A 260,847-nucleotide genomic window follows, 5' to 3' on the forward strand; every position below is an offset into this window, starting at 1 on the left:
CTCTGGGCCTGGAGCTCCAACACTCATCAGCCAATAGGGGTCTGTCGACTGATCCCAGAGGCATGAGAATAAACACCAAAACATCCAGGCTTTGACAGCTGTCATCTCAGGATGGATCCATACTTCAGGAAGCAGATTGCCTGTCACAGATTGGAGCTGTACTTTAGCCACTGTGAACTGCACAGCAGAGGCAGCTATATAATGAAATATATTGACCTGCAACTGTTGTAAGGGGATTATCTGGTTTGATTTGTTTCTGTAAAAGTTGTGTAATGGGAATGAAAAAAAAACCAATTTTCCAAAGGACCTCTGCTAGCAGTCATGTGGATCCCTCCACCTCGGCATCTCTGCTGACTTCTCCAATGTGCTGTCAGACATCTTAACCCCCAGTTCAGCCCTACTTCACTGCATTTCCTTTATGCAACATGAAGGAAAGAGATATAAAAGACACATAAATCTGACCTGGGCACTGAAACCTCTATTCCAGATGACTACTTGAGCTGATTTTGTCCTGGGCAAAGGACAATTTCTGCCACTGGAAAAAAGCTATCAGTGCAGTGCTGCTGGAATTGAAACACAAGTCAGCAGTCCCAGTAAGAGCAAAATATTGATGATCAATTTATCTTTTTTTTTCCACAAACTGTCCTTTCCACATCAAGCCTCAGACATGACAGCAGTCTAAAGAAAACTTCCAGATCTATAGCAATGTGTTACAACAGAGCAAGCTGCTTTTCAGGGCCGGAAGTCTGGCTCTTTTAGCAAGAACTAGCACTAAAAACCTGTTTTAAGGGCTGTAGAAAGCACACTCTAGCCAATTTGCTCCAAAATGTGAAATCAAATAGACTGTGTAAGTTCAGTATCACTAAGCTTGATGAATAATCAGTAGAATTAAATCTCTGCCCAGAAAAATACCCTGTCTGTAGAGTAATGCTGTAGACACCCCTGAACAGATGAGACCCAGAAAGGTCCATGACATCTAGAGATGAAAATAGCTTTTACAAAAATAAAAAGCCAAGATTGCTGGCCTGATTCTGATCTCACCTTGCTGTTAATCGTAAGTCACTCCATTCAGGCTGGAAGTTAAGTGAAATCAATTTAAGACCCTTAATTTTTAAGGAAGGATAATTATTTTATTCCCTCCTTTCCAATTTGAAGCAACCCATCAAGAATCCAGCTGGCTGCAGGCTGTAAAAGAGCATTTCTCTGGATGAAACCAACCCTTCTCCCTCCTTTAAATCCCCTACCCTCTAGTAAAACACTTTAATAATGTGTAAGAGCTATTTTTGTTGGGGTATGCCCAGTTGTCCCAGACATAATATAGACTGTCTCCCAGTCCAAAATCAACTCAGGTGGCCACTGTGAAGCTGTGAAGTCAGAGACATGAAGCATGGGAGCACCAGAAGTACCTTCCAGAACAAAAGGTACATCTTTCCCCTTTCTGTGTCAAATCACCTGCAGCCAGTGGAGATTCAGCTAGGAAGTAGCTGCCTGGCCCGTTGTTGGCCGCTGAAGACGGGTCTCTGTCTGAAGGGCTCTGTATTTAGGTAACAATCCATTTTAAAAACAACTTAATTTCTTTATGGAAAATTTTTAAAATTACTCCAAGGTATATTTCTTCCTACATCTGTCAGGGTAATGTTACACATCCTGATGTGCATGAGAGATGAGCAGGGTCACAGATGTGTCTTGGTTTCAAGCCAGACAATACCAATATTAAAATGTGCAGCTTCTGTGTCCAATCCAGCATCCAAACTAAAGTTGTAAAAAAGTGTGCAAACCTCTCATTTGCCTGATTGCAATAGCATTAAACCTTCTCCAACTAGGGTTAATTCTATCTTTTTAATTTAAATGAAAATGTTCTCCTTTTCCCATGTGGGCTTGTAAAGTCATGGGAACATATTCTGCTGCCTTCCTGACATAAATCAATGGATATATTGGAGGGTTAGGCCAAAAAATATACACATTCCTTGCCCTTCAGCTCTATTTCACCCATAAGCGTTTGCCCACATCCTGGAACAGAAGAAATGTTTTCTTTCCATTGAATTTCCGACTTTCATATTTCTACAGAAGTTGGCCATCACCACGCAGTTGATATTAACAACTTGACCCAGAATCTGTTAGGAAGAGAAACTCTTTTAATAGAATGACAGTTATAATTCATCCAAAAATACCTACAAACAGAATAAAGTGAAATACAGATGAACATTTTTCTTGAGGATACTGTCTAATACAAACTCCTTTCCAGTCTGACTCTCCTCCAAGCATACCACCATGTAAAAGGTAATTTCCAACTTATTCATACTACTCCTGTTCAGAATATGAACAAATTCATTGCTTTGAATATAACAAAAGAAAAAAGATCTATGGAAAACCAGACATTTCTTGGACAAGAATGTGTAAACTCTGACAGTTTATAAATTCAGGCTGCTGGAAAGTGCAAGTTTATGGTCCTCACTAAACTACCACATTACAATAATAATGTTAAAAAGATGTAGGCTAGGAGAGAAAATCAAAATTTAAATTAATTGCATGTAACGTGCTGTAAGGTATATCTGTCATTCCTGTGGACCACTGTTCATCTGGGGACCTGTGCATGCCCAGCAAACCTCAGGGCATGATTCTTTTCCATACCTTTCATAACAAGTATATTTCTGCCAAAAGTAGCATTCTCCACTGCCTAATTTTCAAACCTATCTCAAGCAAAACTTAGAAAAGTTTCTAAAGTGCACCCCAAAGTGTTCCATGACTGTGATGTAGCATCTTTCTGCTGTCAAAGGAATGTGTGTGACTCTGGCCATGTTAATACAAGAGGGAAGTCTTTACTGAATTCACCTTTAAAGCAACCCTCACTATAGCAACGCTCACCACCCCCTTGCCCCAAGGTAGAGAATGGTCTCTCAGGAAAATCATCATCAGGATTCATCACAGTGCTTAGACAGGTTCTGATGCTCAAATACCTCCTGCTGGACAACTCTTCCTTACAGTCTTACCTGATGATCTGAAGGACCCTGCAGGCTAAAATGTCACTCTTGGAAATAAAATTTAATCGTCTACTCTGATCAGCTCTAATCTCTGCTATTTCTTAATTGACCCCAAACTTTGCAGTTTTGACACCCCTTTTAGCAAGGTGAATGCAAATACAGCCACACTGTTTCTAGACAGTGTGTCACTGCAGCAATAACAGCTGCTCAGGGACATTTCTCTTTAAATAGAAAGTTTCCAGGCAGTAAACAGGTTGTCCGAATTATTTTATTTTATGTGTATTATTATGTATTACTACTTTGAAATTTTTTTCCTATTTTCCTTGACATTTTTACTCTTCTCATAGGTACACAATGAAAGGATAACACAAGCAGTAACATTGCAAAATCTATTTGGTTATTAGGGAAGAAGATCTTACGATGGAGGTGGTCTAACACTTGCACAGAGGTTATGGAGCCTCTATCCTTGGAGATATTAAGAATTTGACAGGACATGACCCTGAGTAATTTACTCCATTAGAGTTGGACTTCAAAGCCCTTTATGTGGTGGTTGGACCACATGACCTTCAGTCATCCTGTTCACTCAAGATCATTCTATTAATACTTCTGTGTGAATGTGTCCTTAAACCTTAATGATCGTGGTCCCCCTATTTAATTTTTCAGGTTTTGACAGGTTTTCTCAAAGGTCTTCTCTAGCATTTCAGTGGTTTTGATGCCTTGAGGAAAGACAAGAAATCATCTGGATTTGCATATGAGCCCATCAGGGCAGACACTTGTGTTTCACTGCTGTAGCATGTCCATCCCCAGGCTGACACCAGACCCAGATTTCACTTACACGCGACTGCCCAGCAGCCATGGCCAGAAGGCTGTGTGAGGAGCCCTGGTCCCCCTGAAGCCTCCAAGGCCTCAGGAGAAGCTGAGCATCCAACATCAGCCACATCCTAGACATCCATCACAAGATGGTGAAAGCCAGCAGGTTTGGGCTTGCCCTTCTCTGGCAAGGCATCAAGCTGAAGCAGTTGCTCAGCAGAAGTCTGAAGGCTGATTGTATTTATAAGGTAAAAAATTCCCCATGACATGTGTTAATGTCCAGATCTCGTGAGAGCTCAGGGAGAGCTCAGATAGAAGGTAAGCTGAGAGCACAGCCATAGCCCAGCACACCTGGGGACCTGGGTAGTACTAGAGAAATTACTTTCTTTTTCCTTAATAAAGCAAAATAATTTATTTCCTGGCCTTTGCACTTTTATTACAAGCTGTGTAAATGGCTTTGTTTGTTTGTTCTGTAGTTTTACAGCTGGACACTTTTGTAATTAAGGGTGTTTTTAAGTGATATGTGTATAAAATCGAAGTGGGCAAGTGGAAAAAATAAACAGAAGGAAAGTTTTTTAAGAAGTTATTTGAATTGGCCGTGATATTCTTCCCCACTAGCTAGTGAGGTTTTAATTAGCATTGAAAATCATAAGTAACTGGAGATGAAAGAGCCCTATTAGGTCATCCAGTCCAGTTCCCTGCCAGTTCAGAATTGTGCCCAACAGTGTATTTCCCAGTGTTTTGTCAAGTCCAGCACTAAGCCTGCTCATTACATGAATAATATGCTCTTTTGAAGTAGCAGGAGGGAAACTGCTCACAATCCATATCCAGGCACTTTTTTACAGTTTGTAACAAAAAAAGAAAAGATAAGTGAAGATTCAAACCAGTATAGAAATTTATATGCAGGACTCCACGTGGGGTATTTACTCTCATTATTCTTATAGGGGAGCTCACACGTGGCTGCATAAATATGAGCGATGGACTAAATGTCATAGCAAGGTTTGTGGGAAAAGTGTTTAACTGCTTCACTGAAAAGGTTCTAAAGGGGCCCAAAAGAGGGAGAGAGGAGGAGCTGCAAAGTCTTCACTCAACTCCTCCTGGCCTAGGTCAGACTTCATCCCACAGGAATATCTTGCATAGCTCACTTGCATTTTTCAAAAATCTGAGCAAGAATTAAAAAACAAACCAACAAACAAAGAAAAACCCTCTAGAGCATATATCTCAGGTGACAAATTCCATAAAACAAGCAGCCAGCAGTGCATTGTCAAACAGGTGAAGGTTTCTTTTAGACCAATGGGTCAAATCAGAGATAGGACAGCTAATAGGAAAACTACAGTTTGGCAGATGGGGACAAGAAATCCTTCCACATCCACTAGCAAGACATCAGTATGATTTCTTTAAAATACCTGCGACATTTTTCTAATAAAAATGTCTTGCATAGAATACAACTCTTTATACTTCATTTTAAGTAAAAATTACAGACAGTAAACTGCAACAGCAATCTTGATCAAAAAGACAAAAAAAAACATTTTTAATGTTTAGCTTACTTAAATACAGTTTTATAGAGACATAGTTATGCAAACAAGACATCAATTGCTACAGAAGATGGAAGGAAGGAAGGAATTCGGAAGGAATTCGGAAGGAATTCGGAAGGAAGGAAGGAAGGGAGGGAGGAAGGAAGGAAGGAAGGAAGGAAGGGAGGGAGGGAGGGGGGAAGGGAGGAAGGGGGGAAGGGAGAAAGAGGAAGAAAGAAAAAGAAAAGAAAGAAAGAAAGAAAGAAAGAAAGAAAAAAGAAAGAAAGAAAGAAAGAAAGAAAGAAAGAAAGAAAGAAAGAAAGAAAGAAAGAAAGAAAGAAAGAAGAAAGAAAGAAAGAAAGAGAAAGAAAGAAAGAAAGAAAGAAAGAAAGAAAGAAAGAAAGAAAGAAAGAAAGAAAGAAAGAAAGAAAGAAAGAAAGAAAGAAAGAAAGAAAGAAAATTATAAGGTAATTTGGCTGAGAATTCAAAACTAAAAAACAAAAATGTAGGTGACGTATAGAGTTTCTCAGTTAGCCAAAAGCATAATGTCATAATCAAGAAAGATTGCCTAAAAGGCCATCCGGATGAAGTTAGACACAAAGGAGCAATAAATGACAGAAAGCTGAGGAAAGAAGAGAGCAATTAATGTAAACTAAAACTCAAAGTATGTAAAGTTAATATGGAAGTCTGAAGATACCAGGATAAACTACCCCTAATAATAACAATAAAAGATAAAACTTTGTTATATTTTCAAAGTCATTCTAGCAAATATCTGTTTTGCAGAAAAATATGCAAGGAGGCAGAAGTGTTGGGCATCTAGTTCTGGCCTATGCATGGAAAGCATGGTAAAATGTAAATAATATATTCATATCACCAGAATATAATAAGACAAATTTGATTCCATCACAGTAAGAAAGATGTTGAAGATCTACTAAAGGTAATAATTTTTTATGGAAAGGCTCATAGAATATACATCTAAAAGTCCTTCGACTTCTGCTTAAGGCAGCAATTAGCAAACTTATATTCAATTTTGATGCCTCTTTGAACACTGGATACATTCCAGAAGTTTAAAGCATACTGTGATGTGCCAAAGCACAGAAAGGACAGGCCATGTGGCACAGGTAGCCAAAATCTGGGCAAGTGGATATTAATCCTGGACATCATTTAAAAGTTGGTAACGAGTAAAGAAGGGGACAACAGGAATATAATTACTAGCATTCAGTACAGTTTCACAAGGAAGAGGTCTTGTCATCCTAAAAATTAAGTTGGACTGGTGTTTATTAGGTTGTTAAATATGCAGCTGAAGTATGCCTCAGCTTCTAGGGTTTGTTCATCTCCCTAAAATTAGCATTATACGCAGTCAGTAAAGGCTGCAGTAACTGAACCAAGTGCTGGCTTCAGTACATATCCAAAAGCAGTTATCAGCAGGCAAATTTTCCATATGGGTGCACCTGATGGAGATGTCTTCTGTGATCAGAGCTGGGCTGTACCCTATTCAGCTCGCTTTTCATCAGCGGCTCGGGAGTAATAAAGTAAGTATGTTTTAAAGCAATCAAATGCAGAGCTGCACGCCTAACAAGGAATACAGAGCAATGTGACAGTGTGAGAGTCCTAAGCTCTTCGTATTTTTCACCAAATTTTTTCCTCATCAAACAGCTTTAACCCATAACTATGTGATGATTAGGTCAAGCAGAAGAGTTCCCAAAGGACACAAGAGCTCCAACTCTGTAGCATGATGAGAGTATTCAGCTGCTGTATGGTCAGATGGCATAGCTGATGATTTAGCAATATGGCTCCCACAGAAGAGGTGTAACAACAGCAAAATCCACTCAAGAGTGTCTTACTCAGGCAGCAGAGATGGAGAGTCAAGCCTTTGGCTGAGGTCCACCTTGTCATTTTTTCAGCAGAGGATCACAATTAGATTGCTTTCTGCAAGCTATCTGCAGAATGAGAAGGTTTATTAAACCTCTCTGATGTAAGAATGTACCAAGAAGGACAAATGTTTTTCACTTATTCGATCACTCCCTCCCCTTACAAATGACAAAATAGCAAGCTAAGGCCAGAGAGCAGCCTGTGCCTGGGCATTGCCCACAAGCGGGTGGTGAGACAATGCTCAGGGCAGACGTACATCCAGGTCTCGGATTTAGAAAATTTTCGTTGTATTTTGTCAAGGCAGAAAGATTTTCAGCAGTTCTGCCACTCATCTTCTTAAAAGGATAGTCAAGTACCTGAGAAGACAATTAAATCATTTTTAAGTGTTTTTAAAATGAAATATAAATTTCCTTATTTGGAGAAATCAATACAGCACAATCTGCTTGCATTACCTTTTTAACAGCCAGAGAAAGGACTGGGATGTGACTTGATAACAGCATATATAAATACCTTCATGGAGACAAAATGCTATATACCAAATGGCTGTGTCACCTGGCAGGAAAGGCATAACATGAACCAAAGTCTGGATTCAGTTTCCAACCAAATTCAAATAGGAAACAAGGCACAGTTCTAAATCATTGTTACAAACTACCAAGAGAGCATCAGAGACTGTGGCCCTGGACATCCAAGTTGGATATGATTCTGGGTTCTGTGATTTAGCCAACTCTGACATTATTTGGCTCAGTAGGAGACTGACTGGGTGAAATTTAATGGTTTGTGATGTACAGGGGGTCAGACCAACTGTTCTAATGATCCCCTCTGGCCTTAAATTTTGTGGAGAACTTCAGCTAACCAGCAAAGCAAGTGCAAATGCAAAATGCAAAACACAAAATGCAAAATGCAAAAGTGGTTGCAATGTATTGCTCCAAGTGTGGTTGACAAACTTCAAGTAATTAATTATTATCAAATCCTGTCTTAATCACAAACAGAAAAACAGAGGGGGAGAGGGAGTTGGCCGCTGAGAATAGTTTGCTCAGCCTTAATAAAGAGAAAAATTGCATCAAACTCCCCAGAAAAAAAGGTGTCTAAGTCTTTTTACAGAACCAAACCTAGATTTTACAAGAAGAAAAATGGCTTACACACTTAAAAGTCCACTTAGGGCTTGGCATAGAGCTATTCCTTTCTACACTGAGTGCTAGCACACTTCAAGGGCACTGAGGATCCGATTACTATCCTACAAAGTGTAGGGGTTGGCTGAACAACCCCAGAGTAACTCAAATACCAGCAAACCTGGCCTATTCCGTGTCCATAAAATACACAGAAAATGATCCCACTGCCTGACATTTTTTCAGCTGGGACAGCTGCTATAACAACTCAGAGCTTTTCAATCTCTGTACAGAGCTCATGTATAACCTCTTCAAGTTCTCAGCCTGGAACCACTTTTCTTCCCAGCCCATTTCACTGGAGCAACCAAAAGTGTTCAGGGAAAAGCTGTTTGATAGCCTCTGGAGGGGGAGCATTAAATCAATGAAGAATTTAAAAGCTGGGGAGGGGGACAGGGCAAGGGGAGAGGGATAGAAAGATTTATAGCAAAAAACAACATAAAGCTTGAATCCAGTCCAAGAGGAGCCACAGGGGGCTGGTGCCAGTCATCACTGATGAAAGGGTTTGGATTTGTCAAGGAGAAGGATGCTGTGTAAAAATTGCATTCAAGCCCCAGTGAAATTGAGTTAAGGGACTGGTCCCTTGGAGTTTTGCCTGAGCAATGGCTCCAAGGTTTGTGCACTCTGGGTGCATACCGATCCCCTTCTTCATGCCCCACTCTTCCCCAGCAGCCCTTCAGCTCCTGCTAGGGCAACACTCCCCTCAAATCCAACTGCAGGGAAACGCTGTGTTTAGAGAATCAGCTGCTTCAACACTCACTGCTGGATTTAACTGTTTAGCAATGTTTTCCAGACACTTGACTCCCTCCGTCACCCAGCCCAGCCAGAAGGCTTAGCCTCTTTGGAGTGTTTCTTTATATGTTTTTTTTTGCTCAATGGAAATTTGCTATAGTTATGATGTGACTCAAAATCCTGCCCGTGTTTCTGCTGTTGGGGCAGAAAGCCCCACAGCCCACCTCTGCCTAGGACAGGGCTCAGCAAGTGGCTGCAAGAGCTGCTTCCCATCCTTCTCCTAAACCCTGCTGGGCCCTCAGTGCCCCTGGCACCCACTTCCACAGCATCAGGGAACAGGAAGACTAGCAATTTGTCGTACTAGTAAATATAGTTTGCTTGATTTAAGGGGCTGATGGCATACCCTCTAGTATTTGGCATGGGGATGTTACCCTTGGCTGTACTCATACTCAAGGGCAGAAGTTTCCATCAGCAACTTAAAAGCCTTATAATGGAAACAAAAAAGCAGAGTCAATATGAAATCTCTACCAGTGAAATCTGAAGCATTCAGCAAGGGAACGCAAAACGCAAAACAGCAAACACTCTTCCAGCAAGCTGTACACTGTCACCTATTGACCAAAGCAGTCAGTCAATATTCAGGGAGTTAATCTTCTCAGTGGGCTGGAGAAATTAATTCTAGTGTCAGTCATTTCTCTGATGCAATACTACTAAGTTTGAAAGACTGTAAACAGTCTTATTTCATTGGACAAACTGGGAATCAAGCCTCTCTTCACTCACATTTAACCCAAAAATGCTTCACATCTTCTTCTCAGGCTGACGATGCGAGGCCTTCCTCATTGTCTTCCTCTAGATGCTGTTGCTTCCCAAGTGCTGAGCCATGACACCCTCAATCAGCCCAAATCGCCCCAGAAAGGGCTGGCAGCCCACTCCAGGACAGCAGCTTGGCAGCTCCAAACCCTGCCTGTACACTGGGCAGAGACTCCTGCTGTTTCAGCCCCCTCAGCCCAAAATACACCTCCCCATACTCACCCCAAATCAGGAGAGGTCAGACCTGGCAGAAGTACTGTCAATGACAGCCAGGGCAGCAACCTCACCCCCACAGGTTCCTGCTCTGCCCTTCCAAACCCCAGGCACTGGGCTTCTCCACTGGCCTCCAGCCACCTGGCCTGCCACAAGGATAAAGAAACACCATGCTGCAAGCAGTCCTTCAATCCAGGGCAGAGCAGGGACTTCTTCGGAGGCATTAATGAGATGTGAAAAGTTTTTCACCCACTGCTGTACCGCTGCTGTAACCCTGCAGCACCACTTCAGCTGCAAAGACATGTGCACCACGCCTGCATCTTTTGGGAATTTTGCTTTACTGAACTTCCTAAAATGTCACTCTGATAATCTTTCAGGTTTCAGTCCTGAGGGTGGAAAGTTTAAGGTCTTGCTTGGCTCACCTGGACAGGTTCCTAGGGACCTTGAAGGGGAATGTCTTCAGACTGAGGGAAGTATCTTTACATTAAATATTAGGAAGAAATTCTTTACTGTGAGGGTGGTGAGGCACTGGCACAGATTGCCCAGAGAAGCTGTGGATGCCCCATCCCTGAGAGTGTCCAAGGCCGGGCTGGATTGGGCATTGAGCAACCTGGTCTAGTGGAAGGTGTCCCTGCCCATGACAGGAAGGCTCGCTCCAACCCAAACCATTCTATGATTCTGTGATTCACATCAAGACAAATTCTGCATGACCAGTCCAGGTTTACACAACAGGCAAACGTAACTCCTGGTTTCCATAGAATTTTTTAGCTTATTGGGTTGCAGCCATGATGAGAATCATGCTCCCTCTGGAAAAGAAGCGGCGCTTTTTGTGCCACAAGACTCATAGCTGTCCCACACTATGGCCTAGAGGATCTGCAACACAGCTCCAGAAATGTGAGAGATAAACCCAGGCTTTAGGCATGACTTCATTTCTTGCTGCTTTTTTTCTATCTGACTTGCAGCGTCACCATTGGCATAAACAGCCCTGACTTCTCCATCAGCTATTTCCTTCTTCGCTTCCTCCTGCACCAAGTGCGTGTTTTTCACATTTGTATAGTACTTGCAAGCTCAGAAAAGCTCATCTGACTGTGACTGAAACTCTGGCACATAGCTTGATTTTTTTCCCCCCCTTTTACTGAACTAATTTTTGCATGATATGCTGCCAACTTTACTTTTCCCCCCTTCCTTCTATATAAACAACATTCCTCTTCCAAATATTTCTTACACATTTGATAAAATGTGTTGCATACGTTGGATGACTTTGGCTCAATTTTATAAAGAACTGGCATAATGCAATATGCTAACTCAACTTTGATTCACTAAAAAAATATATGTCATTAAAAGCTGTATATACTTCTGATTTTAGTGTACAGCCGTGATTGACTGTTTCAGTGGTAAGTGATGAAGGCATGGCCAAACATAAATAAAAGCTGTACACCACCTTTCAAAGACATGCCTTTTATTTATTTTATAGGAATGGATTAGGTTCTAAAGTTTTCAGGAGGTGTTGCTTTACCAGTGGCACTTCTGCAAGTACAGCGGTGTTAACCTTGGTTCCTTGGCCAGATTTCAGTGTGGTTAATTATATTCTGCACACTGTGAAATTCCCACATAATTTTCAATTAAGGAAGTTATTTGCCACTTCTCCCACTCCTTGAAAATTATTGGTAAGATCTGCTGCATACAAAATGGCTGCTGCGCTCCATCCCAAGAGTGGCTGCTTGTTAGCCAACACTCATGCACAAAGATGATGTGGATATAAAGTAAGTTTAGTCCTTTATTCTAATCATTGTCAAAAGAGATTCTTTGGTCTTTGGTCTTCTTTGGCAAAAAAAGGAAGGTCAGAGGCTGGAAACATGTCTTATTTCATGCACTCACATCACCTTGTTAGAATTGTTTGGAACTGATCTGCACCCAAACTTCAATTTGAATAAGAGAATTGTTTGCATTAAAAAGCACCTTTTTGCTGTCAAACCCTAGAGAGGGTGACAGAAGGATTACATTTGGCTGTTAAGGTCTCCCCAAGAAGAAACATTCAAGCTAACATTCACACCACCCTTTCAAGGACGTCTCCAGCCTGGGTGGCCTCTGGCAATGAACTTTCCTGACAAACATACTGCTTGCTGGCCAACATATCCTCAGACACAGCCAGAGTTGCTTTGCCCTTGTCTCACTGCATGCATGCAGTGTCCCAGAAGACTCTAGTCTTGTTTTCCAGCCCATCTGCTATACCAGGAGATTGCTGTTGTTCCTGAGGATTGGGGAAAGGCAATGGGGAGGAGATTATTTATCGGGCTGTGACCCAATGTCAATAGCTTGAATTCCATGCCAGATAATCAACATCATGCCTTGTTTAGCCAGTGAGGATCCTTTTCCAGTGTGACCCGGTCTAGCATCCCACATCCCTCATGGCCTTGTACCTTCAGCATTCACTGACAAGGTTGGGTCATGCTCAGAGAGGATGCTGCCAGGATCACTGAGTGCTTCGGCTTCGAACATATCACACAGGGAAAACTCCTTCCACTTTAGTTCTGGGGGAAGGATGCATGCTGCACTGTGCTTGGTCAAACCAAGGCTGACCTTGGCCACAGGCTCAGTGAACACATGTCCTGCAAGGACAGGGTTGTATCTGAAGTCACATTCCTAAACCATCACATTCTTCCCAGTCCTTGGCTACAGTGGTTTGTTCCTTTCCACCTGTGCCAAGCCTTAAGACACTGGAGTCTTCATTCTTCTTTTACAGTCCTTCCAAGTTTGACTCACTCCCTTACTATTAAATTAACACTTTTCACGAGCTCTTCTTTCCTTGTTCTTCATATTTTCTATAGCTCCTTGTCACCACTACAAACTGCCATCTTCAACAAGTCCACTAATTGTTGGATGTCCTTGTCCCTTCTCATCAGAAACATATCTTCTTGTGAATTAAAATGAGAAAAATCTTTGCTCTCTCCTGTATTTTTTAGCAACTCTGGCTGAAGATTCCCCTCAGAGGAGTAGCTGTTCCCTCTCTTTCCAACACCCTTATGTGACACAGACATGGTACTCTGTACACTGGATAGTCTAAGTGTCTCCATCAAATATGTGACCCTCCTGTCTATCCCAATGTACATACAAATATATGCATACATGACAAGTGTTCTGTACTGAAACACCATCCCAAAATTGCCGTGCCACCAAAGTCTCCTCTTGCAAGGCAGCTTGTGAGCAGATGCCCCACCCTTTCACTTTTGCCCAGAGGTCACACCTGAGCACTCCTCCCACACCCACTACTGCACTGTCACCTCTTGACTCTACTGCAAAGTGAGTCATTATTTCTAAGATTTTACACAGGTAAATGAAATGATCTTCAGGAGGAGCTGACAGAAACCATCACCTCAGTGAGAGAAGTGTGGTGAAGAGTCCAACCTGGCCTTTTTTTCTACTGATAATGTCCTCGTCATCCCATTTCTTAAAATATTTTCAGAAGTAGCCTATTCCATGTCTTTGTCAGCGTAAGGAAGGTCTCCCACGTTTTATTATGGATTGCTAAAATTGAGGTTAGCTATGCCAAAAGTACTTTTCCAAGTACAGTCACTGTTTCGAAGGCCAAATTGTTCAATAATAGCCTACATCTGTCAAACAGGGGCACTACCACTGACCAAGTGATAAATTTAATCCATGAGAAAGCTCAGAGCACATAAACTATATTGTTCCCCATCCAACTAAGCTAGAGAGTAGTTAACTCGCTGTGAAGCCGTTATTTTATAACATCTGAAAAAATGTTCATAATAACGATTCTGTGGAGGCCGTTTTAGAAGTGGGTATAATATTGGAGTGCCTGTGGTAGTGACCCCCTGGGAAGAGCCCCTTGTAAACCATTCATAAACAACATGGAGAGGGGGAGCTCTGTGTGTGGTCTTGACTTGATCTTGCAACTTTGGGAGCTGAACAGCTCAAGGTGGATCCATTTCATAATCACTTTATTTGTTTTGAAATCTCTCAGCATCCTTCAGATGACCTTCATAGGAGTATGAGGCAAGAACTTTAATTATTTTTGTACATAAATCTAATGCTTATCACAGAGAGGCCCTCAATCTCTGCTGGAACCTCTATGTATTACTGCAATAAAAACAAAGCAATACTCCCACTAATTACAAAATGAGTATTTAATCTCTCTGTCAGTAAGACTGATGCTGCCAGCACAACTCAAAGAACTTCCCTGGTAACTGGCAGACAATAAATTCTACAAATGCTATGTAACAGACATCTATTTTGAATATCCATCTCAGCTCCTTGACTTCCCATGAGTTTCTCAAAATAACTTGGTAAACAACCTGCTAACACGGATGGTGGGAGCACCGCTAAAATTGGTTCTTACTTGTCCACACAAGCCCTGGGATTCCAGGACTTCAGCAGTCCGAGTTTTTGTGGTCATGCCGGGCATATGAAGTAACATATATTGCAGTTTCTTGGCTAACCTGAATTAGTGGTGGCATTCAGACCACCCTGCCTTGTAATTTCAAAAAGGTCACCTCAAAGGCCACTGGTGTAGACACAGGAAGAGACAGTGTTCTTATTTTATACAGCTGTGTTGCAGAAAGTCCCAGCAATGGAAGGAAATAACAGATAACTGTTGATCCAATATTTTTTAAGAGTTTAGTTGTAGAAGCAGGAACCCAGCCTTGCAGAGTTTGATATTCCCTTTATATCAGAAAGGGGAGTGTTTTGAATCTGCTTTTTACATTTCTGAAAAAGTCTGCCTGCCACTTCACAGAATAAATAAGAAGGTGTTGTCCTTGCCAGAAGGAGGTAAAATCTCATTTCAAACATGTTTAACAAAAAGTTATCAACTGAATATGTAGAGGGGGAAAAAAAACAGAGATTAATTGAAAGAGTAGTACGTGGGCCTTGCCACAGCAGGATGGGATATCACACCATTTCTGCTAAAAATACAAATAAAATCCCTTCACAGAGATGTAAAGCTTCTTAACGGTCTGAATGAAAACAGAAATAAGAATTATTTACTCAATGGACAGTAAATGCAATTTAATCCTTCCCTACTTATCTTTTTAGTACATAATCAATAAAGTCAACACGGAAATAAAAACTGTTACAACTATGGCAATTGTTTCTTGTGCAGCAAGGTCTGACATCATCTAATGGGAGGTTAATTAATAGTTAACTTGGATAGCACAATTACCTAGTGAAACCACATTATTGAACCTCTGGCTGTAACCAGCTTGTAACTTGAGAAGAATTTGCTCATATCTGGCTCTGGCCCATGTTGGAGACTGGGGACTTTAATGGCTACTGACTCCTGGCAGTGCAGCCACGTGGTGTACATCCAGCATGGAATTCTCCTGGTTGAGGCCTAAACATCAGTTACATAAACACAGGATTGACTCAAAGGAACGGCAAACCAGTCTGCAGCTCTACAGGAGAGGATGATCAGGTAAAATGTGAACTCTGTTTTCACAGTTGGAGCTTTTCTAATTAACTGGTATGGTGCCTCAGAGGTATATGATTTGAAAGATACATCCTCAGCCCAAGCCCACTTTGCCTGGGCTTCTCAGTGATGCTACAGCTGCGACTATTGCCCTGAAGGGCAAAGACTGGGACACAGAGTTCTTGGGGGGTGAGCTGACAGAGTTGTATGTTCATCCCATGGGGTTTGTGACCCACATGTCTCACTGTTTCAAGTCTCAGCTGATGTTTGCACAACCTCTGACAAAAAAATGGATGCCTTGCTTCTTAAAATTAGCTAAAAAGTTACTCCTCATAATTTCAACAGTTAAAGTCCACTTCTAAGACCCAGAGAGTTAGTGGACTTACAGAAAAGCATGAATACTCTCTGTTTGTGTCTATACTACTAAGATCTCCAGTGCCTGAAAAAATCCTGAGTCCTGGAAAGAAGGATCATCCGACTGTTAAGCTGTTGGAGTGACCCGATTACAGCACAGTTTGGGCCAGTGCCAGCTGGAGTGTCCCCGTGCAGTTTCCAGGCACAGTTTGGGAGCCAGAGGGGGTCCAGGAGCGGGTGGTCCACAGGCAGCCACCCTGCTCCGAGTGCTGAGCTCCTCTGCCTGCCCAGGCACTGTGTGCTTGGCCTTGTGGGGGTCAGACCCAAGCACATTTAGTGTACTAACACAGACACAGCTTCAACTCCCAGAAGAAAAAGCTGGCTTAAAGCTGTCAGAAAATATAAAAAAAGAGCAGATATGCTTAGTACTTGATGATTAAAAAAAAAAAGTTAAACCAAACATTTTCCAAAACTAAAGAGTGGAATTCACTGAGGACAGAAAATTGTCTTCATTGAAATGCTACTAAATGACTGTTATACACAAATATGTAGAAGTAATTTTATCTTGATTTCAAAAGGAATTTTTATTTTCCTTTTTTTTCCTTTATTTGTTTGGTTTTTGTTTTCAGAACCAAGTGTGGTTTTGCTTACACATTCTCCATTTCTCTCTGCTCTGCCTTTCTCCACTGAAATAAAAAAAGCCAGGCAACTGGAGTGAAGGGAAGGGGATATCTTTGGGGTTCTGCTGTCATTTGTTTTTCTTCAGAAGATGGTAGGCAGGAATAAAGCATTTCTCCTGCCAAAGAAGAAAAAGACACAAAATCTAGCTGCTCAAAAGAAGATGGAAAATGAGAATGAGAATTTCTGGAAAAGAATTCTAATAGGCATAGGGCATGGGCAGAGAGAGGTAAGGCATTGGAAGCAAGGTTGCACGTAACGGTTGACTGGAGATGAAATCCATCTGGAGCTGACCAGCTGCTTTGAGTGTTTGCTCAAGCTGTACCAACATGACTCGAACAATGAGTCTTCTGCTGGTCCAGGTCCAACCTCAATTCTATAGCTCAGTCTGCACGTTCTGGATGTCTGCATCTTTAACAAAAAAATAATCATCAAGGTGAAAAGAAGGGTTTAATTGGGCATATGGCACCCTCAAATGGGAAGGATAGAGACAGAGCCTTCTTTCTATAGCAAGGAATTTTGTTTAATTTCCTTGGGTAAAAGAGACATGCAAAAACAAATAGGAAATAGTGTGATATTGGTCAATAAAACAAAGAAAGAGGAAAATCCAGAAAGCCAAGTAAGGATGGATACAAGTGTATGATATTAATCAAATCAATTAAGGTCCATTGAATCATTAAAGTCACATGCTTGAGATTTAGTTCATTCGCTAACTAAATCCTGGCACAATCAGGAGTGATTCAGATTATATACAGACGCTTTTCTAGGGAAATCAGAAGTACTAAACACAGTCCCAGGCCAGACCCTGTCTATTTGCATTTCATATGGGAGAAGACACAATGTAATATGCCAGTTGCAGAATTTGGTTCACTGATAGAACTCTAGTTCACATTTGTTCCAATAATGAATTGATTGCATTTGGTATTGCACTAATTTGACAAATTGAAGGGTAACTCACTTCAGAAAAAGAAAGATTTTTTTATTTAAAGATAACTGTCAAGTTCCCCAGTGCTTTGCAAAGCATAAAATTGAGTCCATTTCTCCTATTTCTAACTTGCAAGTCTGTCTCTGTATTTAGCATAGCAGCACTGCTACGCAAACACTTGCACAGGGGCACTAAGAGCCATAGCCCTGAACAAAAAGCCCTGGAGACAGTGCCCTGGAGCTGAGACATTGTTAAGCATTTTGCCATTTGTGGCTGCTTGTACTCGCATGTACTCAGTTGTGCTCTGTTCCAGTTATTCAACTGGAATCACCAACCGAGACTGAAACCCTGGTCACTATATGGTTTGCATCCTGAGAGAACAAAGGTTTTCATACTACACTGCATTTTGTAAACATTAGTTTGTTGCATACAAAAAAAATATAAATATTATTTTTCTTCATGTATGTTTCAGAATGTCAAAGAGCCAGAGCTAATTAAGGTTCAATGACAGATTTGATAATTTCAAGTTTGGTTGGGGGTTTTTTCTGTTGTATTTTAAAGAAGAAAAGCAATGGCCATTATGTCCTAATTTGTAAACACTTTATTTGATGGTTGAGACTGGAAAGTATATTAGTGTTGTTTGTTCTGTCAAAGGCTTTGGAATGGTTTGAAGTCTATTGAGTTACATGTGCTGCTATTTATTGGGGGTGGAGGAGTTGCCCTGTTTCTAACACAGTTTATAAAAGGAAGAAAAATTTTAAACTCTGCAATTAGAATTTAATTAGGGGGCTTTTTCCTCCTAACAAAAATTATTTAAGTCTTTCTTTGAACTTCCAAAAAGAATATGTATCTTGTAGCCCAGAAACCCAAAATGTTCTTCAGTTTTGTCTCTTGCTTGTGGTTGCAAACTCTTGCAGATGTTCAAGTTCAGAAGTGGACTAACAGCAGGACAGCTAAGCTCAGAGACCACATTTCTGTCCTTTGCACATTCTTACACCATGGCGGTGCCCAAACGTCTTCCCAGGAGCATCCACTGGAGCACTGAGCTGCTTCCCACATCCGCTCCTCACAGGACAGCACCCAAACCCAACACACGGATCCGTTCTGTGGCAGTTTTAAGCACAGAGCTGGAAAACCACGGTCTGCCCGTCACCCCACAGACGCCAGCAATCCACAATTATTAACTTGGTTTTACTCTCACAACACCTTAGTGAGGAAGGAAAATTTCATACCTGTTGTGCTGGAAACTGAGCCAAGGATTGAAACCAGGTTTGCTGAATACCATCTTAATACCCTGCCCTGTCTGCTGTTTGTCAGCTTTGACGGCATACCTGCTGCTGTGCCAAAGCCTGGACTAAAGCAAAACCTTCTCTTTCCAACTCCCTTCCCTGCAGAACAGACACAAAAAGGGGCAACCCACCATCTGTGCTTTTGAGTGCCTCACAGGTCTGCCAGCACTGGGATTTCAGTGTGCAGTTAAATAAGATGGAGTCTTCTTAGGTGAAAAAAAAAAAAAAAAGTGTTGGAAATTACTCCATTCTTAAGGGACAACCAAGAAAGAAGCCGAGACAGAGCACAAAGCAGGTAATGAAGAGACCATCAAGACTGGTACCAGCAGCAGAGCTGAAGAGTTATAGGGGATACAAGGAGAAGAGCTTTTCACTGAGTATTTAAAGAAAGCCTTGGAATAAAAGTGAAAATTTAACAGTAGAGCCATAGGCAGGGGATATATCCTAAGCAATCATGTGGAAACATTACATGAAGGGACTCAGGGATAAAGAAAACAGAAGTAGAAGGGCATCACAAACCTTAGTCTCTTTCCAAGTGGGAAAACTTGGCTATAAAGGAAGGAGAGTGTCAGCTTAGGGAGGTGAGACAAATTATGAAGTCATGTCTCTTCAGTGTTGTTGCCTCAGCTTCCTAAGATTACAGGGAAAAAATTCCTCTGTGATATTCCAACTCCATTGAGAAACATAGAGCTGTGCTTTCATCCCATCCATGATTGTGAAACACCTCTTCTAAAAGGTACAACAGCAGAGACAAAATTTAAAATAATCTGCAGCAAAATTCATGCAGATCACGTATTTGTTGTCTTTGAAACCAGTAGGGATCCAGCCTCCTGGTCAAGCCTAGAAGTCAGTATTTATAGCAATAACACTACAAGTCAAATTCATTTTCCCCTTACAAAAAAACGAATGCCGGGGGGGAAAAAATGGTTAACCTGAACATGGGAAAAAATATGCCATAGTAGTGTTTTATGGGAGCCATAATGCAGGTCTCCTGTGACTCTTTCCTCTTCTGCATTCTGAATTCCCTTATTATTCTGCATTTCCCATACACCACAGATTTTGCTCTTGCAGATAGGAAAAGGAAATCCCCTATGGTCCATGATACACGAGGAAGTTCTTCCTACTATTTTCATCTTTGATAGAACTAATTCAGCATCCAATGAAAAGTTATTTTAAAAAACTTGAGTTCAGCTAACCTGAATTACAGCAGCACCATTTTCTACCTGAAATTATTTCAGTCCTGGTCAATGTACTTTGGCCTTCTAATAAAATAATAAATAGGAAGCTCACATAGAAAACTGATGTTTTCAAAGGAATGGTTTCACTGAAATGCCAACATTCTGGGAATGGTCATTGTGAAGTGCCAACTAGTACTGTAAGTATTTTGGTGTTAGCATTACTATCGGATGAAGATATGTGAGAGGAATCCAGCCCACCACTCTAACAAACAACCTGAGCTGTTCACAAAAACATTTTGCATTAGATATTGTACAAATGGGCAATTTAGTTGTTGCAATATGAGAAGTGAGTACAATTCAGTTTCCTTTTAAATTTGTTTTTGCCTCTTTTAATTCATTTTTATAATTATTGCAGTAATAATGTTGCTCAGCACTCACAGTGATCATAGCTAAAAAAAAATATTCCCTTGTTTTCCAGATTCTCAGCCTTTTCTTGGCCTTTCCTTGGCCTTTATGCCATTGGTGGAATAAAAAAATCCCTAAAACTCTAATGCAAGACATACTACAAGTCATCCATTGTCCGTACCACGTTAGAAATATGTGTAGGATACAAGAGGTAGGTGGGATGTGTCACAAAAGCTAAGTTCAACTTCCAACAAGTTAGTCTGCCTTGAAGAAATTACAGAGTCTGGGAAAAGCAATGGGTGGCATGAAGCCTTATTTACCTCATCTCCTCGCCTGGCCCTTGCAATTCTCTGGGTAAAAGCACAGCATCCACCAGCCACACTTGAAAACTCCTACATCACGCTCTCAACAGACTCAGAAACACTCTGCATTGTAAAGAGATCCCTCTTGAAGAGTTGCTGGGCACAGCACAAACAGCCCAGGAAACCCAGTCTGAAACACATTGATTTCTTGGTGAAGTCGGCGTCCCTGATATGCTTTTAGGAACCATCAGAAAATACTGCTTTCTGAACTGCATTCCTTGAAAAGAGTGCTTTATTTTTAGAGAGTTTTCAAATCTTAAATACACCCAAATATACCCAAACAGCTTGCAAAAATCAAGACAGAATAACACAGCAGTTTATTAGAGAAGGTGATGAGTGTTAGATAACAAGTGATCCATTAAATATTTTGGTCTTCAGTGTAATGAATACTTCAAAACAGTCACATGAAAGTTGTCACCATAGAAAGTAGCAGATGCTTACACAGGAGGAACAACAGGACATACATTTAACACACTTTATTAGTAAAATCAAAAAGGCACTGAAATTCCAGCATGTTAGCATACTCACAAACTCAGTGACTTTGAAAGAATCAAATGACTTATTAAAAACTCAGCTCTTGCAGAAACAGATCCTTCTTTAACTGTTTGTGTTCTTTTTAGTTTTAAAAACCTTCTCATGCATGTAGTCTATGTCACAGCCTTGGAATTCCTTTTTCTCACAAGTGATCCCAGATTTGCTTCATTTCTACATCACAGTGTCATCTTAGCCACAGACCTGCCAAGTCTTCCCTTTGCAAGGATCTCATAACAAATGGGCTAACCAGGAGACTTGTGCCTCCAACATTTCATCCACTTCACAAATGTACAATGTAATAATCTGCGTGCTAAAGAATTAATGCACTTAACTTCACAAAGAACCACGGACCGTCCTCTCAAAATTTATCATTAAACCTTTGCCTCGAGAATCACTCCTGCTATTCCAAATATACCTATGTCTGTTAAAGAAATGAAGAAATATTTTTTGACAGGCATTTCAGAATCATGTTCCTGGTTTAATAATTCAGTGTTAAGTGTTGTGATGTAACAGGCACCGTCACATAATCCTCAAAGGTTATGGTCTCACTGTGATTTAGAGCCTTTAAGTGAGACTGGATATCAATTTAAGGAAACATGCAGATATGCTTTGTTTTGGTTTTATGGAAAAACTCTCCCAATCTGTGATGGCAGTGACAACCTATTCTGGACCCAAGAATATAGGCCTGAGGATGCTCACGATGAACATAAGGATAGCAATCACCAGCTCCACATTAGGATAACAACCACAACTCAGATTCATGCTTCAAGCTTCACTTGTATTTATCAAGTGCTTTCAAAAACTTGGGGTCAACAGTTTTCCTTTTTCCTCTTGCCGTGCTAGGAGAAATTTGCTGTCCCTGCTTCCCCTGGTGCAGTTCACCAACACCTATCAACCTTAAGCTGTACAATCACAGCAGACAAGAGGCTTCCCATTCTCTGCCAACAGCACTGAGTTTTGACAAGAGGAATATTCCTTCCCATCCTGGAAAGTGATTAAAATGTGACAGTGATGAACAGGAGATTGGGCATAATCTCTGCAAAATCTATTAAATGTGTCTTGGCTCTGGAATCCGAGTGCATTTATTCGCTCTTCAGAGAGTTTGGTTACTGCCTTCTCAGTCACTGGTCACTAATATAATTAACAGGGTAAATGAATGTGACAATTGGCTCCTACTGCACTTGCTTGAAGACAACACTGCTTGGAAAGGATCAGTTACATTAATTACCAAGGGACAGCTGGATCAGGTAGATTGGGTCTGGCCACGATGGAGTGCATTTTCCCATGGTACCCTCACAGTGCTGTGCTTTGTATCTGTAACTAAAAAGGTGTTGATAACACACCAGTGTTTTGGCTTCTGCTGAGCAGTGCTGGCACAGCATCAGCGCTGTCTCTCCAACATTCTGCCCCCCATCAGTAGGCTGGGGGCGGGCAAGATCTTGGGAGCAGACACAGCCAGGACAGCTGACCCAAACTGACCAGAGATATTCCACACCATGTGACATTGGCTCAGAGATAAAAGCTAAGAGAGAGGAGGAGGGGGAGGCAGGGTATTCATTATTACAGTGCTTTGTCTTCCAGGGCAACCAGGGAACATAATAAAGACCTACTTCCCAGGCTGGACATGACTTACTGATTGGAAGCAAAGAATAAATCTTCTGTTTCCTTTGCTTCCACACACAACCTTTGCTTTTGCTTTTATTAAACTGCCTTTATCTTGACCCACGAGTTTTTCCCATCTTACTTTCTTCCTCCTCCATCCTGCTGAGGATGGAGAATATGATAGAGTGACTTGGTGGTGTTCAGTCGATGTCAACCCACCACATCAGGAAATCTGGTTTGCTTTGTAAGAGGTATGAGACTGTAGGCTGAGGAAGTTAGCAGCTGTTATACACCTCTCTTAATTTAAACTAAAAGCTGACTTTTTAGCCATATTTCTCCAGTCTCATGTCACTGCATCATTCCTTCGAATCCATCACAGAAAATAAGGATATGTTGCTTCATACCACATCTGTGTTGTAGGTGATAACATGGGGTGATATCCCCAAAGAGGGAATGGCACAGGGGCAATGGCGCCTCTGTAAAGAAGCACTTCGGTGGTGGGATTTTGTAACCATAACTTAGGTCCTACTTGACTTTCTATTTTTCATTGTGCCCTATTCCAGCCTCATAATTTCTTGCAGTTCTCATTCTCCTCCTCGATCAATAAATCTGCACTTTCAGTTTACTAGTGACTTGTCCATTTTTCTAGGTTCTAATAGACAAACATGACTAACTCAATGTTTCACCAAATATCTATGGCATGATTTTAACATTTTGAGGATTCATATTCTCCAGAGAAATCAATGAGCTCTTCAGGTACCTCCTTTTAGGTAGCTGTAGAGAGCAATAAGGTCCTCCTGAGCCTCCTTTTCTCCAGGCTAAACAACCCCAGTTCCTTCAGTTGCTCATCATCAGACTTGTGCTCCAGACCCTTCCCCAGCTCTGTTGCCCTTCTCTGAGCACGCTCCAGCATCTCCATGTCCTTCTTGTAGTGATGGACCCAAAACTGAACACAGTACTCAAGGTTTGGCCTCATCAGTGCCGTGCACAGCAGCCAGTCACTGCCCTGGTCACATTACACACTCTGTGTAAGTACACAGAGCAGTTATTCGATGAGACACATGGTCAGGTTCGTAAGAGGCTGCCTTAATGCTCTTTCTGTCTCTGCAGTTATTTTACGGAAATAATGTATAAGGTTTTAGTATGGGAAAGATATTACAGAGTCCAGTAAAATTTTGGAGAGGACATCCAATACATCTGAAATATATGTACTTGTATTCTGTTCTTTGTCATTTCACTGCTATCCATAGTGATATGCTGAGCACAAGTTCAATGTTCATTGACATTCAACAATGAAAAACCAGTAATCAAACCTTATAAAGAAATAAGGAAAATGCAGAAGCCATAAAAAATGACAAGCTTGACTTCTCCAAATTTATTTTCTTCCTCTACATAAATCAGAGTTCAGTTTACACTAATTGTTGTGGGTTGAATGTAAAAGGTATGGCTAAGCAGCCACTGAATGTTTGAGCTTATTTCAAATATTTAGACATATTTGGTAAGATTTTCAGACCCTGCTCCTTCTCTGTCTCTTCTGCTCTGTGGGAAGGCTGTTTCTTACCAGCTTGACAGCCCTCTTTAGATTTCCCCTGCATTGAGTTGAAGTGGGTACAGGACACAGCTGGGGCTCTCAGCCAGCCTTACACTTTCAGGGCTTTAGTTAATCACTTTCCTTCCCTTCCCTCCTATCCAGATGGCTCATAAATGACAGAGAAATGACATTTAATATCTTATCTGCAGTCTTTATAAGAAGTAGATTGGGAGTTCCTGGTGTCATTCCCAACAGAAGAAAGGAATCCACATAGTAAATCATTTTCCATCACTAGGAGTATTTTTTTTAAGTTGAAGAACATTGTGTTATTCATATCATCTCTAAGACAATCTTTCTTCAATATTTCTTCAGTTTTTGCCCTCAGCTCAAGCTGACTTAATGCAGGAATTAAGAAAGTTTCTTCTAGCCAGAAATCCTTCATGTCTACTAGGGGGAGACATGAAGGATTTTAATTTCCAGGGCTATTGTTAGGGCAACTTCTGAGAGGTGCTAGGTGAGGTTCCTAGGAAAGCAACAGCAGGATTATCTTCACCCAGAGAAAAACTATTGCCTAATCACAGGAAGGTCTAAATCCAGCCCTGACGGACAGGCAGGAGGGAACAGCATGTGGTCCTCACATCACAGAGAATAGCTATCTCAGTCGCATCTTGCGCAAAAACAAAAAATGTTTCACTGTAGCTACGCATATCTTGCAATAAATGAATATACTGAAACAGAGGTAGCTTGGGTAGGGAAGGCTCCTGTGCCATATGAGACCCATTTATTCCTCCCTTCAGCTGGTGCCTTTCTTATGTTGCTGCTTTTCTTCCTGCGTCATCTCAGCCAGGGAACAGGTGTGAGTGAGAAGAAAGGAAAGCCCCATGGCTACATCGTTGTCCAAAGGGGGAAGAGGGAAGAAAGGAAAAAGGAAAACAGCTGAGCCTGTTGGGACCTCTCCATCATCATTGCCATTTGAATCAGAGGTTGCCTACCCAAATGAACAAAGCCAAAAAAATATATCTGAGGGGCCTGTCCCTGCAACTGCAGATTCACTCCATGAATTTGTGCAATTTGCTAAAATCCTCTGTATCCAAGATACTATGGCTGTAAAATGAAGCTAGGAGGTGCTGTCCTTTACAAAGAATTTTCAAAACCTTGTATGAAAAGTACTTAGCCGTATGTCTCATTTTTACCCGTGCTGCTGTCCTGCTCAATTTCTTTCTTCCTGGAGAAATTGTGCTCTACAAAACAAGATAATACATTTTCTTGGCTGTGTTCCTCTAGCACATGAATATAGTCCCCAGCTCCACTGAACACTGTAGCACACAAGCAGAAGACATTGTTTGCAAAGTATTTTTGTCTTAGACAAGTGAAGGAAATTAATTGTTTTTCCATACAGTCCTTTAGTCAACAGTGAGCTCATGCACAATATTGAAACCACACCTCTGCAAAATATACATATATCATACTTTATCTATATTTTATCTATTCTGCACTTTATCTATATTTTTTCTATTCTGCACTTCAGCAGCCAGCTCTAAAACCCTTCAAGAGTCACAGATTTTGACTGGCTTTGGATTAGACCATAGATATCTTAGCTAGCATATAGCTACTCAACTGCATGAATTTCCATTATTACCTGAAAACAAGAGCCTCACTTACAAATGGGAAAAATTTTCCTGCCTTGCTCTCTAGCTCTGTTCTCCAAACCCATGCACATCTGCCCACAAAATGCCGCTGCCACATCTCACCACAAATATACAGTGCCCACCTGAAGTTTTAAAACTCTAGCAAAGTATTGTTAAGAGACAACATTTAAAGTAGTCAAGAAGAGTTCTCTGCAGCTCAAAGTGAATGCCACTGGTCTTATATAATCCAGAGACCACCTTACTTGTACTTGAGCACCCATGTCTGGTACCTCATTGGCAAATCAGATCTAGATCCAGCAGCTGGAAAATGGTGGATAGTGATGAGCTGTTCCATATTGCCATAGAAGCATCCCAAGAAGGGAAATACAGAGAACAGAATGGGACAGGGTTTACAAAACCCATCCCTTGGTTATGTAATGTAATGTGCCCTGGATATCACAATCTTGATACAGCACTCTGCTGTACCACAATGTGCACAGCACTGAATTCTCCTAATATTTCAGTCCCATCAACACATGATGAAAGCAAAAAATTTCCCTTGAAATCAATACACACAAATAGCTGCTTTTGGTTAACCAGGCTGCCGCAGCTCCTTACACCTCAATGAGGAATAGCATAGGAAAATATCAGGTGAAATATTGAAACTTTGTGCTGCAGTCAGATGTAAGAGGTCTTTTCCAAAGAAACCAAACTTTTGCAGAGCTCATCAGCATTTCTGGAACCTGACACTGTGCAAGGGCACCAACTTGAAATGTAGGCTCCCCTTGGTGAAGCGCGATGGGTACGAAGTGTTCACAAAAAAGTAAGACTGCAGTCCAAGAATTAGGCACTAATTTAAAACCTAACATATTAATTAAATCCTTTTGTGACACAGGCCATCACAGACACTGGAATTTGTCTAGAAAACCTCTTTTAAGGATGGCACTACAGTTTATAGACTACTTTTTTTCTGTGGAGGCTCCAGGTCCAAGTAGCACTTTGTGAGGATGGATCCAATCCTTCCTTTAATGAGGATGCTGTGGCAGAACAGCTATTCCAACTGCAGAGATACGTATGGATGAATTATCTTTTTGTTCTTTCAGAGAGTGTTTCTGTTTCTTTTGAATGTGCCTTTGAATACTTGAGGTTCCTATGTCAATGTCAAACATTAGCATACCCAGTTGCAAAAGATTTACATAGACCTGGTACACAGTGGGAAAAGGAGGTGGATCTTGAAAGGCAAAGGATTTTTGCCCAGCTAGTAAAGGCAGAACAAACCACAGCCTGCTGTATGGAGCTGGTCTTTTGCATGACAGCTTTGGGGCTTTTTAGTGAATACAATGGAATTTCTTTCTGTAAGACAAAAGCAGAGAACATGATCTGGTAGCCACATGGTAAACACAAAAGCAAATCACTCAAAAGTGAGCAAATCCTCAAAAGAGGATACCCTCTTCATAATTGGTGGCACATTACAAGGGCCGTGTCCTTTGCTCCCTTGCATCTAATCAATCTCTGAAGCAGCAGGCAGAGAAGGAAAACTGGAGGTGATTTGCTCTTTCAGCCAGGAGAAGAGAAGGATTATCAGGATATGAAGGTTGAAAGTGGCTGACTACCATCCCAGCCCTCCAGCAGCTCCAACAGCTCATTACCTTCTTTGTGATGACACAGCCACTGCATACAAGGGGAGAACGCCGTGGCCCAGAAATGCCTGGCATACAGAGCTGTGCATCACCCTTGCAGAACTACTCCAGCCCCATTCCCAAACCTCTCTTCAGCTCCCAGCACCAAAAAGATTGCATCATCACAGTTTGGTGCAAACCACACCTTCAGTATTTTGGCTCTCCACTGAGGGATGTATTACTGTCAGTTTACAGACACCAGGCATTCTGGGAGTAGTTACCAAGAAGTTGGCACAGTGGGAAAGCTGCCATTTTCCCTGGAGTTTAACACAAGAAAGGATTTTCTGCTTTCACCTTTAGCTCTCCTGCTTTTCTGTGCTTCACTGCATATCCACATGAAGGCCAGACAGTAACTGCAGTTTAAGCAGCACTTGCCTATCCAATTTTTCCTGCCTATTCTTTCAATTGCATTAAATTCTAGAAACTTTACCTAACCCTGATACAGGTTTAAACCACAGAGAAAAGTTTGGGGAGACACTTCTTTGTTGGTTTTTCTTACTTCTCCTCCCTCTGAAAGGGGAGGAAGGGACATAGGTAAAGGGTGAAGCACTGGATGACTTTAGCTAAGGCAGATGCAGTCCCTCTCCTACAGCTTATATACATGTAATTGGTAACAGTGCTTGGACCTTGGACTAAAAGTACAAATTTCCTCTTATTTAGTCAGTCCTTTCCCCCAACACCCGCCCAAAAGGCCCTAATCTAAATCAGATCTGGGTATTCAGGAAACATACAGGCCATTACAATGAGCAAAGTATTTGCAAGTCATCCAGAAACTCAATTTCCTTCCTAAAGGAGTAGCACAACGGGGTTTATTTTGTAAGGAGAAAAAAATCCCATTTTGGTTGCCTACACTAAGTTTGCTGTCTCTTTGGCTGAGCCCCTCTGGAGCATCCAGGAGCTGAGGACAACTGCTTCATTTTTAAATGACTTTTTTATCACTACCTTGTTCACTTCCAAATGTGGAAAAAAATCTAGTATCACACTGCTAACACCAAATAAAAACTTTAGTCATTTCCACCCTCTCAACAATAAAGAGAAAAAAGTGATGATAGTAGAATTTTATTGGCTTTATTTAAACAGGCTCCTTCTTCTCCCCCAACAATACTGTGCTACTACTATAAAACTTTTCTGACACGTTACTTTAAACACTAGCGCATGGACATGCCAGCTCTGCACTTCAGGAGCCACAGTTCAATGCCAAGAGCTATTAGTCACATTAAGAAGTCTCTTCACAATACGGCAGAGAGAGACGACAATGTCTGAATCTTCCTGCCTTTGGTGCTGCCCTGTGCCCTGCCACCCTCCCTGGCCACGGCCAGCTTGTATCCAGGGCAGCTCAGAGAGGTTTTCTGCCAGTGGCTGGAAGCATGAGAGGTTATGAGGAGCAGGAAATTTCTTTCCCTTGGTTTTAAGGTGGATGCCGCCGCAGAGCTCCACAGGGATTGCTGCAGCCAGCTGAGGACAAGTGATGAGTGAAGGGAAGAACAATGAAGTTAAGCAAACAAATGTCTCGTCTAGGTCTGGGGAACTTCTAGTCTAAATACATCACTATCCTCCTTCGGTATACACGTGTGTGCTGCTCCTCAGGACAAATGGGATCTTTCTTTTCAGACCCTTTGACTTCGGCAAGGATTGCACAGCTGGGATGATGACTTGTCTCCTCTTATTAAAACCACTTCTTACAAGTGTCGGCTGTGTCTCCATGTTCCTCTGAGTCACTTCAGAGGAAAGAGAAAAAGAGAAAATATTTTAAGACCTGATCTATCATCTTTATGCACTTTTATCTATATTTAAGCTGGTATGGGGTGAGAAAAACACACATAATGTTATTAAAAATTGTGATTTATTAAGTAACCATTCTGGGTGTTTATCTGTCTACATTTTTCCCCATGTATGGGTAAAAGCAAGAGAATCTGAACTGGCCAGAGCACTCCTAAGCAAAGACACAGTCTAGACAAAGCAGAATATTCCAGAAGAGACAGAGAGGGAGGCAGCATCCAGAGGGAATCAAACAAACCACATATATGACTGAAGAGAAGTCTTAATCATACCTATAAAAATAGTAATATCAGTGGGTTGATTTTCATTTGTTTCTTTTACTTTTGCATTTAAAACAAGCACATTCTCCTGCTGATCTCAGGCAGTGCCAGTTTGTAACATAACACACATGCTGAAATACAATATGGAAAATGTGTACACACACCACATAAGAGAAGCTACAGTCTGCAAAAGTGAATGTTGCATCCATATATCAACTGAAATGACCTACAATTCAGGGAGTAATTGTTTTGAAACAATCTCACATGAATTCACCTTCACAAGATTAGAGGCTGATGTCACCAGGAGGGTGAAGTCATCAGCAATGACTTAAGCTAATGGGATAATGCCAGAAAAACTCGATCAGTCTGTTGAGAAGAGCTTAACTCCTTCCAAGCAACAAGGAATGCTGAGAACTATTTACCTCTTTTGTTTGCAGCATTTCCTGAGTGAGTTTTAGCACAGGAAAGCTCACGGTTGACTAATGACAACAGGGAACGTAATCTCCTTCCGACAGCGCGGCTGGTGATCTCTGTTTGGAAATTTTAAAGCCATATGTCTGAATTCAGACATATGAATGAAGTTCAAGACAGAGAAAACTGGCAGTAAGTTGTGGGGATAATTTTGTGATGTACAGTCAATTCCAGCAACACTAACTCATGGTAGTAGTCCCTGTTCGTTTTAGGTCATCAACACAGCGGGATTCAGCAAGGGGGACTTGGGCTCAGCTTTATATTCATTAGAGACAAAGATGTAGAAGAGAGACGTGGCCTGCAGTGACTACGGCAAGCTTTTCCCAGACATCACAAGCAAACCAAGCTGCCCATAGCTGCACGTGGTGTGGCTGACGCCACGCCATACCAGGCAGTTGTGCCAGCTCAACATGTGTTGGGTGTCTTCCTGAGGTAATAGCAGAGCACATGATTTAGAGTCAGTGGCATTAAAAAGGATTGGAGTCATCGCGGAAAGTACAGATATTTTTGTTTGACTGTGTAATGCGTGCTTGTGTGGGAGTGGTGTGAGCTTGTTCTATTTCCAGCCTGTGAATACCGAGGTGTGACAAGCCTGCTTCACTGCTCCTTCGGCAAATGGTGCCGGCAGTGCCACTCCCTGGTAACAGCAAGGAGCTTGGGCACGTCACAAACCATCTGAAAGAGCACTAAAACCATGAGGTGGGCCTGACCCTGGGTGCCACAAAGCCCACTGGTTCCTTGCACTTGGATTCAGTGCTCCAAGCAGAGCATACAGGAAGGATTTGCTGGTGTGGTCAAGCGGCCTTTGCCAAGCTGGTGTGCAGGCTGCTTTTGCTCCTGATGTGGATATTCTTGATGAAAACAGTCGATGTGGCACCTCAGGCAGCTCATCTGGCATAAACAGCATTTAAGAGAGTCCCCAAGCCCCACCTTAGCAAAGCTACAGCTCCACACACAGCTGCAGAACCCAGGTGGGCTCCAACTCTAATGAAGCCAGCTCAGCTCTGCTGTGGTCTGATCTGCTGGAAATAAGATTAGAACTTGGCCCTCTGTCTATCTTAAATGTTTTTCATGTTTTAAAGCCAAGTGTTTTCTTTAACACCCTGTTACTCTGCAGCACTCTTATAACTCGTTTACTTCATAAAGCTTGAAAGAGAAAACCATTCACTCCCAAAACAAGTCTATGTTTTGAGTTGAAATGCTGAAGTTAAATGTTGAAAGGTCCTGTAACAGTACACGCTGGTTGAATTATAAATATGGAGATGCACAAGTCCAGCCAACATGACGTAACAATCCTAAAAGGACTTAAGGTATGATCTTTCCAGAATGGCTCAGCTGGTAGCCTGTAGGCCAGATGTTGCTGAGTAGGTTAGCCCATTATCTTTTCCACAAAGGAGTTAAAGAATGGCTATTTGGACAACATTCAGAGGCAAATATCCACTGTGCCTGCCCAGCTCTCAGATCTGCCACCTCCACAGATATGTGGGACTCCAGCCTGCTCCTAAAAGACAGGCAGAGAAGGCAGGGCTGCCAGTCCCTCTGGCCAGGTCACTGCAGCTCACAAAGAGAAAGGGGTCCCAGAAATAATTTGCAGCCCTTTTGGTCTTAAAAATGAAGTCACCTACACTTAAAAGATCTATGTTCTAGCTTCAAATGGCCTCATGTTTAACAGCATGTTTTCCTAAGCAGGAAGTATTTGTTGAAGGAAAAAATCTACAGCTGCAGACAAAAGGACTCTACAGGATTTTAGGGCCAGGTTGTCCTTGTTTCACAGGACCCACACTGTACCAGACAGAGAAATATTGAGTGGTTCAGCAGTGTACTACAGGCAAATATAATATCCTTCCTCTTTTCCTTTTCCACTTCACTCTCCCTCCTGGCAGATCAGTTTCAAAGCAATCTCTCTATCCTGAAAATGAGTTGACTAAGTATGCACAGACCATAGTGACTTGCACAGTAGTAGAAGACATCTTCCACACAAGTAACTCATGTCTATTTTGAAGAAATTAAGAATCCATGGATTGGGATGTAACTCAGTTTTTTCACTTTCTATTTTGGCCTTATATTGCTTACATTTTCTTCTTACCCAGGCAAAGAATCTGTCCTCCTGATGGCACTGAAGGGAACACAAATTGCTCAGTGTCCAAGAGGCAAATTTTGAGCTGCATAACATGCTTGCAATAAAAAAAACAGATTAGGGCAGAGCTGAGAGTATTGCTAAGGTTTCCAAGGAGTGGAAACTACTATGTCTTCATCCCAAACCCATCCAGACTCCCTATCCAAAGGACAGTGTTCCTGTAGGGCTTACTGAACTAGCACAGTCTACAAATCTCTACTTCGGGTCCTAATCAAGTGCTGTACCGTGAAATGAAAAAAGAGCCTCCAAATTCTGCAGTGCCATAGTTGGGCAGAAGTGCAGTGATCTGAAGTCCCTTTACAACAAGTGAAGGTGAGGGAGCTCCTCCATAGCTCAGTATATCAGAAGGCTTCCTCAACCTCTGAAAGTGCCTATTTCTTTCCAGTGATTGCAGAGGGACCTGGGGGGAATGAGCACCTGATGGAGGTGGCAAAGGTAAGCACCTGAAGTTTGATGGGGGTGACCAGAACTTCCTGCTCTGGGAAAGTGGCAGGCACACACTTTGCTCTCACAGACTGGCACAAGGAGTTGTGGTTCCCACTTCCTCAAGAGACACTCTGAACTTTTCCTTCTAATAGAGAACTCTACTGGGACCATCTACCTCCTTGGCTGAAGGGAAGAGAGGAGGTAATTCTACCTCTCTCATTATCCTACTGTGCCTTATGTAGCAGCCCATACTGGAAGCTTATAAAAAATATCGAGACCTTATATTCTGTAAACCAAGTCCCAAAAAGGGAAATTTCTACAATCTTAATTACAATTTGCTGTAGGAGGTCCAATCCCAGCCAGTTCTCCAAAGTTTGTGGCAGCTGACTTATTATTCTAGCACGCTTGATGGAAATACAAAATTGCATATCCTTCTTTGTAAGATGACTTCTTGGGCTCTGGCATTCGCTGGCTGTCAGTGGATTATATATTGGATTTTTCTGTCAGCATGTAATAAAAAGGAAGTTTTTAAAAAAATTAAAGCAATACATGAAAATAATTCCATTCATATTAGGTATTATAAAACCCACCAGCTAGTTTTGGGCTGCCCATGTATGGATAACTGAATGAAAAGTAAGAGGACTTCAACCCCTCACGGAGTTATGCAAGGGCTGGCCATTAATTTCATTTTTATGCTACCAGGGAGAACTGGGGATTTTCTGCTACCAGCAGTGCTCACACACTGTAAAGAATTGACTCTAGATTTTGGCCACCTTAAATACACAGAGCTAGGGTAACTGGCAGGAGAAGCTTACACTGTGTTTTCCCCCAATGCATTCATCAGAAGGCTTTCCCCATGTTGACTGGATGAGATTAGCCAGAGAAACACAAGGAAATTACTGTGGGGATGTCTTCCTCTTTCTCCTTCCCCACTACCTCAAGCTGCATGTAACAGAGCAGAACCATAAATGTCTGTCCTAAATGCCTTAGCAGCGTCCTTCTCAGAGCTTGCTACCCACCACGTCAGGCTATTTAACCTACCAATGGGTGACACTATCCATTCTTCACCAAAAAAAACCCCCACAAGCAAATTCCGCTGTTCTGGTCTCTGATGGATCCAATGGGATGCAGCGCACACCACTGCACATCATGCAGCACGAGGGATATCTCTTTTGACTACTTCAATCATCTTGTTAGCAGTCCCCACATCATACAGGAAACAGCTTTCACACAGCCGGTAAAACTGATAACATGTCTGCTTGAGAAGGCAGCACAAAAATGGTTAAGCACATTGATAGAGCTACTTTGCTGGTAAGATTTTAGAGAACTGGAAAGGGTAAAAGAGTTAGCCCAGCCACATGTATCCACTCTCTGATTTAGAACAAAATTTTCAATTATATTATTAGAACATGCCTGAATTAACAGAGATACTTAAAAATTATCCACAGCTCATATTGTATCTAGATCTGTACAAATAATCTGTTCTTCAGTCAAACAACAATGAACAGGAACAAAATAATTTTGAGTAAAGAATTTTTAATTTTAAAGTGCAATTTAATTCCTGTACTTAAAGTTAATAAATATAAACAAAATACCATTTTGGAAACAAAAAAGCATTTTTATTTAGAAAACAAACTTTAAAATTTTTAAAAGGAGTCAGCTCTTTTTCAGCCAAAATAATTTGATGAGGTCAACACAAATTTTGCCAGCAGCTTCAATAACCCAAATCTGCATTTATTTTTGCATATATATTGTGCTGTAGTGCTAGGTTTAGTTTAGCAAGCTGCAGCTTTCCCTGGGAGCTCAGCAGGGCTTCTTAGGGCAGGGCAGCCATTCTGTCCTCCCCTAGTCCTTTTCAGACGGCTCCGCGGTTTTGCTCCAGCCAGCTCTCAGCTCTACAACACAGTGACGGCAAAGGAGGCGAGAAGGGTCCCTCCACGAGGGTTTTTGAGGATCTTTAATGGTAACATCTCGTCCCACCGACCCCCAGAGGCAGAGAGACCTCGTGATCCGGGCGCAGGGGCTTTTTCTCAGGGTCTCAGGGGCAGTACATGGGCTGAGTTGGGGTACAGGAACCAACAGGGAGAGCCCGAGGGAGTGGCCAGGGCTAGGGGCAAGGGAAAGCGGGGGTGGGGGGGGGGGGAATATGCCATCAGAAAAGCAGTGGGTAAACAGATCACCACATATTGAAAGACCGAAACATTTCCCTCAGCTCTGGTTGCAGCTTTAGTCCTGAAAGATGTCCATTTTTCACTTCCCTGTGTTGGACGTGGCATATTTTTCTTTACTTGCTCTTTATAGCTTTCATGATATTAGGGAATTTGAATAGTAAACACTGAAAAGAAAAGCTTGCTATTTGTTATCTGATCTTTAATCCCAGCTTTCCCCTTTGTACACTATGTCTAGGGAGCTATGTTTTTGAAAAACATAAGGGAAACTCATCTGCTAATCTGTCAACAAGACATTCATCTGTAATGTCTGCTCTACATTTGTTTTGCTGTGTCACTATGCACTGGGTGTTTGATGCAGATGTTTTGACACAAATGGTAGAGCAAAGTGAAATTTGTTGTTTCCCAATGCCACCACCCACAAAAGATTTATTTAAACAATAAAATCTGGCCTAATTTTTAAAAATAACAGAGTACTCCATGACAATGCGTGACTTCCCAATACCTCCAGTCAAGGTGTTGCCTTGCTGTTTTAAGGAAATTACACCAGGAAACCTTTTATACCTTCTAAAATGATACAGAAGAATTATTTCGCTCTGATTTCCACATTTATGTTGGAATCCAATGCACAGCTTCTGTTAAAGGAAAGTAGAAAAGATAGTTTGCAAAAGGCACCTCCCAGATGAGAACTAGTCCAAACACTCAAAGCCAGAACTGAAACACTCCTGTCTGTTCCCATATGTTGCACTAGTAATTGTGCCAGACATCTCACCACCTGGGAACGGATGGAAAGACATCTGCTTCCTTTCAGACAGCACCTTACACCAAGCCCTGGGCTCCTGCTCACTCAGTCCACTTTCTTTAACTGCTTCCACTTCAGGAGAGGGGAAGGAAAAAAAACCAAATCCCTCTTTCCAGCAAATATTACATGGGCAGTGTGACTCATTTAGAAATGGTTGGTAAGACACTCTAAACCAAAGTTTCAAGTTCAGATTATATTGTTGACAGGTGAGTATATATTTTAAAGGATATATAAAGGCATATGAAGCCAAATCACCTGGGTTGGACTGGGAGGCTGGATGGTAACCTGATGCAGTCTTCATTTGAGATACCCTACTGTATGTAGGAAAGGGCCACAGCCACATCACCTACTTGTGGGTGAGATCCTGGCATTCACATGGGCTGTGAGAGGGGCGGATGGGTGCATGTGGCTGACCCAAGACCCCAGGCCAGCCTGGCTTCTTCCCTTTCATGTAGCTCCCAGGGCAAAAGCCACATCTGAGGGCTGCACTGGGGATGACTAGTAACAGCAGGGCTGACAGGTGAGTTTGGATTTGACAACAAACTCAGCCTCCCTGCTTATATGTTTGCACAGGCACATCATGAGGTTAGTTCATCCCATTGAATTTTACTTATGGACCCCTTAAAGTCACTGGGTTGAAACAGACTCCTTCTGGGAACAAGGCCCTGCCTTAGGGGCCTAAATTTAAAATAGATCACGTCCTAAAGCACCTCTTTCTCTGCAGGCTCTTGAAAACCCCTTCTGTCTGTCTTACAACAGGTGCCTAAATGTAGATGGAATCAGCTCAGCCATAGTGCAAGCACCAGCACTATATATATACACATATATATGTGTGTGTGCGTGCGCACGCATTTCTAACCATCTTCACACAAAAGGATCCTCAAAAATATTTTGTTTTAAATTTACAATGGAGAGAAATGTGTCACAGTCACACTATGGAGCCTGGGCAAGGTACCCTCAGAAGCCGTACAGGAATGGGCCTTTAAGCATGAGAAAACCCTCAACCTGTAGAGGTATAAAATGAATTCACAACTGTGAGGATGATGCCCCCTGGACTCCTTCCAGAGGCATGAGGACCATCATAAATTACCATGTGGCTGCCAGCCAAGAGCTTGCAGCTGAGGCAGGTTTTCTGGTTTCCAGCTGGGAGGATGAAGCACATCAGGAGAGGCAGACTGGGAGCAGGGGAAACAAGGAGAAAAACAAGAGAGCAAAGGACTAATGATTTCTAGCACTGAGTCTCATTGTATGACTACGTTCAGTAGCTAGAAAACATAGCAGTACTTTTACTGCTTTACACCACTTCATCCTGTGACTCGGATCAACTTTTGAAGTCATTGCAGGTCCACATTTCTGTAAGCATGACCATGCTTGACTCTGTTCCATTTCCTATTTTTACATCCGCATTTTCTCAGTGTGCTCATCACATGAAAAAATTAATATTAAGCCAAAAAGCCATTTTCTGGAACCACTGTGTGAGAGTTGTGGAAAAAGAGACTGCCTTTGTTTCCTTCTTCTTGAGCTAAGTGACTACAAGAATAGAGAGCAGTATGTCTCTTGAGAGGAAGCACTTAAGAGGTTTTTACTGTAAAAATATAATCTGAGACCTTGAAGGAAGAACTACCAACTTTCTAGCTGCCTTACCTGTGCCAGCTGCTCTCATGATTTATATGTATGATACATAAGTGCTGATAATATCAAATATGTCCATCCTCTTCAGACAACTGTTATTATTGCAGCTTATCCAAGAAGTGTACATTAACACGGGAAGGAGCCATGATTATCTGAAACATGATAGCAAGCACAGCTTTTCTGTTCAGGGATTTTTAGTCATTTTCCCATCCCTAAATCTGCTCTTGTAATTTTGAAGAGCTCTGTGGATTTTTCAGTTCCCTGTCACACTGAAAAGCCAGTTCAAGGAAACAAAATTAAAGAAGTGCTCTGGCTGCTTCAGCCATTTCAGTCTGAGAATGATTTGGTTTCAAATCAGAAAAATCACCACAGATCCATTAAAGAGAATCATCCATGTGACTGCTAAATAACTTAAAGAGGAAATTAAGTAGCAGATGGCACAAGAAGTTGTATATGGTTTAATAAGCACCAATTTAATCTTCCTGACTTTTCCTAAAATTTGTAAAGACACCAATCATGTAAATCAAGATGAAGTTGTTCTGCACAAATCAGCCCTTTCCTGGATGTGTTTTAAGTTTTAACTGTTTGGAATTGCTTTGCATCTCTGGGGCTTGTCTGGGGAGGGAAATATTAAGCCCCAGGAAACAACCCAATGTCCAGGTGCACTTTCAGCAGTCAATGCTTTCATATGAGCCCTTCCAAATAATGCTGATCTTTTACGCTATTGCCATGCTGCATTGTGACTCCTGTCTACTGTATCATCCTCTGACATGTCTTTCAGCACTTCACATCCTCTTGGAAACCTGCATTTGCAATTCTTTTTCAGTGGCTGCTTCCCAGAATTCATTCCATTTCAATGTTTCTTCTCCACGCATCAATGGGCCACGAGGGTAATCCTTCTATTTCCATGGGTCCAGGGAGTTTTTAATTCTTCTGACTGAATGGGTACATCTACTTTTGGGTTTCAGTTTGGATGGGGAGCGTGCTTTGAAGAGAATCTCCAGGCTGTCCCCATGTAGTGTGCCTTGATTCACATCACAGAATGGGCTCAGAGCACACGGACTGGATTCCTTTCAAACAAAGCTTGCAGAAATTGTGCCTATGGAGCCAACCTTCTCCATCAGCTAATGGACATGCTGTGAATGGCCCAGACTAGAGCCAGTGTGAAGTAAACCTCCCTAGTACATGTCTGGGGTGGAGGTCAGGACCTCGGCCACAACTCCTTTGCTTTACAAACCTCCTGTTGATCTGCACTGCCTGCTAATACAGATACAGTCAGCAAATTCTATAGGAAGTCTACGCTAAATTCTGATCCTAAAATCTTTAAAATGGGTGTAAAAAGAACTTACTTAAAGCAATGGAAAAGACATCTGGCTGTTGATATATAAATCTTATCTTTGTGTGAATACAGTTAACCTGCAATACAAGCATTCCCAGAAGCACAGCTTGTTTCTGGTGTAACCTGAGTTTACATTTGGTCTTTTACTAGTATAAATATTTTAGTAAAACAGGCCAGATCACAACTGGCACAGTTCTTATGGTAAACTTTTAAGTCTAAACTGTTTTCAGAGTGAGTGAGATTCAGTCCTTCATCCACAGTCTAAGTGACTGGCATGAAACCACTGCAAAATTGATCTGAAGCCAGAGATCAAGGCTGGGCAGAACATCAGAAGGATGCTCCTCGCTGGAGGAGAGCCAAATCTGTGACCTTTCCTGAGGACCTCTAAAACTACAGTGATTATGGAACAGGTGATTTGTAGGCTAAAAATTTAAAGGTAAATGTTGTTCTCCTAAGAGCTAGCAGAAAACTTAGCATGGATAAAATTCCCCCTTTGCCTTTGGGGAACCAGTAAGTGTGATAATTCCACAAAATTAGCATCTAATGAAATACTCACTTGTAAGACAAGAGACATTGTCATGTACAACATTTTGGGGTTGGGCCTGCTTACCTTTTCACTGGTTTTATGCTGATGTGATTCTAGCTTACTACAATACAGCTACTTCTGATTTACAGCACTGCAAGTGTTAAATCTGGCTCCTTGGGTGTATGGGTATTTCAAAAGGCATGAGGCTAGTGGGTAAACAGATTTACTCAAGGATAACACTGATCTCTTTGAACTATAGTGTGCTTCATCCCATTTCTGTTATAAAATGAAAGTAGCAAAGAAAATAAAAGAAACAGCTCCATCTCCATTTTCAGGAAAATATTTTACATGATGCGACACTAGGGAGCTGGCAACTCTCTCTGTTCAAATCCATTGATCTAATACCTTTGCAAAATCATTCCCTTTACTATTGCCACCATGCCATCTATTCCAAGAAACTAAGGCTTTGATCTAAGAACAAATTCCTCTTGAAAAACCCGGTTGTTAGTGTGTAAGCTCATATGTTGATGATGTGCTTGAATACTTTCCTAAACTGATCCCTGGAACTGGTGGAACGTGACATAGAAGGTCCAGTGCACTCATTTCTAGAGCAGACATCCTCATTGCACACATTAGCACACATAGTTCCCCAACAGCACCATTCACACAAATTAATTCCTTCACTTCACTGTCATTATTTATGCCAGTGCTCCTACAAGCCCCTGGCCAGTAACCTGCCTTTGCTCTTCACCTGACACCAGTTTCTTTGCTTAAAATTTTGATTTGCCAAATTAGAGGACTGAAATAATAACTGATGGTCACCTGCACCATACAAAAAAAAGAAGATCAAAATGCCACATAGAATAAAATGAACAGTGCATGCATCAAAAGCAATACCCAAAACACTTGGAAGATGCTTGGTCCACTGAAAATTACAGTGAATTTCCAATGAATTTTCAAGCAGACAGAGGCTGTATGTAAATGTAATTTACTGATGAAAAACCATTTAGCTGTTCTCCTAGGGATGAATTGCTGTGAATACTGCAGAAGACTTCTGAATTTTGAAACCATTTTCATATAACATTGAGACCACTGAGAGGGCCGTGTCTGCTGTAACAACTTTTTACAGTGAGTTTGCACCCCCTTATATGACTTTTGTTTTGTATTATTATTAGGAATTATTCATGTTTTGGTGATTTCAAAAAGCCCCAGGACTGGTCTAGGACCCCATTATGTGAGGATTATACAGGCACAGAAGAACATGCACAGCAGTGTTAAAAGTAATCTGCAAGTTGCACTTTGTCTGAATATGCTGTGTTTGGAGATTACTTTGTAAGCATTTTTTCTAAGCATCTACCACTCACATAATGCACTGAAATACCTTTGGGGAGTCTCTGCGTGATAGCATGCATGCATGTTAGACACAGTAAATTTGAAACTCTCTTCCATATCACACAATAGTATTAGGCCCTTTGAGTTCTGTTAAAATGAAAATGTCTCAAGACTGTTCTACTTCTGCTAAAGCATATTTTAAAGCCTAAATGAAATAAAATTATGTAATTAACTACATACTCTTATAATTTAATTATGTAGTTGTGTTATATTAAACTATAAGCAGGATTTCTAAAAATAAATCAGACTCAGAAATAATTCTCCATTTATGATTCACCCTAACATGGTTTATCGTTAGCAGTGCAGATCAAAGAAAGAACATGTAGAAAAGCTGGAGAGTGTTTCTTTGCACACTAGAATGAGAGTTTTGTGAACATAAAGCACAAGAGAAGCCTCTTTATTTAGATGCCTATTTAGTAGCTGAGTCACGTACATATTGTTGGACATGAAGGAAAGTTTTAAAACAGCCTCACAAAATTTTACCTCCCTGGGGTATTTTTTTATAATTGAAAATATCAGCAGTGTTTTCATTATCATAGTAAGGGACAAGCAGTGAGTTCTGTACCTTGGCTGGCTTGTGTCCATGACAGTTTTGCAGAAATGTTTTAGTGTAACATATCAAACAGAAAACAAGCAATTGGCTAGCTCTTCCAATTTTTACTCTAGTGTGTGCCTGCAGTGCTCCCTGCCAGCATGTCTGAGCCCCTCTCTGCCTCAGATTTGCGTTTCCCCTGCACGAGAGGCAGCAGTGCCATTGCACACTTCACCAGCATGGAGAGGCAGACAAAGCACAACAGCACGGGATGCCAAGAGCCATATCTGCACCCAGAACAAGGACAGGAATCTCCATTCCTTCCACTGTCTCCCCCCTCTTCCCAGGTGTCATCCTACCAGAAAAGGGTGAATGTCCTCAGTGCTGGGAGCAGTGCCTGCCTCGCCTCCAATGTCTCCAGTCTGGTAGAGGATGGGGCTGCAACAGCAGGGAGGGAGACCAGCTCCAGCTCAAAATGGTGAGGAGCTCATATCAGTGAGGCATGGGGAATGAGGGGCCACCATGGGGTGAGGGCAACTCCAACCAAGGGCACCTGCTAGGATGCTGACCATCCCAGGATCCTATCCCCACAGTGGGTCCCATCCAAAAAGGCCCAGCCTCAGCTGGAAGGGACACTGCCTGACTAATAAAAAGGCATTGTATCTGTAACAAATTCTTCTTACCTCTGTAGCATACAAAGGGCTTCAGGAACTCAGGCCAGCTGGAGAAGTGACTCCAACAAGGACAGGGTGAGACTTCCCTTGCCACTGGACATCTGAGTCTGCAGCTTTCTCTATCCCATCTCGGTCACCTAAGGGGCAAGGTCTGCACAGATACCTCAAGATATGGGAGCCCTGAGAATTTATACAGGTGGATGATGACAGATTGTCTTTTATTATGTACTCCTGTTGTAATAACACTTAATGCACCCTCTGTCTTCCTGATCACTAATAAGCAGAGAGCTAATGCTAACTCTCCACTGAGAGGCAGAAGTTAGGTACAGACACTTTGTTGTACACATGTACATAGCTGATCTTATTTTTCCTCTTGTGCCTTACCTTGCAATGAATTCCTGGTCCCTGTGTGTCTGCTCTTCTGCAAGCATTGCCTTTTTAATGACTCAGACACCCACATTTTAAGATCTTCATGCAAGTCTTCTCAGCTGCTTTCAGTTTTACTATCCTATATAACTTTTAATCACTCATAAACATTGATACCTTGTACCATACTTTCTGTTAGGTCATTTATAAAGATGATGACCTATACAAGTGCCTATGGATACCTTCAGGTAGCCTTTCTCCATTCTGTAAATAAATAACTTTTTCCTTGTCCTCTTTCTCAACTTCTAATCAAACTTTAGCCTGGATCTCCACTTGGTTCCTTTATGGCTTTGAGAGTTGTGAATTAAGATTTTTAAAACATTCAATCCACTATTTTAACCATACTGGATTTACCTGCTGCCTGTTTGTGGGCAAGAAACCCTAACTTTTAGTTTAGGCTCTAGCCAGAGTCTTGAAAGGAACTGCACGTTTAAAGCAAATGTTTTCAGATTTTTCTGTCTTCATATAGTCCCTGGGGGAATCATAACAATAAACAAGCAAAGCAAAATTTTCACTTTGGCCTAAAGAATGACTTTCAACTTTACATGTGCCAAGTTTTATGAACAAGTTTATTCTCCTAGTTATGTCAGCATGCAGCATAGATGTCTAGTTACCTGATTTGTGGGGGTAATCAGGTACTCAAATGACCTAAACTGTGCAATTACTGGTGCTGGCAGATTCCATATGGAAAACTAAGACCAGGCCATAAAAATTTGATCTATTGTGTCCATAGTCATAATAAAACCGTTATGGCTGGTGATTGATTATAGGAATATTAAAATGCAGAAAATGAAAAAAAAGCTGCTTTAAATCGCATTGTACTCTCGTGTTTAGGGAAAAAATGATTGCCGTTATCTTGACATGTTTATCACTTTGAGGCTGAGCCAGTCGCTATCGTGTGAGTTCATTCTGTCCCATAGCTGACAACTTCTATCATGTACTATAAAAATAATTATGGCTCACTTTTGCAGCTGCAATAAAACAGGAAAGCAAATACAGTAACCACTTATATTTAGGACTTTAGTCCTAACACACATGCAGCAAAACTGTGACTTAAAAGTTTAGACAGAAAACAAGATAGATCCTCAGCTTGGATGCACAGATTTTATTCCAGAACTGGTCTCAATGGCAACCATTGATATTTGTGTAAGAAAAAGAGCAAACAGAAACAGAGGCAATATATTGACATCATGTATTGCTGATCTCATTTGTTTGCCAGGGACTAATCTGTATTTTTTAGCATTTTTACTTCTTTCTTTTGGAGGAAGCCTCGGAGGTCTGAAAGTATCCCCTGGCTGCACCTCCTATGTGAATTTTCTCGCCATAGCACATTTTGCAGCTACACTTTCTGCAGAAGTGTTCTCCCTCAGGGCCTTCTTCCCCAAGAACTGCTCCGTGGGTATGTGCAGTTTGCTGCCACACTTCCAGCATCGTGCTCAAACCAAATCCTCCAGCTGTCCCCACAACCTGACACTGATGTACCCCTGGGTTGTGCTATACCATGCACCAAACTACTCCCTCATCAGAGGATGCCAGGGTGTGTTTGGATACTTCAGCCAGGGATAGGAGAAATTGGCTCTAGAGATGTCCACCCCTTGTACACTTTCCCAGTAGACATGCATCCATTCAGTGGTGTGGTCAATCATACCAACCACAACCCCTACTTTTGTGGAAGTCATATGGGGTTTGTTGTATGCCTCAGTTATTCTCCTCAACCAGGACCAGATGTACATCATCTTGGTGGCAATTTGCATCTTCCCTTAACAGCCTGTAGCCAGACTCCCACCCTTTAGATTGAGGAACTGAAGCAGTTGAGCAATCTCACCTACACCACTTTTAGCTTTTTTCCTCATTCATCGTGCTTGAAAATGCTTGAAATATCTCTTGGGTTTGATCACAGAAACTAAATCAGGAATATTTCACACTCCTCATTTAGCTTTCACAGAAAAAAAAGTCAGATCAAAACTGTAACATGACCATGGACACCTGCAGTGCTAGAAGAGGCAGATGGCCTTTATTTGCATTTATGAATAGACAGGTGTCTATAGCTTCAAAAAGTGAGAGCTATAGGTTTCATCTGTTTTTCAGAGTTCAGGATGCCATAATTTCCAACATCAAAAAGCATGCCAAGCAAAGAGTGAAGATAAATATACAACATTGAACTACAACAAGGGACTTCAGGGCTCATCTCAACACTTCACACCAGTGTTGTCATGGACTCACATCCCATCAAGGGTATACATGAGGACTGGTTTCGTCAGATGACCACATTCAGCACCATGCAGGATCAGTCACGAGATACCATCCTTGGAAAACCCAACCTCATTTATGATGGCTGGAAAAATATAAGACAAATATTGTACCCAGGACACTTCTTCCATGCTTAAACACACCCTCCAGAGGATTCACCAAAGCTTGTATCCATCAAATTCTCTTAAAGCCACCATTCATGGCTGATGTTAACTGTCCATAAATATTACCAGTTCAGAAGCCTTAGCACCAAGATATGTGTAGGTAGGCTGAATTAATAAATTGCCACAAAGATGAACTGAAGGTTCATCTGAAAAATAGAAAAGAATCCCACCTCAGGAGAAATAAAGACATTTACAGCCTAATGCACCAAGTGGTGCCAGAAAACCTAGCAAGGATCAGCTCCCAGCATTTCATACAGTAACCATTTATTCAGAATAGCTTTTAACCAGAAAGATAACCAAAAAGTGCTTCTAAGCTCCTTTCCCTTTTTTTCCTGAGAGCCTCAGAATATAACCACATGAAATGCTTCAGCACTGATTGGCAAGTTTCTGTATTGATTGGCTTCAGAGGCTGATTAGATAAGACAGAGTCAACTAATGAGAGCCACTACAAAAATCTACTGGAGTGTTATCTGCTGAGATAAACTCCCCAAAGTCCCAAGCCAGTCTATTTAGTAGATCTTTTATCTAAACATATCCTAATATTGTTGACAGTGTTGTACACAAACAAAACGTAGGATACTAACAAAAGGGCTTTGTTAAATAAAGGTAACTACTGTCCTGGAGAGAAAAGAAAGCAAATAATCTGGATTTTAAATCCAGAGGTAAGAAGTGGGAGACTGGCATTAACACCTGCCATCCCTTATCTGTAATTCAAACTCTCCTTCACCCCCAAAACACAAAAAGGAAACTCTAGGATTGTTTTGTTAAATGCCTCACATCCCATCATACTGACCACATTAGCCACAACCTCCTTCAGAGGAGCAGCTGGATATTGGATGCCCTTTCTAGAAAAAATGCTTTTCTTAAGCTGTGTGCTCTGCTTATCTTCCTTCTTTTTACTTTGTCATGTTATTTTTTAGCTATTGTACTGGATCTGCCTGAAGCCCTCCCTCAGTTTTCACACAGCTCTTTTGGAAGTGAAAATCTTGCTGACTCTGTAGGGGTTTTGGCTGATTAAAACCTAAGCAAGGGAGGTAGGGCAAAGCCCAGCGTTTGTGCTTCAGCCTTTCCCTGCTCAGTCCTGCTCAGCTTTGGGACCCACCATTCCAAATCTCTGTATTTTTCATAGTGTGGAAATACCAGTTTTTGGAAGTGATTTGAGGGTATACAGAACATGAGGAGAACGTCCTGTGATGCATGACCTGTTGGGATTTATCAGATGCACAGCACTCATTTAAGGCAGATGTCCAGAAAAGAATCCAGCCCAGCATCAACTTGAAATAAATAATAAGTCTAAAGAGGAAAAGAGGAGTTTGAACAAACTGTGTGCTCTGAATTTCCTCAGAGGAGTTATCCTGGGAAAAGCAAGAAGCATTCCTCACCCTGCTCTGGCTCACACTGACAGGAGGTTAAGCTGCAGGGATGTTCCAGCATACTGAACTAGGCAAAGGGTTTTCAGAGCTGTTATCTATTTTAAAATAAACATTCCAGTGTGTATTGTTATCGTATTTTGTCGTGCTCTCATCATTTAGAAAAAAAAAATAAAGGCTTCTGAATATCAGTTTCAGGGGGTGTTTGTATAGAATCTGGCTCACATACCAAAAAAAAATTTTTTTTCTGTTCACTCTTCTATTCAGTTTTTTAACTACAAACAACTTTAGATCCCAAGAATACAACTGCTTCTTGAGACTCAGGCAAAAGGCTTATTATTAAGCATGCATGGCAAGGCAGATGGAAGCCACATCTAGTATTCTTCCTTTTAGGACTGTCACTGAACCAAATGAAGGTCTCTCACCTAATATCTTTAGTCTAGAAAGTCCAAACTACCCAAGAAAAATTTCAAATTGTTTCAGGCAGTCTCTCTCTTCATTTATGATACTGCTTGCCAAAAAATACAGTTTTCTGTGCATCCCAGAATCTGCTCACAGGCCTTATGGCACCAGATCTGGAATGCTGATGCTCCCTGCAGAGCTCACACGGTACAGTCATGGTTTGGGTTTTTATGGAGATTAAGTAGTATATGAATTCCTTAGATAACAAAGCAGCAGCAAAGCTGAGTGAACTTCGACTGTCTCAAAACAAGAATGGCAGGAAACAACCAAATGGCTGGGTAAGAGCTTCCTACCCTTGGCCACCACTAAAACTCAGGTAGCTGAGTAGATAAGCAGAGCTTTGTTCCCATTTAGTTCTTAGCCAAGCAACAGTACACATTCGAAGCTGTTGTTATCTTAAAAATCCTATAATAAAAGTTCTGCCTTCCATGGCAGTGCAGAGGTTATCAGCTTGTTTCTGAAACACAAATTGGCTATAAATCTTCAAGAGAGCTGAAACAACTGAGGTGTCACTTTTGCAGGTGCCAAGGGGAGAGGAGGGCTGGTCTCCAGAATGCCAAGCAGCTAGTGAAGGGACCAAATTTCAGCCTCACATTCCCTTCAGAGGGAAAAATGTTGACTTGTGTGTGCCATTTCACATAGGTTATCATGTCAAAAGGAGAAAGCCTATCAAAAATCTCAGGGATTTGTATCTCTGCTTGGATATCTCTCAAACTTGAAAATGGGAGCTCCTTTGTGGGCTCATGTACAGATAAGTCACTAATTTTATCCTGGATTTTGGTCATCATTTTGTCTTGTCCTACTCAGTGGATGGACAGGTTTTCAAGGGCTTATTGCCTAGGTAGGGGTAAAGAAAAAGGGTATCCAAGTGCTAAGAGAATTTCGCAAACCAGTATGTGGATTTGCCTACTCACTTTGGTGCTTTGGCAGGAGCTGGGCAATTCTAAAAACCTACAAATGGTATTGGACTCTGAGTCCCCCAGAAAAATCTGTCCCTTAACACTGTGTAAATGTTGAATGTTTTATAATTATCCACAGCTTTAAATTGTGAGTAATGAAAAAAACCTAAGCATTTCCTTGGCTGCTGAACTTTGAAAGCTGCTATATTTTTTTCTAATTACTTATTTACATCTAAGTTGCAAAGTTCAGTTATCTGTGCATATGATTTATTAATGAGACAAAAAAATTCAAATACAAATTAAGGCAAAATCCAGGAACATATAATATAGTTTTTCTAAAATTTAAAGCAATTGGTAAAGCACTCAAGGACTTTGCATCTTCGATATGGATGAGTCAGTTCTAACACAATGCATTAGCAAAGATTAGTTTCATATGCTGAAACTGAGTCACACACTACAAAAATGAAAAACACCCTATATTTTGTGTCCAGGAGTGCTTTGCATCCTGAATTGGACAGAACAAATGAAGATGAGAGCCTGTCTGCAATCTTTACTCAAAAGAAACAGAGCTGAAGTTGAAATTGGCTCAGCAGATAGCAGTTAGTAGTAGGAGAATGGGAATTACATCAGGTCATATTTAAACCATGTATCCCATGATGAATTTATTCACAGCCAACAAAAACAAGATGCTAACATTTTGTTCTTGTAGATGCTGTGTGCTTTAAGGGAGACTAAAAATCCATCTATTGATGAAGCAAGGCACCACTGGACTTTGTTTTCCTTCCAGACCTGCGTTCTTGCCTTAAAGCAATTGTATTCATTGACACATTCATGAGTTGCTTCATTTGGGCATACTGAAAAAAAAAAGGAACACATTTGCTACCAAGTGTGCCCTTTCCATGTGGTAAATCATCAAAACCTCAGAGACATTTCAGGTCTGATGGGAGGTGTCTTTCACTAAGTTTAATCAAACTATACATATGAGGAAATGTTGACAGAATGTTTCTCAGTTGTAAATTACCTACAAATGTGAAATTGTTCCGTGTTAATGGTGGTGCTGATTAAAATAGTATTTACTGATGATTTTATCTCCTGAGGTCACATCAGTAATGATTGTTTCCCTCATTTCTGCGTCCTCTTTATACAATAAAATATGTTCCTTGAGAACTTTTGCTGTATTGGATCCTGTCTTTTCTTATAATTGTTTTGGTTTATATCTCTGTTCATTGACACACTTTGATTCTAATTGGTAACAATTAAATTAGCATTTGATTACGTGTCCTCTCAGCATCTAGTATAGACCTCTTATATACATAAAAGATGCAATGGAGAGTGCATAGTCACATTTGTGTGCATCCTGCTTGCTGTATTCAAATACAATAATTAGGGTAGAGTACCACCATGATGTGCAGCTGTGTGAATATTTATTGTTGTATATGAAAGGAAGGGGAAACAGCTTCAAATTGAAAGAGTAGGTTTAGATTAGATACTAGGAAGAAATTTTTTACTGTGAGGGTGGTGAGGCACTGGCACAGTTTGTCCAGAGAAGCTGTGGATGTCCTGTCCCTGGCAGTGTTCAAGGTCAGGCTGGATGGGAGTTTGAGCAACCTGGTCAAGCAGAAGGTGTCCCTGCTCATGGCAGGGGGGTTGGAATAGGATTATCTTTAAGATCCCTTCCAACATAAACCATTATATGATTCCACCTTTGCTCTTACACTGATTCTAGAGCTAAACTGCTCAGCTGAGAAGTAAAAGTTGGGCTTTATATATTATAATGCTGTAAAGTAAAAAAAAGGAAAAATCAATGTGAACTTTAATTATGGTGCGGAGGTTTTGATTGAGAACAAGTTGTTTTGATAAGCAAGGAGGAATTTCTTTAGCATGTCCCATTCCAGAATGGGCTTGCAAGACAGGAGTTAACCTGAATAAATTTGCTCAGCGCAAGCAGCAATGCTCTTGGAGCAACCTGAACACTTTTTGCATTAGAGACTGTCTGAAAGCACCCAGCAATCAAAGGAAAATGCAAGAATCACACCAGTCAATCTCTTGCATTTAGACTGCTAGGGGCATGGAATATTTCTAGAACTCTGTCCAAATGTGAGTACTTGCCTAATTTTTACTGAGTTCTTACTGCAGCAAATTCAGTTTGCACTAGAACAGAGTTCATTATGTCAGCTGTGCACATCACACACACAGCTGCATATCCCACCTCTGCAGGGGCAGGCTGTCAGCAAGAACCTGAAGATGTAGCTCTGTCTTTCTACACCTATTTCTGTATTTTATTAATAGTGTTGTGCTGTGGCCAACAAAATGGGAAACAGGCTGGAGCACAGCTTTGATGGCTAGTTAGGTCTTCCGATGGAATTTGAGTTAAACCCTTTGCAGCTTCTAGAGGCAAGAGGAAAAAAGATGGTCTCACAGCTCAGGCTGTTGAACTCTGCTTTAAAAATCTATGCCTATCCCTGCTGCTGCAGCAGGTTTTCTGTGCAATGTCAAATTAATGAGACCAAACTTGTCACTCGAGCTCATTAATGACTTGCACCTTTTTTTCCTGCATGCATAGCTTGGTACTCAGAAGTCCAAAACATTAAGCACTCACAAATGCAAATGAAGCCAGTGGAAAGACATCTGGATACGTCTGTACTCTGTAATACTGGCCACAGCAAAGGTAGGCTGGAGCATACACTGCAGAAGACACAGAGTCACACCTCGATTAGTGGGGATGAAATAGCTCACACAAAAGCAGTTGTTTCTTGAGGAAGGAAGAAAAGAGTCATCATCTGATCCAAGGAGGGTCAGCACACACAGTGACCAACATTGGAGGCAGTGATAGATTTTGCAAGAGCTGCAAAGACCTTTTAATGCGCCATTGCCTCTGTGCATTTAAGTCCATCAGCTGAGTACTTTTCTCTCTTCAGCACAAAGACTGCCACAGAGGCTGCAAAAAGTGACAGATGGAGAAGTTGTACTTTGCTATGTGGGAAAAATTCAGCCTCCTATATGACCCTTGCAAATATTAGCTATGTGAAACTGAAAATGCCCTTACCAAAGATCAGACTGAGTTCCTCTCATGCATTACCTCTGTTCTTCCCCTGAAGAACCAAGCTATAGGAAAATCAGCTCAGAGCTGAGAAGTGGAATTCAAATCATACTGATGTAGGAGGGCCCATTATTTGTAAAGGGCCAGCATTTAATCAATACGGCAACAGTTGTCTCCCAGCTGTACTAGCTTATGTACCACAGAAAAAAGCAGTCAGATTCCCAAATGATTCAGGCTTTGAGAGTGGTTTACACTGAAGCTCCAGGGCCTCCACAGCTCTCAGATCTTTGCCAGTGCCTAATCAAGGCCTTTATCTTAATCAACAAACCCACCAATGGATTAAAACCAAACATCTCCATGACAGGCTGAGGCAAGTCTCATTTACTTGGGCATGCAATAACAATGCCAAAAGTTTTCTGCCATAACCAGAAGCAGGAGGCAGTACATAAAAGCTCAGATTTTAAAAGGATATTAACATAGATATGAAAAATAAAATTTAGATACCCAAAAAGAGCAGCTCCTTAAGTCCCAGAGCAATGAGGGCTGCAGCTCCCTAGTCTGTGTCTACTGGGTTCCTCAAAGCAACATTACCTCATCATCATTGAAAAATGACAAGGGAGGTCAGAACAGAAGAAAAAGAAGACGCAAAGTTTACACTTTTCTTGTGAGTCAATTAATCAATAAAATCAAAACATGACAAAAGTACAACTCCCCAGGAGTCCCCAGCACAATTTCTATACTAGAGTCAAAGCAGGGTCTCATCTTGGCATTTAAGAAGATGTTAAAAATGATAGCCCTAGTATGTACTCATGCATCCAGGAGACCATCCAAAGGGTGTTTCAGCAGCACCTTAGTGAAATAGCCAGTACTTGACATCCCACTGAGAACTCTCATCTGCACCATTTAGCCCTGGGACTTTAAAAAAACGCATAAATTAGCAGGGTGTAATTGCAAATATGACCCAAGAACAGTCTGAAATTAGTTCTTGCTGAGTCTGAACTGGGGTTAGGATGACATGTTTCCCTGACTTCTGGAAATGAAGAGAAAATTTAACCATTTTTTCCCCTGGCCAGATTGTCCTGACCCAGGATTTAATAATTTCCCTGTACTTCCCTGAGTCCTGAAAACCTTTATGCAGAAAAGCACTTCTAGACAGACATTTATTTTGCTTTCTTTCAGAAGAATGGCTGTTCAACCTCTAGCAGTCCATTACAGAATCAGTCCCTGCATAGCGAAGGAAAGATTAGGACTTTAATGAGTATTTTGTCCCAGGGATTGATTTTTGGTAATGGAATCTCTTTTGGTTATTTTTTATTTCCTTCCCCTTGTTATTTCTGTATTTTTTATCCTTTTTTTTTTTGTCCTGTTCTGCTATGTATTCCAGACCCTGGATCCCATATTTAGTTTCCTGAACTTCTCCAATATTTGTCCTAGCCACCCTGGTTGTCTGCCATGAGTATCAGTTTCCTTCCTCCTAGTTAAGAGGGCAGGGAGGGAGGAAAACTGCTCCCAGGCCAAGCAGCAGTGCCACTCTGGAGATCATTTGGTGGGTTGCATAGCCTGAGAATGAATCATTGCTTGCAACACTTAAATCTTCCTCCATTTCTCACTTTCCCTTTTCTTGGGAGCAAGGAAGAGGTGGTACTAGGGGCTGCTACATTTAGTAATGTGTGAAGTAGAAGTAAACAGTTAAGATTAAAATTACCTTGATTGCTATTGAAAAGCCAGGAAAATGCTATAACATAATGCTTGTCAATTACTGGAATTACTCATTTTTAGCAGGAATTGCTAATTTTTAGTAAATTTTAAGTGAATTAAACAACCTAACGTAGGTAGCAGCTGTATCCCACTTCCCACAAGATTCCTCCACTCCTTTACTATACCCCTGAATGACTAAAGGTGATTGCTGAAATTTTCTCTGTAGTCCATGCTTGCTCTAACTTCTTCATTCTCCACCTGCATCCACTGCTTCGTTATTTTTCCCAAGAAGCTATCTTTTCTGACTATGACTTAGTAAGCCCCACTTTCAGCTTGAAACTGTGCTCGCAAGCACTTCAGTTTTCTTTCAGGTTATGCTCCAATCTCACTGTAGACCCTTACACGTCCACCTTAAATACATGGAATTCACAGGCAGTGCCTTAACATTTCGCTTGCATTTAGTCCTTCATAAGAACCCTCTCTTCACTCCTAAAGGTGTAAGTTTAGGAGCAGGGTGATGTAATGCTCACAGTCGCTGCTGCAGGGACACCACCAGCACGTGGCCTTTCAGGCCAAGCATGGACAATGCCTACAGCCAGTTTGTCTGTGGTACCACTGCTCACAGGGACTTTACACTTCCCAGCAGGCTCAGTCCTGCCCCCATCAAGCCTCGTAGGAAGAGGGTACAGTCTCAAAGGAAGCAAGTATGTTCCATGTCTCCTCTTTCAAGAGTCACTTCTTAAACTCGTAAATCCATCCTCTTTGACATTCTAATCTCTGGTTGTAAAATGGATTTAGTGTTCTAACATTAAAATTTCAGGCACAGTTAAGGAAGGGATTGCAAAAGAGTTAATAAGCAAAATAGTTAAACAAACTTTGGCAGAGAAATCTAAAAGCTCAAACGATCTCCTGACAAAAAGAGTTTAGCCCTGGATTTGCCAGTGCTTCCAGCCCAGCACCGGGACTATAGCTAAAGCTATCACAAAGAAAGTGACACAAGGTTCCTATTTTGTTTCTCATCTATATTTATTCTATATTTTTGTCAGATGTAACAAACAGGCCCATTACACCAAAAAAAGTCAAGTCATTCATTGCTGTCTGTGCAGTGGGCATCTGATCACAACATCTCCCTGTTGCTCTGCAGTGACTGCTTATGCAGGAACTCATGCCTTCTGATCAACCAATCAATATGATTTCACAGAACCTTCTTATTGTTTAAAATACACTCCACTCACACATCTCACAACTTCGACATCATACCTTACTTGTACACTTTGCTTAGTTATACATTCTACCTACTTGGCTTATGCTACTTATACATATCACTCTACTTACACATTTTCTTACTTATGCTTTTTACAACTTCTACATAACACAGTACTTATGCATTTTATCTACTTATACATGTTACTCTACTTACACATCTTACAACCTTTACATGATACTCTACTTATACATTTTACAACTTATCCATAATACAGTACATATACATTTTGCAACTGCTGTGCATGAGATCTCACATTGCTTGATTGGTTTCTCTATTTTATCCACAAGCTCCACACACACTTTTCTGATAATATGATTGGTTTTAATCTAGTGCAGCACAGTCCTTTTTTATCTACTCCTTAGTGTCTTGTATTTAGTTTTTCAGCTTCTCCTTTCCCAATTCAGCACAGTTTACCTTTCAGTCCTTGAAGAATTCCTGAGGGTTCTAACAGGTGGGGCTCCCAATCCAGGCAAGCAGCATCAAGATGATGACAGCAACAAAACCCATCTAGTGATCAGCAGCCAAGTTAGTCCAGGAAATCCAAACAACAAGACAGCAAAAGACAGAGAACAGATATAAACCTATTCCACTTCTCTCCTTGAGCCTTCAGACTGGAGCTTAAAAACCCTCTTGGGGCTGATGTGCTGCAGCTGAAGGTGGAAAGGCCAGGTGAAGCCAGTAAGGGTAATTCCAGCCTGGTCCCACTCTGAGGGCTCTGATAAGAATAGCTAAAGATTGTTTGGCTGGGGCACACTATCAAGGTTCAAATACCTTATAACAGCTTGAAAGATTGTGTTTATTGTTCCACACCACCCTAAATGTACTGCATGCATCCACACACAATTTGCACATTATCATACTGCATTACAGGAGATGATAATAAAAGAGACAATGTCCTACCAACCCCCCTCCAAAGCGACTGGATTCTTCACACACTGCCAAGTGTACTTAGTCACATGAAAAATGCCCATGTATGACCTCCAGCAACAGTCATAGCAGGATAACAAAACAAACAAAAGAAATCTTGGAGGAGATTGAAAACTTTAAATCATTTAAACTTATGAAAGTAAAGTGAAGTCTTATTTTCAAATGCAGAGATATTACAGGTCCAACACTGCTGGCAAGGAGATTTTTGTCCTGGACAAACAGAGCAAGAAGCAGATGTGTGCCTGCTCTATTAGGCAAGGCAGTAGATGCACTGCTGCATCCACCATTCACTTATTGGTTCAGAGACATGGGAAATAATTTCGTTCGTGCAAACATACACTCCCACAACTTGTTCACCCTAATAGCCATGTTCAGGATTGCAAGTGAGAGCACCAATTGATTCAGGTTGATTAATTCACTGATGGCACAATGCTAAGTGTCAATACCAGGTGATAAGTCACAGACTCAGTGCCACAATGAGAGGGCAGTGTTACCATGTCAGTACTCAGCTCATGTGTGTTTTCACTAGGGTGACTCCTCTTCCTCTGCTTCATCCTATGTCAATTAACAAAATAAAATGAAAGAGGGGGGGAAAAAGGAAAAAAAATATTATGGGAAAGAAAGAAGGTACGATGAATGAAGGCAAGGTTATAGGTGCTAGGCTCAGGGCACTGCAATGCAGGATGGGGTGTACCTAAGACACCAAGACATGCCACTGAAGGAAGGAAAGCAGGGAAAACCTGGTAGCAGAAATGTGTCAGTGCAGCTCTGGGACTGTTCTTTAGTGCAGAAAAAGTAACATAACATAAACCTGGTGCCTGTACAGGGAAGGTGGGACTTAACATCATTTACAAAGCATGGAGAAGACGAATGAATGAGAGATGCTGGAAGATACGGGCAGTGAGGAAGAGTTCCTGAAGCAAGTTGATGCAATGATATCAGTGGACTCATTTTGGGTGATCCTACAAAAACTAATAGGTACAATGGAAAGGTATAAGGGATAAAGTTTCAGTCCATAATCACACTGAAGCTTTAGGGAATGCAAAGATGCTTGTCTTTGCCATATTCTCCTGTCATTAACTTTTCATTAACACAAGCAAAGACTTCATAGGAGGTCTGGACCTAAGACTAGAGATCAGTTCAGTAACACAAGGGAGTGTCAATTCCTATCCAGAAAATATACCAAAAAATTTCCTAAGGGGACAACTATGGCAATTGCTTGCCAATTAGTAAATTATACATGTATAAATTATATATGTGTGTGTGTGTATATACATATAAACAAATTTCCAAAATAGAAATCCCACAGAACTGAAAGGCTAAGAGGATGCTAGCTAACACAGTCTGTGGCAAATACTGTTTCTGAATGATTCATCTTTCATGTCCAAATGTGAAGCCTCTTAAAAGTCCTGGCATGAAAAATTTCTTTTATTCAAAGAGTGTGTCATGATGGGCTCTTGGTTGTGGGTAAGTCCTTAAATCACCAACCCATCCCATCTGAGAATCTTTTGTCTGTATATTTTTCAACATCGGAAAGAGGCCACTCATTCCTGCTATCTCCCACAGTAAATAATTTCTCTTTTGTTTTTTAAGATTTTTTTTCTAATGCTATGGAGTTTGAAGACAGACTTAAATTAATATCATGTTAAATATCCTGCTCTCTGCCATGTATAACATCACTCATGCACTGGGAAAATAAAGTCCATCATCCTGTATCTACACCATATCCTGCCTTTCTTGGCAAAAGAAAAAATCTGACTGGCGCATATCTGCAGACAAAGATGACAGACACCATGGCCACCCCATCCAATGTCAAGGACCTGATGAAGCCTTGGGGAGGTGGCAATCCAATAAATCACATGGGCTTTTTCCAACAATTAGCTAGAATAAAGATGGAGGCGTTTCAGAGGAGGTGTGCAGAGCAAAGTGGGAAAGAGACAGGAAGGAGTGAGAGCCAGGATAATCGTTTGGGAAAAAAAGGAGAGAAAAATGCGTATTTTACTGTTTCATGAGGTGAGTTGATGGGTGTGAGTGCGCATTTGCATCTACCCTCTCCTGGAAAGTAAAGGAACTGATCACCTTGGTTCCCTGCTACAGCAAGAGCCAAAAATAACTCCTTGTAAGCAGCCCATTGCACCAGGCAAACCAGACTGCTCAGCTGGTAGTGTGCAAGCTGGAACACCCACCTCCCTGTACTGCCTGGGTGCCAGCCTGTGGTGTGCTTTTGATGCCTCTGGGAAGCCCTGTTTTCCACTTTTTCAGTCCCTTTTTACCCGAGGTCCCCCTGGTCCTGTCCTAATGCACCAGGCAGGCATGTAGAACTAGCAGCATCATCTCCTACAGTCAAAAAGGAGGAATTTGAGGGGGATGAAAAGGGTGCTCCTTACAGTATGTTGTGCCTGTGCACTTGTGCATCTCTGAGCCAAGAGAGGAAACCTTAGCGTAAACCAGAGGAAAAGTAAAAAGGACCATGAGTTCAACAAAACACCATGCTCAGAAGGGCAAGGGGTAGAAGAGGCTCTTGCTATCCTAAAGCAGTTCTCCATCTCTGAGGAGATGAACAGCCAAGACCTTCTTTCCCAGAGGACATGAGCCACTGACAGCCCTTGTCTAGAGTGCTGAATATCCAAATATCACCGTGGAGTGGAAAATAAAGCTACACGTTAGCTCAGTTTACACATGGGATACCTGTTCCTGGAAGAAGCATGGCATCAGCCTTCCCTCCTTGGGGAAGCAAGCACAGCAAGAAGAAGGGTGACAAAAGCTACATGTGCAGGGAGGAGAGAAGACAAGAAAGAGTGAGTACACTGAGAGTTTTAAAAACAATATCTGTGTCCGAGTTTCAGTTCTGAGGCGTACCCTTGGTGAGTGGCTGCCACACCAGTGTTTATACCAGTGGTTCTTTTGGCCTCTGATCTAAATGCAGTGTGCTCTATTTTCTTTGTAAATTCATCTTGCATTATGGCATATCTGCTTACATTTTAAAACTACCTAAGGAGTAAATAATTTGCTGTTTTCGACAGCCATACTGGGAGTTTCAGTCTGTTACCCATTTGCTTTATATATCAGGCTATAAAACTGCTTGTGTTTTTGGCTGACATCGCTGTTAATGATGCGCTGTGCCTATTCTCTGGTTATGGAGGAATTCTCACATTATTTCTGGGGTAAGCTAATAATGAATGTTACTCAGAACAAATCTTATGTTTGTAGTTGACTTGCTGCCAGTGTAGGAAATCAAGTTAGGACCATTATCTCACTCTATCTCCTCCCTCTCAAATGCAAAGTATTAATATTCATTCCAATGCAATCTATATCTAAATAAGCAGTGCCTATTTGGTGTGCGATATACTGCACCAACTCCATTTAATAGTGTCAATGTGTCATTGGTGCTGGGAGGGAACCATCCTGGCAACTCGTCTTCCCAGGTTTTTTTGGGGCAGCATTTTATTTCTTATGTTCAGCTCTATGCTCTTCTCTGCTTTGCAAAATTTCCTCCAGCAATTCTCATCAAATGAACCTACCTTAAATGTGATCATTTAAATAGGTTTAGTTGCACTTATTTAGTGTTAGAACAAAGAGAGAAACAACATAGACATCACACAGGTTATACCTGTCACACTGCAAACACCTCAGTAGAGCAAAACAGAGCAGTTCACTTCCAAGACTTTAAAAATAGAGCCTTCAGGAAAAACAAAATATGTCTGGAATTGGAGCGTTGCAATTAAGGTCTTGTTCACACTAATGATTGGAATAGCATTGAAAAACAGTCAAACAGACTGCATTCAAGCTCTGTTAAGTGGTTGCCTTCACATTTGGGATCCAACCCGCCAGGGCCTTCAGAGCTTGACTTTTCTCTGATGTGGTTACCAAACAGTGGAACATTTCTAGCATGACCAAAACTTAGTCATGCCTCAGTAACTTAACTCAGATTCCACATCTTCAAGCCTGAAAGTAGTTTGAGGGGCACAATTTTATCCATGCCATCCATAAAATGTAATTTAGCCCTGCTTTCCAGATCGCCTTGGATGTTGTGGTGTGCATACATCACCGACCCTGCTTATGTGCACGGTGCTGTCAAAGACGCCATAAATCCTGTGACTGCAGCCATCCAGTTGTGGCATGTGAGAATTTTCCTTCAAAAAAACCTCTCCAGAGTTAGCACAGTCGAACTTATATTCTCCCCACTGTCAGAACCAAGGCTTTCAAACAGCTACATAATACAAGTAATGGGGGCAAAACCACTATCTACTTTTACGATGGAACGTGATCGGTGTGTGAAAGGTCCGTATGACGTGGTGACGACAGCAGAAGGAGACAGGGCTGAGTGACTCAAGCTTTCCTTCCAGGTCCCTGTTAGTGTGAGGGTTCCCAGGGGCTCTTCTCCTGCTATAAGATAGCACAGTTCTTTCCACTGACGTGGAGTTATATCCAGCTCGGTGAAAACTGAGATCGTTCCTTGATTTGCTCCTCTCCGAACATCAGGTGAGTTATGGCAGGGGAAAAAAAGACATTTCCTTTCCTCCTCATCTCACTGCCCACATGCCAGTAGCAAAATTCAAGTGCAGAAAACAGCTTCTTGATGACTTAGAGTGGCAAGACCTCAAAAGAAAAAGACAGACAGTAAAAGCAGATTATCTGTCTGAATATGATCCAAAGATTTTTTTTCCACCTACACTTTTTCCTTTCTCTAACCTAGGTCCAGGTTTCCCTCACACCTAAAATGGGTGTACTACTTGTTGGGGGTTGAAACAACCTTTTTCTCTAGTTAGAAAACAGAGCAGGTCAAGAAGTAATAGACGTAAGTGAGAATCTTGTTGGCATCACAACGCCTTCTCAGCTAGCAGACTTCCTCCACGACTGTCCTTGGAGCCTCTTCATGTTTCTACTTGATTTTTAAAACCCTGGTCCTATACAGCCAAGGAAAATAAGAGGCTGAAGCAGATTCAAACATGTTGATGAAACACTGCATCAGCACATACAGAATCATGCTTTAAACAACTGTCACTGAGGTCACCACCTAAAAGTGGCACTGTTCTGCCAGTAAAAAGCCAATTCATCATGATACAGTAGATGGCGTAAAAGAAGGCAAAAAATTAAATTAAAAAAAAAAAAACCTTGAAGTCTTATTTTACAATTTCAGGCTGTTTCATGGACCACTGGTTTTAAAAAGTATGTGTTTGTGGGAAGTGAGGTGTGGAGAGGGATGAGTATTTTTATAGCCAAGAGCAATAGAGAGTGGTCTTGAGAAATAGAAGATGTGATCCCACAATGGATTAAGCAGAGTAATTTTTACACACAGAAGGTGTTGGAAGGGTGAACCATAAAGAGGGAGAATTTTGTAAATTACAACAATATTTTCTTGAACATTAACTACTTGCAGGCCAGTAGTACACAAGTTTTCCCTTTGCTGTATTAAAAGTTTACCACTTCCACATACAAGAGGAACAGACTTCAAAGAAGATGTCCGTGACCAGTCAGGGTAATTTTAGGTTTTTTTTAAAAAAAATACGTGCACAGGAGAGGCCTCGTTAAAGTTCTAGACAATCCCTTGGAGAGAACATTTTTCTGGAGAGTAATACATTTTTGTGTGTGGCATGCCAGCACCTAATCCACTTTCTTTTCCGCAAAGCAAGTGTTCTCTGAGCATTTTCTCTTGGGATGTCTAGCAGCACAGAGCCAGAAATCCCCTCTATCTCAGAACCCAGCTGAGATCCAGCTTCATGCTGCCCATCCTCCCTTACTCTGTTTCTCCAGCTCCTCATGCTCTTGTGCCTTTATCTTGTTAGCCAACTTGCTCTATCTGCCCACGGAATTCTCTGCCTGATGAAAACCTCCTGCGCGCAGCTTTTCCTGTTCTCGACGCTTGTCTCATCTCAGACATGTAGACATAATATGGTCTGAGGAGATCAATTTCTTCTTTGAGGTCCAATCTTATCTCCCAGACAGTGGTTTATGCAGTGGGTTCCCTGGGGAACTTTCCTCTTTGCTCATGGAGCCATTGCCTTGGCCAAAAGCTAATGAATGTGGCACGTCTCCAGACCGCGCCATGAAGACAGGCAGGAAGGATGCACAGCCAGGCGGGCTTCTTGTGCACTTAAGCATCTCGTTTGAAGCATGGAGAGGCGCTTCACTGCTGGTGCAGCTCCCTGCCCAAATGTGTGGAATATCTCAATCCCTCTTCAAGGACCTCTTACACAGACACTTTGGCTTTTCTTTTCCCCATGTTTTCAAGGTGCACTGGGGTATTTCATGAAGTCCAAAGCCTGTATTTCTCCCTCATCAGCATCATACTGCTATCACCAAACCCTCAGCACTGTTCCCATTGTGGCCGCTGTTAATGACCCATTGACTGCAGTACAAAAACACCAATAATTTGTTCCTAGGTCTCCAGGGAAGGGAACCAGGCAGGAGATACTGTGCTTTGGCCTAGCTAGGAGTGGCTTGCTCCATTCTTCAGAGACATTGGCCCTTTTCTGCAAGTTCCCCACGGCTTTTGGGGGGCTCTGGGGTGTAGCTTGGACTCCAGTTGCTCATGGCTCTTTCCCCCAACACCATGTAAGTACAGCCTTTACAGCAGCTCTGGGGAAGCCGGTGCGCTGTTTTTGCAGGAAGCAGCATGAGCTGGAAAGTTCAGGCCAGACACAGACCTCTTCCAATTTGGAAACGTCCACATCTGGGATTTGATTAAAGGCCATTTCTTGCTATTAGCTGCCCATGGCTGTACTCATACAGGCTTGGCAATGAGCTGTCCCTGCCAGGGAAGCAGAGCAGCTCAGCGGTGGTTTCTGTGTGGACCCAGGGGCTGCTGGTGTAGGGTTGTCCTACTGAGAACTGGATGTAATAGCTGGAGACATCAGATGCTGCCTGAAGGACCTTCAGGGCATGGGATCCAAAGCCAGCTGTATCAGTTTATCTTGCCTATTTACGCATGTCCCAAGCCCAAAAAATATCTTTCCTGCTGCACCCTCCTCTCACATTGCCCAGCACAAGATTCTCCATTCTTGATACAGAACTACGTGGTGGCAGCAAGTGCCCCAACTCCCTGGGTCATCTGGCCCTCTGTGGGCAGAGACACGGCTCCCATGGCTCAGCACTCCAACTGCTGGGGCAATGACCTACCTTCAGGGTACTTCCTCATGCTATCTGCCTCAGAAAGACACCTAAATTACCCCCAAACCTCAAATTATTTTCAACACCCTCCCCCTTTTCAGATAACATGCCTGCTTCCCCAAGAATTCAGCTGCAGAGTTATTATCTTTTCCCAGTTTTCCTCTAGAGGGACCCTCACCTTGATTTTAGTTTTATTAGCTCTGATTAAAACACATTTAATTATGACGAAGCATCACTAAAACCAAGCTGCTAGCCCTACAGAGGTGGCACAGTAACCATTCCTACCACAGGCTGTATTAAAACCAAGCAGAGTCCTGGGTGTGTGAGGAATCAAGACAGGACTGCTGCAGTGCAACTACTAAGTTTTAATGAACCATACAAAGCAAATACATTTATGTGTTTAGTCTTAAACGTAATTAAGTGTTTCAGTAGCAAATTAAGTGAACAAAACAAATCAACCACATGTTTCCAGATAGTGGGTACATAAATATTAAATCATTAAAAAAGGCATATGAAGAGGAAAATGCAAACATTATGCTGATTTTAATTTCCTCAATTATTTCTAATTCCCCCTGAGCCCTACATTCATTCCCAGTGATTGCAGACAGACTAATCACTCAAAGCAGGACACCATTTAATAAGATGCAGCAGCTGAACAGAGTTTGTCACTGGTCCTATGTTGGCACTGTCAACACGGTGGCACTGTCGCCTTGATCAAGATCCTCAGCCACTGGGGACCATGGTTTGTGACTCCCGTGGCTGTAGGTATGTAGGTGATGTGCATTTCACACTGCTCTGCCATCTATCTGGGAAGATCTGTCCGTCAGCATCTGCCTTCAAAAGCCTACAGAGATCTATTTATGTAACTCCCTCTCTGGAGGAAAGGTGCTGGGAAAGCAGCCAACAATAAATGGAGTGGGTGTGGGAAAACGAAAAATAAGCAACCAGAAATACTACATAAAAGAATGGCCATATGGTTTAAGCCACAAGCTACGTAAGTCACAACTATAAAGTTGTGTCTGATAACAGATTCAGCAGAGAGGTGTGTACAGCCAGAAGCTCTGTGAAGAGGGTCCCTTTGGGGGGTCAGGTGTGGGAAACAGATGCGGGCTCAGAGACCTCTGACAAGTGCAAAAGAAGCCAGAGCAAGCCCAGAGGCAGCTCTGCCTTTTCCCAACCAGCCATAGGCCTGCTCTCCCCATCCACAGACACACCTGCCATGGCATTCAGTACGGAAGAAGAGAACAAACACCACTCAAACCTGTGCACTGCTCCGCTTTGAGAAAGGGTGTTGAGTAGACCAAGGTGTTGATTCTGGATCAAGAAAACCATGCACCCTCTTCTGACTCATTCACAGTCTTCATAAGGTCACTCCAGTGATCTCCAAAGTGACTGTCCAGGAAGATGAAGAGAAAACCTTTTGTATAACTCCTCTCTTTTTCAGTATGATGTAATGCACAGGCTGGGACAGAATTTAATGGGCAAGAGCTGTATTGCAAAAAGCAAGTTAAACTCTTTGTTCTTCCAATTAATCCTTAATACAAGGGCTCCAAAGCAGCTCACTGTTCCAGTGCACACCACTGGGACACAGGTGTGGGAAGGGTTCCAGCTCACTGCACATACAGCCCCACTAGCGACCTGGTGTTCAGCACCCAGTGCCTATCAGGGGGTCAGAAATGCTCACATAAAAGAAAGCAGGAACATTTGAAATGGGTGATGTGGACAGTTTCTTTGTGAAAGGGGAATTGGTTGTCACTTCTTAACCTGCACCAAGGTGAAACCATGGGGATTAGCTGTCTTTTAAATCAGGTGCCTTAGTTAATTAGTTCCAGCATGCCAATTCTCTGGCCTGGTGGTGATAGGGACTCCAGGGACGGATGACAGCAGTCATTTGCTAGTGGAAAGGTCAGCTGCTTCAAAGGAAAAAGTACTTTTTTCTCAAGACAAGGCACTGAAATACTATCAAAATCCCATCTTAGAAAGATACTGCAAGATGAGATGCACTGATCCAGAAGAGCCAGTTTCCTTCCACTGACTGCAAAGGGACTTCAGATTTGGACCTTACATTTGATCAAGGTGAACCCCACATCTTCACAGGAGAGCACTGCCCCAAAGCACTCACATTGTGCATGGAGTCCCACTGGCACAAGCCCGTCTCTCAGGTAGACACTTCTTTATCATCTCAAGCCATGTTTCAAAATGGACTCCTAATATTGCCTTATCCCCCAGCCCACAGAACTGAACCAGAATTGAAAAGGCCATTTCAAAAATCCTCATTTGCCTACCACTCATCTTGGACAGGTGCCTCTAGAGAGGGTCTTCAACTCAGCAGCAGTGCTGGAGGTGAGAGAAAGGTGGGCAGACTTCATCTCACATCCCAGCACATTTGGCAAGGAAGTGTGAAAAGGATGAAAAGGGGAAACATTTTGTCTGTGCCTATTTGCGTCCATGGGAACAGTGGGTATAAGCAAGTCATTTATCCTCCTCAAGCTTCCTGTGGCAACTAGCAACCAGAGTTTGGCAGATGACAACAAAATGAGCACGGAGCAGATCAGACTCCAGGGCACTGTTATGTTCAGGGCACAGCAGAGTTCAGTGCAGTCTGCAGAGCAATACCACATTCAGAAGGAATAAAAAAACTGAAGAAATGGCTCATCAAACTGAGGAAAGGGGTGACAGACAAAATGAATGTCACTTTGCAAAGGCCATTTCTTCTCCTGCCACCCCCACAAATGAGATCCAAAACTGATGCAAGCAATAGTAACAATTTCTAAAGCAGGCAGCAGCTCTGCCCTTGCAAAGATGGGTCAGAGAATGGAAATCTGAGATTGATGCAACTGTGATATACCCAATACCCCCCAGTGTATTTGTGCAAGCATTTTTTTCTTTCATATCTCCTCTTTTTTGCAAGCAAAGAAGACTTCTTATTTACAGGATTAAGTGCAATTCTTGTCGGATAGTTTTTCAGCAGGAAATGGAATTTTTAGTTGCGGTTGTTCAGTTCTATTTTTCCTCTAAAAGCGATTGTTTCCCAGACTAAATTTCAACTTTTCATTTAAAAAAAATCCTTAAGCCCAAAGCATTTTAGTGGGTTTGGTCCAAATCCAGCTCAAATTCAGTATACTTTGAATATTACTGTCTCTGAATTGGGCTAACCTATTTCAAGCCACCTCTTCCCTAGTGTAAGGTGACTTTTAATGTAGGGAGACACCAAGGCACCCTGGGATCTGTGGCATGGCAGGGTTGTCTGACCCTAATGGAAAAGTGAGACATCATAGGTTCAGCAGTATGTCTTTAACCACACCATAATTCCCAGGAGGCACCAACATGCTATGCCACAAACCAGAGCTATCATTTGCAGCTGAAAATAGTCACATTTTGATTTTTCACACCTAGTGAGGTTCTCTAGAGGGGAAGATGATGCAGTCCCATGCAAGGACATGTCTGCCCTGTGTAATACAGTGAAGTGTTTGAGTGACCTTGTTTAAGGTCATTGGTGGTGGGGCAGACGAGGGGAGGGAAACATATCTGCTCACAGTGGAGATCATCCCAGGTCAGCTGCAGGGGCTTAGAGAGGAAAATGGGCAGGAAGTGGATGCTGACTGGGGAGGCTGCAGTGAAATGCCTCACACGATGAAGATGTGGCCACCAGTGAGCAATTCTCATGACGAGCCATCAGACTTCTCCCTGTTGCAGGGCTGCTCTTCCCATCCTCTCTGTACTCCTGCAAGCATCCTGCTCTCCCAGTGAAAACCTTTGTCATCCACGTGGGATTTCCACACAGATCATCACTGAAATCCCAGTGTGCTGCTCAGCTCAAGGGTAAAAAGGCTGCACACCACTCACAGTTCCTCAGGGACTGCACACACGCCCTGCCAAGTCAAAAGGCAGAACACCAGGATTACTTCTGGCTCGAGGTCCTACACATGGCAGCAGAAAGTTTCACCTTTCCACTGCAAGATTTCATTTCCTGTGCCAAGCCCGTGGCAGACGCCACGTCAAACCTCTAAATGCTCCTTTAGGAGTTTTCCTTTTAAAAAAAAAAAGGTGCCATTTCTAGGAGGTAGGAAGCTACAGACTGTCTGGTTTGCTGTGTGTATATTTTTGAAACTGAATGAAAAATGTTCTGGATGGATACAGAGTAACAATATGTAAGCCTGAGGCATCAGATGGTTAGAAAGCTGTATTCTGTGTGTGTGCACAGATGTAATTCACTGCAAGAAATATGTGACACCACACAGCAGTTCAAAGTAGCAGGCTGGTACTAATTACCATGCTCTTAATGACTTCATCCATCAAACCATAACATATTCTATAATTATACAACCCAGCCATATGACAACCAAATGCCCAGCCGCTCTTTCATAGGAGATGGTTACACAGCAAAATTCTCTGTTGATTACAAGCAGAAAACTTCAAAAATAAATGCACTTTAAGTCATCTGAGTCCTCAGAGCTGTTTCATTATACCATTTTGTGAGGAAAAAAAGGTAAAACATTGAGGGTTTGTGAGGAGAGAGGTTGCACACAGACAAAGCAGGGAGGCTCTGGTGGGATTTGCCAATTTTCGTGCAGATCTGTCCCACAGCCTGTGGATTGGACCACTTAAGAACACTAAGTGGACACTCCTTGGCCTCAGAGAGTTGTGCTTCCCTACAGGGAGAGTTCAGTGATGTGAGTAGCACCACACTGCCGCCAGGAGAGCTGTCCCACAGGCCAGAAGTGGCCTCAGCATCTCCAAAGGGCATAGTAGTGGAGAAGATGAAGTTTGTCTGTGACAGATCCTGAAATTCCCTGCAGCTATGTCAGGGCTTTCCCAGGGTCTGGGCACCATCACTGTTCATACCACCTCCATCTGCATGAACACATCCCATACCTTGGCTCTTTCCCTCTCTAATATGATCACCCTTAGCACATCTACCATCAACAGCCACCCTCGTCCCCAGCAAAACAACACACTCCAGTGCACACACTTCTCCCCTGGGCAGAGGGCGTGAGGTTAAACTCTGCAACAGATGCTGCTCACACTGCTGCCTGAACTATGGAAAGGTGCTCTGGTGGTAGAGCAGAGGACAGCAGGGCTCTAACCCCCAGTTTTCTGCAATCTTTGCTTCATTCCCTCACAAGATCCAGTCCCTTCACCACTTCTGCCCACATGGTAACACCCTGCTCAGTAGTGCAGCATAGATGGAGGTAAGTACAGTTCATCCACTCATTATTTGTGCAATGCTGACTTCACCCATTTCCTGTACATATCCAAAAAAAAGTGAGTTTCCCACATTTTCATTTGCTATTTCACCACTGTTTTTCTTCCAGAATTGCTGTGGAGGGTGTTATATATCAACATAAACAATAAAACTACAGATAATACAGAATTTATCGGGATGAACAACATATTCCCAAGCTAATAAGCTGTGAAGTTAACATTGCACAGATATCCTGCAACAGACACCTGCAAGCCCTAGAGCTGAGTGCTGGCTGGCTGATGGAGGCTGTGGTGGGTCTGGATGCACTGAGCTCTCCTGTCCTCTATTCATCACAACAAAGCAGAAGGTTTGTTCCCACACTTCAAACCAAACTTGCATGTCAGAGTCAGAGGGCTAATCTCCCTAGAGTTCCTCTGTAGAGCTGAATGAGGGAACACTGAATAGGTGAGCCAGTTACCTCTCCTATGCAGCACCAAATCATGGACTACATGTGCTCATTTGCAAGATGCACTGGCACAGGGATATAAAGCATCATATGTATTAAATAGCATGAGAAAACAACAGGTTTAGGAAAAAGTGGTCAGGAGAAAACCAGAATTAGATTGGTTCTTATATCCCAGCTCAACAGAAAATTACTGAACTTCAGTGACCAAGTTTTGTCCCTAATTTGGGAGATTCAGCTTCTGGGAAGGGCATGACACAGACCCAGTCAGGCAAACTGAACAGGTAGTCTCCAAGAAGCATTTAGAAAATGCAGCTGTCTTGCAGGACACATTAGTCTTCAGCATAATTTATGCCACAAATCATCAGGGTCATAGACACAACACTAGTTCAACAAATTTTTTCAATCAATTGCTTACTTTTCCAATCCATGAGTTTTTACACAGATAACAATGACTTTTCAGCAACTTTACCCAGACATCTGCACTCCTGATTCAGAGATGCAAGTTGCTCATCATACAGAAACAATCAAATGGCTGTATCAATATAAAACAGAGCTTTATTCGAGGAAAAACAGGAAAAAATATTTTGTCCTAAAAATGGACAAAATGTACAGTGCTTTTTCCTGTTAGAATTTCCTAAATCTTCAGAGTATTTCACAATTTAATTCTTGGCATAAAACTTGCACTTCATAAGTCTGAAAACAAAACTGTTAAGTGTTTTTTATTCTAGCAGTAGATAATGCAAGTGCTTACCACTATGGAGGTTTCTTGCAAGATTAATATAACTGCTGAGAAAGACCTACATAAAAGAATTCTACTAAATCAGTTTTTACATTTTTGCTAAGTGTGACAAGGCCCAATACTCATCTTGGTGACATTTCTGCTGATGTATGACATAAGGCCTTCAGAGTGTTATCACTGTGCTTTCCTTTCCTGTCTCCTCTGGAGATATGTGTCCTCTGGCAGCGTTAACCGAGCTCTTGGAGCAGAGCCTCTTGGAGCTCCTTGACCAGAGTGACCATACCCTGCTTCACTGCCATATGTCCTCTTGTCTCTGGCTGTCTGGAGCTTCATCAGGATGGTTTCATAACCCAGGCCTCCTCTTCTCCTTCTGATTGCCAGATATTTTCTGTGGTTGTGGAGCACAGAGGCTGTTGGAGCTCTGTTACCAGAAGTGTCTTGTACCACTTGCATTTGTCTACAGTCTAAGGCCACTGCACAGTTTGCTTATGGCTCTTCTGGTGAAAACATGTGGTTCAGCATGGCATGGGGCAGCACAGGCATCTCCTGGAGCTCTTGAAAGTGTCTGGTCATGAAATAACATCTCAAAAATATTTCCTTCTTTTTTCCCCATTTATTTTGCCCACAGCCCAAGCCATGCCCTACGCAGAACAGGGAACTTCCTGAGCCCCATCATTTGCTGCCTGTCAAGTGGCCATTTATTGCCACATTTCAATGCCTGCCTCTAGCAACTTCTCACTCCTGTACCCACAGATCTTCCTTATGTGGGATTTTGTCAGAAGTTTAAATGACTGAAGTCAGCATGTCTCTCCTCCTACGTACCGTCCTGTTGCTGTCACAGAGCAAATCAATACATATAAGCTCAGGAAGAACTGTTTGCACCTAAAGGAGTCAGCATGGTTAACCACAATGACCTGTTTCTGCACAGGAACAAAGAGCCGCCGTCTCACACCAGGCCACCAGCCAGCCTGGCAAGGGGACACACTGCCATCCCAGACAGCACAGTCCAGGTAGTGCTGGCTCTGAAAGGAAGGAGAAAAGTTGCACTTGCTGTATATGGAGGGCACTGGCACCTGAGGAGACACTGCCAGGTGCCACCAGCTTCCTCCTGCCTAATTGTAAGTTTGAAGCCTCTGACAAGACTGCACCCATTGCTGTTCTCTGACATGAGGAATGTCACACTTGAATTGGATTTTTTCTGGGCTTATCCTGCACCTTGACTCTTTTTTGCTTTTTGTGCCTGAGCAGTAGCAAGCAGGGCAGGGGATGACTGCCTTAATACTGGGGTCTCTTCTGCCCGTGCCAACTCACTAGAGCTATGTGCTCTCTCTGATGGTTTGCACCAGGCCAGCACAGCCAGGGGTTCATTGCTATGTGGTTTTTGACATGAAAGGAGATGGTTAAGGTCAAGCTCTCCACCAGTGAGTGGTTTATATTTCATATTGTGCCATGGGGCTGGCTTTTACACTCCCTAAGGCCTTGTACACTGTTGAAAATTATGTTCCACTGCCATCTCTTTAGCTGACCCTGGCAATAGGCTGGGCACAAATTACATTCTGCACCTTCACAAACATAGTCCATGTCCCTCAAAGCCTTGCAGGTTGTTCAGCTCCCCCAGCATTTTCCTCTTGTCTCTGCCAATTGCTCATCTATGTCCTGCCTTTACCTCAACCAGTGTTCACTGGGCTCATTTACATCTACTCTCGTTTTCTAATGAATAGATGAACAGAAAGAGGAAAGTGTTCATAGAAGGTCCCTCTAGCTAAATATTCTTTATTACTCCCATTTAGAAAAACCCAATTTACCCTGGGAGTTTTTCACAGCTTGCTTTGGTAGAGTTTGGATTCGTTTGTTTCATAAATCATTAATCCAAGGTAGTAAGTCCCTCTGTCTACAAGGAAAGCAGCACTGTCCTCCTGAGACTGCTGCCCTCCACTGTGGTTTTCTATCTGAAAAAAAAAAGAGGAGAAGTTCCAAAGAAGAGACTGCTACTGGGAAAGCACCAAGATAAAAAAGGAGGACCAAGTACAACTGGAAAGAATTACCTCATCCTGCATCCTGCATGTGTAATACCTCTCCACACCTCACCCCTTGTTACCGTCTCCACACCAACCTTTTCCACTTGCTCCCAGCACCAGTGACTGCCTCTATTCTGCTGGCATGGAACCCACCTGCACTCAACCTTTTTATATTTTCCTAAATCAACCAACAAGGCTTCCCCCTAAGAACCAACAAGGACACATAATGTTAAGCACATTTCTGAGCTCCCAGTGCCTTCTCAAGGCATCCACAAACACTCTGCCCAGGTTCGTAGTGAGCAAGTGATCAGAGGAGTATGGATTGTGAAGTCAGCTGGAACTCCATGAACTGGACCAGGAGGGTAAAAGATGACTCACTAGTCAAACTGGATATAGCTCTTTTGCTTTTCAAAAAAGAGATTAGTGGGAGTGCTCTTAACACTTACAGTCAGTCTTAAAGAAGGGCATCATGATATTACGTCAGCCACAAGTTTACTTTGTTTTCATTATCACTACCCAAAGAAGAGTTAATCACACACGAGGAGACTGTGTCACAGTGAAATCATCTTCTATAAAAAGCCTGTTTCATAATAGCTTACTGTATTATCTTTCCTGCCTTTGGAAGATGATGAAAAGGGGACTCATCACCAGCCACACTGTCTCCAGCATGACAGGTCAATGTACAGGTGGTATTTCACTCCACTTAAGAAGAAATTTATATTCCTGTCTAACATAGAAGGACATGAAAGAACTTTGGAGGAAGTTCATGGAATGCCAGGCAATGATATCACGGCCCCGAGGGAGGGGCATTTTTAAGACTAAAAACAATAGACCCCAAGAACCAGAAAACACTTAGCAATCTGCCTTGCTCCCACAACTTGGATGCCCTTGTTCTTTGTCCACAGGACAGTCGTTCTTTCCTGACCTTCATAACACAGCGGCAACTCCTCTCTGTCCTCTCCTGTGAAGACACAAGGTCCCATCAGTGTGTGCAGGACTAGAAGGAAGTATGTGTCCTGTAACTACTGGTCCCTGTTTTCAAAAGTTCGAAGGGCATTTTAAGGACCTTAGTGGGTGTCCTGCACATTAGAAAATGGTTCCTTTCAGCGTAATTGAAACAGGAAATTGTATCACTCAATGGATCTGGGCCGGAGGCTAGGAATCAGCAGACCTGAACTTCACAATTAGTTTACTAATTATCAAGCATCAACTCTGGAGCCCAATTCCTTTGTCTAAAAACTGTGACTCATGACTTTAAGTCTTCAAAATGCTTTGAGTGCTGTTAATAAAAGGTGACAAAAGGGAAACATTTGCTGTTCTTACATTCAAATCAATCCCCCCCAACCCCCCCGCCCCCCAGAACATTTCTTTCAAATTAACACAATTCTAGACTTCACTGAGTAACACTTTGGAGTGGGTTAGTAGGGAACTCGACAAGAAGAAAGCAGACAACCTACTGCCATAAAACACAGCAAGGGGAAAGAGGGTGTGTGCTCTTTTTCTTTTTTTTTTCCTGACTCAGTTACATTTCGAAAAATGTGGGGTAGTGTGCAGGGGATCTGAGGAGAGGAAAAAGTCATCATGAAATGACAATACTCCTTCTGAACAGGAATAGCATTGCGGTATTTTATTTAATCAAAGCTGTAGGCAAATGCAGATTCAGAAGAAACAGGAACCACAGAGACTTGATTTGGTTTTGAAAATTTTAAAACCCTTGCTGGCAAATAAATTTGGGGGTTGGGTTCTTTTTTTTTTTTTTCATTTGGAGTTTTTCTTCATGGCATTAACTTGGTCTCACAATCAGTAGCATGGTAAAAAATACTGCTAAAGGACCTCAGTTCTGGCTCCTTGGGTTTTACGTGCATAATGCCTAAATGAGGAGCTGTGTGCTGTGATAAGTGTCTCATGCATGCCAGCTGACTTAGAAAAGGTGACTTGGAATTTTTCAAGTTCAGTATTTTTATTCTTTGTACAGTTCTCTGTTCTTATCTCCTCCCCCTCAGCGTATTTCCTGTTTCCTCATCCTGTAATAGTTATGTACATTCAAACGGTGGATCAAACACCTTTTGAGCTGTTGTTGTCAAGTTTCATTAACATTTCTCACATCGTTTCCTGTTTTGATACTGATACCCCGGCAAAGGCCTGCACAAGTGGGCAACATGGCTGATCAATACCTCCCCTCAACTGCTGGCAGAGCATTCCCTTCATAGAACATCATCCATTCCCAAAGCTATTAAAATGCTGGTGCTGTAGCCATAAACTTAGTAGACATTGAAGGAAGCATGTCCCCCACCAACAGAATTCAGCCAGCTTTGAGGGAGATGCAATAAACTTTAAATATCTAAATATAGCAAGACTGGACATAGACCTAGGCCAGGCAGTAGCAAAGGAAGTTGCATGTGTCTGAAAACACTGGGGAAGTGTATGTTGGTAGAAAGATGTTTCTCATCCTGGTGTAGGCATGATGCCTCCCCAGAAAAAAGACAAAAAATGCCATTTTGTTTGTGCAGGCTGCAGCGCCTCAACACCAAGTCCCATTTCTGAGGTTACACTTCCAATAGTGCTGCATCCCAAAGTGCCCTGGAGACAGGCACTAACAAATTTAAGAGAAGAAATAAAGTTTCCACTGCCTTCAAAGCCACAACTGCAAGAACAAGCCTTTAGCTTGCAAGCATCAAGGTCTATTAGCACAATACTTAGCATGAAAGATGCCCCAGCCTATAGCAATTGCACAGCAAAACTGATTGACTAAGTTACCACCAAGCAGTGACTTTATGGAGGTTTTTACATTGCTCTCCCATATAATCCCCCTGCAAAGCACAGCAATATTTGGCTGCAGAAATAAAAAATATGTGTGTCAGTAGGAGGAAACAAATCTAGTGCTTTTTGTTAGCCAGCAGTATTAAAAGCAGTGGACACATCAAGGCACATTCAGAACATGTCAGACAGTGACTGAAAGCAGTAGGGAAAAAAGACTATGTTCTCCCACATCAAGCTTCAACAGGGCTTGAGGGAGGGGAGTGGCACTTTAAATGGTTTGAGGATTAAAAAGAAGCCAAATCACAAGAGAAAGCCATTTCAGATGCAGTATATTTGTGTTTCTAACAAAAAGTCTGTGTTAAAAAAAAGGAACAGAGAAGTGTGTTTTTCACGATTTTCTCTTTGGTGTTTTGCTAAGTCTGTTACTTCACAGGATGTTCTATTGTCTTCACTGCCACGATGCACAGAAATACCCTGCAAGCCACTGTGGGCTCTGATACAGTGTCTGGGAACATGAAAGAAGTGTTTTGGTTTTAATACCAACAGGCTGAAAATCAATATCTGAGAGCTTTATTTTTCAATATCTGCCACCCACACCTGACAGGCAACCTTCCCAGTTCAAAGAGATTTTAATGTTGAGGAGAAAAGCCAGTAAGTCCACTGCATCCAACTGCAGGCTGGTGTTTGTCAGGCTCCTAAAATCTGCTTCCTAAAGAAATCCCAAGATTCAACTATAAGTACACTCTTTTTTTGGTGCTTTCTGTGAACCTGGGGGGATGGAAAGAGGAGCACTGACTTTTCAAGCTTTTATTTACCCTGCTGGAGCCAATCTATTTTTCCAGAAATATTCACAGCCAGGATTACTGTGTAGTCAGCTTCTAGGACTACAAGAAACAGCAGCAAAGCTCTTTTGGAAAAGTTGTCAGCACAGACCTGGGACTGACCGATATCAGCAGCAATCATGTGTTTGCTCTGGTGGCCTGAAATGAAAGTCCAGCATGAGAGAGAGCGAAGCCCAGACCCCATACCACAGAAATCAAGATCCCTCTGTTCTCCATAACTTAATAGGACCTGGATTTCCCCATTCCTCAAGGAGCAAGGCCCTGAAGCAGTGGTAGATAGGAATGAGAAAAGGTTGATATCCAAAGATCTGGGACTACACTGCAGGAGAAGGAGCAGACTTGGAGAGACTTGTCTCCACCAAGACCTTTGGCCACCATCTGTCTGCAAATCTCTAGCAAAAGGCAGCTTAGGCCAAAGTGGGCATTTCCGCCTGGGTACTTTGGGAAGGTAAGAGCAGCAAGCCCTGCTCACATAAGGCTCCCTCTGGAACCAAAACCAAAAGGCCCTTGTGAAGAAAAACCTCAACAGCCCCTTGAACATCCAAATCTACCTCCATGGACATGTCCTTCTCCCTACCAACTGGCCCATGGGTTGGCTGGGATTAATACTGTTCAAAGCTTCCCCAGGGTGCAGGACCCTGCAAGGGCCAGGCTGGGCAACCCAGGAGGAAGTTTGGATACCCCCTTGGCTTCTTGGAGACACCAGGGTGCAGATGGGACAGGGTGGGGGGCTTCTGGGAATCCTATGACAGAGAGCTAGCACTGCACTAACAGCAGTGTCACCACACCTCAGTTTCACTGTGGAAAGGAGCCAGCCTGTCTGAAGACCAAATTCTGGAGAAGATCATGTGTCACCTCCTAGACCCACCCATTACCATTACACAAATGTGCTTCTCCTCATGTAAATCTGTCCTGGGGCATTACTACTCTCACAAGCATCCCCACCAGTCCACCGACCTTAATTTCCACACCATTCCTCCAAGCATTAAAGCTTTCTTAGCTCACAGCAGGTCTTTTCCTGGCTTGGCATGTTCCTGCAGCCACAGAGCCATCCCTTACCTGCAGCAGACCCCATGGCAGCATGGGGTGTGCAAATCTCTCTCTCCCCAGCACTCGAACCCAGTGTGGGGTTTGCCTCAGCTTTCGAAGGCCTGTGATGCTCAGTGTTTTGCAGATGACTGGTGGTGTGTATCCCAGATGAGCTGCTGGATTTGTCTGCTTGCCCTTCTCTCTGGCCATGCCCATGTACACTACATCCCGCTCCAGTTTGGAACACTGAGAGTACAACTCTCTCAAAGAGAGGTGAGATGAGACAAAGTGCCAAAATAACAACTCTGTGTGAGCGTGGTTGCACCCAGCTTGAAGGCAGTTATGTTTGGCAAGGGGGGGTTAAAGGTATGGGAGGAGGTTAGTCCATGTCATAAAATGTCAGCAAGCTTTTTATACAACCACCAGAAAAAGTCTTTTTGGGTTTTTTTACACCTACAGAGTCTTAGATGTTGTCTTCTAGATGCCCCAAAAATTCCCCTTAGCACTTTTATCATTCAGCATCACTCCAGAGTTTAGTCAGCCAAACCATACCCTTTCCCAGTGTTAGATAAATTGCATCTTGAAAACAGCACAGACACTAATATCACATCGTCCTAGAGCTGAGCCACATGTGAAATCTCTATCCTGTTTTTCTACAGAGATGAGTAAGATTTTCCTGTGTAATTAATATATAATATTTTTCTGTGTATTTGTGTAAATATATAGAGCAAAGATACCACTGTAAAGATAACAACTTGCCAAAGCGCTTTTTGCATTCTTTCAAATGTGGTTGTTTTACTTGCAGTTTACTGCATTTTAGTCATGTTTTGACATTTGAAGAATTTTCACCGAAAACAGACCTTGTACCAATAACAGAACCAGACATAAAACTCGTAGTAATAGGAGCAGCAGTAAACAACAGATGTGCTATTTATTGCATACATTTATTATGTATTAATGGAATAGAGTATTTAAGTAAAATTGGAATATTTCTAGTGTTTAATTAATGAGGCTAAAATACATTATTTAAGTTACCTGTACATATTTAACAGCTATAATTATCATTGATACATATTTTTGGGCAGATTTTGCCATTTTTAGACATATCAAATTCTTAAAGACAAGAGATCTACTTCTCTAAGTTCTGTATACTGTGAGGAAGGCTGCAAATTCTCTTCTAGCACCAAGATAAAAAATAATTTACAAAAACAAAAGAAAACAAAGTCCTGATAGAAAGAAGTCCATTTTTGTCAGAACTAAAAAGAATTGGAAATTTTGCCGGTTTTTGATTCAATCCTTATTTTATAATTCAGCAATTATTTTTAAATTATCAAGCAGACCAAATATCCAATTTCTCAACGGTTTTTACAGAATGAGAGTTTCCTCATGATAGGCTGAGATATAGGAACTTATGAAACAGCATGTTCTTGAGAAAAAACAGGAAAGGATTCATGAGTCACTGATTTGTGAGCAGCAAACAGGGGCATGGAAAGACCAGAGTATGCCTAAAATATGGACAACCAGTCTTACCCATACCTGTTGGGTTTGGACAGGAGGCATTTGTTCAAATGCATTCATTTTTAGTGGGAGATTTTTCATGTTACTTTTCCTTAGACTCTCCCAGAAGTGTGATGCTTCTGATCTTTTGCAGGGATAGCAGTGGTTTTTATGCACCACCTGAAGCACTGGAGCAGGGGAGGTGACAAGGGAAGCTGTTGGCTGCTTGATATAACCAAGCCATGCTCAGACAGAAAAACGTTAACTCGGCTCCACTTCTTTGAGCACACCTAGCACAGGCCTTCCTCCTCTTCCTTCCCCCTTTTAGCCAGACCTTGTGACTCCCAGCTTGAAGTTTTCATATTCAAAACAAGGCTGCTTGCAGTTGCAGTTGCAGCTGCAGCTGCAGTAACCGTGACACCTGCTCCCAGTAGTGCCAGCCCTTTGCCTTCTGTCCTTTGGGTGGCCTTCTGCAAAGCTGTACAGCCCCAGCTTATATTTGTCACCATTTACTAACTGCAGGGCACATTAAGGCAGCACAGTTACTAAGCACAGCTCTCTGCTTTGCTCTAAAACCTGAACAATTACAGCAAGGAAAACAGTTCAGCAACGTACCATTACCTTGGTTCTTATCTTCTGTTCTCACCTTTTTAGGATTCTTTTAATTCCTGAACAGACACAGGCACAAAACCCCCTGTGTGCCCTATGGCTGCAGCCCACATGTGCCACCAGGTCACCATGTCCCCTGGCACATTGCAGCTGGGAGCAGCCCGCCAAGGGCATGTTCAGGCATGAAATCTGACCAGATAGGCCAGAGGAGTATGATGTGGAAGGGGAAAGGGAAAGGACATTTCCTAGGAAATGCTTGGGAGTTCGAATTTTTGCCAGCTTTGCTTTGAACAATTAGCAGTGCTCGGGAATGAAGGCTGTGCCGTCAGTAGGGTGTTGTCTGGTTACATGCTCTGAGGCTGTCTCCACATCTGCCAGCAGCATCCAGTGCGAAGGGCTGCTCTCTCACACACAGCGTGGGGCTGCGGCCCCTCTGGAAGGTCAGACCCTGCCCCACGGCTGGGCAAAAGTGCAGAGCTCTCCAGGCAGGGCAGCTGGCAGGGAGTAGACAAGCACATGGAGTGTCCACTGTCCTCATGGCACCAGCACCTGTTGCATCATCTGACAAACTTTGCCTGTGCAGAAAGGTGAAATTCAGAGGCAAAAGCAAAAAACCCCCATCATTTATTCCAGAAACACAGTTCTAAATGTTTCCCATTCTCCTTCTCCCCCACCTCAGCGAAGCCTGATCCTCAGAACAAGGGTGAGAGGAGGGGTCCCTTTCAGTGGGACATGCTGCAAGCACAGGCACAACACAAATGTCTTCTCAATGAACAGCATCTGCCCTACTTGCACCGCACTGTCACACAGTCAGATGTCTGTGTCATACAGAAACTAGGTTAAATGAAAGGGGTGTAGCTCCGTGAACCTTAATTTCAGCATTGTTTTGTATCTTCTGGGTCAGGATCTGAAGGTTTTTATCCGTTCTGTTACAGATAGGAGTAGGTCCATAGGAGGTTTGCCTGAGTAAGAGCTAAGGCAGGAAATTGGAATTTGAGCTGGCTGCTGTGAGGGGAAAAAGACACCATCCTGAAAAATAAGTCTTATCAGCCTCAAAGTGCTACTGTGTGTGTGTTTTATTGTGTTTGTAGCTGCCCCAGTGAACCCAGCCTTCCCAAAGGATGCATCAGAACTTCAAGCTGTGAAGCTGCTGATACCTCATCTTTCCAACTATTCCAAGTCTCCCTCTCACAATAATAAATACTTGAAATGATAAACAAATTAGGGCATTGTGCTGGGGGCAGGAGATTTCCCTGCTGGTATGGACACACTCCCCATCCCTTGCCCCCCAACTCTCACATGTCCTTTCTGCCCAGGGACAGCGACCACCTTCCAAAAGCCACTATTTGCAACCTCCAGGGACAAGATGCACACTGACATTAAAAAATACTGCTGTGTTAGAAGATGTGGGAGAGCCATGAGCAACCTGAAGCATAACTCTGGGCAGTTTATTCATGACTAACTTCTACATGGGTGAGATCTTACTCTGCAAACACTGGGTAGGGTCCAGGCTGCACTTTCACAAGCAGTTCAACTCAGTGAGAGTGAGAAAGGGTGCTTTACTCCTTGTGGCAACAAATCAGTACACAGCTTTCTCAGGTGGTATCATACCTCCCGTGCTTTCAGCAATTGTCATTTACACTGGGAGGGAAGGAAGAGGGGGCTCATGCAGCCCTGGGTCTGTCTTTAAAGGGGATATTGACCTTAAAAGGTGATCTAAAGTTTAGATAAACAAAATTTAATCTGTAAGATGTCAGGACATACTCTCCCAACACACTTTCAGGTGGTGAACGTGAGTCAGGTCAGTAAGTTGGTTTACATTGTCTGTAAACTCAGGTTTTGTTACAGGTAAGATATTTAAATGCTGCTTGTTCATGCTGAATGCCAATGACATTGTGCTGCAGTACTTGTTTTTCCATGTGTATCCATCGTGTGGCCATCAACGCCAAATGTGGTTTTCACAGCCTGGGTTACAGCTTGTCTTTACTTTCCTCCTCCAAATTGTGCTCACTGGTACTGGCTATTTAAAAACAAGCCCACCAGCAGATTCAGAACATCCTCTCACCTCTGGGCCTTCCTTTCCTTCCTGAAAGCCTCCTGCTAAAATGCTACTTAATACATCTAAAGAACAGGAAGAAATCATCATACAATTGGGTTTTAAGCCCAAATACCAACCAAAAACATTCTACAATATTAAAAATTATGTTTACAATGTGATAACAGCACTTTCTCAGTGTGAATGGTACGGGCAATCATAAAAGCAAACACCTTAGGCCATCTCTACTGAGCGCAGCTTAAGGTATTGGTCCTGGGGGAACATGAGTGACTCCCGTGCTCAGCGGAGGAGCTCTGGTATAACATATCCACTGACCTGCACTTGAACCTACCACTTGCTGTTTTCCTCCTATAATCTAAATCTGGAAATTCGCTGTCTGGTCAGTAGCGTACTACCAAATCATTCAGCGAAATGCTCTGGATGCCATAAAAGCATGCCTGTGCTTGCAGCGCCATAGCAAACGAACTTGTAAAATATAGCCTGAGCACGGCTCGCAGCCGCTGGCATCGCAGCGGACGCATGTGCTGCTGCGGGGCACCTTTGTAATGCAGCCAGGCAGCAGCTGTGTGCATTGCAGACATTGTGGGTGGGTGGCTGTCTGCGCGCTCCGCAGCTGTCCCGCCGCCGCGCCAGCGCCCGGCCTCCCCGGAGAGCGCCCTGCCCCGCGCAGCAGAGACCGATTCCGGAGCACCCTGTCAGAGCGGTGCTGCTGCTCACACCCGTCCTCCTCAGTGGGGTTTTCGGGGGATGTGGCTGCCAAGTCACAGGGAGCGCCTGGTCAGCCCAGGTGCAGCGTTCGGCTCTGAGTAACTCGATCGGCTGCTGTATCCGTCTTCGCAGAAAATGACTGCAGACACCGACTATTTTGTGGACGTATTTGTGTTTAAAAATACCAGGCATTAAACTGCAGCTTTGTAGTTTTGCTGGTTTTATTCCCCAGCCCTGAAGATCGGTCAAATCCATGCATTTGGGTGAGCCTGCATGTTTGCTGCCTTTCAGCAAATCCCTTGTGTGGACCCCGGTTGCACTAAAGTCACACGTGTGTTCGTGACTTCAGCATTTGTAAAGGTTACTATTAATCCTTCCATAAACCTTCTTACCTTGTGCCACTGAGTAAGAAAAGCAGCTCTTAGTTTTCGTTACCAAAAGAAGTTCAAAAATCCTTCATTTCCAAGTCTACTTGATCTGCCCTGAGTGGAGGGATGATCTTGGCCATGTCTGTAGATGTCCCTGGCTTGAGGTGTGAGGGGGCTGGGGCAGGCCGGCATCTCAGAAACGTGAACCTTCAGAACTGCATCTTCTCACTGCAATTCAGAAACTGCTGCTGCAGCTGTAGAGGCCACCGAAGGCTTGGATGGCAGCAAACCCCAAGGATACTGGCAGTCAGAGAGAGCAAAGTGCGTGATCTCACCTAAAACTGCCAGAAATCACTCTGCATCTTTCTATTGATCTTTGCCTCCCTCCCTGAATGAGTAACAAGGATCCCCACAGACTAGGCAAGTGAGAGACATGAACAGACAGCAACAGCTTTAAAAGCGCTTACTTATATTTAGATACTTTTAACTTTCTACAAAAGTCTGACACTCTCCAGGAGTCATCACAGGTTGGCTTCTGGGGTGTTTTCCAGTTTTGTAGCGGAATCCCTACCAGCCATTTTAATTGATCCTGTGAGCACAGGGCATTTTTCACAGTGAGGTGAGGTTTTTTCAGGCTGTATTTTGAACTGACACTTGAATAACATCAAGCAAACTGTTGACTCTTCTTAAGTTGTAATGTGGCACTTAGCCTTCAAGCAGGAGCGTACATTTTGTTCATTCTGATTAAAATACTGGAGTTTTTAAAGCTGCACAACATGCAGGAAAGAATCAACTGTGCAAGCAAAACCTTCTTTTTCCTTCCCAGGGTAACCGGTGAGCTCTACTGGATTTTCCATTCTGGTGATGTGCTCTGGCCACAGAGGCAGGGCTGTGGCCCTTGGGGAAGTAAGGGGTGGCAGGGCTGGGCACACAGAGATCTGAATCTTCAGGACTATTTGGGGAGTGCACAAAACATGAATGTGGGGGCTGACTTTAAAAATAGCACCTTCCTTACAAGTGTCAATACTGAAGCTCCAGCTCAGAACACAGGGATCGCAATGATGCAAGTGAAGGTTAAGCAGCTTCAGTGCAGGATTGGGAAACCATAGCTCTAAACCCTTTCTGCAATATCTGACTAAAAAGAGAATAGGACTTCTTACAGGCTTAATGTCATACTGAAAGGGATTTTTCTAGGCTTGGAAGAGCAAGGGAAGATGGAAAAATGAACAGGATTTTTTTTAAATCCTTCTCTGACTTTTTATTTTTTCACATCAGAATATTCATTTCTTCTTTCCTCTCTCTTCTTATGGCAAAGCAGCTGTGCTGCCCCCAAAGAGAGGCAGGCACAGGTTAGGTATTGGGGCCAGTTAGGCGAGCCTTTCTCATTGCCTGGCTGAGGTCCTTTCTCAGCCATGAGGCTGCTCTACCTTACCTAGAAACACCTTCTAAAAGCAAATTGAAAAGGGGAAGGGAAAGTGGAGTTACATGCAGGATTTCTGTCCTGCTTGCTCCCCCTGACCTAACAGAGAGGAGAGGAAGGCAGAGGAGAAAGCAAGCTCAGAGGAGTCTCAGCAGATGCTTTTGTGCTGCCTCAAAGCCCTCTAAGTGCACCTCTAAGATATCTCAGAGCCCATAGCCAGTGGCAGCACAGACACCATGGGTCTCAGCAAGCCTAACACCCTGCACAGCTTTGTGATGCTCGAGTTGCTCCACTTAGATAACAAGCACTGGTACCCACTCTTCTCAGCAGGCCTCCAGGGCTTGGCAAAGGAGGCACAGGTCCCTTTTGGGGACCTCTTTATCCCTTGAAGAAACCAACTAAGAAGCAAGGAGAGAGGTAGATCTGCTGTTTCCAATGAGGCCTGTGGGTCAATGCCGGAAGAAAACCAAATGATAAATTACATATTGTATGAAATTATCAAATCTTAAGCTTTATGTCCAGAAACAGTTATTTTCATTACCCACTGAGGACCATCTATCCAGCAACTGATAGACTTTGGAAGTTGTTTCATCAGTGCTTGCCAGACACGCACTTCTCTTGTCAGACCTTTGCTCCCAGGGAGCACCGGGCTTGGAGAGCCCTCCTATGCTCACAACTTCTTCTTGGATCACAATGACTTCTTTATGTTTACAAAATCTTTATTAGCCCCCAGAAGCATCAGATAAAGACAAAAGACAATAAAAACGTCCATAGGAGGTCAGACCAAAGGTCCCTCTAGCCCAATATCCCCTCTCTAAAGCTGACAGTGGGGAAGAGTACAGGACTAGGCCAAGCCTATAGTAAAACTACCATGATATACTCCGTCGACCTCCAGTGATTTGGAGGTCAGGGACTTCCTGACCCAGATATGGTATGTTTGTGTTTGAAGGCAGAGAAGGATTTAGACGTCTATTCCAAGCATTTGAATGCTACAGGAAAAAGCACTTAGCTGGTGAGAGAAATGAAAGTTCACTATAAATACAAAGCTGTTGGAAGCAGACCAGAAGTTCATTTCAAAGCCCATGCATTATCTCCAAGAACAAACCCAGCATTCTGAGGTCCAAGAAGCATCTTTTAGCTTGAGAGGCTCTGACTGCTCAGCATTCCTGAAGCAGAACTCACCCAGACCTCTTCTTTCTTTCAGCTGATCCTCCAGGAGAAAACAAGGAGGATGAGGAGCTCTTAGCATGTAGGGCTCAGGCATTTGAAGCCTTCCCCTTCAATAATTCAGACAAATCCTAAAGGTTCTTCTCAGATTAAATAGCAGGTAAGGTAGGTGTTTCCTTCAGGCATCAGACCAAAACAGTATCTCATCCTGGAATGTGGTGGGCAAGTGAACTATTTACTGGCCAGAGCACAGCTATCCCAGCTGCAATTAGTGCAAGGAAGTAGTTCAGACGTTGAAGTCAAGGGGTTATCATGGGGGCCTAAACTCAGGCCAGACCATTGGGCAAGTCCTACACCACTTGGCAAGTGTGTGCCAGCAGCACCTCAGGACCACACAGCTCCAGCGAAATGCTGCCTCACTGCCACTGGCAGTGTTCGGACCCAGGTCACGAGGACAGCCACCACAATGGGTTTCAGCAGCAGCAACAACAAAAACAAGCACAGGCCTCTCTGCCACATGAAAGGCTGCACAAACATTCGTTCCTCTGCAACCTTTCTGCAGGGCCCCGGTGCTCACATGAAAGAACAACGGCACTTCAGACCTACCCCACTTTTCTCTGTCAGCCACCACATCCCCTATTGAAATCATTTCCTGTTTTATTTTTAAGATTGCTGCTGTCATAAGCTGTTGCTGGCATGGGGGTGGGGATGGGAAGGTGGTGTCTGCCCAGTGAGCACAATAGCCAGCTGCCACCTCCTTCCCAAGGTAACTTTTACTGTTGCTGCTCTGCAAGACAGCATGATGGCAGAGGGAACACTGTGAGGAGCAAGAAGATGGATGCTTGTCACTTTGTAGCATCTCTCCTGGAAAATCAAGGAAAACAGGCTTGATAGGACACAGGAAAAAAAGCAGATTTGATGTTTCAGATCCTTGTGGTGCAAGAAAATAAAAGCTGCAAGGGACAAGAGTACCTGTTTGAGGGTGAGTCTTTATAACTGGAACAGTGATGCAACATAAAAATCCAAATTCTAGTTAGCAAGAGTGGCAGCTGGCATAACTGTCTCCTCTCCTTATGGCACCCATGGCAGAAAAAAAACAAAAAAAAAGGAAATTTCAAATTGAAAATGACACTAAATGACACTGTTAAGTTGCATTATTCCTAGCATTACCTTTGCCTCTGGGTCCCAGGTTCATGCTCAGTTTACACTGGGACAGGTCTGTTGGTCCACCATGCTCCCGTGAGGTTTTTTACTTGTCTTAAAAATATACATAGCAAGTGGCATAGTTTGAGTGAGATGAGGGTCAGATCGGAAGGCAGAACTGAAATTAGTAACAAACCAGCTGCTGGAAATTATTTCACAGACTCTGGAACAAACTACTCAGTTTCACTAGGGGCCACTGTGCAGCACAGGATCGGCCCTTTCCACAGGACTGGCGAGAAGGACCAGCGTCACATCGTGGGCACCGCTCGGGAGAGGCGGGTATGTTTTGGTGCAACAAATTGATTTGAGGATTGCCAAGATTTTTTTCTCAAAGGAACTTCTTAAAAATTCACAAGCAATCCCCTTCTGAAGCCAGAGTAACTGAGAAATTTAGCTGGTTTTTTTTTTTTTTTTTAATGCCAGAACTCATGTAATTTTCATGGCTGTGAATCAGAACATCTTCATTCTTGTGGCATGTTTTTCACTTTTATGAACACTAATTTCACTACATTTTTAGAGTGGTGACTTTAGCCACAGCGTGGCTGCTGCTGAGTTCCCACGGCTACCAGTAGGACTTTTATGTGGGAAATCTGTGGGCAGCAGGGAGCCTCCCTGTTTGTATCAATATGAACTTCCCAAGCACATCAGACTGACATTTTCTCAGCCCCAGTCAGAGCACACATGCTCTCACTTAGAGTTCTCTCTTCCTAAGCTGAAGGACATGTGTGATCATTTTAATTTCATCAGGTTTTTAGCAGGCCTTTTGCACATACAGAAATCCCTCACAAATGAGGTTTTTTTCTCTCCAGCAGCAGAAGCCCAATCCTACAAACTGCTGAGTGCCAGTTGTAAGGCCCTAAGGGACTCAAGCAAACACCAGGAGATCCTGGTGTGGGGCATCCTTCCAGCTTTCACGCTCCCAGCATTCTGGAGACCCTCAGTGCTGCAGAGGCACCCATGATCCCTCTCCACCATTAGAGACCAGGCTGTCAGTGCTGGCAGGTCATCACTGGCACAGCCGTCCACAAGAGTTTCCCAGCCCTTCACTCGGCGGCTACGCATTCCAGAGATGACCAGACACAAACACATCTCCTGTACTTGTGTACTGGAGCACTTTCTGCAGCTGAGTAATGACTCGAAGAGCACATTAGAAGCATATATATTGTCTCTTCCAGCTGAAAAAAAAAAGCTGGTTTGGTTTTTTTTTCCTCCTCAGAACATAAAAATGTAGTGGGAGAGCAAAAGGGGAATTGTATGGCTTCAGCTTTCTTAGAGACAATATATTGCAGGGGAAAATTAGCCATGGTGGGACGCTGTGTTCAGTCAGCCTTTAGAGAAGCCCACAGACACAACAGGACCACACTTAGTGATTGTATCTCACTATTACTTCCTATTTGCCGAACTGCAATCACAGTAATTGTGGAAAGGTTTCAGGTCCATGATAATTAATAAGAGGCATCCATACTCAGGAGTGTGAGGCACTGGGAAGCAGGGAAGCAGAAACACTCAATCAATTGCTTCTCACTTCGGTCAAAAAGGCTGATTTCTTTCTCAGTGAAAGATGGTCCAGCTTTGCCTGAAGCTGAAGCCAAGAGAAGTCCTTAAACCCTGATCCTTCAAAACACTCACAGCTCCCCCTTTTTGATTCAAAGTGTTCAACTCCTTTATGAACCTGTCCTTTAGCAGCTGCTGCAACTTTCATTCTTTGTACCTGGCTGCAGGTGAAGTCCACAAAACACTGCTCTGGGCATATTCCTCAACATCATGCCACGTGTCACACATGAAGACTGCAATATTGTGAGATATGCTGCTCTTCAGCTAGCAGTGAGAATGTCAACATATAATTTAGAGGGCTTGAAATGGAAAAGAAAATATAAAGCTGAAGGTAGTTTTTATTGTTGTTGCAGCCAAGATAGTCTAGGGCTGTAAGTGTGGTGAGGTTTGGAAAGAGGCCCTATCTTTACCAAGACCAACAGACGTATTCGGGGGAAAAACAAGATAACCTTCTTTTAGCTCAAAACTGTCACTTCTGGGCTTTAAAGTTCTGCATATTTCACTGCTAAAACCTGGAAACTCTTTTCCCAAGCGCAACTGTCTTGCTGCTGTGCTCATTGTAGGCTTACAGCAGAAAAAGGAGCATGTGCTCAGCTGCTTAGCACAGCACAGGGCTGTGCTGTCATTCATGATCAGAGAGAGCCCTGGGCAAGTTAAACACCCACAACCCAGAGTGGCAACAGGGAGAAGAAAGGTCTCTCAAGCCTGTTGCTAAATGGTGTCATGTTTTGGCAGTGCTTTATTTAAAAGGCTCAGGACAATGAGGGTTATTTTAGGAGTAGAAGCATTGGAGAGTATTTAGCAAGATTCAGAAGCTGTAAGGTGCACCAGGAAGATTTATCACAGAGGGTTTGTGTACTTCTCTGACATCAGGACAGTGGTTTAGTATACCTGTTACAAGATGCACTGAGTCATTTGCAATCTCCCTTATTCTCATTATCTCAGATAATGAGACTGGTAGCACATTCAGGGCCTGTTTCAATCATCTTTCAGTGAAAGTCAGAAAGTGAAGCATCTAGAGACACCACACCACACCTAGATCAAATTTCCCACTGAAAATCCTCACCAAGGGCTAGTGCAACCACTAGTGCCAGAATGCCAAAAAGATTTCTCTGCTGTCTATAACTTAGCCCTGTTTTGAAGGCAGTGTCAGTGTCTGCATGTGCACATCTGTATCCTTTCCCTTTGAAAAGCTGCTGAATTCCTTGGCCAGAGAAGCTAAATGTGATAAAGATCTCAAAGTTACCAGCGTTTCTAAAAGCCACATGAAAATAATTGGCCAAATAGAAAAGAGGAGACAGCCTCTATGAGAACTCAGGCTGAAAGTGGGGCTGTGGTACAAACCTCCATGTTATGATGTCCCCTGATGCCCACTCTAGGGGGAAGAAGCTGTAACATTTCAATAGGGAGAACGGCTTCAACACCTCGTAGTGCTCACCTGTTACACAAATCCACCCAGTCTCAGCAGCCCTGATGTTCGAGTGATTCCTTATGGACATTAGGAGCATGCTCATTTTCAGGGCATGGATCTACAGATGTGGTTTTGCTGGGGACCTCAGGGCTTCGACTCTTTGAGTCAGCAGCCAGCTAATCACTCTCTACTGACTCCCTGACCTCAAGTGCCCGCTGGGCAATCCCACCCAGCATCTGCAGGGAGAAGGCATATGTGCAGATGAGCCGAGTGTTGGGCTCGTGAGAGGGGCTGGAAAACAAGAAATGTGCAGAAGAATAAAGGGGAGCAACAAAAACGGGGCAGAAAAGAAGAAGGTCAAAACTTTGGTCTCACTCTGCAAAACTTGTAAGAAGTTTCTGGTATCGAGTCATATGAAGGGAAAGTGGGTGGCTCTTGAGACACAGTAAAAATGAGATTAACTCACCTACTAAATTCTCAGTCATCCTCCTCTTATAACCACTGCCAGGAAGTATGAATAACCAATCTAAATTTAAATAGAACAAAAAAGAAAATACTATACAGTATGACTAGTCACCAAAGAAACCATGAATTTGCTCTTTTAATAATTAAAAGCAAACCAACAAGTTTTCCAAAGCACTCATCTCTTGTTCATGAAATAAAATACTATCTTCACTGCCCATGTATGCCAAGTGTGCTGCATTATCTGCCCAGATAATTGCATTATTTTTCCCATTTGGATGAAATTACATTTTGTGAGAGTGACAAAGTAATTCCCCAAGTGCCAGTTATTTCTCTGCTTAGAAAATACCATGTACAGTTATTCCATTCATGGAAGAATTGAAATGCTTTAACTACCTACTTGCTCATATTTTGTAAATTATGGAAGAAAAAAAATGTTCATTGCCACTACCAGCATGAGACAAATGTTTTATTGCATACGACCAGGGCTGAGAAAATTTCCACCCCAAGCCCATTAGAGTTCAACTTGGGACAAGCCTTACAGACTGGGGTTTTTTTACTTCTTGCTGTGCAGAGCCAGTGTACTCCTACAGCTCAGCTCAAAGGCTACGTGCTTTGACCTTCAAAACCAGATTTCTAGATATCTTCACTGACGGATATTTTTAACGTGTTTACTTCACTGAACATTAGAAATATTATCAATATCTGTGTCTCAAGAGCTCTCCTCCAGGTACTGCCTGAAATGTAGCTCTCTTGGAGCCATTTGGAGAGAGACCATTTTTAATCCCTTTCAGCACAACTTTTTCACTCAAGTCAGTGAGTGTCGATACTATGCAAAATAAGTAAAGGTGGTAGGAATGAGTTCACAGGCAAAACTCTACATGAGTCAAACTGTCCCCCAGCTACCACATTAAATTGTGCTGATAAGAGGTGAGATTGCCAAATGCCATGAAGACAGCTTTGGCACATTAGCATCTGAGAGAGTTTTTGCCAGACATGAGTGTGGTCCCAGATCTGAAGTCCATTAAAGCCTTTTAATCACTCTGGATTCAGCTTTAGGAAAGAAGGGCAATTTCTGGCATTGTTGAGTTAGGCTGAGTGAATTGAAACAACCCAAGTCGTTGAACCGTCAGTGCCGCTGCAATGGAAACAAAGGAGGAAGCGGAGCTGAAGGGATTTCTGAGAAACATCACAAACCAGTTAAGCGGGCAGGAATTGGACAACCTATCAAGCCATATGGAAAGAGGCTGCTTTCTAGAGATATGCCACCTACAGCCATTTTGTCTTTCAGTGCTCCAGTAATCAGATCCATACATATGGATTATGCTACTGGGCAAGAAAAAATATATCATTCCACAATGTCCATAAATTACAGACATAAAGTAAAAAAAAATGCATCTGCTTCTGCACCGCTATGCACAGCAGCTCCTGACTAAAAATTAATAGTGTATTGCTTACTGTGCCTACACACTGAACCTCAACAAGTTTAATTTCATCTTAAAATCACAAACCTTTGCCTTTTATCAGAGAGAGAAGAGAGAAATTAGCACTCTCTTTTTCATGTTTCAGAACAGAAGTATGAGTTTGAAGTCCTGCATTTGTGAAAGAAACCATCGTAGCCTGTTAAAACGAGCTTTTGGTAGTGAAAAGGTTAACTAATTTGGTTTCTCCGATAAGTTTATCTATGATCAGAACTGAGTCATACAGAAAATACTCCTACAAGATTTGACCTTTTACTTGTATCCCACACTGAGATAATATACTTAAAATGGATATCAATAAGAACTTTGTTTTAAAAAGTATATTTAAAATAAATTACTTTTAAATAACAGAAACTGTTTTCAATTAGCCCTGTTAAAGGAAATCAACTAGAAAGTTATGTATGCTTTTTTATTTTCTTTATATAAATTATACCCAGGAGTCCTATGATAGCAGCTCTGTACAAACTATGCACTACCTTTATATTTATTTCTTATCAAAATAAACTTAACAAATTAGATTTGTTTTTACAGCACTTTATATCCAATAATGACAATGTTGTATTGGTCCCAGGATAAAAACAATGAAAGTAGCAGCTGAATGGTATTTTTATTAAGAGTTAACAAAAATGTCTTGTGCAAACAGAGTATATAAAGAAAATTAATTCCATAATTCCTCATGATGAAGGCGTTCTTCCTTTTTTTTTCTTTTTTTCTCACAATATCAATCTCATTTTGAAAGACCATTTTGAGGGGAAAACTTTAAGTTTTAGCACAACTTACTCAGCAAAATGATATGGCTGAACTTAAACATTGCTGACTGCTAGGATTTAGTATTAGGACCTGGTAAATGTTTTGATAACTTAATACTTTTTAAAAGAAAGCTTGTTTGTTACTGAAGATTTTAGGAGCCCAGAAGAAATATAATCTAAAAATTAACAGAACTAAAGATCCAAAGAGATGTTTCTTCTTTTTCCCATTTTTTCCATTTCCTGTACCTTAAACTGGTTCCTCCATGCTAGCATTTTAGAGGCCTTTTTACTGGTGGTAGATTCAGATGTATCCAAGATATTTACCATACAGCTCAGCAAGAGCTCACGTTTTCCTCCAGCAGTGGAAAAATGGCAGGGCTAATGGTCTGGGGTTTGTTCCTAAAAATGAGTCCTTATACCAAAAAAAAAAGAACATTGTTTAGAACATGTGGTTTGCTGCTATTAAGTTAACAGTGGAAAATCTCATTACTTTTAAAGTTAATTTTATTTTGTGGTGGGATTGATCTCTAGACTGAAGCAGATTTTGTCTTAAACAGAGCCTCTAATCCTACCTTACAGTCCTCTGCTCAGCAAGTCACTCTCTGCATAGCTTGGCTAGATGCATGTTTAAAGTTAAGTGATGAGTTAAAAGGAAAAAAGGAAGAAAAATAACTTTTCCCCACATGTGTCTCTGGGGCTGTTAGCAGGCACTCGTGTGCCCTCTTCTCCAGCTCTTGCTCTAACTACAGGTGTGTCCAACAAAGATCTTGGGTTAAAGAAGCTCTTTTAGCAGTGCTAACAATGCTTCTGCCTCTAATGCAAGATTAGAGTGCTCCGAGAGACAAATTAGAGGTTGGGCAAATTCTAACACCAGCTCCATGTAGGAAGCACCGTGGAGAAGCAGGGGTGTAAGAGAAGCATAACGTGGTCTGGTGGCCCAAGGGCTCTGAAAATCAGAGGGGTGAAACAGAGAAGAAAATAGTACCCTGTAAAGATTTCTAGTCCAGGTTTGTTTTCAAGTTTTCAAAGCAACTCAGCTGACTTCTGACTTTTCATTGAGGCTATAACGATTTACAGTAACAGAGAACCAAATCTGCAATTTAAGAGGAAAACAACCCGAAGACAGAAGACTTGTTTATAGCCTGCATGCTATATATGCATACATATATACATATATCTCCTACTTACAAGTTACGATGACTCAGATCTAAACTCTCATGGTTTAAAATACGAAGTGAGATTCAGAGTCACATAATATTTGCGTTCCACCAACAGTTCAGTGTTTTGGGGCTTTTCTTGGTAACATATGATCATACCATATAAAATTCACTCTTGTGCAAAGGTGAGCCATTATATCGTAAATTCCACTAACAATAACTCTCGTGTAGCTCAAGTCTGTAAGCTATATTTCAAGACCCCTTTAAAACTTTGTACTCAGCCATTTCCCTTGCACTTTTCTAGATACCAGTTCACCAAGAAAATTTGACACATGAATAACCAAAATACATGCACACAAGATCACTGATTATTTGATTTTTTTTTCTGAATATCAGTCTAGCTCTTCTCAACTAAGTTGCCAAAGTGTGAGAGCTACATCTAAAAGCTGATTCCCTTAGCCCCACTGCTACTGAGGTCTTGCTTCTCCATCAGTGATAATTTAGAAAGTCCCTCAGTATTTTGGGGGAAAGAATATGGACCAGCTGCCCAGCAAACAAAGGAGCTCTGACTTGTCTGAGCTCATACGTACTCAGCAATGCTCTGTTAAAAGTGTCTCTGTCTCTGTCATGGTTTAACCCCAGATGGCAATCAAGTACCACACAGCCACTTGCTCACTTCCCCACCTGCACCGATGGGGAGGTGAATTCGAAGAAAAAGTACACCTCTTGTGTTGAGATGAGCAATGATTCAAGCAAAAGAAAATATTAAGATAATAATAATTGTAATGAAAATACATTGGGGAGCTAGGGGGTGTGTAAATAAAACCCAGCAGAAACAAGTGATGCTCAGTACATTTGCTCACTACACACTCAACACTGCTCAGCCCATCCCCAAGCACTGATAGCAGCTCCCAGCCAAACTCCAGCAGTTTATATTCTTATATAAGACATTCTGTGGTATGGAACATCTCTTTGGCCAGTTCAGGACACCTGTCCTGGCCATGCTGCCTCCAGATTTTGGCAGAGCATGAGACAGTGAAAAGTCCTTGATTGAGAGTAAGCACTACTTAGCAACAACTAAAACATCAGTGTGTTATCAACATAATTCTCATATGAAATCCAAAACACAGCACTGTACCAGACAGCTGAAACCAGGACAATATCAGTGCAGTTCATTAGTTTGTTGAGTTACACTAAAATTTTACAAAAACTGAAAACAGAGCAGAGGACTGCTCACTGCCCCACTGTGAATAAGAGTACCTTGGGATGAGGGGTCTGATATTCACAAGGGCATGAGATCCTGCAGCTCCCATACCAGCTAGGAATAGCAGCAGGTGTTCAACATCCCTGAAACACCAGGTTTTGAGCTTAAAGCACATGAATCCTTGAATGACCTCCAAGTGGTGAAGTGGCTACTCTCCTTTTGGGAGTAGCAGCCATTTAGAGCATTGATAAAGATTTGCGAAATTAGTTCCTGGTGCTGGATACAACTATAAAAAACATACAAACTGAATTTGGGTCTTACCAGAAATTCTTTGTTTTACAGATGTACAAAAGTTAAATGTAACTAACCTAGAGCTGAGAAAATTTCATCTCTTGGCAGGTGTCAAAACTATAAGCCAAGACAGAGAATGAGAGTGAGACCTTGCTTAAACAAAGGGTGAAGCTTTAGAGATGTGGCATTTATCTGTGCCACGGGGTTGTGAAACCAACTCATTTTTGACATCTCACACATGTGCAGAAAAGTGAACTTGCAGAAAGGAGTTATTTCAAGAGCTGAGTGAAACTAGCTGGCTCAGTCGGCAGAGTTTTTCTATCAACTTTCTTATGTTTTGCTGCATACAGTTCTATACTCCAGGAGTTTTGTTTTGAGTTTTAGCTTCAAACAAAGCAAAACTGATTGTAAACCACTGTGTTTTGACTTTTCATGTTGAAACTATATCTCACACCGAAAGTTTCAAAAGCAAAGCGTACAGGACTGGTAGCCTGGGGTAGCTCAGCCTGTGTTCAAGCTGACTGACTGAGGGTCAGAGACAAGTTCTCCTTACAGCAGTGATGCTGATACCTGGTTTTTCTGTGCGGTCCCATGTCTGTATGAAACTACTCAAACCCATCCAATTTTATGTCGTTTTCTTCCAAGAATATTAGAAGAAGCTTATAGACAGAGTCGTCCGATTAAACTAACATTAAATAGTGGCAAATCAGTAATTTTTTTCTTAATAGATTTGTTTCTAGCTAGGTCCAGTAAGATAATTATAAAGGCTTCTTCAAACAGAAATCCAGACATACAGATAGCACTATTTTCTGCTAAATGAATGCTGCTTGTTTGCCTGTATCTAATCAGATATGATTTGCCAGAAACAGCATGGCAGTGTCCAGAAACACCTTCTTGACAGAAGCTTTCCTTTATTTTCCACATTAATGTTCTTAGAAGCCCTTCAACCCAATTGTTAACACATTGGAGTATTTTAAATGGACACAGAAAATAATTTATATCTGATTTACAACAGCATTTATTATCATATTTCCATGACCATCATTTAACTTTCCACTATATTAATAACTAAGACCAATTTTACCTAGCAAGCAATCTAAACCCTCAAACTTGACAAAAATATCCTGTGCTTATTTCTCTTTCTAACCATCAAAAAAAGTCACTACAACAACCCTGGGTATCAGCATTTTTTCCTGTGTGATTCACTTACACCAAGCAAACCCTCTAGACCTACAATTTTCCTTTTTTGAATTTCTGCTTAACCAATATGATCAACAGGTCCCCTTCTCTGTGGGTGGTGATAATGTCAGTACACCACTGCCCAAATAACCTTTCCCTATAGGGAAATGCTAACATTTAACTCTTTAAATTTAAACCATGTGTATTTTGGTCTCATAACTGCACTCTGTATTAACTGCCTTTTGTTATGAATTTGTATCACTAAAAATCTTAATGAAACCAGTTATTGGAAATGTTAAGTGCAGTAGACATCTAAAATTGGTGTATGAGCTAACATATTTAAAGGGTGACTAAATATTTTACCCAACCATTGTAAGCATGTTTTCAGAATTACTGATGACACAGCTCTGCATATGTTCAATGTAAAGATGTGTCTCAGAAGAGCTGTTCCTTCCAGCCCATTCCAGGGAACATAAACAATGGCTTTCAAATGGTTTCTATCTCTTTCCTTCAACTTATCCAGAAACATAAAGTGTCATTCAAGTGCTGCCTACATGAGACCTCCACCAAGAAGAGCAATTTCTGTGTGCATTGATCACTTCCATTTTCCCTGCTGGTATTCCCTGTGAGAGGCGCTGCCACTGCACATGGTCTTTGTATGCATTGCCATTGGGTGACCACAAATATACAGCAGCCAGTGTAGGAAAAATATTGGTATTTGGGACAAATTCTCAAACCACAGATTCAACGGTTTCCCCAAACTAAATTGTTCCTCAGTAAAATTTAACACAACTGCAAATATTAAAAAACTAATACATGGATTAGCTCTAAAACTGCAATTATATTAAAAAATAGTGGAGGGGAGAGGTGGAAAGACTGTATAAAATTTTTAAGTGTTTTCTGTAACCTCTAGAAATGAAACAGTTTATTTAATGTTTACACATATGATTTAGGTAGTGTTTACACAGTTCTATACTTACGGTCATTGTTTTAATTATACATTTCATGTTTCATCATGTAGATGTGTTATTTAATACATATATAATGTAAAAAAATTATCTTTGGAACAGTATTTTTTAAAACAGATACCAACTCCCAGGTACAAATTAGCACTGCCTTTTTTTTTTTAATCTGAATTCTGTAGCAATTTCCATAAACTATCTGTTTCACTGCCCAGAATATCCTCCAGTCCCCTGGACTAATATTAATAAAAGGAATGTATTTTCCCAGTCTGTCTGGGGAAGGCTACAGGGGCTGACAAATTATATTTTGAAAAAACAGTCATCTGAGATAGTTCCATCACCTCAAGTTATTCTGTGGGCTTGGTCACAGATTTCAGGGTGCTTAGGTGTTAGCTCTCCAAGGCTTGCCATAATGTGAATTCTTTCCCATTTCACAGTCTTTCCATTAATTCCCAATCCATAAACTTTTATCACATGCCCTGATATTTGGTAAAATCTTTAGAAATGCCATTATACCCTTCTTAAGAGACAAACCATTCCCAGTTCTCTGTAGGAGTTTTCTTCCACCTTCATTCAAGATCAGATCCGCAGTGATCAGAGATGAATGACACCAAGAGGGTATCTGTTTCTTGTTTCAAACAACCATTGCAGCCATGCCTAAGGAGTCCATCCTGAAAAAGATTGATAAATACTTTAAAAAAAAAAAGAACAGAGTTCACGGAAACAGTTCTCTCTTTCACTTGCAAACTGTAAAATTAATATCGTGCTTTACTAAATCAGATTTTATGATTGCTTTGTAAGTCACCATCCATCATGACTTTTTCTGTAACCATTTTTTTAACTTCTGCAAAAGTAGTCCAAATTCCTATCAATCATAATGCTAGTGAGTGATCTTAAAAAGTTCACAGGAAAGTGTTCTTTGTCTACACAATCCTAATCAATGCCTGTGGTGAATTTTATCCAGAATTCACTACTTTCCATTAGCTTTAATTTTATTTTAAGATGAGTTATATATTTTATACATATACCATATATAATTTTTATATATTATATACAACAAATTGCTCTTGTTATAAAATAACAATTCAGAAATGCTCAACCCCACATTGTGCAATTTATATATAACTATGCTAACTAGTATAGTCAAGACTTTTAACTTCCCTCTTATTCAATAGACCATCAAAACTGGACCTCATTAACATAAGTTTCTAATTGCATATCTAATTAATGAATTCTTCAATTTAATTTCTTTAATTAAAGAAGTATTTTTTTAATTAAAGAAATATTTCTTTAATCCCTTCTATCCAAGTGTCTGGTACCTGAAATTACCGCTTTCTTCAGCAAAATTAGGTTGCTGCATCATGCCCAAAACTGGGAATTAAGCTTCCTTTAGCCAGACTCTTAAGAATTTTGAACCTCAAACCACTACAGTCCTGATGAGAAGACCCAGGCTCCTGGCCAGGACCTTCCATGGTGCATTCGCTCAACAACAGCAACTCCCAACACACACACACAGGTTCAGTTCAGCCACTGTAATTCAAAGCAGACCCTTGATAGCATCCCATTGAATACAGCACCTCTGTCCTTGTTAGATATGAAAGTACTTTCCTGCCTCTATGCCTTGTTAACCTGACATAAAACACTTTTGACGGAATTACCTTCCCAGACGTGATACCTTTAATTTTGTTAAGCATTTGCAGAGGCATATTACCTTTTACAGCAGTTTTCTAAAGTGGAAATTCAGGTGCCTGAAAGAAGGTACCTAATGCCTGCAAGAATACCCTGGAGTACCCAGGATATTTGTGCAGGGCTGGCACAATGTGGGACCTACAGGTGACTTTTGACCTTTGACAAAATACCACACCTTTGAACTGGCACTGAGAAGCCAGATGGGATCCCTATGGGCTCTAAAATGCACAGGCCTATGTTTAGGCACATGGGTTTTTTCTAAAACTAGTAAAATAAGCCACCAAAATTAAAAATCAAAAGAGACTGAACATAATTTTATATGATTTCACTTAATTAAAAACCTGGGGAAAAATAGCAAAAACCTTGAAGAAATAATGACACTGAACTGTGCCATAAATCAAGTCTCTCCTGATGGGAGAGAATTTTCTAAAAGTCCTTGCAAGGAGTTTCAAAGATAAACCAAGACTTTTCCTTGAGTTTCAATGCTGCTGGATAGTTGTTTATTAAGTCTTATCAGAGGAACAGAGCCACTAGCGTGACCCAGGTACAGCACAGAGCACAGAAAGCAGGAGAGAAGTCTCTAATTATTAAGATTTACACAGCCTTTTAAAGATAATTTAACCAATGGTTACTAAAAACATATATTATTTTCACTTTCCTACCAATTATTCAGTAACACAGCCAGGAACTGCGGAATTCCCTATCCAATCATTACACACTACTTTTACTGCAGAACATGGAGTAGTAGAAGAAGGAGAAGAAGGTTTAGAGAACAGCAACAATCCTCCATTTTGGTATTTTTCACTCTTATCTATTTACTGCAAAGAGAAGCCCAAAACCTCTAAATTTTTCACCCTGTGACAATCTTACATAGTAGTCTATCACCTAATTCACACCACTGTATTTTCTAGTTCCTGTCTGACCTTTGGTAATTTTTTCCAAGGTTTGAGGCTAAAACAGTGTTGTTCAGGGGGGTAAGAACCCTTAAAAACAGGCAGAGAAATATTCTCGGCACTCTGGGTTCCTACATCTCCCCCTCCTGTTTGAGCCAAAAAGACTTCCTTGGCAGCTTTGTCCATGGCTCTAGTCTAGCACAGTGAAGTATACAAGGCACACATACTAAAAGAATTACAACAATAGTTAAAACATACAAACCTATCTTCAGAATTTTTCTCCATAAGGATGTAAGGTCAAACCAATTGAACAAATGGTTCAACAATGATCCACTTTCTTCTCCAAGTTTAGCTATTCCATCCTCTAATTGCCATATACTTTCATGGATGGATTTTGAATGATCTGACAAATTCATACAACACATACCTTCAAATTCTTCACATCCATGTCCATGCACTAATAGAAGATAATCAATTGCTGCTCTTTGCAGAGTCGCTTGTCTCACACTCTGAACATCAGTTAACATATCGCTCAGTGCGAGAGAGACAGCACGAGAGTTCTTACTTAGCCAACAGCGCAATTGATCCAATTGTCTTAAGGCTGCTCCTGCAGCAGCACCAGGCAAAAGGAGAGCTGCAGAAAACCTTTGTCCAAAATTCCAAGCTGCAAATTTGTCATTACAATCAGATTTATATTGCTCATCAAATCTTTTCTCCCTACTCTTATGTTCTTTTATCACTTTTGCATTAGATGTTAGCAAAGAAAGCTTTCCAAAGCTGCATGGACCACCCTTGACATTTGAGGGAATTGCAGGCCAAATTCTGTCCCCACAAATGAGAAACATCCCTCGTGGCAATTGCAATGGAGCCTGGTTGGACGGTGTGTTCATCTTTAAGGTTGAATTGCACCAAGATGTTGCATTTCTATATATTTCGTAATTTGGAGTGACATCTGTTACCTTGTCTTTATTTTGTTTCAGCCCTGGAGAACTGAATACTACACAAAACTCCATCTTTATTGAACCAAAAATTTCCAATTCCTGAGGTTCGTAAGCAGCCTCCAGAAGGGATTTGGTCCAAACATCCCAACTTTCCACTGGATTTGAAGCGAATTGTGAAAGTTTTAGATTAGCATTTTTGGAAGGTGGCCATTTGTCTGCTGGTAGACTGACCAAACATATTGAAAATGGTTTCATTGGCCTTGAATGAGTTAGACAGATGGTATCTAGGCCTGATGCATTGGACAAAATCTCCCAGACATTTTCTTTTGGTTGTTTTACTGGGAAAGCTGCATTGCTTAAGGCAGTCAGTGAGATGATAAGGCACAAGTGTAACACCTGATTGAGCTTCATTCTCAACAGCTTTATCCCTCATAGGAATCTCTGATCTTTAACACAACTTCTACCACACTCTTACATACAAAATTTACACCATTAACTTTCCCACTTTTTACATAAGACTCAGTCCACAGTTCTTGCACAGAAAGACAACTGATGTCTGTGGCATCGACAGTAGTGTTGACACTGATTCACGTCTGCGTGCTCACCTCCTTGTTCCTGGAGTCGATTCCTGCTTGTTGCTGGACTTGATAAGGTTTCCTGGTTTTTGCGGGAATCCACTTCGGTCCTGCACCTGTTGAGACACAAGCATACCCTTTGCCCCAAGTTATTAGTTGAAATGCACTTTCAATTTTCCTTATCTCTGGATTTCTGATCTAAACCAAAGGGTTTGCCTTTAACTTTGCCTATATGGTGTTGGAAAATGTCTAATTATAAGCAAATTTGATTCTGCAAAAAAACTGGTTTTTAAAAAATTTAAAATGTACAGCGCTTTATTCAAGCTCATTTGAGGCGTAGCCTCTGCCTCCCCCCTTTTTTTGTTTAACCAAAAAGGGACTTTAAAGTTTGGTGTGTTCTTTCAATAATTGCTTACCCTGTAGGAAAATGAGGAATACCGAAGGAGTGATGTGCACCCTAACTCATTAAGAATTTATGTAGCTCTTTTGCTATATAAGCTAGACTATTGTTTGTTTTTATCTTTTAAAGTATACCTAATGATGCAAATGCTTGCAGAAAATGCTGACGTGCATGTTTCGCTATTTCTCCTGTGTGCAAAGAAGCAAAAACAGCATTGGAAAATGTATCCACTGGCAGATGGATATTTTTATATTTTCCAAAAAATGAGTATTTGGCTTTTGCCATTCTGTCAAGAGCCTTTTGAGCCTCAGGCGTAAGAGTCCTGGGAGACATGATGTCACAGTCTCCTCTTAGCAAGTCAAAAACTGAAGCAAGTCCATCATTGGTGTTCTCCAGTATACTGTATTTTCTAGTTCCTGTCTGATCATTGGTAATTTTTTCCAAGGTTGGAGGTTAAAACAGTGTTGTTCAGGGGGGTAAGAACCCTTAAAAACAGGCAGAGAAATATTCTCGGCACTCTGGGTTCCAACAAAATAACTTTGTCTAAATCTCATCCTTTCCTGTACAAAAATCTGCTGGAGATTATCATTGCTTGTTATCTAGATCCTATAAAGGCCATAATGAACTAGTCATATTCACAACACTTTTATACTTTCTGAATTCAAATTTTAGAATACCACTACATTTTCAAAGTTAAATACTCAAAAACTCAGCAAACATTAATACAGGCTCCATGCAAACCAAAGAATACAGCTTTTAGCTATTTTAGAGTGAAGTTTTTAATTCTGTGTTTATATACTATTTTTTCTCATTCAGCAACTGAGTGCTTGATACTGTTCACAAGAAAAGTGTTGTTACATTTGTAATTAAATAACATCTTGGAAAAGACATGGCTGCCAACAGCACAACTATTTTACATCACTTCGTTGCAAATAAAAATTCTAAAAATGTAAAATCAATTCCCACTTTAATGTGCTCCTTGCAGCCAAGCCTTGGAACTTGTTTTCATGTTTTCCCTCAAGCAAATTTCCCTTGATTCCAGGAAGAGTTTGGCGGGCCATCATACCACAGTAGCACACAGTCCTTTGTAGTCCTTCTAGAAATGGCTGAGGAGAAGGTAAACCTGGCTGGACCAGTTAAACAGAAGATGATTGAGATGAAGTTACAAAAAAGAAGTTAGATACAGGGCTAAGATGTAGCAGGTGAAGTATTTCTAGAGGGGTGTGGAAGCTGTTGCATTGATGTTGTATGCAAGGCAAAAACAAAGGGTGCACACTTCTGCTTGCCTCTGTTTAAAGTAGATCAATTTAACTTAAAGTGATGCCAGGGGATTGGAAAGCTAAGCTTCTGGAAGAAAGTAATGCAAATTGTGTTTGTTCAGGTGAGGATGCTCTGGCCCAGACCTCTCAGCTACATGCTGATGCAAATGGTAGGGGGAAAACTATTTAATGTAAAAGGACAATAGAGATACAAGGTATCTGAATAAATGTAAAAGACAGAAAAACAGAAAAATATTTATAATCATCAGAGTTGTGATGGGTTGGAACAAGCTTCCAGCAGCACACAGGGTGGTCAAGGCATGTCCTGCATGGATTTCACAGTAAGTTTGGTTTTAACAGCCAAAGACTAGACTTGATAGACCAGGAGCCCTCGGTAATGAACCAGCAGGGTCTTGGTTCTTTACAGCTCTGCCACAGCTTTCTGACTGTGATCATGAAACATCAAAAACAGTCTCTGTATATTAAGGGAGATTGCAGCTAATACCCAGATGAACACTTACAGGAAAACATAAATATTATAAGAGACATTAAAATTATTATGAGATTATTTTCTGCTTATTTATGGAGTAGAAAGTTAAATACTATTTTTGGTTGCTTCAGACTAAATTCTAAACATTTCTGCTTTCAGTTGCTTCAATGAGATTACTCCAAGTTTACCTTGAAGTAAATGAGATCTGAATTCAACACCGTAATTCTTTGTTTCTTGTGGGAAGACTGATGAATATTGCTGATTTCATAGTCATGGGGGGGAGGGGGCGCAGTGAGTAAGCAGTGGTAAACACATCACAGAAAACAGTAAAAAGCAGAAGACAGCTTTACATCTGCCCTTTGCTACTTATAGGTCAAGATTACACACTGAACAAAGATTATTTAAAAATGCAGACCAGCCAGCTTTCACTTGGTTTTAGTTTGGAGTAAAGTAGCCTTCAAAAGCTATATTTTAAGCAAACTTTTTTTTTTTTTTCCTTCTTTGTCACAGCCAAATTCTCCAGTTCGGGAATTTACAATATTTTCCTTTTTCCAGAATGACACCTGCTGGTGGGAGAAGCATGGATGAATTGCAGATACTTCATAGGTTTGATAGTTGCTAACCAGACATATTCTCTGAGCATGCTCATCACCTGGGCGCAGGCCAACTGTCGAAAATAAAGATTTGGAAACTGTAAAGGTGCTATAAGGAGTATGTTGTAGAAGTAATATAGTTTTCCAATATGATTTAATGCTTGCTCTTAATAAACCACGAAGCTACCTAGTACTAAGACAGTGCTTCCATGGTGTTTCACTGCTGGACACTAGCCCTATTTCAGGAAGCCCAGAGCATTACTATGTCAGCCAGAAGGAAACCCTCCCTAACTAATACAAAAAGCTGCTGGGCTGCTTCAAACTCTCAACTGCAAATAAAACCAGCTGCTAATGCAACTTTTTGTGCTTACCATCCCAAAAGACTAGATCTCAGAGACAAGTAGTGTGCACACGTTCCTGACTCGGTATGGGAGGACACAACTGTGAGAGACAGAAAGCAAGGTGTACCTTTACCAAAACTGTGACAGATACTGCTCAACACACCAGGCAGTGTTAGGCTCTGTAATGGGCTTCCATATTCACAGCTCCTCAGCTGCTGGGTCAGTTGCCACAGCCTCCCCTACAGCTAAACCAAGTCAGACCAGAGCTTTTCACTCTTCCAACACATTTACAGCAATATTCCTAAAAGTGATTTCCAGTGCTAAGAACAATATACAACTCTATTTCCTTTTTCTGAGCTGCATAACTATCTACTGTCTTCTGTAAAGGCAATCTGAAATGTAAGGTGCTCAAGACCCCGAAGAAGACTCTGAAATTAGACTCTAATCTAAACTGTATGTTTTAAACACTACTTATGAAGAAATTGCTGTGGAAAAAAAAACTAGTTATAAAGAAAACTACTATATATTAAATTCAGAATTAGAATTCAAGCAAACCTTTCAAAGTATTTACAAGACCATAGGCAAATAAACACATTCAAATGTGTTCCCCTTGGATAAATGAATACATAGGTGTTGTTAGGGCATACCTCATTGTAACATCAGAAGGCACACTTTCTTGTTGATTACACTAGCTTGTTGATGGCATTAGACTGCAATTTAGGAGATTTGGTTTCTACACCTGGATTTATCATTGGCCTCCTTTATGGCTTTGAATGGGTAACTTCACAGCTCTGTTCTCTCAAGTATCCTGTCTGTGAAAAGAAGGTAGCATTGCACTATTCTCATGGTTAAAAGACTGATTTCCAAAAATTGATTTTATTTTGGTAAATGCAAACACATGAAAAGGGGGTACCTTTCTACAAACTTACTCATAAGACACACAAGACTTGAAAAGATAGTTTAGATCTGGAGAGTTTTTTAAACATTTTTTTTGCAAAGTTGATCAGAGTTTCAGTCCTACCTATGGTTTTACACACTTCTGTTTGTACTGTCCTTGTCACACATTTAATTATGACTATCAAAATCTGGAAACATGGTTACTGCAGTTTATCTTCCTTAACCTCCTTAACAAAGCACTGGCTTCACAAAGAGCCCAGCTGCATCTCAATGCTTTCAGAGTAGCCCAGGGTAAGCACTTTGCTGGGAACAGTAGCAGGCTGGAAGCAGGAGAGACTGAACTAACACCAAATCTGTGATTGCCTGGACATCCCCACATGGTTTGAGCTAGCTGAAAAGCAAAGAGGAAATTGCACAAAAGATGCTTGTGTAAATAGGTTCCTAACTTTTAGTGCTGGAGCCTGGGAAGCTTTACTGAAACAGGTTTTCTAGCTGCTTCCACTTAGCTCAGGGAATGTCTACTTGAGCACACCATTATCAACAATTGACCATGACCATCTCCATTCTGTGCTAGAATCCAGCAAAAAGACACTTCTAATCCCGAAGGGATAACACTGCTTTTTGTGTCAGATTAGAGGTCAGCTTGAGTTTGAGCTCAGGTTACTGTTCACCCTTAAGCAGTCATTCCAGTTTTTATTGCCATACATGGGGAATGAAATGCATGCACGGGCTACAAATAGCCTGGGATTCAAATAAACCTCTGCACAAGGATAAGAGCTCTGAATTTGGCCACGTTTTTCTCCTCTCTACACTCTATCTATCAAACTCACATTGCATGGAATAAACTTGAAGTTGGGAATACTTTCATATCTCATTCCCTTTATTTCACCTAGGACACTCTTAACTTCAACCCTTTAAGCCTTGCTCTCTGAGATGATGCGGGAGATGTCTGTGATTGCTATAGACCCCTCCAACTTCTTATTCAGCAGCTATTGGGAAACTGGTTTGGACCAGAGCACTGCAGCTGCAATGTTTTTAAGCACTCTCATCATTTCTGGAAATGTGTTTCCAGCATTATTTCCCATAGAAGCCCTTCCATCCCTTCCCCCACCACGCAGCATATGCCCCATGATGAGTCACAGCTCATCCAAACTCCCTTAGCTGCTAAACCGCACTATGACCAAGAAGCTCTTCCTCAAAGGCATTCTGGCTCCAGCTGACCTCCTCAGGGACAGCCACAGGCTCTGCAGAAGTAACCTCTAACATAAAAGTTAAACATTATTTCAAACTGATACACGCAGAACAGGACATAACCAGATATGATACCATAGTTTCATTTTCTCACTAGTTTGGCATGTGTAGCTTTTCTTCTGCCCAATGGACACGCTTTTCTCCCCCCTGTAACCAGCTTCCTCCAACTTTAGTTGGTTCTGTACTTCTAAGAGTACTTTCTTCCCCTCAAAAAATATGTCCTTGCATTCCTCTCTTTTGTCTCAAGCTTTCTTTACTTGTCTTACCTACATAATTTCTGTATTTGTAAGGGTTTTTATCAGGATGTACTTTTTCATTTGCCCCAGAGAAATTTGCCTTCTTCCAACCATAGTCCTTTGCAGTCAAGTCAGAGGGAACTGTTTATCTGTTGCATGCAGTAACTTTAGGCAGCACAGACACTCTGCAGCCCCTTCCCAGGGGGGAATTTGTCCCACAAGGATGAATACCAGGTAACATATAAGTTTTGGGAAAGTCACTTACTCTATACTGGCCTGAAGGGGTCTGGAAGACCCAGTTTCACAACTGGGGGAGTCCATTTCTTCAGAGTACTAAAGGCTGGTGAATGCTGAGAGTCTCCAGTGTGCAAGGGGATGCAGGGGCAACACTGGGAAGTGAAATACTGTGCCAGGAACCACAGCTCCTGGAAACCTGAACCAACCCCTCCATCTGCACATCTGTTTGTGGGTCAGATCTCATCACGAACACAAGTATGTGCTACTCTCACCACCCTTGAGGAAAGCCCACTGTGCTTTTTCCTGGGCAGAGTCTTCCTGTCCAGACCACAGGGCAGCAGAGAAGGTGTACACTGCTCTTTCCTTCCCTTTGGGAATGGTTGTGCTGTGTGGAAGTTTGACTGCCAAAAGTGATACAGATCCAGAACCTCAACAGTTCCCTGCACAGTGGAAGTAAAAAGGTTCCTGAGTGTTGCATATTTTTGTATTTCTGCTTTTTGCATTGTCTTTTTATACTTTCTACACCTTTTCTCTTTCTTGGAGTTGTTTGTCATTTTACAATCCTACCCGGAACACCAGAATGACACTTGTGGTTCTCCATCTAAAGACAAATGCTGTCAGCCAAAATTTCATATATTTTAAAGTCTGGTAAGAGCAAAGCAAGAGGGAATCCACACTGTGAGTACTTCTGCATCTGTGCAGGACTGCTAAACACTGCAGACTGCACAGTATATGATGTCAGTCCATGGGGGAAAAAATCATAATTACCTGACCCAAACCAGCAGATAGACTCAATCAAAAAATTGCTATTTCCTACTTTTCTCCACCTTGCATTTCCCCTATTTCCATATTTGTCTTCTCCTTCCCAGAGATATATTTTATGGGGATATATCAAATATGTTGATGTACCACGGTTAGTTTTTACAAGGTGTCACTTTTCCAGTGACATCAGATTTTGTACAAGGTGGCGGCTTTTTAAAAATTAATTTTCCCCTCCTCCCCCACATTTACCATATAGAAATTTCGTTCCTTCAATATCTCTTTTAAAGCTTTGCACCCCTGAGGTTAGAATAATAGGTTAGAATAATCTTCACACCAATCTTTCCTCCCTTCATACACAGAGGAACTGTCTTGTCCCATGGTCCCTTTCCTCTTCATGAGATATTCACACATATGGTTTCATATACCTGTTTCATCTGAATTTTAAAAAACAGTTATCCCTCTACCCTGATTGGAGCCCATGAACTGTCCTAAGCTTTGTCCCCTCTTTGGCTGGTTATCTGCCATTTCCACACCCTCAGTAAGCCTCCAGACTTTGCCATGTTGCTAGATCATCATTAGTTTATCCAACACAGATTATAGCTCCTCTTCACAGCACAAGTGTCTTTCTCACATTTTTTCTAGATAAGAACTTTTTGGTATTTTTCTCAAGCTCCTCTCACTTGCTTTTACTTTATTCCTACATATCCTGCCTCTGAGAAACAACTTTCTATTCTGATCCCTCTTTTTCCTCTTGCATTATCTACCAACATCTTTTCTGTGATGATTACCCGTCAAATTAGAAAAGGTGCTTTTCCCAACTGTCTTTTATCTTCTATTTGGGATATAAGCTCTAGGTAGCTTTCACATCTGAAACTTTAAAAACTTTACACCTCCTCCACATTTCAACCCGAGGCTCCTCAGTTTGCATGACTTGAGTAATTAAATCATATAGTTTATGAAAATTCTCCTCTTCAAAATCGGGAGCCTTAATTACAGTTCTGTTTCTATTTAGTCTTATATTTAGTGTAAACACAGTAGACTTGTGAGCATTTGAAATTTCTTTTATTTTTATTCTTCCATAGAAGCCATGGTGGTCCTCAAAACTAAGGCAAAACAGGATTGGCTGAGAGATCATTTGATGAAGTATTTCACCTACCATGTTTATAGGTTCCTTGAGAAATAGGTCCCTACTTCTGCACACCTTCTTCCAGCCTCCATCTAGCAAGTCTAAGTCTCACATAGACACATCATTTCCAGTTGTCATTTATTTCTCTAACTATACTACAGAGATCTCTGTCCATGTCTAGACTATAAAGATGAACTAAGGGCTACAGCAGCCATCTGGAATGATTTCTACAGGTTCTCTTTTACTAACTTTTACCAAAGTAGTTTTGACACATACAAATTTTGTCTTAGACCAGCAATAAATACTAATAATCTTTTTTTTATTATTGTTTTTTTTATGAGGAAGAATTTATGACACACTGGGTTTTTTGAGAAAGACAGTATACAATATTTCCAGGTCACTCCCAAAGCAATTGCATCACTGGGCAGCAAAAACCCCAGGGCTGCTGGACTCTTGGCTGCCTTAACTCTGGGATACCTCAAAAAAAGCAGTCTCCAGTGAAGCCTTAGGGAAGGATAATCAGAAGGGGCAGCAGCCTGAGGACTCAGTAGCCTTGGGGAGGCAGACCACAAAGATCTGATCTGCCACCAGTCTGGCAGGAGGCAAGGGGAGGAAGCAAGAGAGCTGCTAGCCCACCGCATGGACAAGGTGGGAGCTGGCTATGCTAAAGCAGAGGAGGCTTGGGGGCTGGAGGGAAGAGGTGATTATTTACTACCATGCCATCAGTCTGATCAGCCCATCAGAGAGCCCAGGGCTGGCTGGTGGGAGCAGTGGGGCCCAGGCAACAGCCCCTCAACTCAGTTCCCTCTGAGGCTTCAGTGGAGCTGATGCACCCCAGGGACAGAATTTCCACCCTGCACAAGTGTCATTTTCCAACTGAGCATGGCTCCAACCAAAAACTTGTGGCAAACTCTTACCTGCAGCTCTACCAACTCCAGTTACCAACAAAATATCTAAATCTTTCACAAGTATCAAAAGTGTGAAGCAAGACCCATATTTAAGCCACCAAATGAGTAATATCTGAAGCAGACTCAACAATAAGCTTGTGGGAATTTTTGTCTAGCATTATAAACTACGACAAATTACCATATCTAGCCAGATCAGACTGCTGTGCTTGTTACAATAACAGGAAAAAAAGCCGAATTCTGGGAATCTTTTTTTTGTTGTGGTGTACTGTCACTCACTTTCACTAACACAATAAAAAAATGATGCCTGGAATTACAATAGCGTGGTGGAAACTTTCTACTACACTGCAGTGAACCTTAAGGGAAAACATGTACATATGTGCTACAGATATTACGTGCATTTCCAGGAACCTTGTCAAAATGGATCACATGAAAAAAACTGAGACAATCAGGAAGAAAACTGTTTCATCAACTTCTTCCATTACTCATACCACAGGGCAGATGTAAGATCAAAACCAAAAGTGTAATTTTTGAAAGCCTTTTGAAAATTTGAACATTTGGCTGGATTTCTTACCTTGTCACCTCCATGAGCCCCAGAGAAAATGAGAAGTCTGTGATCTTTCAAGAAGGAAAACACAACCTAAAATATCAATGCAGTTCAGGATTAGGTCCAAACACCAAATTGTTTAATTCAAGAACAAACCACATTGCACTTTGCAAATGCATCTGCAAACAGAATTAGGATATGATGAAAAAGAAAATTCTCCATGTGGTTTTTTGTATATCATCCTTGCCACTTTCATAATTAGAGGACATAGGCTACCATTAAAGTCAATTGCAAAGTTCCCGTTGACTTCAGTAGATGTAAACCAGGCTTTAATATTATGTTTTTCAGTTTTCTTGAGGTTTAAACACCTCATAAAATAAATTTACAGATGAACTAGTAAATGTACACTTACAAAGAAACCTCCTAAGGAGTCCCTGAAGCCATAGTTTTAAATGTTGCTACTCATTCAGTTTACATCAGACAGATTAAGGGACTGTCAAACATAGATCAAGAATAGCAATAAGAAATGCTGAAAATATACTCCAGAAATATAATTTTTAAAATATCATTTGATACATATGACAAAACAGACTTAGAGGAGGGTTTTATATTATGCTACATATGTCACAAGCTCAGAAAACCCTATCTATTTTTCTGCCTATCCATTTCAGTGATCTGTAAATGAAAACATATACCATATATACAGCAAGTTCTAAGAACCCTTTCAAAAAAACCACTCACATAAAAATGCAAGAAAAGCAAATTGAGAAAGAGAGTAAAAGTGTGGTATTAGAGAGAGTCTAACCGATGAGAAGTCAGAAATGCCACCATCCAGAGCTGACATTTTCTACTATAGAGCTATGTGCCCATTGGGCATAATTTTTGATCTCGCAGACTTTCCACAAGTAAAACTCCAATTGGCTTCAGTGCAAATGAATGAACTGCAGGATCTAATTAAGCCTGCTGACGTTTGAAAAACAATCTCATATGCTGCCTGAATATTTCAGTGCAATTCAGAGATTTTCAAGATAGTTTGCCCAATTCACTGACAAATAATTATTTATAAATATTTATAAGTATAAAGTAGAACTATAAACAGAAGGTGAGCATTTGATGATAAACAGATATAAGGAAGTAATAATTACCTAACCTGACTTGATGAAGGCTTTATTAGATGGAACATCATAGATGACATTACCAAAGAAAGAGTTGTGATTGCTGGATGACATTTGCACCGTCATCTTGTTCCAGATACTACTGGAACAAGCAGAAAGGGTCTTTTGGCAATTGATAACCACTGGAAAAATGTCTGCCCATTACCACACAGGAAGACAGTAGAAGAGGCAAGAATACTGTCCAGCTCTCCAGAACAGACTTCAAATACCTAAACCTGGAGATCTTTTTTTTCTTTTTCTACCATGGCCTGTTTCATTCAGAAAATACCTTGCACCTTCTCAGCAAGTGAGCTAGAGTTCTGCAGTTAGCATCCACCAATCCTTCTCAGTGCTGCTTCATCTCCAGAGCAGATCCAGTAGATATAGAGATGAGGACATATAAGTGAAAACACAGGCAATCACAAAACTAGAGTCAGTGTTTCCATGCAAACATATGTTGGAAGCATACAAAGGTTGCAGAGATCATTTTGTTAATCTTAATTTTAGGATACCTGGTCTGCAGCTTGAATATTATCTTAATGAGGTGTTTTGAATACATTTGTTTTTAAAAATAAAGTAATAATTCTATTTCCACTGTGTGCATCATACCCACAGAAACCCACCAACTAGGATGTTGCCTTCAGGCTACACACACTAGTGGAGAAATGGTCAGTAAAGAATCACAGAACCATGGACTCACTCAAGCTGGGAAGGACCCTCAGGACGTTGTGTGTTCCCACCCCCTGCTCAAAGTGGGACTCATTTCACCATTGGATGCGGTTTCTCAGGGTCTTGTTGAGGCTATCCAACTCTCTATGTGCATTCAGGCTAGTGGCAAAGAGAAACTATGCTGGAGGCTTGTCAACAGCATACAAACTAAAATTTGGGAGCCCTAAAATGCATTCCAGCTCAGGAGGGACTGGCTCCCTCTTCCCGGTTCCACTTCAGAGCATCACTGCGGCTCAAAGTAACGCCCAGGGACAACACTACAGGGGTTGCCTCAGTTCTGGCCTCTGGTGCCCCCAGCTAGTGACTGTTCAGTCATCCTGTGAGGATGGTGTATGGAAAGTCTGATCATGGGAAGGAGCTGTGCAAGGCGGAGAAGATGAAATCTCTGGAAATATTTGCTGTTAGGCTTTATTAAACCTCTATGGGATATTTGGTAACTGTGTTTTTTTCCACGTCTTGAAAGCGTTGACCAAACTTGAAAGGCTTTGTGAGGATGGCAAAAGGCACATACCTGATTCAAAGGCAGGGAAAAGCCTGTCTTTGCTCAAAAATACAGGGGTCAGATTTTTTTTTTTTACATAAGCAAAAATCTAGCCCTCTTCTTATAAATAATTCAATAGTTCACTTTTCATTTCAAAAATTTAAAAACTGGAGACTGGCATTGAATAAAAATTAATTTAGACTAAATATATTCACATTGGCAGAGCTCTGGAAAAACAAAAAAAAAAAACTAAAATAGAATATTAAAACAGAAAGCACTAGAAGACCTTCATCATGGCCAGAGCTGCCCATCCTGCCTGTAATATTTTTTGTTAAGCACTTTGGAATCCTTAGAAGTGAACAGAACCATATCTCTGAAGCTGCTAGACTGCATTTCTCTGCTTCCCATTTCTTCTGCAGTATCTTACTGTTAATTATTGTCATTATAAACCACAGCTGGCTGGTGGGAGCACCAGTCAAGTATGTTTTCCTCTGGAACTAAACTCCAGGAAAATAAAAAACTCTAAATATGCATTGCATGAGGATTAAAGACAAGTTTAGAAGTTTGCTTCCAGAGAAAATGCTGGTGCATTTAAACTGTATTAATGTACAGGGGAGGGAGTGCCAAAGGACGAGAGCACTCCACAAATACAGCTGCAATTCCATCAAGTCAGAGCAAGCAGCTCCTTGCCTACAAGATGAGGTAAGTAAGGGATGTAGTGTAACAGCCTACAGAACACAAATGGATCTTGCAGTTCTATCTGGGCTGTGAGACCCCAAAACTAACAATATTAAATACATCATACATACAGGTTTTGTATTCAGCTTGGATTTTATTGAAAGTCCTAAATTCTGATGTTTTAAAGAGTATTCTTTTTATTATTATTATTATTATTATTACTATTATTATTGGTTGGTTTTTTCTGAGCTTCCAGTATGCAATGTCACCAGCTGGTAAGGGATCACTCATGGACTCTCCATCCTGTCATACTCAGTGGTGTTTGCTACTGATTTCAGAGGAGCAAGATTTCACCCCACAGGAAATCAAGGTAGATGGGAAATAATACTCATTTCATTCAATTAAATAGTACAGCTCACATGTTTTCAGGATCTCTGTCCACAGACACTTCCTTTTTCTGTCAGAAAAATGCAGTTGGGAGGACATGTAACCTAAAGCACAAAAAAAGGTGCTACAACACAGAGCGAGACAAGGGGGCCAAAGCTGTAAATTCCTTCCATCGACATGGTAATCTGTATTTGTAAAAGGCCAATGCTGAGCAGTGAAAACAGAAATGCATAACCACATCACATCATTCCACTGCCAGAAATATTCATACTAATTTCCACCATCAAACACACAGTATGATTACTTAAAAGCTTTTTTAACTTATAGAAACAAAATCCTCAAGATGGAATAACTTCACATTTTCATATTCTGTAACATGAATATACATCAAATTGGCAACAATCTGTACCTTGTGTACGAGCCTCGTTCAGGGTCATTAACATGGAATCAACTCCTTGCCGTAAGTAAACACCTCTTTTTCTTGGGTTTTATGTCAAATATTGAAAATTAATCTTGCAAGTCATTTTGAGCCAGCAAAACAGGATTGACAAAGCAAGCACTGTAGTATGGTATCTTTTATTAGGCCAACTTAGAGTTCAAAAGTATGCAAGCCTCCTTGACCACACACAGGTCCATGTATGCAGAACTCCAGGCTGGACCCATAAAATGTATTAAACTACTTGCTTTGTCACTACCTATATATACATATAACATATATATATGTATATAATGCATATGCATACACATTTGAAATGCTTCAGAATAAACTGTTCATCGACATGGGTTTAAAATAACAACCCTGAAGGACTTCTGTGGGTTGGCATGTAATCTTGCTATATATTACTGGATTTAATAAAGAAAATTTATCAGTACACAAAACAAATCCTGCTTCTGATTTCTATTGAGGTCTCATTCCTATGAAAAAAGTCATAGTAATAATGTTAGCAACCATACATTGTTTGCTGTTTATAGTAATAACAATGAAAATACCTGGCAAAGATACAGCACAGTGTTTCACATCAAGTGTTTTACAAGGAATGATACACAGCATCACTAACCTTGTAGTAGCTATGATACTTCAGGATGCTTTATGCAGGTAAGACCCATTCTAAAAGGGAATCTCTTCTGCATAAGAATTCAAATGTTTCTTATGTTGTTATGTGCCCCAGCAAGGTGTGTGCATCACCTGCTCAGCTCTGCTTTCCATCCCACAAGCACATAAACAGATCACCACCATGTCATTCAGCAGCTCTCAGTCCGCAGGACAAGCCTTCCTCCCCCGGAACAGAAAGGCCAGTGGTGGGAGCTACATACAAAGAACATATTAAAGAGCTGTGACAGAGGCAACTCCTCTTCTTCCTTCAAGTTCTGGCATCTGTGAAGCACTTCCTGGGTGTTTCATTAGGAGTGCTGTCACACCAGTAAATGCAAGCCATTCATTGTTACAAAGACTGAAGAACTGGTGACCCTCAAGCCTTTGGGCTACCAGCACATGTATGCTTCATAAATATGAGTATCAATGACTGCACAGTGTCTCTACAGCCTTCAGCTACTGCAGCTCTGCCAGCACAGGCTGTGGCACTGCCTTGCACTGCCTTGGGGTGGGTTTGATCTGGTAGCATCAAATGTGTCTCTGATAAAGTCTGATAACTCATTTTGAACGAGTCTGAAGTTGATGCTACATCTTCTTAGATCTGATCTTGAACAACAAAGGCTGTTTGAGACCAAAGAACATCACAGATTTGTAGAAGAGCTTTGTCTGGCTATGGCAGTATGCTCACAGAGGATCAACATGTTGATTCTTCTGCTGATGAACTGGGTCATGGGAAAAAAATATTGGTAAGTAGATATACTGATTAATAAGAAATCTGAAACCATCTTTAGAATATACTTAAGATGTGGCCTCAGTGTTACCCTATCCACCTGAAAATAATATGGAGGATTAGACATGAAAGCTAGAACGCCATTTATCCCTGAGCTGAGGTAATGGCTACTAAAAATGTGGATTTCATTGACAGATGATTTACTGAACGTGATGACAGACGCTCAAACATGGCTCCATTAAAGATAAAAGCAACATACTTAAATCTCATGAGGAGGGATTTTTTCTTATTGGTAGACAATGTATGTCAAGACCTTTAGAAACTAAGGAACCACATAATGAGAAAATAACAAAGAACCAGCAGTCATAAGTGTCTGGCTGAAGTTCCCACTAAATGGGCTTTGATAGATCATTTTTTCCCGACAACAAAGGCATCAGAGGGATTGGTTGGATTCTAGTTCTTCACTACAACCTATGATGAAAAAGACTTCCTGTGGCCAAATGAAAAGACAAGGACAGCACTTTCTCCCTGGAAATGTGGGTTTGTTTGCACTTCTAGTGAATCTAGTTCAGAGATATCATCCAAGAACGTTGGTATCATCAGGGCCAAAGCGGGGAGATGTAGATATAAAAATGTCCCAAATATTGGTACATTATGTTCTTTGAAGATGAGAGTTTTATCAGTGGCTGAGAAGATACTGAAAATCTAAAAACTAAAACTAGTTATTCTCTTGCTTCTGAGAGTTCATACTTCACTGCCAGCTGTAGTGCACTGCCTCAGTCAGCCTTAGTGCTTGGTTTCAATGAGTGTGACTCAAAGGCTAGCACAGAGCTGTCCCCCCTTTCTCTGTGGGCCTCAGTGACAGCTGACCTCTGCGACAGTACTGGTCTTCTGGAAACACCAGTCTTGGGTGCAGCTGATGAGAGTGGGTGGCCTCAGCCCTCTCATTAACAGGACACAAGAAGAGAGAAACAGACACTTCTAACATGTGGTTCTTCTCTCCAAAAAGGAAATGTCAAAAATAGGTAAGATTAATAACTCCCCAGAAGTACCCACTCCTCTCCTAAGGTGACATGCTTCGATACAAACATTCATATTGCAGACACCTACAATTAGATTAGAAGAATCCCACCTCAGACATCTGCATTTCAGAAGAGGAAAACATTGGAGCCTTATAGCACAGATGCACCTAAGAGGTTATATTATCATCTTGTGACATACATATCATACACATCACAAAGACTAAAATTTTGACTCCCAAATCTTCACTGAACATTCACAAAGAATGTCAAACTGCACATTTGAAAGGAATGCGGCCTATTTCTCGAGAGGAGAACAAAAATTATGTCCATTATGTCATACACCTTTCACATATGTCTTAAAGCCTGAGAATTTCATAAAGCTGACCACTAAAAGGAATTGCACATTCATTAACTACTATATTACTTATTTTCCAACAAACACAGAAAGACACCTATGACAAAAAAATATAGTAACTACAAATTACAGTTATAATAAACTATCCCTAATTAATATATCCAAGCAAACACTAGGAGTGATCTACTACTTTGCCAAAGAACAAAAAAGTAAAGATTTGTAAAGTTTGGGGCTGCTTTTCACCTTTGGATAGAGTCCTTGCAGAGAAAGTATACATTCTCTGATTTAACAGACTCAAAGAAAAATAAGCTTTTAATCTTGCTCTGTAACAAGATTCCTCCATAATATTTTCATAATTAAAAACTAGGAGTAGGCAGGTGAGAGGCAGAGCTGTTTCATGTGAACAAAGAGATGAAAAAAAAGGCGTAATTGGGGCTCCTTCTTCCAGTTCCTACAGCTCAAGCTATAAAATTGCTGTAATGTCTTCCTAGGAGAGTTTTATTATGTTATTTCGTAATGTCTTCCAAGCTAGAGTAGACCCAAAGGCTTCCTTTGTTACGTTTACACTGAATTAGCATTAATTAGTGATGAAGGGTAAAATAAATTACATGTTCCGGTGACCAAATGTAGGTGTCTAAATAAGAGGGAGATGAATTGTCTCTAAGCTCCATTGACTGTATTGACTACCTCAGGGGAGGTTCACGTTGGATATTAGGAAAAATTTCTTCACTGAAAGATAGGTTAAGCATTGGAACAGGCTGGCCAGGGAAGTGGTGGAGTCACCATCCCTGGAAGTGCTCAAAAAATGACTGGGCATGGCACTTGGTGATATGGTTTAGTGGGCATGGTGATATTAGTTCAAATTTTCGACTTGATCTTGCAGGTCTTTCCCAACCTTAATGATTCTGTGATCTATGACTGTATGACTACGAAAGGCATTTAAACACTAAACTCACATGTGGACATCTACAGTTACCTAAAATGTAAACATTTAACATCTCTCCCAGGCCTCACAACTCCCACTGACAGATAGGTGAATATTCCAGACTAGCTTAGTGATGAATGAAATCACCCTAAAAAAAGGAAATAGAAATGGTCTTCAAATAGGAGACAATTATACTGAGACAAGAATAAAATTCTACACTTGGGCATCACTTGAAGGATGATAGGCTAAGGAACAATTCCGAGAAAAAAAGATTAATAAACTGAAGATTAATCAACAGTGTCAATTAGTTATAAAAAACAAAACAAAATGTTCATAATATGATGGGATGTAAACCTCACAAGGCATATGAAGCAATCCTTCATTCTGTTTGTCACAGGTGATACTGTTTGCAGGAATGTATGAGGAAACATGGAAAATAAAAGTAAAGCTACAAGAATGACTCGAGGTCAAGAAAAATAAGTTATTCTCAATCTTTTTCAAACCAAGATCCAGAAAAGGTAGCAAAGTTGCAGCAAAAGAGACTCAGGTTGCAGATCAGGCTTGTATGTGTAACTTGCACATATCAAAAAGTACAGTTTTCTAAAATGATTAAACACTGGATTTAACTACCTTGAGAGGTTCTGCAATATCTGTCCTTGGAGGTCTTGGAAAGCAGGTTAGCCAAATATCTGTTACAGAGGACATAGGATATTTAATGTGCCTTGATCAGAGGGAAGGAGTCGATGACCTCATATCTGCTCTAGCACTGCTTTCTGTAATTCTGTGGTAACAAATCACTGTAGAGGCTTGTCTTTGACTAAAATACTGTGTCGTACCCAGGATTAGAACACTCTATCTTTTCTCATTCTTTTAAATAACGCCAGCCAGGAATTTTGGCCTATTCTTCAGACAAAAAAAAAAAACAAAAAACAAAAAACAAATCTCTTTTAAACACCCACATAAATAGGTAATAAAATCATACAATTTTGGATTGGAAGGGAACTCCAAAGACCATCCAGTACAATCTCCCTGTCATGAGCAGGGGCTTCTTTCACTAGATAGAGGTTGCTCAAAGGCCTGTGCGACATGACCTTGCACACTTCCAGTGATGGCGCATCCACAGCTTCTCAACGAAACCTGTGCCAATATCTCACCACCTTATAGTAAAAAATTTCTTCTTTATGTCTAATCTAAACCTGTCCTCTGTCAGTTTAAAACCATTTCCCCTTTTCATTGTCACTACTGTGTCCCTCTGTGTTTCTTAGACGTTCTCTTTCTATACTGAAAGTCCACAACAAGGTCTATCCAGAGCCTTCTCTTCTCCAGACTAAACAACCCCAACTCTCTCAGTCTTTCCTCATAGCAGAGGTTTTTCTACCCCTCTGATCTTTTTTGTGACCCTTCTCTGTATCCACTCTAACAAGGTCTTGTCCTGTACTGGGGAGTCCAGAACTGAATGCAGTACTCCAGATGGAATCTTACCAGGGTGAAATAGAGGGACAGAATCACCTCCCTCCACCTTGGCCATGCTTCTGTTGATGCAGCCCAGGATACAACTGGATTTCTGGGATGCAAGTACGCATTGCCACTTCATTTTTTTTTAATCAATGAGTCCAATTTTTCATCAATGAGTATCCCAAAGTCCTTCTCTGCCATCTCAATCCATTCATGCCTCAGCCTCTATTGATATTGGTGATCGTACCAACCCAGGTGCAGGACCTTGCACTTGGCCTTGTTGAACTTCATGAGGTTCCCATGGGGCCAGTCCTCAAGCCTGTTAAGGTCCTTATGAATGGTATCCTTTGCCTTTAGCAAATAACTGGAACTCTCAGCTTGATGTCCTCTGTAACCTTGCTGAGGGTGCACTGATCCCATTGCCTACGTCCTTGATAAAGATATTAAATAGTATTGGTCCCAGTATGGACCCTTCAAGGACACCACTCACGACTGGTTTCCACTTGGACATTGAGCATTGACTCTTGGGATGCTGCCATCCAGTCAATTTCTTATCCATCTAAAACTCCATCCATCAAACCCATACCTCTCCAATTTAGAGGTAATAATGTTGTAGGGGATTGTATCATAGGAATAACAAAAGTCCAGGTAGATGACATCCATACCTCTTCCCTTGTCCACTGATGCAGTCACTCCATTATACAGTACCACTAAGTTGGTCAGGCAGGACTTGCCCTTGGTGAAACCATGGTGGCTACCTCTAATCATCTTCCTATCTTCCATGTATTTTGACATATCCTCCAAGAGGATCCTCTCCATGTTCTTAGCTGGAGATAACACTGACTGGTTGGTAACTGCCAGCATCCTCCTTTTTACTGCTTTAAAAATGGGGGTGATATTTCCCTTTTTCCAGTCACTGGGGACTTCACATGGTTGCCATGAATTTTCAAGAGTGATGGAAAGCAGTTTGGCAGCTACATCAATCAATTTCCTCAGGACTCTGGGATGCACCTCATCAGGTCCCACAAGGTTGTGTTCAGGTTCCTCAGCTGGTCTCAAACCTGTTCTTCCCTTACAGTGGGAGGGACTTCGCTGCCCCAGTCCCTGTCTTGAAGTTCAAAAGTTTGAGAGATGTGGGAAGGGACATCACCATTGAAAACTGAGCCAAAAGAAAGCAGAGGAGTAACTGAGCCTTCTCCATGTCTTCTGTCACTAGTCTTCCTATTTCTCGGGGCAGGGGGTGGTGGTGTAATTCTGGCAAATGTAAAGAAGTGCATAACCACATTGTTGTTGAATCTTTAAATACAAACTGAGCAATTTCATCGTTATGTCTAAAAAATTCACACTCACATTTACAGCCACATCAATTACATAGCACAATAAACATATCATGTGTAGCAGATACAAAACTGTAAATCCAACGTCATTAAGTACTTTTGCACCTTAAGTTGCCTGCAAAATCCCTGAAACAAAGGCACCAAAGAAAACTCTGAAGACTCTGTTATATATAAACACCACTTTCAATTTCTTCAGCAACTTCCCTGCAGAATAATGTTATTACAGACGCAGAAATATGACCTTATTCTTCAACCTTTTCAAAACAGATGGGTTGGGGGATCACCATGAAAACCGCAATTTCATAATCTTCTAACATAACTGTTAAAACCCTAGGCTTTCTCAGAAACATGCTGTCCATTTGCACTGAGTTTAGGCAATTTTCTGGCATTATATTTGAATGACCTTGTGCCTAGGGCTGAAAAATTATGCTGTAATTTGTTCTAGATGGTCCAAACATACACCCACCGCTTCTGTGAGATCCTATGGCAAAAATACAGTGCCTTCCAGCAAAGTGATGTTGGGAGGAGAAGAACTATGAACATGGCAATTAGCATTTTAAAGCCAAGAGTTCTTTTACATCTGTGACTTCATCTGCCTATGCTTCTTTATTCCTGAAATTACTTATCATATTACTGTTATCTGTTTCTTAGGAGCTTTTACCAAATTTTAGAATTGAATTGAATTTCCCAGTTCAGTTTCAGGACGGACATTCTTATTTGCATCACAGAACTTCAGGAGGAGAGTCAAGTATAAATGGTGTCTCGTGCTCTGCATACTGCTGTAATTGGATACATGCAATGTCTCTTCTCTGTGCCTTGGCAAAACCCCCTTAAAAACTGCTGCTCAGCATGTTGGTCACTCATATGCCAAGCTTAAAAAAGAAAACATGCTACCAACTTTTAATACAGTGACCCTATATATTTTAAAAGTCATCAGATCTATCAGATTACAATAAAATTCCAATGCTGTTATTTTGCTTCTATAACCCCTTAAGTAGCAATGCAGAAGCCAGTGGGACAGGCACTGTGCTCTGAAACTCCATCAGTGACACTTGCCACCCAGATCCACCTGGCAGTTTATCTCTGTTAGCAGATCAAAGACGTACTCAGGATTTGCCTAGACAAGGCACTTTGAGAAAACTAATCTGGATCAACCAAATGAAGTGAACTATAGATTGGATTTACACTCTAAGTATCTGCACAGGTGTTTATTACTATTCAGTAAATCTGCATTAGAAATCTGTTGAGATTAACTGCCAAGTCTCATAGATAACACAGTGGCAGTTTAACAGAACTCCCTAATGCGAGCCATAAAGCTATCCTCTCTCTTAAGACTTTTTGCACCAGGAGAGACTCGATCTAAATCTGCAGCTCTTAACCAGGCAACTAGAGGAATGATGGCAGCTATGAGAGAAGCAATCTATCAGGCAGACTAGAAGTATTTGGTAGTATAATTGGAGCATTTAGATATTCTATATTTAAATAGTGCCCTGTCACTATCAAGCTTTCCTAAAATTCAAATCAATGGCACATTCCGAATGTGGAGATATTACCCCTCTTCCCACAAGAATTGAGAGAATGGAAGTGATTTGTTATGCACCTGACACAAAGAAAAGAAAAAAAAAAGCATAACTTAATATAAAATACATATGTCTGCATCTTACCTGTCAGATCATGCTCTGCACAATTGGGTATTTATGGGTGCATCTCCTCTCTAAAACAGACTAGATGAATTATATTCTCAAAGTACCTGCTTCTCTCTACTGACCATAAAGAAGTGTGATGTGACATGGTACACACTGTGTACCTCTAAAGATAAATTACATTAATGTGTATCAAGTTTTTCCTAATATTTATTTCATCTTGGCGTGCCCTGCTAATGATGATCAAGTTAATGACTGCAGGTTTCAGATCTCTGGCTGCAAGTTACATCTGCCCTCCCCCTCTGCACATCATCTTCTGTGCATTTTCATTGTATATCTGAATGAAAATCATATTTCAGTGTTTTGTTTTTCTTTTGGTATGTTCCAATGATCCAACTGTTTTTCTTTTGCTACAAATAGCATATGAATGTTACTTGGCTGAAGGAATGGTGTTTCAAGACACCATGCTCACCTGTAGAAAAGACAGATGGAAAACGCTCAAGGGCATTGTCTCACATCAGATTGTTCTAGCAGTCCCACTGCTGAGAGTGTGACGCCCCAGTAGCCCTGGCAGATGTACTTCAGCCTGTGAGCCCCACTTCTCCAGTCTGATTTCAGGCAGGTTGTTGTATCCCCTCATAGGCCCAGCCTTCACCTGATGCCACAGTTTGGGAACTGGTGCTCCAGGCCTCGTAAAGGCTTGAATTAAGCATATATGGCATTTTCTGGATAAGACTAGGTGGAATCTAGTTTCCTTCTGCGGCAGGATAACAGATGGGAGAAGCAGGAGGTGTCATATCTTGACTGTTTCAGACACTGACATGTATTATTCTTCTACCTCAGACAGAGAAAGACAGTTTAGAGGAAACTGATACAGGACGAGTACAAACCAGCTGGGAAGTCATTCACTAGAAGCATTTATCAATGGTTAGTTATTGAAATTGAAGTATATAGAGAGTGGAATTCCTCAGGAATTCATGCTAAATTTGGGGCTTCTCAATATTTCCATTAACAACCTGAATGAAGGAAGATGAAATATGCTTATTCATTACTGCAGTTAATCCCATAGAGACCACCAGCTCACTGGAAAATAGAACTGAAATTCAGATTATCTTGACAAGTTGGAGAAATAGTATTAAAGATAGGTGGCAAATTTTGTAAGGACCTATGCAAAGTCCTGCACTTTCACAATACACAAATAAAATCTAGGCAAGAAGTGGTAAGACAGCAGTCCCATAGAAAGGAGCTAGGGGAGTACAGCCAGGATTTAATCAACAGTGCTGCTGCAATTAAAAATAAGTAAAAAAAAGTAAACCCCACAGTGGGATAGTAAGAGTGAAGAGTAAGATAGCCTTTGGGAGACTTGAGTTGTGGCAAGGTCCTAGATGGAATACCGAGCCTAATTTGAGATATGGCAAAAGGAAGACTGGACAGAGTTCAGAAAAGAGAGAGAAGAATTGTCAGAGGTAAAAAAAAATAGTACACCAATGAAGAAAATGCAAAAGGACTGGCACGGTTTAGTCTACAGATGACTACAGAAGACACACCAAGAAAACTCTTCCAACATGAGGGATGGTTAAACACAGGCATAGATTGCATGAGGGGTGTGTGAAATCTCCATCTATGGGTGTCTTTAGGAACAGGCTAGACAAATGGAAAAGAAAAAGAGTAGCAGATCATCAGGGCATAGGGAGAGATTCAATGATCTCTGGGGTCCCTTTTACCTCTATTTTCTAGGATACAGTCATTCTGCATCTTCTAAACTTTTTGTTGTGAGCAGTTGTGTTTAGAGTAATTGTGCAAAGACCAGCATTTCTCATTCAGCATCCTTGGAGCTGAATGAAACTGAGCTTTTCACTTGTTATAAATTCAGTAAGTCCGCTACTGCTCAGAGTTCACTGCACTAAAGCTAAGGCAGTTAGACAGCCTGCTTTTATAATGCTTTCAGTGAATAAATTTGCACAGCTGCTACCTACAGTCTACATTATTGCTCAGCACCACTTTGTTAATTTGGAATCCAGATCTGGTGACTGATTTAGGAAAACAGTTCAGCTAATCCCTAGTGAATAGAAATCCTCAGCCTAAGATTGTATGGCTCACCAGATTCCCACACGTGCAAAGGCAGCAGCTGCCTTGCAAAGGGAAGTTAAAATATCAAGCACAAACTTCAGGGGGTTTTCATATGACATGCTTATTTTCCTTCCTCGGAGACCTAGGGCTCCAAAAGGAAGGAGTAGAGATAATCACAAACTTTCCCAGTAGATGACTTTCATAGTAAGGTGGAAAGTGCATGTATGTGTTCTAGAGAGCTCTGTGAGGGCAATGATCCTGGCAGGAGAACATTCAGGGCTAGCGTTAAAAATAATAAATTCTGCAAATTAGTCTTGTCTTGTTTCTTCAATCAGCCAATGCAATTAGTGTGCATAGCCATGTGATATCAATAACCCATATAATTTTAAATTATCTCCATGTAATTGCCTTCTGCATGGTAAAATACATTCAGGCAGAGTACTCTGAATTACAGCTCCTGGGTGAGAGTTTCTGGGCTAGCATTCATTGTTGTGGGAAGGCTCCTGTGCAGATTGCTTCATGCCTGATAGAAATCCCTTGACTGACCCACAGTCTGTTGAGCTTTGGGAGACCACATAAGACCCATTACTTCACTCAAACTTGGCGTGAGGTGGGCAAGCAGCTGGGCTGTGGAGATAGGCCAATCAGTCAGACATATGTTATGTACTGTACCTGTTTCTGCAGTAGCGATCCAAATACAGAAATAAATGAAAAAAAAAAATATAATAAAACCAACTATTTTAATTACAAAAATTAAAAATCATTTCTTCCTCGAAATTATTGTTATAAAGACATAATAACTACTCTCAGATAAGTCCTTCTGAGTGGCACTGCATTAGTGAATGGGTCTACTGCAGCTGAAACTAGCTTCTATTAAGCACAAAACTTCCACCTACCCATATTCAGGCGAATATCTCCCAACTATGCTTCCCTTTATTCTCAACAACTTTTGAGAACATTACGTAAGTTGCCTAGCTATATATTGATTTATATATGCCCCTGGATATCTCAGACACATACCTCCTTCTTCTCATTCTTGCTGTTCTCTTGCACTGAATTTTTTTTCACTTTCCCCCCATACTTTCTTCCACTGTTTCTGAGCTTTCTTCTTTTTCCTTCCAAATTAAGCTGTATGGAATTAACCTTAGAGGCTCCTTCTCAATAGACTTATGCTTCTCTCCTGTCCTCAAGAGCAAAGAGATTTATTGATGATTTACTCTCACCTCCTGCCAATTACAAAATGGAGCTCAGTTCTCTAACAGTGCAGTGTAGGCCACTAGAGCAGAAGAGCTGAAATCGGTTCATTAGAAGCAGGATATTTTGTCCAAGGTTATTTTCTAGCAAATGCACATTTACAGGTGCAATCAGAGGTCTTTGATGCAATGCCTAAGAAAAAAAATGAGGCTCAGAATCTGAAGCTATTCAGATACTTACCTCCTACTGCTCAGCAAAAAATATTTAAACAGGAGTCAGATGCCCAAGGACCACAGATGACATCTGGGGATCCAGGCCTATGGTCCCATCTGAGCTACCCAAGCACCAAACAATTCAAGATGCTCTCAGGTGAATAAGAGTCTCATGTGGAAAGCTTTGCTAAAGTTTCTGAACTAAATGTGCTTCTGGGAAGTGAACTAGGCGTTGCTGGTCTGTTTTCTGAGATCTGTATCACAGATAGCCAATGGGTACCAGAAAAGGTCATGTGTAAACCATATGTTGATTGTGTTAACTTACAGTTATTGCAGTGTCACACATTGTTGAGCCACTCACTTGAACTGTAAAAAAAAAAAAAAAAAAGCCAAGTTGTATTTATGTATTTACTAAAATGAGGTAACTAGCTTTTGATTAGCAAATGCTTTCTGAATATCATTCTAGACTGACAAGACTTCCTTTTCATATAACATTTTATAATTTTTACCTTTTGCTAGATACTGTCACATCAGGTCAGGGATCTGGCCTCTAAGGTAGGATGCACAATTCCAAATCAAGTGCTTCAATTTGCTGTGAAATACGTGAGAAAATCTGGGCTCTCAAAAGAGTGATAAATACACAGTTGCACATTAAACCGTGTAGACTCAGGTAATACAGCAGGCCAGCCATGTGAAGCTGCTGAAATATCATTTCTCTCTGGAGTTTACATACCTTGAAGCAACAATTGAAAAGTAGTTTGAATTCTAGGCCAGCACCTAGCATCCTCCTGAAGCACTGAGTATTGCTAGTATGAGCAAGCACTTCAGCAGGAGCAGTACTATTACATTTGCACATTGCAAATCTCCAAAGCCACAAGCACACACATTTCCTTACCTAAATACTTTCATTTCTATCTACGCAGATGTACATTACAGATATTAAAAGTTTCTCCATACATTAGCCATTTAATAAACTATTCATTTTGGTTACTCTTCCTTCAACTCCCTCTAGAACACTTACTAATTTATGACTGAGAAGTAATATTAATTAATCTATTAAAAGGAGGAAATACACATTCAGATGTATGCAGAGAAACATTTTTTCTCTGTTTACTCTTAATTTACATCTTGATGAGTCAAATCCCCACTGTTACACTGCCAAGTCAAATAACATTTCATCATTGATTAAAATTGTCCCGCAGGACTGTAGAACGCAAACCTCTCTAATAAATTTGGTCCGCTAAATTATTATGACCAAGAAAAATCTGCATTTTACATCTCTAAGCAAAAGTAATGAAGAAGACATCTTTTCAGAGCCAGTGGCTTTTGAGAGGGCGAATCATTTGCATTTTCAATAGAGGAGTATCCGTGGAATAGCTCCATCGAGCTGGAGGGGGAATGGCCGGCGGTGCCGCCGCCGGGTGACTCGCATGAGCGGCCCGGGGGCGGGGGCGGGGGCCCGGGGTCTCCAAGAGGGGAGGCAAAAGAAAAATCGAACGAGGGGGGAAAACCAATACCAGGTGTATTGGTGCAGCTGTACAGAAGCCGGAAGGGATTGATGTTATCGACTGCCTTTTCGAGCTTTGGGCTAACTATCTATTTTTACATGGAAGCGATGCCGGATGCGGACACTTCTTGAACGCCGCATCTCGGCAGCCCCATGTTAGCGGACAGCCCGGGAGGAGGCGGCCGCCAGCTGTAAGGAGCCCTGGGCGAGGTGCGCGGAGAGCCCGGGGCCGGCTCTTTAGGTCAGCCCTTCCCCGCGTGGACCCTTCGCCGCGGCCGCAGAGAGGCCGAGCCGGGCCGGGGCCGAGCCGCGAGTGTCCCGGGCGGTCTCCGCTGGGAGCGGCAGAAGCCGAGGCCGCGGCTGAGCCCCTCCGCGGCCCGGCCCTGGTGCGGCGGCGGTGCCACAGGCAGCTCCCTCCTTCCCGCACCTCCTGCCCGGCTCGGCCTCCCCCCGAGCCGGTGCCTCCCGGCGCTGCTCTCTCGCAGCACGGACTGCTCCAGCCGTCCCGGCTCCGTCCCAGGAGGTACCAGCACTGTCCTAACTGTTCCAGCATTATTCCAGCCCTGTCCCAGTCTGTGCCAGCACTGTCCCAGAACCATCCTATCTGTTCCAAGACAGTTCCAGACTATACAGCACTGTCCCAGATGTTCCAGCACTGTCTCGAACGGTGCCAGGGTAGCTCCAGTCTGACCCAGCTTTGTCCCAGCACCGTTTCAGGATGCCCCAGCACTATCGCAACTGCTCCAATACAGTACCCTAGCAGACTGTCCTAGCATCGCCCCAGCTGTCCCAGCACTGCCCGACTACAGCGCTGTCCCAGACTTCCCAGTGAACTGCCCCAACACAGTGCTAGCACTGTGCCGGCACTGCCACAGCTCCTCCGAGGGTACCCATCCCACCTGTCCCCCGGGGTGCCCTAGGGCGAGGCTCGTCCGTCCCCCGTGTTCCGGCCAGGCGGCACGAAAGGAAGGGACTTGACGAGTGCAGCCCTCGGTGAAAGTTCCAGGGCCACGGAAAGCATTAATCGTGCCCCGGGATAGCTCATGGCCACTGTTACAGAGACAAGCACGGGAAAAGGAGCTGGGGACTCTGCCCATGGGACCCACAAGTTCCTTTGCCGGCCGGCTGTGGTGTTTGCAGTTACTGTGCTCAGGGAAAGATCAGCAGCGCTTCAGCACCCCCAGGAAAGTCAGAGCACAGACAAACCCGCAGCTCGGGGTGTCAAGTTTGCAGAAAATGGCCGAAGATCCTTTTTTTCTTTTTCTTTTCTTTTTTTTTTTTTTTTTTTTTTTTTTTTTTTGCGTTTTTTGTCCGGAAATAAAAACAATAAGCTGAACGCGGGAGATAAACGGCTGTCTGGTGGTAAATCCGGACCAGCAGCAGCAGCAGCTGGAGCCGGATCACCAGCACTGCCGGAGTGTTAACGGCAGCGTTCAGAGGAGAGAGGGAGAAAGGTGAGATCCCCGGGCTGCCGCAGCTGCCTGCACGCCCGCTGCCTTCACTGGCTCGAGTGTCGGCGAGAAAAGATAAGAGGCTGGTGCAGAGAAACAGCAACAATAAAAACAAAAAATATTTAGGGAAAAAAAAAAACAACAAACAAACAAAAAAAAAACCCCACTAATCATTTGGAAGCAGCTGCAGAACCAGTGGCCCCGGCCGGGGTACGCAGGGCAGGTGGCAGCGGGTGGCGGTGGCGGTGCAGCGACCGGCCGTATCCTATCCCTCTGTCCTGCACAGGCCAGTCAAAGGGGCAAGGGGGATGCGGGGAAAATGAATCCCGGCCGCAGGAAGACCCCACTGGGAAACCTGCGGGAAACGGACACGGCGCCCCGTAGCATGGACGGCAGGACAGGCGGTGATAAAGGACTCCTCCAGTAGCCAGAGGTGATGGAAATGGAAAGTCCAAAACTCCCCCAAGCACACACGTTTCAGTTTCAGCGGAGCGGTATGGAAATGACTGTCATTCACTACCAGGTCCTGAAGGGTTTTCTGACTTTTTGGGGAGTCAGAAGTTACGTTTCGAAGCGGTGTCATTGTCGTTTCTGTCTTTACATATTTCCTACACACGGGAAAGTTTCCATCCGAGCAACTTGAACATTTTACAGTAACCACTCTTTTCCCCGGAAGGCAAAACCAGCCTAGGAAGCAGATCTGCAGCAGGCTGTCAACTGCTCTTCGCCTCGCTTCACCTGACCAAGAGGTGATGATAGGGACGGCTGCAGTTCCGGGACCCCCCGGCCCCTGGTTCCACCACCGCCTCGCTGGGAACTGCCCCGGGACCAGAATCGGGCCCCTCAGCAGCTCGGCATCTTCCCCGGACGAGGAAACAACCCAGAAGCAGCAGCTAACTCAACTATAAAAGGTTTCATTTGGAGCGGGGGGAGCGGGGGAGAAGAACCTAAACAGTCGTTGCTGCTTTTTCGATTTTTTTTTTTTTTTTAATAGCGGTATTCCAGCTTTTCCCGACTCTCTGAACTTCTTTGCTAAATTGTACCGTTTGACCTTCAGCTAAAAAGACGTGATCCTTCGCTTTTTTTTACATGTTAAATAACTCCTGATGTGCCGAGAGAAATAAATGTACCACCAGACACCCAACGTGCCGACTATTTGCATTTGGTATTTTTAACGACGAGATCCAAAATCACATAATTTAATTATGCCAAATAGGAAGATAACATAGTCGTCTGTGGAGCTCAAAGTACCTGAATTTACACCCAAGTCTGTGCAAAGTTTGGCAAGAGACGAAACCCCGCCCCAATGCCGCTGGGGCGGGAGAGGGACAGGGGGACACATTAAAGTGTGAGCTTGAGGACATCTCTGCAGAAAACGGTGTTCGAAAATGGGACGCTGAGAAAGCTGACATCGAGGGGATGAGCGGGATGCTGAGCCTGGCACGAAAGCGAGCCGTTACACAGATATTTTGTTATCATCAGAGAAATCTTTGGACTGGGGAACGAAAAGGAGTGAGAAACTTAACGTTTGCAGAAGGGAGAAGTGATGTCCCCGTGCCCATGGTCCCGGTGCCCGGCAGCCCCTCTCCGGCCAGAGGCGGCTAGGCAGCCATGTGGGGGGCGGGGAGCATTTATGAAATTACACCCCCTGCTCCTGGCCACAGCTCGGAAATAACGGAAGTTTCGGGCACGGGAAAAAAAAAAAAAAAAGGTAAAAAGAAAAAAAAAAAAGGAAAAGGTAAGTGCTCGCTCGTCCAAACCCAGGTTACTGCATTTCTTTTGCTAAGCGTTGTCATTTTTTGCTGTATATATCGTCCCGCCAATCAGTCGTGACGAGAACGTTTTAAAGCCCCCACTAATTTACAAAGAACAAAGACACTTTCCAGCTACTCTAGGAAAGAAAAAGAAGAAAGGAGGGAGAAAAAAAAAAAAACACCAAACCTCGACTCAATTGAAAATAACGATTTTGCTCTTGGACGGCTACCAGCTTTTTGCTCTCACCGTCCCGGGACTTTGATTTAACCTCAGTAACATCCTGAAAGGCTACAGTCACTTTGCATACATTGCATCGTACCTTTTCGGTCCCGCAATAGAGAGCAGTACCGAGCTGACGGCAGGCTCTCCAGAAAGGTACTTTTTTCGGTAAAAGAAACGTGATGAGGCGCACGGGGTTAAATTAAACCTCGCAGATAAATATCGCCAGGCTTTAACAACCTGGTCACACACGCTGGATATCGACAACGGTGTCTGAAAAAATGATTACGAAATTACGCGGGTCTAGACACACCCAAAAAAAAAAAAATCAGACCGAAAAAAAAAGCGCCCCAAAAATCTCGGTAGAAGTAACCGGTGTTAACTGCGGCTTACTGGTCCTTCAGCTTCTCTTTGACACGCAGATCACGTCCATTCTCTCGACAGGTTTCCCAAAATCTCGCCTTTCCAGCCCATTCTGTGGGCTTGACCGTACGGAGAGCGATTTGGGGGAGCGGAGGGGGCTCTTCTGCCCGCCCTCGTCCCGCTGCTGGGCTGCCTAAGCCCTCTGGAGGCGTTTCAGCGAGGGGCAAGGGGAGGTCACCGGGTCCTGGGGCTGCCTCAGAGAGCCCGGGGAGTGCAGCCCGGGAAACACCGCAGTGCTCCCGCAGAACTCCCAAGAAAACCGCCGAGAAAGAAAGCGGGACGCCGCAGTCGCTCCCGCTTCGCTGGAAGTGCAGACGCACCGTGTCAGCCCCGGCACAGCTAAAGCCCTTCTCACTCCCTCTTCCTTCGCATCTCACTCCTCCCCAGCTATATCTGGAGCTTTTATTGTTGGGCTTGGAATTTCAGTGTTTTGGTTTGGGTGCTTTTTTTCACTTTTTCCTCCCTTAAGCGCAAATATCTTCTCCCCCCTGCCTTTGACATTTGGGGCTTGTGAGCAAGAAGAGCTCTCTCTTTCCATGACACCACGGGGGAATTTTAGGGGTTCTTTGAAAAATTAACAATCAGGCAGGCGAAGGCGTTGACTTTATTTGGTAGTGGTTGGCAGCACCCGCCGAGCGCAGAGACGGAGGTGGCTGAGCGACAGTGGCTCATCCCCACGGTGAGGCAGCAAGGACGTCCTCCCGTGTCCAGCTGCAAACCCATCTGCTGGGAAACGGGGCTTGGGGAGGTACCACCACCACACCGTGAAACAACTCTTCCCTGACACCCAAAATCACAGGAGGCATTTTCCTGCCCCCCTCCCAACTTAGGGGCACTGGGAGCTGCTTTCAGTCTCTGTCTCCGAATTTCGCTGGTTTCTTAAGAGGGGACGCTGAACTATCACTCTTGCAAGAAACTCACAGCTGCTAACAAGTTGTTAGTAAAGAGCATTGAATCAACTCTCTATCATTGCTGTGAGATTTTCTTTTAAAAAATAAATAAAGGAAATCAGATTTTTCTGTCCCATTATTAAATGCAGTGAGTTGCCGTACTCGACCAATAAAACCCTAAAAGTTTATAAAAATATATCAGTAATAATGACAATAATACCAAAAGCAGCGCTCGAAGTGGTGTGCAAACACGGTAAACGCCTGACCGGAAAACCAAGGCGTTTGGAGCTAAGTTTTGTCGTTTCAGTTCTCCTGCTGGTGGCAACGACGTGTCGATAAACAAAAAGTGAGAACTGAGGGGGAACAGCGGGGGGCAAGGGAGAGGCGGCAAGTGCGTGTTTCCAAAGGCGGAGTTTTCTGAGATCATTTCATCTCGAGTATTTCGTCATTTTGAATATCAAAGAAAGCTGACTGGATGATTTTCCCCGTCCCTCGCCTGGCCGGGGTGATGCGGTACCTTCGCGCTCAGATTACTTTAATCAAGATGTTAAAACATTCTGGGTTTTTCCAATGACTCTGACCGTGGGTTTAACAAACGCTCGGAGCAACTGTCCGAGCTCGCTGCAAACTGGATTCAACTATGAATCTTGACAGTGTGGACATTCGGAGTTTAATCGTTGCTACTTTTACTTTACATTACAGAAGAAATATGGGAAGTTGTTTGGTAAGTTTTTGATTGGAACTTCAGAGTCTCCTTCTCTACCGTAAGAGCAAAGCAGTGTGCAACATGTAGTAACTTTTTCCTATAAGGAATCTATATCCCGGCGCAGAAAACTATCAGTATCCCTTCGGAAAATAAAGCACGGCTTTTAAAAACTTGGGAGAAAGACCTTGTCCTCCGCTTAAGATCTTTCCCCCTCACAAATCAGTCGATTAAACCAGCGCTGAGGCAGGCAAGTTGCTCTGTCCGCAAACCTGGGAGGGGAAAAAAAAAAAAAAAAAAAGCCGAGGACGCATTCCTTAGAGCAGAAGTGAAACCGTCTCGATCCAGGCGAGTTTGTTTGTAAACCCGGGAAGCAGCGAGCCCGGGCGGCGGCGGGGGGGCGGCTCCGCCCAAGGGGTGCGGGGTGCTCGGCGGCGGCAGGACCCGCCGGGGCTGGGGCTGAAGCTGCTGACTCAGAACAGCAATGTAGGTCATAACGAGTTTCCTTAAGTTACCTAAGTTCCAACAATTCAGCTTTTCTTTAGAGACTTCCAAAGTGCTGTTGCAACATTTCTGAACGCCGTGGCTTCTGCTGAAGCTCAGCCGCCGGCTCCGAGCCACCGGGCTGCGGCGGGGCAGCGCCCGGGGCGGGCATACCCGCGTCGGTACTTATGCCTTTTACATCTCGCTTTTATCATCCCATTTCCACCACAACCCTATTTCTTTTTCTTTACTCTTTTCTCTCAGAATGATTAAAAAAAAAAAAAAAAAGGTGCCAATGCGTCGCACTACTTTTTCAGAACAGAAGCGAGAGAATTGCCTACCTACCTACTCTCTACTCACTTCAGTTCTTTCCAGGAAGGCTTATTCACGGTTCACAGTTTGGATCTGTCCTTTATTTCCACTATTTACTACTTTCCACCACCAGTCAATTTGTACAGCATCAGTTAAAAGGCTGTTAAAAGAGCTCGCTTGTGCCATGGGTTTTGTATGCAAAAAACCAATCCGATACTCAACACCGTCCGTCTTCGAACTAGGTAGTTTTCGTTATTTTCTTTTTTTCCCCCCCTTTATTATTTTCTTCTCTCTCTCTCTCTTTTTTTTTTTTTTTTTTTTTTTTTCCCACCCACAGCAGAATGGGCAAAGAGTAGCCGCAGTCCCCATGGAGAGCCCACGGAAGATGAGCAAGTATCGTGTTCTGTCACAAGAGCAGCGATGTGGGACGGAGATCTGGCGGCGAAGTTGTAGAGGAGAGGAAAGCCCGGCATAATGGGACGCTTCAAGAAAGGCACCACACTAATAACGGAATCTATTTTATTCTCTCGGAGCTTTCTTCAGGCATTACCTGCGCTTGCCCCTCCGCAGGGAGCTCCCCCGCAAGCAGAGACCGTGCATGGGCTGGGGCGGGGCAGGAGGGGGAGAGTTCCGAGGGAATAGTACTCTCCCCTAGAAAAATCATCATCGCGAAGGCATCTGTTGTCCGAAGCATAACTAAGGGGAGAACTCATCCGCCCATAGAACTCAAGAAAACAAGGAGCGGTGAAAAAAAACCCCAAACGTCGCCCTGTTCGACGGCTGTGTTTCTGCTGGACGCACGAATCGCCCGCGGGTTCATCACGGGTATTTTTAGGGCGATCACACAACTGGTGTCACGGTCACGCACATCTCCAGCCTCCCTCCTTCCTTCCAGCTCCTCTCTAACCCCGCGGTGACACTCCACCGGCCTGTGATAGCAACGGAGGATTTTCCCGTCTAAACATAGAAAGATTTGCCAACCGAGCAGGAGTCCCGTGGATGTTTTCCCGAGCACGTTACAAGTAGCAGCACCAGCAGCTCCACGGAGCCCAGAGGCCGAAGCCGGGAGCGCTCGGCAGGCTCGGACAAGCCCGGTCCCGGCCTCCGCCCGCCCGGGGCACAGCGGCTCTGCCTCCCGGGGCGGGAGGGACGAGCCCTCGCTCTCAAAAAAAAAAACCCAAAAAACCCCAACAACAAAAAAAATGCCCAAACCCAAAAAAACAAGTTGAAAGGAAACAAACAAAACGACGACAACAACAAAAAAGAACACACTTGTTTTGTTTTGTTTTGTTTTTTCCAGGCTTGCTACCCTGCGCCGTCCCCGCCGGCAGAAAGTTTCCGCCGTCCCGCGGCACCCGAGGGCGGTGGCCGGGGCGACCGTGGGCGTTCAGGACCGGGAGAGAAACGAGGGGTGGGCAAAGTTCGGCACCCCTTTGGGAACGCGTCCCCCCAGCCTTGGTGGCGGTGGAAGGCCCTCCTCTGGTGTTTGCAGTTTTCTTTGTTTACATTCAGTTTAGAAACATTGGCCTTCGGCCAGAAAAGCGACGGTTCCCCTTCTCTTCCCCACCTCCCTCCCCCCCCCCCCCCCCCCCCCTCCGCTTCTTCTCCGGCAGCGGAGAAAATACTTAAGTTTCACGACCCCTAGGTTTTAAAATGTTTTCTCCTCGGGTCCCCAGATTAACCCTTCGGCGCTACCTCGTAAAGAAAACGGAGCCGGGTGGCGCGTGCACCTGCCCTCGGAGCTCCCAGCCGAGAGGGTCGCAACAGGTTCTACCGGGAGATAGAAGGTACCGGCGAGCCGATCAGCGCCCAACCGAGCGGCGGGTCCCCCCCTCCCCGTGGCCCCGCCGCTCGGCTCGGCGCGCCTCGCCTCGCCGCCCGCGGGGCGGTGCTGTGCGGCGGCAGCCGGGCGGGGAAGCGGCGCGGTTCTCTCCGCCGCCGCCGCCGCCGCTGCACCGCCCGGTTCCCCCCGTGGCCGCGGCGGCTGCAGCGGCGGCGGATGGGGGAGAACGCTGAAGTCGCTTGTACTCGCCGGGCTTGTATGTCGTCGTCGTCCCCCCCCCCTCCCCCCGCCCCGCCCCTCCACCCCGATATCTTCCCCCACCACCCCTCGGCGAGGAGTAAGTGCCACCGCTCCGCCTTCTCCTTTTCGCAATGTTGACGCAATCTATAAATAGTGGAACAAAAGGACCAACTTCCTCGCAGCTTTGCTGAAACTGCACAAAAAAGGCAACCGGGGGGGGGACACACACGCGGTGATTTTTTTGATTTTATTTTTCTCCGGTTAAAAGGCGAATCCTCCTTCTCCCTTCCTCTCTCCCCTTCTCTCCCCTTCCCCCCCTCCCCCCCCCCCCCCCGCCCCTTCGCTACTGGAAGATCTTTTTTATTTTCCCTTGCTGCCTCCTATGCTGGCAACGTCCTGCGAGTGGCTATTTTGCTTTTGCACAGAGAGAAGAGCTTCCACTCTCGCCCTCTCTTCTGGCAGTAAGTACCATTTAGCTCCTGCCTTTTCGGGGAGCCCGCCTGTTCGCCTACCTGCCTGCTGCCCCAGAGAGCGGGTAGCAGAGACCGGGAGCTCCGGAGAAGCGGGGGGAGGTTTGGAGGCGGTGAGGGGACAGCGCCACGGAGCGAGAGGGGATGCGCGCAGGGGCGACGGGGCGTGGGGGACCCGTGGATTTGGCCGGGGGGCCGACCGGTGAAATAAGGTGATCGGGAGAGGGGACGGCTGCTGCCGCCCGCCGAACAAAAGCTGACGCTGATATTAAACGGGCTTTTGTTAGGGGGAAGTGAGTGTGCGTGCGTGCGTGTGTGTGTACGGGGGGGACACCCCGCCCGCAGCAAGTTGCCGTGCGGCGGAGGGCACCTCAGACTTGTTTACCGCTCGGCGCGGCGCACACTGGCGTGTTTATCCTGCACACACGGCGCGGGGCTCCCCTCCTCCCCCCAGCCCCATCCCTCCCCCGTGCCCCGGGGAGGGGAGGGATGAGCGGAGCGGGGTTTAAAGCGGGGGGTGGGGGGGTGCTCCGTCAGGAGATGCTGATACGATCACGCGTAAAACAACCACCCCCCTCTGGTTTGCAAGTCGGATCGGTGCAAGCGCAGGCAGTCACTGGCCGGAGGGAGAATTACATCATCCCCTACTCCAGTGATGCTACCTTTCGAGCCGCTACCATGCGCGCCGGGAAACAACCAGGGGCGCGCCTCACACCCCCCCGGCCGGCCCGGTGCCACCCTGGGGGCGGCGGGGGGGAGCTGGGGGGCGGGGAGGCGCGTCCCCGCGTCACTCACACACACACACGCCCGCCCGAGTGTTTACAGCGCTCACACAGGCGTATTGTGACGTCGCCTGAGTGACAGCCCGCCGCGCCAACGGGGGGGGCGCGGCCCCCCGACGCCACGGCAGAGCACGGGTGCCCCGCCCGCCCGGCCCCCCCGCGCCCCGCGGGACCGGCGCCGTGAGCGGCTCCGCGGGGCGCGGCGGCGGCGGCGGCTGCAGGGCCCCGCCGAGCCCAGGACCAAACGCTTCCAAAGTTAAATCCAACTTACACGCTGCAGTACCAGCGTGGCTTACGCGATGCCGACCAGTTTGAGTTTATGACGTTTTATGACGTTTCAAGAGCACACTGTACGCTCGAGAGGGGATCGCTCGTGAGAAAGGAGAGGTGTATTTGTAAGCGGGGTGTGTCTGTGAAGTTACACCGCTCCCTCCGGGAGCGAGCGGGGACGCAGGGGCCGGTCTCTTGCCGGGGAACATGGTCCTGATGGGACCTTGGCACAGTAGAAGCTGTCATATTGATGGCCCTGGACACTCCATTGTCCAGCGTGCACAATAAAAATATTACCTTTTTTTTTTTTTTTAAGGGATATAGATTTAAGTACCGAGGACGAAATCTGAATTTCACACATCGTATGCTTTCCCCAGTGTTACAAGTGTAATGTTATAGGGTTAGAAACTTGCTGCAATATGCTACTGTGTTGGGAAAAAGTGTCTGTGGGGTTTACCCCGTCTGTGAAAATATTGAAGCAGTACTTACCCACTGCAAAGTCAGTAAAACTGTATCACACTAAAACCAACAAAAAGTGCTTCACAAACTGATATTTGTCAAGGATTGTCTGCCAGAATGCAGCAGTGTAAAAATTATTAGCAAAACACCAGCATTTACTTGCTGCAAATTCAAGTAACCATGAAGCCCTGTTTAATAGTACACACAGTTTTTAATGTGTTAATGGTTTGGGTTTCTTCAAAGCGTATTACTTTTTTGAAGTCTGGGTGTTTCTATTTGTGCAGAAAATAGACTGAGAAGCTTTGAGCTCCTACTGTTACAAAAGTTAAAAGGAAACAAAGTTGAGCTGCTAAGTCGGCAGTCTGGAATGAGTCAATAGTATCTCCTTTGTCCTGCTAGCTTTCTCTGCTGTGGTGTATCTTTGCTCTATTTCCTCTGCAAAAGCAAATGAGCATTCCTACCCTCAGCATATTTAATAGACTTTATAGAACTCCTGGCTTCTTCATATTGTAAACTACCAGTAATATTCCAATGCATCTGCCTTTACCAGCTATATGCAACAGTTGATACCATCAATGACAGTGTGCTCACTCCTTCAACCACACACATTTTCCATTATCTATAATTAATAGAGCAAATTATTCTTGTTTTGTTGTAGTAAGCCTTCATAAGGGAACAAATATGCCTTTTTAAAGTACTCCATCATCTCTTGGGTTTTTGGTTGGTTTGATTTTGTTTAAATTAAAAAAAAATAAGAAAAATAAAAAGAAAACCAAAATGATTGGGCTGGAGACACGAAGGAGATGTAAATAACTCCCCTCTTCATTTACTTGGGGATTCCCTGGGAGTCTCAGAGGGCAAGGAGGTAACATAGCTGGCTTTTACAACAGGATGACAGGTCCTGACACAGGGTCACAGAGAATCTATGCTTGGCTAGCCCTGTGCTCCAGTTTTGTTTAGCTGGTAGCTAGTCCCTTGAGGGATCAATGTCAGCTTAAGCATGCTAACTTCTACAGGTAATGGGCTGGCCAGTGACAGAGAGTTGTGACTGGCTCCTCCAGGGCTCCCAACTTCTGCTGCACTTGGAGCTTGAGTGCTGCTGCTACTCTGCTTCTGTGGCTCTGCAGCTTGTCACAGAGAGAATTAAAGCGGCAACAGTATAAAGCAAGCCCAAACACTGCCTGTTCTCTGAAAACAAAAGGTGGCTAGATGTATTAGGTGGATTGGAAAAGCAGCTTGGGTATGCATGGCTTAAAGACTGAGGCACAGAAACTGGAACCAATTCACATCACCATGAACTAAGTTTCTGTGTACCTCAAACCCACTTTGCCCTTAAATTCTGGCCTTGAATTGGTATTAGTTTTTCCACAGATCTGTCACACTCCCAGAGATGATAAACAAATGTCAATTCAATATCCCACACATAAAGGTATTAGATATCAATATACTTTCTCTGTATTACATAAGTACATCTTAAATTAATCAATTAAGGAACAAGGTGTATATATATATATGTGTGTGTGTGTGTATGTATGTGTATGTACGTGTAGGTATATGCCCACACACATACACACCTCCTCACACTGACAGTCCTTTCTGGTTTAACTATCAAAACCCATTGGAGATTAGAGTTGGATTACTAGAGTTCAAAGGAAAGTGAATTTGTATTAACTCACCAGATATTTTAATATGTACAGTATATAGTTTTTATTCAGTTTTACGTTACAGTATGAAGGCTTTTTAAGTTTGCAAGATCAAGATAAATTTTTTTTGTTTATAAAAATAAGGCTTGTTTGTTATTAATTTATCTAATCTGCTTTTCTTTTGATACTTGAAGTCCATAAATGAAGTAATTTAGCACATGATTATCTGAATGACCCTTCCTTTCCTTTTTTCACACTTGAAAAAGATTATCAGTTAACTCCTCCTGTATTACTGTATATGTGACCAGTCTGTCTGTACCATTTGGTGTCTGATACTTTTTAATTTTTTTGTAGTCTAATTCTGTACATAAGATCCCAGGTCTTTTTTTTTTTTTTGATGCAGACCTATAATTCCTAATGATAACAAGCAGTTTTCTCTGATCACCATAAAGGCCTATGCTATGGATTTCCACTGCTTTCGTTTAAAACTCTAGACACATTTCTATCTTTTCATTTGTAAAGGGTGTTATTAACTTACATTTGGAAATTTGACTGATTCAGACAGCACAGTCTTCCTGGTTCTGCAAGCAGGCAGTTCCAGTGTTTCAGCTTTTGCACAGTAGCACTTTAACAAGCAGCAGCCATGCATAACTAACAAGACTGCAAGTCCAGTTACTGCTTTTTAGAAGCCTCTACCCAGCTCTTATATTATCCAAAATGTCTATTTTATGTTGTTGTGGCCGTATGACAATACTACTAACAGCAGGAAAGTGCCATAGTTATTTACAATGGATAAGATATACAGGGGGAGAAAAAAAGTTTTAAAAAATGGAGCCTGAGGCACAGGAAGAAAGCAGAACAGCTCCAGCTATCCTTTTATAGTAACTGGTGTTTTATGGTAAGTGGTTAAGAAGGGAAAACTCTCTCTTCCTTCCAGCTGCTAGCCAGTGATGGCATGATACGTCTAACTGAAGACTGATAGCATTCTCGGATAAACCCTTATGCAGGTTTCATTTCTAATGTCTGGAAACAAGCACTATTGCTTTCCTCAGTTCCTTCTCTTGAACCTACTTTTAGATTCTGGGTCTTACCCTCTAGCTATATTGATGGATGTCTAACAGAAGAGTTTTCAAGATTGGCATTAATGCTTCATAAAAAGTAATACATTCTTATGAATATTTTAAAGTACTGTAGTAGTTTTCATAAGTATTTTCTACACATACAGTTAGCATTCTGAATACCACATGTGTATAGATTATATTAGCTAGTGAGGGCATCACTTCAAAATAGGTACATAATGTGTACACGACATACACCTAGCACAGACTAAAAAAGTGTTCTTAGCATGGATTACAGATACAAATAAATACTTCGTAAAAGATGAATGGAAACTAGAAAATCAGTAGTAGTTCATCAGATGAGAAATATGCCTTTAGACTCCACAAAGAAGTAAAAAATAAATATGTTGAAAAGTAGGCAGCACTAGCTAGAAAAACAGAATACTGAGACCACTGTACTGTTTAAGGACCCTTAGTATCCTTATTTCTGTCTGAGTGCGGTATTGCGTGAACATCCTTTTTTATAAAACAATAAATTTCACAAAGATTCCACTGTATGGTGGTGTACTGATTGGCTGTCACAACTACTGACTAAATATTAGTTTTGATAGCCTTTCTAAGTTAAATCTATAAACTCCTATATCTGGATAACTTTTAAAACCCTACACACAAGTGAAGCTCTTAACAAAACAATTTCCTGACTTACACATTGGCCATCCTTGTTTTCAAAGATTTGTTTAGCAATTTACCTTAGTTTGCCAATTTTACTTTTATTAGTTAGACAAAAATTAGATGGTCTCTTTTGATTTGAAGCGTATTTCATCTTAGTTTTATGACACTAAGGAGAGCGATAAACACTGCAGGCTAACTGGAAGGAGTTCCACATTAGTGCAATCACTTCAGTTTCGTAACTCCTACGGATTTTTATCCCTTACAAGCAATGATTTACATACCATTGAGGGAAAATGAAAATGAGGGGGAATCTCATTATGACACTGCAAAGTGTACTTAGTTTCTCCTAATACAGACTAGATTAAACCTGGCCTATGTCACAAGAGATGTGAAGGGTGAGAGTGAAGGGTCCTTTCTCATAATAGTCATACACAATTAATGCTCTCTTCGCTCCATAGAGAAAACCAGACCCAAAATGAGAAGGAGGATATGGGCTACTGTTCTTTCACCTTCGCTCCCCACCCCCACCCTCTGAGCTGTAAAGAAAGGATCAGGTTGCACTATTTTAAAAGCTGGTGCAGTACACACACTTCCTCAGTATATTGGCAAGCAGTGGGAGAAAATCTCTCTCAGAGCTCCCTGCAGGAGCTCCTACTGCTTCATAACATCCTTTACTCAAGACTGTGACTTCTCAACAGAGTTGAGTCTTCACTAAAATGATTAAAACTTCTCCCTTAAACATACAGTATTTTTAGGGACAATCACAAATGTGCTGGTTTGGACAAATTTGGAGGAAAAAAACAACAAACAACAAGATTATTGAAATAACTTACCTTTGACACGTGGCTTTGAAAGCTTCACGCTTGACGCAAATCATAAAAATCAAACTATCACAACAGCTCAGCACTACAGGTAAAGTAGACCTGTAAATAAAATAAAAGAGAAGTTAAGAAACTTACCATAATTTCCTGAATATGCTTAAATAAACAGGATTGATTAACACATTAAAGAATACAATTGCTCTTTCATCCTACCGTCTGAGCAGATTGCTAGTTACTGTTCCTACAGATGCTTTAAGTTAAATCACACTGCCAATGTTAAATCTATACCAAAGTGGAAGATGGATGGTGTTTAGTCCAAAGTTTGGAACAGGAGTTTAAACAAGGGCCATAATCCTGTCCTTGACACAGAATTTCACCAATGGCTTTTCCATTCTAAGACAGGGACAGTTAAAACTGTCCTACATCTCACTGAATCTGAGAGATAAAATAATGCTTACAGGATGTGCCAATGCTACACATACCAGGGTTATAAAAGTTGAAAATAACCTAAGATCTGAAATTAGTGTTTAGCAACATTTTGTTTACCTGTGCATTTCTCTTTTTCAAAATATAAAATTCACAGTTCCCAAGGCAAGGTGCCTAGCTAGCAATGCCTAATGAATGTTGAAAGGCTAATCCAACTATGAAGATCTCTCTTCAGAGGAGTTCTCATGCCATATCATATCTCCACATAAAAAAAAGAAACCCAAAATTATGGTGATTGAAATTCTCACCAGTCTTCCACTCTTCACATTAGATATGAAGAGCTGCCTGGGAAAGGGCACTAAAAGCCTCATCTCTCACCCAGGGATCCTCCTGAGGGAACTGTGGAAGGAAGCCATAAGCTGCCTCCTGTTGGAAGTTTCACCTTGGGCAAGTTTCACATTGGGAGAAAAAGTCTGCACAAAGCACTGCAAAAATGCTGGGCTGAGCCAGTGGCACTCAGAGGCTAGAAGAGCTATGTCAAGTGGCCTAACAGTGAGAAGGAATAAATCCTGTTTAATCTTGCCTCAGCCACTATTACCTGAGCTCTGAGAGTTTTAAAGGAACAAAATCTCATTCCAGGCTTAAAAGAAGCTTGAGGTCTATAGATAAAAAGCTGTGTACAACAATTGTAGTTGTTAATAATGCACAATTTCAGCATGCAGACTGGGAGATATTTCATTTGAAAGCAAGAATGAAAATAATGACATGTTGTGTCATATGACGACAAATTTACAAGTAATAGCCAAACTATCCTTTTCTCATGCATAAGAGTCATCATTCTGGAGGGAGAACCTGCTGAAGATATGTAAGAGGCAGGTGAAAATGTAAGGAAAGATAAGAAGTTTAATGGAAGATGCTGATCTGGATGACTGAAGTCTTCATCAAATAAGAAAGCAGTCTCCTATTTACTTTCTGATGCTGTGTAAATGAGTGAATCAAAGCCCACACATTCTCTTGCAAATCATGTCACAAGGATTCTACATCTCTATGCCCCTGAGGTCAGGAGTGACCATGTACTGACCCCTGACAGACTCCTGCCGCCTTTCCTCTAATACACCTCCCTAACCACTTGAGCCCCTGTGAGTGCTGTACGTTGCATGCTTCATACCTTTCCTCTCTTTTATTTTAGCAATCTATACGCCACAGAAATTTCCTATAATCTTGTGTGTTTCTCTACAGCCTTTCTTGTATTGAGAACTTTCTCAATACTTAAGCAGATGTGTTAAGGAATAAGGAAAAACATAAAAAGATAAGATTATTTCAGGGAGAGACTCAGCAACTTTTCAGAAAAAGGAATAGTGTATTTCAAATAAATTAAGATTGTTTTCAACTGGAAGAGGCTCATGTTTATGAGCCCTCTGCTGAAAGGGGAGGAAACTGTAACTCTAGACAGTAGTTCAAAAGGAAGTTCTGTCCAGACCAAAAAAATTAACTTCTTCTTACAGAGTATAAAATATGTAATTAATGCTGAACTCCTGCATATGCCTTAAATACTGAACCATGAGTGTGGATTGCTCTTTAAAGTGTCCAACAGCCTTAATGCTAAAACCTATACAGGGAAATAGTTATGACCATAGCATTCACCAAGCACAAAACTGAGATATTCTTTCATTGAAACTCCTCCAGCTCTAACAAAGAGAGCATTCAAAAAAAAAAAAAAAAAAAAAAACAAAAACCACAAACCAAAAAAACAACCATTCCAACGACCACTGTAGATGCTGGACATAGACTTAGTCTTGAGCTAAAGACAGACATCTGCTAGCCAAAAGGAGTAATTCGGATAAAGGAGAGACTTTCAAGTTTCAGCCCTCTAGTTTGAACTTATCTATGTTTTCACACATCAGTAGGTTCAGTGGAGTTAGAAATATCCAGGATGTGTAATGAAAACAATCTATATCAGTGGATACAGTATGAACATGATAACGTATGTTTTCCAAGCCTAGAGCAATTGTCAAGCAATTACTATTTGTCAAGGCAACACACTTGATAGTCAGGGTCATCTAACCCTAGGTCATCTCCTTCTACCTTGTAGAGAGGCAGGTCTCAGTAACTCAGCTGCCCAGCTTTCTTCAATTTGCTCTGAACCCAAGTTGCAGATGCAGGTTTCCCTCACTGCACGCAGCCAGAGAGCTGAGGGAGGCAGTGGTGACAAGGGCTCAGCTTCTGCCCCGGGATGGCTCAAACAGGCAACAGCTGCTGGGGTTTTGTTCCGAGGGAAGGAGGGCCTGTGCGGGTCAGAGGGGACTCCTGGACAACTGATTATTAACCAGGGCTTTCTAAAGCACTTGCAAGGCCCATATTGTGTTTGTTTAGGACCCAGAACTACAAGTGCATGTTATCAGCAGACTGGGTGAATTGGTTTGTGTCTCTTGAGTTCAATTATCAATTCTAGTTCCCTTTTAAAGCAGAAAAGAGAAAAGCCTTGTCTTACACAGCCTATTTTGGTCCTTCCTTTTTATTCTTTCATTTTAAAGACCCTTATTAAATTAAATATATCCTTTTTATAAAATATGGTTCTTTTTGCTATCTAGATTGTGATTTCATGCCTGCACAATTTTTATTTAATCATCTATATAACAAACTTCTTATTCTTAATTTTTACATTTCATGATAGAAAATTTAATGGGCTTCTCTTTACCATGACTGTCTTCCAATTATAATTTATAAAAGTGTGCATGTGGATGGAAAATGGAATTCAATTAAAATGTAGCAAAAGAACCCATCTTTTTTTTTTTTTTTTGTTAAATTAAATACCTATAAATGTACATAACATGTAAGAAAAAAAAGTTATCAGAACATACCATATTGAAAATTGATTTATTCAACAAGGATGAATCACTGCAAGTTGGTGAACTTAAGTGATTGTTTCTGGTTAGCATGACCTTAAAGACTTTACAACTAGTACATCTCATCCTCTTACAGCTTTCATTCATGGACCTAATGAGAAAAAATGAAATTACCTGCTTTTTCATCTCCCAGTGGATTTTTCAATTTTGAACATACTAGTCATTAATATAAAGTAGATTAATACATTAAAAGAGAAAAAGAAATGTTATCAGAAGCTGGTTCCACATTCTGTAGGTTATAATTCCAAATGCTCTGCCAGTGACTTCCAGCCCTTCTGTTGTTTGACTTTATCTAAAACTTTGGCATAAAAAAAATGTGTGGCATGATATTTTTATTGTGTTATTTTAAAACACTACAGTAAATTTAACCTTAATACTGGCTGCCCTACTTTCATAATTAATTTTAAGTGGTCTTGTTAAAAAAATAAACTTTTAATTTAAAGAAAGCATACATAGAGAACTCATTAAACACATATTAATCGTTTCAGGAGGCCACACAAGTAACAGAAAACAGTAATTCCCTCCTTTCTCTTATAGCCATTTAGATGGTGGTATGTTCAAACCAGAATGGGTCTGCTGGTGTACATGCAAAGCTAAAGAGGCACAGAGGTTTGCTTTCATTTCTCAGCACCTGAGGCATTAGAAGTAAGAAGCCAAACAGGATAGGCTTTGTCTTTAATGCACTGGCTGTTCAGGCGCAGGTTTACCAGCAGCAGGAGGGAAAGGGTGAAAGGATGCTATGAAGAGCTCTAGATCCTTCCCTGTTCCTGAATCCATTCTCCTCCTCATCAAGCTATAGCTGCACCTATGCCTACCTACTGAAAACTGGATGGACTTTGGGCTAGCCAGGGAAGTGAACACAAGAACTGACCATCTTAATCTCTGCTAAAAATAGAGACTTCCCATTAAACTTCCTTGTCCTTGCAAAGTGACTTATAAGGATAAACCTACTGTCATGACAACTTCCCAAGTTTAAAGGAAGAGAAGGAAACTTATTTCTGAGACTTTCCTAAGGCTGTGATCCTGGCTTGCTGCATTTTGGAATATGACTTACAGATTTGGTATCACAGATCTGTGGATCTGATCTATTCACTTAAGAAGGATCAGAATGAAATTCCTCCTCCTTCAAAATTACTGTGATGGAAACAACACCATCCCATGGATTTTCTATTAATTTTCTTGCTCTTTTCTTTGGCATATTTCCTCAAATCAAAGATTTCTTCTCTGTAATAAGAATCTGAAGGCCAGTATAAGGAACAAGAAAAGTCACTACTCAAAATTACAATGGTAGCAACAAGTTTCTAGAGAGATAAAGATGAATAAAGTTTGATTTAAGAAAGGGCAAGATTACATGAGCAAAAAAAGAGGAGAGGTAGAAGCATTTCATTAACATATGTTATAAAATCTTTGAAATATTACAGACATTGAAGTTAGCAAAGCTGAGAGTGCAGTAAAAGGAATGAGAATGGCAAAGGTTGACTCTAGGTGATTGAATTTAAAGAGGGGAAAGTCCTGAAAGTATTTTGTTTCACTTTTGCAAAGACTGTGAGGAGGTCATGAATCATAAACAAACTTTGTTTTAAGAATACTAGAAAGGTCAGACTGGTTCAGGCCAGGCATCCACTTGGCCCATTTACCTATCTCCAACAGCTGACATAAGCCAATTCTTATCCAAGTATTCTCTCAGTGAACAGCAAGACCAGGACAAGCACATTTGATAATGCCCATAGTTTCCAGCATCCAACTTTGTTTTAGCTTGGACAGTTTCCTGAACCTGATGTGGTCTGTCCAGTCACTGACCTTCACTAGATATCTCTTCCAGGGCCTTGTGCAGTCTCTCCTTAGATTGTTGTGAACTTCTTTAATCCATACTGTCTTTAGTCAAAGAATGTTGTGAGTATAATACCCATGAACATATAAATTAATATAATTTATTGTATTATTTGCTTTGAACATGCCTACTGCTAGTGTCTGATGCACCCTTATTTTTTTATTAATAGAGAAGGTGAAAAGTTGATCCCTGTCCATCCTTCTTGTTTGTGACTTTAAAAAATTTATTTATTTATTGCTGTTTTGAAAAAGCAAATTTTGCTGTTTGTTAGAGGGGTGCTGTAGTTACAGTCTCTGAAGAAGACTGCATCGCCCCAGGGCTGGAAATCTATTTCTTCTTAGCTCTGCCAATCAACCACCAGTCTGCCTGCTATCTGTGGCAGATGCTGAAGCTGCTATTGCAAAGAAGTCCTTCCAAGATCCTGGGGAACTGGAAGCTTAGATGAGCACATTCTGAGAGAGCCATTCTTTTCCACTGTTAGGGAAGATGCATTAGAGGAAAAGATGCAGTCATGCATATTGTGCTCTTAAAACCCTGCTGGTCTTTCTGCAAGCAGAATCTAAAAGAATAGTAGGGAGTGGAAATAAAGAGAAGAAAATCTGCCAGTCCACAGAAATCAACCCCGTTCCAAGAGAACTACTTGCTAATAACTAAAGCCCAAGGAAGCAATGTAAACTTTATCTAAAATCTGAAGCAGAAAACTGAAGCTAAAGTAGTTCAAGCCTCCTCTAAAGGAGGCAGGCATTGTTTCTAGAGTAGACCTCAAGTGGGCACAGTTACCATCATAATAAAAACAGCAGAAGCTTGTGAGAGTTTCCTATTATTTCAGTAGGAGATTCATAACTCATGCAGTACACTCCCATTTTCCCTGTCATGTGTTTTACAAGACACACAAATATTTCTCAGGCAGACAGAAAAGCACAGTTTCTATTAGTAAAAAATTATACAGACAGGTAAGACAGGTCTCCACTGTTAAGTAAAAATATAAACAAAATCCTTTCCTAAATCTTACCACAAGTTGAGGTATATTGTATCGCTGTACAGAAGAAGGAGCTATTGCAGAAAAATGCACTTTCAGAGAAATTATGTAAACTCCACTTAGTGTCAAAGTTATTAAACAGTCCTGTACTATTGAAGTAGAGGAGATTAAGGGAGACTGGCCATGCCAGGATACTCGAACAGAAAGTCTTTCATTCGGGTTTGTGAGTAACTCTAGTTAAAGTAACTCTATTTGACACAAAATGATCTGTACTGTTGCAAAATAGTTTCTGTCAGCAGATTTCACCCAGGCAACGCCCTGCCTATCAGCTATACTCATACCGGGTTTGGCTGCAGGATCTCATTAGTATTTCAGAAGAGTATGTCTGGCTAAGCAGGTAAAGAGAACGTACTGAAAGTTTCACAAGATACAAAGATTAAAAAAAAAGGCACACAAAGCCCATGTTATAAACAGGTAAACAAAACATTTCGTCAGGAGCTCTCAGCATCCCTTTAGTTAGAACAGGACACCTATTTGTATCTGTTATGAACAAGCACACATTTAGAAGTCCCCATTTGAAAAATGTGACTCTGGAAGACAAGTCAGTGCTATTGACTCCCTGCTATGATGGCTAGATATGTTGAAGGTTGGAAAGGCTCAAGGCTCTAATGTTATCAGCTCTAATCCCAAATGTTTCCTGCTTCTGACTGGCTTAACTTAGAGCTGTGTGTCACATAAAAGTTCCTGAGGATGGTCTTTCCCCTCACTGGCTTGTTGACAAAAATACATGATTAATTATCACGTTGACTATTGGCACTTGTTTGGGAAGTCCCTGAAAAACAAACCCAAATTTATTTATTGTTCAAGGCAGAGAATACTGACTCTGAAATATTTATATGAAGAGAAGGCATCTCCTGAACAACACAAAGATTTTGAATGTGAGCAAATCCCTGTCTCTGAATAGATCTGTCACCCAGACCCTTCGTACTGCAACATATGAAGGCGACACTGTAATGAGTATTTTTCATTCAAAGTTTGATGAGGAGAGGACTTCTTTGGGTACAACAGACATCTGATGCAGCAAGCACCAGGTCATTGCAAGGCTGTGCTTTCAGAATGTAGATTAATTACAAAACGTTTTGAGAGAGACTATAAATGCTGAGATATTTTTACTGATCTGGAAAGATGACCTAGAGGCTGATTTAATTGACCTGTTGCTGTCTACAATCTCTCCTCTGGGAAGTAAAAAGCTCTTGATAATACGATGTATAACAGTAAAACCATACCAAATGTTTTAAATTGAGATTGTTTTTGTAAGTCTGAGAATTGTTGATCTTATAGTTTTAGACCTGTGTGAACTGAATCAACGATCTGTTGTGATACTACACCTCAATGCTTTATCTTCTGAAGCAGTCTGTGGTGATGGCTACTTTTTCTGGGAGAAGGCAGGGTGAACACTAAGTCAACAGAAAATTCCTGCTTGGTTCATGACGAAGACTCAAGGGTAGCACTCTGTAATGTAATCCAGAGCTCCTATGAGGAATCTAATGTCTTTCCTCTGCTGCATGGATCCCTATGTAAAAATAGACATCTTGCAGGCTGGCAGTTCAAAATCCCTGAGGATTAGTGATTGGTTAGGAGATTATGGACACTACTCCAATCTGAATTTGAAATAGCAAATTAAATTGCTGAGGCACTGATAGTTGACACTGAACTGCTAGCCTCCTCACCCTTCCTGTACAGACAGAAGGCTCTGTCACTGATTTGGAATGGTACATTTGCTTCTGCATCAGTCATAGAAGGCACCCTGCTTCTGGTGTTTATTGTTTCTAATAAGCTGGACAGCTTGTTAGAGAGTAAGAGAGAGAAAAGCCACGAGGCCAACAAGTCACTCAGCACTGTGTATGACACGGTACCGGTACCGAAATACGATCACTACTACTGGGGCTATAAATACATAAGGTGCTTAACACAAAGCCAGCCACTATCAAGGTCCCTGCAGAGAGTATGCAAGTAATAAAATTAGTCTTTTCAGGACCTGAACTTTAAAATACATGAACCAAAGATATGTCATATTGCTGATGAATTTTTTATCCCTTCTACCTGTATGGCAGCAACTTGTACTGAGAATCACACTCCTCTCACCTCCATCAGATTTCCCTGCCAATACAAGTGGACCCTGCTAATGGATATGTACCAGAAGATCAGAATCGCAGCTTTTAGGACACTGAACAAGAGACATTGTCTTAAATCATAACTACAGCTTTACTTTAGAAATAAAGTGATCTCCTTTTAAGGGAAGTCTTCTCCCCGCCCTCCCTCCCTTCCCTGCTGTATTTTTACTCTTAGAAAGAGGAAATGTTACTATGGGATATGTTGCTCTCTGAAGAATCACACTAGGGAAAATCTTAAACACCAGTAACCTATGACTCCTTTATCCATATACTAAGAGGTACATCTAGTATGTTAACTCAAACTGTATTTTGCTAATTGTCATAAGGGGACTTAATTTACTGTATGAAATTAATTACACTATTACAACTAAAGTAAATTACACAGTACATGTACTGCATTATTTCCATCTCTGTGGTATGATGGAAATAATGAAATCACCCATGTTTGTATTCACGTGGCTGCTTAATGCCCCGAGGTCAGTGGACATAAGGGTACTTCAAGTATCTGCTGATACCATTTAATGGACCTTGTTGTTCAAATAATTTGTCCTTGCACTCATGGGGTACATGCACACCAGCAATGAAACGCGTCTACACAATCACTCAAAGAAGCATCTAAGAGCATCCCAGAAAAGTTACTCATGTTCTTTATAAAAACTGGGCAATTAAAATAACTCTCCATGCTTTGGCCAGCTTAGATGGAAAACTGGGCTATACAAATTAACACACACAAAAACTGCATTAACTATCTCTTTATGCTGTTGTACCTCACACTACTAGTCTGGAGAGCCCAAAACTGCATAGAAATGCAATTTCTAGCTCTCCAAATATAAAAATTTTCTTAATTCTGACATATTCTTATTTATTTCTCAAAACTGGCCAACCATTCACACTCCTAAATATTAACACTCTCTAACCTATATCTTTGTGATGTACAGTTTGTACTACTTTGTTCAGTCCAACTGCGGTTATGTTAAATAAGGGGATTACATTACATTATTAAATCTGCTAACATAGAATAACTGCACACCATATTCTCCCAATTCTACCTCCAATCATATATTCTTCTGCCAACTTAAATAAGTATTATATCATTCCAGTTTCTTTGTATGTGGCTGTTTACCTAAATTAAACTGCATATATTTTTTCTTCCTAACCACCCTTTAATTATTGTTTTTGGATGTCCTTATGTGATCTGCAAGTAATATTTTCAAAAGTATTAAATGATAATTTTATGAGCACCTTTCAAAATGGGGGTTAGATCCATCTATATATTATTAACAGTATATATTTCTGAGTACAATACTATCCAAAATAGATACAGTCAACTTGCTGGGGACTGATTTCTGTAGTAGTTGTGCTGGGCCTCATGCAGGAAAACTGAATTTGTCATCCTAATAAATCCCCTCTGGTTAAATAAGTACTTTCTTCAGTCAGCTTTTTTTTTAAAAAAATTGTTCAATAAAATATTACTTAGGAAAGCTTAAAAAATATTGTTTGCATTTGCAACTTCAAACTGTAAAAGTGAATGTTTCATTACAAAAGTTAGTAAATTGATATACATGTTGAGAAGCAAGTTCTCACAAGTAAAACCAGACAACTATAGGTTTCAATTGTAATTAAAAGGAGCTTTAGTTTGTTGGTTTTTTTCTTCTCAATTTCTTCAATTGATTAAGGCATTTTGCAATTTAAAACCATTATTCTCTCTTCAAGAAACACCTTGGATCAGAAATTACTTTTCTGATTTATGTGAGAAGTCAAGTCACACAACTTTCAGAGGCCTTTTAAAAGCAGTATTCACTTCTATCCAGGAATTATATTTTCCTATCCATGTAAAAAAGTGTAAGTTAAGCATTCTAAAGTTATTTGCTAGACGTGTTCTTCTAAAAACTTCTCTGACCTATACTGTTTTTCTTCTATATAAACTGTATTAATATAAAGATGCAGTGCTATGTGAGTCATATTCTTGAATAAGTCTATTCAAGTTGACAACAATCTTTCTTCAGATTGGCTTGTATTACAAAGGTTTTAAGACTTCGGTGGTCTCTTTCTAAGTTAATTCTCAAATAGCATAAGCAGATGCCTCCTACTTTAAAAAGAAACAACAAAAATCCCAACAAACAAACCATAAACCAAAGCCAGGTAAATCTAAATGGTTCAAGTGCAGTATTAAACAAAAAAGTCATACTGGAACCCCTTAGTTCCTTATCAAGATAACAAGATACAATGAGCCACAAAAGTGAAAGGGTGCTACTTTTCTTATTTCCTCTCTGAGATGTTAACTGAGTGAAAGCTACTTGATTCTCTGTACAATATTCACATTTTTAATACGGCTGCTTCTAATAATTGAAACTTTTCTAACACAATTTGAGGGAACAGGGTAGAATAAAATGTCCATTTGCAAATGTTCACAGCCTTTCCTGTTGCAGACCCAATACAAGAAAAACCACTGGAAGATGAACACTTTAATTTGAAGACTTTAATTACTATTTGATATAAACACATAAGTCTTCAAGCATCTAACAGATACAACAGAGTAATAATTATTAATAGTTTTCTCATCATCCTTCAAGCTGAATTTCTAAGATAGAACAGACATGATAGCCAGTATTCTGAATAGACTGAATTCTGTCAGTATTCTGAATAGTCAAATGATCTTCATTCCTTCAATATTCTTGCTCTTATGTTACATATTTTATGCTCTAACAAAAGCATATACATGGATTATTCCCATTTTAATCAAGGCCATGACTGTTGGTAACATGAACCATACATTTTCTTTAATATTGTTTTTGATTACAGGAAAATAAAATAACTTGAGGTTTGGAGTAGAAATACAAGTGATACTTTCTAATATCACTAACTAATTTCACTTTAGGGCTCCATTATTGCAGCATAGATACTAGGTTTCATTTTTATTACTAACAGACTTTATTTATCACTGTAAAAACAGTCTGTTAACCACAGAAAGTAAAATTCACCATCAAAGTTCTGGTTTTGTTTAGGAATCAGACTTTTTCAGATATGCTGTCAGATAGTAAACCCTAGTTATCTATATGTGACTTAAAAGAAACTACATGTGTTTTGAATTCAGAATATTTCCCTGCAATACCTACATACCTGAAGAGCATGTGCTAGAGAGAATTAGAAGACAAGAAAAAAGGGCATTGGCAATGATGAAATCACCTTCCTGACCAGAGAACCAAGCAGTGCAAGCAGAATAGTAGCACTGCTTGCATGAACAGGTAACATGCTTTATCCTCACTGATGATCTGTAAATAGAAATTATATAAACTTTACAATTAAGTGAAAAATAAAATATACAAAGGCATACAAAATTCAAGAATACATCTATTAGGAAAAAAAAAGATACCTGTATTTGTGATGATTTCTCTTGTGTTCAGACTATACAATTTTATCTCCACATTCCAAATTTATTTTTCAAGTTGCAACTTGGTATTCTGGGTTATTTATTGTGTGGAGCCAACACTTATGAAAGAAAATAGATATAAGAGCATTATGATGACAGAAACATTTTGTCTAATCTGTTCTAAATTGTCAGTGAGGAAGATGCTGCAGCATCACCAGATAACTTGGTTCCAGTCTTTAACTATCCTTGTACTTAAAAGGGTTTTCCAAATATGTAGCCTGTTCTTTTTGACTGCAAATTAAGAAAATTTTTTCTTGTCCTTCCACAACTCGGTACAAAAGATCATTGGTGACCATCTTCTTCACAATAACCTTCAGATGTCCTATTATTTTCCCCAGTCTTCTCTTCTCTAGGCTAAACAAATACAACTTTTTTGAAATATGCCTTAAAAATCTTGCTTTCCAAAAACCTTTCCACTCATGTGCTCTCCTATGGATTCCCCTTCACACGAAAATTGAAATAATTTTTGTTTTTTAGACTTCATTTTAACACAGGGATCAAATAATTTTATTCACTGATTTTTATCCTGGCCATTTTGCATGTGTATTCTTTGATCTTGCTTCATCTGTAGAACTAGGTAGTATTCATGTTATTTGAAATTTTATGGAACTGTGGAGCAGCAGGCCCCACAGACTCTTGAAACAAAATAAATCTCTACATCTCTTCGGTAACATTTTTTGGAGATCAGTAATGGCAATTTTCTTTGAATACAGAGTAAGTCACTTCTATTATTTTTTTCTTTTACTTCAAAAAACTGGATAAACCGGGGATTTTGTATATCTTCTTAGTTTTACAGTTAACCGCTAAAACAAGAATTATAATATTCTTAATAAATAAGCAGACGGATGGATGTATGGACAGACAGGCATAAATCGTAATTTTTCTTTAAGAATCAAGCATAATTGAAGGAAGATTTGACTCACAGACCCTATCTCTCTCTCTTGTCTCAAAATAGGTAATGTCTGCTGAAACAGAGTTAGAAGGATGTTGATAGTGGAAGTACACTAGGAATCTCTTTTTGATGATTACACAACTACTAGTTCGTGGTAAAAAAATATGTCATGTTTTGCATTATTTTCAATGAGTTTCAATGAGTGAAGAAGAAATATTGTGGACCAAGGAAAGTAAGACAAAAGATTTAAGATAATAACAGATCAATTCTGCAGCAACTATCTCTATTCATATTTATTCCCAAATGCTTGGCTTCAGAGAAGCCAGTCTCTTTACTTTTTTTAAACCACAGATAGTTTATTCCAGGAATCTTCAAATTTTTTCCTTGGAAAGAAGGTCCTGGGGGTGAGGGTGGGGGGGAGGGGGAGAAGAAGTGATAAACTGCAGACTGGTCTATGACATTTAGCCCAGATTTTCCACTTCTTTGTTCTACTTCACTTGTGCAGACTATGCAACTATACCATAATCATGTATGAAAGTTCTTCTCAGAAGTGGTTTCTACAGTTTGGTTTTCCTTTTTATTATTCATATAGTTTATTCATAGGGTACTTTCATAATGAATTTCTGAAATGTACTAGTTGTTCTTTGTAATGTAGTTAATCTATCCATGTGCAAAACATCCATGATACCTAGGTGTGCACTCAATAGGTTAAACGAGCAAATAGGCTGAAGGATTCCTCCTAGCACTACACTCCTGCTCAGAGCCACCAATCTCAATCTCCAGAAAAGCCTCTACCCTTCAGCCAAACTTCTGAATGCAGTTATCTCCTCCTTCCATACTTCAATTTAGCTTCCAGCAGCTCCTAAAAACTATGTCCCCCCACTTCCTCAGGAAACATAGACAGGCAATTCCTCAACAAGTGATTATTTAAGCAGGAGTGGTGGGCACGGAATGTAATCACAATGAAGAGAGAAGCAGTCTATGAAGACTTCTCTAGCAGCCCTGTCCTATCTGCTATAAGATTTTTCAGAATCTCTTTTTGCAGAAGTCTTGAAGCAACTCTTTTCCTCGAAACAGGAACTACCAGTTCTGGCAGTTCAGACATTAAGTTTAGCATATATAATGTACTACAGGGAGAAGTGGATAACTTCAAATATTTTGTTTGGCTGTTTCACGTAATTTGCTAAAACTATACACAAGGGCATCACAGTATTGTAATTTTATATAATTCACCTGCATTTCCAAAATACGAGGTCATAATAAGAAAGAAAACTTCTTTTTATTCAGCTAGTTATGTAATATATGTGACAGATTTGCTTTATGTTATTCTCTATGTGCATCTAATTCCAGTTTCTTATATTGTTCATTGATACTCCCTTCTTTTAACATAGTTTCTATTATTGGCAAAAACAGAATCATACATTCATACTACAAAAGGGATTTTTCCTAATGCAATTCCCTACTGTGTTGCACATCCAGCTGATGGCAATATGGTAAAGCCAGAAGAGCCAGTTTTTTCCTCCAGAAAAGCTGCCTGCATTTCTGCAGAACAACTTCTCCAAATACTAAGTCTACAGGCAAAGTTATGCTGAATAGTTGTTATGATGGTCTATTTTCTTACCAGTGTTCCATTTAGAATAATTTCACATTAAGAACTGTTTCCAAATCCCTACCCCTAATCTTACTTCTCAAAATCTTGGCTATTTTCCTTTGACCTATAGCATCCTACAATTTCTTTCATTTATGTCCTTTATGTCCTCAGTACTCACCAGAGTAGCTGACCGCTTTCAGAATCTGTATTTGTTTTCATTTGAGCAGTTTACTTCCTCTGTTTACCTCTAACTGACTTAAAAAACAATACCCAGCTGAATGCTAATGGATCGTTTTCCAGCATTGTCTGATGTGCCACATTTTCCTCTCCTTTTTTTATTTTCTGTCTTCAGACTTAAGCAGTTAATCCCAGGTCACAAAGTAGTCTATGAAAGTAATTTCATTTTCCCTTTTTGTGCAGTTTTTCCTGCACGTAGTTTTCTATAACCTGTAAAACTAGAAATTATCATGAAAATAACTGGTGACCTCACAGGTCAAAATGTGACCTGGAACCTAATAGTAATTATATCACATACTGAACACCTGTCCAAGTAATACAGAGACTGCGCTAATTCCAAGACATTATTGCATATCCTTTTTTTTGGAAACTGTATAAATATTCTGTAGAGCCCTTATCCCACCATGTGAGTGATGAGGTGACTATTTGATATTGAAGCATGCCCACTTCAGCATCAGGTCCTTCTCAAAAGTCTCAGAATAAAACACCACAAGCATATTTCAGGCTTTTATCCTACAAGGAGGTCCACATAGATGGGACCCAAACTGCATTTTAATAAAGAACTAAATCTATTTACCCAAATGGTCCTACACTGACTTCTTTATTGTAACCTTGCTTATCTTGAAAAGCATATTCAGTCATCTAACTGGCTTTCCAGTTTCCATTTTAAAATACTTCCACATCAGATAAGTAGTTTTCCCTTCTATTGTCCTCTGACTTTCTTAATTTGCCAATTTTTCAGATTTTCTATGATTTCTTCCCTTTTAATTGTCACATATTATATCCAATGTAATATATTAATTAACATTTCTGGTAAAGAAATAGTAGTCTCTAAGATTATTGGTGTTTCATGCCATTGCGTTTTTGATTTAGATCAAGCAAGTACAGTTGTTATTACTGCCAACTGGATGCAGTTCCTAAGGTTATATCTGCGTTACTGAGCTAAAGAGGGCTCAGGCACTTACTTGAGCTCTACCATGTGATAACCCACACCATTTAACTGTTAGCCTGCTCTTTGATATGCTTTTGGCTGAGGCCAACAAGCACACAGGTAAAATACTGCAGGATTTGTGGAATAGCATGGGTTAGGGACTCTTATAGGCAGTACAAATGAGGCTACCCTGGATCAGGAGAGCAGATGGGTTAGCCAGGCAAATGTGAGCTGTAGTTTGCTACCGGCTCTTGAGTGGGTGGTGGTGCCTTTTCTTTTCTAGTACAGACGTGATCTAAGAAATTAAATGCAGCCAAAAACTGGTAGAGAGATACCTTCATATGATGCCATTCCCAAACCTGCACAGAGGACATGAGCTGTTGGTATGGGAGAAGGACAGACCAGCATTAGGCTGACTGTGACTTCCCCAGGGCATGCAAATTCTCAGCCTGTGAGTAAAAATGGATATTGGCTACCTTCTGCTACCTCCAGTGAGCAGAACAGGGGTACAGAATCTGGTACCCTTCATATTTTCAGATTTTTTTCTATATTCTCAATTACCATTTTTGTTAGCTATTTCTTCAACTATCTTTTCAAATAAATGATCCAATTCGTAGACAGCGGTCTTAAGACTTCCTTTTGTTCAGTATTATTCTAGGGGGAAAAAAAGAAAAGAATTAACTGCTCAAGAAACTTGAAAAAAATCTGCTTTCCTGTGTTTCTTTAAGAGTTTCACATACTTTCAGAATATATTAGCAAAACTGTACTAATTAAGTGGATAATTAGGCTTTCTTAGATAGCATCACATGGTCTGAGCTCTCTTTCTGTTCTTTCTTTGCATGATGGCAAGTTTAAAGTTCTCCTTTCCAGTTCGTTTCCCTTTCTCCAACTTTATATTTCACTGAATATTATTTTACAGTGGAATCTCTCTTATTTTATTGCAATGGTACTCTGAACCAGCTTTTTGCTATTACTCTTCAAACTCATTATCTTTCTGTCAATGATTTTCACAGTATGCTTACACTTTTTCTGCTCTTTTTACTAAACCGGAAGTATTGTACATTCATAAGGTCTTAATTTTAGATCTAGTATCTCCTTTTTTCCTGATCATTATCAGATCCAGTACTGAATTAACTCTCATTACTTCTTCCAGTTGTTCTAAGCACTATACAAAAATCCTGTAGCCTATTTTTAAGCACTTCTTGTAACTCAAATTCCTCTTTTACAGTTCTTCATACATTTCCACATATATAGCAATATATGTATGTGTAACATGAATATAATATGTCTGTATTTATATATATGATAATCATAGAGACCCTCATAAACTGAGAGAAAGTCAAATAAATCAAACCTTCAACACCATCTTCACGGATTTTGCGTCTTCCATTTTCATTTGTGAAATCATTTCTGTGTCTGCTGGCCATGTGATCTGCAGAATCTGCAAGCAGGGTGGTTGTTTTATAAATTATGTTTCCCTCACCTTATATTCCTTATACAGCTACAGATAGTTATATTCTATTTATGTCTTGGCCAGTCTTGTTTGTAATGCAATCAAAGAACAGTTCTTGGAATTTGTAGTGGTATTGCACCTCTCAAGACCACCTGTACCTAAGCTGTGTTTATGAACAGAAAAACCTATTTTTTCACTATTATTTCCTGCAGGACGTCATAGATTAAGTACATTTTCACATCTCAACATAGCAATTCACTCAGCTTTATTCTCCTCTGGCAAATGTTTCCCTATGGTTACACTTACTCATTTGCTGAAGTATCTTTCCCGTTTTGTTAGCATTTCCAGCTATGCTTTCCTTGCTGTTCCTAATATATGTAAAAATAAAGACATTTAAACTGATTTTTTAAGCTGAGATTTTATCACTCAAAAATTGCAAGTCAAAAATACACAAAGTTGAGTGTAAAAATAATTTTATCATCAAACTACAAGTCCAAATTTTAGATTAGTAGTATATCAAAAAAGCAATCATTTTGTAACTTAAGCTATACCAATACAGTACTCTCAAAACTAGTTTTCTAAAACTGTGCTAAGTCAGTTTGAGGTACTTCCTTCTAACAATAATATGCCATTGTTAGAATTGTATTCTTTCTCATGATGAGCAAGGCCTTATTCCATAACAACTCTGCTGTAAAATGAATACGAGTATTAAGTCACAGATTATTTCAGGATCTGTACTGTATTGTATTGTTAACAGGACAAATCTTCAGCAACCATTAGTGACTTAACTGTATGTTGTCAATGTGCATCATTTGCGCATATACTGCAGAAAGCCCCATCACATTTTACATAGTTTTTAATATTCTTTTCTACGGATTATTTTAATAAAGTTTCTCTTTATAAAATTAGTTGCAGCCAAAACAACTTCATTTTAGCAAAGAACTTACTGCTTCTACTGTTCAACACAAACTCCTCATTGGTGTGACCATTTTAGAGATTCTGAATTTCCTCTGCTTTCTAATCATTTTCTGTAATGTCATCCTCATGCCCAGTAGACACATCTGGCAAAGGTGCTTTGTTAATGGCCTCAAAATTATGCACAGTCCTGCAGGTAACTACATTAGTTAAAAACTTTTAGGCACCATAAATGACATTCTCACTCACACCTCCAATCATTTTCTAGTACATTGCTATTATTAGTGCCATTATTATTGCAAATTACTGTTGGTATCAGAAGAGTCATATTTTACAAATATAAAGCGAAAGTTCTGAACATCACTGTTTATGTTTTATCATGGCATTCCTTCTACTGCAAACCAAATAATTTAGATTATCTAAAGAACATTTAGTATACCTAATAAAATATGTAGGTATCTACCCAATAAAAAACATTAATTGTTATTCAGTGTTTCTGCTATAGCAGAGCATGATTTTCAAGAACTCTCCTGATTTTATGCATGTTTACCTTTTAGCTGTCTTTTAAAAAAAATTCTCTCTCCTTATATTGCTATCAATACAAAGCACTCTTTCCAATAGCATTTTTCTTTATATGCAAACCAAACTGAAAACTTTAGCCATACCATTTATGAACACAGTATGGTTTCATTCAGATGGTCTTTTTAAGTTAGCATTCCTATACTGAACATGTACCATAAGTTTTTATTAATACAGGAATGTTTATCTCTGTCTTTAGTTACCATTCCATTGATGTAGGAAGCAAGGTATTTTGATCCTCTGAAGGCACATGCATCATAAAAAAACCTAAAATGCTGTCATGAATTGTTAAGTTTCTTCTCTGCTCTACTGGAAGTCCTAAAATAGCAGATCCATCCAGCATCCAGCATTAAGAAGTAAATTCTTGAGTATATATGATCATGCTCAAGACAATATTCTAGGCAAATGGATGCAAACATATGAGAAAAAAGGGATCAGTATTGGACCAAAAGAGTTAGGAGAGACCAGTGTAGAAAGGAACCAGAAACTTAGGTTAACAAAAGGAACAAACAAAAAAAAAAAAAAAAGGGAGAAGACAGAGAACTCTAGAGAAGGAGAGATATTTAACAGCTATAGATCAAGAAAATATTAGCAGAGGGAGAAAGAAAATAATTTGACCTTTTAATAATTACTGTACAGAAAAAGAAATTTCACCTTTTAGTGAGTCGGACTTTACCAGTAAACAACTTTGTAAGTCTACCCCACTTTTTGCAAGTGAGCCATGTAGGACTCAGTTGTTAAAATAAAGACTAATGCTGTATTTTATTAAACTTACATGTCTTTAATATGGATTTTATACTCTTCACATTTGATTTAACATTTCTACAAACATCTTTTACAATTACATTGGGAAACCAACACATTTTATATGAAGGCAGAAGAACAATATTTTTTGACTATTCAAACCATAAAAAAATTCATGAGTGCCATATTCTTCTTTTTCTATGTCTTCGTTACAGCACTATCAGTCAAGAAAGTACTGGTATCAGCATCAAAGGAAGGGTCAGCAGTCTTCCACGTCAGAAGTTAAGACAATACTTTCAACATGGAAAGTAGGATTGTCAGAGAGGTAGCAAGTGAAAAGCTTCAGAAAGGATGGCATCTATAAGGAGTCAGAAAAAAAGGAAAAAAAAAACAGGGAAAGATAAGATAACAAGATTGAAAAGGACAGGAAAAAACAATACACAGGAAATGGCAACAGCAACAGTCGTGTTTATTCATATTAGAAACAGTACAAGAACACTGACACAAAAGGTGAGGAATAAGGCAGCCATCCTTAGAGAGGTCTAAAGAAAAGATCTACTATGGTATGAAATGCTCAGTTATTTCTTGATTAAGGTGTCAGGCCAGTCACTTAACTTTTAGTTTGAACTAGTCAATTCAGAGCAGGATTCCTGAGAAGTCAGCAAAACAAAATGGGCACCCCCAGACGGCGATTCATCCCATCCTAAGGTCTGAATCTTAGATTCTGAATCACATATTTGAAATGTAATTAATTTTGTGAAGTTCACTAGGTATTTATGAACCTAGCATCTTATCTTCAAGCTGAATATTTATGGATAACAATGTCTGGATTAAAATAATAAAAGATTCAGCATATTTTCAACTTCCTTTAATCTGAACAAAGAAAATTTACTGATGACTTTCATCTGCACAGAACATGTAATAGGTTAGTGCTGCATAATATTTTTTACTACTGAACAGTACTTGTGTGCACTACACTGAGCACAAAAACAAAGCCTGACCCAAATAAAAGGAGTTTGCTCTTCTGTTACAACTAATTATGTACTACTTGGCTTTAAGTTTATCTGCTGTAAACAAAAATTTAAGCTTAACATCACTAGAATTCTCTGTTCCAAACATTAAGACATAATTCATTAAATATCACATTTAACTGATACTTAAAATGGCACTGCTGATATTTCAGTAATTTGTTACTAAATACAGTAAGTACAGTAAGTACTGCTGTGAAAAAATGCTGAAATCCAATGTCATGGTCATGGACACATATTTTAATTGTTATTTTAAATGAACTACAATTAAATAAAAGAGTCATGGGTGAAGGGCTGGTTTTAAAGTTGGTATATAGCCCAGTCTCTGTGCAGGAAACTTCAGTGTGGAGCCGGTCTGTGGAAAAAACCTCTTCATACCACCTTCACCAGCTTGCCAGCCCAGACGCAAAACCAAGACTGTGTGCTTACAGAACAGCAGTACCAAAGCATAAATGATCACAGAAGGGGATGGGAAAGTGAGCTTTCCTCCTGGGCAGTGATCTGAGGGCTGAAATACACCAAAGGGACAGTTCATTGTTGGCACCTCCTTGTTAATACAGAAAATCTGAGAGATATAGTCCTGGGACTGCACAATTCATACCCATTTGGAGACCTACACATGCAGTGGTCTTCCACTAATGATTATTTTAGAATACAGGCATCTTGATGTCATGATATCATGCCTATTACATGAGGACAACACAGAGTTGTCAGTTACAATGCAATTAAAAAGACATCTTTAAAATCTAAATATACCTGAAATGGGATTTTGCACTGAACAATTTATATGATCTAAACTATTCTAGAATCATGCAACATGAAATAGTGTAACATCATTGCAAAACGACATAACAGCAAGGGCTAACTATAAAATGGACCAAGAAGTCTCTTATTTAGAACTTCTAAAAGTTTTATCTCCATTTAATTTCATTTTTCCTTTTAGCACAAACATGAAGAGCACAGTTACGTTAGTTTTTCAGTATTCATATCTTTACTGGGTGCCCTTAAAAACTGCTGCCCAGTGACACAGACATGGCACAGGAATGGGAACCCTATCACACAGCAATTTATAGCATAGTTCTTATGCTGACCTATCTCTATCAGCAGAAATTAATACACTACATTCCAAAAAGTAGATGTTACCATTCCAAAATTAATTGTGAACTGGCACCATAAGAGTTCTCCCTGCTCCACCCATTTTCACTCTCTGTCCTCTTCAGCAACGGGGCAGTTTTAGAGGGGATGTTACTCTGCCACACATCAGCTCAGGGTTCAGTTACAGGGAAGTGTTGCTCAGGTGAACACTCACCACTGAGTGAATGTAAGAAAATGTGGGATCCTTATCTCTGTAGTTAAATGGGGTTTTTGCATGGTAATTCATGAAGATCAGTTATAGTTACTCTATGAATATTTGCTAACTGCTCAGTTTAAAAAGTATGGGATTTCCCTAAACATATACTCTTGCTATAATGCTATATACACTTACGGGAATCATGCAGAAACTAAGCACGTCCATGAACAAATTCCTGAATGAAACTTTTTTTTTGCCATTTCCTAATTTATTTTATTTTATTACAGCTTATGGATGAAATCCACACTGATGTCTAACCTGTAATGAATACCAATGTAAGTAAACCATTGTTCTACAGCTACATTCGGTTATGAATTGATTGACTTCGCCTAGTCTTGCTGAGTAACAGTTAATTAGCAGTTTCTATTTTCAATTTCAGTACTATTACAATTAAGTTTTACACAGAAATTCTGACACTTAACTGTTATTGCGTGCCTGCTTGTGCCTTTTCTCAAATGCTAGTGACTAGAATTAACAGAAATATATATTTTTTAAATGGTTTTGACTTTCTTCATGTCTAATAGTGGGGGTTTTAAGAGCTAACTTGAGAAGACAAACATTGTGGCAGTCATAATTTCAGCGGGATAATGAATTTTGTGATTCAGGTTGGCCCTGAAAATCAATTTAAAGCCTTCCTTAGAAGTGACTGTGCTAAAATAAAAATGCACAGCTAGTAAAGTACCGCTCAGAACAGCAGTTAAAAAGCTGAAGTCTTACTCTGTTTTCCATGCAAGTGCAAAGCATAACATATCTGAGCACCGTATAAAATATATTACTGTAAATACTCACCTGACTCCTCTCTTTCATCCTATTATTTTTCCTATGCTCATTAAGGTTTTTTTATCTTTCCTTCTGTAAAGGACAATAATTTCCTTCTGCCCATTTCAGTTTCTTCCTTTGCTTTTTCCAACTCACCTGCACAGTTTCTGAAATTCCAGAATTTAAAAGGGCTATGGATCCAATCCTGGGGTTAAATACTGAGTTCTGAAAGCTTTTAGCATGGCTGAAGATCAATAACTTAAAATCTAAGTGTTTGTGTTCTCTTATTTCTAGCAAAGATATAAAAACACTAGAATAAAGTTCTGCAGTGAATCTATTTAGATATCTGTAACCTTAAAATGAGATCATCATTCTGTAAAGAGCTATGCTCATACAGCAAAACAATGATTTTTACTGATTTGAACTATACCATTATCTCTGATACCTTATTTTCATGTTTAGCTGTTATGAGAAAGGCATGTCCACTTCTCTCCTTTAGCAGCCATTCTAAATGGTGCACACAATGCTTCAACAAATGAAATTATTCATGTCTTTAAATATTTATAACCACCTTATTATAAGATATTTAGGAGATAAAAATAGCTAGCGCTAAGACTAGCATATTGTACACAAAGATAAGTATTTTCTGTCCTGTAACAATTCATAAACAACATTTATTACCTGCATCCATGACATACATTTTTAAATGCCAGGTCTTGTAAACACAAAATCCACCTTCACAGTATTTTTTCAAGTAGCTTAATAGCCATAATATCAAATGTTGTTTCACACATAGTATCAACATTTGATGTTTCATTGACACAGTAACAGGAAGCCAGCTCAGTGTAAGTTACTTTGTAGAAGATAGTGCCAGAACTTCAAGGTGTTACTTCTCAGGAATCATGAACTCCTGCAGTCTTTAAAGATAAAATGACACATGACAAACAACAAAAGTAAAGCCAATTTTTAGGGACCAATATTGACTAACTAAAAGAACGATCTCTATAGCCACTATAGAAATCCGACCAAGAGAGAAGCACAAAATTGTTTTCTATTAAAATAACTTATCCTCTTAGAAAAAAACCCAAACCAACCAACCCCCCCAACCCCCAAAAGTATGCTTTTTTACTATTGTTATGGTGATCCTGGTACATAATCTATTTGTATAGTCATGTGCTGACAGGATTATTAATTACTGAGTTCCAAATTTGAGCAGAAATCATGTATCTCGTTAGCTAAGTTTAGTCATAAACATAAGTATGCAATCATAATCAATATTAAGAAGGAAAACTGTTAAATAAAACCTTCAGACTTATGAAAAGAGATGTGCCAAGAAAATCCCACTGCATTTTATAAAACCCCTTTCATTTAAGGGGATGTCCTATGACATTGCTTTCAGTCTTTCCACAGACTCTTTAGCATTTAGGAACAACTTTTTAGGGATGTGCAAAATAATAATTAAGAAAAGCAATCCCACTGTCCATAAGATTCAATTTATCATCAGTAGGTGTAATAATCCACTGAATTAATTTATTTTTAGGAAGATCATAGATCACAGAAAAATGCAAATCAAAGGGACCAAGCTTTAGAAATCCAAGACTTTTTTTCTGCTGTTTAGTAAGACAAACATTATCTAAAAGTCATAACTCATCATGTGGAAAAAACTCCATCACATTCTTATGAGTGCTACAGGAAGGAGGAAAAGGAATAAATTAATTCATCTACACTCAGCAGATTTCAAATGATGGGACATGTCCCACTTGGAGAAGATGCAAACTGCATGTTGCAAAGGAGAAGCAATACTATTGTGCACCCAGCTTTCCACAGCACCTCATTTGAATCCTTTTGTATCCACTGGTGAGGCCATGCTGCCAATAACTGTGTTCAGTCTGGGGCTCCTCGCTACAAGGACATTCAAGTGCTGGAGCACCAGAGAAGGGCAACGGAGCTGGTGAAAGGTCTGGAGCACAAGTCCTGTGAGGAGCAGCTGAGGGAGCTGAGGTTGCTCAGCCTGGAGAAAAAGAGGCTCAGAAGGGAACTTATCTCTCTCTGTAACTGCCAGAAAGAGGGTATGGCCAGGTGGGGGTCGGTCTCTTCTCCGAGGTAACCAGTGACAGGACAAGAGGAAATGGCCTCAAGTTGTTCCAGAGGACGTTTAGATTGGATATTAGGAAACATTTCTTCAATGAGAGGGTTGTTAAGCACTAGAACAGGCTGTCCAGGGCATTTAAAAGACATGTAGATACAGCACTTAGGGACACAGTTTAGTGGTGGACTTTTACTGTTACGTTTATAGTTAACTTGACGATCTTAAGGGCCTTTTCCAAACTAAATGGTTCTATTCTGTGATTCATTTGTCTGTCTGCATCTGCAGTGCAGAACTCCAGAGACAGGAGGCTGAAGAAAGTATAGTGGGACAGAAGACAAGCTTTAGATGTCAAAGATTTATAGGATCATTTGTACCTCTGCATGTAATTGTTACTGGAGTAAGCAGGAAAGTAGGTTTTCCACTTAAAAGGATAATGCGTTACTGAAGAAGAAGCTGAGGTTCCAGAAGACAGGTAAGGGTGTAGCTAGGACAAGTGTGGAGTGAGCTAGAGTCAGATAGAGAGCTGTAGCCATGTTCTCTAGTAAAGTGACTTTCAGCTGACCCCAGTGTATTTATCCAACTGTGATCTTTCCAACTCTTATTGAAACCCCTTCTCTGATACCTATTCCAAATTCTTCATTCACGTACACTTACCCTCAGACCTAACAATACACCCCATCACTGCTTCTGTACTCATATGCTTTGCCTAGAGTCATAAATCCCTCCCTCCTGTCAATCACAGGTAAAGTCAGGAAATCACCTTTTTCCACACTATAGCAGAAGTCACTCTCTCCTTCCTTACAAGTTGCTTTCTGATACAAGGCAAAGATTCCCCTCAATTTCTTATTCAGCTTGTAGCTCAAGCCTGAGCAAAGACAACATCAGAATCATGTAAGCTAGCAACAGGTATTTAGCAAGATAACACAAAAACAAGCACAACCCTCCTCATTCTCCACATATGTATCAAAAGACATGAGTAAGAGAAATGGAACACAAAAAGGTTAAACAGAACACCTACCAACTTGCTTTTATCCTTTAAAAAAACTATTGTCAGTATTTGTTTCTAGTATTTTGTTTAAATTTCATTAAATACACTACAATGATTTTAGATCAGACAAATTATTTCTTTAAGATAAACATATTTATACCACTTGAATATGGCTTATAACTTGGTGTACCTCAAATTGGGCACCACTGCAATTCCTAACATAAATATGCACAGAAGGTTGGAAAAGCTAGTATCTCTACAAATTATTTATGGATGTGCTTGTATGGTACTCAGGACAATGGGAAGTAAACTATGTCAAGGGCAACTAAAAGCACTGATAATAGAAATATTTTATGATGCTGGAAATTTTTCAATAGTAAGAAAAAAGTAGTAAGAGACATGATATGAGGACAAAGAAGCTTTTTACAAAGTAAAATTTTCATTCAGGGAAATAAAAGAAGTTGATGAAATACAACTGGGATTTTTGAAAAAGTAATACACAGGTAATAAGACATGTTCATAATTGTAAGGAAAGTTTATGCCCGTTAATAATGACAAAATAGAAAATTTTAAAATCTGTTTTTCTGGCAATGAGAAATCAGGCTTTAATTCAAAGGATATATATTGTAATCTAGAGGAGATGACAAGTTTAGTCTTTGTCAGATGAGGACCCTAGACTTGAAAAATTATACTTACTTCTCAGAAAACTAGATCTACTAGTCGGGAATATATATGAAAAGTAGGACTAGTGACGAATTTTAAGGATACTCAAGGACAACACAACAATTAAGAACCTCATATTTCTGTTACTGGGGAAGGTGTGATAGGGTCAGAAGGATTAATGCTGCCAGACTGCTCTTCCTGGCTCCCTTCTGGGCACCTCTTGCTGTTGCTTGTTGTGGAGAGGCACGTAACTTACCTAAAGCTTGGAAGGTAGGGAGTGCTCTCTACTTTTTCATACACTCCAGAACATCAGTTCCCACTTTTTTTTGAGCAACAGATCATTATCAGCCCTCAGCAACTTTCAAAAGCCACCACACACCCATCTGATCAAACGTTTAATTGGAAACACTCTTATGGTTTAGCCAAACAGCTGTTCAATCCACCATCACCTTGGAGTCCACTACGGGTTTGCAGACAACAGCTTAGAAACCACTCCAGCTGTTGCAAAGGTACAATGCAAAGGTACTCCATCCTTCTCTCCACACCTTCTGGTTGCTGTGTGAAGCATTGCTGCTTCATTATCTGATTTCCCCCAGGATTAATTTTAGGGCCTGTGACTGCTTTTAGCTTCTGAAGTAGCAGCAAACTGGCATTTTCAATTGCCCACAGGTTTATGAACAATAGAAGTAAAACTGATCTGCCCATCCACAATATTGCTACTGCCAGAAAAAGGAACAATAAAAAAATCTACAGATTTAAGAAAATATACACTTGATTCATGTTTAAAAATTTATCATCAATCAATGAGGATGACAAACTATTATTTACAGATCCAGAATGATTTTAAGAAATTAACAAAGCTGCTAAAAATCCATGCAAACACCAGTAAGGTGGCTTGAGAGCCCTGGCTTCTCACAGCAGCAAGACATTACCCATCACATTAACAGTGACATTTCAACCCTGTAGCAGGCAGGAACTCCAAGTTCAAAACATGTACTTTAAGCTTGTTGGGGTTATGAACCTCTAAAAAACAGGGAGAAAGAATCTTCTCTTCATTTTGCAGCCCCTGACGTTAAAAAGAACAGCTACAAGTCCCTGCCTTCCTGAGTGGCAAGACTGGTCACAGCCTGCTGAGCTCACCATTTACGGGCTGATGGCTGCTGTAATCCAACAGCCACTGCCTCTCTCTGATGATGGATATGGCTGAACAGTGGGGGGCAGCAATATCTGGCCACTGTGACAGCCATGGCTCCTGGATCACCACAGGTCCTGCTGTGAGATCCTTCTGCAGCTCTTCAGGGTCAACATTAGGTCTGACTCCAACTGTGAATATTTTCCCTTTATCATCTGCAATCTTTACAACCACACTTTTTCAGGCTGTTTAGGAACAGGTGGACCAGCAAAGGTGCCAGCACAAACCTCTGAGAGGGGGCAGTGTTAAAACCACCCATTAGTCACTATACTGTTCCTTATCTTCTAAAACCCTTTACTAATCCACAAAGAATTTTAAGTGACTCCATACTTCATTTTGTTAACAGTCTTCAATTACAGAACTTTTTAAAAAGTTTTGGGTCACTTTTTCCTGTGCATCTGGAAATGTTTCCTTCAAATAACTAGCAAAGCTCTAATTCAAAACTACTTGTACAAAAGCCATGATGGTTGCTATTACACCTATCCACGTTCCTATTAATTGTATGCTTTATCACAATCACTGGCAGTTTGTCTGTCATGGTAGTCTGACTTTTTAGTCCTTTAGTCCACGACCACCCCTAAAACCCTTTTTAAAACTAGGGTCACATTTGTTACTTTTCAGTCCTCTGTTATCAAAGCTAATTAAAGTATCAGATTACACAACACAGTTCATGGTTTGTTCAGCAATATAATTTCTGAATTTTTCTAGGACTACTAAATGAACAGCAAGTTATTAGGTAATTTATTAATGTTTATTCAATCAATTTGTTAAAAAAATTTTTCTTGATATATCAAATCTGAGCTATTCTCTATAAAAATCAACTCCTATTTGGGGATGTCCCTAATCTCCCTGTCATAAACCTTGCCAGTGAAATGAGTTCAATTTCTTTTTGTAATGGCTTTCACAGCAACTGCCTCCATCCCACCAACTAGCCCACGGCTCTTACCAAAGTTCTCCTATTCAGCCATGGAACCATCTAGAACTACATTTTGTGGTTTATTCTGATAAAATTAAACCATTGGACTATATTTTCTTTGGTACATACTGCGCCATTTGTCTGCACAGTCCAATCTACCGTCTGTAATCAGCCAGGCACTCAACATTCCATCCTCTCTGTATGATCTACACACTGGTATTTCAGCGTCTTTAAAAGAAAGTAAAGGGTTACATGCAGACCCAATTACAGAAAGAGGGTGACATACCTGGGGAATTCCTGATTGAATTCAGACTTACCACTTCTCTGAAGACTCATTACTTTCAAGGCACAATGGCAGCAGAGCACTATGAGATAGCAATGTGCCAAGATACCAAATAAAAACTAGTGTAGGTTCCTTCCCAACAGAGATCAAATGGCATTTGAAAAAAGGTCTGATGAATGGCACAGTTGTTGTTATTCAAGATTTCTGTACCAAGAGATGCTGTGTCAGGAATGGAATACATGAAGGATGCTACAAAAGTATAGAAAGTCCTTCTGCACACACTACAGAACTTTGTGATATTTGCATTTACTTCCTTACACGAGAAGGGAGAATCTGTTCTTACTGCTGTGGAGAAGAGAAGAGAGAGATGCTTTCAGGACACAATGCCAGTAGCTACGGACTTGAGTTTGGCAGCTGAGGCGGCCTTTGGGGCTAGCATTTTTTCTGTTGGCTGCAACTCACTTTCTTTTTCTCTGGTTGGAGCACCTTCTTTCCGCATTAAATATGACATGGCATTAGGCACACCAGAATCCAACAGCTACACTGCAGCATCCGGTGTATATTCATTGTTATTTATCTGTACTACCATAAATCTTGGAAGGCCTCACCCTGGGCCACTTTGTATTACACCGGGCCATGAACAAAACACAACAAAATATAGATATGCTTAAATTCTACATAAAGAGACAACAGAGGGATTATGGCAGAGCCCAAATGCAATGACACAGTACTACTGTGATATGCATTGGCATTAATATGCCTGCAATATAACTGTTGTCTAGTTGGATTGCTTAAAGCTTCACAGTACATAAAACTTTTAAGAAAAAATTAAAGGGAAGATAGTGAACAATTCTGTTTGTGAAGAAGTCAACCAATCCATGAGAGGCAGCTGAGGAGAAAATATTCAGTGTGGTCTGAAAATTTAATGACTGAATGATGGAAGCTGGCATCAAATGTTGATCAAAACCAGAGTCACCCTCTTGATACTGAAGGAGAGGTATCAGGTAGAAGTAGTCTTGATGAGCCTTGAAAATAAAGACAGATAGCTTATCCTTTTTGCTTTTAAATGAAGCAGGAAATTCAAAATACCAAAGGAGTAGGTTTGGAAAATGGTATTTACAGTAGAGCAGCACTTTGACTAGCTAATGAGCAAGGCAATGCTGCGTTTTGTCAAAGCAAAGTAAAAGATTTTCTAATAAAGACTTGATCCATGAAAAACCTGCTGACAGAGAAGAATGATCATCTTTTAAGGGTAGGACAAAGATTCCCAAAACACAGGTTTACACTAGATTTGATGACAAAACAAATGACAGCATGATAGCATCATTCATAAAGGATCCAGAGAGGTTTTGTGAGGGCATCAACCTAAATACAAAAACACCTGCTAACAAAAACCAACAGTTTTAACTGGAAATAAAGAACTGAGGGCATTGCTGAAGAAAATTTTCATGCATTAAATCTGTTTAGGGTTGGAAAAGAGGAGGTATATGAAATGCATAAAACATTGTTTTTCCTATAGATACTGTGAAATGAGAAAATTATTTTGTGTCACATTTATTACTAACTTGTTACATCTACCTATGCTACCATGTTTTGACTTTCAAGGGTTGAAGAAAAACAATGTTCATGATGTTACAATGTGAGGAGTGCCTCATTGGACACAAGTAAAGACATGCTGCATTCTGGACAGTCACGGTACAAGCAAAGTACAAACAGCAGTAGAGGAAAAGATCTCAGAGACTTGCAACAACTAACATGCTGAATGTTCAGGCACATTCCTTTGCTCTTCCTTCTTAGTGCACAGAAGGAAACTTACTCTGTTGCTGTAGTTTGGCATTTCAGCTCTTGAGGTATTCTCAAGCCCAGATAATGTGTAGCTATGCAGCAAATGCCCACTCCCTACATTCCAAAACATCATCTCCTTCTCTTGATATCGGTTTTCTTGCTTTTGTCTTGGTTTCAGTCATTTATAGCATCACAGCATGAGTTAAACCAAAGAAACAATCAGATCAGGTACTCAACAACAGGGGTAAGCAGCAGTGAGTACTGGAGAGCTGGTTACAGCAGGACGCAATTCAGAGTTCCTTCTCTTCCAAGTATTTGTAGCAACACTGCTACAAATACAGAATAGAGCAGAGCTATGCCCCAACATTATCTCCCTCAAAGTACTGGAAAGTTGCCACCACGGGAAGAGGAAGCAGTCACACCCAGGTGATCTGCCTCTCAGTGGTGACCAGAGAAAAAATCAGATACAGATGAAAAGCATGCAGAGGATTCCACATACTCCACTCACCGGCATGTCACTTTCCTTCCTTTTCTCTTCTGAAACTAGATCTATTCTGAGGCATTTCTGATCTAGAGACACAGCTAGAAGGCTGTGTTTTGGAGGTTTTTTTTGCAATCACCTAATCTCTCTCTGCTTTTCTTTCTTTTACCCAACTTACTGCAAGTAAAAATATATATGGCAGATAGGATTAACAGCAAACATATAGGTCTAAACATTTAAAAAAAAAATACATTGATCAAGATTTTTTTAATGCAAAATGAAACATCCAGTGTTCTCAAATAATTTCATTTCATACTGAAAAGGTGTCAATTTCATTTTATATTGCAAAATCTCAAAAGAATCACTGTTCAGGTTTTTTAACTAGAACTCTGAAAATACCCATCCCGTAATGAACATAATAAAATTGTGGTTTGAGCGCTGTTGAAGGTGATACATTTCAAAATCATTAAGTTTTGTGTTTGAATAAGAAATTATGGCTTCTGCTTGGTACTAATTTTCTTTAGCAACCCATTGTCTTCTGTTCTTAGTTGTAACTGTCATCTTGAATCCCCAATTCATACTGTAATTCACAAGTAGTCACTGAGTCTTCTTCAACACTTCAAAGTTCTTATACTCCTCTCCAACAGAAGAAAACCAAAAACTTTGAGAAAACATTTACTGAAAGTTTTAAACTTAAATCTATTATATATTCAGTGCAATGAAAAATACCAGTAGCTATCCATTTAGTTCTCCTTTCAGGTATATTCTTCAAACCCATTATTAAGGGTTTTGGTTTGGGGGGTTTTGTTTGTTTGTTGGGTTTTTCTAACTGAACTCTCTAGTCTGCTTCGATCTGAGTCTGATATCTTTTTTGGTCTTGCTCTTTCTTCAAATTACTTTCATTCCACCTTTCTTGTGCCAAGCAACAAAAATAATCCTGTGCTCCTTAACCTTTACTCATCAATTATTATCTGTGTCCTTGCTTCATGAGGAAGAGTCTCTAACTGTCCTTACACACAATTCTTCTAGACCTTTAGAGCCCCTTGATAATTATCCACAAATTCAGTAACATTTCCAGTTCTTCCATTTTTTTGATACTAACACAGTTGAAAACATCCTTGAATTTAAATACCAGAAAGGAAATACAACATCATAAAAAAGGGCACAGAGTTTACAATACCCCTTTTGTTATACAGGGAAAACACCTACATGTAGTTTTTGCTCATTTGTACATAAAAATAGGAGTCAAAGCGATGACTGTACCCATAGCTACAGGAAAAGAACTTCCTCTTTAACCCAAGCATAGATATTTATAGTTATTTTTGGGTGAATCCACCAACATATGATACGGATAATATGTAGTTCCTGCCTAAGACTATAGCTAATCAGTATGTATAATCAAACTCAGCTCAGTTTAATTTAGCCAAGGTACACTGACAGAAATATAATATATGTATATTTATTAACATTTCAATATTCAACCCAGCAAGACAATTACATTAGTAAATCAGTTTGCAATATCTACACAAATATTAGTGGTATAAAAAGTTCTTCTAGATCTATAAATTTCAAGAAGTTTATCAGTCAAAACAGAGAGCAAGTCAGAGACACACTATTCTGAAAATAAAGAAAACAAACAACTTAGAAGTCCCTACTTAATTGCAATAAGGAAAAACTTCAGGGTCCCATGGTGAATTACCTAAGAATAATAAAATCCTTAATGGGTATGCTGTACATATTTTCTAAAAAGAACTGAAGCAATTTGACATAAGTCAAACCTCTTGATTCACATTTTTATCACTATTAGTTTGCCAATGTCAGTAAAGACTAACTATTGAAAAAGTCAATCATTTCGATGTACTTACAGATGAATTTTCTCATCATGTGACCAATTATCCACAAAGCCTCAGTGCCATTAAGAAGTTTTGAGGAATATAGTATTTGGTACTGCCAAAAAAACATAATTAAAAGAATGCATGTAAATTATACTAATTTTCTAATTAGAAATGCTTTATGATTAATTCTCATCTAAAGTACATGTGGGGGAAAAGCAGGACTTACATTATCCCAATAGGCAGGTTCCAGTACAATCAATGAGACAGTGACAGAATGCACAGTAAGGAGTCACAGTAGGGTCCTGATCTTGCAACTGAACTTTCACAAAAAGAACCCCGCACAACTGCAGAATCTCCTGAATTTCAATAGGGCCCTACCCACACATAATCAATTACAGAGTCTGCCTATGTGGGAGTAACAACAGCGAGAACAGGACCTGTTCCTCCACACACCTGCAAAAATACCAAGATTAAAAAAAAATAAAATTAGTAACATGCAGCAAAACCTACTGATAGCCTGTTTTATTACAGCATTTAGCACATAATAAAGAAGTTCCATACATCTTTAAGTTGCATAGTATTTATAGGAATTTTTAGCTCCTTCTTTAAAGAATGTTGGCTTAAAATTGCTTATGAATTTTACATGTAGTGACAGCACATTATGGAAGCTTTTATTGATGTTACTTGAAATTTAATTTTTTAATTATCATTTTCTAAAGACTAATAATCCTAGTTTCTTTGATCTGTTGTGCATGTCACTTTTTAGTGCTTCAACCTTCTTAAAATCTGTCCCACAACACCCATTGTAGGGACACAGCATAGGCCTGTGAATTTATTGATGTCTTCATGACTGTGAAAGTATCTGACCACATATAGTAGCATCCAAGACCAAAGCCTTCAAAAATACATAATAAAAAGCAGTTTAGAATTAGTCATCTTTAGACTAAAAAGTGGCAGGTTTTTAAAACAAAAAGTCCTTTTGAAAATTCTTTGCTAAGTTTAAGGACTTCATGAACACCATTTAAAACACAGGAAGCACACAATATAGTGTTAAACAAGAATACACCACCACTTTGCTGTTCACACAAAACTTAACATCCATTATTTGACCTTACTCTTCTTATTAAAAATATATCTATGTTGATCTTTAAAAGGAAAACGTTACAAGTTACAATATTTTTATATATTATAACCATTTAAAAGCAGGTTAGCCATAGGTTCCATTAAGTAATATTTAACTGGTGACACTATCACTACAGGTGATAAAGGTTTTAAGAACCAATAGATCCTAGAAATATGCAAAAAATTTTTCTTCATTCCTTTGATACATATAGCTCTGCAGAAACAACAATACTTAACAAACAAACAAACAAAAAAGCTGGGACCAAATGAAAGGATTTGAGAATCTAATAGACAAGCCAAAAGTTTCATAAAATGGAATGCAGCTTGTTTGGGGGTTTTTTTGGTGATGACTAATTGTTCTCTTCTTGGCTTTGACTTTGTGAAAAAAAAAAAACAAACATGAAAATTAACAGAAAATGGAAAAGAGTATCACAAGTTTTTGTTCCTTGCTGCCAGATTGATGGTTTTCAGCTGGGCAGGAGGACAAACAAAAAAGTTGACATTTCAAGACAGTTACCTTATGATACTGAACTGGAAGTGTTTCTCCTCATGTTACTTCTTTCAAATTTTACATTTCATATGCATGACTCTTAGGCTTCTGTTATTCTGAGAAATTCAAGTGTTTCTAAAGAATATGCTCCAGCACTAAATTCTGTTGAAAGAGTGTCGTGTCTTGACCCTTGTCTAACATTACGCAGAAAATTTAAAAATATCAGACATATGCCAAGTTAGTGTGCCTACCTGAGCCTGCACAGTGAGTGAGGCAGCACCTCTGGCAAGTGTAACCTGCCCATTTCTCACTGACTGAGACGAATGGACAAGACAAAATTTCAGTACAATTTTGGTGACAAAATCAAACAGCTACAGATCTAGCATTTCCCAAGTGGCAATGCAGTGTGGTAACTTGATGCAGCCTGATCCCAATATTGTTTTCTGTCCCTGTTTCCAGCTCCACATCTTTCTTCACAAAGGAAGTTAATCGGAATACAATGCATATTTTCTGCACTGTTCCAAGAGAGAAGGTTGTAGGATGGGTCAGGGACACATAGCTGCATTCTAAACTACAGTCAGTTTCTAGAGAGAGCTGAAAACACAAATTTACAATTCTGACAGCCTAAGGAATAGCTCAGAGCTAACATCCAAACAACCAAAGAAATGAAATACTGAAGCTGTCTCAGCAGTTCCCTTCTCTGACATGGACTAGAAAAACATGTTTCTAATCCAGGTATAGAAAATACCATATCACGCAATAATTCACAAGTGGTTTGGGAGACTAGAAGGCCCTGGCAAAACCAAGTTTTTTTCATGACTAGCAGAAGTAATTAAGTCTAGTTACCTATCAGCACACTTATAGGTGCCACCAACACACTTGTGCCAAAGCTAGCTTGGCTGTTTCCCCACTCCCTTCTAAACAGATTTTTCTGAATTTCAGCTTCTGATGTTTAGGAGAACAAGAGGCAGCTCACATTGTGGCTAGATCTGAGCCACACATTGACTGGCAGACCAACCAAGCATGCCGACCTGCAAGGCAACAGGTTGAACAGAACAGAACATTTCTGAGTCCATGCTGCAATTTCTTCTACCCCAGGGCACTAATTTGAGTCCCTTCTCTACTCACAGCTGCTAAATTTCATTCAAATTGCAGAAACCTGACTTTGGGACCTCTACCTCTATATCAAATGCAGCTGAAATCAAGCAGTGGATTCTAAAGTTATTAGGCGATAACACGATCCTATATATCTTGTTTTGCTCAGAAACTAGACATGAAAACACCGTAGCATAAGCACTGTGAAAATAATGATTTTTATGTCACTTATTGTTTTCATTCAGGAATTACACCACAAAGTCAGATACAACAGAACAAAATCATTACATGGTGATAGCATAACTGAATCCAGAGAATGCAGAGACTGTTTCAATAAAACTGGCTTCATTTCACCAAGGTGAACAGGGCCCTAAATACAAGTCGCTTCATAAAGGTGAAAATTTAACAGAAATACAGTATTATATTTGTTTTTTAACTTACCACGACTATAACTGACTGCTCTTCATGGAGATCCCTGCTTCTCTTCCAACTCCATACTGTCTTTCCTAAGGCTTAAGAAAAGTTCAGTGATACACAGTTCAATAAAACAGCCACATCAAGTCTACTCAGTCTATTCAATAAACCTGGACTTTTGCGGGGTTTTTGGTTGGGTTGGTTTTCTTTTCTTTTTTTTTTTTTTTTTTTTTTTTAAGAATAAGCATAGTGATTTTTTAAAGCATCACCTTAAAATCCTGATCTTACTGTCTGGATCCCAATACCCCAAATTAGGGAATAGTTTTTAATTATATGTAAAACCCGGTTCCTTTTCTATAAATAGCATCCACAATGCCCTCTTTACCCTTTCTATTGATATAGCACTAAATTTTTAACTTGTGTATTTCTCACTAAAAAGGCATACTTGAAATCAGAGGGCTTTATTTGTGGCTGGATTCCAGGAACTGATGAAGGAAGGAAAGAAATTGAAAAAGTATAATGACCTCTCTAAAACTCCAGTAAAAAAGAAGAGAGACAAAGAATAATCAGTGTGGAAAAGTTAATAGAAAACTGGACATTAGAGGAAAGGTTAGCAGGACACAACAGGTATAAAAAGAGTCAGGGAAGTGAAAGTGATTCAACCAAAAGGGGACGGAACAAAAGAAACAAAGTTATATTCTTAGCAGGGTAATGAAAACAAGCTTTTTGAAACTGTTCGACATTGGCCTACCTCTCCTTCTGTTAAGTAAAAGAATTACTTCAAAAAAAGAATCAATTCAAAAAATGCCTTAAAAAAACCTTAAAACCATTTAACTTTAAGCATTTGGAGTATCTAAACTCTGCTCAGCTGAACAACTAAAGAAGTGCTTAAATTTGAAAATCAATTTACATCCTATTGTTATCTTTCACTAGGTCTGTAGTATCAAAAACACATTCAAAACTGAGCCCGAGCTCCTTAACCTAGTAACACTCAGACTCACACATTGGCGCTAGTCGGGATCCAGCCCACTGGTTACCAGACAGGCAAAGTCAAATACAAGATGCAAGGGACTAACGTGGATTCAGACTCTTCTCTCCCATACTCATACAAGTATTTTTACTTAAGTGCAAGACTAATTGTTTGATGAAGAGAACGCAAACAGTTAAGTGCTCCAAGTTAATTCAAGAATCAGCTCTCTAAAAGAAAACTAAAGAAAAAATGGCTGAGAAAGAACAAAGCAACAGATTGTTGAATCTGCATTAAAAATAAATGACCTCTGGGTTACATCTCAATGCACTGTGCCTGAAAACTGCTGCTTCTTTCTGGTTTAAGTATTAAACCTTGTTTTTAAAACATGAAATGGTAAAGAACCCTGGCAAAGTTTAAACAAGTTTAGTGGTTGATAACAGCACTAAAGTAATTCTTAACACAGGGTGTAGTTCAGATATTGGCGTAAAGGGCTCGACATCTCTCCTGGCTATTTAAACACATTTGTGCTTCCAAACCCAGTTTGGTAAACAGCTAGGACAGGGTTAATATCCCATATTCCAAGAAGATAAACTGTGGAAGTCATACACCAAAATAGGGTTCTGTCCCTTTTACTCCTTACTCTACAATACAGTTACTAAAGGAAAACAGAAATTGAGCTATTTGTTGAGATACCAAAAAAGGTCTGGGGCATCTCTCAGCATTCTCTGAACTTCTGCTCACTGTGATCCATCTCCTGAATTATGGATCATTCTGTGCATCATTATTTTAAACTGTCACCTACCTAAATAACCAGGAAGCCAACATCAACACTTAACAACTATATTCTTACACACGCAAGCCCCTGCTACCAATATTCCATCCTTTATTTATAGCTGTAAAAGAAAGGAAACTCGTTTTTAAGATCTATGCTTAATAAATCTGCACATATAAAAATCATTACCTAATGATTCTTATGAGTAAGATTAAAGACCTGATTAAGGCAGTGAGTTAAAGAGAGAATTAGTTCCTCTGTATATTCAGTCACATTTTCACGAAATGGCTAAACAAAATAACATTTTGTTCTTCTCAGGAGAATTATGAGCACTACTAAAATTTTATAAACAGTGTGAAGCTCAGAGTTGAAAATTTCTCAGAAATTAGGAAACTAGAGAAGCAAATTAACAACTTGCATCAGTCTTAAAAGAAAAAAATTGTACAGTAAAAGAGCAAACAAACTAATAACTAGCCAAAAGCACTTCCAGATCCCCCACTCCTGCATTCACTGCAGTAGCATTTCATTTAGTTGCAGGCATACATATCTGCCAAATTTAAACTTCAGTCTTTCAAACAGTTTCACATATCCTGAACTTCACTCTTCTAAGTAGTGCTACTGATAAAACTATTCATGTGAACAGTTAAGCACATGCACAGGACTAAGGTTGAAGAAAGTAATAAAGAAATTAGCTAATGAATTCAGAGTATAACTAACAATTATTTTTGAAGTTGAGGACAGCGAGGAAAAAAGCAAAGCTTGAAAAATTACCAGCTGAAATACAGGCTGTGAAGGAGAAATTAGGTTATGGTCCCAGAAATTACCCTACAAAAATCTAACTTCAATACCTATAAAATAACAGAATCAGTGCTAAACAGGAAAAAATAATAGAGAATCCCTAACTTAATAGTAATGATAACCACACTCTTTTCTCACCATTTGATGAGTCTTCTTTCGTTCAAGGTTGAAGTTCATGGGTGCTGTGGAGAAGATCATTTGGCAACTGTTCTGCTGTAATTAATCCATGAATAAAGAATGGACTTCAGTTTTCACAGATACCAAGCCAGAACTTTTCACAACCATTAAATCCACAAAAATATTAAAACGTTTAGAAGTTACAGTTGACCATTTAAGCAAAACTTTACCACAGAACCTAAGTTTAATACCAAATCCTTTCTTAAATCCTCAGGGATACATTTGTTACTATGAGTCAGGCCTACAGATATGTTGGAGTCAATGCTACAAGATGTTAACAAAATATAGAAATCCAACCTTTCAATGACTACACCACTAGTCTTCATGCTACATTGAGCATTTTAGTGGCTCAAAAAAAAATCTAAATGGAAGGTTTGCTATTGATAAATCAGGAGGTAAAAGAAAAATATCTAGTTTTATTTTTCATGTGGAAGTTCATAGGAAATCTAATAAAGTATTTGCACATCCTAAGCCAGCACATACTTCTTGCAGTCCTTACAGTCCACAGAAACATCCTTAGATCAGGTTTATTCTGGCAAATTCAAAACTTTCTTTTCATTGTACAATAGTAAATGCTGTCCACTTTAGTCCTTTCTAGATTACAACCTCTATCATTGCTAGCAGACTAAAATTGCAAAAGCAATGAGTTCCAAATCCTGTATTTGTCAGGGTACATTAGAGACTGAATGGCTACAGCAGAAGGTAAAACACACATAAAGGAGGATGCCCAACTACAGTTACTAGGTTATTAAACTGAAACTTTAAACTTCAAGTGATACGAAATTTACAGGGGAGGCCTGAAGGGTGGCTTAGATGAACCTATAACAAGGATCTAGAAGGCTGGATGAGCATCAGGGACAAGGCAGGGCTCAAATTAGAAAAATAAGTAGGAAAAAAATTCAAATTTCCACTGGCTGTATGTCCATTTACAATACAAACACTGAATACCAAAACAATATGTAGGTGTGCAATTATTATAATTATGTGGGTATACCTTAGTGCCCCCCAATTGGTCTAACTTACCCAGGAACTGGTGCAGATGAAATGGAATAACATGCAAGAACCCAGGCAAGTCAAAGAATCTAACTAAAAAGCTACACAGTAATGACACAACGCCAGTTTTCATTACAACAAATTCCTCTAATCCTCATAGTTGTAAAACAAATCTTAAAAACACAGAGCAAGGTAATTTGTAAAGTAATGCATGCCTGAGCCAGAAGACAGCCTCCAGCTTTCTAAACATCCTTAGCTATGAGCTTCTGTGTCATTTCAGCAGACAAGTACCTTGCTTTGGTTTTGCCACCTCTCAATTGGATCTAAGCAATCCAGTATATCCAAGCACGAAGTCTGCTGCATATAGGACACTCCAAGTACAGAAAGCTGGGGGGATGTCATCTCAGCAACGCAGGTTATTATAAGCCCTTCTTTATCCTGATTTTCTCTAGACTTTTAATTCACAAATTCGGGGTCTCAGGATCCTCCAGGGCATAAATCCAGGATTCCTAAAGAAGTGTCTTCTAGGTCTCTAGACTGGATCCAGTTATCAACAGTTTCCTTCGTCTGACATAAGAGAACCTGTGCAAGAAGTGGGAAAAAAAGTTGTCATTTCTAGAGACAGAACTTTCTCAAGGCTGGTGAAAGTCTAAGGAATGAAATTGCCTAAGAGCTAAAGGCCATCAGGAATCTAACTGCACCTTGCTTGAAGAACAAAACCCATTACTTCAGCCTTACCTCACTAACATAAAGACATAAGGTGTATGGAAGAGAAGACAGATACAATAAACTGAAAACATTCAATTACACATGCTCCTTTCCTTGGCAACAAGAGAACAGGTAATATGACAAATGCTGGTCATGTCACTTATTACCATATCAGGAGATTCTCTGACAATCTAATGGCATTCTCTGAGGAGAAGAACCTGTAATGCAGGACAGGCACTATGAGGAGGTGTTCAGATAGTGCTGTAATGAGAACTGCATGAAGAAAGGATTCCATTATAGAAACTGCAGCTTAACCTCATACCTACTACCACAGCAGATTAGACCTATACCACTCTGATGAGTCCAAGTTGTTTGGAATGGAAATCTGATCTAAAGAATTGACATCATTTTTGGGGAGGCTCAAAATCCCTTTCTTTTCCTTCTGTCCTCAGCTGTGCTCCTGCTGTGACTTTTTGGCTTGGTTAGTCACTGGGGAAACAAACTGATCATCCTCTCCCAGATGCTACAGCTAAAGAATGCAATAGCCATCTCCTCTTATATGGGTTTTTACACTACAGCAGTTGCCTTTCTCGCTTGTTCTAATTCGCAGTTAAATATGTACCCATTCTGGTCCACAAATTATTATAATTGTGCATTATTTAAGTTAAGAGATATGGTTAGAAGGTGTGAACTAAGACTATTATATTAGGTTTAAGCTTTATGCAGTCCTAAGTAATTCTGAGAATAATGATTGTGTAATGTCACTATTAGCTTTGTAAGTCTGAAACACAAGAGCAAAATAATGAAGAGAACTACTCAGTGTGCTTACACATAATAACATACATTTCAGTCTGTGCAGAACTGGGGCCTATATGTATTAAGAATGGAACCTGAGAGCAAGTACTAGATATTAGGGGATGTAAAGATTTTACTTTCATTAAAAATCTTAATGAAATCTTAGGAATGTTAACTGCAAGGACAAGAGTGTCCTATTCATATTAGAGAATACCATGGATCATAGAAACAGTGCATCACAGAATATTGACATACTATCTTCTATATCTTATTTTTACATTAGGGTTGGAAAAATGGGTGAAAAATAATAACTAGAAGTATTTTAGGGAAAAACTATACATAATCTAAGTACAGAGAAGTGGTATCAGCAATATTATAATTTTATATTTTTCTTTACTGTTTTCACTGCTATTTCTACTCCAAAGTTTTCTTTTCACAGGCACATAGCCTTCAGGAAAAAAAATTAGAAAACATGTGCTATCATTCTTTTCAGTTGAAAGGCACACTTACTGAAAATTTTGCTCAGACTAATTTTAATAAAAGAAGAGCAAAAAATATAGCGCAAATCATTTATATTTCCTCCTTTTTAACAGAATGGCTTTATGATCTGAAGTTTTGTCATCCGGCTCATTTTCACTGAGAACCTGGTATAAAAAAACTAGAAATTAGTTTCTTTAGTAGTACCAAACTTCAATTCAGAGGAAAATATAATAACATAAATGCATAATATTAGCTATGTGATTACTTACTTATTGCCTTGCACTACTTTTTTCCTAAGGAGCTCCAGAATTACATACTTTCTGAGCAGCATTACTTTTCGTAGCCATGATGGTCTAAGCTTTTTGAGCCCAAAAGCTTGGTGTTTTGAACTGGGGCAGTTGGTTTAAAAAAAAAAAAAGAAAGAAAAAAAAAAGGAGAGCGAGAGAAATAGAAATTACCTCTCCCTTTCAAAACTTGTTCCGCTTATATTTTATCAGTGCAGCTCTAGCAGGGAGCAGTGGAATCATGAAAAGCATTAGGCCCTGAGCCTGCTAGCGCTCGTCTGCCAGCAGTCCAAGCGAGTTCAAGAGGACTTGCTCACAGACGTGAAGATTTTGAAAGTCAGTGGGAACAGAGCTCCCGGACTCTCATTATGTACTTTTGAAAAACCTTCCCCAAAGTCATGGGAACAACAGTTTGCAGGTCTGAGGCCTCTGCTTTCCTTTTCATTTCTAAAAAGCGCATCAGATTAGGAAAAAAAACCCAAACACTGAAGCTAGAAAGTCCGAGGAGCGGCTGGCAGGGATGCGCTGGGTCTCCCAGCCGAGGCAGGGTCCGCGGAGCTCCCAGGGAAGGACCCTTCAGCAGGCACAAGTCAAGTGCAGACAGCGAGAGGCTCGGGCGGCACCGCAGCCTGCCTTCCCCGCGCGGCTTTCGGCAGCTCGCCAACCTCCATCTCGGCTTCCCCATCACTGAAACGCGGGTGGGAGCACTAACCCGGCCATCAGGTACCTTACGATCACAGCTTGGGGCGGAGGGTAGGATGCGGCGTGAAAATGAAAGTTCGCGTTCTCTCCGAGCGCTTTGCGCGCAGCCGAGGCGGGAGCGCTGCCCGAGTTGAACCTCGCTCCGTCAAGTTCCTCCGAGTGGGCTTTTTGCCTTTTTTCTTTTTTTTCGTGTGGTTTTTTTTTTTTTGTTGGTTTGGGGTTTTTTGTTTTTTTGGTTTTTTTTTCTTTGCAATGACCAGTGTAGTGCATTCCGGGCCCGCTGTGCCCCGAGATGAGCCCACACAGCTCCGCTCCACCGCTCGGGAGCTGCTCGCGAGCCCGGCCGGGGGGCGGCCAGGGGGGCGCCCCCGGGGCGCTGCCGCCCGGAGCCGGTGCGGCGGCAGGAGGGGGATGGGGAGCGGCGGCTACCAGGCGGGATCGGGATCAGGCCCGCGCGCTGCGGGCAAGCGCCGAGCGCTCCGACCCCCCCTCTGGCTGCGGCGGGGTGCGCGGCTATGGGGGGGACAAGGGGGGTCAGGCTGCAACCTGAGCGCAGCGGGAGCCGCAGGGGTCCTTGGAGGCGCGGGGGGGGGGGGGGGGTCGGGTGGAGGCGCTGTTCATATTTTCCTCAGGTCCTCTTGGCGCACATCCCCCTCCCCCAGCCGGGCTTCCTTTCCCTACCTTCCCAAAATCCGCTATCGTGCCCCCCTATCCACCCCCCTCCCTTCCACCGGCGCCTTTACCTTGACAAGTTCGCGGGGCCAGCGGAGGTCTCGCTCCCCCGCTCTCTTTCTCCCTCTCTCTCTCTTGCTCCCTCTCTCCCACACACATCTCTAACGCGCCACCTCTCCCCCGCGGGCCCGGGCTCCGGGTGACATTTCTCTCCCTCTCTCTCTCTCACTCCCTCCTTCCCTCTCTTCCCCCCCAACCCCCCCTTTCCCCATTAGCGGCGGTTGGGTCGGGAGCGCGCGCTGACAGGGGAGGGCGTGGAGCGCGCGCGCGGGCGGCGGGAGCGGGGGGGGGGAGGGGCGGCATTGACAGCGAGCGCCGTGTCCGTGCGGCGCTGCCGCCTCAGCCCCCGCGCGCCCCCCCCCGTTCCCGGCATGCCCCGGGGCGGCGGGGCTGGCGCTAACGAATTTGAATGAAGAGCCCTCCGCTCTTTCGGCGCCATTTTCGAGTGATGCCCGATCGCATCGCTGCTGCCGCCGCCGCGGGGGAGGCGCGGGGGCCGCCCGCCCTCCCGCTCCGCGAAACTCACCTCTCTTCCTCTCCGCTACCCTGCTTCCACCCTCACCGTCGCGCTTCGGAGCGGGTGCCGCCGCTGCCGCCGCCGCCGGCACAGGCGGTAAGATCCGGAGGGAGCGGGCGCGGCTGGGGCAGAAGGAGCTGGGCGGGCGGGCAGGGGAAGAGCGTCTTTGGAAAACGGGGGCAACCTGCACCCCGCCGCCGGGAAAAGTCACCTCAGGAGCCCGGTGGGCAGCGGACGGGAGGCTCCGGGAGCCGATCGCAGGTCCTGCGCGGATCTGTCACTCGCTTCTCTCAGCTTCAGCGGGCGGGAGCGGTCGTCTCCTCCGTCAGGTAACCCCGCTTGCTCCCTCGGGGCGCCACCGCGCCCAGGCGGGGATCCCGGGAGCGGCCCTTACACCCGGCCCGGGGAGAGCGGCGCGGGGGCGGGCGGGAGCCGCGGGACAGCCGGAGCTCCAGAGGGTCCCGGTGCCCCGCACTCCCGGGACATGACAGGACAGGCTTCCCTCATCTCCGCTCCCTACCACCCCCCCCCCCACCCCGGGCCAGCGGATCCCTCCCTCCCGCCTTTCCCCCCCCTCCGCCGTGGAAATTTCGGGGCAGCGTCCGGGACACCGAGGTTCCTGCTTCCCGGCTCTGCAGCAGCAGCCAGGATGACTTCCACACTTACATGCACATCTCCCTTTCTCGCCCGCCGCCCCCAACCCCCCCACCCCCCGCCTCCTCCTTCCTCTCTCCCCGTGTTTTCGTAAACGGGATTAATGCCCCTTCTCTCTTTCTCTTCCCTTTCTCTTGTCCCCCCGCACCCTCCCACCCCCCAAAAAATATAGAGGATAACCTTCGGGGTTTTTTTTCTCCGTTTGTTTCCTCTCCATATTAGCAGATTAACTTCTCCGTTTAAGCGCTTTCTCCACCTCCCACTCAATCGCTTGATTTCCCGTGTCGCGATACGGAGCCGCCTTTTGCAGGAACCCGGGTGACGGTCGTGCTGCCACATGCTGTCACATTTATCATCTCTGTCCCTTTGGGTATTAACGAATGACCAAAGTGCTCTTCATCCCCTATTGCACAGAGCTATTTTTTCCCCCTCGTAGCGTTAAAACGCGAGTTTCCTTCCTGGACTAGAGGGGGGGAAACATAATCCGAGACCATTTGAATCATGCCAGCTATTTGTAGGTGTCTTTCCTCTCCTCCCACACACCCCAAAACCGAGTAAATACCCTCCCCATAGATAGCCCAGCCTAATACTGTGATCTGAGCTGGCCATTCACCTCCTCTTCTCCGCCTACAAAATTCTCTGTCTCTGTCACCCGGGTCGCTATTTGTCATTGGCTTAGCTATTTTTTGGTGGTTGTTTCTATGTCATTTCTCGGTGGCCAGCAGCACTCGGTCTCTCGTAGCTGTATGAATGCGATCGTGCTTATTGTGATAGGCGCTGCGATCTCTCTCGCAGCCTGAGCGCTGGGCGATTCCCCCGCCGCACACACACACACATGCACACATAATATGTGACACGGTGCCTTTTTCTCCACGACGCCGTTTAACCCCCTCGGGGCCGGCTCTGGCGTGGGCGCTCGCGTTTCGGAGTTGCGCGCACACAAGCTCACAAGGCATCTTTTTTGTGGCGGGAGCGCCGGCGGGGACAGCACCGTGCGGCGGGGCAGGGAGGGAGCTCAGGCGCTGCCAGGCCAGAGGGCTCCTTCCCAGCCACAATTTCTAAGCGTTACTTTTTATTCCTCTTCTTACTTCCCTCTTCACTTTCGGCAGCCCGACCTTTTTTTATTATTATTCATTATTATTTTTAATTTTTTTTTCCGGAGGCAGGAAAGCGTATGGATATTTTCCCCGATGCCGTGTGAGCGGCGGGCGCCCGGGGCTGCCGTCGAGCTGGCGGGCGCGCAGGATGCGCAGCGAATGCAGCATCGGGCCCCCTGTTAAGGCTCCCGTTCAGCGGAGGCTGGACCGGCTGCTGCCCCCCCTGGTTGCCTGCGGGGACGCGAGGCTGGGGCTGGGAGGTTGGACCGGGTCACAGCCTTTCCCCGCTCCTCTTCCTCCCCCCACACTGCCCCCCCCCGTCCCCCCGCTACCCCCCCGCGCATCCCTCCGCGGCGTTCAAAGCCAGAAGCGGCCGCCTTGCGCTTAGCACCCCGGCCACCGAAAATAACGAGTTAACCGAGGGACGTAGGAGGGACGTAGAGAAGAGTTGGGGTGCAGAAGTGCTGTACAAAAGATTTCTGTGTACATGGCTGAGAGCGTGTAGTCTTAAAGTGAAATGCAAAACTTAGCGTTTCCAGCATAGCAACTGGATTGTGGTTCAAGGTATTTTCTGTGTAATGCAGAAATCCAGCAGTTCAAGGAGATTTTTCTGTCTCGAATCCTTAGTTTCCCTGGATTCTTTTAATCCAGTACATAAATTACACATTTTCAGTTATTTTTTCCTGGGAATAGCTGCTTGGTTTGTCTCTGCAATTCATACTTTTGTGCCCTGATAGAGAATTCAGCTTAATCCCTGAAATTGAGATACTAGTAAGATCCTATTGAGATTTAGCACTCATTTCTTTAGCTCTGCATCATTACTTTCAGAGTGTTTTCAGAAACGGTTTTAACAGTCAGTATGGGAATGGGCACAAAGCTGTTTCACTGTAGCTGTGTATACTTTGAAATATCAGGATTTGAAGAGATTTACACTGCTCAGCTGTGGAAGTGCACTCACAAATACTGACTTTCACTTTCAATGAAATAACTGTCCTGACTCATAGCTAATTTACAAAAAAACCCCTATAATTCAGTATTGTGCAGGTGCGTGTGCGTTTTCCCCCACTATTCGATAGTCATGTTCAATAGCATGCAATTTATACCTATTTTTCATTTTAATTAAAATCCGTGCTTAGCACGTATTTGACTACATGAAACAACTGCTCTTTTAAGCTTTTTTATTTCTCAGCTGCACTGTTCTCATATTTTACAATTACATAAAGGTGGGTGTGGCTAAAATGAAAGCAGTAAGCAATCTGATATGAATATATAGTGTCTTCTAAGTGAGTTTTCCGTTCTTATATTTGATGTACTCCTTATTTTGAGATAGTTAGGGGGAAAAAATCATGTAGCTTAAATAGACCCTAGTAGAGCTGCTTGCATTTTTTACCTCAGTTAAAATGTCAAACATTAACTGGGATTACTTGGCCCTGGAAAAGTTACATTTGGAGGAAATATCAATTGAACTTAAATATGTAAATGTATATATTTATATTATATCAATAAGTGAAAGCTGAAGTTCTACGCTTAATTAAACCTTGCTTAGGTATCAAATGTAGCATAGTGTGTGTATTTTTTTTTTTCCTTTGTTTCTTTTCAGGCTAATCCTTTATCTTGATTCTTAGGAAAAACATCCAAATAAGCTTCAGTTGGTTGGGGCTTGTTTTTTTTCTTTTTCTGCTCTAAAGTTATACTGAAAGTTTCCAAGAGGTACCCTCTCATTTTATAGATATGTATCTACTGAAGCTTGAAGTAACTCTTGAGAATTTCTAATTTTCAGAAATAACAGTAATTTGAAAGTGTGACTGTGTATCTGTGTGACTTTTTTGTGTGCTAGGCTAGTACTTCATAGGAAGCTTATTGTAGTAACATTTTAAAGGCAGGCTACATATACGATACCAAGGTATCATGGGGTTCTTTTTCTGTTTAGTTTGTTGTTTGGTTTTTTTTCATCCTTAATGTCTGGAATTCTGAACCTATTACTATTCCATCCAAAATGTAATATCATGGAAGGAAAAATAAATTGGAGTCTTTAATTCCTTAATTATGTTTATGACTAATAAGTCAAATTCTGCAGTGAAGTACAACTGGAACTGCATACAAACTACCTGGTTCTGTATACCCTGCCTGTGAACACTGTGTGAAGGTGCACATCTTATCCATCTTGAGTGTCAAAAACCATCCTAACAGGTGTATCACTACTTTTCTGATACACTTTTACACATGTAAAAGCACATGAGCTTTCTTTACAGGAAAAGTAGCCACGTATCAGTTAGTATTTCTTTTATAGGACCTTACTGGGTTCTGTTATTTGCACTGGGGAGCAATTGACTACTGAATATGTAAGGGAGAATCAAGAAGCTTATCACTGTATTCTACGAATATGCTGCAGGTATTCTGCCTCGTAAATGTAGTCATCCACCCACACCCAAAGGCCCATAGCAAGTTATTTGAGTAATTCACATTCATTACAAACTGTCAAGGGTAGAGTGCATCTTGGACTAGTTTTGACTGTCTGTGAAAGAACTAGGGAATGAAATTGTAAGCTTTTTGTGTAGAAACAAAGATATTTTTATCAGAAAGTTTTTAGAACTAAAAATAACTTCATCTACACCCGTAAGTGTTCTCCACTGATTTTTTTTCACTTATTTATCATTATAAGTGCTAAACACTTAATATCTAACACTGGAACCTGATCTCAAAAAATTGTTTTCTATTATCAGTAATACTTGGAAAATTTTGTTTGAACAGGCTGCCCAAATTATTTTTGTACTTAGTCCCCTGTGACTCTTCCCACACCCATCTATTTGTTTAATAGAAGTAGTAATGTATTTTAAAGATAGAAAAAAAAGGTGATATGCCCCTCAAATAGAAAGGGAACATCAGACAGAGTAGAGAGGTGTAGCCACAGATTTCCAGTAACCTCTTTTAGTCAGTGAAAATGTTGCTTTGCAATTTTTTTTTTTTTTTGTGCATTATTGGCAGGAGGTGTGTCGAATTTTTAGGTTACTGATATATTAATACATAAGTTGGATTTCAAAAGGAATCTCTTTATTGAAAAATGTCTTCATTGTGGATACTGGGCAATTTCAGAAATTTTCAGAGCAAGCTAGGTATGAAAATTTCTGCCCATAAGTGTGTAAGGCAATGTCTGTACTGATTATTTTTTTAACCCTTTCCTGTAAGTTTTTAAAACACTCATTCTAATAACAGAACTTTGGGATACATTTGATATTACCACAATTGAGGAATAGTTCTGATCTTAGCTTTGAATGCTGTGTGAGAACTTCAGAAGATTTGTCTGAGTGTTAGAGGAGGGTAGCACAACTTGAGCTCTAGTCCAGCTAGCACTTAATGTGGATCAATTTTTTACTCTAATATTTGCATATAATAATATTTTTAGTGTATTATTAAAAACAAAAAAATGGTCTCTTTACAGAGAATACTAAATTTTTGAACTTTTATTCTAATTCTAAGCACTTTTCCATAGCTCGACAATGAACAGTTGCTAGTGTATAAGGATGACCTCACACACACACATTTATTACCATATGCACACAACAGTAGAAAATGTAAATTATGTACATTTAGCTTTTATTTTGTTAAAGGTTTCCCCAGATGTCTTCTAAACCTGAAGGCGATATTGTTATATTGCTCAAAACTGAAAGATAGGAGTGACTTTCAGTGATCGTTATTAATGTCTAAAGGAAACCACTGTTAGAAATAGGACCCCCCTGCTCCGTGACTATTTAGTTTGTTTTCAGACACTGCAGTGAGTGTATTTGGAGTAAATAGTTTATTAATAAACTTTTCAACATTGAATCTGGTTACAACTAATTATTTTATTTAGCATGAACTGAAATTCACTTGAAGATTTGGTCTGAGAAAAAGATAATTACACATCGAATAGGACTTAGGCATGTATTTTCATTTAAAATAGCTTTATGTAAGTCCAGTTTCAATATAATCTTCAAGTATGTTAATATAAGCACAGAGGGGGACCAAACTTTTTGTGGGTTTGGTTTAAGAACAAAAACTTTTTTTTAAAAGGTGAAATAGATGATGTGTGGAATACACGAACATACAAACTCCTTTTTCTTGTTAAAGCAGGGTGCTTATTATAATTCCATAGCTGTGAGGGGGTTGTAGTATTTTCTCAAATACTCTTAAAGAATAAAGAACAAATTTATGGAAGTATTTGTAAGCAGGTGACCTGATCTAGGCATCAGCTACTCATTTATTAGGCATAGGATGTGTCTTCTTATAGTGTCTACAGTGAAAAAGTTCAAATAAAGTCAAAGTAGATTTAAGATTTTGGCTGTGTGAATGCAATATTTCCTCCAGTAGCTATTTGACTATAGTTACTGCGTCTGTCAAGTTATACTTTGTTCTTACCTGATCAGGGCTGCCTTTCCACCCCCCCCCCTTTTAAGTTTTAAAATTTTGTTTTATCTCTCAGAATGTATTATATGACTTTAGTTTTCCATCATATGTTTTAAAGTAGCTAATATTTGTAGGCTAGATTTTAATAAAGGCAATAATGGTACTGCCTTGAAGAGCAAAAAAATTTAAAACTCCTTAAAGTGAAACACTAGAATTTAAATACTTAACAGTCAATAGCATATTTTAGGAAATATGGAAATATGGCAGTAGTAATCACACATCCATTAAGTAGTTTACTTACTAAAAATCTTACCTGTTTGCTTGTTTGAGGGTGGGTGGAGAAGGGAGGGATTGGTAGTGGGTAGGAAGGGAGAACAACACCCCTTGCTCCTTTTTTTTTTTTTTTTTTTTTTTTTCCCCCTTTTCCTTCCTCTTCCTTTCATCTTAAAATGCTGCGGGAAGAATGAAAGCAGAAACATGCTAATCTGATTTGTTTCAGGAGGCTTCTGATAATAAAGAGGCATATCACAGGTGTTCCTAATCAAGTCAGTTTGGCTTAAAAAAAAAAGTATTTTTAAAATTAGGATTTCCTGTAACATAGACAATGCGAGGGTCAAGCTGATGACCTACATCTATGTTTGGGGATCAACCATGAAACTGTGGGTGTTGGAAATATGTTATAATACATGACATTTTTATTGCAGGTTTTGACCTTTCAATAGAGAGCTGATTTTGGAGAACGGCTTACTCCTGTGATTGAAAAACTCTCTGGAAGGTTGATGGAGCATGAGCATGGTATATATTATATTAACATTTCTCTTATTACATATGTTCTTTATTTTTTAAAATGTACACAGTAGTATAACTTATTCAGATCATTCAAAATAAGCCAGTTCTGATGGGATTGTTCAAGAATTTATTATTTGTTAAAGTAATTTTTCTTTACACTCCCCCTGTAAAATTATAAAACACTTAAGTAAAAGTATTCACACAAGCTGTGCTCAGAAGAAAATGAAGTGGCCAAAAATATATATAAAAAAGCTGAGTTTGCAACAGCCTTGATTCATTTGAGTGATATAAATTCTCCATATAGTATTGTTCTCATATTCCTGTCTTGGGAATTAGTCCAACTGAAATGTTGCTAATCCAAAAAGAAAGTATGGATGATATAAAAAAAATTATTTTTCAATAACTTTATTTTTTTGCTGGCAGGGTGTGTTAAAGAATAGAATAGAGAGCTAGCTGAGTGCATTTCCATGTAGTGTGTAAAATTTGGTTTTAAAGGCATTAATAAGCTAGCTACCTGACAAGCAAAGAAGCAGAAAACAGAAAAAAACAGGTCTTCAGAGCCTTCCACCTGTACCAAAATAGTCAGAAATTTTATTTATTTACTGTATTTGTTGGTAAATAGATATTTTGTAGTAAAACACTGAACATTTAAGAGGAATTAATGTGGATTATGCTACACTCATATTGCAAGTCCTGCTTTGCACTAAAAGTACTCATTTGGCTGAAACTGAGAAATCCATTCAGAGTAATCATAACCTATCTACTCATATACGAATAGTCTTAACTAACCATTTACACAGACACTTGAAATTAAAATAGTAACTGGTCTTGGATTGAGTAAATTTATTGAAATACTAAATGGAGTAGTAAAATCTGTAAGACTTTATCTTCAGCAGTATATATTACAGTACAACAAATTTTATGAACATGTTGTGACTTTAGCAATTCCAACTTTCAGCTGGAATTCAGTTTTTATCCTTAATCAAATCTGTCTGTCTTCAAAAGCACATTTTTTTGTAGGAAGTAATTGTACCATAAAATCAGAGAAGTTTTGAAAACCCAAAATTTCAGTTTATCCCAGTAACTCCTAATTTCTACCAAGCAAGTCCAGTGAGGTGTAAATTTCATATTTCCTCATTGTTGTAACTAATGGCTAGTAGAACTGAAGAATTACTGGAATTTACCAGTAATACACCTCCTGTTATAGAAGTATTTGAGGCAGATGGGTTCTGAATATATTTTTCATACAGTACTATGATTTTAGGGTAGTTAAGGCCTCCTAGAGAAAATTATCAGTTGAGTAAGAAAACTTTGAATACAGAAAGTATAGGAAGTAAACCTTAACTTTGTATAAGCTTTGAAGTTTGTGATTAGTGAGTAGGTAATTCTTTCAGTTTTAATCCTTTCTTTATGTGATTAAACACACAGTGAAAGTACTTCTACTAATGCTTAATCGTGTTTGGGTAGCATGCCTAATATGCTCCCAAATAAATAAATATTTCGGTCTGTCCAGAGACTGGTTTGGATGTTCTGCATTTCTGTTTTTTCTTTTTTTTCCCTTTTTTTTTTTTTTTTCCTTTTTTTTCTTTTTGCTACTAGCTTTCATAGGAAAATAAGGATTTCAGGATTTCACTGAATAGTTTGAGTTTGTTCTTTTTTTTTTCCTGTACAAAAGCAGTTACATTCTTGTTAATGAAAATCAGGATTATATTGCAAGGCAAAGGTATCTAAGGCTCCCTTGTGAGATATTTAAAAGGTGAAAGTTTGATGGAGTGTTCCTTGGTCTGACACAGGTTCAGAGTATTTCTCATAGATTCTTATTCAGCAAAAAAGGTGGTTTCTGGTTCATAACTGTAAATCAAAGGGATTTAGGGCCTAATCCTGCAAACTTTAATGTACACAAGTAGTTCTAATGACTCACTACCATGAATAAGGATTTGCAGAATCATATTGTCATTAGATGCACACTTTATTTCCTTTTACAAATTTAGTATATATTTAAGTATTTAGAACTTTAGGACAGGTCTAAATGCTTTTTTAGAAAGTGCAAAGAGTTTTGCAGTAATGTAGTAATTGAGTCTTACCCAATTACAAGCTCTAATATCTTTTAAGAGTGCTGCAGTTGTCAGTTATGATTAGAGTCCACTTATGGTGTTGATTTGCTCTAGAACATTTTTGTGCTGAATTTTGGCCCATATTAATTTTAAAATTTTTTTTTCTAGAGCTGTTTTGTACTTGGTAGTCAATATGACTGTTTCTTGATCCAAAGAGTAGGTGAAACTTTCAAGAAAGCTGGTGGGGTGTGTTCGTTTTATTTTCCTACTCTTAGCCTCTCCTATTGTAGATCTTATTTAGCAAAACAACCATTGATTTTGTTGGAAGTTCAGCCTGAATTAAGGGCCTGCAGTGCTTGCCCCTTAAAAATTGCTGGTGTGGCTATTGCAAACTGTGTGCTTGACTTCATAAACTGTTTTGCAATATCTATTTGTAATGAGGTTGAAAAGACAAAAATGTGCAGACTTCTTTACTGAAGTGCTTCAGATGTGGAACTTTGCATGGCCACGTTTATTGTTCCTACTGTAGGTATAACACTTGAGGCTCTACAAGTCTTGTTGATTAAATCATAATTTGAAAGCTGACAATTATTACATGCTTATTGCTCATCCAAAAGGAACTGTTGCAGATTACTTTTACAATTAATTTATGATTTCTTTAAGGACTTCTCTTGTTTTACAAAGGCAACTGAAATAATTTTCCTGAAAGAGATATGTAGCTATAAATGCTACCCATGCCTAGTTACTACAACGTGTGTAAAATCAACCATAGTTTGAAACCCTTGTTTGATATCTTATGTATGACTGTTTTAATTTTAACTATGAAGCAACTGAATTTTCTGGATTTTGTTAGTTTAAACTAAATCCAGCCCTACATTATTTTAAAATGGAGTTTTGTATACCATTAGAGTTGAATAGACATTAGTTTTTATTATTACTTCAGACATTCAATGGAACACGTATGTAGGAAGGATTTAAGACTGGCATACTTAGACATCATTTTTCCTTGTCTGTTGTTAAAATGGTCTTGCTAGGCAATGGGAAGAGAAAAGCAAATGACATGTAAATTCTTTAGGAAAAATAGTTAAAGTATGCTAACTGGGATATTTAAATACTTATTCTTCTCACTCAAATGCAAATATGTATAAGTAAGGTATTGCCCCCTTTTTTACTGTTATTTTTAATTTCAACAGAAGTCTAAGGAGGAGTTTATGTAGACCCATACATTGAGGCTTTCAGTGGGGGAATGAGAAATGTAATCAAAGTTGTTAAATGTTCATATAGTGTATTGATGACTTGTTAATACACCTTGGTTTAGACTGCTGTTTGCATACTAAAAACATGTATGAAGATGCAATTGCTAATTGAGTAGTGTGTTTGAATAAATCACTGTTTCTAGTTTTGTTAATTTTTGATTTATTTCAAATACATGGATATTAATGGTAATTTTTTTTTCTGAGTTTGTTTGGGGCAGGACTTTTTCTTCTTTCAGAAAACAAGGGGTTTTTTGTTATTCTAAATTTTTACAGCAGTATTATAAGAGAATTAGTTCTTTTTATTGAAATATATTATCAGGATAATTTAGTCAAAGCAAGATGTTAGGAATATCTGTTTTTAATTTGCGAGGTCCTTAAAAATCTTAGTAATGTGGAAATACCTCTGAAGTATTTACACCTTTTCTTTAACCCACTAAATTTTAAGAGCTTGCTTTTTACTTCCTGTGAGTGTCCTATGGGGTTTTTTGTTTTGTGGATGGTTTGGTTTGGTTTGTTGGTTTTTTGTTGGTTTGTTTGTTTTTTTGTTTTTTTTTTTTAAGCCTTCGGTCAAAGATTTTCGGGATCTCATGCTTCCACTTCCTAGCTGACATGAAGACCAATTAATTTTTTTTTTTTTTAATTTTTTTAAACTTCCCTTTCTCCCCACAGAAGGAAATGGATTTTAGTATTCATATGAAAGTTAACTTAAACATTTAGAAAGTACTGTAATTATGAACATGATTATGATCTTCCCAACTTTAACTGATGATTTCCTACTTCAAAATACATATAACATCATATAAGTCACTTCTAGATTTAACAGGACTTCCAGTGGATCTGATAAATGAAAACATTTGCTTTCTAATTTCTGTATTCTTTTGGAGTAAAATTTTCTCTTGGTAGAATGAGTAGATACTGTGGTCTTATGAATGTTATCACTTCAGTAATTCTGAAAACACTTCGCTTTCTCTTATTGCAAGTTAGTCCATATTTTAGTCAAGCTCAAAAATTAGACAAGGAAGATGCTCCATCTGTGAAACATTGCAATGACTCTTATAAGAAAGTCTTTCTCTAAGTGAAAATATACTGAAAAGTTTATTGCAGAACACAGTTCTCTTTTGATATTGTGACACTTATTGTCAGCATTTTGCACAGGCAAAAAGAACTCCTGATTAAAAAGAATGCTTATGCACTAGTTACCCTGTCCCTATGCTCCCTAAAAACAAAAGATTTTTTCCAGGTTCTCAGGAGAAGGGAAAATGATGCTTTTAATGCCAAACACAGGAGTTACAAAAGCAGCACTCAAATCTGTACTTTTCTTCATCTGTGTTAACACTTAATTTTAAAAATATTTTTTCATCTCTCAGGCAGAGTGAGGGATAGTAGTTCTTTATGACCAGAGTATTTTTTAAACAAAGGGTCATATACTCGTCTTTAATTCTATGTATGTGGAAATCCACAGCCTGTTTGACATGTGAGTGTTACTAACATATTTTCCATACTTCTTTAAGTCCCAAATTCATGACCTCTCTAAACAATTCGAGAGCAGATAAAATAAGGTTTGAAATAAAATCAGAGGAAAATGCTTGCCTTCTCTTCCTAGTATTACCAGGTTTAAAATCTGGATCTTAATGGTGCCTGTTTTGCATCTAGGTTTAGGGTGTAATGAGGAGACTCTTGAATTAGCAGTGAAAGAATAATTCCTTCCAGGGTATTGATACTGCTAAACTGTGTTCTGTTGACACCAGCGGCTCTTCTGTTTTTGTTGAGGTTTTGATCCCACCATAATGACAGTGAATTTGGCTGTGAATATTGAGTATTTGCTTCAGAAATTGATATTTTTTTGAAACTGCCTAAGAAATTCACAGAAATGTAAAATACAAGAATATTCCTAAGTTTTCTCTTAAATTTGTTGTCCTGGAATTTTTTTTTTTTTTTGCCATTTAGGTACATAGACTTATTGCATTTTTGGTGTGTAATACTTAATTTGTCAACCTCACAGTCTTCTGACCTGAAAACAAATTTGAAACATTGTTCAAAAAAATTTTTTTTACCTTAATATAACTTATGTTGCTGACCCACTTTCCATTATTAAAAACCTGAACAGAATTTGTCATTGTGGTAGGAATTAATGAAGGCTAACACTAGAGGGCAATTCAAAGCAGCAGCTTACCCAAGAACAGTTATGGGTGCCTGTGGCCCTGAGATGAAAAAGAGGGAGCCAATGGAAACTTTCCCAGGGTCTTCCCCAGGCAAAAGCTGCTCTTTGTGATTACCCTCCTAAATGGCTTATTTAACTCACTTTTCATATCTTGGAGTGCTTCACTGAATGAGAAAGAAGTTAAGCTAGTTCTTATGCTTTGCTGAATCACAAGTTAAGAAACATCTTCCACAGTGTCTTAACCTTGCTTGCTCTTGTCATTGTCAAAAAGGCATAACTTTCTCAGTGGTGGGTTTTGCTTGGTTTTTATTTGCTGACACATCGTACATCAAACTCTTGGAAAGATACTAGGGTTTGGGGGGCGGTAAGATAACATTACAGAAAAGCTTAAATGTCTTTTATTAAGTACCAAGGAAAATGGAATATATGGTGAGTAAAATATTTTCTTACAAGATACTGCAAAGTTAGTCAAATTAAGAAGACAGTATGAATTTAATTTAATATTAAAAAAGACCCCTACACACACAAAAAACAAACCACAGCACAACCAGGATATGGTATCAGATAGGTACTTTGTGTCTAGAATTTTATCAAGTAAAACATATTATATAGAATGCAAAAAAAAACCCAGTTGAAGATGAGCAATAAAGTGCTGTATTTAATATTTAACCGAGTAGAAGAGATCATCTGTGTATATTGTACACAATTTAAACAATTTATATAACAGTGCATTACATAATAAATTACAGTTTTCACTGTTACAATGTTCATTATAGATTTACAGAACATCTTAAATCCTTGTAAATAATAACCTGTAATGCAAATGATGGTGTCGTGGTTCTTGAAAAGCACTCTAGTATTCTTATTTTAGCAATGCAAATTTTCTCATTATATTGAAATGTATGCACCCAGCCGTGTAAATGCTTGTGGCACAGTACATATTTGAAAACAAAGGGCATTTTATATAAGTGTGTGTTTATACCTGTCTTTCTGTCTTTATGTGCATATAATATCTTATATATTTTGTGTGCTTGTATATAAAAAAGCTAATCTATGATTAAAATGGCATGTTTGTTTCTACACTCTGGATCAGTTTGTCAAGTTGTGTTTTCTTTGCATTCTTTTGCACAACTTACTATAAACGTCTAAAATTTGCTTTAGCTGCTTTCAAGTTGTTTTTTTACAAAGAATATTTACTTGCAATCACTCTGGCAATGCCACAGATGAATATAAATACTGCAGGGCATTGTTACAGTAAACACTTACACCTGTTTTCTGCAGGTCTGATCAGCAACTCTAGTGCAACTTGAAAATATGTAATCTGCTGGCAGTGTTGTGCCCAACCTTAACTGGTGCTGGTGCCTTTGAAGGAGAGATACTGTGTCATAACACAGTATGTATAGTCCAACAATGACTGACCTTGATCAATCTGTCCAAGAAGAAAATAGTTTTCTTGGTTCTTAATTTTCAAAATGCACAACAGGGGAAAAAAAGAAGCATGTGAAATTTAACCTACAGAAGTTGTTAGGTTCTCTGGGGTTTAGAGGAGATTTTTGCTTTCATTGGGGGAATTAGTTGGCAGTCATGCACAGTGATACAGAGGTCTTAATCACACGCATGAACTCTTGGTTTTGAGAATGTATTTCTACAAAATCTGTCTGATTCTAGGTGATTAAACCAAGCATGCATGTAAGTTTTTAAGGAACTGAACCCTTAGTCTTTGCAGGTAAGACACTACCATTTTAAGAATAAGCATTTTCATGCCAATATGACTCTTCTCTTTTTTTCTTTTTTTTTTTTTTTTCCCTTTTACCAGCTTGATTTTTGGCCCTAAATCAAAGAGATAAGTTCTGTCATTAACATTAAAGCTGTCTTCAGAATTTTGTTGATTTGAACAAAGCAAGAACAAATGTGTAAGTACCAGTAATATGCAGACCAGTATTGCAATACTGGTCTGTTCTGTCTTTAAGCAGGTGGTTTCATGTGGCAGGCTGGAAGAGACTCTTTTTCTTCCCAGCTTTTGACAAAAAGATGACGCATATGACTCAGAATTAGAAGGGGAAATCTGCCAGTTTGCATCAGTTCTTTAACTTGTGGGCTGCTATTCACCACAAGAAAAATCAGTATACTTGCACCAGTGCTTCTTGAGAGATGAGGAGTAATCATTTCCTTCCAAAAGTGTAGGAGGATTGGAGTAGGCCTTTCATATGTTACACTAGGCTTTTCCTATATTAAGGTATTTTTCAATTATATTAAATTTTTAGAAATAAAAAAACCCAGATAATTTTATTAAATGTTACATTTAATAATTAATATAGGAATCAGGTATTATAGCTTAATGTAGATCAAAAGCAAAGTGATTTGTTTCATGAAACTTCTGTTTTGTTGGCACTGAAACTCAGCTGTTGTAGATCTCCAGAATCAAAAGGTAAGGGGTTTTTTTTTGTCTATTTTTTTAACCTAATGCCATATATCTAAATCTCCAGTTCCAGCTTTTAAGTAAGTTAGTAGGACTGATAAAAAAAAATTAAAATAGCAACTTTGAAGACAGAAGCCATCTGTTTTGAAGGGGAAAATAATTACTTGAAGTATGGAAGATCTGAGTTTTCAAAATGTCTTGCCTTAGACCTGCTATAAAAGATAATGCAGATAATTCTGGTTCTTTCATATAGGTTAGGATTACAATGGAAAGATGCTTCTTGCAATACTGATATTGCTCAAAGAGCAAGTCAAGTAACTTTTTACTTCAAAAAAAAAATTGAGATGTTAGTTTTCAGAGATCTAACACCTTTTAGATTTGTGTGTATTTATTAGTTCGAGAGTACAATTTTGATTTTTTTCCCCTTTTTTTAACTACTTGTGTACTTTAAGTATTGGATTATAAATCTTTTTTCTTAATATATTAACTTCTTGTTAATTCAGCTTGGTTTTACTTTAAGCTTGTTAGTGAAATATTGAAAATCTAGCTTAATATAAAGCCATAAGAAGCACCCAGCATCCTTATCTTTTGTCTTTTTTTTGTTTGTTTTTTTGGGGGGTTGTTTTTTTGGTTTTGGTTTTTTTTTTTCTGGTGGATAAAGTTCCTCTCATTTGGCAAAACCATTGTTACTGTTTTGGAAAAGCATGTTCTAAGTGAAGTTTGTTTTCTACCTGGGAAAATGAAATTCACTGCTTATCAATCTGTGTCAGCCTTAGAAAGCACCGTTTTATTTTGTATTAGCGCAGTTCTGTGAGTAGTGGGTCTCACTGATGGAAAGTGGGGAACCAAACAAGAAATGTTTTTGACAGGGAGTACACAGATCTGTGTGTTAGATGGTATCTATTAAGATTAGTAGTATTCTATTAATATTTCACAGAGAGGTGGGGGAAAGATTGCTGCTCCAGCTACCACTGAATAAACAATAAGATAATGTGATTAGGAATCTGCACCCAAAGGTGTTATGGACACTTGAAACTTCTGCTGAAATGAGTAATTAAATAATGAAGTTGTAGAATTACAGCTAACGACTGGAAAAGTAGCAGTTACTAGGAGGTGTTCCTCTGCTATTAAATAGTGGATTCCCTTAACAGTTGGGTTGATTTCTTCAAACAGGTCAATCTCACCTTTCATAAGTCATGCTGTTGTCTGGCATTTTATAGAAGTCATGTAGTGATGATGTTAAGAAAAAGACAAATTTACTGCCTGAGCCAGAAGGCAGGCCTACAAAAAGCAACTTCTTTCAGGACACGAAAAGGTCTTTGTTCTGTGGCCTTGGTCTTTTTGTGCTTTGACCCTTATTTTATAGCATTGTCACTCTGACCTTAAATCTTTGAAAGCAGACATGCAGCAAATTTAGCCCTTTACAAGTGGGGTTTCGTTCTGAGCTATGGGCCTGATTTTAATCTTTAGGCATTATAGTCCCATACAATACTGAGATGTAACAAAATCTCAATTTAAGATTTGTGGTTTGGTATTGTGTAAATAGTTATTTATATATAAGGGAATTTTAAAAAAATATATTGCTCTGTTACTGGCCTATGATTTGTAATTATTTACCAATTTGAGATAAGACAGCAACTAGGAAGGCAGTCTGGCTAATACTGACCAATAGATTTTTCACTTTCCCAGAAGTACTTTGGAAATTGATCCTGTGCACAGACCACCAGGGTGTCTGGAAAAGCGACTTGAATATTCTGTTGAGGACAAGAAATGCTTTCCTGTACATTCTAGAGTTAGAAGATTTAAACAGCAATACTTGCATGGCCTTCTTTCATAAAAGACTGTGCCAACTTAGGGTAGCACAAAATTTTACACGAGGTCTGTGTCTGTTACATGAGCAAGTCTTCTGAGAACTTAATAAAACTAATTTTTTTTTTTTAAGAAAACCAGAAATTAATGAATGTAATTGAAAACCAATAGTTGACAGGTTTTTAAGGGTTTTTTGAGAATTTAATATGTTTAAGAGGAGAACCTGTTTCCCTATCTAAGTAACTTTACATTATATAGCTGATTTATATTGGACAGTTATTGTTGTTTGGAGAGGGATTGTCACATTTTCTTTTATCAGTAATGATTCGATATACTTCAGGTTTTGTAAACTTTAGCTATAATAATAGGATAATCTTTTCTGAATCTAATAGTGTAAAAATCTAAGTCTACATTTTTTGGAGAACTTGAAAATATTTATCTTTTTTTAATTATTTTTTTAATCTGGAAAGGTGTTAGAAAATTTTTTTTTTAATACTCATGCAGAAACTGAAGATTATATTATTAGACAGATCTGGCTTCCTTTTTGATAGAACCACTATATGTAGTTTTAATATTTTTTGTGATAAAACTGGGGGGAAAGGAACATTTTAATTACTACTAAAATGAAATGTAAAACTTACTTTGTAGAACTTAAAAAATAGCTAATTCGTTTTTCTTAATTTTGTATGTGTCCTTTCAAGCAGAAAGAATGCTGGTACAGATTGAAAGCGTTCACACAGTTTTTCTTCCTGTGCGCTCGCCAAAGGTGCAGAGAAGACAGATTTTTAAAAGTTGCGTGCAAGCTATACCAGTGCAGTCAAGTGGGATCTGGAAAGGCTTTTCTGAAATGCAACTTTTACATACTCTGCTAGAGCTTGGAGCTTGTTACACTTTACAAGTTCCCTGTAAAGTGTTTCATATAGCAATCTAGTTAATGCATCAACTTCTGACAAAACACTTTTTAGAAGCTGGGAAAAGAGGTGGGAGGGGTTAGTCTTATTCAGTTTTATTTTTAAGCTACAGTTGATTCTAAAATACACTGATAATATACCAACGTATACATTGATAAATTTTTTGTGTGCTATGTCAACTTCCCGTTGTTATGCTTTTTTTAGCTAGCAAGCTTATAAAAATTGACATACTGTACTTGCTCAAGTCAGAACTGACTACCTTTAGTTTCTTGCCTTTCACGGAAATCCACTGCATTCTGTTTGCTATTCATCGCTCCAATAGAAGCATCAATATTGCAGAACCAAGTAACTGTCTTCACTTCGGTTTGTCTTTCTGAGTGCAATTGGCGGGGGGGTGTGCCTCATACAAATTAATATATGAGTCAAGCTAATATAAGCAATAGTTGGAGCCTTAGATTAGGTAAAAAGGGTGTAAAACAGAGTTTGATGCTGAGAGTCCTGAACTGCACTTCTAAATTTCCAGGTATTTTTATACTTACAAATTTCTCAATGGTTTTACTTCCTGGTTTTTATTTTTAGCTGGCTTTGTTATTTCATGTTTATCTTATGCAGTAGTTCTCCAGCTAGTCTAAATCTGTTTGTTCGTGATCCTTAGAGAGATGGCTGGACACATGATATAGATTCTCCAAATTTAGTAGCAGTAAATTTCAGTAATCAGCAGTCATCTGCTTCACTTTAGTTATTAATACTTTACATTGCAAAAAATGAAGTTCTCTCAGTCTTTTGCCATGGTTATATGGGGAGTATTCTTGACATAATCAGGAAATAGTTAACACACAATTTTTTTTTTTTGTTAAAGTTCATGCTATCAAAACTCTAAATTGGTGCTAGATATCTCTGTTCAAATCTTCAGTATTTGTTCAGAGAATTATTTAAAGCATTATTTGTGATTTTTTTTTTTTTACACAACTTTATAATAGTCTTGGAAATATTCATCTGCTTGCTAGAAGGTATGGGAGGACCTATTATACATGGAGAGTGTGTATAAGCTTGGTCCTGAATTACTGCACCTCTTTGAGGAGAAGTGAGGCGAATTTATTGCTGTGTTAGAGTCATTTAATTAAAAAAAAAAACCAAACAAACAAACAAAAAAAAAACAACAAAAAACCACACATGCAACCCTAGCACGAAATTGCTGGGTTAGAGATGGGGGGTTTTTTTCTTTTATTTAATTTTATTTTTTCTTTTTAAAACTGCAGTCTTGAAAGTGAATTCAAAATCTGTTACTTTGGGAGAAGAGCAATCAAAGCATTTATTGTTTATTCTCTTAATTCTTCTTCCTCTGACCAGAAAGTAACCTCAAATTGAGTGAATTAACTGAGTGTCATAGGTTATGCCTGAACCAAATAATAATGGAATAGTAGCTGAAAGTACACTGATACCTTTAAAGTTAATGTTCTGAAATATTTCAGTGGAATCTTTTCTTCTTTTAAAAAATACATGCATATCACTTTCAAGGCTGCTGACACCACGAATTAGATGGAAAGATGGTTCCTTAACAAAGAAACAAGAAGGCAGGAATAAAAAAATACACTTCTAAATCTAAGATTTAAGAATGAACAAGAGTTATAAAATCTAGTATGTTTGCAGTATGAATACTGCAGTGTTGAGTAAGCATGTGACAAAAATAAAATGAAACTATTGTTTTAACTTAGGAGGGAGGGGTGTAAACAGTGTATGAGAAAGATACAGCTACATACACTTCTAGATCTTAGAATCTTAGAGAATGGGAGTGTTCAGATTTCTTGGTAGTGAACAGTAAGATTAATTCTGTCTTTTTCCCAGATTAATTCAATAAAACCCCAAAAGTGTTTCCAGCAAGTGTTGAACTGTGTCAATGTGTTTATTCAAATTTAGTGGTGTGTTAGTGGCACTGAGCTGTGAGAGGAGAGCTTGGCAAATTCACCAGCAGTTGTCCAAAAAGCTACGCTGCAAAATGTCCTAACATAGGAGTAACTTAGACAGAGCAGGGGACACTTGTCAAAGATGCCCCACTTCATGCTGTGCTACCTCAGTGCAAACCCTGTCTCATTTCCAGTTAAACTAAGCTAGCCTGGGAAAACTGAGATATGGACATGTAATTGCTGGTGTCAGGGCTATGGAGGAGAGTAGTAATGTACAAATGTAATGCTTTAGACTGTGGAACACTTAAGTCTTTCAGGTTCACGTTCAGTTTTCTAATTTTAATGTGATTTAAGGTTGGGAAAGGGTCACAATGAACAATGAAGCAATAGCTTTGCTTTCATATTGCATCTGTGTTTTGCATTAATGACTAAGTAACAAAAGCAATGGAATATGGTTGTGTGCAATGGTGTATAACATTATTGATGAGGAAGAGGTTTTGGCCAAGAAGTATCAAGAGAGTGCTTTTATTGTATGAGCAAAAGGCACGAGGTAAATGTTTAATTTTACATTGTGTTCTTGGGTATTAGAGACAACATACAGTACTTAATACAAAGGCCTTGCTATGTTTTACTCCAAGTCACTGACCTGTCAGTCAGATTGCAGGCCTAGTGGTACCTTCTGGATATAATATGTTACACAGAGGTTTAAGGAGCTTATTAGGAGTTATAGTAGCATTTAAGGAGCTTATTAGTATGCATAGTAGCCAGAAATTGACTTGTACCTGGTTTTCATGGGGTCAGAAAAGATGGAGTTTGGCTTGGTGTTGCCATAAACCCTTAACCATAAACAATAAAAACCAAAAATGTTATTTTATATTGGTCTTGGTCTTTGATAAATCAACTAAGAAATACTGAAATCAAGGAAGGGCTCCTTCATTGCTTGGGAACACTCCAATTGCTAAAACAAGCACAAATACATATACACACATGCACACATGCTCTCTTTTTCTTTCTCTCTTTTTTTTTTACAGTTCCAGTAGTTTTTTTCAAAGAGCATTCCTGACTTGTGTATGTGAGCCTGCTTCTGTGGAATTTCAGTTTTGCATCTTCAGAATCCTTCTTCCTCAGCAGAGCCCTTGCTTTTAGGGACTTGGGAAATGTAATAGAGCTGCCTGCAGACATGATTCCCAGCTTTTATTGATGTCTCCTTTGTCTGTCTCTCATCCACAGGCTTAAGACACAAGGATGGAGGTAGGAGGAGCACTCTTGGTAACAACTGTATTGACTTTATTACCAAAACATAATGGTACACAGCTTTGTGCAGACACTCCTGGATTTCAGTAGATTCCTGGCTTAGCTATCAGTACAGTTCTTATCTTGAACTTCCTCCTTTCATCCTTTTCCTGTTCCACAACCCCTTTGCTCACATACACTGCCTTCAATTTTATGTGATAATTTGCTTATTCTCCTTGCAGATGAAATCTATTTTAATAGCAATGTAGAAAACATCGTGTTGAATTTTGGGGTGGTTTGTTTCTTTTGGAGCATTTCGTAGTAAAGTTTAAAAAAAAAACCCAACAAAACACCCTCCAAAATCATTAAAAAAAAAAAAAAAAAAGAGGAAGAACTCAAACAAACAAACAGCCCAGAATCCTGTAATTCATGTAAGGTTTTGTGTTCATGTTTTGTATGGGCGGGTGGAATTACCTGCAAGTTTTCTTACTAATGTATTTACTGTAGAAAATAGTTCTTCTAAGTTTTCATTTCATGGTGTGTATAGTTTAATTTTAGAGGGATTTAGTTATGCAACAGGAAAAAACCCTTCCATACTTAAGCTAGAACCTGAAAGGAACCAGGCAATTGAAAGAATAATATCAGTTAAACACATGAAGTTTCAAATGAAGAATTTGGCCTGACTGTAAAAATGAGAAATGCACTTTCAAAGATATTAAATGTTGCAGCTGTCTTATTTTAATAATTTTCTGTCAATCTTTTAAGGTAAGTTTACAAGTACAAATTAGTATTTTCTCTTGATAGAGAACAGTTTTCATATTCTTTTTCCAGAAAAGTTGAAGTAAATCTCTTAGTGCCGGGTAGCCTTTTTGCTCACATCTGTCTTTATCTTTGCCTTCCACATTTTATATATATATATGTATGGTGGAGATTTCGTCTTTACTTTTTCCTCTCTTGGCTTCTTCAGAGGGGAGACCAACTGTCAGAGCATACCTTTACAGTTTAGTTTTATTTTGACATTGCACTCCTGCTTTAATTCACCATGGTAAGTTGGGTAAGTTGTGCCTATTTAATCTAGATTGCCTATTTTAGCTGTCTGATTTAAAAAAAACCAACATAGGTAGTAAGAGGTGGGGTGGGGGTATAAGTGTAAATATAGCTGTGCATGTATAAAATAGACTGGAAATGGCTCTTTAATGCAGTTCCTGAAGTTAGCATTCCTACCTGGATAAATTATATAAAAAGTGTTGCTGCAGTTACCTGGCAATCTCACTTTAATTGGCACACTTGTGGCAATGGACTCTTCTAGTAGATATTGTCCTGCTGTATTACTGTAGGAACAAAAATAGGAAGGGAGAAAAGAAACACTTCCCAATCTTCCCCTCACATGGCCTGCCAAATCTCTTTTTGTGCTTCCAGATAGCCCTGTTAATTTCCAGTTGTCTATCATGACCTGACTAGAAGGCTTATTGCAATGGAGTGGAGTGCTTGGGTCCGTGCTGTATAAGTAGCTTTGTTTTAATAGTTTAGTATAAAAACCTTAAAGAAACCGTAATTCATGTTATCTAGGGAACCAGTAAAAGGACTGCACACAGTTAAATCTCTGGCATTCTTTAGTCTAAGAAAATGATACCTAGCAGGGATGTGAACTCCAGATCTCTTGCCTACTTCAAGTAAAATAGCATGGTCATTCTAGGCTGGGGGCAGATGAACTCCTGCTCATAATAACAGGTAAGTTACTATTCTTGCTAACAATCTGTTGTGGTTTTTTTTAAATATTTTTTTTTCCCTGAAATTAATTAAGACTCTTTTGAATCTGTCTGCCCAAAAATTGCAGTGGGGTAAGCTGCAGAGCTAATAAATGGCTTGAGGACTGATAAAGTAGTGGACAGAAGCTTATTTTGAAATTAGCTCTTATTCTCTTACATGTGAAAATTGTTGGGGTTTTTTTTTTCACATCCAAGTTTCCAGATGACCAAAAGTTAGGTTAGAATTTTGTTTCCTTTTGAAGTAAACATCTGCATAATCTTTAGCTCCTCTAATCAGACACACAATTGTCCAGTTTGTGGTTCATGTCCCATTAAGGTATTATGCACAGGTGACAATAAAGTCTAGAGCTTCACTGTAAATAAACAGTCGGCCTGGCAATAGACAGATGTTTTATAAACTTTCTGTGGTTCATTAATACAACTGATGTTACTACATGAAAGCTAAAGTTCAATAAGAAAATTCTGCATTCAGGTCTCAGTGTATGTTTCTGTTTCCTTGAAGCACGGTAGACACCTTGGCATAACGTAGCAGCACATAATGGTTTGTGGGTTTTGAAAAGGTGCAGGCCATATTGTGCTGCCTCAAAAATACAAGGATTTCATCACCCTGAAGAGACATACCACTTATGAATTAGCCAATCTTGTGATGCTGATGTCTGTCATGCTTTAGCAGCACGTAAATATTGGTGTTAAGACTGTAAATATCTCCAGTATTAACTGTGCTGCTGAAGTAAGGCTAGCAACTTCTGCACGTGAGTCGTGGAACAGGACATTGCATGTATTTCCTATGCCTTTTTGTTGCTATAAATTTGTATATTGTTTGTATATGAAGACTTTCTTAGCTTTTTTTTGTATTTTCATTTATTCAGAAACTATATTTAGAACTTCATTGTATTTTCATTTATTCAGAAACTATATTTAGAACTTCATAGTAAATATAGAATAGACATGTATATAGAAATTTTGCTTTGGCTTATGTGAAAACTGAACTTTTTAAAGGAGCCATCTCAAGCTACACCTGTCTAACAATGCTTTGGTAAGTGTGTTTGTTTATATATTTAAAAACTATAAAAATTATGTTACTTTAATTGTCAGTATGTCTTTATTAAAGCTCTTAAAACTGTGTTCATTTTTACTACCTTTTTTAAGTTAGTGGAACTGGGAAGTTTTGGTCATGCTTTTAGCAAAGAGAACTCATAAAGAAAAAGTGCCTTCCAATTTTCGTAACAAAACTTATTAAACACTTCATTTCTTAAACCACTGGGCTACAGACAGGTAACAGTTTTATGGTTAGAAGTTTAAACTGTGTATCTGACTATGAATTTACTAATATTTTTCTCATCTTCCACTAAGATCTTTCTCTTGCAGGAGAATCTTTCATTGAGATGATTTAAATTGCTGCAGTGAGAATGGAAATTACTTGGGCTCCTTTCCTTTTAAAAGCTGCATGCAAGAACTGTGTGGTGAGTCAAATGTAGACTAATGGTTATGTAAATGTCACTAATTTTAGATACAGATATGAAAGTGTGTTTCCTTTTAAGATTTTATTTTCTTCACTATCATGACTCAGTATCACTTGCTAATCTAATTTTATTAGCCCTGTTGTATTTTACCATTTAAAAGACACATACCTTATTCAAATAAGCTTTCACAGAGTCAAGTTAATATATCATATAGATGTTTTAAAAGGAGGAAAAAAGCTTATCTGCACTGGAGATTTGTTTTGATTTTAGCATTCACAGGCCTGCTACTGGTGCAGTTGCATAGGTACAAACATGATATAGATTAATATTAATCCAAGTTGTTATAATTCATAAGTTTGCATTATTTGATCATATTTCAGACTGGTAAAAATCACACTCTCTTTGTCAACTACTACTATGGATTTGAACTGGTAAAGTAACTAATGGCTAAAATTTCTGATTTAGTTGAGTCCTGAGCAGTTCTCAGTAGCAAAGCTGTGCAGAATTAGACAGCCTACAGCTTTTCTTAAAGAAGACTTCTGTGTGCACATTTACCTACTACAGGTCTCTTAAGATACATGACCAAGATGAGGCTGACTACTTAGAAAAAATATCCTATTTGGCTCAAAGTTGGATAGCTTTCTAATTGAGTTTCTTCAAGTAGCACTGTGTTGTATTTGTGTGTTTGTGACTGCCTAATATTAAAGACCTGCACATACATTTCAGCCATTTGAAGACTTAGAAATGCATGGAAAAATCAAAATCTGGGAATTATAAAAGAAAAAGGTGTTATTCTTCCACTATGCCACTTCCCTTAAAGGTCACTGATTTTTTTTCAGCATGCTGCAGACTGGTGCCTGCAGCAGGCCATCCATCCAGTTGCTCTTGTAGAGCTAGTATTTTAATGTACCCAGAATTTTTGCCAGGGACTTCTATGAGTAGATGTGAATCTAAAAAGCTGATCAGAGACTTGAGAACATACAAGTAAGCCTGTTTGCATGTCTTTGTCAAAGTCCAGTGGCCAAACCGTTTGTTCCCGACTACTTCATTGTGCTCGTGTTGGCCTTTGTGCGAAGAGTGACACAGACTGTGCTTCCTTCTGGTTCACCATGCAAACTCCGATCACTGGCACAAGGGCAGGAAATAGCAGGGAGCAGGAAGAAGCAGAAGGGCAAAGGTTGGACCGCCTTGTTTGGTGGCCCTAGCAGCTTAGAATAGTTCAGTGACATGGTGAAAACACAGTTTGAGCATTTGCAGAACCAGAGTTCAACTGAGGAACCAAAGTTCCTGTCTGAATTAAGAAAACTACTTCAAGTGCTTATGAAAGCCTACTCAAATGATTCAGTTCCTAAACCTTTGAAAAGGATGTTACATTTCTCGCACAGTTCACAGGTGGCTTAATATTATCAGTTATATTTTCCAGAGGTTTGCTTGTAATGGGTGGTGCCATAGGCTGTGGCTGGATCAAACTCACTTGGTGTTGCAGCTCTGGAGTCCTAAGGACTGTGCCTGATGTAAGAAAGGAAGGCTCACTGTTTTCAGTTCAGGTGCTTATTTTCTGCTCGGCATAGGAACTGTATGGGAAAAAGATGTTTAATTCACATAAAAGGGAAAGAAAAGATAGGCCTGCTTGAAAATAAGCTGAGACTAATAGCTGTATATGAGTGAAGACAACTCAAGTGTGAAGAGCATGTCTAAAAATGTGATGTTAAAAGGTTGGAGCTGAGAAGAGATACGGAAAGGACAGATCTGATGAACTGGAAAATCAGAAGGATTGAAATACGTTGGGCAAAGATTTGGGTGTTTGTTTATTGAAATTGGAAGAAGCAGCAGCGTGACAGAGGGGATCTGGCTTGAGGCAAAGAGAATGAGTCAGGCTTGGGGAAAGGGGCTTGCACTCCTCAGATCATTCCTAACATTCATTGGAGTGCTCTGCACTTCAGATCCAGAAGGGAATGCAGACTGTTAAGTAGTAGCTTTTGCTGTCATACAGGAAATCATCTCATCATATTCCACAGAGAAGAGGGCAAGCCTATTAGTACCCTTAGCTACTTCATGGATTTTGGTCCTGAAAAGCAATCCCAAAGTAAGAGTAGCTGATGTCATAAGGGAGATCTCTAGTTCAAACAGGGTCAGGCAAAGCTGTTTCTTTAGGGCTGTGTCCTGTCGATTTTGAATATACTCGAGGATGGAGACTCTGCAGCCTGTCCTGTTCAGCTAGAATTTCGTGCAGTTCATTTCTTACCTGTTGCCTCTTGTCCTGTCTCTGGACACAACTGAGAAGAGCCTGGCTACATCTTCTTTACTCCTGTACCCCCACCAGCAGACATTGAGAAACATTGCTGAGATCACACAAACACAAGCCTTTTCTTCTCCAGGCTGGAGTCTCAGCTTGCTCAGCCCTTCTTCATGTGAAAGATTCTTCAGTTCTCTCATCGTCTTTGTGGAAGTAAATAAAATGCTTCATATAATAGGGAGAATTAGAATTCAAAGGAGGAAATGTTTTTGTGGGGGAAAAAAAACCAAAAACACAAGCTAATAACTGTAAAAGAACATGAAGATCACAAAATGAATCACTAAGAAGTTAGATAACTCCTGCTTTAAGATTCTACTATCTTCATTTGCCCCGTTGTGTCAGTGTACTATGAAGCAATCTTCGTGATCATACAGAATATTAAATCTGTTGATAGGATCAGCCTGGTGTGGTGCTGGATCAGGGAAGATGTTTGTGGGCTATGCAAGCAAGAAGCCTGATGTTGCTATAGGTGCTGCAAAACTTAGTAAAAAATTCTGTAGGCAATGTAACAAATGGCTGCAAGTAGAGGAAACCATGTCTTCATAGTTATGTCAAGTGAGAATTCCTAAGAAGTGAATGTGATGTTTATTTTTCTGCCTTTATTCTCACATGATGCTGGACAAGTTACCAGGCCATTGTTTCTGTAGTGCTTATATTGTGCTTTACTTGAGAGGTGTCTGATTTAAGACACTCATGTCTGAAAGAAACACTGGTGGTTCACATTGGTAGCTGAGCTTCTTAAGAGTTGTCATTTGAATTAAAATACTCTGTGAAGTTATGTCTCCTGACATTCTCCTGTCGTCTTAGAGGGTACCTCAAACTGTTGCATACTACGATAGTTTCTACACCTCCGTGTCACATTTAAAATAGGGATAATGGACACATACCTTGAAGGGTTGTTGGCTACTTTTGTTTAGTAGCTGTACTACAGTAATGCATTTCCTCATTGAATTTTCTATGGCATTTATTAATTTTGATTTCAGAGGAAGAGGTGAGTACTGTGCATCTTTTAAAGACCTGTTCTGCAATCAACTTTCCTTGTTACCAGCTCATACTGGGAAACAGAGTTTCCATGCTGTTTATTCATAATCTGTTTCTGTAGTCCTGTGAACTCCAAAATACTCTGATTTGTGTCCTGTCACTGATTCATTTTGCAAATACAATTATTATTATTAAACACTTGTGTGTGCCATTTTTTGAATGTTGTTTCTGTAAGTTACTGTCAACATTCTGCAAAATCTTTTATACACTAAAGGTAATGTACATGTTCGAACTTCAGCATATTTGACATTAAATTTACCTGTGAAGATCTATTTTCCAGAAAGAATGAACTAGTTAAATTGTTATAATTTCTTAATGTACAGTGGTAAGCACTGCATCTCTAAAAATATAAAGTGACTTATACCTATGTATTTAGGACTTCTACAGCCATTTTCTTCAAATTGCAAAGACTGTTTTCTTGGTACTGCCTATGGTACTACACTTAGCAAAGTGAGAGTGGTCTGTACTAGAAATTTGGATACAGTGATCTGAAAATGTTTCAGCTTTTCCCTTTGTCATGGTATCTTGTTAAGTATTGGGGGAAGTTCTTCTAATCAGGTAGCAATATTAGCAGTAATGGTTGAAATTTGAAGTGTTTAGATTCCCTGTGTCTTCATCACAACCTACTGTCACAAAAGTCACAAGAAGTGGTAGAATATATCCAAAGTGGTGAGCTGCTATTGTACCAGTTTAACAGCAGCAGCAATTCTTCATGTAAAGTAAAGCAAAACGTTTAAAATGTATTTGAAGGAAAACTTATGTCTGTGATATACGTGAATCTCCTTTCTAAGATGGCAGTTGTAAGTGTGTATCAGAATAAAATATTTAACTTTAAAGAGAAATAGGAAAAAAAATGGAAAAATGCAATGGCATGAGTGGCATTGCTCATCTTTCTGTGAGAGGGATAATAATCATTGGAGTACTTCTTTATCACTCTAAATTATTTCTGATAGAAGTTATTCAATGGTCGTCAGGTGCAACTCTTATTTTTTTCCATATTTTATTCACTTATAATTGCTCTGTATTTGTTAATAAATTTATCTTATACTGCTTCTGCCTCTTAAAGTTAAATTTTAACCTTATGTTCAAAAGTTCTGAAATTAACATATTAATTATAGCAGCACTTATCCAGTTTGTATCTTCAGTCTAAAGTATATGGTGCTGAGTAGGTGAAGGCTTAGTTTCTCTTGAGAGATAGGAACAATATATCCATAGTGTTTTCGTCTGCTGTTTATAGCCAAAGGAGTCAGACATGGATAGAAAGCTTCACATTTCCCTACATTTCTGCAGGGAAAGCATGTGGCTTTATTGCCCATAAAAGAACCTTCTGTCAGCAGCTTTTACACTTTTAAGTGGTTTTAAAAGTAAAACATTTTGGAATCTCTCAACAAATACTCAAAAAAACCTTAAGTATTATAAAATTTGAAAAATATAAGGCATAGATTATAGCATGTAAAGTCTCAAATGTATAAATTTTTAATGTTTTATTGAAATAAAGGCACAGGAAGAGCTTCAGGGGTTATATTATTCGATCAGCTAAAATAGTCAACAATAATATAAGACTATGGTTCTACAGCCTTGTGATTCTTGAGCCAGACAAGTTTGGGAATGAGAGTCTTCTTGTTTCCTTCACTAATACCCTGGCTCTGATATTTCCTTGGTGGTTTCACTGAATGACTGTAGATTAGTTTTTGGTAAGCTCAGCCAGCTGAATGTGCTTGCTTTATGTAAGCAGCAGTGCCGGCACCAAGAAAAGTACCCTTCGCTCCTGCGACTGGCATTCCAGTTTTAGAGTTCATTGCCACTGCTTAAATTACTGCAAGGAATATTCAGGACCTTATTCTTCCTTTCTTGACACTACTACAGGCAGACTTTGCCTATCTGCTCTTTAAATCAGTATCAAAAGGTCTAAAAACATCTTGGTCTCTTTTTTTTGTACAGAACATTGGTATCAACATATGAAACCAGCACAAAAATGCTCATATAGATATAGCTTCTTAGCACACAGAAGCAGCTGTGATACACTTTTCCTGTTGTCAAGACAATGTGAAAGTCTCCCTCTTTTCCAACAAGCAATATCTGTTACTTTCAGACACATCAATAAATTCATTAAAGCTATATTATCCATCTATAATGGAACTTCCAGATCAAAAATACGAGATTTCCAGTAGTATGAGACAAAGATGGACAAGAGCTCTAATGTTTTGGAGGTATGAAATCTGTTAAATGATTTGTGCTTCAACCAGTTTTAGGAAGTGTGCATGAATGGTAGGTTGGACAGTCAGGAAAAAGGATTTCACTGCAGATTTGACAACATCGTGTAGCCAGACAGCCCCCTGTTGGTTGTATTGTTGTGGAGGTTCTAGTAAGGAATTGTGCTTTAATCCAGCTGTTCATTGCACTCAGCAAGCGATTTTTTTCAATCCCATATCACAAATAGAGAAAGTGGAGGGAGAAGAAAAAAGTGCATGCTTGTAAAAACTACCTTTGAATCAAGTTTTATCTCGTCTATAAGAAATGTTAAAGCTTGGTTAAATAGAGTGTCAACACACAGTTTCTTAATGCCTTTATAGAAGCTTATTTTTGAATTGCTGTAGTAAAAATGTAGAGCAGTACTTTGTCCTTGCGATAAAACTTTAAACTAGCATGCTTTAATATCACATTTGCAGCCTGACTAATGCAAAGTATTTAGATAAAGTTCTGTCAAGAATGCAGGGTTTTAAAACATAGAAGTTTGTAAGCTGGCAGTGAACTAGCCTTGTACAGCCAGGTACAGCCTTGTTTAATGACTGAGACTCTTACAGGCACATCTATGAGAGCTTTTGCTATTTAACAAAGTACAGTTTTACCAAGAGGCCTGGAGGTTTTATTAATCACATTTGCTTTGCTTTAAGATGTTTTTTTATATGTTTTAAGTTGCTACCAAAGCAACTAGCTGCATACTTCCAGTTTGTGTTTTCCAGCAATTGTAGGAGACTTACTAGGCATTTTGGCTTTTATTTTTTCCAAAATGTCTGTAAAGAGAACCTAAAATCTCCCTTGTAATGGTCACTGTATATACATGTAATGATGGAATGCTGTAGGTACTGTATGAAATGTAGTACTGGGTGATGCAAGTATTCCAGAAAGAAATCTGTCACAGAGACACGGGATCTTCTGCTCTGAGATAAACAATACAGAGGTTATCTCTTTCTGCGTAGGGTATTGCCAGGGTTATAACACCTCATCTTCATTTAAGGAATTGCATTTGTGGCTGAAAATCCATAGCTGCAACAGTGCTAGAGAAACTGATGTAACAATTAGTTTTCTACTACAGCACAGAAGACTAGCATGATGCCAAGAAAGCCAGAGTGCTTAAGGACTTTTTCTCACTCTTAGAACACATTAAAAGAATCAGTGATCAGACATCTTGGAACAGCTGGCAGAAATAAGAGGGTAAGGCTGTATGCTGTGTTTGAAAAGGGGGAATGGGAAAGATGGGGACAGAACAAAGAGCTGGTTTAAAATTGTCACGACTTGCTAAAGTCCCTCAGAAGAGTTTTAAGAAACTACCTGAAACAATCTCAAGCAAGGGGACTCTTCCACAAAACAGAAAACCTGGGTTTCAGAAGCCTGAGGAGATTCAAGTTCACATCTCCTGCTTCTGAAAAAATACCTAGTGGAAGTTGCCCACAGATGTTCCCCATCTTTCTTGTTAAATCAAGGATATATGCAAAAAAGTCACAAAACTATTTTGTTCAAAGGTTGTTGGCAGTGATAACTATTGCTGTTAGCAGATGAAAGCAAGCTGCAGGTAGGATTTCAAAGGGTAGTGGAATTTGCTTTTATTGGACTAACTGTGCAGTTCCTTGTATGTTCCATATTTTCCTAAGATGTTTCCTGAAGTAATGGTAAAGCGAGCATACAATAAATGTAAGTACCCAATAAAGCACACTAAAGGAATACCTTATGTTTCCAGCAGATGAACACTGAGATAACGAATTATTTGTGAATTGCATCACGGTCCTCTATTACACCAAAATTCTGGGTTTTATTGCTGAAGAGAGCACCAGTAAAGGTGGCTTTAAACTGCTTTATGCTCCTACATTCTCTGAATCTGCTGAAGATGGAAAACAGGGAGCGGCATTAAAGAACTTCATGGCAGTTCAGCAACCAGCAAGGGGATTCACCTCTTCCCTCCTGCAATCTACCCTCAAACTGCTTTCTTCTTTCTGTGTTTGAAGCAGCTTTTTGAGTCTTTGGGTTTCGGGGGTTTTTGTTTTGGTTTGGGTTTTTTTCATGGGAGAGTTTAGAATCCCCCTTATAAATTAGCAGCATAGGTAAGAGCCTGTTCTAGGTTGAAGAAGATTCAAATAACTTCTCCTGTTCAGAAAAAACAAAATATTCTTCCTTTTCTGAGGAGTGGTTACTTCATTCCCAAATTAGGATTAATCTTCAGGACTTCCTCATGGTTCTTGGAGTATCTTTAATTTTTAGTTTGTTTAAGCAATTCTAGGTACTTAGAACATACAGGTAAATTGCAGAGCTGTTATATTGTGATCCCATTATTTTATGCTTATTCAGGCATAAAGTAAGTAGCCTTTTAGAGAAAAGCACTGCCTTTTGCTATGAATGTATCTCAGTTTCCTCTAAAATTGCAGGTTTTTGTCTTTAGCTGTGAACAATTGTCCAGAGTAGTGGAGATTTTCAATTGTAATTGACAGGATCCCAACTGTATCTCTCGGTTTTTTTCATGTTTACTGCAGGATTCTTTTAAAAACAGCACCTGGTCCTGGTGATTTGTAGTGTTCGAGTTTCTCAGGCTTTCAATAGGGTCTTCTTTTGAGACATCTAGGCCTAAGGAAACTACTGTGAATCCCCATAAGGCACATCCTTGAGAAAGGAATTTCTCTGTCACCCTTTATGTTAAAAACAAATAATTTATATTGAGCTTCTTTACCTGTGATGCTTTCTTTCATCTGCCTCTGGATATTACATAGACATAACAAAAAAATAGAATCCTCCTGAATTCTAGTATCTTTAAGAATACTTGTAATTCTTGTGTGTGTGTGGTGCATTGATACAGGGGCACTGCATGCAGCCATTGGTACCTGTGAGTCTGGTACTCTTGAACAGCAGAACATTGTTCAGCAGCACCTGTGAAAGCAGTAAGTGCATTTCTTTGTGCAAGAGCAGTGTTAATTAATCCCCTCATTCTTCAGACTACCTACCAGTGGCTACAAAGAGCTTTTCATTAGCCAATGATAGTAGCAATTTTATTTTTCACTAATCTTCATTAGTTTTTTCTTACTTTACTTTCTTACTTGTTTATATTAACACTCAAATAACTATTAATATGTGGTTTAGTTAAGAAACTGTAGCATTTCTGGTTTGTTGGGTTTGGGGCTTTTCCCCTTTGGTTGGAGAAATTGCTTCAGCCTAGGGAGAATTCCGTGTCTATGGATACCCCATGAATGAGCACGACCTCCCTGGAGGTTGCTACTTGCTGTGTAATGTAGTGGTGTCATTAAAGACTGTACATAAGATACACTTTACTTGACTTGATGAGCATCACATGAATCCTCTAAGAAGGCTGAGCAAGCAAAACATCTTGCGTCAAGATGTCACAAATGATACAGGCACCTGGCCTCTGGTTCTAGTTTGCCTGAGCAGAAACAAGATTTGAGAAAGACCAGAGCTCTTTTGCTTTTCTAACTTCTTGTCCTAGGCTGTCAGCAACTCTCCTAACATGGCTAGACCTTGATTAGATGGAGACAAGGAACAGAACATTTGCAAAACAGATCCTGATTTTATCCTACATAAATTCTTCTGAAGAAGTTAAGCACAGCTCAGACCTGGGAACACCAGGCAGTTGAATGATGCAGAGTTGGAATTTTCATGACACATGGTCTACAGTTCTTGAATTCCTTGGCAGCCATAATTCTAGAGAAATTATCAGCAACAATGTGGCACCAAAATTAATTATAGCAAGGTTGAATCACCTTTGAATCCTTGAGCTTCATCAGAGGAATCCAGCTCCTCACTGTCAAATCAGGCTCAGAATCACCCCTCATAAACGTCAATGGGTGTCTGGCCTTCAGTAATGATTCAAATATTCTCTACTCTGCTGGTACTGAGAGATCATTTTTTATAAGTTTCCAGTGTCCTGTAGGACTAGTTCCATGTAAAATATACCTGTGCTTACTCAGAACCAGAAGAGGACTGAAATGTTCTTTTGTACAATTCTCTTTAGCTGGACATCCTACACCAGTAGAGAGGTAGGCGTGGTTCACACTAGGGCAGCTTATAGAGATGGGAACTTCCTGTATTTTTCAGCATCTCACAGATTCAGAAGCACCGAGGTTGGAAAATGCCTCCAAGATCTTGCGTCCAACCATTAACCCAGCATCACCGTGTTCCCCACTAAACCATATCCCCAAGTGCCACAACCACGTGCCTTTTGAACTTTCCCGGGGATGGTGATTTCACCGCCTCCTTGGGCAGCCTGTTCCAATGCCTAACCACCCCTTCAATGAATAAAGTTTTCCTACTATCTAGTCTAAACCTATGCTAGCACAACTTGAGGGCCTTTCCTCTCATCTTGTCACTTGTTATCTGGGAGAAAAGACTGACACCCACCTTGCTACAACATCGTTTTAGGTAATTGCAGAGAGCTTGTTTGTTGTTCCAGGTAAGAAGTGACAGGATGAGAGGAAATGGCCTCAAACTGTACCAGGGGAGGTTTAGGTTGGACAGTAGGAGGAATTTCTTCTCAGAAAGGATGATTAGATATTGGAATGGGCTGCCCAGGGTGGTGGTGAAGTCACCGTCCCTGTAGGTGTTTAAGAAAAGATTGGATGTGGCACTTGATGGCGTGGTCCAGTTGACAAGGTGATGTTCAGTTGGTCATAGGTTGGACTTGATCTCAGAGGTCTTTCCCAAGCTAATTGATTCTGGGAAAGCTGCCTCCAATGACAGCAAATATTGACAGAGCAAAAAGATGCTGAAGTTTTATCTCTGCTGCAGAAAGAATTACTTTCTGAAAATGATGGTCTCAAATAGAGTCTTATTAGTTAATATTGCAAATGCTAATTTGAAATGGTAAGAATTGCCACAGACATCTAGAAGGTATTTAGATATGGTGCAGTAGAGTAGCAACATTTCCAGAGACAGACACCTTTATAAAAAGTATTTCTTTATGGTTTTTCTGAAGCACAAGGAGCTATTCAATGCTTTACATTCTCTTGGTATAGACAGGGTTGTACAAACTCTTCTTAGGATCCCCAAGACAAGTAAACACCAGTTGTCAAGTACAGGCATCACAAGAGCATAGGCTTTCCAACCCTGCAGGCCTAGATGCCCTCCAGCAAAGCAGCACAAGACTTAAAGATGAAAAAAGAAAAGACAACTTGTATGTGGCAGTTCACCTGCTTTTTTCATCCACATGGCAGTGTCTGTTTGCTCCAGAACATTGGGAATGTTTTTACAGTTGTACCTCTTCCTTTCAAGCACTGAAGTGGTTTTATAATGTGTTAAAGCCTACCAACTGTCACAGAGATTTGTGTATTCTATTTTAGTCACTCCTTGACTCCTTTTGGTCACAAGGTATTTTATGAGAGTATGTTAGATCATTAGTAACACTGCTTCTTTTTCTATTGAAAAGAGATCCCCTTTTTATTTCTTAAAAAGGGAAGGGGAAAGGTGATAGTGACCCAGTTCCAGTACAGTATTCACTTTGGCTGTCCCAGATCTCAAGAGATGTAAATGTATACAGCTGAAAGATCAGATACAGAGAAATGTTTTCAACCAGCAGTTTGTCACTACCAAGTTAGAAAGCCCTGAGAGCTCTGAGCTTTTGAAACAGTTATTTCCACACTGTTACCCACCCTGCCTGAAGGAACTGTGTGGTTTTTCTAGCAGGCATCATTGCCTCCAGTATGAGACCTGCATGCTTGTCACTGCCTGTTTCAGAAGAACAAAAGCCCACATATGCATGCATGTCCTGAACACTCCGTAAGTAATCTAAGAACTGTCATTATATCCTTTGCTCATGGCTTTATCTTGGTCCTGAGGGTAGACAAGAAGTCAGCATAGATCCCTCCACCAAACAGAGATGATCCAAACCATAGCAGTCTGATGTTCCATTAGCCTTCTATGACTTCGCGTAACATTCAGCTTTTCTGCTCAGTCTCAGAGCCTACCTCAGAAGCTCATTGAGAGCATGGATCATGGGTCAGAGGGTGGTGAGGCACTGGCACAGGGTGCCCAAAGAAGCTGTGGAAGCCCCATCCCTGGAATTGTTCAAGAGCAGGTTGGATGGGGCTTGAAGCAACCTGGTGTAGTAGAAGGTGTCCCTGCCCATGGCAGGAGGGTTGGAACCAGAGGATCTTTAAGGTCCCTTCCAACCCAAACCATTCTGCGATTTTATGGGTCAGACTTTCAATAGCTTAGCACAAGACAATGCTACAGCACAGCTTATGGGGGTGAACTATAGCAAACAGAGGAGTCGCTTCAAGTGTTCCTGTGCCTGCTAGGGCGTTTTCCAGCCAAGTTCTGCAGGGAGTCTCCAAAAGATGAGTCATGCAAGAAGATGATTGTTTGCCCATCATTTTTCCATTTCCAATCTTTATGTATTCATAGAGATTTTGGGACTGCATGTGGACACCAGTGAAGTCTGGACTGCACTATCAATTGTCAAAGAAATCTTGTAAGAGCAGAAAGCAGTTTTAGCCTAACCAGTGATGGAAGAAGCTTCTGTTATATCAGGGGCCATGCAGATACAGTTTTTCATTTACATTTTTGACATGGCCATATTTAAGCTATTAATGTGTTCTGGGGATCTACAGTTTACTGAGCCATCTTAAGAGGATAATATTTCAAACAACTATAGATAGCAAAGGAATATTACATGGCTTAAGGATAGAATTGCAAATGGAGAAAACAAAAGGTAAACCAGTCTGTTCCAGGAGATACATTTCCACTTCATGGAAAATTAGTAATTTCCTGATAGGGTTAGTGCTCACCATAGTGCAACTGGCATTGAAACAAAGGCCACCAACAGGACATAGCCATTAAGTATCCAGGAGGCTTACCACCCCAGCACTACCAAAACACTGCTGTTATTCTGATCTTCAAAGTTTGTCTATTTGACCTCCAAAAGCTTAGCTTCTGTTTCCGGATGCATGAGATATCAACATGACTAATCCATCTGATGTCTGGATCCTGCAATGTTTCACTTCACAGCATGTGTGCAGAAATTACCTCCTAGAGAGAAATTTTCTTCTTTGGGTATGCGAACTATCACCGGAAAATATTCTACAAATGCATTAACCTAACACATTGGAAAAAAAAAAAAAATCCCTATAGTCCCATGAACATTTAAGTCTCCCGTCCAGGTTATTCTGTGCCATTTCCAGGTTTGTATAGCAGCTATAACCCACCCATTTGTTCACTCCTGTGAATCTGCTTTTCCTTGTCCAGTGGCATTGAAATATCTGGCAGCTCTGTCCTCTCTTCAATACAGTAAGTTGTATCTCTTTGGTCCCACAAAGGCCATGACTCTTTCCAGCCTAATTTTATTCCTTAACTTCCTCTCTGTAATGGGAAAGAAGTGAGTTTGCCACCTTCTGTGGATCTCTGCCTGCCCTTACCATGTAGCCCCTTCCTCTGTTCCACCAGGACCTGGCTGAGGAGTGGGCTGAAGACATAGTAAAACCACAAAGATTAAAGGATAGAAGGATCAGCATGCCTTCTGTTTATTGTTGAATACATTGTAAATAAACTGGTATGTCAGCAATTATTTTATTACTCAGTTTAGATATCACTGGGGAACAAACACAAAAACCATAAACCAGCCTTTTCAGAAGGCCCTCAATGAAAGCTACAAACTGGCTTTGAAATTCAAAGAAAACTCAGTTCCTGACTCCAAAGTACTAGTAAAACCCCAGACTTGATGTTTCCAATCTATTGCCTTTTTTTTTTTCCAATGGAGAATCAGGATGGAACAATGTTGCAATGTTTAATTCTTCGCAGTTTCAGCAAGCACTCAGCTGAAGTTACTGACTGCTGTAACAGTAACTTGCTTAGAAAGCAAAGCCCTAAATTAATTTTCTACAGCAGACTTGTACACATTACTGTTTCCAACCTTTAGGGCTACATTCATCATCCTTCTGACCAGAAAGAAGACACCAATTATTGAACCATTCCATTAGAATGAAAACAGAGTAGAAATGGAGGAAGGATTCTTGGAAAAATTTACACATCAGATCACACTTCAGGGGGTTATTTCATCAGAAACTACATGATGGTCTAGAAAACTGAATTTTTTTTTTTAACAGAAGTCAGATTTATTTGTATATGATGACTAGTGATTTACATCTCACCCACCCATTTGAGAATATTCAGGGCTCCAGGCATATCTCCAGCCAGAACCAGACTATTCAAATCATTGTTGGTCCATCCATTTACTAGTTACAACAAGGCCTTCTGTGACTAATTATGGCCTGACTGCAGCAGGAGAGGCAGCTTCAAAGAATGGGAATCTTCAGACACACTAGCAGTTCCCTTGGTTCCCAAATTCTTTATTTATGTGGATTACATTGAGTTGACAGATTTAACTGGGCTGTTGAAGATACGGTCAAAGAAGCAGAGTCACTCCCTTCCCTTTTATTGTCTTCTGAAGACATAACAGTCATATGCATCTGTCACTACAGAGAGGAAGTTCTCCATCACTGGACTTCATTTGGGGTTTTACAGGCTGTTTCAGTAGCATTTGGGAATAGATCAATATAATATTTGGTAGGAAGTTGTATTTCTTCATGATGCACTGTAAATCTTTTATTGAAGATACTCCCACTGTTTATTGTTGAAAATCGATAAAAATAAACCTTGTAAAGTTAAAGCCTGGCAATGGTTCAGCACCAATCAGAGGGAAGGAGTAAGAGGCAATGAGCCTCCCTCCTCTTCTTGGATAATCCCCAGCTTGTTTCTCAATGAATTTTCAGTAACACTTTCCAGCAATCTGGGAACAAATTTTTTTTTTTTTTAATAGTATTCAAAGTTATGAACGCTTCATTGTGAATTCAAACAGGACTTTTGATCCACTCTGGTGGCTTTCTGGTACTGAATTCAGCTGTGGATCAAAACAAAGTATCACCCAGGTTGTGTTGGATATACCTGAGGCTTACCCACTCAAGAGCTTGACAAAAGCACATCAGCCTTGCTCAGGTCAGATTAAGGGAGTTATTTTTCAGCTCTGGAAAGCTGGAAACCAGCCAAAATAGGTAGAAACTGGGAAGAGCTCACTGGGCAGAAAAGTTTCTCCAAAGTTAACAGATGTTACTATGACTGGGCATGATGCAGTTACTCCAGCATCATTGTTTTGCCCTATGGCTATTAATTCCTCATATACAGCATCATAGGGAGGATCTTCTACTACTTACATGAAATTCAGTTACAAAGGTAAGTGAAAAATGGTTTGGAATTATTTAGTAAAGGGGAAACCTTCCCAGTACTATAGCCAGTGCAGAGATCAGTCTTAGTCTAAATAGTATCTTAGTCTCTTGTATTAATTTCTAGAGCTTTATTTAATCATTTATACAATCACGAGTGCTGACTGCAGAACCTATAAGAATGCAGTGACTGCACTTCCCAAAGAAACAAAAACCCTCATGAACTGTCATTGAAATCAATACCCAAAGAACAAGAAGGTATTTCACAATAGACTTTGTCCTTCCTGGTATCAGCAGGCTACTGAACAATTCAAGTGGTAAATAAATGACATGTCCCCCAAAAGAGATAAGAATGACACAAGAGAGTCTTCCCAGTGTGTGAAGAAGCAGGCAAAAAGTTACTTAAAAGCACAAAAAATGTAACCCACTAGAAAAGGAAGTCAACACGGTGCAAGAACAGGGGGATGGAAAAAAGTTTGTGGTACCTCTATCCTACCTTTTGCCAACTTTCTCAAGAGAATTCCTTTTTTTCCTACGAAGATGCAAAATTTGCTGATTTCAGCTGTATTTCTCTTGAGAAAGTTGGCAATGACTTGAAGAAGTGGATTATGTCAGGGATAACAAATTACTTCATTGGAAAATAAAAGTCTAAATGTCTCAAAATCCCATTCCCATTTAATAAAAAATAGAGCTAGATGTGAGCAATCAGCTTCTGGTTCTGTTGCATGTAAAAGCACGACCAAGTCACCTCCAACATGCTGCTAGTCTAGCAGAGATTGTGTTGTGAGATACCAGAGTTGAATTGCCTGCCAAGGTTTGGTTAGAAGTACTCAGTTTGGCACATAATCTGGTTTTGACAAAGCAGCTTTTAAAATCAGTCAGACTCCCATCAGCCAAATTCACTTGTACAGCTGTTCCCTTCTGTGTGAACAACTCTGCTGAGCATACACCTCACTGTCTGCTCTCTGCTGCATCCCTGCTTGTTTGGAGCTTCAGAAGGCAAAAACATTGTAAAAACATTGGCCACTACTTCTAAATTCCTGCCTTGGTGCCTGCGGGTTACACTGCATACCACTCCAAAGGGCACAGAAAAATTGCCATCCTGGCTCAGCAACACTTTACAGTACCATAAATAACCTTGCAAGGTGGAGGCCAGCTGAAGATCCTCCTAGTAAATCAATGCTATCTTTATATTAATTTGTCTGCAAATGAACATAATTTCACCCCTCCTCCATAATTATTGCTATTTAGTTGTAGCTTGAAGCTACACAACACCTGTAGCTCTACCATCACTGCTTCCTTTTTTTACAGAAATCCAGGAGGGTGTTTTCCTTGAAGAACCAGGTTCAATTGAATTAATTAATTCAATTAATCTTCCATTAAAGTTATGGTTATCCTACTGGTATCAGTCAGACACTTTCAACAGATTTCTATCAGATTGTTCACACACACGCTCTCAAACTTACTTAAGGAGCTACCAGTTAAAAAAAAAAAAAAAACAACAAAGTGAAAGCATTGTATAAGAGCCTAGTCATGCTCTCTGCAGGCACACAAAGTGACAGAAGGTGACACTTCTCAGTTCAAAGCTAAGTGAGAATAAATGCTAGAAGAACTCTGGGAACCCAAGCTTGCTGATAGTCATGTGCTTTGCTTCCAAAAGAAGTGTAGTGTCACAGCACACTGTCACCTAAGGGCAAGGTAAAGCACATATGGTTCTTTACATGACAACAACTTGTACTGGTATATTTTCCAGAGCCAAATATTGCATTCATGGAATGATGCTGGTGCTAAGTAGAAATTAACCCATAAGGGGAACCAGAAAGTGTTCAGCCCATCATAAATTGTTACTGAAATGGTTGTATCAAATATTCATTTTGCCAAAGACATGAAACATGAGTGATGGCATAGGTTAAAACTTCAGGGCTCTTTAAAAATTGAAGTATTTAATCTTTTCTTTCACTTTATTAAAAAAAAAAGTAATCCAAATTTCAATTTTGAAAGAGGCTGCTGCAGCAAGGAAAACAAAGCCCTTACTTTTTTGGTAGGTGAAACATTCTAGTTGTTACTATGAGGGGTTCTGAAACTTGTCTCAGCTTACATCACTGCTATTGGTGATCATTTAGTGCATAATGTCTAAATACAGCCTCAAGTCTTATTTTTTTAACGTCCTCTGTAAAAAGTTGCATTTTTTGTCTTGCGCTTCACATTATTATTGGCTAGTGTCTCCACCTACAATATCCACAGTCAATGACTCACCCAATAATCAACATTGTTTCCAAACAAGGAGCATTGTCTCTGTAGCACAGCAACTTGTGGGGACAGTCATCCCACACAGCTTGTCTGCTCTGTCACCCGACAGTGGTCTGACCTCAAAGCCCACCATGATAGGCTTTCTGGCATGGACCTTCACAGAAGGTCTCCACAGAATCAAGGAACAGGCCAGGCTGGAAGGGAACTCAAAACATCATCTGGTCCAGCCTTTCATGTGAAACGGAGCCTCCATGAAATCATTTAGCATCCTCTTCAAAACTTCCAGTGACAGAGACTCCACCACATCTGTGGGGAGGTTGTTCAATGAATGACGGTTCTCACTGTAAGAAATATCTTACTGCAAGAGAAATATAAACATACTGACATTATTGACAAAAAAAAAATCCCATTTGAAGTGAAAGCATTCACTCTTACATTTCCTCAACATTTATGACATTATATAACCCGTAAGCAGCTTAGGAGATGTAGTCCCATAATCACATTATTCTCAATCCAAACAGCTCTAGAACAAGCAAAGAGGTCCTCACTGTTTCTGCCGAACTTTTGAACTTGGGTCAAGCTGAAATGCCCCAGAGAAGAAGCCAAAGAAAAGAGGTGTCCCATAGTGGCACCACCAGTTTAGGAAGATCGATTTCACTGGAACTCCTTAGGGCAAGAAACAGACAGATGAGTCCCATCACCCACCCCCATTATCAAGTGCTGCAAAAAAAGTAATGCATTCACATTTTAAAACTAATGAAAAGCCAGATCTAATTGGTCAGCCAAGAAAGCCCAAAGGGGTTCTCCTGGGCTGTTTGAAGCCTTGGGAAGGTGGTGTTTTATCAACAACAAAATTGAGATGCAAGTAATGAATCCCTGAAGCTATTGCTATCTTCTTTCCCTTGACAGAAGGACAAAGATTCTTAATTTATAAAGCTTAGTTTTTTATTAGTTTACCTCTCTCAGTACCTGAGCTAATTTTGGCATCTTTACAAAGCTTTGTACAGGACTAACATTTCCAAGGCTTTTAAAGCCACTTCTGCTAAGCCTTCCAACTGTGTTGTGCTTAACAAGCACTAAAAAATCCTTTGCACTATTTTGTTTAAAACTGTACAAAGTCTTTCATCTGAAGGACTGTTTATCACATTTTCATCTTTTTATGGTTAAAGCTCTAAAAATTAACTGACCTTTTGTTCACAAAGAACCTTGTCATTTAATTCTCGGAACCAAAGAGTAGCTTAATGCCACCAGAATGGGAGGAGAGGACAGAGGAGTGTTCTGCAAGAGACAGTCACGCGTTATTTCATGGACCACAGCAATGGCCTTCACAAAGCCACACAGCAGTACAGTTCGGGATGTTCCCCTTACACTGCTCTTAGCCAATGGCAAGAGTCAGTGAGTGGAAGCACTAATCAGTCCTTGGGGTTTGTATTCCTCCTCCAGCCACTTCTCCAAACTGTTGGGATGACAGTTGCATCAAGATGTTATTTCTTCATGTATTACTGTTGTGGTTTGACACAGCTAAGCGTCAAGCACACGAAATCAGTTATTTTCATAAGGGGAAAATAAGAAAATATTGAGAACTAGAGAGCTGCGAGGCAAAACAGGTTCAAACTTAAACAGTTGTGGTACAAAGAAAGAGTTTTATTACTAGTAGAATTTAAAGTAAAAAGAAATAACAAGAAATCAAAGCAACTCTCCCCCCCTGCCCCCCCCTTCCAGCACTTCCCTCCTTTTACCCAACCCACACATCACTATCTGTAAGGATAACAGAACATGGGATGTTAGACAGTGTTACAGTTCTTGAAAAGTCTCTTTCTTATGCTTAAGAAAAAAAGGGTTTTCTTCTGCTTCACATGGTTCCCAAACTGCCACCAATAGCAGACCCGCCTGGAAAAAAAGAAACAATCTGCTGTGGTGTAAAACATCTCTCCCATGAAAAAACTCATAGTTCCTTCACACTGCAAAACATGAGCCATCACATGGGGTTATTAATCTTTTTAAGGATGAGTTATTTTGGCCTGAACAAAAAGGGTTTCTTCTCCACAAGTCTCTAAAAGTCTCTCACTGCTTCTATATAGCCTGGCATAGGCACTCTTCACAATCTTCACGGGCCACACGTGAATTCTCCATCCCCCCCATGTACTCCAAATGGATTAAAGAGACAGTTTGTGGTATTACAGTTTCTTACCATGGCATGCAAGAAGGTTTTTAAGCTGCACGCCAGAATCGCGGCGCCGCCCTCTTTTCTCCCGCCGCCATGCTCAGCTCCGTCCCACGTGACTCGCTTCTCTTTCTCTCTGACTCTGACGCCGCCATGTTGAAGGGTGTTCTTGTTCAGGCTTTACGGTGGGGAAAGCCTCGCTCCCTCTGTGCTGCTGGCTGTGTGGTGTCTTCTTCAGTTCAGCACGAAGTGTGCTGGCTGCAGACAGGAGGCTCTGCCAGCTCCGCATGGAGAGGAGAGGTTCCAGGAAGCCGCGCCGGATGGCTTTAGCTGTGCGGCAGTCCATGGCTGGTTTTAGCTGTGTGGTTTGAGCTGCCTGCGGCTCTGGGACAGTTCTCCCCCCCAGTGGCCCAGGGTCCGTGCCACAGTGTTGGGAAAAGGGGAGGGGGGCAGGGGCCCCAGCCCGGCCCAGCAGGGCCCAAAGGCTCCAAGGCCCCCCCACCTTCCAGCAGGCGAGCTAGAACGAAAGGAAATTCAATTCCCACCTTGCAGCACGGTTTAAATATGTAAATTGTGAGAAGCGTCATTAGTCTAAAAGACTGTCCATCAACTCAGGTTCAACCCACTACAATTACCATTTTTTAAATCTACTTACAGATTAGCACAGAACGTAAAAACAATTTTCTAGAAGGGATGGCTGATGCTTTGCGAGTCCTCATGTAAATTTTAGCCACAGAGAAAAACAAAAACAACTCTTGGAAATGCTGAAATCTGGTCCACAAACCCAGTATTGAATATGGGCTTCTTTTACTTATAGAGGTTGGAGTAGTAAAAGGCAAGAAAGCAATTTTTCCCCAAAGATACTTGAAAGAAATTGTGTTTGTTACTTCCCTCAATAGTTGCAGTATCAAACAAGTCCCATCCCCCCCCCTCAAAAAAAGGCCACTAGTGCTGACACATCCCTCTTCTACATTCAAAAGATGGAAGGAAAAGCCTTTATTTCCCTTTCTGCACTTGGCTTCTCCTTGCCTGTGCTACCCCAGAGCTTCCTGGGGTTTGGTTCACTGTGATGGTAAGGCCTGTTGCCCTCTTCATCCTCTCAAAAGTGTAGCATTCAACCTTCTCTTCACTGACGACTGTCCTGGTGCTTATGAGGCGAAATCCATCTTTGAGTAAAGTGTCAAGCAGCAGGCCTAGGACATTAGTACCATTAATCAGCTTTCTATTATCAGGCTTTATGGAAACATACCTAAAATCAGAAAAAAAAAAAAAAAAAAGCAGTTACAAAACACTTTAACTACTTCTTGACAGCATAGGTCAACACAGCTGCACTGTGTTTACAGCAGCCAATCTCCGGATTTTTTTTCCTCCTTTAAGGACTACTGAACTCTTTCCTTCATTAAGAGCAATTCTCAGTTCATTCTGTTACATGCTGGGGAAGAAGCATTTCTCTTTCACACCTGCCCCCACCACAAAACTTACCTGTGAGGACCCCCACCTCATCTCACTTAACGGAGGAGAAGAGAGCAGCAGGTTCTGCAATGCTGCAACTGTTTTTCAGTGAAAGTAAATGGTGGACAGCGAAGTCACATTCACCCCAAGAGCATCACTCCAACACACAGGATCTCTCTCTACAAACAGTGACATTTATTGCAAAGTTACCTTGTAACAGCAGGACTTGTGGTAACAAATGTGAAAATCATTTTCACATGGCCTCAAATGATTTTATTTGATATAAAGTACAGTGTAAGAATCTATCCAGACATTCTGAGGAGCAGAAGTCACATAAAAATACTAGTACAAAATATATAAACTGATGGGTGAAACTGTTCCACAGTTCACAGGCAAGTACACCTAACATTCATGGAAAGCACAATAAAGGCAAAAATGTCCATGTCACCACAAAGATTAAGAGATAGAAATTCAGCAAGGCAACATAATCAAATTTGACTTGTTTCATTACTCAAGATAAGCTTTCCTATTGTTCTGCAGAGGGAAATTTTTACCAAGTCTGAAGAAATCAATGAAAAAATCAGAAATATTTTCCCCACTACTTAAGTTGCCATAACCTACTCAACCAATTGTTAGTCCATTAAAATTACTAATATGTTACAAAGTTAAGGTTTGGCATACAAATCTACATTGCTTCACAAATGCAAAGTAGTTTTTATTCTACTTGCTTAGCCAAAGAAAGCTGGAAGAAAGATAAACTTTAATTTTTTTTTTAAATAATTAAAAGACTGCTGTGTTGGTTCATATGTTCAGATAGAATAACCCATTTGGAAATATTTCAATGAAATTTCCATAAAATTCCAGATGTTCTAACAGCCACAGAGGACAAATTAGGTTAACATTTTCTTATACAGTAAGAAAATGTCTCCATGTAATAGAGACATCCAGCAAAAGATTGTTTAAAAAACCTAAGTTGTCATTAGAATACGATACTGCTATCACAAAAATTACTGATACACAGTTATCTTAATAAAAACAGAACCTGACTGAATTCAAAGAAAACCCATTGTGAAGCATAGTTAATAATCTGTCTCTTCTCCCTCCCCCTAATAGAAAGCTGTACAAAAGCTTTCCAGTCCCTGAAATGCTGTCTCAGTTCCACTGGTGTTTTAACCCTTCCTGCAATTCCCTGTTTCCTGTTTTCCATATGAAAGCCTTTTGGACATAAGCTACTGGAGATTTTAGGCTTCCCCCCAGTACTTCACTTCTTTATTTTATTACCTTTACTTCATTTTACTGTGTTTTTCATGTTCTCTAGAAGGTGATACTGCGAGATTCTGAAGTGAGTGAGGAGGAAAAGGCAGAGAGAGAAAGACCTGAGAGAGCTCATAAACAAGCATCAAGAATAATATTTTAGAAAGCTGAAGAACAGGCAAATCAGCATAACAGAAATTAAACTGGGTGTTTCAGAACTAGAAAAAGATAACATCACACTAACAGAAGGAAGGAAACATATTTCTTTTCTTTCAGTTTCTTTATAATGAGCTTTGCTAGCATGTAGCGTGCACTTCATGAACAGGAAGTCACAAAGACATGTCCATAATGAGAAGTCACTCTAGGGACAGTACCTGGCCACAAACTGGTCACTAGCAGAATACTCAGTACCACACAGAAAAACCATGTCATGATGAGAAGGTCTTTCCAAAGGCAGCGGAACAAGTGGTTTCTGAGAAGGAAAAGGGCTGTTCCAGCCCTGTCCTGACTGCTGCCCTGTAAACACAGTGATCTGCTCAGCTAGTGCCTCAATGGTGGTACTGCAGGAACCAAAGATCCGGAAAAAGGCCTGCATTTCTTGGGGAGAAAAACGCACTTCCAAGATCTCCCGCCTCGGCTTCAGCAAATGTTCTTGGCTCAGGAGGTTGGCCAGGGGGTAGAGTCCATAGAATTCTGCTTCTCTCTGCAGCCTCTGATAGTCTGAGAAATCAGTTGGTAAGGAGACCTGGAGAGTCCTCAAGAAGTCCATGATGTAACTAAACAAAGCTCCATCTCTGTCCACAAAAAACTCTCCATTCACCAGTTTAAATTCCCGGTCATCGTCATTCAACATCCGTGCCAGCCTGGACTCCGGGAACTGCTGCAAGGTAAAAGCCCGGGTTACAAATCTCACACCTCCCACACTCAGAACGACCACCTCTCGACTACTCATGGCTACCTCAGCCACCCAGGAATCGTAACTCTGATCTACGTGTCTGTGACTTGATCCTTCCTAAACTGCAAGGCAGCTGCAAGAACCATTGTGTACTTTTAGCAAGTGTTTGGAGCGAGGTGTGGAGCAGCAACAGGATTCCCAGGCAACAAAGATGTAAATATCACGTACAATAGTTTTGTTTGCTGGGTTTGGTTGCTTGGAAACTTTGATTCTTGGAATTTAATGTTTTATTTTTGAAATGAACAGCTTGCAAGGACTACTGGAATACAGTGAATGGACTGTCACAGCTTATGAAACCTTGAGAGAGGCCAACAAATATTCCCAAAGTATGGCACACGTTATGTTTGTTTTCTAGAAATGTCAGTTCCCAAGGTTTTCATTCCATACACTGCTGTTCATAGGACCACTGCAAAAAGAGGTTAGATGTGCTTCAAGCAAGATGTTTCAGTACCATATATTCCAAAAGAAGGGCACTTTAGAGAACTCAAGCTTAAGGTTCCCTTTAAATCACTATTATCTAAGGCCAACTCAGTACAACCAGAAATTCAATTAGCTCCTGAAATGAGATACACAAAAATACAGTAACAGCAGAAGAACCTATACAAGGTTCTTCAAACACCACCAACATCCATACACCTGTTACATCACACAACCTGTTCAAGGAATCATCCAGTAATTTTTCCTGGCTTTCAGAACTGAAATCTGGAAAGGCAGAGAGGGAGAGGAGAGCAGCTGTTGTACCTGCCACCTCTGCAGGACTAGAGCCCAGGCTGCCTTCCTATGGCAGACCCCTGCATGCCTTTCACTGCAGTAAGTTCTTTGTGTTAAGGCCAGTTTTTAAGAAAGTGTGGCTTCAGAGAAACATGGATCTAACAAAACAGCTCAGTTACCCCAGCAATTCAATGTTGGAAAAGTAAACTGCAAAGTATGAACTATCTGCAAAGTACATACTGTCTTGTTCTTATCATTACCTCTAGAATTTTTGCTTGCCCTGAAGATACATTTGGTATAGAACACGTAATCTGAATGCACAGGGTAATTACAACATTTGGTTATACAAAAAAAAAACAAAAAAAAACCACAAAACCAAACCAAAACATCCAGCTATTTCAGAGAGAAGTAACATCATCAGATAGAAACTGGTTCCAGAACATGAATGATGCATGCTGCATTTTGCAGTGGAAGGGCAGTCGTCAGCAAACCTGTCAGCACAGTGCTCATCTCAATCACAACTCTTTTTCCTCTTTCCAAACGATCTCCCAGTTAGATTTTTTTTTAAACTACAGTCTTTTATCTTATTCTACAGTTACATTAACATCAAACAAAGTACACAGTTTTGCCCTATATTTTGGTAAGAAAGATGATTTACAGTAAGTAATATTCCCAAAATCACCACTGAAAGAAGAATCCACAAAGTGTTTTTCAAAGCGCCATTTCATCTTCTGGTTTAGCAGCACTCAAACTGTGTGAACATTATGAGTGTTTTGGAATCATTTTGAATCTTTGAATGTTTTCACTGGATGTCTGAAAAGACCAATTAATTTAAGAAGTTCCATGTTTTCTTCCCCACATCTCTCTTAGTTCTTATATTCCAGCAGACACTTCACAACAGTTTATATTTACACACAAACTGTGCGACATTATCCAGTACAACCAATGTATAGTTTTTACACTTTTCTCTTAGAAGTGAGGCTCCATCTGTCATCTGTTCCCAGTAAAAGACTGCATGATCTGCTATCTCCACGGTATCTGCCAAATAGGACAAGCTAATTGTAAGGAACTGAGATTTCCAGCACTGGAGATTGTCAATGACTGACTCCACAAAGGATATTCTGGTAACAGCAAGAATGAGCAAGAAAATAAGAGAGTTCACTATAAATCTGCGTGAAAAGACTGAGGGAATCTTGAATTTGAAAGTGTTGTTTTCCTGAGGCAAGGAAAGTTTGTCCACGTCAACTAGTTTTATTCCATTCCACTGGCTGGTATCAAAGCTCTTCATTGTGGGACTGATGTCCACAGTGGAACAAGGTAAAGGGGTTTCTTTGAGCACCTTGATTTTTTCCCTGAACTCCTGCATCTGCTGCAGAAATATAATGGGTTCGGACACATCTTTGAAGGCCTCTGCTATGTTAAAAGCCATCCGCTGCTCCTGCAGAATCGTGTTCAGTTTATTGATTTCTGGATCGTAGGCCTGCATCACTGCAAGCTTCATGGTCTCAAAGTCAGAGAGAATCTCATTTCGCTTCTGCTCCAGCGTGTGCTGCAGCTTCTCAAAGAACTCCTTCACTTTGTCAGAATCTTTCGTCAGCATCTGCAGAGCTTTCCTCTTACTGGTCTCTAAGGTATCCAGCCGTGAGAGGGCATCTCCACAACGCCAAGTTTCAAAGCCCTGAAACAAGGTTTCAAAAGCCCGCTTCTCCTGGGAATAAGCTTCTTCAATGGAACAGAAAACATGCTTTGTGTGGTCACCACGGGTGGCACAAACCCCACAGATCAGCTGCATGTCTGTCCGGCAAAAAATGTTAAGGGGTTGCCCACTGTGCACTTTGCACACAGGCATTTTTGGAGTTACTTTGATTTTGTTGTACTTCTCCACAATACCTTTCAGGGAATAGTTGACCTGCAAGCTGTTGACTCCAGTAACAGGAGTCTCCTTCCTGCATGTGGGGCACTTGAAAGGGGATGGCCTCCAAAGCACATTCCGCACATTTCCCTCAAGAATTCCTTCCAGACACTTTCTGCAGAAATTGTGTGAACAGGGCAGGACACGAGGATCATCAAACAGGCTACAGCAAATGGGACAGGTGAGATCTTCCTCTAGGAGCTCCATCATATCCTAGGAAAGAGAAAAAAAAAGATGGTAACAGAACTTACAAAACTTATTTCTCCCTCGAGGAGACCATACAAAAACCAATCTCTATTTGAGATACATCTCAGAGAAAAGGATGTACTTTTTCCTCCAGTATCCTTAAGACAGAGCCTCAGCTGGGTTTTTGCAGCCAGTCCCTGTTAACTGTGGTATCTGGCCAGCAAATGGCAGGCACAAGAATGGTGCAGTGCTCAGGCAGAACCATTTTTTTGGACTCTCAACCAGAAATGCTGAAAAAGAAGGCTTGCCATCCCAGCAAGGATTCTGAAAGAAAATAACTCATGTACTGATAATAACAGTGCAAGACTTACTTGCTGATGCAATACACAGAAACAGGATTTGCACAGAAGATACCCAGCCAATAGATATGCCCTTCTAAGATTTTATTACTCTCTATTTGCTCCACTCATCCAAAGTGTCCAGTTCAAACCCCATGCACTGGTACTGTGGACAATACTAAAAGTGACTGAAAAAGCCCAGCTGCAGTATTTCTGCTGTTACAGAATACAGGATGTGTCTTTTTGTTCTACTTGCAAGGCCAAAGGAGAGTCACCACTCTTTAAGAAGTTTAACAATTAGCTTTTCTCTTGCTCCTGCAATATTTTTAAATAACCAACTGAATCTGTTACTACTGAGCTATTCAGCACAAAGTTAAAATACTTCAAATAACAGCTGCCCATAATCCTTGATAATTCATCATGAAACAAAACTGCTAACCATTTTTACTCATCTGCAATCATTGGAAATTCAGTGGAATTTCCAATTCCATTCTCACAGCATTCATGCCTCAGTAATTTCTTTTTGTGGAGAGAATCTACAGGAAGAATATTTATCATGTAATCCTTCCTACTGGAAAGTCTCAGTGAAGGGACCCAGTGCACTACCCTTCCCCTGCCTCCAACTAAAGCCAAGTTCTCAGACGCAGACACCTTGTAACTTACAGCATGCTCTAAGAAAACAAACAGCTAATAAAGACTAAAATAGGTGACAGTCTGTATTATCCGAAGCTCTCAAGCACTTAGTTTTGAGCTATAATTAGAAAGATGCTTTCCTTGCATGAATTCCTTCCATATTATACAACATATATTCATATATATGTAATAAAACTCCTTTTATAAATTGAAAGACATCACAGAAAAGTGCATCAAAGTACTGTTGTGTCATAAATGCATGTGAATGAGCTCTTAATTAGTTTTGATGTAATTATTAAGGTTTTTGTCCCCTCAAAAAAAAATGAAGTGGAAAATGAGGGAGCCAAGAGGCAAGCTGCAAGGGAAGATCCACGCCGCACAGGACAAGAAGAGCAATAAAAATCAATACCACTGATCCAAGGAAAGCAAGGTTCACTACCAGGAGAAAGGTGAGGTCAGTCCTGACTTTTCTTCACAAAAGGACCAATAGTCCCAGTGAGACTTCACAGTAAAAGCCATTCTTGGGAGGTATAAGCAAACCTCCCATGCTTTTCAAGTGAGGAGGGGTTGTCACAACCCAGAAATTCAGTAGAAGTTCTCAGTGGGCTGAACAAAGACAGCAGTCCAGTGTCAGGGAACTCTTATCCTTTATTATACAGCCACCTTAACTCTGACAACTATCCCACTATTTAGTCATAGAAGTGTTCACTAACAAGGTCTTAACTTTTACAATGAACTTTACCAAGCTCCCAACTCTACCAGCAAGCTTTGGCACAGAGCAAGGGGTAAAACCCGATTGCTGCACTTGCTGGAATAAAACAAGAGAGGAGAAAGTAAAGATGGAAAAGAGAGAAAGTGAAGGAAAAAGATCACCAGTCCTTAGATCGCACATCAGTCCTGCCACCATGGACAGTCCAGACCTGGGATCAACAAAAGCCCAGGACTGACACCCTCCCTTCTACAGTTTCCCTAGTGCACATCCCCTCATTCCTCGCACCATTTGCTGCTGCTGGCATACGCCTAGCGAGCCCTTTAGAGCCCTCCAGGAAATGAGTCAGGGGAGCTGGGGGCCTGTGGTGGTCCAGGAGCCCCCTTTAGTGAGATGCCCGGGACTTGCCCCTTCTCTTGCCGCAGGCACACTGAGCGTAAGCCCTCAGGATGATTTATAAGCCCAGCAATGAAAGGAAAGCTGGCTCACAACAGCACTGCCCTGCCTTGGCAGAGCCCTCCCTCCCCACGCCACCTTTCCTGTCACAGCACAACAGTCAGAATGTTTGAGACAACCATGCTTATGTGCTTATGCCCCACCACAGGCGTATTCTCTCTGCTTGTTGGAAAAAAGAGACTTTGGAAATGTTGCCAGCTTTTTTACTCAGGACTAAGGTCAGGAAGCAGAAGAAGCCACCACTACAACTGCGGACAAAATCCCAGAGAAAAAGTCTAATAATTCTAACTAATGGGTTTCCTAATAAGCCCACAGATCCCATTCAGAAACCTCATATTCTGTGAGGAGAATATGGTTCTGAAGCACCTCTCATGCTCTCAAAGCAACATTTCCCTTCCATCTTTTTCCTAGTGCTAAAAATAATCAGATGACAGGAAGATTATAACTTTGTCCCTGCACTCTTGAGTCTTCCTCTTTGTGAACAGCTCTCTTTCCAACTTGTGCTCATAGCTTTTAGCCACAGTAGCAGCACAAAAATCAGTTCTGCTCATGTGTTAAGAGGATAAAAACTACAAAACTAAAATGACAGTTTTCCATCTCTTAGTAAATGGAAATGCACAGTGCAGAAAATATTTGCTCTGGTCCATCTCCTTTACCAGGGAGGATTTTACTTTCCAGTTAGGGAGCTGGAAAAGCAGCTTTGCATGCCTGACAGCAAGGACAGCAAACCAACGCAGAAAATGCGTACTATAACACGTTCCATCAAAATTGCAGGACAAACTCTGAAGATTTTCACACTCCTAAAAAATACAAAAAACATACACAAAAAAGCTTAATGATCCAACTAAAACTGTCCTGTTGCATTCCAACCCCACTTACCCAATTACATAATTATGCTTTATAAATACAACTGAATTTCAAAACCCTTATACAACATCATTAAAAACACTGGATTTTTAAAAAAGAAATGGGCAGGTCTACAAGTTCCCCTACCCCTCCCCCCCCCCTTACAACACCACAAATGCCAAACCAAAATACCGAAGACTTGTATGACTGGTTGGACAGATGAACTTCTGTCTTCTTTAGACTATTAATTTCAGACAGTAAACTGTCTGTGCATTGAAACATCCCTTAGTAACCTGGTATTTGTGTGATGAACTACAGCAACATTTCAACTCTTCCACGGGGAATTTCCCTGTGTAACTTCTGAACCAGGTTTGGGTGGCCCTGGAATTCCCCACTTGTAGCATGCGGACCAAAAGCATCTCTGGGTACAAACCCAACAGATGTCACCCATCAGAAACAGCAACTTGCACAGTTTTATCATTAGGAAGAAGAATGGCAAAACACATCAAACCATAAAAGCAAAAACAACCACAGTAGCTTTTTCCCACACTCCAGAGAGAAACTCATTTAGCATGCTTCTCAGCACAGAAGTTGGGTTTATCAGCCAGCAGCATGCTGAAAGCAAAACCTGAATTTTACCAGGCTTCAAACAAAACGATAACTCCTGAATTACAAGTTTCCTGCAATGGCATGTAAACGTACTAAATGAGACTTGACCAAGTCAGGCTACATTTCTACAAGTAGTTGAGCTAGTCAGGAAAGGTGTTATCTCCCTTCCTTGGCAAGGACACCAGTCTGTGTCAGGACCCTCTATGAGCAATTTCACCAGCCTTCTGTCAGACTGGTGCATTGAATCAGCCCTAAAAAGAGTCCCACACAGAGAGAAAGGGAGATGGAAGATCCTCCTTCCAGCAGCAATGATCTTAAACCTGTTAATCTAATGACAGAAACTGCAACCTAATGGAGGGTCATTGTATACATTTTAATGTGGAACAACTGACCTCCAGGAGCAGTAGGTAACATAGAATCATAGAATGTTAAAAGGTTGGAAAGGACTTTAAAGGTTATCTAGTCCCAACTCCCCCTGCCATGGGCAGGGACACCAACCACTAGATGAGGTTGCCCAAGGCCTTATCTAACCTGGCATTGAACACTGCTACGATTGGGGCATCCACAACCTCCCTGGGCAACCTGTTCCAGTGTCACTGCCCTCACAGTAAAGAATTTCTTCCTAATATCTAACCAAAATTTCCATTCTTTCAGTTTGTACCCATGACTCCTTGTCCTGTCACTATAGTTTCTGATGAAGAGCCCCTCTCTGGCTTCCCTGTAGGCCCCCTTCAGTTACTGGAAGGTTGCTGTCCAGACAGCAAAAAAGACCTGGGGAAATTGCCCATGCGTTAAACCTGGTATTTCATGGCCATAAGTTTTTCCAGAAGCACCAGGCAGATCCAACCCGTTCAGACTCCAGAAAGGCACGAAGGCCTGGAGAAATAAGCAATCTGCGTTCAGTGCATTCACAGCCCCACGAACACCGTTTCCCCCACAGGGCTGGACGGTCTGTCGACCGCAGGGGCTGCCCCAACGCTGGCCCCCGCACTCAACCCATCGTCCCTTGACCTGGCAGCCATTCCCTTGTTGCTCCTGGTTACAACCCCCCCTCCAATTCCAGCGGGGAATCGCCCCTAAACGATGGCACTGCAGCCAGCCGCCGGCCCTGGCCTCCCCGGGGGTCACAGCGCTCCGCCAGGCACGCAGCCCGGGGCACGGAGGCCCTGTTGGTCCGCCCGCGCCCCGCGAAGCACAGCGGGGCTCACCGGGGACGGCGGCTGCCAGCGCAACCGGCGGCTCCGGCCGCGGCCACAACGTCCCCGGGCCGGGCGCTGCCGCCGCCTCTCACAAAGCCGCGGCCTGCCCTCGCCCGGCCGCGCCCGCCCGTCCTGCCGCCCCCGGGCCCCGCTACTCACCATGGCGGGCCGGGATCGCGGGGAGCCCGGGGCAGGCGGGGGAGCGGCCGCCTCGCTCAGCCGCACCACTCGGCGCCGCTCCCGCCCCGGCCGCCGCTCGCCTTCCAGGCCCGCCGCTCCCACCCTGCCGCTCCTCCCTGGCCCCGGCCCACCGGAGCGATCGGCCGGGAGCTGCTGCCCCGCCGTCCCACCCACCTTGGCCCGCGGCCGCTGATCCAGCCCCAGGGCAGGAGCTGCTGCGGCTCTTCCTTTCCACCGCCTGCCTGTGAGCGGCCAGGAAAGCCTCCGGGGCTGCTGGGAGAGAGAGCCGGCGGTGGATGCTGCTTGCCTAAGGCGGCGGCCGAGATATATACGGGTTTCTGTTGTTTGTTAACTCTGATAAATTACACTTGAGCCTACAGCTCACAGGCGCACGTTGCACAGCCTGAGGAGGGGCGCTGCAGGGTGGCAATCCTGCTGGGCATCTGCCACCTTCCGAAAGCAGTTATTTAAAAAAATAACATAATTTGAGACAGATAACATTATGTGCTTCATAAAAGGATGGCAACTCGTTCCTATTTGCTTTAACGCACTGGTTATGCCGTTTCCTGCTGGTGAATCTCTTGGGAGAGTTAACGAGGCCTGCAAAACCTATGCAGGTTTTCTGCAGTAACACTGACTAGTCCCAGGGAGATGGAGCAAAAGAGATCCCATGTCCATTTGAAAGAACATTATAGTTACAGGACTATGAAACAGTCTGGAACTGCTGAGACGTCAGAGGACCTTTGTGTTGGGTATCTCTTTTGCAGTTCTGTTCGTTCTGTCAACAGAAGAGGTCTCATATCAAAGTTAAACTGAACTTACTGTCGAGTTAGACTTTGTGAAATACTACATCAAAAGTTGTTCCCAAATGTACATACTCTGCCTCCTGCATCCCTTCATTCCCCTATTCCATATCCACTGCAGTCACATCACTCATCAGCACAGGGGAGACTATTCACCTTCAGGACTACCCACACAAGGAACATCACAAATCACAAGAAAAAATCACAAAAAATATATGAAGCTCCCTCACACATGTGACTTATTTCTTCTGATTATTTAGGAATCCGGATCTTAAAAGCCAGTCAATAACATGCCAAGGTTATGCCTTCCCAATTCACTGCAGTCAGTTACTCCTCACTTTCTCTCCTTGCTGCCCCACCCAAGTTGGCCTGCCTGCTCAGCTGAAATTTATGGGAACAGTTTGACCAAAGACAAGCATTTTTGAAAATCCCTTTCAGAGTGCTCACACACTGGAGCATTTCTTCCACTATCTACTGGAGAACAGCCCCAGGAGGTAGAGTTGCTGCACAAAACAACCAAGACCTTCAGATGTATTTCAACACCTTGCTTGTTTCTTCTTAGTTGTCTAGTATCTCATTTGCTGTTTATTAGAAACAAGTAATTCCAGGTAGTTTCCCTCAGCCACCTAAACTGCTTTCAAGTGGTATCCCAAAGCTTGTGCATTTATATTTGGAGTACTCCTTGTCTACACTCTCCCAACAGCCTTTTATATCAAGAATTTCTGGGTCCTATTCATCTTCTCTGTGATTTTTTAGTTAAAGATTAACAACAACATGGCATTTTAGATTTCTCACTCATTATTTTCAAATATTTCTCATATAACTTTTTTCCTGATATATTTTTAGAGTACATTTTATTCTCTATTAATTCTTTGGGCTGGTCCTACTCTGTCTCCTTATAAGTGAAGAAGGAGCTGTATGGGTGGAAGAGTGGTTGCCTGCCCACCTGGGATAATGCCTCTTCATTAGGTCCACCTGAAAATGTTCTTGTCCCTCCTTGCCTTTGATTTCTTCTGTCAAAGATGAAAGCTTAAACTTCTGGGTAAACACACCGCAGAATTTCCGTGCTTGGTGCATAGAAACATTGCCTAGCCAGCATTGTACTTAAGTGTCCCATGGCTGTCCTAAGCATGATCAAAAAGAATTTGGGCACTCTTCTACTTCTTATCTGACTGATAGAGTCGCACACAACTGTTTTGCACACATACGAGTCCATCCTTCTATACTTTTTAACTCTGCTTCAATAGCAGCACTTTCAGTAGCAGTTTGTTTATGAGCTTGCATTCCTGCATCCGAGAGCACAGTGTCTTCCCAAGGCAGCATCAAAGACCAGTTGTTGAAGCTTCAGAGAAAAACTCTGGCTGATGGAAAAGAATATTTGTAGATCTGTGGAGTAATAGATAAACAAAGCCAAGGGAAATCTAGGCTCAAAGGAAAGGCCCAGCTTGAAAGGAGGTGTTGGGATAAATGCCACTTAGTTATGGAAGGATTGAAAATACAGGGGTAGAAATTTGGAAGGAATTATATGATAGCGACAATTTCCAGATTTTCAACACAAGCACCACGTTTGTTGTAAGACAAAGGGCAGTCACCTACTGTCATGTTTAAACTACAGAGAGAACCCAGATCATGGCTCTTGTAACAAGAACTATGCCAGAAGATTTCTGAGACTGAAGCTCTGCATTGTGGTTCAGTCAGCGACCTCAGAGCTGACAGCTACTACTCTCCTTGCCTGTCCCAGCTCTGCCAGCCTCTGCAGATGCCGTCCTGAGCTGACTCCACCCACTCAGCCAGCAGAACGCTATTCCCTTTTCTTTGCCGAGGTGAGTTTTGTGCTGATTCAACAAGTTAAATCAGTCCAATGCAAGATTAGACAATCACCAGGTCTAACATCAGAAGAGTGAGGAAAAGAGGAACAAGATTTTTCTCATTCAGTGGAAGCAAGCCATTAACGTGACTCAAGCTGCAACAGGTAACTCTACCTTGACAGGCAGATTCTCAGGGGGTTAAGCCAAGATGAGACTGCGCTACTGGCAAAAGTGATCATTCCATCCTTCCCCCTTTCCTTAGTCATGCTTTCCTCATGCCTCCTCTCTGCTGGCTCTGACATTCATGCAGCCACATGTTAGGCTAGATCGGCTTGCCAACAGAGCTGAAAGCTTACAAAAAAAAAAAAGTTTCCTGCAGAATCAATTCTGGCAGCCAGCTGATCCTGCAGCCGAACAAACACCAGTGCCAGGATGAGCCAGTGAGAGGGCCTGTTTTGGTGGCAGCCTACACACACGTCAGCATAAACCAGAAGTGCCCCCACAGGCCGTAATTTCACAAATGCTTCCAGCCAGCTATTGCCAGCACTGCTGCCAAAAGTAACACAGCCTTGCCCTCGGCCACACCAGCTGCTCATTCCAGGCTCCAGGCACCCGCTGTGCTGTGCTGGAGAACTGATTGATAAATGTAGCTGGAGTTAAAAGCAGCATTTTTTTTTTCCTCCCAAATTTGTATTCCCCATCAGTAAAGCACCTCTGAACCAAAGACCTGTTGGATTGTAATTGTCTCCTGGGTGAAACTCCAGGGAAAAGAGGTGAGTTGAGGGCATTTTACAGTCTTATCCTTGGCTGCAAACTTGCCTTCCCACTAAGGCTAAGGCTTCACATCCCATTACAGAGGTGTCAGAGCATACACAGAGTACACTCCAGCTTCAGGACAGAGTCTTCTTGGAGGACTCTGCTTTACTTCAGCTGTGCTGGGGTGAGCATACTCTCAATCTGAGGTGGATAATGTAGTCACTGTGGGGACCTAAATATGGACATAAATCTGCAAGAGCTTAGAGCAACTTGATAAGAAGACACTGTAAGATAACACAAATAAATAAATTATTCAAAACAGCTCTGCGTATCAAACACCTTACTGATGTATAAATGTTTCACAACTATATTGTATCTGACTACATTTCTTTTCAACAGATACATCTGGACTACATTCAACATTCCAAACAAGGGATCAGAGAAAGCAGTTTTTGTTCCATAAAAGGTACTTTTAATATGGATTGTAGAAATACCAGGCATTAAAAATCCATGAAGGATCATCAGCGATTGAAATGATCAACTGCTGTTTTGAGGTCTGAATTTCAGAGACTGCCTTGATATCTGCAGGGTCTCTGGTGACTCTTTTAGCAGTACTGAAAAGCTCTGTAGTTTTGCATACAGAACTTTGACCCACACAGTTAACTAATATTCAGCACTTTGCCAGATTTTTCTGCAGAGGGACGTGGGGGGGAATTGATGATGAATTCAGTCAGCTCCTTAGCGAAATCCTATTTATTTACAAAAAATGTACAGCCATGTCCCATTTCCTTGCACGCAGAGGAAGCAAATGGGAGGGAGAACTGTGCAGCAGTCCAAGTTTGCTGCTCCAGCCAGGATGCTTGCCCAGAAGAAGCTGTCCCTTGGCTTTTTCTCAGGGCCATACACCACTGCTTCTCCCACTGTCTGCTGGCTCTTGCATGGTGTTTCCGGTCCCGGACATGCACACAGGCAAACACAGCTGCAACCAATCTGTTCTCTTGCTGCAGCATTCGCAAGCAGTCCCTAGAAAAGTCTCCCTGCCTTTCCCCAAATTTGTGCTTGCTCATACAAGTTAGCTCATCTTAGCACTTGGCCATGCAGCTGTATGCCACGGGCAGCAGCTTCTAGTTTTTAGCTATATTATGCCATAAAAAAACTTAATTGCTCCTTCCTGAACAAAGCATGGCCAGCATGCCTGTCAGTTTTAATGAGGTTTGGAACTGCCTATAGATCAAAGCTCTTCTCCAGTGGGTTTTGCCTGTATTGCATAAAAAGGAAAGGAGAAGTGACCTCCAAAGCAAACAGAACAACAAGGAACAAAATTAATTTCCATATGTAATTTCTTCTATGATTTGGCAAGCATCAGATTAACTGTGTAAAACAGAGGACTTCCTACAGAATGTTAATCCTCACAAGAACTACATTATGGTGAAGATTTCAAAAGTACAAGCATAACCTGTTTTTCATCTGAGACCTTGTCTGTAACATCTTCCAAACCACAGGCCTGACCCTGGGAGTGGAAGGAGTGCTTTCAATAAACAAACCTTGATTTTCCAGTCCTGCACCATCATTTACTTCTGTGCAAGTTGCATGGAGACATTGCTAAATCCATTCCAACACACATAATAACTACTTTTTTTCATTAGTTTTCACAGGTGTAAATGCCTGCACAAAGCATGTGGCAGCAGAGAAGCAAGTCCGATTGGTTTTTACTAGCAGGACAAAGAGGAATTATTTTCCTGAGAACTGATTAGTCATGTATTACATTGTTGTAATGCATGCTGCCACAATGGGAGAGAGCTGCCCTCTCCTGCAAATTTGGCATATCAGGGAACCTTTCTGAAACATACTTGTTTGAAGCCAGTAGATGTACTTTGCAGAGCTAATGAGAGACAGTTGTATTTTGTGAATGCAGCTCTAAGCCAGAGAATGAAACAAGTCAATGACCGTCATTTTCCTTCAGCAGGTCCTCCAAATAAGTCTGCATTTGTGAAATGAATGGGAGTGGTCCTGTTCTACTAGCATGGTTCCCAGACAAAATGTCTCTGCTGCTACTGTTCAAGGAAATAAAACGCTGCAAGCAGCAAACATGTCTAGGCATGCTGAGCATAATTTTGCTTCCAGTGTGGGAGGGTCCAAAATACTTGGCCTCCCCAGTGAAAGAAATGAACATTCAAGGAAGGCAGAAGCTGAATTAACCCATGATTACCAAGCACAATTATACTTCTAAATATTGAAGGCAAGATCTTAATTTCCTTGGGGCAGTTCTTTGTGGACTGTAAAGCTTTTGGTGTTCACACACTCTCTAAGCAGGCTGACAAGCACATTTACAAATACAGTACTATCCTGCTGCAATTTTTTACCTCATCCTTCAAGAAAGGCATATGAACAAGCCACATTTCTTACCAGCTGACTTTTGCCTGACTTCCACCACACCAGGGTAGTTTCTGCTTGACTGTGTCCGGCGCCAGAGTCTTCACTCAGGGTACACGAACATCTCTGCCACTGTTCCTGCACATCGTGACATCAATCTGCCACCAGCCGCTGCCAGGGTGCTCAGGAGCTGGGCTCTGCATCGGCAGGGAGACAGGATGGGTGCAAGGATGAGTTGGTGCCTGAGGCTTCCTGCCTGCCAAGCACACAGGCACTGGAATCAACGTGCTCCAAAGCAGCACTGGAAACTTTTCCAAGCTGCAGCGTGTACTTTGCCGCACAAGGGCTGCAGTCTGCTGGCCTGTAAAACCAGCCTCTCCAGTTAAGGAAGTAGTGGAGCAGGAAACTGGCAGGGAGGCACAGCCAGACGCTGCTCCCCAAAGCTTCATCCCCTTGAGTCTAACAGATTTGGCAATGCTGACTTCATGTGGTGAGATGAGTCTGTATTCCCAGTGCTTACTTTGGAGAAGAAAGAATATAGTGGGGCACAGAGAAAAACATGGGACAGGGAGTCATTTGGAGCTTGAGTCTAAGTTTTCTTTTTCTTTTTTTTTCTTTTTAAAAGTATATTAACATTTATCTTTTAGCATTTACAGTAACAAACCCACAGGCAATAAAAATCCCACAGTGACTTAAATGAGACTAAATTTGTGAACAACGAGCTACCAATGAGAATCCTGATGCCCTCCATACAAAATAAATAAACATCAGTTTCCACCTAATATTTACTTCTTGGAAGTTCAAGACTAATCCCATTTGGCATATTTTAAGGAAGTGAGCTCTTGACCCCAAATGTTTATGGGCTGTAACAGTACGTCCAATAAAAAAAAGGAAGCACATTTTAAAGCTGCTCTTAAAGTCAGATTGGTTTTAGGCACAATTTTTACAAAGACAGCACTTCACCTCATGTTTCAAGTAAAAGGGGTAAGTGTGACTGATACAGCCCATCCAGACCAGATATTTCTGGCTATGGAAGTTTCTTTTAACAAGAATTTTTGAATATCTGTATTAACCCCCTGGCCCCCACAAGACAGATAACATAGTACCACAAGGGTTACATTACTTACATCATACTTCATACTGTAATAAAACGTTAAGGGAGCATTCTAGGTGAAATGCCACAAAATAATACACCAACTGAAAATAATGAGAAACAGCAATTTAATCCCAAACTAGTTTGGAGAAAAATAAGCCTTCAGATGCAAGTAATTAAGTTACCTGCTGTCTACAAAACATTTTAGATCAGCAGCCCATGGCACAACGTTTATTTGATATTTTTCTGTAGATAAATAAAAATGTGAAGTGGGCACAGGTCGGCTTCTATCGTCATGTTATCAATATTTACTGTGTTTGTTGGAGTGCAGTTTGTGGGTCCTGCTCCAGATGCTGTGTGTGTCGTACCAATGCAGAAATAGACATAGAAATGCTTGTGTAACCCAAAGGCCACAAGTCGTGTTACAGCTTTTTTAATTACATGGTACTCTGCCTCTGTGAAAGGGACACAAAGCTGGCCCCAAACTGTGCTTTGCAAAACAAAATGAGAAGTGCAATGATAGCACACAGGCTTTTCACTGTAGCGGTCTTTGCAGTTGAGGTTAACTGAGTAAATTAGGAGAGGTTTTGAACACATGAAGAAGCACTCCAGAAGCAAAGAGTACTTCTTCAAACACTCAGGGTCAAGACTTGTAGCTGGACAGGTCTGGAAAATGAGGAGAAAGGGCAATACACGGCCTGCCAGGCCCGGCTATGTGAATTTTTCATTTCAGTGAGCCCTGCCCGAGTTTTCCAAGAATTAACAAAGAGAAAGGTAGATGGGGGGGAAAAAAAAAAAAAAAAAAAGGAAATAAAATAAACGGGGTTCTTGTTACTTGGCACCAGGAATAACTGAGCAGTAAATTTCCAAGGAGTGGAAATTTACCCTTCTTAAGTGTGAGGTTCGTTGATGACATAGCTAACACCTGCCCATCATGATCAGTGTCCTTTTTATACATATATATGTATGTATACATGAATTATCCTTTCTATGCATGTATATACGTACAAAACGTCCTTCAGGACGGCCTCACGCCACCGCGAAAACTGCGGAAAAAGAGCAGCAGGGGTTGCACTCGTTGTCCATTAGATTTTAATTTCCAGAGGAAAGATGGGGCGTTAATGCTGTTGCTTTTAAAATTTTTATTTTATTTGACTTGAACCCGCGCTCGGTTCAGCGGCGCCCACCCGCCATGTCGCGGCGGGGCGGGCGGGGCGGCGGCCGTTGCGCTTGCGCGGTGCGGGGGGTGCGGCCGGCCATGGCCGCCTCCGTGCTCTGCTGCTTCTCCTGGTGCCGGGATGGCGGCGCCGGGCACATCCCGCTCAAGGAGATGCCGGCCGTGCACCTGGACACGCAGCGCATGGGTGAGCGGGGCAGAGCCGCTGCTGCCGCCGGGCGGCTCCACGGCGGGCAGGGCCGCAGCCCCGGGGCGCGGCACGGGGTAACCGCTGGGAAAGTCGCTTTGGGGCTACTTCTTTAGTCGGAATTGGCAGTTTCCCCGGGAAAAGAAATAAGGAAGCTTGGTTTAAAAATTGGGTTAAAGCAGTTTGGGTTTAAACTGAAGCTGATCGGCACGATGGGTATGTGGGGTGCCCGAGGGGGGCAGGCTGCCCGGCGGGGGCTGCGGGTCGTGGTCAGGGTGGGCACGGGGTGGTGGTTCAGAGGCGAGGGGCTGAGCTCCCAGAATCACGGAGTCAGCGAGGTTGGAAGACACCTCTGAGGTCATCAGGTCCAACTTGTGAGCCAACACCAACCATGTAAACCAGAGCAGGGCGCTTTATGCCACGTCCAGCCTTTCCTTAACCATCCCCAGGGACGGAGACTCCACCTGCAGTTATGGCAGTGGAAATGAAGAAGGAGCCAGGCCGTGCAGAGTCTTGTCCATGGTGCTCTTTTGAGCATTGCCCTTAGCATGAGGTATCCACAAAACCATGCCCGGGCTTTGTTGAGGAGAGAGGGCATCTGGGGCAGCAGCAGCAGAGTGGGGGAAAAGCTGGGGGGGGATAAGTACGGTCCGGTGCTCGAGCACAATTGTTAGCAACAGCCTGCCGTGTGCTTGACCGTGACAACAGTGCCTAAAGATTAAGTCGTCCAATGGAGAAGGAAAACTTCGCAGGGGATTTTTTTTCTCACTGTATTGGCAGGCACATTTCTAATAGAAGGACTGTTTCAGAGACTAACGAAACACCTTGCAATTCCATCAATCATTTCTACCTGATATGCTTTTCCTTCTTGTTGCAGAATGCTTTTTCTCTGGTGTTAGAGACAGAGTACAGGGCTTTGGTCTCACAGTGAACCCTTTCTGACTAAATTGTAAGTTATGCTTCTGATGTGGCTAAGCAGAGGTTGTAATAAGCATGATGCCATAAAGCCCAAGAGTTGAAAATTAGATCAGCTTATAGATTTTAAATAAATAAACCCTAGTGGAAAGATGAACTAGCCTGTAAACAACCTTCCTTCTCTTGCTTCAAAGCACATCATCATAGTTCTCACAGACTAATGAAGCTTTTACTTGGGGCAGGAGGAACACAAACTGTTCTCAATGTTTAGGGGTTTTGAGGGCTGCTTTCAGATTTCTAAAAATGTTTTGAAGTTCTGTGGGGTTTTTTTTCTTCTTGCAGGAACAGATGTCGTCATTGTTAAAAATGGCAGAAGAATATGTGGCACGGGAGGCTGCTTAGCCAATGCACCTTTGCATCAGAACAAGAGCTATTTTGAGTTTAAAATCCAGTCTACAGGTTAGTCAGCAAAAAAAATACAACTTGGGAGGTATGTCACGTTGCCTGCTGGTGGTAGTATCTCAAATGCTCAGCACATGCATCTTTCTAATTGCATCATTGAACTTGTGAACATTAGAAAGATTTTTAAGTTGTTGCTGTGTGAAAAGAAAATTCTTTTTTTCCTTTTTTTAATTGTGACTCTAAAATATTAAAAAGAATGGTAAGTGTATTGCTAGAGGAGTGCAAATACTAACCCCCCACGTTGTTTTGTATGCTGTTATAGGCATGTTTTTCAGTTGGCGTATTTTAGAAATTATTTTTGCTCAGTAAATGCTTATGACCACATAAAACACTGTAGCTATGAAGTATTCTTTTAAAGAGTGCAGTTTATCCAGTGATATTTGTATCTATTTGTCTACCCTCATTTGCTCTTAAAAGGCCCTGTTTGCCCAAGCAAGCGTAACAGTCCTTGTGCTACCCTTTGCTCTTCAGATCAAATGTGTAGCACTTATTCTGACACTGCCTTATCCAGAGGAGCCTTTCAGCACCTTGTTCTTTTTATTTGCTCCTACAAATATGGTCAGCTTCATTACTACAGAGAGCACTCCAGGCGTGCTTGTATTCTAGCATCAAAAATCAGCCAGTATTTTTAAAAGCTGTTACAAGATGCTCTGAAAATGAAGCTGTGCTTTTCCTAAGTGTGTGTGGGGAGGGAAGAAGAAGGGAAGTGTTAGTCTAGAGACAGGCCTTGTGCACCAGCTGGAGCTTGATGCCAGCACTTTTTGGGTAAGGGTTGTTTGCCTTCAGGAGGGTGGGAGTGTAGGCAGCGTGAACGCAGATCTGCCCACGACACCTTGCAGTCCAACTAGTTGATTAGTTTTAAGCTACATGTAAGCTCATATCAATCTTAACTTGGCAATTTTATTATCCTTTATGTTGGGAAGAATCCATTGCAGGTGTTGTTCATACATGGTCATTATTCACACTTCTTACACTTAAGAAACAAGGGAAATAAAGTCTCGTGGTCTCTGTAACCCATTTTTCCTCTATTCCTGTGCCCCAAGGCAGGAGAACTGTAGAAGACTTAAAATAAATGTGTGATTTCCAGAAGTGTCCCTGCACAATCAAGTAGAGGTTATCTGTGGGGTCACCCTGACTATTGTAAAGTTTTCTGAAGTCTAATCACACTCTTGTCCTTTTCGTAACATGTAAGCATTAGAATAAATTATTCTACAGTTTTGTCTTTTGAAACTAAGTTTCTTATATTTTTGCCTCATTTTAGTCTTCTGTAGACTAAACAGTCCCAGTTTGTTGGGGTTTTTTTCATTATAGAAGAAATTTTTACACTTCTGATTGGTTTTGTTGTTTTTTCTACAATATCTCTAGTCAGCCTAATTTGTCTTGAGGTACAGTGCTTAAAAAGGATGCTCTGCTTCAGCTGCAGCAGCAGTAGATGGCCTCATCTGTTTTATACATGCCACACATCCAGAAGTTTTCCACAGCAGTAGGGCACACTCACACTCACCAAGTGGTCTGTGATAACCCCCGAACCATATTCTGTGAACTGGTTACCAAGCCACTACTGTATTTGTGCCTCGTACTGTTCCTACTTACCTGGTCTTCTTCGTAATTTAGTAAAAACAGATGCACTTTCTTTATTTCTGACCAGTTAGTCAGGATCACTTTAAACTTGAAGGGCCTCTCAACAGTTTGCAGTCCTGTCAGGTTGGGATTGGCAGCACATTTAATCAACACATCGTCATGTTATTCAAGTAATCGATGGGAATGCAGAACAGTATCTGACCTTGTGCATTCAATGCAAAACCTCAAACCCCACTTGAGTCATCTTTTTTGATTTGACAGGGTGCTACTGATGAGTAATCCTGGAATAGTTTTCTAACCACTTGTGCCTTCGTATTGCTGTAACTGTCTAGACCGTGTCTTCATCATTTTACTATTTCAGTGTTGTATGAGTTTCAAAAACATTACCGAATCAAGGTCTATCATATTAACACTTTCTCCTTTTTCCATAAGACTAGAAAACTAGCTGGAAAAGGAAAATTTGTTGTTTACAGATCCATGCTAGTTGGATATATTTTTTGTATCATCCTACATATTTCTGGGAATAAAAGTTGAGCTAAGTGGTTACAATTCTTCTTTTCAGAGGTACTTCTTTTTCAAGATAGATACTGTTTGTCTTCAGTCTCCTGTGGCTACTTGTGCTGGATCTGGCCAGGATGAAGTTAATTTCCTTCATGGCAGCTGCTGTGGCGCTGTGTTTTAGATTTGCGACCAAAGCAATACTGATAACACACCAGTATTTTAGCTGTTGCTGAGCAGGGTTTGCACAGCATCAAAACCTCCTCTGTTTCTCACTCTGCCCCTCCAGTGAATATGATTAAGGTTGCACAAGAGCTTGTGAGGGGACATAACCAGGTGGATGACCCAAACTAACCAAAGAGATATTCTGTACCACCTGTCTTGCTCAGGAATAAATGGGAGAGGAGGGGATTTAGGGAGGTTAGCCATCTTTTGCTTGGGAATTGGCTGGGCATCAGTCTCCCCATGGGAGGTGGTGAATGATTGCCATTGCATCACTTTGTCTTGTTGTCTCTTTCTTTCACTTCTGCTTTACTTACTAAACAATTTTTATCTTCAGCCACAAGTTTTCTTGGTTTTGCTCTTCCTTTCCTCTTCCTTCTTTCCACTGGGGCCTGTAGGGGGAAGGGAAAGACTGGCTGGATGGGGCTTAGCTGCCTACCAGAGCTAACCTACAATAGTTCTGGTATTTCCAGAAGATATTTACTGGTGGTACCATCATGGCATTAATTAAAAAACAAATTCTTTATGCTGTCCTGCTTCAGTCAGTCTTCAAAATAATGTGGTTTTTTTCTTACTGTGTTAATGTCACATTTTAGGGATTTGGGGTATTGGAGTTGCAACCCAGAAAGCAAACTTGAATCAAATTCCACTTGGTCGAGATGTCCACAGCCTGGTGATGAGAAATGATGGCGCTCTCTACTATAACAATGAGGAGAAAAATAGGTTACCAGCAAACAACCTTCCTCAGGAGGGCGATGTGGTGGTGAGTTTCTTAAGGCTTCCTTAATTCCTCACCTGTTCCCAAATGCCTCTTATTTACACCTCTGTGGTCAAACTGCTGGCTGGTTTAAGTCAAATTGTTCGGCTTGCGTCTCCCAGTTTGCAAAGTGCTGGGATATCACTTCTTGTTGTGTTCGAATGGATCAGCAGCCTGGATATGGGTGGACTTCATTCTTGGTACTGATAGGTTCCTAATGAGGGACGGAGTTGACCAGAGTTTGAGCAATAGTTTCTAATGCTCTATTGCAGTATCTTCCTGACTGATAACTCCCATCACAAGGATCTTACATTATTTGAGATAGGACCTCCCTGAACAAATAATGTTCTGGAATGCATTACATGGCTATGTACCATGCCCAGCTGAACTCAAGATCCCTTAGCTGACTGGTTAATGATTAGAAGGACAGAGGGGAGCAGATGATGGGTCCTGGGTAATAAATTAATTGTATTTTTTGCCAAACTTTTGTAGTTTGTGGGGATATTAAGTAGGGAGGGGGGTAATGTTCAGTGGGAAAATGATTGAGAATGAAAGAAAATGGAGAATCTTATTAAGACTTATTTTTTTGTGCCTTACTACTTCAGGTTTCTCAAAACATCTTTAAGTGACTTTGTTCAAAATGTTGTGGTTTTAGTGCTGTCATTTTCTCCATGTCTTCTTACTTATTTTCAAAAATACACGAGAGCAATGCAATGAAGTTGAGACCATTTATCACCCCTACTTTTTCATGCTGGATAACTCGCCTCTTTAGAGCTGTGGTTAGAAATGCCATCTTTGGAAGCCCCAAACAGCTAAGGTTGCCATCTTGGGGCACAGGAATAGAGGAAAAACATCTCCACCCTTTACCTTCAGATACTATATTGTTCTTTTAATCCCCTTCTGAAATTGTTTTTTGAAGGGTTGCAGACTGTTCCAGGGTTTGGTGAATTAGTGTGGTCTGAACAGCTTCAACTAATCACAAGAAGAAGTAACCGATGTGTTACTGCTAACTCCCCCGTTTCCATAAATATCAATTTAGTTTGTTCTGTCACAAAAACAAATTCTTGAAGTTCTGAATGACCACACAAATTGTCACACTCAGACATACCAAAGCAGTGAGAAAAGTCCTTTAGCTAACAGATAAGTAAGTTACTATCTTGTTAGTGTTTGCTTTCTGCTCTGTGGTCAGCATATTTATAGCATTGTGTGTGAAACCACGGTCTGTTGCTGCCAGCAGAGTAAATGAACTGAGAGAGGTTTCCTGTGGAAGTATGGAAGGATAAACTTGATTCATAGCATCATTATTTATTAAAGTTGTTTCAATGAGAAGATACAAACAAGAAGATTGCAAACTGCCTCAAAATCATTGAAAATGTTATGTTTCTGTAATGTGGTGAAGTTTGGAAATTTGTTTAGTAAACTCAGTAAGATGCAAAGTGTATTGTGCAGTACGGTGCTGCATCCCAACTGAGCAGGCGTTAAGGAATCCTGAGTACTTGAAAATACAGATGTTACTGGTCATTTATTGACTTCTAGTCCTTGGCAGGAATATGTCAAGTGAGATTTTGTAGGATGCTGTGGTTTGCTTAATGGTGTTAAAATCTGCCTGTGGCTAAGAAAACTAAGTTAAGTAGCAGTCTTATGTGTGTAACTTGTTGATGCTTTTTTTTTCGTTAATTTTCTGTACTTTGTAGGGCATTACATATGACCATGTAGAATTAAATGTATATTTAAATGGCAAGAACATGCATTGTCCAGCTTCAGGAATCAGGGGAACTGTCTATCCAGTGGTCTATGGTAAGTCAGAGATTTTCAAACTGTTTCACATTATGGACAATATTTTCATTCTCGTTCTGTTTTGTGAGCTGTGTATTCTTCTCACTTAAATGGAACACACATCAATCATCTGTTCTTGGCAGCTGCTACAATTAATTGCATGAAAATGCAAACCTGGAAAATTAAAAAAGTATATATTTGCCTCATTTTTAATGCTGCTTAATAGGAAAAAAAGCACTGCTTACTGACTGCTTACAGTGCCCACATCCAGCAAGCTGGGGAGTTGCTGCACTCAGTCTAAAAGTTTAAGCAGATGGCAGACTTACGGGTTAATCTGATTTATCTATGAAGCTTGGTATTTGTGCCTTTTAATTTCACATACTTCATGAATGCCTTCAGTGTTATATAGCAATAGTGTTGTTGTTTGTATTTTCTTGAACTTCCTGTGTATCAGTTTCTGCTTGTTGCCTCTTGTCCTATTGCTTGGCGCCAACGAGCAGTGCCTGGGTCCACCCTCTTGGCACCCTCCCTTCAGATATTCATAGATATTGATGAGGTCCCTTATCTCTTCTCGAGACTGAACCGGCCCAGCTCCCTCAGTCTTCCGTCATAGGACAGGTGCTCCAGTCCCTTCATTATCTTTGTAGCCATCCTCTGGACCTGCTCCAGGAGCTCCATCTTCACTTTATCTTTGTTCCTACGTGAGCCTCATCTAAGTAGTAGCCAAAATATGGTCAAGTTGTGATGTGTCCTTCAGCCACGTGATGGCGCTGCTAAAACGCTGTAGCAGCTCCGCGGGATCTCCTCGTGCAAAATCTTCCGTGAGCAGCGGAAGAGTTACTGTGTGGTTGCATCTTCCCTGTATTTTGGAAGGGGTGTTACGTAGCATGAAGAATGAAGGTTGCTTTCAGAAAATACTTGGTGGTGTGTTAGCCTACTGTTAATCTTTTTTCTCTGACTAAAGTTCCATGCCTGGGGAATGCACTGACCTTTTATTGCCTGGCTCTTTTTGTCTTCTTCCACAAGTGGGCATAATTTCATCATAATTATAATGTCTCCCACGTATAGCTAAACTTGAAGCCTGCAAGTTGCTTTTGTACAGTACTTACTTGGTATAAACTTTAACTATAAATGTCCTTAATTTAATGTGAACTTCTTCAAATCCTGTGGAAGGATTTGGCCATGGAGAAGAGAGTGTCTCAAGCATTTACCCTATTCAGACTAGAACTATAGATATCTTTTTAAAAGGAACATGATAGATCAAGCAAATGCAGTGTCAAGCTTGAGAAGATAAAACAAAAAATTGGGCGAAAAGGTTACTTCCCACAGCAGCTGTACCTCAGGCACTTTCATGGAAGGGAGACATAAACACTGCATAAGTACTAACTACATAACTGTACAAATACACTGATAGGAGTTTTCACAAAGCCTGGGAGGGAAAAATTCCGACCTTGGCTCTGAGATAGCTAAATTCCAAAATATGGAGATGAGGTTTTTCTTGTTTGAACTAATGTTGATAGTCTACCAGGTTCATCTCAGAAGTGTCTTTGAAAGAGACCTTGCTTTTCTGACTAGTTGGGTGTTTCAGTTTGCTGGTGAAGTACACAAAAGCGTTGCTCTGAAAATACTCAGCAGTTTCTTTTTTATATTCTGCACTGAAAGTACTATTGCAGGTATGTTGATTATGCAGGGGATCGAAAACTGGAAGAAGTTTTGTAAAAAAAAAACATATTACCCTCCAACTTCAAGAAGCAGTCAAAGAAGCTCTCTTTGGATCATATGCTAAAACTGATGGTTTGATACCGACCACTGCAGACTTCTGAAACCTTGTAAACTTCCAAAAATCCACTGTACACAGCTGAAACTCCAGCAGAATTAGGAACAGAAAAATATGCACATGAAGAGGTGACATACCTGCAAGGTGTATCTGGTAGTGTCCTTAATCCGTAGATTTCTGGAGAAATAGAGTAGAAAATTTGGAATCAATAGCCTGAAGCTCTACTAACACTCCCAGTGAAATTAGATGTGGGGTTCTCATTGACTTCACCAAGGACTATTACCAAGTAAACACCAGAAAAGAGAGATGATTTTCTCTCCTGGCATACGGCCTTACCAAATTCATTGAAGAGATTTCTTTTAATTGTGTGTATGTAATGGATGTATTGAAGACGTTCTTCGTGGTTTGAGCACAGTCTACAGTCTAGTAAGGTGGTGAAATAGAGGATCAAACTGTAAGTGTTCCTTCTCTAACTCCTCTTTTTTGGTTCTCTTCTGCAGTTGATGACAGTGCCATTCTGGATTGTCAGTTCAGTGAATTTTATCATACACCTCCACCCGGGTTTGAAAAGATCCTCTTTGAGCAGCAAATCTTCTGAATGTCTTCATACTGAGAATTTGCACCCTGCACTGTTACAAAAGCTTTGTCATCTTGAAGCCTCACTTTAGTTTTTTAGGAAACATCTGTGTATTTTTAGTAAGTACTTGTGACTGTTGTCTGCAGAATAAATATGTTAACTGCAACACCAGGTAAATGTGTTGCAAATAAGAGTTTACTGGCGATGTTTTGTGGTTAAGAATGAGTGCTTTGGGGCAGGGTTTTCTCTGACTTGTACTTGATGCATAAGGAGACTAAGGGATATTGCTGTTGTCAGTATTACATTCAGTATTTTGAATAAACTGGAGCTCTGTAAGGCAAATAGTTCTTATGCATAGGATAGCTATGGAGATGGGTAGTTCTCATGATTTTTTTCCCCCCAACTTGTTTCTCCCAGAAATTATGTAATTTCTTTAAAGGATACACTGTGTTTCTAGTCTGTGATTTGGAGTTGTGGTGTCCCAGTTGTGCACAATGACTAATAATACAATGGCATAACTAGCAGCTAGATACCTTTTTTTTTTTTTTTTTTTGGAAAGGTGTAGGTTAACCCATTCCCTCACTCTTAGACCAGCAAATACAACTTATCTGTTTCTTCTAGCTTTTCATTTGCTTTTATTGTGACCAAAAAAAAAAAAAATTCTAGTAATACTTTTTTGTTGAACCTTAAAAAGGAAACCCGAACTGTGTTTTTGAGGACCACCATGCTGTGTTACTCTGGTAAGAGAGTACGTACAGGTCACTCAACTTGGGTAAGCAAAGATCCAGGTGAAGGGTATGAGATGTTATGGTGAAGCCTTACATCTGAACTGTAAATTAGATTATTCTCTTATGGAATAGCATATTTAATTTCTTCTTGAATCATTTATAAACGGCTAAGACATTGTTCTAAAATGTGATGCCCTTGAATATACATTGTGAGATGCTATTTTTTCCCCTCTTGTCATATTTAATGTACTTCCTAGAAGAATTTTTATTGTAAAAAAAACCTCTTCATACTGAATGTTTGTGTTTTGGTTTTGGCTTTTCCTGAGTTAATGTGTTTGCATAAATGATTTTATTTAAATATTTTTAGAAATTACCTTATTCTGAAATTTTCAAATACAAACTGCTTTCTCAAAGCTTTTCACCTTAGGATTTACTGCATCTGTCTTAATTCTGTGCCTGTGTTTTCCTTCCTTTTAGCTTTGCTGTCACGTGACAGTATTGGGTAGAACTTTTCAACCTTGTCAGCATTATGGTATAAAGCTCGGGAGATTAGAGTGCAATTTTATCATTTCCCTTTGAAATCTGCTCAAATCAGAGTAGGGTAATGAAAAATAATACCTAAATCCTAACACCTTCCCCCCACCCCTCCCTTCTTTCTGGGCTTAAGTTTATTCCTGATTTGCTCTACCTCCTTCCCCCAGCAGCACAGAGGGACAAGGAATGGGGGCTGTGGTCAGTTCATCACATGTTGTCTCTGCTGCTCCTTTCTCCTCAGGGGAAGGACTCCTCACATTCTTTCCCTGCTCCAGCGTGGGTCCCTGCCTTGGGAGGCAGTTCTCCAGAACTTCTCCACTGTGAGTCCTTTCCATGGGCTGCAGTTCTTCATGACCTGTTCCAGCATGGGTCTCTTCCACTGGGTGCAGTCCTTCAGGAACAGACAGCTCCAGCATGGGTCCCCTTGGGACCTGTTCCAGGTCACAGCCTCCTTTGGGCACATCCACCTGCTCTGGGTGGGGTCCTTCACAGGCTGCAGGTGGACCTCTGCTCCCCCATGGATCCCCATGGGCTGCTGGGGCACAGCTGCCTCACCATGGGATGCACCAGGGGCTGCAGGGGAATCTCTGCTCTGGTGCCTGGAGCACCTCCTGCCCCTCCTTCTCCACTGGCCTTGGTGTCTGCAGGGCTGTTTCTCATGTTCTCACCCCTCCCTCTGGCTGAAATGGTGTAGCTTTTTCTCCCACCCCTTTTAAATCTGTTATCCCAGGGGCTCTGCCACTGTCTCTGCTGGGCTCAGTCTCGGCCAGCAGTGAGTCCGTCTTGGACCCGGCTGGCACTGGATCTGTCAGAAATGGGGGAAGCTTTTGGCATCTTCCCACGGAAGCCACTCCTGTAGCCCCCTGCTACCAGAACCTTGCCATGCAAACCCAATACAGCTTCCACACAGCCTGGGCTTCAGATGTCTGATGCAGCCCTCCAAGTCCCATGTTCTGGGGATTGCCTGTGACCTCTGTCTGAGGCCAAGAAAAATGGCCCTCTGTCCTTCCAGAGGTATGCTGTCTTGGAGAAACTGTGCTGCCAACTGGAGGAATTCGGGAGGCAATGAGCAGGCAGCATGTCAGAGAACATGAAAGGGAGACACACAGGATCTTCTCTGAGTCTTAGCAGCTTGAAGATCTCATCTGTACAGACCCCATCTGTAGCAGGAAAGACAGCAGTGTCTGCCTTGCACCAACAAGGTAAGCAAAACCTCTGGAGAAGAGGATGGGTGGTAGCTGGTGACTCCTGGCACCAAGAGGAATGTTCTTGCCACACCTATGGGTTTACAGCTGCAAAACAGGTTCCTTGCCCTTGTAGTTGAAGAGAAGCTAGATGAGCGTGGGGGCCCAGGTGGTGGACGATACCTTGCTGGTGAGAGGAAAGGGAGTGAGAAGGCACTAATAGGACAAGTCAGTGATTAACTGTGGATCTAGTGTTGGGAACATCCCATAAAATCCTAATAGGTTGTGGTAAGAGCAGACAGTGAGGTGGACTGAAAACAGGATGAATGGCCAGGCCCAGAGGGAGGTCAGTGGCACAAAGTTTAGTTGGAGGCTAGTAACCAGCCTCCAGGGTCAGTATTGAGTCTGGTCCTCTTTAACATCCTCATTAATGTTCTGGATGATGGTGCTGAGTGTACCTTTAGTGAGTTTGCAGAGACACAAATCTGATAGGATTGGCTGATATGCCAGAGGGTTGTGCTGCCATCCACAACAGTTTGAGAAATGGGTTGGTGGGAAACCTGCGAAGTTCAACAAGCAGAAGTGCAAAGTCCTGCAGTTGGGAAGAAACAACCCCATCTATCTGTACAGACTGAGGGCTATCCATCTAGGAAGCAGCTTGGCAGAAAGGCACCTGGGGGTCCTAGTAGATAACAAGTTGAACATGAGACAACAGTGTGCCCTCTCAGCAAAGAAAGGGAGTGGTATCCATGGTTCCATTAGCCAAAATATTGCCAGCAGGTTAATGGAGGTGATCCTTTGCCTCTACTCAGCCCTGGGGAGGCCACACCTGGACTCCTGTGTCCACTGCTGGGCTCCTTGGTACAAGAGAGACAGGGACACACTGGAGAGAGACTGAAGAAGGGCCACAAAGATGATTAAGGATGAAGCATCTCCCCCATGAGGAAAGGCTGGTAAAGCTCAGAATCTTCAGCCTGGAGAAGAGAAGGCTTAGGGGGATTTGATCAATGCACAGGGACACCTGAAGGGAGGGTGAAAAGAATGCAGAGCCAGGATCTTTGCAATGGGCCACAGTGACAGGACTAAAGGCAATGGGCAGAAACAAGTGCAGGAGGCTCCCTCTGAACGTCAGGAAACATTTTTCACTCTCAGGATGACTGAGCACTGGCACAGCTTGGCCAGGCTGGTTGTGGAGTCATTGCCCATGGAGATATTCAAAAGCCAGCTGCATATGGTTCTGGGTAACTGGGTCTAGGTGGCCCTGTGTGAGCAGGAGGGTTGGACCAGATGACATTTGGAGGTCCCTTCCCAGCTCGTCCATTCTGTGTTCATTCAAGTGCTTCATGTGGAATTATATTTCTCATGTTCATAGGTAAAGGAGGAAGTATTTAAAGAAATCCTAATCACTATATCTAACTGCATCCAGCAAACAACTCTCTTTGAAGACTGCTGTGGTTAAGAATATTTAACAGTAGAAGCTGCTGCTTTGAGCTTAATGTAGACTTGCTTTAAAACAGAGAGGAGGCTGTCTTCATCAAAGCTGGTGTTTGAAATGGAAAACATTTTGGTAAATATAAAATAGTGAAAATAGCTGCTACATTCACCAAAAATGTGGAAAGAGCCTGCTTTTGTAGCTTAAATTTGCTCATTTCTCATCTTAAGCAGAGTAAGATGCATTTGTAATACTGCACAATGTAACTGCATCTCTCCTGTAAAAGTCAGAAAACTTCTTGATTTATAATTGGTGACACAGGAAAATGACAAAAAAAAACCCCAGAGGTGAATAAAAGCTTATTATAATCTATTCATCAAAATGGAAAGAAGGCCTAATTTTCACCTGAAAATAAGTTTTGTGGAGAGAGTTCTTAAAAGAAGCAAGGCTAGATATAACTCTATTGGCCACAAAAATAGAATGTGACTTAACCTGTGTCTCAGCCTGTCATTTCAGCACCTGACAATGAGTCCAGATGTTTTCCAGATGTGTTCCCAGTCCCAACTTTGCCCAAAGAAATGAGATGGAATACCCACTTCTAAAAGTTGCATTAGAAGGTAAATTTCAGTTAAGATTTAGCAATATATTTACTAGTAGCAAATTTATTTTAATATGAATGAATCATATTTCCCAGTGAAATGGTTGAGGTATTTCCACTAATTGTTTATACCCAAAATGTTTTCTTAGTCTTTGAATGTTACAATTTTGACACCCTGTCTCTTTGAGTACAAAACTTTGTATTGACTAATGTTTCCTGAGTCCTTTTGACATCATACTGTGGCAGCAAGATACAAAGTCTGAAATAGACTTTATTTTTGCATCTACAATTCGATAGAAGGGACAGGACACATAATGCAGGTTACATATAGATCAGAGGAGTTGTTATTTTTATAATGCTGGAACTCTTTATGGTGCTTTGGGGGTAGATGAAATCAGGTAGTACTATTCCAACAAGATTGAAATCCTAATTAGATACTAGAAGGCTAGAAACACCTGTCAAGGATTGCCTGAAAAGGTGCTCTTACACAAAAAATCAGGATGCAGTACCATGATTCCCTGCAAAGAGAAACTTCATGCTGTGCACTGGGTCCCTTAAATGCCATTCAGCACAGTTCTAATCCCATGCTTGCAAAGAGCATTCAGAGATGGCAGGACATGGCATTCAGGTGCAAATGTTCATGAGAATACAGACTTCCATGAATATTCAGGCTGTTTTCCTCTGCGAAGGCTTTCTTGGGAGTGCACTGCCATTTGTTCGTTCGTACAGCTGTGTGCAAAAACAACAGAAGGAACCAAGGTCTGTAGTGGGAATTTCTTTACTCCGTCTGAGTTCTTAGATTATTTTTGTATACTTACTCATCTTTCTTACCAGTTTGTGCTGATGTTGCTTTGCATACTGACAACCAGTCAAGCTCATGACTGAGATGAGGTTCCACAAAGGTCCACAAATAAATTAGTAAAACATTGTTTCTTACCTTCCTCTCTGAATCCAGGTTTTAAGCCCAAGGATCCAGCCCCCCAAGTTACCCAAGGTGTTCAAAACCACCGTTGCTTCTGGAATTGGGGTAAACTATTACCTCTTGCTTTAGTGAAGAACTGCTTACATAAATGTGTCCAAAACTAAGCCACTAAGGTATTTACAGGAAGCCTGTGACAGAAGATTTGGAACAAATTTAAGTGCCTCTTCACTCCTCTTCACTGTTCCTTCCCTTGCCCAGTTCTGCAATAAAGTACTTTTCAGTGTAGATACCTTGGACTTCATAGACTTACAGAATCACTTAGGTTGGAAAAGACCTCTAAGATCATCAAGCCCAACCATTAACCCAGCACTACCAAGTCCACCACTGAACCTTGTCCCCATGTGCCACATCTACATGTCCTACCTGCAGGAATGGGGACTCCACCATGTCCCTAGGCAGTCTGTTCCAAAGGTTGACAACCTTTTCAGGGAAGAAATTTTTCCTAGTATCCAATCTAAACCTCCCCTGGTACAACTGGAGGTCATTTCCTCTTGTTCTGTCAGTTGTTACTTGGGAGAAGAGGCCGACCCCCACCTGGCTGCACCCTCCTTTCAGGCACTTGTAGAGAGTGATAAGGTCCCCCCTGAGCCTCCTCCTCTCCAGGCTAAACACCCCCAGCTCCCTCAGACACTGCTCAAAAAACTTGTTCTCCAGACCCTTCACCAGCTTTGTTGCCCTTCTTTGGATATGCTCCAGCACCTCAATGATACAGATTTCTAGACAAAAGTGCAAAGAATTAGGGAGAGCTCTCAGATGTACAGTGCTTTGTACCTTTGCTTTTCTTGAGTGCTTCATGTAAGCTCTCTGTTGAGGCAAATCATGGTGGCTTGAATGTTGAATTTTTGTTTGGAATATTTGTAAGAACAAAGAGTTGGAAGTACTAATTCCCACCTCACCTGGCTTGTGCAAGAGCCCTTTATTATTTTCTTTCTTTTTAGTTTCCCCATCCAGACATTTTAGCTTTTCCTAGCTCTGTGTTGGAGCTGAGAAGGCTGACCTGATCTGGCTGCCAAGTTGAGTCAGCAGAAGAGCTCTTTGTCCCTCCACATAGTCCTAACATCTGACACTTCCTGCAAAGAGGAATAATTTCTTAGACACTGGAATTTCCTTTGCTGCAGTCAAGAGAGGTGGGCTGGGGATTAAATGAGATTGAAAGAGCATTCTCGTGGGGAGTCAGTTGCTGAAATGCCAGAAATTCAGTGTGAAGTGTGTAAATAAAACTAAGGTCACTATTCCTTAATTCCAGAGCATGCCAAGAAAAGAGTTTATAGCTTTGTGTATATGTATTTAGGTTGCATTGTGCCTGCAATTTAATTCAAGATAATACAGGGAGAGCAAAAATTGAACCAAGTCACATCCATGGAAAACTCTGTTTAGCATGTTTAGTAGACAAGACACTTCCTAGCTTCAGGAAACATGAAAACTTGAGTCATTTTTCTTGGATGTGCTCATTATATTGGCAAGCAGTACATGTTAAAATCCCCATTGTTGAGAAATCTAAATTCCCTTTTGCCTTAAAATATCTGTACTCAGTATAGGAGGGCTTATGACCTTTTCATAAGTGAGCAAGTAGGATACTGAATAATGGCTGCAGTAGTTCGATGAGGATTTTGTGTGGAAAAAGTCCTGCTCTTGGCCAAAGTAAATGCTGGCAAAGTTGAGATAAGCTGGTGGAAGAGGCATTTTTCACGCAAGTTGGTAGCTTGCTCCAGACAAAGTCATCTTTTCCTGTGTGTAGGATGGAAATAGCGCTTCCCACTTCGGAGGGATGTCAGGAGAACCCAGTGAAGGAAGGTGAGGCAGCCAAGGCCATCTTCAGACTGCTTGTACCCTAATGCCTGTTACAACTCCATCCCTCCATTGTCTGAGGAATCAAGTCTGAGCAGTCTGAGTCACTCATGACTAATTTGAACATAGTAGTTATAACTCTTAAATTAAGCTCCCTGAGTAGGGAGTGTGAACACACCTTCAGATGTTACAGTAAAGGGAGGACCATCTAATTATCTTAAGAGTCTGTATTTTCCCAGAGATTTCTTTAGGAGAAGATTGGGTTGCTTGTAGCCCATTTCTTCAGTTCTTTCTCAGTTCATAATCTTTTTT

The 260,847-nt window shown here is 40.9% G+C and overlaps 3 protein-coding genes and 2 long non-coding RNA genes across 45 annotated transcripts; 2 read left to right on the forward strand and 3 right to left on the reverse strand.

Moving 5' to 3' along the window:
• Window positions 1–92,799: 92,799 nt before the first annotated feature.
• Window positions 92,800–183,235, reverse strand: LOC104689955. Of its 39 annotated transcripts, none has more exons than XR_005603897.1 (14): window positions 181,500–181,724; window positions 178,079–178,369; window positions 176,756–176,830; window positions 174,105–174,175; window positions 171,183–171,409; window positions 170,987–171,068; window positions 138,511–138,600; window positions 122,883–122,923; window positions 108,536–117,355; window positions 107,120–107,185; window positions 101,779–101,943; window positions 101,162–101,231; window positions 98,079–98,164; window positions 92,800–94,621 (listed from the first exon to the last, which is right to left on the reverse strand). It is a non-coding gene; the product is annotated as an uncharacterized LOC104689955 (long non-coding RNA). The 39 variants fall into 39 exon arrangements; XR_005603887.1 differs by having other exon boundaries at window positions 98,079–100,864; window positions 181,500–181,721; XR_005603905.1 differs by lacking the exon at window positions 101,779–101,943.
• LOC109144712 lies at window positions 132,663–242,306 on the forward strand. Its single transcript, XR_005603912.1, has 7 exons — window positions 132,663–132,784; window positions 160,193–160,240; window positions 188,844–188,934; window positions 205,813–205,907; window positions 238,946–239,153; window positions 240,294–240,360; window positions 241,861–242,306. It is a non-coding gene; the product is annotated as an uncharacterized LOC109144712 (long non-coding RNA).
• On the reverse strand, window positions 226,066–229,710 carry KCNRG (potassium channel regulator). The gene is made up of 2 exons (XM_010400405.4): window positions 228,168–229,710; window positions 226,066–226,336 (listed from the first exon to the last, which is right to left on the reverse strand). Exons 1-2 carry the CDS (start codon window positions 228,743–228,745, stop codon window positions 226,084–226,086), a joined length of 831 nt encoding a protein of 276 aa, XP_010398707.1. The 5' UTR covers window positions 228,746–229,710; the 3' UTR covers window positions 226,066–226,083.
• On the reverse strand, window positions 230,027–242,382 carry TRIM13 (tripartite motif containing 13). Of its 3 annotated transcripts, none has more exons than XM_010400403.4 (2): window positions 242,301–242,382; window positions 230,027–231,584 (listed from the first exon to the last, which is right to left on the reverse strand). In XM_010400403.4, exon 2 carries the CDS (start codon window positions 231,579–231,581, stop codon window positions 230,352–230,354), a length of 1,230 nt encoding a protein of 409 aa, XP_010398705.1. In that variant the 5' UTR covers window positions 231,582–231,584; window positions 242,301–242,382; the 3' UTR covers window positions 230,027–230,351. The 3 variants fall into 3 exon arrangements, with proteins under 3 accessions (XP_010398705.1, XP_039423271.1, XP_039423261.1); XM_039567337.1 differs by lacking the exon at window positions 242,301–242,382 and adding an exon at window positions 236,702–236,799; XM_039567327.1 differs by lacking the exon at window positions 242,301–242,382 and adding an exon at window positions 236,507–236,594.
• Window positions 242,383–244,578: 2,196 nt separating this feature from the next.
• Window positions 244,579–254,443, forward strand: SPRYD7 (SPRY domain containing 7). The gene is made up of 5 exons (XM_039567451.1): window positions 244,579–244,724; window positions 245,982–246,098; window positions 248,999–249,165; window positions 250,854–250,956; window positions 253,213–254,443. Exons 1-5 carry the CDS (start codon window positions 244,619–244,621, stop codon window positions 253,308–253,310), a joined length of 591 nt encoding a protein of 196 aa, XP_039423385.1. The 5' UTR covers window positions 244,579–244,618; the 3' UTR covers window positions 253,311–254,443.
• The last annotated feature ends 6,404 nt before the right edge of the window (window positions 254,444–260,847 follow it).

Source organism: Corvus cornix, chromosome 1 (assembly GCF_000738735.6).
Source record: "Corvus cornix cornix isolate S_Up_H32 chromosome 1, ASM73873v5, whole genome shotgun sequence".
Classification (NCBI taxonomy): Eukaryota; Metazoa; Chordata; class Aves; order Passeriformes; family Corvidae; genus Corvus; species Corvus cornix.

Bases quoted from the DNA above. Each gene is read 5' to 3' on its own strand.
- SPRYD7 (XM_039567451.1), top strand. From the start codon at position 244,619: ATGGCCGCCTCCGTGCTCTGCTGCTTCTCCTGGTGCCGGGATGGCGGC. The intron at 246,099-248,998 runs GTTAGTCAGCAA...GTCACATTTTAG, and splicing joins GTTTAAAATCCAGTCTACAG to GGATTTGGGGTATTGGAGTT. The intron at 250,957-253,212 runs GTAAGTCAGAGA...TCTCTTCTGCAG, and splicing joins TGTCTATCCAGTGGTCTATG to TTGATGACAGTGCCATTCTG.
- KCNRG (XM_010400405.4), bottom strand. From the start codon at position 228,745: ATGAGTAGTCGAGAGGTGGTCGTTCTGAGTGTGGGAGGTGTGAGATTT. The intron at 226,337-228,167 runs GTACTGTCCCTA...TTCTGATTTTAG, and splicing joins AGTGACCAGTTTGTGGCCAG to GTATGTTTCCATAAAGCCTG.